This window comes from Falco punctatus (genome assembly GCF_963210335.1).
Source record: "Falco punctatus genome assembly, chromosome: 4".
In the NCBI taxonomy this organism is placed as follows: Eukaryota; Metazoa; Chordata; class Aves; order Falconiformes; family Falconidae; genus Falco; species Falco punctatus.
Window position 1 is genome coordinate 73,459,741 of NC_137583.1, and position 202,789 is coordinate 73,662,529.

General features: G+C 41.3%; 2 protein-coding genes and 1 long non-coding RNA gene across 17 annotated transcripts; 2 read left to right on the forward strand and 1 right to left on the reverse strand.

Annotated features, from left to right (window-relative positions):
- The first annotated feature begins 14,509 nt into the window (after positions 1-14,509).
- On the forward strand, positions 14,510-23,993 carry C1QL3 (complement C1q like 3). Its single transcript, XM_080386418.1, has 2 exons — positions 14,510-16,522; positions 21,213-23,993. Exons 1-2 carry the CDS (start codon positions 15,935-15,937, stop codon positions 21,390-21,392), a joined length of 768 nt encoding a protein of 255 aa, XP_080242544.1. The 5' UTR covers positions 14,510-15,934; the 3' UTR covers positions 21,393-23,993.
- Positions 23,994-24,129: 136 nt separating this feature from the next.
- On the reverse strand, positions 24,130-198,152 carry PTER (phosphotriesterase related). Of its 15 annotated transcripts, none has more exons than XM_080386388.1 (10): positions 192,370-198,152; positions 173,346-173,429; positions 167,420-167,500; positions 148,642-153,737; positions 39,161-39,238; positions 38,368-38,429; positions 34,392-34,868; positions 31,915-32,180; positions 28,335-28,475; positions 24,130-24,980 (listed from the first exon to the last, which is right to left on the reverse strand). In XM_080386388.1, the coding sequence occupies exons 7-10, from the start codon at positions 34,821-34,823 to the stop codon at positions 24,770-24,772; spliced, it is 1,050 nt and encodes a 349-aa protein (XP_080242514.1). In that variant the 5' UTR covers positions 34,824-34,868; positions 38,368-38,429; positions 39,161-39,238; positions 148,642-153,737; positions 167,420-167,500; positions 173,346-173,429; positions 192,370-198,152; the 3' UTR covers positions 24,130-24,769. The 15 variants fall into 15 exon arrangements, with proteins under 15 accessions (XP_080242514.1, XP_080242526.1, XP_080242521.1 ...); XM_080386400.1 differs by having other exon boundaries at positions 173,346-173,532; XM_080386395.1 differs by lacking the exon at positions 167,420-167,500.
- Positions 126,580-142,421, forward strand: LOC308063435. Its single transcript, XR_013927957.1, has 2 exons — positions 126,580-133,525; positions 133,557-142,421. It is a non-coding gene; the product is annotated as an uncharacterized lncRNA (long non-coding RNA).
- Positions 198,153-202,789: the final 4,637 nt, after the last annotated feature.

The window sequence follows — 202,789 nt, forward strand, 5'->3', positions numbered from 1 at the left end:
CACGGTGCATTACTCCCAGTTTCTGAGACGCCTTGCCTAGCCGAGGTAACGCAGCACCGGGGTGTCACCGGCACATGCTGGAGGTGCGCCAGATGGGGAGGGGGTGCAGGTGCCCTGGCACCGGGCAGGGGGCTGAGGCTGCAAGCAGGTGAGCCTGTGCTGTGGCAGGAGGGCTGCAAAGGTCGGCCGGTGGCCAGGGCCACCGCCAGCACCAGCACGTGGGCACCGGGGCTGGGCTCAGGGCGCCGGAGCCATTCGTGGTGTGACACAAGGGGTGAAGGGCTTTGCGCCCTGTGAGCTCGAGCCTTCAGAGAGGCGAGCTGGAACGATCACAGAGGAAAGCTGGCCTCAGGCCTCCGGCTGCGCCTTCTCCCTTTCCCATGGCTTTTGGATGCTGGAAGAGATATAACAGGGTGAATAATTGGATGAGTCTCAAGGCACTTTTTTGACAGTCTTCAAATCAGCCAGGTTAATAGGAGCTCCTCAACGCAGCAACGGGGGAAGGGGAGGAAAAAGCCATGACAAGAGCGGGTGATTAGCAGCCTGCGCTGGGGGAGCCCAGCCCGACGCGGGGGAGCTGCTACTGAGCTGGCACCTTCTCACAAACACAAGGCTTGCAGGGGCAGGCAGCTCGCTTCTGGCCAGGATTAAGCGTAAGCACACGTAACGGAGATTTCGGTGCCGCCTGCCGCTCTCCGGGGGATGAGGGGTGGTGCAGGGACGGCTTCCCTGCACTCCACTGAGCCCCCTGGCATGGGTCAACACCCAAAAGGACAGAGCTGGAATTAGGCGGAGGGCAAATGAAGGAGAGGCTGGATGCAGCCGGTGGTAGCGGTGACAGGAGATGGGGTCGACCTCTCCTTGCGTATCCCCACCTGTGCAAAGCCTGTCTGGTGGGCCAGCCAAGCCCTGCTCCAAAAAATAGCAATGCCAGGGCAGCAGCAGCAAGCTGGGGTGGCCAGCGGCACGTGGGAAGCGCTACCCAGCTCTGCGGCTGCCCAGGGCTCTGGTGCTGACCCGCAGAGGGAGGCTGCTGGTGCAAACACAGCGGCAAGAAATCCCTTACAAGACTGAGTGACAGTAATTGGGAGTAATTGCAGCAATGCAGACATGAGGAAAGCTTTATAGTAATTCACTGCTCCCTGTAATATAATATGAATAATCTCCCTTTAAAGTGATGGTTATGACTGCAGCCTTATCATTTTTTTTGAGTTTTGCCTTAAACTAGTTGTAAACTGACATAATCAGTTTCTGTGGGATTATTAAGAAGATCACACATCTATTATGCCTCTCAAATCAACCATTTTTCTACCTTGTCTTTACTTAATGTCTTTTTCCTTTTATTCACCCTTTAAAAGAAGAAAATTAATCTCCTTTGTCACTCAGGCCTGTTCTCCTGGTTACAGATGCCGTGGCAGACATTTCCTACCAGGAAAACAAATAAAATTTGGCTCAGATTCTGAAACACTGATCACAACTCCTATCTCCAAGGTCTTTCAGTAGCTCGATTTGCTTAAGCATGATGTTACACTAAAAGAGACGGAGGCAGCCGGTGCAGGAGCTCGCCCAGGTAATAAGGGTTACCCAGAATTTAAGCTGAAAAGTGACTGATGGCACCACACAAGATCATCATCCAGATATTAGCCTTCAGACCTGGTTTGGGTGCAAAACTGTTGACAAAGAGCAAGGCGCATTTGCAGTGCTTCATGCCTTAGTGTTTTTCATCTGACGAGGCTCCCTACATTCCTCTTCCTGCCTCCCAGGTTGTCTGGTGGCTGTCCTGGGAGGATGGAAGCTGTATTTTAATCTGTAGCATCAATGCTCAAAAACCGTAAGTGCAATTGAGGAGGAAACACTTAGGTTGTGTTTGGAGCCACCCTCATTCAGTCAGTATTTTCTGCTTCAGCACTACCAGCCAAGAGAGGAGGCTCAGCTGCTGGTCTTCAGCCTGGCTTCTGGGAGTCAAGTGGCAGCTCTCCAAAAAGAAAGAGTATAGGAAACTGAGGGCGAAGCGTCAAACTTCTCAAGGAAGTGGGTGAAGGCAGGTGCACCTGAGTGCATCATCAAGACGTCATGAAGAGGAGCAAACCTCCAGGGTCAGGACAGGGCACTGGGGCAGCCGAGCAGCCTGCGCTGGTGGGTGCCCTCCCTGCCACTGCCACTGCCTCTCACCACTTGCCCTGCTGCAAGGGCTGGGGGCTGAGGGCTCCTCAAAACAAATCTCCTCCTGTCTGTGGAAAAACCCAGTACTTCCACGTTTCTGAAAGCCAGGCCTCTTACATGGGTGTCTGAAAAGGGCTAATGACACCATAGCAGGCATGCCTGCCCTTATTTCACAGAGCTTGTCCCTCACGATTTCAAATAAGACTGAAAAGCTGGTGGAGTTCTTGTGAACTTTCCTTCAGAACAAATTATGCTAAACTGCTTCTGAGTAGTGCAAAATGCTTTCATCTAACATTTGGTATTCTGGTATGCGTCCTGTATTCTTGTTTCCATCGGTCACAATTCCCCTTTCAGGCAGCCTGTGAAGTGACATCCCCTTCTGCATGTGCAGGTGGGCTACAGAAAATGCAAACGTAAGTAAAGTCAGATATGAGCTGCCATTACATTTCAGGGTTGCCGTTTGGGTGCACACACTAAACCAGGTGGGCTCTGGTGGCTGAGTGCAGTTCAGAAAGAATATGAGTAATTCTGCAGAGCAGATCTGGTGCAGAGATTAGCAAATAAACCAAGGAGGAGAAGTCAAAGCAGCACAATTAGAGTGTCTGAGTCAAGGTAGGTCTGGATCTGGATTTCTTTCATTCTCTGAAGCTTGACCATTCTATAAAATTTTGGAAAAAAATGGGGAAACGCATTATGTGTTATGGTTTACCACGTACGGAGAATCTTTGTGATCTCATGCAGTTGGGCACTGAAGTGTCAGCACTCACGTCCAGATGAAATTCCTTACAACTTTTTCGTATTGGTAATGAGCACGCTTTCCTTCTGCAGCCAAGTCCTAGCAGTGAGCAGAGAGGCTTCTACAGGGTAGGTCTCAGTGTCCCTTCTTCCCCTTTGGATGGTGACTCTTTGATGAGGTTCAGCACGGAGCAGTGCTCTGTTTCAGAATCTCCCCTCCTAAAAAGAATGCCTACATCCACCCTCAGCTTGCAGGGCAAATCTGTCCCTCTGTAGAGCTGAGAAACTTGGCTCTAAGCAGACATTTAGGCTCCATCTCTAGGAACTACCTGTCCTATCCATAGCGTCAGGACAAAAACTGTCAATGATGAATTTAAAAAAGGAATTTCCTGCCTAGCATGCTCAAATAACTTTGCATCCATCACACTGGAAATAGCTCCCAGATAGAAAAGCTCACTCATCATACAGGCTCTTTCTATACCAATAGCTAATCCTTTTAATTACCCACTGCAGAATGACTTGTCTGCCATCCCTCAGATGTGCTCAACTCAAGTCAACCAGTACAGACGTGATAGCATTCTCTTGGGCACGTTCAGAAATCCCACCAGTGCCTAGCTGGGTTTCTGCATTCATGGGACCTACGAGCACAGACTGGTAGCTCTGATCAAAATTGGGAACCCTCAGTCAGTCCTAAAATGCAGTTTGTGCAGTTATTCAACCGCCTGCATGGTTTTGGCATCTTCATGGTAATTTGAATAAAGCTGCTAATTTCTGGGAGAAAAATGGTAAAGCCTGTTTCACTAGCAAGCTATCAAAAGCAACTTTGATTACTAAGTAAGGCAAGAAACTGAATCAGCTCCGTCTCCTTGCAGCATTTTTGTTATTCTGTTGATGTTTCTAAGATTTCTCATCTCCTGACATACTGAGACATTCATCTTCAGTTGCAGTGAAAACCCACAGGTTTGCAGAAAAGTCCAAAATTTGTCCTCATCTTCTGCCTGTGATGCAGTCAAATGTTTCAACCCAGCAGCTCCAGAATCTCTCATCCCTTTTGCAGTGGTTGCTCAAGTATGTCCACTTCTCCCAAGTCCTTTGCTCCTCTCACGGTGTCTCTGGGCTAATGGCTGTGTTTGAAGAGGACTACACTGTGCACTTGCAGCAACACAAACATCACGAGCCTCCGAGGTGCTCTGTGAAAAGGCTGTTAAATAGTGCAGCTGTAGGGAAAAAAGTGGGAGCACAAGTAACAGTGGCATGGCAGACCGACCCGGTACACCTCACGGGAACACCAACAAAAACACACGGGGTACAGGAATATCAAGTTCAACACAGAGCTACAGCGTAGTGCCCGTGCGGAAAGCACAAAGACAAATACATTTTTCAGAGGGGAAAAAGAAGAGGCATTGTAATTCTGTGCAAAAATCTGAAGTGGAATATACCTTCTAGCTGTTGATTGTTTTTTCCTGAGCTGCTGAACAGAATAATTCTTATGGAAAAACACAGCAAAGATGTGAAGAAAACATATTAGGAAATCAGAATACATTTGTCAATCTAAATCACTGAGCTTTAAAAAATTACTGAATACAAATAACATCAGTAGCATAATCCGCACACGCACACGCATGCTCGAGGACCAGATCCTTGGGATGCCAGGGGAGGGCGTGTGGGGGCAGGGAGGCATTTAGGGACACAGAGGCTCTTGCCCCCGGTGCCAGCCCCACTCTGAGTGCTGCAGCCTGGACCTGCCAGCTGGCAGCTGCCTCCTCCCTGGGCAAGAGCATGCCCCCTGCCCTGCTGAGCTCCTGCCTATGTGCTTCCGTGCCGGCTTGGGAAGGGAAAAGCCAAACCACGCCATGCTTGAGGGAGCAGGCTCCTCACACAGAGAAGAGTTTGCTCACTTCTGTGGCTGGAGAAGCCCCAGATTAGCAGGATTTTTTTCAGTCTGTCTGCCCAAGCACTTTGAACAATCAGTATCTAGTGCATCCAAATCACGCTCGCAAACCAACCATCAGTGGTTTGGTAGCCCAGGTGTCCTTTTGGAGCATTAGTTGTGTGCAGACATATTATATTTCTATATTTATGCATTCTATCACACACTCAGAGCTACCCAGGCTGCTCTTATGTGGCACAAATCCCATCTGTTTGCCCGAGGTTGGCCCTGGCAAGAAGAACATCAACACCGTTCAGCTGCAGTCACACAGCGCTCTTCTGGGGACAAAACTGCAGATCCAGTGAGTTTCCTTAATCTAGCAGGGACAAATACCACTCTGGGACAATGGCCTCTTGCCTACCTGACTCTGACAGGTTTGTGACTGTATCCTGGACTGACTGATCTGGACTGACAGGCACACTTTTTAGCTGTAAAAGAGAATATATTTCATTCCTATCAAAGTTGTGTAGCACCGTGAGTAGGAAGCACATTGTGTATTCCCGAGAATTCAAAGAAATGCAGGCGCTGCTGGCTCTCTGAAATCCCCTGGGTAATTAAATATCATTTTAGACCTGGTTGAACAACACATGGCCTGAATTAACTACATCAATTAGAAACCAATTTCATGTCACTGGCACAGCCCCTTGCCTGGACGCTGCCAGCAACCAGAATAATATGTTTTGTTTTAGCTGTAGTTGGGCAGAAGACTAAACCAACGTGGTTAGGCAGTGAGATGGCTGGTGTAAGTGAGGCACTGGTGCTGTTTGACATTGTGCCTGGCACCATTGCTGGGGGAGTTTGCTTTGATATGAGGATTTCTTTCCAAGTCAAGCATCCCTAATTCCTGACCGGAGGTTGTTGTAAGAAGCAGTAGCAAACACACAGAGTGTTTTACCAGCTATGGTGCCCTTTAGCCCAGCTTGGTCATGCTCTTCCCATTATCCCTTTTTACATGGCAAAGCAATAGTTGTACCTGGCACCATGGTGGGCAAAAATCCCCTTTGCAGCGGGCAAACGAGTCGCCTGTTCCCTTTTTCCTACAGCAGCTAGGAAACTGTGTATCTATTTGCTGGGGGGGGGGGGGGGGGAAAGCACCCACTCTTTTTATTCAAATATGTTTTTCCATTTGGAAAAAAAGCTCTTACTGAATTTTTTTTTCAAAGACTTTGGATCTGCTCACCTTCAGAGTGTGACTTTGCAAGATCCTTTGGCCAGACAGACGCTGGATGCTGCCAGGCTGCAGAGAAGCATGCCCCTTGTAGACCAAACTCAGCATTGCTTTAGTGGCCTTAAGCTACTTGATACATCAGCGGCTAAGCTGTTCTCTGTGGGTCCCATGTACAGCCGAGCACTCTGCTTTCCTGGCACAAGTGGGCAGCCTCATCCTTCTCAATTTTGTGAGCTGTAAGAGCCTCAAAACAACGTTCTCTTTAAAGGGGAGCAGTCAAGGAGAGCTATGCTAATTATCTTGGGTAGAGGATCCTTTAGGTCTTTGCCAGTTTTTATCAAAGCATAAAAAGCAATTATTAAAATTAATGCAATTTACCATGTGTTCTACTTCTAGCAAAGCTATTTTTGGCGAGGGTTTCCATCTGTCCCATTCAGCAAGATCAGCCACAGACTTTTGCTCTCTCTTCCACTTCCCACAGTTCTCATGCGGAGCTAGGCAAACACACGCCTTTTGCAGAATCAAGTACCTCAACTGCAGCATCTAGCTTACCTGAACTTGCCATCACCTGGTAGAGCGTCCTCTGCATGGCAAATACTTTTTCTTCTTTCCCTGTTGCTCTCTGCTGGCACTGCGGATGCCCCTGCGTAGCACCTGGGCGAGCAAGTGCTGCACCCTCTGCCCTGAGCAGGTGTCTGGTGGGAGAGGTCGTGGGGGCAACCAGCACACCCATCTGCAGGGTGACAAAAATCAGCTTTTGCCTATATTTTTCAATGTTCTATAGCTTGTCTGACCTGAAGCAAGTAGAAATTAGTTCATTTACATTTTTATACAGTGGAAGATAGACCAGCGCAAGGAGAATAAATGCGTAGTGAATAAAGGGTAGCGTCTGTGGGCCCGCAGGCATTCAAAGTATTCTTGTGAGGTGACTGGAAACCGGTACAAACACCTGTGTAAACGGGAACACGGAAGGTATGGCCATCCAGAGCAGAGGCAAAAGAGAGTGCTGGGGACGGTTTCGGATTTGCCATCCCCTGGCAGTTCTCTGGCAGCAGCATCCTCTGCACTGAGATCTCAGGGCAGATGAAAGAGAACCCTGCAAAGGAAATAGCAAGGACAGCTCACTCTGTCCTTCGTGCCACTTCCCTGAAGTTGTGCGGATGACAAAAGTTGGGCAGGTGAAGGACACTATTCTAACATAACATACTGAAGTCATAGTGGTGAACCAGTTTATTTTCATCAGAAAATTTTAAAAACCTTGTATGTTTACCTGTCTGCTAAGTGTTGTAAGAGGAAGGGAAGCCCAGATGTGATGTTATCACTGAGAAACCTACTACACTGGCTTCAGACTAGCTACTTATTACCACTTTAAAATTAAGAAAACTGTATTAGATTGAATGAGGAGGTGTGTTAATGACATAATTAAGAACACAAACCTGTTAAAAGATGTATGCTAAATGCTGAATAGATACCTGCCCGGTGTAAAAAAAAAAAATCTAATCTGATCTGCAATCCCTAAGGACATGATGCAATGCATAGAGGGAACTCTGACTCAAATTCTTTAGCCTCGGGCTCTCTGATGACTGGATCCCATGGCATCCAAGCCTGGCAGAACAACAGCATATTGCTTTCTGCTTGCCATACTTCCTGAATAAAGGAACCTGAGTGACAAATCTGGCAGCAATTCCGTTTGTGCTTAAAGCTGTTAATATCCCTACCTGGTGGGAGACAAATGTTGGAGGAGCAGTTACCAGACAAGTTGTCTGGAGGAAGAATTTGGTCAAAGCTGCCTTGAAGTTGCCATCATTCACCTTCTCTGCAGCACTGCTCCGTTCATCGAAGTACAGATTCCTCCTGCAGACACACTCCCTGTGCTGTGTTGTGCCTGGTTCAAAATGAATTCTCAAAATGACGCCTGAATATGTTTATCTCAACAGACTATCGCTGCAACATTATGGCTAGAAATGCTGCCCTCCAGAAATGACATTCCCTTTGTAACCCAGGCCCACAACAATCTGCTGGTCAGGCTGTATTACGCTGCTCAGAGGCACTGCCCTCTCCTCCCATACCCTTTCCTGATTCCTCCCAGCACTGCAGGGAGAAGTGGCATTTATCAGGATACTTGGTGCAAATTCTTCCCATTTCATTCTCTCTCCCAGGCATTACACTTGATAAAAGATTCTTGCCTCTTTTAGATATTTCAAGACTGACATTAGTGATTTAAAGTTAATTAAACAGAAGATTCCAGGCTAAATTCTATTCTCAGAAATAGTAGTGAAACTCCAAAGTCAGCTCAATGAGCTTTGCCGCATAGTAACACAGGAGCAAGGGCTCCTTCCAGACTAACAGAGTCACACGTGTTAAGTGCAAACAGCATTTGGCACTCTACCAATGAGCTCAGTATAAATCCATGTACGCGCCAGTGATTGAGAATATTTTCATGGGATATTGTGTATGTTATCCTGCTCTTTGGGATTACAATTAAACAATAAAATAGAAAGCAGCAGTTTGCCGAATTGTGATAACCACAGCTTTTAATGTTCTGTTCTGATTCCAGAAAAAACGTACACATTTCTATTTTACATTAGTGTACATACATGTGCATGGCCATGTGTGTGTCTCTGCATATTATAAACATACGTACAACGTCTCAATACATGAGAGGAAAATTCCAGCAGAGATTTTATCTTCCTGGAGAGCAGAAAACCTCAGTTCCCAGATGGTAGAAACGCTCTCTAGCCAGTCATGTTCCTTTTCTCACCTGATGCTTTTTGGATTTGTGCAGTAATTGTGCGTACTAGAGTTTTATTGCTGTATAGAAAGAACAGTCCAGCTGAAATCGTATGTATTGCATAACACAGGCATATCTCAGAAGGTGGTAAATACTTCGATTTTTCTCTCCAATCTGGATCCTTTTTTGGTTGTTATTGCTAAATGCACAAATGTAAGATAAATTTGAAATACCAAACCCAAAGTTACACGCAGTCCAGTAAAGCCTGTTAATAATGGCATTGGCAATACATTATGCTGGGAAACATACGCAATGGTTCCTCTGCATGGGTTATACCTCTATAATGCCACGTGGAAGCGTTCTGGTCCCTTCCTCATTATGCAGGCATCATCAGCCCCTTTTGGGGACTCACTGTATCTCCCTGTGCTCTGCAACTGCCTGAATATAAGGCAAAAGTGGAGCCATGATCTCACATGTGTTAGCTAACTTCTTGGTTTTCAACTTCTTTCAGTGGAGCTATTCCTAATTTGTGATGGATCAAACCTACAGATCAACATCGCAACATGTTTTTTTTAACACAAGGCCAAATTCCACTAATTTTGAGCACAGTTGCCTACCATACTAATTGAAGGATTGGCATCTTGCAGGATCACACCAAAGTCTACTGCGTGCCATTTTGTTGTAAAGAAGATTGTTTGGGATCAAAGAGTCTCCTGCTTTAACTAATGAAACAGGAAGAAAAATGAATGATCAGAAGTAATTGCAATTTGCAAAGTAAATTACACCATTAACTACTTCAGAAATCAATAATCGGGCACAAAAAGAAATTCAGTTGAGGGGATGACAGAAGAAAAAATAAATCTCTTGGGCATCTTGCCACTCTGGGGATTTTAATTTTGAGTTTTCCACTCCCAGCTATCCATTCTTGTTGCCTATCCATCAACCTTCTGATGAATATAAAGGACTTTGGTATGCCACGCCAGAAGATTGCTGGGTTGGTAGAACAATGGAAAGGGAGTCTTTCAGGATTGGAGGAGGAAGGGTAAATTGCAGATGACAGTTCAGAAAAGCTTGTCTGCTCTTGCTTTTTTCCCCTAACATCTCTTTTTAATAGCATTGGCAGTCTAATAACCATTTCAAAGGTAACAAAAATCGTACTCTTGGGCAAATCACCTGGAAGTCTCCTCCTGATTGACTCTAACAACTGACATAATTTTTAATACAAGTGCAACATGATTTATGCGTTTGCTTATTGGTATAGTTTTAAGCAGGGACAAAGTGGTTGTTTAATCTTACTCCCATGTTAGAGGCATTTATCTTCCACTCCTTTGTATTTACTATTTACATCTTCATAAGAATGCTGACACTGTAGCCTTCACTATCAGCAATACTCCTTGATTTAATAGCACTTATGAATATCTCTATATTTTGGGGTTTATTAATGAACATCATGAGTTCTTCTGTGTGCCTGCTTATGACAAGTTACCTGCTATGGATTTGGGGAAGATGGGAGTTAAGCAGGGGGTCAGGCAGAAAACCTGTATGAAAAACATTGCAACCACTGATGTGCTTGCATAGGCAGTTGCAGGAACCAAGACTTCTACATCAAAAGAGGCAGACGAGTTTACACGCTCATCCTACAGGAAGGGAGAGGTGGGGTATGTTGAAAAAAAGGGTGTTTTCAGCAAATACAGCTGACCTAGACTGTGAGCTGAACCCTGCTGCAGATAGTCTCGTTGTCTCAAGGGGCACTGGATGTCCAGGCTCCTATGAACAAAGCTGGTAGAGGCTGTGTAACAAACCTCATTCTCTGAAACCCAGTTCCTGAAAAGCAGTGCCCTTGTTGCCAAGTTGAGGCTGTCTGTGGAGGAGACATTTACTGGTTGGTGCAACCATTGCTCAATTGCACCTCCACAGTACCATTGCCCTTAGTGACCTTGCTAGAAACTTTTTGACTCACAGCTCCTCCTGCAATGGAAAGCGTGGGCTTGCCACTTGGAAGGGGTGACAGATCAGAAAAAGGATCTCAGTGGGTGCAGCGTCACCCAGAGACCGTGAAGCTGATACTAGGTACAGCTCTTGAAATTCTATACCATCACCAGTGCAAGAGCAATCAACTGGTCAGGCATCATTGGGTCTGGAGAAGAAGTGCTAGCATCACTATCGAAAAATACTCCAAAGGTTGACTGTACACTGTACCATCCATCACTACAGCTTTGTATTCGGCACCCTGGGTCACAGGGAGGCAAGGAGGAGAGAGAAGTCAAAGAGAGAAGCGGGCTTGCAGGCACGTGGGAAAGGAGAGGAGATACCTGCAGGAACAATCTTTTATGCTTGCAACTAGTGGTTTAATCTTTGGAATAAACAAGGGCACTTGCAGTTATGAGTATCTTTTATGGTTCATTACTGCTATTTAAGCTGGCAATCATCAAGTGTCATATATGATTATTTTACATCATTAAACTTGGTCAGTTGAATGTGTAATCATTAGCTCCATATGTGTTTTAGACTTATTTTTACATAAACAGTTATGGTTTTATATTTGCGGTAATTCACCAGTCAAAACATGATATACATGACTTGGATACTGATCTTTCCATTTTAATTTCTCCCCCCCGCCAAGTAACCAGTCATGTTTGACTGATCTTTTCAGATTAAAAACTAAAAAGGAAAAGATATGTGGAATTTATTTGCAAATTCTCCTTGTTGAGCCCTGTCACTTTGGTGACAGCCCTCCCTGAATTCCCCCCTCATTTGGGTTTGAAAAGTGGTTGTAACCCTTTCAAGGCTTGGCACAGTTTCTTTGGCTCATTTTTCCTGTTTGCCTTCATGTTCAGAGGCTGACCTTCAAAAGGCATTATTAATTGAGATAAAACATAATCTATAATATTTCCAATCACACACACACACAAAGATGGCTTAAATCCCTGAATAACAGAGAATAGCCTGCAGAAGGACTTCCTACATTCCAAAAGATAGGTAAAAGCTTCCAAAAAAATCAGCAAAACAACTACTTTTCTCTTGTACACCAAGGCTGATTTTCCTTACATGAGCATGAAAATCTTAGTTTTAGGAAAGAATCCAGTGAGCAACTTGCACCACTATAAACACAGATGGTCGTCAGTCATAGTGACCAAAACGAGTTTCTGGGAGAACTGTTAATGCTGGCTGTACCTGCTTCTACCAAAACTGGTGCAGGACGTGGTCCCTTCTGGGACCTGCTACATGACACATGTGCCAGCCCTGAGATTTTAGCAAACTGGGTGAACAGAACTGAAGTAGGATACCAGCAATGGTTTAGGATAGCAGCAAAGATGTCACCACCGTGTCACCATGGTATCTTTGAGCCATATATACTGATATGAATATTTTTTCCCCCTTTTATGATATATTTTATTTTGTAGCACTGAATCCAGTTACCTGTTGGAGCGAGTGCATGTTGTTCCTTGGCCATGCTGCTGGCCTCCAGGTCGAAACACTAACCTTACATACACAGTTAAACCAGTGCTTATAAAGGTACAGTGTAGCAAAGCCTTAATTTTCAAGTTGACTGAAATTCAAAATGCTTCTCTTAAATAGTATTAAAAAAGTTAAAATATAAGCAAGAGCAAAACAGATGCAGATAGGAGTGAGAAGAAGCAGTATGGAGCTTGGCACAGCATTTGAACACTCCTTTGTTCGGCATATGCCTTTTTCCACATTACTCCTGCTCACTGTAGCTGGTAAAGGGTTGCCCTTTCTCCAAGTATTTTTTCCTGGGCTAACCCTTTGAATTTAGCACTGCAGGCATAAGGAGCCATTTTGTGCCTGGCAACTGCAGAATGTGTTCCCCTGTGTGCCAGTGGACACGTTCTTACATGGTTTTCTCCGTTTTTCCCTATCTTAGTGCTGAGGCAACGGCACGCACGTAAAATGGACGTGCATGTTATGCTGTATGTCTTTAAGGCTCTGTATGAACATTAACTAATTAGTCAGCAAGGAAAAGAGCTGTGAGAAGGCTGTTTCAAATGGCTGAAGCTGCAGGGGATACAGCTCGAACACCAGCTGCGGATCTGAATGCGTAAAGGCCCAGAGAACAGGAAGGGAAGCAAACAGGCTGAAAGACTGGAGCAAGCCTGCAAGAGGGCTTCGAAAATACAAAGAAAATTTAACACATTAAGGCTGGCAGCAGCTCACATAGGTACAATGGTTATATTAACAATGGACTGTCAGTCTCGACTGTTAGAGGAGAGGAGGTTATGTTATAACATAAATGCTACCCAAGCCTTAATTACAGCGAATCGATGCATACCACTTCAGGAAAACAAAGGTCCCATGGTAAAAAGAGGTTTCTACATTTCCTCTGACTTTGTTCCCAGGTTATGTTCCCAGCTAACACATAAGCTCCACTGACAACCCAGCACCAGTACTTGCCCCATTCTCTCTATTCTGCTTACTTAGGCTGTGATTTTTGTGGCTGTCATCTTTGGGAGAAAGTGTGCAAGAGATTAGAGTGAATGAACATTCTTGTCAGTATGTGTGAGGATGAAACTGTCTATGAAGAACGTGAACGTAGTTGGTATGGTAGGACCTCGCTTCAAAAATCAGGCTTACCATAGCTGCAGTACAGAACTGAAAGCGTGCTTGATGCCAGTAAGTCACCCAGTATCACTACGGCTTGACAGCCCATGATAGGCTTGTGTTTATTTGAAGGTAAGAGATTTGCTATTTTCCCAATCTGCAACACGTCCGTGGCAATGGAGGTTTACGCACACCCTGATGTCATGAAAACCTCCTGGGTTAGGGATGACTAAATACAATGCCTCAAGGGTCTAGCTACAGGCTGAGATGGACTCATCACTCTCGGCAGAACTTTTTCATTTTTCCTGCCCAGATGAAAGAGCAGCGCTAAAAGCCCTGTCCTATGGGGTGAAGAGAGCGATGAGATACGAACATAATTCTCAAAGTGTGTTCAGCTGCCTTCCTGGGTCTTGAGGGGAAGCCCTCAGCTGAGGGAACTGGCTAGCTTGTGTCGGTGCCAGATAAAGAATTTTTTTGAAGACAGAACATTAGACGAAATAAAAAAAGAAAGAAAGAAAAAAAAAGGGGGGCAGGGAGGGATATTTACAAGTGCAGGAAATGGAAGCTTTATCAGGAGTTTTCTGGGGAGATAAGGAGCTGGGCTGGCCCATCTCTATGTGGCGTGGACACACTCACTGCCTTTGAGTCTCTCAGGAAAGAGCAAAAGGAGCTGCTGACATTTCTGCTTAAAAGGAAGAATCGATGAATCTTTGTTTCCCACTGCCTGCTTGTTTGACCTTATTGTGTTGTGGAATAGAAAAGAAAGAAAAGAGAACGGGCGAGGGGAGAGGGGATTCGTGCTAATAAAATCCAAGACAAGATCACAGCCCTCTGATCATCGCTGGAGATGCTATTATTTGGTTGTTGTCCTATTTGCTGCTGTTGCTCATTTCCGATTCTTGCCTTGCTGTAATAAGTCACACTCTTTCCAGCCATCATCCCCGTATTGACAGGCAAATGTCACCCACGTTTGATTGACGTCCATTGCTCCTGAATACAGAAGTATGATTTAGGAATCAATTCTGTTTGTTTATTTAAACAGTTCTTTGTGTACCTTGTGTATCTGTAAACAGGACAAGTCCCTTAATATTTTCTCGGGAGAAATGCCACTAATATTGCACATTCACCTTCCCACTCAGTCACAGAGGTGCCCACCAGCCCTTGGGGGAGGAGAAACCTTTCACACAGAAGGGGGGTGGGGGGGTGGGGGGGTGGGAAGGGAAAAAAAAAAAGGAAGGAAAAAAAAGGAAGAAAACCCCAAGACTTAACAAAACAATTTTCTGCCCCCAAGATAAGCCAGAGACTTTTTTCTCAGGTCCAGGCGTCTGCTGATCTGCATATACCCCGCACTTTCCTTAGGCTTCTAAACAAAAGGGAACTCTTTCCCTCAGTGTCAGTTTGCTAGCAAAGCGGTGTCTGGCTCTAACACCGGGAAACACTGCAGCCGGTGATGAGTATGTCAGTTTTAATTCAGAGAAAGAACTGTTTCCTTCTCTGCCTTATGGGTGTAATCGGGGAGAGGGGAAGAGTAAGATCTGAAATTGTGAGAGATGCTAATCTCTATTACTGTGTACGGTGGGAGGTATATTTTCAAATAACTTCCACTTGGACAATGGGTAACTGTAAAACATCCCTACATTTAAAGCGGTATTTCCCAGAAAACACTAATATGGCAGGGTGGCCTCGGGGAAGCATTAAGCAGGAGGTGGATTGACCTTTTAATTCTCGATCGGTGACCTGAAGGGTACCCAGAGGCTGCTAAGCACATCTCTTCCTTTTGGTCTGCTCCAGAAAGAGCTGTCATCGCAAGATGCAGCTAGTGAGTGAGGCTCACGATTTCGCTGTTCATCCGTTTGCGGGAGGGGTGGGGGAGGGAGAGAGGAAAAAAAAAATATATTTCCCACACTGCCAGAGTAATGCCAAACTCTCTGTGAGTGGGAAGAGCAGAGCAGATGCTGGAATGAGATGCCAAAGCAGCTCCCCTTTCCCCTGCGCTTTTGGGTGCCTATAAATTGCTCCAGCACGCTCGTCAGCCTCCTCCTCTCCTGGCAGGTGGCACCCGGGCAGGATCCCGCTCTCCCTCCGGCTCCGGCTCCGGCTCAGGCTCCGGCGCGGCGGCGCGGGTTCTCGGCGGCGGGCACCGGGGCAGCCGCGGGGCGGCCGGGAGGCGCGTCCCCGCTGAGGACAGTCGTCTCTGCGAAAAAAAAAAACCCAACAAAAGGGAGCGAGCGAGCGAGCGAGGCGGCGAGCGGGGCGATCGCGAGAGGAAAGGCAAGTTCCTGGAAAAGTTGACTCGGACTGGCACAGCCTGCAAAAAAAAAAAAGTCGATCGCCAGCGGGAGCATAAAAGTGCGGGCGGCCGGGGCGCGGCGGCAGCTCTCCCTCTCCCTCCCGCCCGCCCGGCGGCTGCAGCGGCCGCAGCGGAGCGCCGCGACCCGCCGGAGCCCCCGCCGCCACCGGCAGCGGGAGGGCGGCCAAGCCCCGGGGGAGCCGAGCTCGCGCGGGCTCGGCGGTTTTTCGGCTCTGAGGAGGTTCCCGACCAACCATCAAGATTTTGTCCAAAAGCAGGCAAGAGGATCGCCCTGCGCTGAGCCGGCTGGTGGGCAGCAGGCGGCGGCTGATCGCGGCCGGCGCGCTGGGGGTGGTGATGGTGCTGCTGCTGGTCATCCTCATCCCGGTGCTGGTCAGCTCGGCCGGCACGTCGGCGCACTACGAGATGCTGGGCACCTGCCGCATGGTCTGCGACCCCTACGGCGGCACCAAAGCGCCCAGCACGGCGGCCACGCCCGACCGCGGCCTCATGCAGTCCCTGCCCACCTTCATCCAGGGGCCCAAGGGGGAGGCCGGCCGGCCGGGCAAAGCGGGGCCCCGCGGCCCCCCGGGGGAGCCGGGGCCGCCCGGCCCAGTGGGGCCGCCGGGTGAGAAGGGCGAGCCGGGGCGGCAGGGCCTGCCGGGCCCCCCCGGGGCGCCGGGGCTGAACGCGGCGGGGGCCATCAGCGCCGCCACCTACAGCACCGTCCCCAAGATCGCCTTCTACGCCGGCCTCAAGCGGCAGCACGAGGGCTACGAGGTGCTCAAATTCGACGACGTGGTCACCAACCTGGGCAACCACTACGACCCCACCACCGGCAAGTTCACCTGCTCCATCCCCGGCATCTACTTCTTCACCTACCATGTGCTCATGCGGGGCGGCGACGGCACCAGCATGTGGGCCGACCTCTGCAAGAACAATCAGGTGGGCGCCGCGCCGGGCGCTGAGGGGAGCCGGGGACGTGAGCGCAGCGGGCGCCCGGGGGGAGCCGGTACCGCGGGGGAAGCGGGCGCCCCGGGGGAGCCGGGCTCCCTGAGGGCAGCGGGCGCCCGGGGGCACCCAGCCGGCGTGAGGGGAGCGGGCGCCTGGCGGGAGCCGAGCTTCCCGAGGAGAGCGGGCGCCGGGGGCGGCCGGGCTCCCTGAGGGAGCGGGTGCCGTGAGAACAGCGGGCACCCGCGCGGAGCCGGGCTCCCTCGGGGGAGCAGGCGCCGTGAGGGGAGCGGGCGGAGCGGGGCGGCGCGGGAAGGGCGTGAGGCGGGCGGCGGGCGGGGGGAGCCGGGCGGCCGCTGGAGGCGGCGCGGGCGCGGGGCGGGGGAGTGGGGCCCGAGCCTGGCGGTGCGCAGGCGGGGCGGCCCGCGGGGGCGCTGAGGGAGCCGGTGCCCGCCTCCGTAGCCGGCGGAGACCCCGGCGCCGCCCCGCTCCGGCTCAGGTTCCTGATGAGCCCCGAGGGGCCGGGCGTTCCGCGCGGAGCCGAGGCCGCCCCGGGTGAACGCGGGCTCCACGCGCTCTTTTCCCGGGACTCGCGCCGCTGGCGCCCGCTCGCAGCCCGCGCCGGCCGCCCCGCAGCCGCGGAGCGCCGTCCGCTGCCCGGCCGGGACGGGAGCGGGGGCCGGTCGGGGAGGTCGCGCAGGCAGCGCTGCCCTCGCGGGGGCCAGCAAAGCCCGGGCCGGGGCCGGGCGCTCCCCCGGGGCAGGGGAACTCCCAGGGAAGGAAGGGGGGGCCGTGGGCTGCGGGTGAGCTCGGGAGCGGCAGGTCCTGCGCGGGGCAAGGGCGAGGTGTGAGGGAGGAAAGCAGCCACGTCACGGGAGCGGGCTCCCACGCAGCCGGGCGCGGATTCTGACCCGCTCAGCCCCGGCGGGGAGCGAGGCTTCCCTCGGCCGCGGAGGGCCGGTAGCGGCCGGAGCTGGGCGGCCCAGGGCGGGCTGGCGGGCCCTGCAGCGAGGCACGGCCCGAGGTCTGCCGGCACCCTCCGCGGCGGGGTGGAAAGATTCGAAATATTAAAGATCTTGCGATGGTACCGTCTGAAAGACAGAGGAATCATCCATTTTAATTAGGATAAACGTTCCCACCGCGCTCGCAGGGGCTGTGCCTGTAACATTGCCCCCGGGGAGCCGCTCATCGCAAATCTGCGCTTCCTCCGTACCGGATAGGTTGGATCTAATTATTACAGCGCTTAGCGGTACCGGCATCCCTCCTGCTGCGGGTGCCCGGGGGGGAGTGCGGGGTGCCCGGGCTTTCCCGTGCCTTCGGGAGCTCCGCCGTGCTCCTACCGCTTTCGGGGCACCCCGTGCGGCGGGGAGCGAGGGAACCGGCCGCGAAGCAGCCGCTCAACAGGTCACCGGCGGCCCGAGCTGTCCCGGTGCGCAGCGGGCTACGCGGGGAGCGCGGAGCCCGGCGCTGCCGCTCTCCCCGGGCCGTTCACCCTCCGGCGGGGCGGGCTGGCGGGGTTGATGGGCTCAACGCGGGGTCCGTAGGACCGAGGAGCGGTGTCCCCGCCGCCCGCGCAGGTCGCGGAGGGGCGCCTTCGTTTGCGGTCCCCTCCCCCGCAGGGCGCCGCGGCTCGGCTCGGCTCGGCTCAGCGCGGGCGGCAGCACCGGCGCGCGGCAAATTAACCTGATCTGCCACTTAACCTTTTGTTTATGGCTCCTCAGAAGTACTGTGAAAAGAGAATAATGAGGACATCAGCAGCAATTAATTACATTAGAAAATGTCCACCATAAGTATTGTCTCAGCAGGTAAACCAGGGCTAGTAAAAATCGTAATATATTCACTTTGATTTCTTCATACAAAGGAAACACTGCCCACCGCGAGAATGCCGTTTTGTTTGCGATTAAAGCATTAATCTATTTTTGACCCTTATTTATAATGTTTTAAAGTGTTTATTTTCCCAAACCCCGAAAAATAAATACATACCGGTACTTTTTAAAAAGTACCCAATTATAAATATTAAATTGAGCCCGAAGTCTAGCTGTTCCCAACTATAACTATTTGCCATACCAGACATCAGACAAATTAAACTCGCAGTAATTCAAAGAAAAAAAAAAGGCAAGGGTTCCATGTGTATATTTGTATATATCTGTGCAAAGGTAAGTGTTTAGGTAAATACCTGCATACAATTTAAAATTGATGCACAATTTCAATGCAGCAGTGCCTCCTCTTGATTATGATTTATACTTGAAACACTATACACTGGTGTGACAGTGATTAACTTTGTCTATTATAAGAAAGCTCAGAAATTTTTGATGTCATTAAATGGAGTTGGACATAGGTTACGCTACAAATCCAGTGTTTTCTAGCAATGAAAAAACCCAAACCACTGGAAAGTGAATGACTGACTTACATTCCTAAGCAATACGTAAGTGGAACCTCAAAGTCTCCAGTGTTAATACATTGTCTTCTTTAACAGTTACAAAGCTTGAACAGGGAACTGCTGAGATCACAGAGCTTAGCAACCTGAGAACATAGCTTGAAGAAAGAACTTGCATGCAACTTATGAAATGTATAATCTGTTAATGGTTTCATTTTGAGATACATTCACCCTCTTGCAGCAATTGACTGAGAATTCATTTGAGACTGTTCTAAGCTTTACAAAGAAATTGCTCTGGCTAACCAAACAAGGAGGTAAAACCTCTAAGAACAGCACACTGGAGTTTATAGGACATTTGTTGCTATACACAGGGCAGCAAGACCTACACTTTGGTTTCTAGACTTTTAATACCCAGAATCTTTTTTTCTTCAGCCAGTATGTACTATATAGAATCTTAAAAATGAAATATCCATTGCAGCTGTAGTCAGTGTCCATATGCTGACTCCCTTAGGATAGTCACTAACACAATTCAAATTCTCCTTTACTATCCATAGAAACACATTTTAGACAAATACACTGAGTAGCATTTCATTATGATGTAAATGGGAATTTGGAAAGTGATTTAAACCATTTTGTTTGCCAGTATGCAAGATACTAGTTCTCTGCAGAAGCTTTTCTGCCTCATCTATAGCCTTTCACTCTTTCCCATTTGCCCTTTCCATTTACACTACCAGCAACAGTCCCAGCTGGTTATTTTCTTTGAAGGGTATTTTCAGGTTTAATAGCCCAGAGCCTTCAACTCCACCTTGCCAGTCATTAATCCATAGGAAATAGCCAGTGTTTAAAATAATTATTGCTTAAACACTAGCAAAATAGATACCTCTGTAAACAATAGCAGGTAATTCGGAATCACAAAGTCCTGAAATAGTTGGGGTTTATCGTCATGCCATGTATCAGTTTAAATTTGCAGACTGTCACAGCACTGCAAGCCTTTTAAGTCTTTCTCACTCTTCTTACAGGATGTATAAAGAATTGCCATGTACTGTGGTTTTTAAGCTGCATAATGCCATAAGATCCTGCACGGTAGAAGAAGCCCTTCCTTTTTAACATTTCAATATTTATGTGAAATCGTATCACATGAAAATTTAATTCGGAAATTTATCAGTTAAACTTTGAAAGGAATCCACGGAAAATTGTGAATTATAGCCTATTTTTTCAATTCAGAACAGATAAAATCCCACATATAGTACACCAGGTCATGCATTATTACTTAGTTCAAGCTTGCAATACCACTAAATCACTTAGTGCTCTGTAACTATGCTAGAACAAAGACAAGCAACAAACAGATGATGTGTGATGCTGAAATAAATCACATACAACTAAGTTTAAATATTTTACCAAACAGGGTCAAATTATATATAAATGATTTGGAGACTTACAGTGGCACAGGCTATTCACTGCTGGAAACCAACATACATCTTGAAATTACAGATTACTTCCCAGTTTGCTAGTAATATCAAATTTAATCAGTAGTGGAATAAGCAAGAGATAAATGGGGAAACAAAAAGTATGCTTAAGTGAAAGTTGCAAATGAAAAGTCCACAATAACTTGTAAATTCCAAAACCTCTTAAAGCAAATCACTCACCTGTAATTTTTCCAATGTGCATCTCTTAAAACACATAGAAATTAAATGTTTGCTTACTGAAATGTGGTGATAACAGTTTTTCCAAACCCCAACTAGGATCCTTACCTGCTTGTGTGTATGGGAGTGTGCATGTGTGTGTGTGTGTATGTGGGGGGATGTACTTCTTGTATTCTTTTTGCAGCACGATCCTATTAGTAGCATGACAATAAATTGCCTCTAGAAAAAGTCCAGCCTGGTATGAGTAGGGCCTCACTGTGGATTTTCACTTATGTCATTCATTTGTCCTGCTGAAATAAAAGTTACACTAAGGTAAAACTCGCACACCACCGGGTTCAGTTCTCTGAACTCCAGCTATTATTACACATACATTTTAAAAGGCTCCAAACATCTACAGGAGTGCAAGTGGTTGTATTAATCAGGTGACTGAGAAAGGAGCACATTATTACTTTATTTCAGTGTTGTATCATAGGAGAAAATAAGCAACAACCATAGCAAAACCCAAGAAATAACCATAGGAAAAAACTGCAATAGATGTTGCCAGACATTATTTGAAGTGGCCACTCATGCATGCTGAATAAAATGTTGAGGATATGCTTTTATTTCACCATGCAGGAAAAGTTATCTGAGTTTTTTTTAACCACTCATTATGTATTTTATGTAGGTTCGAGCTAGTGCGATTGCTCAGGATGCCGATCAGAACTACGACTATGCCAGTAACAGCGTGGTTCTTCATTTGGAGCCAGGAGACGAAGTTTACATTAAATTAGATGGAGGAAAAGCACATGGAGGAAACAACAACAAATACAGCACATTTTCTGGATTTATTATTTATGCCGACTGATAATGAGTAAAAAGACCCACCAAACCAGTCCAAAAATGAAGCTTGCTCTTCTAAGCAATGGATTTGCGTGGCAAAAGTCAATGAAACAAGCACCCCAGCAGAGAGCAACCACTGAACACCTCAGTAGCGGGGGGAAAAAAAAAAAGTCAAATGCTACCTGATTCACATCTGTACAACACAGAGAAACCTTATGTTAAAAAATTATAAAACAAGTTAAACAGATGTGTGATCCACTACCGCCAAAGCAAATACTTCCTCATTGTTAGTGTCCATGTGAATGAAGTCCTACATAGGTCAAATTTTTATAGGAAAAAGCCCCACCTAAGGACGCTGAGTTACTTCTTCAGTGTATATGATACTTCGATGTGTTATGATCTTGCTGCTTTATCCATACTTCAGCTTTGGTTCTTGTGACTTGCTAACAATGATGCTTGGAGTCCACTCATAGTGTGGTGAGGAATGATTTTACAATAAAACAAAGAGGTAATCAAAATATACTTGGTCTCTCCAAAGGAATTGTTTGCCTTGTACTTCTCTTATCCTTCCACTTAAAACTAGAAACTAATCAGCTTCAAGCCTTAACTCAATGTTCCTGCTTTGTAGGTTTACATTAGACTTGTATCTTAAAATCAGTCCAGTGGAGTTGTTCAAATTTTGTCTTCCCCTTAGCTGTGTTCTAAAAGAAAAACGATAGAAGAAACACTTTTTTTTTTTTTCTCTCCTTTTTTCTGAAAAATGTAACAGTTGACAAATTATTCTATTGGACCAAATCCCTGATTCCACCAAAGCCAATGGCAAAACTCCCATTGATATTAGTGGAAAAAGGATTTGGCTTTTAATTTGTAAATGTGTAAATACATATTTAGACAATTATTACAGACCCATTCTTGATGGTTAATTATGTAAATATTTAGTAAGCCTGGCATCCACATCCTCAGACTAAGTTAAGAGTGTTTTCTTTGCAGCGATTAGTCTTCATTAGTCTTTTAGCACTTAGTCTGTACTTGGGTACTATTTTTAATAAAATAGTTACAACTTAACATACTGCAGATGTTCAACTAGAATTTTGTAAGAATATAATGGGTCAAAACCTTATTTCTCTTGGGTGTCTTGTCTCACTGAAGTTAGTGGGATTATTCCCACAAAAGAATGGGAGATCTGACACATGAGAAAATGTTGTCACACAGACCTTTTCCGTGGTAGCTAGTTACCAGTTTGTAGTAAGGCGTGCCTATGAAATGGACACAGATAAGCGTATTACCAAAAATGATAACACATATGCAAAGAAAGAAGCAGATATTTACATGCAAAAAAGAGTGTGTATTAAAACCTATTTTTCTCATTCATATATATATATATATATATAAAGTCTCAAAGAAGTTTAATCCATATAAAGGATTAATAGCTTGGAGAATTAAACTAAACACAGGTACTATGAGTTACATAGTTATAAAATTGCTTTAAAATCACTTATACCAGTAATGTCTACAGAGTAATTTTATTCAGAAAAAGGATTTATTATTTGTTTTGTTTCTGGGAGGGGAGGCTGTCTATTTCTCTCAGGTTAAAACTTGCAGATTTCATTCTAAACCTAAATTTTAGCAAGATAATTAGCTCCTTAGCACAGTTGGTTATGCTATTTATTTTTAACATTTTGGCAAAATCAGGGTAACATTTCTGTAAATTGTTAAAAGAGTAATAGAGGCTACCCCCAGTATTTCTGTTTCATGTACTTTGCCACACACAACCTTGTCTAATGTGCTAAGGGTACAAACTCAGATTTATCTCCACTAAAACGTCAAAAGTGTCTGCCACTGTGACAAAAAAGCTCCTCAGTGCTGGCTGCTCAGTAAAAGTCTGATGTATCTCTCTAAAAATCTTGTTTGAATGAGTGAAGTTTTTCTTAAACAGAACATGTTACTCTATCTGTTTCCGTTTTGAGTCAAAACGTTCAAAATAAATGCTGTTAGTCTAGGCTGACTGAGAGGATCACCAGTCTAACTCATCTAAGATTTATAAAGGGACATTGTTGTGCCAGTTGCTTGTGTATTATCTCACCAGAATGGTTAATAACACTTTTACTTTATGACGAAGTGCCAGCCTATATCCATACATTGTAGTGATTGCTCCTGGTTTTTTTCCTATGAGGTAATGTATTTTAATAACAGAAGTGTGACTTCATGTCTGTTTGTTCCATTGTTGCTTTTATTGGTTAGTGCACTCACAACAGCAGTGTAGCTAGACATTCTCTACGTAGTATCAAACAGTAATGTACCAGGCTAGAGATCATTTACAACTAGCGATGCATATTTACTAAGGTATTTATTGGAAAAGATCAATACTACAAGATGTATATGGTTAAATTTGAAGAAGCTTTTGAAATTGGGCTACCACTGCTACTGGATAAGACCATTTTTTGGATAAATCACCTGCCCTGGTAAAAATTAGACAAGAGCAAAGAACACACTTGATGTGAAAGACACATATAAGGCAAACATTTCTTCCTTTTTCATCATATCTTGAGATACTGATTTGTAAAGACTTATATCACAATCTTTGTTATAATTATTACAACTCATTAAAACTGTATTATGTAATATATTTTGACTTTTGGCGTTGCATCCTTATAAAAAGAAGATGGTCTACATGAAGTTTCACATGATTGCTGTGAAATTCCCAAAGTTCAGGCCAAAAAATTAATGTGATTAAAAAAAGACATCTGTAATAATACTGCGCATAAGTTTAAGAGGTCATCAAATTGCTTTATTCAAAAATCTGTTTTTCCACGTGGTTTTTACACTTACAGTTAAAAATAAGTAAAATATTGAACTAGAAAGAAACAATGTATTTTTAGAATTACTTGAGATTTCTTTTGCCTTCTGTTGTCTATGGAAGCTATTTAAAATTCCCAGACATTTTATCAAGCATTATTTGAAGATTGTAAGGATAATTAGAAGATTGACAATATTATAAGGAATAAAAGTACCCCCTGGAGAAGGGAAATTAATTGAAAACAGTAATTTCCTTCAAAGTCCAGATGATGCACCTTCAAACATATTTTTGCATAACATTTAATAATAGGACTAGATTATTCTCTAGAAACAATTGTTTTAAAATTTCAATTGAAAAGATTTTGCAGGTAAGCTCATATCCAGTAAATCATTCATGAACAGACTTCTAGAAGGGAGAAAATACAGAGAGAATACATAATTTTATTGTTCTAATTAAAGAGAAAAATTCATAATCAGTTTGTTCATATCTAATTAATAACTTCCAGATTCTCTGAAAAGAGCCAAGTTTTAAAATAACTGCTCTCCTGAAACAAATTTGAATTTTATCAAGCTTCCCTATAAAATAGGAATATTTATTCATTATTCCTACTTGAAAGTCAACCACTGCTTTGGATTTGCTAGGAGTATTTTATCAATTTTATCTTGGGATATGCCTCTAATTAGCATTTTAGGAACTATATATTTAAGGATATGTGAATATCCATGACCTCCGTATTTCATCAGCCTATTCTTAGTGTGCACATCATGAGCCATCAGAATTCTGTCTTCATAGCCTTCATCGATCAGCATACGAATCCTGCAAAAGTAAAAAGCATACCCATCAGTGAAAGGTTCTCACTCTGTAACAGCACAGAACTGAGCACAATTTACAATTTTTACATTAATGTACTGCTAGTCTGTACTATAACTGAAAACACTTATTTTTAAGTACTCAGAAGACAGGTTTCATATATTTAATTGAAATTAAACCCCATTATTTTATTGAATAAAAAAAACAAAAAAACACCTCTGAAAATATACCACCACACATCTCAAAGCAGAGAAGGAAAACTACCCAGCTGGCAGGTGACTTTGCATTCCCAGTCCTATTAAGTTCATGGAGGAATTCAAGAGCTTCAGCGTCACCAAGCGTGGGACAGGTTTTATATACATAAGTAAGTAATACTTCTACAAAAACTCTTTCTCAGCAGGTTAGTTCTTGCTGCTGTCACAAAGCTAGTCTCATTACGTTTGTTAAAGACCACTCTCTGAGGGACAGGTCCTTTAAGAAGCCTGGTTCAATTACACAAACACTTCCACACCTTTAGTTAATTCCCATTTAGCAAACCAGGCTAATAAAAATTTGCAGCTGTCAGCATCATATTCCATATAGACAGTTATCATCCAAACATGTTTCAAGGATGTTCATTAAAGAAGAAGATAAATAAGAGGCATTGCACAGTGCTAGCACATGCCAAGAAGTACGAGGTGTTAATATAGTAGCTCAGCTAAACAGACTTGGCAAAACAGCAACAAGTCCGCTTGGAAAAAGAAGTAATCCTCCTGGTCACTTCCTTGTAGCAAGTCTGCTACAACAAGTCCTTCTGTTCAACACTTCACTCTGGTAGCCTTAACCCCTTGCTCAGCTCATTTTTTAGAATTTATTTGGTGGGTGTCTAAACTGCTGTATTGCATGACTCTTAAGTTTCCTGCTAAGCTTCAGTTTAGTTTGGTGATAAATTGTAGCACCAAAGTGGCAGAGACGGACAGACCTGACCTGGAAGTGCTTGTTTCTCATGAAGGCACCCAATTCCATCATTTGCCAGCACTGTGAAATTCTAATTCTTACCTTCCTGACTGTGCTTTGGTCAACAAGAAAGCAAATAATAGTCTTATAAGTAACCATACTATATCTGAAAGCCCTTACTATCAGTTTTCATTACAATTAGTTATGAGGGAGATACATGTAGCAGGACGGGCAGCAGGAAGAAGGCAAGTAAGATAGAACTTGGTAAAATATAAGCATCTTCCAAAAAAAAAGTGCCATACAGTGCACACCACTATGTACACCATAGTATTACATCAGAAGTAACTTCTCCAGCCTGCAATACAGAGGTGCCACAAGCCAACCAAAGAAAAAGAGCAATGACACTGGAGGGACTAAGTTCCTGCCTGATTAAACATCTTAGAATCCTTTCATATTTGGACTAATTTCATGGATTGGGGAGGCATGTAGTCCTTTACATTCCATATTCATTGCTGCTTTTTGATCATTCCTGTAAGTTTAGTCAGTGCTTGCTTCTGACTTATAGAAAAAATGTCCTTAACAAAATCAGCTTTTTACTTGCATTGGCAGTAGACTGCAACAAAAATGCATAGGTACACACACGGTTGAACAGTGTTTGAGTAGGTACTGCATGACTACAAAGTTTACGTTTTGAATAGACAAGACCTGAACGTATATTTTCCATCCAGTATTTTCATCAACACATTTAAAGGTCAATTTGATTTCTACCTCTCTGGTGCTGTTTGACAAAAATACCCCCAAACCCTAAGGCAATCGCCACTGCCATCCTATGCCCAGTGTGGATTCATCAAAAGCCCAACAAAATCCATTTAAGGGGACTGCTAACTCAGTGCATGTATTCATACCATACAATGAGAAGACAAACTTTGTATTTTCTTCCTGTGAACAGCCTGCTACAAGAAATACTCAGGTACCAGAGAGTTCAAGAAGAGACATTGGTGGCTGAGCAAGTATCGTGGATGGGATGAAAACTGCCACGGCTGAACAAGCACTTGCTAACCAAGGCACAGTCCATTCATCCACACATACTCCTCACAGTGTTTCTGTACCCGCTGACCTCCTCTGGCACAGGGCAGGGGAGGAAGCACAGGGGAGGGGAGCAACTCTACTCATTCTGAGTGTGAAAACTGGGTTCATTGCAACAGCTTAAAATACGGACTGCAAGACTGAGAGCCATGTTACGACAGAGAACCAATTTCTATCATGAAAAGCAGCAGCAAACGCTTGGCAGTAAGTGGAATAGTAACCACGGCACCTTCTTAAAAAGAGAACAGTCTGAAAACAGAGAAGGTTATTTTTGAGGTTAATCTGACAATGAGGGGGAGGGAAGCTATGTCTGAAATGTAAACAAAAGCTAGAAAGTTACTTCATTAGTGATCAGGGATCCTAAAATCTTTCTCATCAAGCAGAATGAAAGAACTGTTTGCGACTGGAAGGAAAAAAAGACACAGGCAGGATGGCACCCCACCCCTCAGAAACCTGCCACTTCACTGCACGCAAACACTGTGCACAAAAAACACAGGAGGATCACACCTCCAGACAGAGTCGGAGCGAGATGCCCATTCCCAGCTGATCCTACCTTCTCTCAGTTTCTGCAAGGAACACATCTCCTTGGCAATACCTCGTGTTAGCACAGCACAACAGATCTGCTGTGCAGCTAAGCTGATACTGCATGTGCTGATGAGAAGCAGGGAAGAGGTATCCTGCCAGTGGGGCAAGTAATTTCACGTTGTGAGCGTGAGGAGCTTGGGAGTTCTGAAGAGACAGGAATCTCATCCTTCAGAAGAGGGAGAGGGCAAAAGGAGAAGGGGGGGGGGAGGGGTGGTAAAGTGCTTGGAAGAAAAAAAGTCTGGTTTTCATGATGGAAGCACAGGATCAGATCCACTCATGACAACCAACAAGTTTTGCTAAGTTAGCACATTCTTGAAGCGATGTAACAAACTCAGATGATGCTTAGTAGCATCACTAGGATTCCAATACTATGTTTCAAACCAAAGACAAACCCTAACATAAATCCAGTATCTCCAGCCTTTTCTTTTTTACAGTCTGTATAAATGCAGTAAATGATAAAATTCAACCAGATCAGCATGGAATTAGGATGGAGAATGAAGTTAAAAAAAAATCTCTTCATCTTCTTCTCAAGTAACACTAGGATTCTACATCTTCCTTTGCAGATCAAAGAAATTACACTTGCTGCTCTGAAGATATGGTGACAGCAGAAAAAAAAAAGTTGTTATTTTAGGATGAAAAAAAGACAATTTTGAACAGCAAGCAGAATCACTCTGTGATAGCCTTAAAACGAGTACCAATAATACCAATTTGTCAATGGCAACGCTACAGCTTAAACGGCATGAAAGCAGATACCTTGCAATTCTTTCATTGTCACTCGGCATGTCAATATCAGGATGGAACTGGTAATGAAGAAATTCTGTACCGAATAGGTCATACTCTAAATAGCATCCAAGTTTAGCAAATTCCAGAAGTTTCTTTGTATCAAATATGGTCCTGCAGAACATATATAAGACAAAGTCAGCATTGAAACAGGAAGAAAAAAAATCTCATGGTATGAGGATAGGTATTTTGCAACTTCCTACTTGCAAGGAGCAAACCCAGTAATCTAAGATTTAACTCACCGTTTTGAAAAACAGGACTCCAGTCTGACACATGCAACTTAAGCTGATACACAGCATTGTCTTTCTCACATTCATTTGGGACTTCATGCATTAAAAAACACCCATAACAAACCTAACTCTTCCCCCATGAAATAATGAAAATATTTATGATAATCTTTAAATGGAAACAGGAAAGTTACTTACTTTTGATATCACTAACCCTCTCAACAGACAACCTAACAAGGAAGGACATTTAAGGAGGAGGTTAATTCATAGTGACATTTTAAAAAAAGACAATGGATTACTTACACAAGACAGATTTACTTTCCCAAAAGAGTTACAGGAGACAGCTACATCCAGGGCTTGTTTCATCTATCACACACCCGGTAATACACAACTTTGTCTTTAGTTCCTGTTCTGTACAGTGATGTTTCCAGACTGTCATTAGAACAGCAATACATCATTGTTTGCACTGGGATCTGGCCAGAACACCTTAAAAAAACGCTCTCACTAAAATATATAATGGCACTGTGAGTACCTAGGATATGAGCTTTGCAGCAGATTTGGAAAGTGAAGGAACAAAGCTACTAAAACCTACCACTCATTTGGAAAAGAATGGCAACTGCAATAAGAGGTCTCTGGAATATTTTTTGTCTTTGAAACAATTTTACCAAGAGTATAACATATCCAAAGGAAAACAAAAACACTCAAATGATATATTATAATTTATCTTTATAACCATAACACATTTTTTTTCTTCTAAGGAAAAAACCCAGTTTCCACAAGAACAGCACAGTTAACTATAAGGGCAATAGTTTATTTTTTTTTTATTATGGCAGATATTGATGTCACAAAGTAATTTTACCCTATACAATTACATCACAGTCTATTGCTACGGAAATGACTGATGTCACAATTTCAATACTGTGGCTTAACAACGGGCCCAAGTAGGAGGAACAGATGGGTTGATAGAAAGAAAACCCTTGTTCAAGCAAGCCTGCCATCAGCAGGAGTCTAAGACTTGCCAACTGTAATTAATAAAAAATGGTATTTTAAAATAAATGCTACAGTTTATAGAGATTGAACATTTATCACCAAGCGAGTTTTAAAAGTGCAGAGCAAGTCAACGGTTTATTTTAGATCCAGCCCTGCTCAGTTCACAGGGAGATGGTAGCCAAGAGTATTCATTCCTGCGCAGGTGGCAAAACCCACCCAACAATGTATTTCAAAATCCCAGCCAGAATAATTTCTTTTAAAACTATAGTTAGTGGTGTGCTTCTGGTTGTTCCGTCCCAACGAAGAGCAGGAGAGCTTCATTTCATCAGCCATCAGATCCCTTTGTAAAGCACACAGCAGCAGGAGTTCCCAGCTTTAACTGCTGATCTCCATGCTGGAATCAGGTACAACACTGTCCCTGCACAGCCACGTACACATGGAAAAGAAGATGGTACAGAGGGAAGCATCCTGTAGTTTGGACTTCATCCATAAATCACCTCAGGGATACCCACGAAACCATTAGCACACAGGCATTTGTAACAGTTGCTGTCAAGTCTTCTAACAAAAGCTACTCAAGTGAGTAAATGCTGATCTCTACCAAGACACCTTTATAACTTTAATACCGAACAAATGGCCAAAGCCAAGACTCAATAGCTTTTGCTTCCAAGCCTTTATCTACACCATAGCTTCACTACAGACATTTGATACCTTTTGTTCTAAAGTGCTAAATTGTAAAACATGGTAGCCAGCATTTTAGTTTTATCATTTGATTGTAAATCCACCTGAAAACTACCATTCTGTCTATTTTAAAAGCAGACGTGAAATATGGAGCTATGTACAAATTTATCTCACATTTAAGGGACTGGGGTGCTCCCACATGGATTCTTCTCACTGGAGGAGACTTAAAATGTTAAATGCACATTGCTAAGCCAAACTTCACAGTAGTTTAGAGACTATGTTATAGCAAGTGCCAACCTGAATGTGTGAAAGTAATGATAGGAGGAGTACAAGGAAATGTCATATTGTTCATCAGCAGCTGTTAGTGAAACTGCACCTCTGTCTTAACTGTTTTCCTACTTACATTGCTTATTTTCCACCAATAAATCACTGAATTCAATGATTTACAACTGCATATAAAGGCAAAAAAACCCACAACTGGATGTTTACGTTATATCAAAATGGCATTGTTGTATCAAAAACACCTGCAGTTTGCTCAGTTCTCTGATAAAAAGATTTAAATAATTAGTCTTTCTTTAAAAAGGAGAGAAAAATATAGCTATAGATACAATGAAATGCAGGTAAATACATACAGAAAGCTCATACCATTTATATATCTTCATATATAAATACAATTTCACAGCACTGAATTTTATGTTCCTAAAATCCCTAAGTAAAACATTGAGCTCTGTGTGAATACAAAACACCTGTAGCTCGATTTGCAAGCTTTTACAGCCTGTAACTGCTAGAAACTTGGAGCACAGTGCTCTTGCCTGTATTGCACACACATTGAGGGCAAACAATCCAATTGCTGAGAATCATATGACCACAAATCGTCTCCATTTTTCAGCAACTGGCCAAACTAATCAATGCTTGGTCATTTTCCAGCTCACCATGAGCAACACAAGGTCACACAAAACTGATTTGGTAATGGAGGCTGTGTTTCTAAACTATAGAGAGAAAAGCACCCCAATTCCCCTCCATACCTGATATGGGGCTCCTGCTTTTTGCTCTCAAGGAAAACTAAGTTAGCTCTCTGGTCTATGCTAAGAACTATCAAAACCCCAGCTATTTTCATTTTAAGCAATATTTCTTCTGTCTGGTAGCAAAGATCTGCCTTCTGCTTTGATCCAGAATCCAGCCAAATTAAGGAGGTCTCCATTGGCTTCTGTGAGATTTTGGTAAGGCCTGTAAGAGTGGCCCAGTTTTCAAAAAGGCTGGAAGTCCAGCAGCTTCCCACCCAATTTGGTGAGAGCTGCTCAATGTCCAATGCTTTGCAAATACACAGGTATTTGTGCAGGGATACAAATTAATGGAATTCCCGTTTAAAAAAAAAAAAAAAAAGTGGCTGCAGTTATTCCTAATGTTGCCCCCAGGGCTTCAAATAGAGCATTTAAAATACCAAAATCTCTTTATCAATGTGAATCTAAAAGCTGATCCTGACTGAAGGGCTGGAAGCTCTATAAAAGCAGTTATTCTGAAGTCAGTAAACTTGAAGATAATTCTTCATGTCGTGATCCCAGGGCACAACAGAAACCAAGACATCTGCAGCATAGTTCCCCAAAACCCCAGCATGTTGTGGCAACACTGCCAGAAAGACAGCAGAATAGTTTGCTTACCTGTCGAGGTGAGACATGACTGTCTTCGAAACATCAGCCCCAGCTTCCTGCAGAATGCGGATAATCTGGAAAGGTGCATCGCTGTTCCTGCCAGGATGGATGATAACGGGGCACCCAAGCTGTGACTGAGCCTGTGCTGTTGCCTGAAGCACTCTGTGTTCACTCTGAGTTAAAGGCCAAGAGCAACCTATTTCTCCCACCACACCACACTTGGTGTTAGTTCCATCCGCTCCGTTGAGTATCTCATCAACAATAATGCCTGTAAGCTAGAGAACAGGAAAATGAGATTTTTTATTATTAATACTATTTGTGTTAAATAGCATCAAAATTGGCCTATGGACAACATGCTAGTTATACTCCTGATGTCTTTCTGAACTTATTTAATTAACAGTTGTGTGTGTGAAAACACTGCAGGTAAAATCTGGTTTCTGTCAACTACTGTTATGCTAGCCATTCGCTAGGGCCAAAATAAACACAGAGGCAAATCAATTTAACAGTATCCACTCACACAGTCATCCAGGTTTGCCAAGAAAACTGGTTTACATATAATTTGAACACTGATTTAGGCTGAGACTAATTTTTATTTTTTAAAAAAAAGTTACGTTTATCATGAAACCTGTGCCTTGCACTCCTGAATTGGCTCCAGAAAGAGTTCAATGTGATTTCTTGTGAAACAAGGCATCAGATAATAAGGAAACCTTGTCATTCAGACAGGGAAGGGAGAAACGCTGGCAAAGATCCTGAAGAGACAAGTTTAAGGCAAATCCTGCTTGTGGGAATGCCAACATAAAACAACCGGTGCTCTGCTGACTTCAGAACTACAAGAACAAAGCTCAGCTGACAAATTTACAGGGTGAAAATTAGCTTGCTTTTAAAATATTCATAGACAAAAAAATACATCAGAATCTCCTAGTAAAAGCAGTTTGTTATAAAAGCTTTAGGTTTTGCTTTCAGAATAGGCCATATATCTTAAAGTATACATTCAGAAATCAGCACAAAATGGCGTTGATGATGACCTTCTAATTCTGGCCCTGAATGTTGAGGAAATAATGATTTTAAGGAAAAATAAAGTGAGCAAAGGAAGAAGAAAGGTTTGCAAGCAAATCCAGGAAACCAAAAAACCCCAAAGCAAATACTAATTTGGTTATTTTCAAATACATTTTAAAATAAATCTGTAACTTATCTCTACTCCACACCTTGTCTCCTCAACAGCTTCACACAATATCTTAGTAAATAGTGTACACACAAGTCAGTCCAAGCTATTACAATTTGCAGCAGGCTTCTGTCCAACACTTTATCCTATGCTCATATGCCTTCTGCTTCATGTATAACCAGTCTAGCAACCATTTCTGTAGACAACCAGACACAGAATTTACTCCTCTCCTGAAGAACGTTTCTCAAAATACTCAGATTATCTTTGTCTAATCAGAAAACATACCATCATGTCAAATTCACTGGTAAATGAGGAACCACCAGTTATCATGGATCAGTCACTGCACAACCCTTTCTAAGTAACTGTCTTCTGGACTGGATTAAGTATTGATTACCTGCCGAGTACAGGACATCTGTGGGTCTCCAACAGTCCACCAAATACAGAAAGGAAACCTTTGTCCCTAGAAATCTATTTGTATCAAACTTCAAGCAATGGATGAATATTTAGGAAAAGTAGTACTGTTCCATACAGCTTGGGCCAGATTGTGTCCAGTGTGGTTGGCAGCACTGCTCAAGTTTTGATCATTGATTTTTAAAATTAATTTGACTCATTTGTAAACTGCGACAGATTTTTTAAAAAAATTCTCAGTTCTGTTCATCCATATCCACAGCTTCCTGCCTTAGAGAGTTCCCTTCCCTCTTCTCCCTATCATCACATTTGCTTAATAAAAGATGAATGTTTATTTTTGTAGGAATATCAGGGGACCTCAGTCATTAACACATTGTCTTAGGCACCGTACAAACAACCTTATGTAGACTCTGCCCTGAGAAGTCTGGACAAGTGGTAAAGAACACACATATAACACACAGCCTGAGCAAAGCAATGATTTACAACTGTCCTATAAATATTGCAATTATTTATGCTTTCTACAAGAATTCTGGGTGATCTCATTGGGAAGCAATTAGCCAGAAAAAGAGACAAAAGAGGCAGAAGGAATATACTCCTTCCTTAAAAACTGTAAAAAGAACAGGATAACTGGTGCTGTACCAGATGCCCACACATGAAGTATTTTATTTTCCTTTTACTGTTGCATTATAACAAATCCCCGAGAGAAAATGGAGCTTAAGAACTGGAAATGCTGACAGATAATCCCAGCACACCCAAATAGTGCAGGTCCAGCTATAAGACACAAACAGTAATGCTGTTCCAAAGTTAACACTGAAAATTTCTAGATTTCATCTATTTGCTGGAACTCCACTCCAACTTTGACCCACCCAGGGATAATTCATATGACTGAGACACTGAAGCAACGGCTAAGACTTACTTGCTCCACTGTCATGGCCTGTGTTTGAGAAGAATGAGTGGAATCCACATAAAACCCAGCCCCAGCAATAATATGGACTCCAGTTTCTTCAGCAAGTTTCTTCAAAGTATTCATATCCCGACCAATTCCTGTAGTTGTGTTTTCCACAATCGTCCCACCACCTGCTTCTTTAAAATGCAACAGCTCCTCCTTCACAGCATCTGTTTCCTGATACAAAAGAAGGTTTTCTTTATGGCTGTAGGGATTTTGCTTAATCCAAAACAAGTTCTTCATCTCAATAGGCCCATCACACAGAGGTTCTTGGCCTGGAGAAGGTGGGCAAAAACAGCTGCTGTAGTTCATAGTCAAGTGTTCGTGAGTCAACGTATAGCCAAGGTGGTCTGGCTCCACAAGGCCCAAGACAGTCTGCACTTTCCCACTCAAGGAAGGCATTTTTCTTCAACAGAAGTGAAAAAAATAATCAGATCTTAAAAGTGTCTAGGGAGGAAGAAGAAAGGAAACCAAAACATTTCAGAATGAGCAAACCTTTCTTACACAATTTCTGAATTTCCTCCTCCCTCTCACAAACATACCTACATACTGTGTGTGTTTGCTGGAATGTTCTGAAACAGTTTCCAGTAGAGTGGTCAATATGAAAAACAAAGTTGGTTTTTTTTTTTTAATGCAACTGTGCTTGTATCAGTACTTTAGCAATGTAAACACATCTAAATCACATTGCAGTACAAGGAAATCATCATCATTTATTGTGCTACAGTCAATATCACATTAAGATAAATATTTCCTATTTAATAACAACCACTGTATGTTCATTTAGGATTCTCTGCTCTTCAGCAGCTGTCAAATTTTGTCAGCTTGAGCCACCAGACGAACACACTTGGCACCAAGGCTTGAATATTCCTTACTGGTACATTCAGTTTATTTATCTGTGTCCTCCAAGATTCACTGTCCTGCTCACATGCTGAGGAAGCTAGTCTGTGTTCAGGCACCTTGTCTGCCCCTCTGCATGAGGAGCTCGGGGATGGGGGTGATCACCTGCTCCTTCAGCTTCAGCAGGCATTCTAGCAGCTGTGCTGTGGAGGTCCGGAACAGCCCTGGACAACTTTTCCAAGGCTGACAACAGTTACTGAAGATACAGCGTGGCCCTCAACCAGTAGGGTAGAAGCCAAGGTGCTCTTCCCATCAACTTCATTGGCCAAATATTTTAACAGTTAAGAACAGGCCTTAACCTAACAATTTATATGGCTCAGCTTCTAAGAGACTTTTTCTTCATCTTTAGCATGAATGATACGACGTTATTTCCCAAAACTTCAAATGAATGTGACAAAGACATACACTGTGGCTACTGTCTGCAGCTGGTTCACGTCAAAGGCATCTGCCCTGTGCCAGTTTGGTCTGACTCACTGCAGGGCAGAATTAGCTGCAGTTCTCGCCATTGGGATTTTGGGGTATTTTTTTCTTTTGGGAGTGGGGGTAGTCTTTTTTGTTTATGTGCTCTATTAAAATTAAACATAGCTGGCTACCCAGTTCATGTTAGATCTTCCTGATGCTAGTTGCAAAGGCTTGAGGATATACAGTTATAATCCCTAGTCAACCAAAATCATCAGTTATGAAACAAAATACATGTTTAATCATGTCCAGAGGACAGGACTAACTAGAGCATGCATTATTGATTAAAGAGAGAGGTCCTTCCCATTTCTGTCTCCCCTTTTAGTGAATAATGTCATAAACATGGGTTTGTTACTGGTGAAGCCCTCTGAGGACATTTTCCTTTTAACTGCTAAAGTTAATCTACCAGGATGACAGAAAAACTGAAATCTGAAGGGCAGTGAACTCTACATATCAAAGGGCACAAGAAATTTGGGGATACTTTCATCTCACAAGAATCAGCCGTTGTCAGAGTACCAATGTATGAAAGTGACCCAGCCCCCTGCAAAAGGCAGGTATCACCTGCCTTAGTGAAGTCTGTAGTGCTGGCAGTTACTTTAATAAGAAAACTTGGCCATCCATACGAAAGAGTAAGGACTGACTGACTGCCTTCTTGCCTTGTGTGAAAGCAGACTTAGGAAGAACTGTTCTCTTATCAATTTCATTTCTTGACTAGTGTTGACTTGTTTGAGAAGGCAGAAGAATAATTACTCTCATAGAACAGACTGCTGGCTGATTAATATAATGATTTATTTTTTGCCAATTAAATTGAGAAGTGCATTATTTCAGAAAATATTATTCTTGAGCAAATAATTAAAAGCAAAATACCTGCCTTAGTCAGAAACTGCTGCTAGCTGCAATTCAATTAAGTTGTCCAACCCAGTCATTAATTCCATCCTGGAACGAAGCTGGTGCTCTATAGAGCAACCCACTATTTTGGAGAAAGTTCAACGATCTGAGTCATTTTTATATGCGCAGCAAAGAGACTAACATAATTCTAAGATAATTGCATTACCTTTGCTTTTTTTTTTTTTCCTTTTTCCCAATATTAAAGGTCTACACTCTGGTATTCAGTAAAACCCTGACAGCATGAAGAGTGATAACTACTCTCTGCATTGGAGACACACTTCCCTTTCCCCATGTTAACTGACAATTTTCAAATCCATTTATTAAGTTAGGAGAACAAACCTATATAAATATTTTGTTATATAATTAAATGTGTAAGTATTGAAGTTCTTTTGCTAAAACTTGACAAAAATCGATTACAAGTCTGTTTCCTTAACAAGTTTCCACTTCAGTTTTTTAGTTATTTAATAGTGCAGTTAGTCAAAAAGGCCACTGTCATTGAATGTGAATTTTTGTTCACTTTCAGATTACTACTCTGATGAAAAGTTGACTTTCAACATTGCTTCCCACTAATTCCTTTCTGACACAGTTAATTTAGATTACCCTCATCTGGCCTGCCCACTGCAAAGACCTATGGTTGCCTTCATGAGATCTTACAGCCTGGGGCTGCTGTCTCCTGATTTGTAACTACAGGAAACCTCTAAAATGACCAGTTCTAGGGCCTGATCCTCTTGTAGCAGATACCAATCTGTTGATTTTTAAACGCTAGTTTTCAGATTATAGCACACAGAGAGAGTTTACAGAACCAGTGCCTATTATTGAACCTTTTGACTGAGGCCAGGGATTTTCAGCATCACAAAAACGGAAACTGACACAAACAGCATTTAAAGTAGGCCTAATTTTATCTGCATGAAAAATATGATTAATATTAATGTTTGTGCCTGCTTACTAACACAGTTTTAGAAACCCACTGCTTTTAATAAAAAAATTATGAAAAATAAAGACAGCCAACAACCTGTGACTGGAATTTTTAAAAGCACTGTCCTGATATCTTCCCTACTGTCATTTACATAGACAGCATTCCCTGATTATGTTATAATGATACATTATTCCTAACAAGATTCACCTGATGGAACCAGAATTTAATTAGTGTCTTTAAAACAGATTTTAGGTGAAAACAGATTTTAAATGGAATGAGCACTGCTGCTTAATTTAACCATGTATGTTACTACAGAAATCAACGTTCATGTGCTTTACTAATAACATGCATGCCATGCTTTACACAGAAATTTATTCTGAGAAAGTTTCTTTTTTCATACACCAAAGACTGAATTCATATCACCTCATTTAGCTATCTAAAATGATGTATGTCTTCCACAGAATAATTGTCTAGACCATTTTCATAGCGGAGATTGAAAGACATATCCATAGGCAACTCATCCAGCCCATTTTGCATGTTCGTAATAGGACAGGGCAAGTTACTTTCTGTAATATCAGCCTCATTCCACGGACTACAGAGGGAGCCAAGAAAGAGTCCTGGACCACACAAATGTATTTTAGATGGTCCTACATAAGACACGTGAATTGTATTTCCTGAATCTTAACCCAGTCTGAGGGGAGGGGGAAAGGTGCCAATTCCTATGACAAAAGATAAACAGGTACGATCTCATCTGGCAATGACAGGTATTTTGGTTTTGGAAATCACCAGTTTAAGCTTGGTATCACCACGGTGCTCCTGCACAGATCAAGGCTCCTCTGCTCCAGATGCTGTATAAACAGAGAAATAAATGTTTTTTCCTAAAAATTAGATATTCAGATTTTAAAAAAAAAGCTATTTTTTAAAATATAACCAGAACTTGCATTATTTCACTACAGCCTTGAAACAATACCTTAACATTTCTGTAATAAACTCTGGACAAATCTTTACAACCACCAATTGTATGGTGCATAAAATATGACTCTCGCTATTAGCCAACTATTAAATACAGGTGAAGTAAGTATTTTGCTAGAGGTACTGTTAAGAGTAAAGAGACTTGCTGCTAAAAAGGTTATAGTACTGCATTTCTGACTCCGGTAAAAACTCCACTGAGTTCAGAAGATGTTTTGCCTGAATACTGATGACAAGATTTGTGTTTCTGCTTTTCCCATCTGAAACTTGCGCTTCAGTCATTGTGTCATTTTAATGGTCTTGTAATGGGAATTCTCCCTAGGTTTGGATTAGTTGTTTCCCACAGTAATCTCATATTGCTGAAACACTATAATCACATAAACACAGTTTCCACATGCTAACACCGCATTTGTTTTGATTGGATAAGCACATTTTAACGGTATTAGTACAGATTCTCTCTAGACTTGTATGGGAATCATTTTATTGCCATTACATTACAATGTAAGATTACAGGGATGCTAAATCCAGGTTGCTGTGACATAAAATTTACAAAAAAGGCAAAATAATGGCTCAATAGGTGCTTATTATATTCAGAAAAAGTTAAACACACCTGTCATTCAGAAACAAAGGCTGCTCTGGCTGCATCAAAAGCACTGTAAGAGGGTCTTTCCTTTATAACTATGCAGTCCTAGGAAATAAAACACAGTTGTGTAGATATATATATAGGTTCGCTATATATTTAAAGATGGAGAAAAAGCCTTCATACTTTGAGCAACCTCTACAAAGCATGGAAAAGCCCCACATTAGAAATATATGCACATCTGTAGTAAATTACCATTAGCTACTCTATGCAGTGTTATCCCACCATTCTCCACATGTAAACATTTTGGGATGAAGGAAGAAGTTAGCAAGACAAAGGAAGAGGAGAGGCAGAGAGTAAGAGAACATGTGTAGACTATGTCAGGAAGAATTTTAAAAATGAACTTCTTTCCCTCTTACCTTATGCTTCTGCCAACTCTGTAGAGGTTTACAGGGTGGAAGGAAATCAATACTGCTAGCACGGTTCTATCTCTTCCCCATCAGACAAGCAAGTTTTCTAACTTCTCTGACAGATGGGTGCCAGATCTACTTTTATCTTCTCCAAAAATTTATTCAGGAGCACTAATTACAGGACAAACATGCCTGAAACCCAGCTGTCTCACACACTGGTTTCAATAAGCGTGGCTTTTTTGCTCCTGCACAGCATCAGGGAAGTGCAGCTACAAGGGCTGTGGAGCAGAGCTCACCACAGCTGCCTGGGTAAGAGCAGCAATAGGACTGAACGTGCATCTGCTCCAGGACAGATGCAGGCTTACCTGCCATTTAGCCCAGCAATTCCCTCTGTGTCAACGGCTGCAAAGGTGTCCAACAGCCCGTGATGCCGTATTACTACAGGGGCACTCTCACAGCTCTGCTAGCTGTCTCTGTGTCACGCGAGCATCCGTGCTGTGTTACACAGCACATCTCATACTGCTTTTGGGTTATTTTGCCCAAGAAACAATTCGGAAATGGGGTAAAAATACTATGAAAAAATGCAGACACAGGCAAATTCCTGTCTCTTCTGCAGAAATGGCAGATAGCTTATCTGAAGGTGACACAGGTTATTCTCATTGAAGTCATAATTGTTCTTCCCTGTCTTCAGAACTGACATGGGTCAGAAGTGATATTTGGTCTTTTTCCTCTTCCAGGCTGGAGCTATGAGATTATCATGATTTGCTGAACTTCAAGCTAACTCAGAAAAATGAGTCAAGGAAAATAATCTTATCTATTCAGAGGCAGTGGATTTTTTTTTCATTACCTTCATACTCTTTATCAGGTAAAAAGTACGACAGCTTTTCAAAGTATGGCCCCTTGCCTACTGCAGAAGTGTACTAAGGGAACAAGCACACATTAGTACTTCCATGAGCATCAACACTGAGACACAGCTTTGTGTGATCAATGTCACACAGAAAATTTTTCATGCCTTGACTAAAGCTCTTCTCAGAGAGGAGGGGAACACTTACAGCGCCTTTCTCCTACAAGAACTCCTGTCTAACTCCACATGAGCTGATGTTGCAGCTCTTTCCTTAACGGGGCACCTGCAGTTCCCTATCTTTGGGTGGCTGTATTTTCATACAGCAAGTAAGAACCTCACCATTTCGGATATATGTAATCTCTCAACTGGGTAGAAATTGACCAACAGATTCAAAACCTAGAGAACTCTATTTAAAAAGCATCACCTATCCCTACCTTACCACACTTTTCCCCAAAACACACTGTTTTGGAGATAGAATACTGAGTTAGTGCTGTGGCCTACTTCTGGTCCCCAGACCGTTCAGAAACATGTATTTCCTTAAGAAGCCAAGCTAAAATAAATGCTAAATATTGGTTTTCACTACATCTTCTATATATGCTTTGAGCAACCAAAAAAACCTTTAAACCATAGAAGTGAGAAGGGATACTGAAAGTAAGACATTATATAAAGTTACAATACGTACTCTGAAAAAAATTAGGAGATCTTTAGCCAAGCCTTATATGATCCCACAATGATAAGGAGAAGTCCCAGCAAAATATACATGTACACACATCACAGCAGTTATGGCACTGGCAATGTTCTACAACCCAAAAGCGAAGTCACTTAAATTTTAAGATCATTTTAAACAATATTACATATACGTGAAAAGCCAATACATTGATTCCCTGCACTCAGAACCTCTGAAAAGCACACTAAGGGGGGAGGAACTGGGGAGCGAGAAGCACAGCTTTTAAATGTTCACCTGAAAGGGTGAGTGAAAATTCTGCCTATTCATTCCATTGCTCAGCTAGTGGCAGACAGATAGACCTTCCAGCTTCACATGTTTTGAGGGTCACATTCTCACTCTAGCTAGGCTTTGAGCCAGACATATATAGAACAGATTTCTTCCTTACAGTTGAACAGCCACACCAGAACAAAGTGCAGCCTCTCGTATCGATTTCACTGTATGGCCATACCTTTGGGATCAAAGCAAGCATATGTGATCTGCATGTGACTGTGTATGCACGTGTACAGTGATATGCCCCAGAGGCAAAGTCTAAGCCACTTAGTATGTAATACTTCACACATATGGGTTTTTTTCCAATTTGGTTAAAGTTCAGCTGTTGTGAACAGAACAGTCAGACTTTTATTTTACCTTATTTCTGTGCAGAGAAGTCTCAAATCTAAGCTTCTCTGAGCAAAGCCATATTGAAGTTTCTCCTCCTGAGAGAGATCTGAGCTCAACATCCCTGTAAGTGTTTTTTCATCAACATCTCCTTGAGAAAAACTTCAGGGAATTTCACATTTTGGGCAGCTTCCAATATTACTCTTGATAAAAGGTCAGACAAAATCTCTCCCCTAGGGTCCAACATTAAATTAATTATATCTTACATGCACACATAGTGGTTTTAGGCCAAAAATCAGATCTGAAGTCACATTAATGCTATATGCAAATATGGGCTGAGTCCTACATGTAGATACATACATTTGTATTCTTAAGCCTAAACAGAATCATACGTGGTTCTCATGGATGCTGGGCTACAAGCACATACTCTCTTTCTTGCTAGGACAAGAAATAGGAAAAAAGTCTGTGCTTTACAGGAATGCATGTCCAGTCTTCATTCCCTCAAGATTTCAAATTTGAAACAAGCATATATCTAACTCTACTCTTACTGTTATTCTCATTGACTTTATTTGGTTTTCTCTCTACTTAAGGTCACATACACTTAAATATTTTCACAGGAGCTTAAACATTTCAGCAAGCATGTTAGAGCATTCTCGCTCATTTGTGGAGTGATCACCAAGAGCCACATCAAAGCACTCTATGGATCTTTACCTGCAGAAATAAAGAAAAAAGGAATGGAGGTCTAAGATATTGAAGAACAGACATCATCCATCTTACCGCACATATCTAAGCAATGCAAAAGTCACGTTCATTGCCACCTCCTGATCAAGACTGGACATTACCTTCTAGAAAAATTCATATGAATGAACCCCAAGATCAGCTTTGTGGCAGAATGTACCAGTAACTGATCCACTGAGACCTGTGAAGTCATGCACAGTGGAAAACAGCATGAAGATGGGGTTTAGTACCTCATTCAAGATTGCAGACTGCAGCAACTGGCGCAAGCAGGCACTTTCAGAAAACCACTTTCTTTACTAGTGAGTGATGGGGTTAGACGCAGAGAACTAAATTCAGTTTCCTATCACTGCAAACAACCGTAGCCCAAAACTTGCAACCAATCTGAAGACCCACTGGAAAAAAAAAAATACCCTGAAAAAAGCCTTCACGGTTTCCACTGTGACTGTTCTCTATGGCTGTGTCAGGAAATGGAAGCCCTACGTCCTTCTCAAGGCCCACTTCGCTCTAATAAGAAACTAGCCCACACAAGAGAAGTTAATGTCATCTACCGAAAAGCTTAAAGTTCCTAGGTGTAACTTAGGGAGTATTTTTTGATACCACTTGTCAGTGGCCAAAGGCAGTACCTCTTGTTTCTACCATGCCTGTTAAGTTCTTACCCTTGGTTGACTGCAAGAGCAGAACAGCAAGAACAAGCAACACACACAAGCTGACAAGACTGTCAGGTCACCTGCATATCCTCCTACTTTCTTTCCAGGTATTGCCAAATCTTAACAAGAACCAGACACAGAACCCTGCCACTGTTTTGTCTTTTAGTATCACAAAACGTGCCATCACATTATTTCTGAGAGAGGACACAAACTCAGTATCTTTGTCTTGAAAACTATTAATCAGCTGGTTTTTTTTTCAAAAAAATAAATACTTACTACCCAGTCTAAAGCAAGTAACTGGTCACCTATATGAAGCATAATTAAGCATCTGTACGCCATAGTTGCCACCTTTGATTATAACCACAAAAATGAATATGATAATGGCAAATATTATGTCTGTTAAATTCCAAAACATGTGAGGTATTAATAGTTAGAAATTACATTTATGTAGTCTTTCATGTAAGAATCCCAAAGCACCTGACAAAATGATACAAAAGTACCTATTAGAAGCATCGCTTCACCCATCACTGAAACAGAGCCCCCAGCACAAAGGCAACAACCTTTAAACACCACAGAACACATGCCGACAGGGGATGTCAAATAATGTATCCAGCATAAAGCACAGGGGAATTCCAGACAAGCAAAACAAAATTTTCCAAAAGCAAGTGACCTCTAGCTAAAAATTCATTTCAGTCAAGAGTTATTACAAGCATCTAGTATACAGAAGACACCATTCTTAACATCTGACACACCTAAAAGAAAGGATTATACCTACAAGTGTCTTAGAGATCATATATGCATTCATGCACTTGTCAGGCCAAAAGATGCTCATCCATGTTGCTCACCAACAGGACTTCTATGCCTTGGGACCATGTTCACCACAAGACCTGCTGCAGAGGGGTCGCCAAACACCCAAGGCCACTGTTGGGCTACACCGCTGGAGCACACTTGGCCGAGGGGACCTAAACCTCCCTCCCTCAGACCCGCTCCTGTTGGCAGCTCACCGCTCTGGTGCTAGGGCAGGAGAAAGCAGAGCGTCTGCCACAACTGTGTCTTGTAAAGGGCAGCACACCCAAGGCCATGGAGAAAACACATGGTGCACAGATCCCAACCGGCTCGCAGGCATGCCTGCAGCTTCACTGCTGAGCCCTGTCAAGCTTAAGCACCTCTGGAAGCATCTTGCCGAGGGATGCGGGTGCTTCCAGATGGAGAGGCAGCAGAAGGCAGCCTTTGAAGGTCCCGGTTTTGGATTCAGGCATTCGTTCTTTCACGGAGCGGCCCTCAGGGCCTGACAAGACAGCAGTACTAGTTCCAGCAGTTAACTCGTTATGGCTGTACAAATGTTAAATACCAGCACCGGTAGCGGCAGCGCCGCTGCGCTCACACGGTGAGGCCCGCCTGACCTCGGGGGTTAACCACCAGCCACCCCCGGGCAGCGCTCTTCCACACGGGGGAGGTGTTCCTCACCCGCCGCGGGCGGCCCGGCAGGAGCCCTGCCTGCCCCAGCCGCCATCTCCTCCCCCCTCCGCCGGGGCGGGCCCAGCGTCTCCGCCCGCACGGCGCGGCGGCCGCCTCAGCGCCGGCACCAGAGCCGCGCTCCCCGCCACCAGGCGCTGGCCCGCCCGCCCCAGCCGCCCGCCGCGGCCGGCGCTTCCCGCCCTCCCGGGCCGGCAGCGGAGGGGGCGCAAGCAGCTCTCGCCGCCAGACTCCGACGAAGTTTGCCGGCCTGGGCGCTTGTCGGGCGCCGGCGTTAACGGCGAGCCCGGCCGGGGCCGCGGGAGGACGCGGAGCGGCTCAGCGGCCTGAGGAGACGCACCGGCCCCGCCGCACCCGCCCGCTCGCTCACCCCGCGGGCAGGACCCCTCCGGCAGTACGCCACCCCGCCGCGCCGGCAGGGCCCCGGCTGCCAGCCCGCTGCTCCCGCCCCGAGCGGGGCGGGACTTCCCCGCCGCGGCCCGGCCCCTGGGGCTGGAGGCGCCGAGCGGCCCGCTGCCGCTCGGAGCGAGGGGAGGGTGCGGTGCAGCGGCGGTTTGTGCCAGCGCAGGCTCCGAGGGCAAGCGGGAGTCGGTGCGCTGAGCATCCCGCGTGGCCCTGCCTGTGCCCCGGTGTACCCAGCAGGGAGGGGGCCGGGAGCCACTGAGTCACTTTGGGGGTTCGGGAAACTGCGCTGAATTGCTCGGGCTTGCAGGAGGTGATCTTTTCTAATTTGCCCTTGCAGTGCAAATAACTGGGAAAGGCGAAGAGGTGCTTCCCAGTATCCACAAACAGGATAACGATGACAGTGATACTGGGTAAAAACCCAAGTGCAAAGTATGAAGTCAAACCAGAGCTGACACCAAGTTCTTACACTTCCCACCCAGGATCTCAAAACTGTCTCATTCCCCTAAGGCTGACAGCACCCTGCGTGGTACCATTCCATTTTATAGAAGGATAAACAGGAGATGCTGGCAGCATGACTAGCAAAGGCCCAAAGTATGGTGAGATCCTCCAGCCCTCACACAGCCAAAGCTGCAGCAAAGCCACCCTATGCACTGTGCAGACATGTTACCTGAATCTGGGAAGTGGACTAAAAGCTTTTCTGGGAGAAGTACTTGCTGTTCTCACTGCTAACTGATTCTGCTTTGACTCCTTCCCCGTCCCCATTCATACCAGGCTGGGGCCAGCAATGGCCCTACATCCCGCTGTGCAGAGCCTCAGCTGCGCTCACCGCTGCAGCACGGTGCCCGAGAATGGATTCTGGTATGCCTGTCTTTAATACAGCTGTTCATTGCCTGGGGGAGCTGATCCTAGCTTTTATTCAGATCCCAGATAATCCTGTGCTGCAGGAAGTGAGTGGGCAAAACTGTGAATGAAAGCCAACACATGCTGGTGCTCAGGCCTTCTATCATCTATCTTACAGTGAAAGACAAAAGTGGAGGTAGTGGATGAAAAATGAGGAGGGTGCAGAAGTAAACAACTTCAGAGAGGTAGGAGGTAAGGCAAAGTTGTGCTTTTGTGAAAGTGATGGAGAAATGGAATTTTTGTTTTTTAAAAAAAGGAAAGCATCGTGAGAATACTAGACCTGAGGGGCAGAGTCCACAATGACTGGTGATATTGGTGTGGAAAGGCTGGAACTTTAGGATCTCAACTGGAAGGGAAGTTACTGCCCAGTAAGGATGAAGGAAGATGAAGCAAGCAAACCACTTGGGATCTTTCAAATTAGCAGCCAGTCACCACAGATATATGCAACAGTGATTAGTACGGATAGATGGCGAGAGCTAAGCTACTGGGATGGTTCCAGTTGTTGGCGTCACCTGTTTTTATTTGCTTCTGATGTGAAGTCAAGTGAGTATGGGTCCTGCAAAGATTAAGTGGAGATATGAAAGCCTGTCATTTATAATGCCTTGTATTTCAACATGTTCATATTGCTGTGCAATCAATGCAGGAGAAATTATGTATGAGAGCTATGTGAAAAATAGTCATGCAGTGCTTTATGGGACATCATTTGTCACTGGCCATATCAAATCTGTTTTGAAGATTTGCGATGAATTTTACATAAGGCCTGCACTTCTACATCTCTTTTGTGTTTTAAAATATAAAAGCAGCATTAAAACTTGGGTAGGTACAAAGTAAAACCATATTCAATCTGCATTTTTACACACATAGAATGAGCTTCTCTTTAAAGCAATCTTCAGTATGTCCAAATCAAAGTAAGGAACTATATATTTATTTTTTATGTCCTTGACTTCAACCTGCTACAAAGCAGAGGCTTGTAAACATAAAGTAATAAGACTGTCTCGTTCAGACCAAATGTGTAGTGAACAGTGAAAACAAGTCAGCAGCTGGCAGAGTCTATACATATGACACTGTATTCACAATTTAGGTGATATACAACCTTGTGTAATGTGTCTGGCATTTGTATCCTCTTTCTCAAGTCTGAAAACCGGGCTGTGGGCTTCCTAGAAATATTGAATTGGTTACCACATTAAATGGCTCGTGAAATTGGGGGGGAAACAAAAGCCCCCCAAAACCCCTTAGCTATGTTGCTATACAAATAGCAGTGGCAACTGTCAGTAACATCACAATCTAAAATATCTGTATTGCATGGTTCAGAAACAAGGAGAAGCATTTCACTATTAAAAAGGAGAGATGTTATTTGTTTTGCCAGGTCTGCACTAAAGAAAAGCCTGGTGTCAATAGCTTTTGGAGAAGTTACAGTCCGCTCAGGGCTAAATGCCTGTGCATTTGTCCACCCCCACCATGCAGTGACCAAAAGGGACACTGAAGTCAATGACCAATCTTTTTCCCATTTGGGACACTGTTGTAAACTCTGTCCAGTATTTAACAGTAGACACAAAATAAAGACCAAACACTTGCAGTGTATGACCTTCAGTAGCATCTCTTCTTTTTCCAAGGGCAGAGGAAGGAGAACAGGACAGTAGGTGCAACACCAGACCTGGTGCAAGAGAATGCTCTTCAGGGTGACTTTGAGGGAAGTGCCATAAAGGGGCTGTACCCAGAGGGTGCACAGAGGTCCCAAACCTGGGTGGGATTTCCCAGGACATGAGGCTGCAACAGCCACTGCCACCCAGCTACTATGGAAATAGCTGAGCCGCTTCACTGGGACCCTGGGGACCAAGTGATCTCCAGCCCAAAATCTTCTGCTCAGGGCTTAATTACTCAGGTGTTACAGCAGATATAAAAAACATTCCATGTTTTGGTTTACTCAGCAATTGATAATGTTTACACTAGCTTAAACACAATATCTTTCTTCTTTGAAATGAGCTCCTTTTGGGGGGCTGTGGTAACAGTGAAATATTATAGCATTCACTAGGCCAACTAACGTAACTGGAAAAACAGACAAACTTCCAGGCAAAAACAAGCATTTCTTCAATATGATGCTGTGTATGATTTTTTCCTCTAGTATGACTCGAAGACAAGAGAATTCCAGATTGCTTTAATAAAAATTAGTGACTGAAGACCACAGATTACTATTATTCTTTCTTCAGAAAGATAATAAGCAAGGAAAGGAAAAAGAGGCAAGATGTGATTTCAGGCAGTATTTGCGCAAGGGCCATTGCAAACATAAGCATTTGCACATACCGTTGAGAAATGGGAAGCATCACTTGTGCGTATATGCAATATAATGCACAATTTACAAGTTGGTAGCATGAATAAATAGAAACCCCAGAACATACAAAACACTGCAGAGAAAATTCAGCTGGCAAGGGTAAAATATGCAAAATCCTTCAGGGAAACCCTTTATTGATCATGATAAAAAGGCTCCCCCCTTCGCCTTTCAAACAGATTCCATAAATTGAGAGGGTTAGAAAGAATAATTTGCTTGTCAGTCTGGCATATGCCTGTTGCTCTTAGATGACAGAACAACAGACAGGAGTCACTCAGTTTATGTGGGAGATGAATTGTATGGTAAGTAGGGTTTTAAAATCAACCGTGACTGTTTGGAAGGGGCTTCAGGTGTGTCTTTGTTGTTTAGGAGGGTTGGTGGGGGTTTTTTGCTTAGCAGTGTTATTCAAAGATGACAATGGCTGTTCTTGAAAAATTCTGATATGCTGCAGATGTAGGTACCAGTCTGAGTGTGGAATTGCAGGTGCTCCAAGGAGCAAATAAAAATTGGAAGAAGTAGGCAATACATAATACTTAACTGGAAATGACACAAAGTTATTCATTAACCGCAAAAGTAAATATGTCTCTGAAAAATATTATGTTACGGTTTTCTGGAGGCAAAAGGCTGAACAATAATGTCTGTGACTAAAGACTTACTTAATCTTACATTCTCAGTTATTATTTGAGTTAGCGGAGGGTATTTAGAAATAGCCAAGCTAGGCTGATCATTAAGAAAGTTTGCAGAATTCAGCTTTTGATAGCATTTCAGAATGCCATTTCTCTCTTTATATTTGAAATTAATGTCTGCTTAAAATACAAGGAAATAATGCAGAATAAATTACTTCTTATAACTGAGAGAGATTGGAGGACCAAGTTGGAGAATAAGCAATAGCTTTACAGCCGTTGAATACAATTGCCTCAGCATCTTCATCTGTTTTTTCTTTGTCTGACTAGTCTAGAATATGTAAGCAGGTTATGTGACAGTAACTCTCATGTTATCTTGTTGATTAATGTTTAAGGTGGGATAAGTATTTTCAAGCTTTTGTTTGATCTGTTTTGTTTTGTGTTTTTTGTTGGTTGTTGGGTTTTTTTGTTTTTTTTTTTTTTTCCCAGAGAAGAATATGCAGACAAGTATTCCTGGGAGTCTGTAAGCTTCTGAGGTATTTTCAGCAAAAAGCACATGTTCGCCTTCTGAGTTAAGAGGAATTTTTTCAAAGACATGTACATAAATCTACTCAATCTAGATGACAAATGACTACACAGACTTTTTTAAGAAAATGAGAGGTTTACCAGTAACATATAATCTCAAACTGCAGGTGTCTTACTGTTGGTGATTACACAGTAGAGGAACAGAAGAAAGAGAGGAACAAGATCTCTGGTTGCACTGCCAGAGTAAAAGATGGGACGATGGGGCAATCTGCATAATTTATAACAGGCTGCTGGTGGAAAGTGAAAGATTCCCAAATAAACATTTCCATCTCTTTTCAAGAAATAAGTATTTTTTTACAGACATGACAAAAAAAATGTTAGAATGACTTTTACTGTTTCACTCACTACTGTGGACTTCAACATCATTTTCTAGTACTATGGGGAGGAATTTTGGAAACAACTACTGCTTTGTTTCTAGCTCAGTGCTAGGATGACTTCATTCAGTAGCACAAAATTCAACCCTGTTTCTGCTGGTGATCAGTGATAACACACATGAGTAAACCAAGAGTGGTCACTTCAACCTGCCACTTTACCTTCATTCTTCTGATAAATCCCAAGAGCTGCAGATAAATTACTTTCGTACCATCTGTACTTGCAATTAATACCAAAGTTACCAATATTTTCATGTGGATGTAATTGAGGGCAAAACTTCAGACCACTAGATTTCAATTCACTGTACAAACACAATTTGTTCCAGTTAGTTGCCACCTTTTAAACTTTGTCTGTAATGAGAGAAACTGAGAATGAGAAGACTCCTTAATGAGAGGAATTGAAATGGAGATGTCTCTACAGTTTCAAACTAAACCATAAAGAGATGCTAGACTTTTATTTTCTCACTAACTCACTGGATCAAATCCTATCTCCTTAAATCAGTTCCTTACCTCCCTTTTCTTTATTGCAAACAAGATTTGTCCTTTATAGCCTCAAATTTCCATTGCTTAGGAAAAGGCCTTTGAAGGTCATGAGATTGCTTATGTTTAAGAAAAGATAAAATTTGGCTTACAAGCCTTTGGCTTGTTTGCTTAAACCACATTTCAATTTTGTTTAAATGTGTTTCTCTGCTAATTTGGGCACAGAAAGATGCTGTAAGTAGTGTTCTTTAAACTTAGGAGTGAATTTAGGAGCATGAGATCAGGTCTTCTATGCCTCATTGTCTGAGCAGTCTTTTTGAAATTAGTGAGGAGAATACCGCCCTTATTCAGTCCAGACATTTGTTGAATTGTGAACATTATTTAATAGAATATACAACCGATGGCAATTTAGAAGCATATGAAGTTAACACGAAACATCCAGGCTGCTATCCAAAATGGAACAGATGGATCTGAAACTGGTTAGCGCTAGATCAAGGGAAGTTCAGTTCCAGTATTTGTACTTATTAATGCTATCTAGGTTACCCCTAGTGATCATGATGCACCCATGCATGCCTTAGCTTGCCTGTACTTTGCACTAAGCTAGTCTGGTCCAAAAAACTACGTGGACAGCGAAAAAGTTACACACATGATGTCTTTAACCATTTCCCTGTTGAGTAAAACTTTGATAGTTCTGTCTCCAGCCATCTATGTCCTAAAAGTTTCATTTGTGATGGGTTCTTTTTTAAAACTTATATTATTGCTCTATATTTTTTCACACGTAGAGTTTCTTTATTTTCCCTTCTTGCAGTATGGCCATCTACTACCACTTCAGCTTTGACTGCATCTTCTTGATCTTTTATTCTCACTTGTTCACTTACCCGTTGTTTTCACCTGTCTCTCTAAGTAATACTAAGCATACATCTCTCCATGCTTCAGTGTCCAGCTCCTTGCTCTGCTCTGTCTTCTCAGTTTTTGCTCTCTGTCATGGCTCATGAGACACACAGTTCAAAACTTTCATTCAGAGAAATGAAAGATACTGCATTTTCTCCAGTCTTCCTCTAACTCTTCACTTTAACCTTGATCTTTTATCTAATTTTTTAATTTTGATATAAACTAATGCATAACACTAGACCAAATAGATGCTTCCCCATACAATGTAATAGATTATTAATTCCTCTTTTATTAAAAAAATAATATGAGTTTGTACTCACAGCCAAAATGTAATTCAGCTTTAGGCCTTACAGAATTGTGTTTGGGAGATTATGCAACAATTGTTCTGATCCGTGAAATTAACTACCAAACACTAATCTTGATCAGATTTAGCACACTAAAAGGGGATTCAATTAAAAATTTAAATGCCTGAGAGTTTTACTTCTGATTTTTAAAGCTGAAGGCCTCTTACCAGCTCTGACTATATTGCCTTCCCCTAACACCTGCATGGAGAACAGTGATCTCCACGTGGAATCCTCTCTTTAATGCCTCTCTTCCTGGACACCATCAGTGTGTTTGAAGGGACAGTCTCTCCCACTCCTACTCTGTTGTCATATTTTCAGTCAGTAACGCTGCTGTGATGGTAGGTCTGCAAGTGACCTGGAAGCTCCCCTGGGATCAGATTGCTATTTAAGAACTGAGCCCTGTCAATTTGCCTGCCCTGCCAGGAACTTGCTTTTATCTATGGTAATTGCTTTTAGAGCTGGATAGCAAAGAGGCTCTTCTCTGAGATTGCCATGCTTCATCCTTGCTTGTGGCAGACTAGTTTCACAGCTGCTCCAGCCCATTTAGGAGTCATTTTTCTTTCACCTAGTGGATATAAATCTGCTGCATTCTGCCTACAATTGACTGTCCCTCTGCTTCACTTTAGGACTTGTCCATTCAGCACTGCTTAATGATCCTGATCCTGCAGTCCCTTGGCGTTGACCATAAGTTGGGTGGGAGGAGGGTCAAGTTTGAGGCTGATTGATAGAAGCAGAAATGACTGCCCCTTTCAAGTCAAACCAGGGTGAGCAATTTCTGCTGGCTTGCTCAATCTAGGATGCAGCGGCAGTCCATGCTATTTGAAAGCAAATGTTTACAGGAAAGAACCAGTTTTCACAAGGCAAACAATTTTCTCTGGTTCTAACAGATTTTCTAGTTATTGATCAGCACAGCTACTTTTCTGAAAGGGAAGGAGCGAGCTACTGGGGTGAGCAACAAAGTAGGAGAATTTACACTGTATTAATTTGTACGATACCAACTGTATACTAGATGGTATTGCTTCCAGCCATATTACATAGCTCTAGAAATTTCAAGGCTAACTACTGTCACTTCCAGGGGCTATTGCAGCAGCTGGGGATTGCTGGAGTGAGGGTGACCTGGATTTACCTTTTCTCTGCATAATTCCTCAGTTGCAAAATTTCTAACAGTGACAAGAATCCAGCTCTGAAAGTAAAAATGTTTCCCTTCTGCCTTGTGCACACCGTGCAGGAATTGATGCAGCCATGGGGAAAGGGGAAAACTGACAGCTCTTCAAGAATAACCAACTGTAGATCAGGCAAGCCAATAAAAAGGATTTTCTCATATTGAATGTTTGTGGGAGAAGGACAGGACAAAGAAAAAAATATGTTTTCTATTCTGTCATTGTAAGGAGCTCCTTGAATTTTTAGATCTATGTTATTTTGCTCTTTAGTCAAGTGCTTGCATTAGACAATATTTTGCATCATTAATTCCCCTGATCCTGCAGGCTGTTGCACGTGGGAAGCCCTGTGCTCCCATGTGGAGCCTCACCGTTTTTAATGGTGTGCTGTGTGGGCAAAGGCATTTCTCCCTGGAGAGAAACTTTCAGCATGAGGTGCGTTAGTCAGTTTTCCCTTCTTTGTGTTGATCTTCCAGGCAAAAAAAAAAGGAAGATAAAAGGTAGCAAAGAACTGAAAGCCACACATGCATCCTCATACACATGCACGCAGAAGTACACATGCACGCAGAAGTACACATGCACAAAAACAGGAGCAGGCATCAAAAGGAGCTATTCTGGTTAATTTTTGTGCAGTCTAAATTATGAGATGACAGTATCCCCCTGTATCCTGAAACAGCATTCATCAATTGCAAAATCTCACAGGGAGAAATTTCTCATTTTTCCCATGTTTTGATTTCTGAGGATAGAGCTACAGTTATTTTGTATGTACGTTTTTATTTCTATTCGTATTTGCTGTTGAATCTTAGTTTTACATTCAGATGAAGAAAGTCAAGGACAGTTCTCTTTCAGCTGAAAGCATTCTTTCTTTAAAAATCTGGCTGCTGTGTTCTTTGATTTATTGCCTTGCTTATGTTGGACAACATACCAAGTCTCATGTCACAATATTCCTATTATGAACAGGAGTGTTTTTTTCTCCTCTCTCAGTGATAGATAAATCAGAAGAGCTTGCATTTTAGGAGAAAAAGCTACAGTTTCCAAATATTATATTAATTATCTCAGACACTGCACTTGGGACACTGTACTTGCCTATTTAATTGCCTTGCAGAAGCTGTAAGCCTGAGTTCCTATACTGTCATACAGATTGTATAATCAGTTACTTCTGTGCAAAGGGGTGTGAAAATTATACTTACTGAAATCCTCCTCTTGTTTGTACCAGTGACAACAATCATACATGGAAGCCCATGTTTACAGAGAGATCATTTTCTGAGCAAAACAGATGGGACAAATTAATCAGAATTAATAAGCACGTTTCACAAATTTGGGTATATTTCTGTTTCCCATTTGAAAAGCTATCAATTCAGAAATGTTAACTTGGTATGAATATTTCATGTAATTATCTGTCATATGGGTGCCAGTTTGCCAGGAATATGCAGAGCCAGATCCAGCTACTTGTGTTCTATCAAATTGTGGCTTCCTCTGTTAAATTAGAGAGAATACTTACAATTCAGAAACAACGTTACATGCCAATATTTTGGACTCAGCGAGACCCAATGCTCAGCCCTTGATGCCTAGCAACTTTCCAGCCAGTGGTGGGGATCCTGGTCACAGCTTTCTCTAAGTCATACCACCTACCTCAGGGAACCTGAGAAGTGGTTGCCTCTTTTAACAAAGACACCTTTACACTGATATTAAAGCATCTCTTAACTTTCTGGAAAATACGATGTTCTGTAAAACAACAGGACATTTGCTGCTAATTTGTCTAAGTTGCCTTAAATAGCTGCTTCATCTAGAAAAGAAGGTACTTGGAGACTGTCTCCTGCATGGCCAGTAGAGCTCTGTCAGTCTTTCTGTTGGGAGCATGGCAGAAGCAGTACACAGTAGGTCAGCTCCAAAGTATGCCTGCAGATTAAATAGTGTAGAAAGAAAGGAGCCATGAAAAACCTGGAAAAAACTGTATCTGACGAACATTAAAAAAAAAAAAAATAACCTGCTAATATTTATAGAATGAAGACTGGGATATTACATTCAAAAAAGACTACACAAGTCTTCTGAGCAAGCTAAATATCTCTGTGACCAATATCATGAAGCAGCCAATACTACGAAGCACCAAAGAAAGGTGTGAACATATCTGTAGGACTGTTGATACTCCTAGCCATCCTCCCACAGAAAGACCCTATTAAGTCAAGGTAAATTGTATCAACTGCCTTAAAGTGCTGCCTGTCTGTTCTAATTTTTTTGACACAGCAAGCTGAAGCCTAGCGTGATAGTGATTGTACTGACCTATTAGGGCTGAAACTGATAGGAAAATGCAGTTGTCACCTACAGCTTTGTTATTGTGCTGCAACAGAAATATTTTCTTGCAGCATTCTTGCTTGAAAGGGAGACAGCGATCTGCTCCTTTCACTGTCCAATTAGATAACACTGGTACGTTTTGCTATAAGGATGCATTTTAAATGGGGTTCTTTTTAAAATGTATTTGGCAGCCTGAAGACACTACCAGAATAAATTAGTTATGCTTAGTGCTGCATTTGAACAGTACCTTTTCGACTGCTTTGAGAACAGAGTCACTTCACACTTTTAGCGTTTTATTGCAACTCGGTACCTCTAGTGTCATTCTGCTAAACTAGGTTGGGGACTTTTCCCCTCTTCATTTTTTTGTGTGAATTTAATGCTCAAGAAAGGTGCCAAATTAACAGCCCTAGAGACTTTCTTTTATTTCTCTGGAGGATGTTCAGAGTATCAGCAGTGAGAGTCCAGCGTTTGCTACGCTGCCCAGCCACGTGAGGTTTAGCTGACCACCGCAGTCAAAGGAGAAGGTAGTTCAGACTCCTGCACGCTGGGTCTTTGTCTGTCCTGCTCACGCTGCCTCAACAGAAGGCACTGCAGTGCTGTGTGGCATTCAGAGCTGGAATCATAGACTTTCTCCTGTCTGCTGTGTCTTCCTTCATCACAAGTCACTGTTTCCTTACACAATTTTTCCAGGTCTGTTGCTTGCTATGGGAAAGTGTTTGCATGGTTTGCTTAGAAGTGCTGTATATCAATGGCTATGGAGGCCTGAGTTCAAAAAGGCAGTTAAACAGGGTCCTGAAGAAGACAATAGGCTACCTATCTTAATTTAACTACTTGCTCTAAGGCACTCTATTGATCTCACATGATCAATGTCCATTATACTTATTTTACTAAAAGGTCTCTGCTGATAATCTCTTTTGCTTAATATTAAAAGTTGGGTGGTGATCAAGTCGTCCCATAACACTTTATAAAGTAATATAAGTCCAGGACACAGCTCCTGTTTTGGGTATGAAAACATGCAGACATCTGAGGGTACAGGATATTTTCATGTGTTGTTTGAGTGACTTAGGAGCTAACGTCCTGACTGATGAGCAAATGTCGTTCCCAGTGCAAACAGGACTTCAAGTACAAAGAGATATATTTTTAAAACCATGATATAGCAGGTGTCAAGCTTTGCTTGCTTCTTCCACTTCAAATTCAATTGTGTAAACTTTATACCTGAGTACTTGGACCATGAACAATTTATTTGAAGATGCCAGTCAAACAGTCAGCAGTACAAATACTCCCAAATGCATCTGTGTTCGATTTTGCAGACACAGAAGGAAAACTGGTTTTCAGTGCAGTAACTGAAATCAAAGCCCCCAGATTTAGTTTCTTAATTAAAGCTTTGGGTTTTGTTTTTGTTTTTGTTTTTTTTTTTTGCATATACAGTAGGGGCTGGAAGAGGGGCAGCAGGAGGATTTTTCTTGCTTTTCTTTAAAGATCAGCAGAAGCATTTTTAAAACTACAATTTCAGTGAAATACCCAAGAAGGAGCTATGACATTATAATATTATCAGTAGAGTCACAATAGGTTTTTCTCAGGATTTAAGAGTTAGATTCCCAGTCTAGTGATACAACTCGTTCCTATACTTAGTTGACCTCATCGGAGCTAGATGAGGCTTACAGAGATTTTTTTTTGGTACAGAAGTGTTAGTGAAAGCACTGCTAAATCCTCTACCAGCTGAATTGTGAGTCAGTGAACACATGGGTCAAGAAGAGGGGGAGAGCCAGGCTCAGCAGTCTGCTATTTAATCTTTCAGTATATAAGTGTTGCTCTAGGAGAGACATCATTTTTTCTTAGGCCATCAATCCATTAGCATTGAGTCTTGGTGTACTGAAGCACCAGGGAATGTGTCTTCCCTTATTAGGAAACTGGACCAATGCAAACCAACAGAATATATCAGATCTACATTAAAGCAGCATAAAGTAATTGGTGCAGTTTAATATGTTCATGGGAGCTTGCTCTGGTGTAGATAACTTCAAGATAAGGTCTTAGGTCTAGGCTGCTTGTAGTCCTACAGTTCTAAGGATGTAAGCACGTGCTATAAAATGTGGTAGGTATATCTTATGCTGCCCAAAAATGCCTGGTAATGGATTTGGATTTCTCGTCTTCAAGGCTTGAAGCATGGTTTAATATTGATGTGCACTGTTATATAGTTCTTGGGTTTCAGATTAGAGCTTGTGTGTATTTTGCCATTAGGCATGTGATGCAAGAGCGTGTAAATTAACTTGGCATCTCACTATAGGAAAGGTGCTTAATTTTGGTTAAACCTATGCCCCTAGCATCTTTCCAAGGCAAATTATCTAAACAGGGATGTTTTCTGTAACTGGGAGAGCAAATACATGCAAACAGTTTAATTTGTGATATAAAAATGTAGACACAATTGAGTAACAGCTAAAATATGAAATATCTCAAGAAAATTCCTCTTCTGAAAACAAACTGCATTTTGGGTGTGATTCAGGTCATTCTGATGTGGTTTTTCATGACAAGTCTGTTTCCTTATCCCCTCAGAATACTCTCATTTTATACCTCTTTGTATAAAATATCTGCATTTCAGATGTCTGAGAATCAGTGGATGCTGACAAAGAGGATTTCCTAGATATCTTAGACCAAAGTTTTAGTCCCCACCCTTATAATAGACTGACCACAAAGATTTTTTACCTTTTCTAAATCTCTTGTCCTTGAATATGTTTATCATTTTTTCCTTCACCTTAAAGGTACTTAAGCAGAAAAAAAAAAAAAAAAAAAAAGAAAATACTTTCTATCACAAAAGATTTTATGAAGCAAAAAAGCTCCAGAAAATAATCTTTTATGCAATAAACAATATAAAAACCCAGTTTATATTTCTGAAGCGTATAGTCATCATGCTTCCAAGTGCAGCTTGTAATGAGGACATATTAAATAATTAGTGGTAATTGCATGCTGAAATAATGCAATATACACATTAACATGAGTCTGTTTAGGCCACAGAGACACAGACTATATAATTGCTGTCTGAACAAAGTTACAGTCAAAGTTATGGATGATACTGGTTTGCAGATATTAAGATATTGTTCAGTCCTTGAATAGCCTGAACATTTCCAAAACAAGATGAATATTCTAAAGTTACATTTTTTAAAAGGGGAGTGCCCCTGAATTTGCTAGATTCATCACAGAAAATGGTTTTCGGAGATTCATGAGTTTTTTAGAGCAACATTTTTTCTTCATAAAATGTTGATTTTTTTAAAAAAAAAGAAAACTTTTTTACATAGAATCATAAAATAGTTTGGGTTGGAATAGACCTTAAAGGTCATCTAGTTCCAACCCCCCTGCAATGAGCAGGGACACCTTCTACTAGACCAAAGCCCCGTCCAGCCTGGCCTTGAACACTTCCAGGGATGGAGCATCTGCATCTTCTCTGGGCAACCTGTGCCAGTGCCTCACCACCCTCACATTAAAGAACTCCTTCCTAATATCTATTCTAAATCTACCCTCTTTTAGTTCAAAAACATTACCCCTTGTCCTATCGTTCCAGGCTGTACCACAAAGTTTGTCTCCATCTTTCTTACAAGCCCCCTTTAGGTACTGGAAGGCAGCTGTAAGGTCTCCCCAAAGCCGCCTCTGCTCCAGGCTGAGCAACCCCAGCTCTCCCAGCCTGTCTTCGTAAGAGAGGGGCTCCATCCCTCTGATCATCTTTGTGGCCCTCCTCTGCACCTGCTCCAGCAGGTCCATGTCTTTCCTGTGCTGAGGGCTCCACAGCTGGATGCAGCACTGCAGGTGGGGTCTCACCCGCGCAGAGCAGAGGGGCAGAATCCCCTCCCTCAACCTGCTGTCACGCTTCTCTTGATGCAGCCCTGGCTATGGTTGGCTTCCTGGGCTGCGAGCACATTGCTGGCTCATGTCCAGCTTTTCATCCACTAGTACCCCCAAGTCCTTCTCCTCAGGGCTGCTCTCAATCCATTCTCCGCCCAGCTATATTGATACTGGGGGCTGCCCAGGTGCAGGACCTTGCACTTGGCCTTGTTGAAATTCATGAGGTTTTCACACAAGACATGAAAATGTCAACATTTACAAATGTCTACTTCTCATAACAATTTCTTGAGATGCAATTTTAAACTTGAAAAATAAACTGCAGAAGATGAGATTGATGTTACCTGTGTTACTTACAACTTGGCCTCTTAGTAAGTCTTACAGAATAATTATAAATGGGAAAATAATTATCTGGCAAATAGCTAGACAAACTCAGATTAGAAACAATGCTCTGTTTTTTAACCAATAACTAACAATTTACTGAGGGAAAAAGCAAAGTATCCACATCTTGGTTTTAAATCAAAGGAGGCATTTACATGTGATCTAGTCATTTGACCCAAACTTATGATTGTGGCGTTGAAATGCTGAGACAAAATTCTCTGCTGCATAAGGCTCATGCTCTTGGAGTCCATTAGTTGCTTTTGGTTACTCTGCTTCAGTGACAACACTCTGCACTTCTCTAGTACTTTCTACTAATGGCTTCTAAATATATCAGTGAAAGTGGATCTCTACAAGATGGCAATGCATCTAGTGCTAGATACTGCCCCAGGACTCTGGAAACCAGGGTCCATGTGTACAGTGGGATAGTTATTTCATCTTTTCATACCTTCCCTTCTCCTCTCACCTCCTTTCCATCCTTCTTGGTTACATCCTTTAGCTTTGATGACAAGAATACAGTAAAGCACAAACAAAATCATTACAGATATTTCTTCCAACCTTAATTTTTTTGTTTCCCTAGCATTAGAAGTTCATGTTTAGACACTAAAAAATGACCTGCAGATGTTCATGTTTCTGATAATCAAACCCAAAATATTTACATTTCCACACACCTTTTATATCAGCTGAAGTCTGTAAAGATTTTGCAGTCCTAAATATTGAGTTTAACCCTGTTTGTTATTTATTTATATATATCTACATTTATGTAAACACAGTCTCCTACTTTTTTCTCTTTATTCTGTCCTCTTAAATATCTCCCCAGTTTCTTTCACTCTTGTTTTTCTGTGAGAACCCAGAGCCTCTGACATGCTTTGGTTTTGATGAATTGATGAACAATTACAAATCCTATTGCTGGGCAGGGGATATTTTCTTTAAAAAGTATGTAGCCTTAAAAGGGCTAATTTTAAAATGATGAAACTTGGTAAGAATTTAGGGAATTTTTTCTGCCTCTTCTATGTTTAATATGATGGTACACATCACAGCTCATTTTTCTGTGTAATGAACACCAACTTCCACACAGAGCCACAATTTAATATCCTTTAGTGCCTAAATCACCCAACTTCTACCTCCACCTCTAACAACTAGAAATCTGTTTCTCAGTGTCACGTGTAACTGCATTAGAAGGCTTCAGACATATTTGTTGGTTTACAGTTGCATTTTCAACAGTTCTTTCAGTAATAATTATTCACATTCTTAATGGCTGTGAAGACCATATTACTGGGGGTATTAACATTGTGGGAAGTTCCAGTTGTAAAAAAGAATTAAATTTCATTGCTGACTTGAAAAAATTGCACGAAATACCTTTAAATGCCTTATTTTCACTATGAGCCTGCATCTATGTGCCAGAGGGTATGCAGTTAGGTAGCAAGCCATTGGCTATTAATGATGGATTCATACAGGTTGCAGTTTATCATTTGATTGAACTGAATTTGAAACACTTAGCTACAGTTTTGCTGGTGTTTTTAATTGTGAAGACAGCTATCTTGCTGTCAAGCTTTTTTTTTTTTTCACTTAGCTGTGAAAGAACATTTTTTTGAACACCTTTTTAAGACTCTCAAAGTGCTCTTCAGCCACTGGTAATATTAAATATGTCCAAATAGGAAATATTTTTCAGCCTCCTTGGAAAAGTTTTCTTGATTACCTGTTCCACTTGGGGCCCAAGTATGTTTACCTGTTTTCAAACTGGAGAAATGAGAAAATCAGACAGGTTCTTGTTCAGGACAGATGTAAATGTTGTGTTCAGGACAGATGTACATGGGGGAATGAAAGGGGATGCTTATTCCCTGTCTCACATTTAAAAGCAAAAGTCATGCCATACAAAATAAGGTGGGCACATCCTAACCTCCCCTTGCAAATCTGTTTCTGGTCTTGCTTACCTCAGAATGACTGAAAACATAGTATTTTGGACACTCATCTGAGGGAAAAAGGCTAGAATGCAAATATTAGTTCTGAATGTCCACCCCCACCCCCACCACACCCCCCCAGCATAGTCATCTTTATTGAAGCACATCTATTTTTTGCACAGACTTTTGGTTTTGAGCAGTTGACATATTTGTGACAGAAAGCTATTTTACCAGAAAAATTCCTACCAACTCCAATATTGATCTTTTGGACAGTAGTAGCATGACTCCAATTCTATCAAGAATTCTATCAGCAAATGTAAAAGTAGAGAGTTTAAGGCATATATTTTCAAATGTTTTCTCTAATTTGAAAAAGAGAATTCACATCTCCCATCACCTTTTGCCTTGCTTCTACAAATAAGCCAGATTTCTTCTTACTTGAAAATGTCATTATGCTTGCTCCTTCAGCTGCTCTAAGTCAGCAGAGCAAAACATCTCTATATTTTGTAAAAGAATATATAAACTTTGCTATTTAAATCTTTCTACTTGGTTCAAAATAACTTTTGTATATGGTTAAGTATCATACTATTCTTCTGTTGCATTAAGATAAAATAACAACTTTTATATGTAAAAGGCCAGATGACTCCATCTATGCTATCCCAAACGCAAATGTAGAACATGGAAGCTAAGGTACAATTATTAATATGACAGAGGAATGCATTACTGTGGTATTGTATTCAGTGTGCAGGAAGGGTGACAGGATGGGTAGCAAAGGTACAACATAGGGATAGATACCCAAAAGTTCACCACTACGTGTCTTCAGCTGTGCACTCACCTTCTGAAATGGGGGAATAGGAACTGTCATGTAAAGTGATTTATTGTCTCCCAGAAACATTTATTTTTAACTCATGATTTCTTAGTGTCCATTGTTCTAGGTTCCTGCAGCCATAGTTATGCAGTTTATAAAAGCCTGCTCTGCTTAGAAACGTAACTTTAAAAAGAAAATTATTTGCTCTTCCCAATCATCAAGATAGATTTTTCCAATAGAACAACTGTTTTCCTTCCCTTTGCCTGGGCTCTTTTTCTTTTTTCTGTTTGGTGCCCATTACCAGACCATGCCATTCTCAGCAATGAAAACTGAGTAAAATTGCAATGCCATCGACTGGCTTGGTAGCAAACTTTGGTATTGAAAAGTTTGATCCCGTTCAGCTAAGGGATTCATGGTTGAAAAGTAGAAAATGGTATATGTAATAAGCAGGGAAGTGGAAGGAAGTCTTAGTTACAAGAAGAAGAAATAGTAAAATTTTAAACTTGTTTTATTCTGAAACTAAATTTATGGCATATGTGTGCATGTACTTGTAAACAAAAGGCTGTGTGTTGCCCTGTGTGGCTATACCTGCCCGATTCGCTAGATCTGCCAGCTTATGTCACTGTATTTCTGATGTTGTAAAGAACTTGGAAATCTTAACGGGGTTTTTCAGAGAAGAGAGAAGGGGAGAAATTTGCACCAGACCTCTGCGTTAAGAGGTTAGAGAGAGTCCTGACTGGTTGCATTGAGAAATTTTAACAGAGAAAGGGTCACAACTGAAAACTGTCTTACCATACTCTGGGGTCTCTGTGCCCCTCAGCTGGCAGGATTGCTACCAGTTTTCACTGCACTCGCAAAAGAGATCCCTGTAGTGGCCTTTTTGGCAAGGCTGTGGGATGCCATATTCCCTGACAGGTCATGTGTAATTTGCCTGATAACTTGGTGCCTGTCGACCTGGGCTAGAGCTAGTGCTTTCTTTTTTGGGTTGACTTTTAAAACAAAATTCAAAACTTAGCTTTATCACAAAACTTGTTGTGAACAATTTTTAAAGAAAAAATATTGTTGTGAACAATATTTTAAAACATGGATTTTTTAAATGAATTATTTTAATAATAATGCTTTGATGATATTTTACGCTTCAGCTTTTCAACAAATCTGTCTATAGTGTAAAATAGGTGGTGTTGTTTCTTAAAGGTATCTTCTGGCAAATTTGGAATTTTTAACCATGTCCAATGCACACCTCTGTGGATTAAATAACATTCCTAGAAGGCTTCACTATGCTTTTTTTACTCTGATCTGGTGTATGTACTTGTTCAGAGTATTCTCAGAAATGATGCTGTACATTCAAATGAACCCATCATGATTTCAGTGAATACCAAAGCAATTAATAATGATTAAACACTTACATTAAATGTCATTCTCTGTATTTCAGTTAGAGAAGAATTTCTGGCATCTATTTTTATTTGAAGAGAGTCACATTGCCCACAGAAAATTTCAAGTGCATATTCAAAGTTTAGCAATTAGCATAGATCAGAAGGCCAGGAACAGAACAGACAGCGAGGAGCGGTTTGGAGTTTTGGTTATTTCACGGGAGGCATGTGCTTTCTCAAGCTGTTTCTTTCCTGGAATCAAGATGAGAATCAACGTGCAAAAAAAAAATCCTTTCCAGCTTTTTGAAGAAAAGAAGAGATGGGAGAGGTTTCTTTGTTGCTGTTGTCACATTTAGTTATGAAACCCCAGAGTGGAAGTTTGAGCGCATCCACTTTCCCTGGGTCTTTTGCCAGTCCTGAGGTGTTAGAAGACGTTTTCTCTGTTTAGTGTGTCACAGCAGGCCTTTCAGCTGTCACTTCTGAACCAGGTTGCAGGACTAGTGGAGGTCCCCTTACCATCCCATACCTGGTTTTCTTTGTGACCACACGTATTTTTATCTACACAGACACAAATAGTGGGGAGGGAAATGGCAGACAATCAGAGCAGTTTCATGTATCTCTGATCCTGTAAAATACAATAAGCCTTGTAATGAGGTTGAAAAGCAGGTGATGATATAAATAACCTCCAGGGGCGGTTTGTCATTGATGAAAAAATCTTCTCCAAAAATCAAACTGAAATAGTTTCCACTTCGCATTTTGCAGCCCCACCATAATAGCAGCCTTGTCACCTTTCAAAGGACAAAAGGTCAGCGAGTGCTAAGTTCAATGCTTGTACAGCAGTTCAACATATCTAACCGTAAGACGGTTGAAATTATTTCCCTCTTCTGGCATGACTGTGGACTAGAAGGACATGCAAATGCTGAACTTTTAATAAGATTCAGTAGTAGTTCTGACAAAAGTAAATTTGCTTAGGGGCATGGTTTAGTGATGGCCTTGGCAGTGCTGGGTTAATGGTTGGACTTGGTGATCTCAAAGGTCCTTTCCAACCTAAATGATTCTATGAAATTATTTATCACTCAGTGCCCCGTGTATAGGCTTGACAGTGTTTATAGCTGTATTACCCAGCATCTTTCACTATGCAGGATAGAATCTCTCTTGCTAAAGAGGAATTAAACACAACACCTGACTGACAGGGTACAGAGCAGATGGGCAAACAGACAGTGCAACTTCATCTTGGTTACTTTTTCCATGGTGGCTTTTATGAAAGAAGAAACACAATTTCTCCGCCCCCCCCCCCCCCCTTTTTTTTTCTCAGGGTATAGCGAAGTGACGTTAATCTGCCATGATTGAGATATCAGTTTGGTTAGCAGGCATGAAGCAACCTTAAGCAAAAGGGCAGAGCAGCTTGAGAAATGTTGGTTGTTAGTCTTCGGTAACAACCCGATCGAGAAGCCCTGAAGTGGTTCAAATCACAGACTGCCTGCTAAGTGGTCTTTGGGGAGGCTCTTCTGCATCTAATCCTGCTGAGAGAAATATGAACAGGAGTAGACTGGAGATCAATGTAGGTGCCTTGCTCAGGATATTAACTACCGCACCTTCACTTCTGACTCCTGCAGCATGACAACTCTATCCCCAGAGGGGCAGAGGATTCTGTTGGGGTCTGTAGCAAAGTCTGTTGAAAGCAGGAGAATTGACATTTTGCTGATTGTCTCGACTGCTTTGACATCTCACAGGCAGTACAAATGATCACTTATGTAAAGGTTATTTGAATAAAGGTAACATCCCTTGGTGTGACTTAGCTGTGAAAGCATTTCAGTTCCCTTTAGGTGTTCCTCTGAGATTTCTAGCCTCCTAAAATGTGCATGTATTTCTAATTTGCCTGTAGACTAAGAAAATGCTGGAATCCGAAGTCTGGAGAGCTTGTCTGAACTGGTAGAATACACTGAAACTAGGCTTTATTCAATAAGGCTCTTCCAGGTCTACAAACAAGACATAAAAAAACCACACACTGAGACATTTATGTCTCAGGGACCTGGAGTGGGACCAGCCAGGTTGCTGGGATGGATGCTGGGATGCTGGGATGGATGCTCCTGCCCACAGAGTTACTGGGTAAGCGAAGGATTTGCTCTGTAGCAGGGGAGCTTTTCTGCACAGCCTGAGGGCTGCCTGCTCCCCAGTGGCACGGGGAAGGCTCCCCCAGTGGTGTGGAGAAGGGGTCCTTCCTTCCCAGGAGCACGGGTTTTGAGAGAAGAAGTCATACAGCTTCAGCTGTCATTTAGCTTCTCAGTTTTTGCGAGCACTTGGTCATGTTCATGGGGTCTTCTCAGCAGTTCCCCTTAAGGCCAGAGATGTTGGGAAAAGAGAGATGTACTGGTCTGTTTTGTTTTTTAAACCAACATCAAACATGTTTGGTTGAAACTATTTACCTTGAGGAGATGAATCTTTAAGAAGCACCACCAAATATTGCAAAGAGCTCCTGATATTTCAACAGCAAATCTGTGTATTAGCTGTGGCCTGGACACTCATTCTTCACAGCTCCTGTTGCGGGGGAGCCTGGAGTGGTGGCATGGCAGAGACACTTGTGCAGAATCCCTCTAGAAAGGGGAAAGCCCATGTCCTGATGGCCTAAACTTAACCTGCCACGTGCTATCAGAGCTCTTCCAGAGACTCGTGCCATTAGACACTGCATCTACATGCCCATATAGGCATTTTCTTCATTAACTATAGTTAATTATATCTAATTAGTGTACACAGACCTATCTGAAATGTGCAAAAATCTGTCACAGAAAATTGGAAGCATAATTTTAGATCTTGCTTTCCTTCATGCCTGAAAAATTCTCAGATACTTTGCTGCAGTGATATGTACTGTTAGTTCATAAGCCAAAATGAAGTTACAATAGGTTAGTGAAAACAGTATGCATCTCTAGGGGAATAAGAAGTTCAGTTTCTCTGAGTACTTGTCCTGATCTCCGAATTAACCTGATGCAAAATAATTTGGAAAAGTTCACACCTGGGGTTAAACCCAGTACTACTGCATTGTGCTGTAATGTGTGAACCGTGGTCAGTAGTATTTGAAACTCCCTTGTGTCTCAGAAACTCCCTCAGTTATGCTCCTGTGAGAGCAAAGGGAAGGAGGCCCTGGCCACTTTACTTGCTGATATGTGTTGATTACCTTTGCAAATGCACTCTGGTCCTAATTCTAGGCTCATGGAGGGGCCATTGAAAGAGGGGCCATGAACCTGGTGCAAATGTGGGTTCATGTGTTGATTACAAAATAGCCTAAGAAGTGGTATCATACTAACATAGCATGAGGGCCCCATGGTAGTTATGTGAACAGATTTCTCATTGCTCCTTTCAAAAGAGCTTCTGCTGTGACTCCAAGACCTCACCAAATACAATGAAAATAGCCCACATGTGTACATTCTGTGCAACGTAGCTCAAAAGCTTTGTACCTGAGTAGTAATAATCCTTAGGGGGCTTTTCTTGTAATGGAAAAAATGGACCATGGACCAGAAATTCCGATTTGTCTTTAAGACAGTAAAACTTGAGCCTACTGCCGTTGCACAGAGAAATTTTTGTGGCTCTAGAAGTGGTGGCAAGGTTTCCATCAGAAAGGCACAAAACTTCAATCACATTCCTCAAGAGAAGTTCTACACTCTCTACTGACACAGAAAAGCTATCATACATTTGGTTTTGGGGAAAAGAACTGGTGATTTTTTCTTTTCTTTTGGTTGTGAAGTTTTGCTAAAGCTCTTTTTTAAAATGAAAATGCTGTACCATAAGTACATTAAGAACATGAGCTGATGCCAAGCTATAGCAGACATCTGGAATTGCCTGTTGGATTTATAATTGCAGTAAATTAGTGTATGGTGATTCTTATAACAAATTATGAAATGCCAAGTTAATTATTAATTATTGGACACTTGTTATACAGTATTGCTTGTCAATGAATGACTCCATCTGGTCTGAAACTATTGCAAATACTCTAAAGCAAGACTATTTAAAAGAGTAGGAAGGACTTCATAAAGGCAAAATAAAAAGATGACAAAATAGGAAAGAAAACTATTTCCAACTTTTGATTTCATTTGCTTGGTGCTTAGGTTCAGTGAAATTCTTCTTAGACTTTTCAGAGTCCTGTAAGGGACTATCCCTCCATGCAGAGCTGATTGCATGAAGTTCCCATGTGACGTGGTCAGCGCCCTAGCCCGTGTTCTTCTCACCAACATGTAGGTCCATCTGCTGTCCAAGAGGAGTGAACTAGCAACGAGAGAAGAAATTGTTTGTCTCTTGTCATTGTCATTAGCAGAATTCTGTTAGACTTTCTGTACTGAGGAAAAGTAATCATTGCTAACACTGTGAGAAATACTGACTGAGCAATACAAGGTGAAGTGAATTTGTTGCTGCTGTGCTCTGGAAGCCCAAACTGGAGTAGCCATCTTCACTAGGGCCATTCTAGGCAGCAAGGAATGGTGCTGAAGTCACATTTAGTGACTCTGCTTTGTCAGACTCTTTATAGGAGCTTGCCATGGTGGCCAGATTTGTTTCTGAGTGTCCCCAAAATCAGTGTGCTTGATCAAGCCTCACCTTGCTTGCTGCAGCTTTTTTTGGTTTTTGTGATATTTCACCATTTGCTCTCCAACAACAGCAGGAGGTTTCCTTTGCTGGATATGTTGGTTGACCTCCCACATGCCATCTTCATTTCCTTCTAACAAGGCATTTCAAATGTAAAGTTACATTTTAATTGCTGAAAGGCATTTGAGCATGCGTAGTGATAGCAGTGTGATACCAGAAACAAGGGACTTCGCTGATGTGACTGTTACTATAGTCCCACTGTTCTAGTGGGATGTGATCAGCTAGTCCAGCTTCATGCAAGTGTTGCTCACACCCAAAACTATGAGGCTTCCCAGGATCTGGGTCTAAATCTTTTTCCTTCCAGTTTGAAAAACCAAGTCTCCAGGTCTGAGTTGGATCTCCCAAACATCACTGAGTCAATGCAAGTGATTCCTCCACCTTTTGGGTTTTATTGTGATTTGGTTTTGATGACACACTCGCAGCTTCCCTTTAGAAAGGATTTTACTTCAGTTACACATCTGCTATTGACAGCCAGCTAATCACAACCATTTGAAATCTTTGAGCCAGAAACTCCACTGGTGTCATTTCAGTTGACATGTACTGATTTCCTGAAGGCAGCTGAGGATGTGGCAAGATACGTCTTGCAATCACTTTTACCTATGGATGGTTTGAGTGATCAGTTTCTATCAAAGGGCCAGTTATTTTCTTCTTTTGGACCACAATAAAATTTAAGTCCTTTCCCCCACTTTGTTTGTTTCCCCCCTCTTCCTCCTGAAGCATCAATGGCTTCTGGTTTTTTTTTTCCTTTTGTTTGTGTGTGATCTGTTTTCTGAATCTTCCTCTTATTTCCCTGTTTGACTCATTTCTCTGTGCTTCCTGAAAAAAAGCATTTTGTTTTTATTTCTAGGCAACATCTGATCATCTCTTTTGTCCTTCCTGCTTGTCACCATACTCCCTGCCAGAGTCAGCACAGTAAGTCAGAGAGAAACAAATGCCTAGCTTGCCAATGCGTTTTCCACTTTCTGCTGTCCAGGCTGCACGGGTGAATTCTCTTTCAAACCTCAGTCACAGGCAACACTAAAGAGGGATTTTTTTGCACTCACCATAGCACCTGTCCTCCATTTAAACTCTTTTCCAAATACAACGGTGGAGTTTAGGCCCTGACCTTGCCCAGGTAAGTACTCAAAAGAATTTTCTGGATAACACCCCAGAAGTGCTTTTATTTTCCACCAAACCCAATTGCTTTCTTGCCGACCTCCAGCTGTCTCAGAACCAAATCACAGTAATTAACAAGGAAGACTGATACTGTGCAACTTGGCTGCCACTTGACTGCAGGATGTTGTCAGCTCTCAGCTGCTTTTTTCCCTTCCTTGGGGTAGTGCTTCTGGTGGTAATCACCTCATCCAGCAACTACAGTGGGTGTCTTCTCAACATGGGTTAGGACTGTGCAGACTCCTGTCACCATGCATAGTCACGCTCACACCAAGGGAATGCATTTCTGGCGTTTTATGAGAGTAACAGGTGCAGAAATTTGGTATGGAGCATTTCCACCAGCAAAGGAACAACAGAGAGAGGAAGAACTGAAGGGGGAAACACATGTAGGGTTCAGGGAAATGGCAAGTTTCCTCAATGCCTTTTGAGGTCACTTCCAACAACCCAGGCCCTTGACCAGGACAAGCCACCCACTTGCAGTTTTCCGTCTGTAATATCTCATGCTGCAAACTTATCAGGAAGCCAGATGCAGCCAAGTGCAGCGCATTTAGATGTGTACAGCCAATTTAAATAAACTCAGTGAAGCAGGTCGTCCATGTGCCAGAAGCACAAATTATTCTATTTCTGGCAGTTTTCTGGCAATAGGGCTAATATTTTTTCAGTGTTTTAGATGCACATGGCTGTCTCAGCTGTCCTGAGCACCTGTGGTCACCTTTACCCTCACAGCAGATAGGAGCTCATGGTCCCTAAGGAACCCCTCGGTTCAGCTTGTGGCTTGAAAGTAAGATGATGGATTCCAGGGAAAGATCCAGACTTTCAGCAGATGCAGCTACTGAGTAATATCTATTCTAGAGTCTATCATGCACAAATCCTGGCTTTCTGCTAGAAGTAACTGTCTGTTTTTATGTATATATTTTTTATTTGAATCCTTGGCACCCAGGGACTGACTGGATTCTGTCATATTCCAGAAAGCGAGAAGCAAAGGCAGAATTTAGCAGTTTTCTTTCAACTAACAAACAACGCTTTTGTTAATGTATTGTTTATTTTACTTCTGTGTTAAAATGTGGTGTTGAAAAACTGTATTTTAATTGCAAATGAAAGAAACGTAGTCTTCTTGCTTCCGTGGGACAAATGCCTGCCTTCCAAGAGTGACTGAGGAGAAGGGTCTTTTGCCTTTCTCCTCAGAAACCCTGGGGAAGATCCAGAGCCTGGAGGAGCTGGGTGGTGGCTGGGGCAAACGGGCTTCTCCATTAGGCGCTGAGCGTGCTGACTCAGCCGGCGCAGGAGGCTCCCTGGCACAGGCACCGTGGCTGCGTGGGTGGCTGGAGAGGAGGCTGGGAGAGCACTGCGCCGCGTGGGATCCTGCAACAGCTCCTCTGAGCTGGGGGGTGTCAAGGAGTCATTAAATGCAGGCTCAGGATCACTGCCCTGAGTACATGATTCCTCCATAACCTGTTTTCCCTTCCAGGTGCTCCAGCTCCCTAAACTCTGCATTTGTTGCCATAGTGAGAGGACCCAGCTCAGACAGCAAATGCTTGCTTTTATTTGACAGAGGTCCAAATAAAAATAAGGGCAGAACAGCCCTGCATAGTCCTACAGAGAATCCTCCTCTGCCTTCAGTGTTTTTCTCTCACCCAGTGAAAATTCACTTGGAAATTCTTGGAAAGAAACGTAGTTGAGATGGCACACTGCAGCCTGCCCTGGGGAACTGCACTCAGGACCAGAGCTACTGCTACTGGGGTCTGCCAAAGAGGGAGGGAGTACAAAAAGAAGATGCAGAAATGCAGAAAGGGTATTTCCTTTGTTTTCTGGCTAAGAAGGGCAAATGGTTTGGGAAGGAAGAGAAGAGAAACATAGCTGGACTGCCCACAGCAGCATGTTACACCCTCTCCAAGCCAGAGGAAAGCAATCCCATAAATAGGAAGGAAGGACAGACTTGTCCCAGGACTTGAGCTAGCAGTGCTGTGTATGTGGACCTCTGGAGTGCTCTAACATACAGCTCCTCTGTGGTGCATGTGTATCCTAGGGGTCTAACAAAAGGCTTTTCTTTGATGCGTGTGCCCTGCTAGTCAGCAGCTAGGCTTTCCTCCCTACCAAGATCTTTCTACATAGTTTTTTGTCTGAATACCAGTTGATATGCACACTATCACCTGTCTAGCTACCTCTTTCTTTAGACTTACCACCTGGAAAGATTCAGAGGCTAGCTTTTGCTCACCTCTGTTAAATGACCATCCTAATTTGTGACAGTACCATGAAGGGAAGACTTTCAAGTAGGCAGAAGAAGTGTGCTAATAAGAAGAAACTCTGTCAAATATCTCCTAAAAAGGAAGAAAAACATCCAGGTTCGGGAGGCATTGATCGTGCTGCCTCTGTGATCAATGGGAGTTTTGCCAATGACACCAATGGGAATGAATTGGCAGGAAAGAGAATGGGAAATATTTGTAAAGAAGTGCATCAGCTTTGCATTCATAGAAGAAAAAGCAGCTACATTAGCAACCGTCCCATTAGAAGGTGCTCAGGGAATTCAAGATTCATTGCTTCTATCTTCCAGGCATTAACTGTACATTTGGACTCTAACTTCTGATTAGAACGTTTAATTGGACTAAGCTCCATTTTCCCCCCCTGTATGCAATGTAACAGGCTCAAGCAAGAAGTTAAGTTCAAATCAAATGAGAGAAATCTGATACAGCAGGGTGTATGAGGATATTCTTTCTTCAGAGACTGAGATGCCAGCAGTCCCTCCCTCATAAATGCTGACCTGTGCCATGGGCAGACCAAGAACTGTCACTATTGTCAGTGTCTCCAGCTAAACATGCAAGGAGGTCACATTTACACATGACCTTCATTACTGCATGTACAATAGGTGACGAGTACCAACTCAGCCATTTCACTCAACCACATCTTTGCCATTACGAGTTTGTGAAAGCAGAAGACTTACCAAGCACAACGGGTGGGACATTAAACTTAATTCGCAAATTTGGAGGCCCCTTATGAAAGCATGATCCCTGGCGGTAAAAATTTGTGTTGAAAGAGACAGTAGTGTAAGTGGAAATAGTCCATGATTTCTTGGGTTGGCAAAAGAGCACCAAGTGCTCTGGGGTTTACTCTGGAGCACCGATGCCCTGCATGACTTAAAACTGGTCACTTGAAAGAGTGGCTTGTCAATTGCGGCTGAAAGCAAAACTTATCAGAACACCAGATACTGTTAGATTTGAGCTTTCTGGATCAACATAACCCCATAACTGACAGACAGTTTTCCTCATGCAATAGAAGCATATTCCATGACTCTACTAATCAGCTAAGTCTCCATATGTGATGTGATTCTCTTCATTAGCCAGATTTGTTCCTTCGTCTCAGTGCTCTAAAATACCAGCTTTTAAGGCTTTGCCAAACTAATTCTTACTTTCCAACAGTCAGTTATGAAAAACTGTGGTTTTGAAAATATTGCCTTTCTGTGAGCAGTCTCAGCCTTTTGCAGTAGTGATATCTCAAAATGCTTCTGGAGACAAATGTTTACCCTTCATTGCAGAAGCAAATACTCCTTTCAGTAGTAAATGGACATTTACTTACATGGCACCCTTCTTTATCAGCAACATGGAAAAATAAATCAATACTAAAATATGGTTGCAGCAAAGATGTCTTCTGGTATATGTAATTTTCCTCTCTTTCATGTAAAAGGCATATTTGTGGTTTTTCTGAATACAGAAAAAGGAATCCCTTGGTAGAACTTGCTTTCTCTACTAACAAATGGCTTAATGTTAGTAAGTAGGCAATATTCCTAACTTGTAACTTTTCTCATTATGTATGACATTGCCCTAAAAAGTGAGACCATTGTTCTACCAGAAAATGGTGTAAAGCAAGAGATCAGAATATCATGAGGAACTGTGCAACCAGAGGACTAAAATAGATTAGCTGTTAGGAAATTGAGTAAAATGTAATTGAACTTTAGGGACAGTAACACAAACTTTTCAGGTAAACGGGGAATTCATTGGCTTGAAATAAAAACAGAGAAGAAAACTGGGGTGTGTTACTCAATGACAGGGTGGTTGTAAGCAATAATTATCATACAGTTACGAAAACCTCAGATTTTTTCCTAATGTAGCATATGAAGCATTTTCAGTAACAAGGAGGAAAGTATCAAAGTCATAGAATCATTTAGGTTACAAAAGACCTTTGAGATCATCAAGTCCAACTGTTAAACCAGGACTGACGTGTCCATGTTGCTAATCACCACATCTACGTGCTTTTTAAACATGTCCAGGGATGGTGATTCTACCACCTTCCTGGGCAGCCTGTTCCAATCCTTGACCGCCTTTTCAGTGAAGAAAAATTTTCCTAATAGCCAATCTAAACCTCCCCTGGCGCAACTTGGGGCCATCTTCTCTTGTCCTGTCACTTGTTATCTGGGAGAAGAGACCGACCCCCACCTGCCTACAGCCTCCTTTCAGACAGCTGTAGAGAGCAATAAGCCCCCCCCCCCCCGAGTCTCCTCCTCTCCAGGCAAAACACCCCCAGTTCCCTCAGCCGCTCCTCATAAGCCTTGTGCTCCAGACCCTTCACCAGCTTCGTTGCCCTTCTCTGGACACGCTCCAGCACCTCAAGGTCCCCTCTGAAGTGAGGGGCCCAAATGGAACACAATATTCAAAGTGGGGCCTCACCAGTGCTGAGTACAGGGGGACAGTCATTTCCCCAGCCCTGCTGGCCATACTCTTTCTGATACAAGCCAAGATCCTATAGGCCTTCCTGGCCACCTGGGCACACTGCTGGCTCATGTTCAGCCAGCTGTCAACCAGCCCCCCCAGTTCCTTTCCCACCAGGCACTTCCCAGCCACCCTTCCCCAGCCCGTAGCGCTGCGTGGGGCTGTTGTGTCCCCAGTGCAGGACCCGGCACTTCTCCCTGTTGAACCTCCTACAACTGGCCTCGGCCATGGGCCCGGCCTGCCCAGACCCCCCTGCAGAGCCTCCTGCCCCCCAGCAGATCAACGCTCCCCCGGCTTGGTGTCCTCTGCAAACTGGCTGAGGCGGCACTCGATCCCCTCAACCAGATTGTCAATAAATTTATTAAACAGAACTGGCCCCAATACTGAACCCTGGGGGACACCACTTGTGACCAGCCACCAGCTGCCCATGCTGTGTGATGGTGCTAAGGACGACCTGCTCCACAGCTTTCCACGGCACCGAGGCCAGGCTGCCAGGCCTGTAGTTCCCTGGATCCTCCCTGCCCTTTTGTAGCTGGGCGTCACATTGGCTGACCTCCAGTCTTCTGGGACCTCCTCAGTTAGCCAGCAAGCTCCTCTGCCAGCTCCCTCAGTACCCTTGGGTGAATCCCATCCGGCCCCATAGTCATCATACAGTATTGAATATTGGAAATAAATGGCTATCTTTGTGTTAAAAAGATGAATTAAAATTAGAATTGGTGCAGGGAGTCAGGATGACCAGAGGAATGGAGATTAAAACGTTTGATTGGTACAGCTTAGCAGACTGGCTGGGCGGAAACTGGGAGTGCATGGGATTGTTCTCTATAAATGCATATGTAGCCAGAATGTAGAAGAGCTATTTAAGCAAAATAATCAAAAAAGCACAGAAGAAATAAATATGTATTTTAAGATGGGAATTAGCAGAAAAACATTTACAACTGTGTGTGAAATTCTGGAAAAGCCTCACATAGTTTCAGCAGTCTAAGCATGATGAGTTTAGGAGGAGAAGTGTATAGTGTGACTATCTGGAGTTGCAAAATAAAGGACCCAAGGCTTCCCTTACTGTTCCAGTTCATACATCATGTTCCCTCACTTTCCCACACAAGCCAGTGAAGAAGAGAAAACAAAGGCTTACAAATGGACAGGAACCTTGAACCAAAAGTCCAGTTCTACTCAACACAATCCATATTTTGGCAAGATGAACAGCTGTGGCCAAATGATCATGTTCATGGCCATTGCACTGCCTTTTCTTCAGGAAACATGTAAAGAGTCACCGTCTGACACCAGGGAGTAAACTGTGTGAATCACTGTCTTCCAGTTAAATGTCATCATCGCTGCAGTATCTCAGACAGCCACTTATAGTAGGTATCCTTGGTTGGGGCCCAGCAGCAGAAGCCTGTGCAGCAAAAATAGACACAGGGTCCTCCCTCTGCTATACACACCAAACTGCTACAAATGCAACATTCAGTTGCTAATGTGACAAATGACAAACTCAAACTGTGCTCAACTGATTTGAGCCTATTCCAGAAAGTTTCTCATCAAGGCAGCAAGTCCTCTCTGCAACAATTCCTGTCACAGGAGAGTCTAAGCAACAAAGGGTCTGGGACAGAGGTAATAGTAATAGAAAACTATTGTTCTCTAGTAAAATACTCAAAATATTTGTGGTGTTGACCCTTCTGCTAGCTCTCTGAATAATCATTAAAAACAGGTGATTGTTTTCTTCCTGTGCCACAAGAAAAGCACTCTTTCTTGTCCTACATCACAGACTTTCAATTCTGATTGAATTTCAACCACAATTTTGTGTCATGAATTGCACTTTCTCAGAACAAAGCATTTTTCTGCCGTACGTTGTAACAGTATTCTCCATGACTGAGCAGCAAATATGGCAAATACCCTCAGCATTCAGTTATGCATAATGTGTGGGGGAAACCACTGAATTACAATGACAGAGTAGTCCTCAGACTCTGAATATTATACTAAGCATGGCTTGGCATCTCATATTTAGAGTGAGCTATTTTATGCTCATTTCCTCTTGATGCAATTTAGTTAATAGCTGGATTCAGTCACAAACCCACTTGTAAATAAACACCTTTTTACAGATTACAGCATTCTCAGTCTGCATGGCTCTTTGGCTCAGTCTGTCAACCAATAAAATCTGCCAATATTGTATATTAACTTCTGTCATGTTCGAGTGTTTTTATACATTAATGGAGCAGCTTGTGATTTCACCATATAGGCTACCCACTCCTGGATATACAGCACATATCAGATAAATAAGCTGTCCAAAGGAGACATTTGTATTGGATGTTCACCATTGGTTTCTTCCCATACTGCCCTCAGATGCAGAAGCTGCCCTGGGAGATGAATGTGCCAGGATAAGTTATTTGGGGCTCATAAAATCTTTTTTAGAAGATTGAAATAAAGTCAGTGCTTGCAGAAGACAAATCAATTGTGACATTTCTGAATAGAGTGCGATGCATTTAATTAGCACAAGACATACTGGCAAATGCTGAATTACCCAATAAATCACTGAATGCTGGAACCCATACAGAGCCGGGAATCAGCTGTCTTTTGAGATGTACAGCAAGTGATAATAGGAAGATCTGGCCATTTCTCCTCCATTTTCTGCTAAATTTCTTCCATTTTGACATTTGCATGCCAGACCATTTTAATTATTTTAAAGTATCAAAGAATTTCTCCAATCTCATCTGAGAAATCTGTGCCATTTCTGCATCTGCTGAAGAATGAAACACTTATCTTATGATATGCTACAGTTTTACTATTCAGTCCAGGGCAAATGATGGAAGCTTAGCCTCTAGGAATAAAAGTATTTATAAAAAAATGTACAAGGCTGGTCCCAAGCAAAAGTGTTGTACGACCAGGCCCTGTAGCAACCACTGGCAGTGGCCTTGATGTCTCAGGGCATCCCTGTGTGATGAGCAGAAGGGGCTCCAGGCTTGTTGCAGCTGGGCGAAAGGGAAGCGCTAATGAGAGCTGAGCTTTGAGACATAGGTTCTCTCCCGTGCTTGAGGTTCCTGGCCACCAGCTCTCATACAATGAAGAGGTTGGGACTGAAAGCAGCAGCAGGGTTATGGTTACATACAGTGCATGTAGGCAGAAATACCATCCTTAATGTGCAATCCTCATACACTCGCTACACCCTCACAGTGCTGCCCATACTCCTGGGGTGACAGGAGTAATTTGGTAGCTTAGCAGCAAAACGTAAAAGAAATCTTCCCAAGTGTTTACAAGGCTCTCACCACCAGGCTATCTGAACTCCTCCCTTTCTTCTCATTTCCCTGTGCTTCACTTCTAAACATTTAAACATTACAAAAAAACCCAACAAACCAAAACAAAAAACAATAGCTAGATGTAATTTTCCAGAGACTTGGGCACCTAAAGTACTTAACAAACAAATAAAAAAAAAAAACCAATAAATTCTTAAGATCCTAAGTTATACATATGGGTTTTTTTAATATTTTGCACTAAGTATATTTGTATTTACATCAGATTCCTGTTTGCTTGTTGCTATACTGCTTAATCACAGCTGAAAAGTACATTAGTTTAATGGGAAGTGATTTTACTGTTTCAAAAACCTTAGCCTCAGGCTAGACTGAGTTATCTTTAGGAATAAGATACAAAAGATATACTCAACTGTACTACTAATTTTGTGCCTACAGTAATAGAAAACTGCATATGCAAATACAGCCATGGAATAAAGATTTTGCACTTGGTGGAAGGTCTGGGATTTTTAGAATTTGGCATTTAATGATGTTCCACCATGCAGGAGTGGCCTACAGTCTCTGCCCAGCATCTTCCATTAGGCAAAAGGCCTCTTCTCAAGAAGAAATCCAGTTGCTTTGGGTGTTGCCAGTATTTGATATTTGTTTAAATCTGTGTTTATCACCAGTATAAAAATAAACATAAATCTAGCTTTGCTGCCTAATTTCTCTATTTTTTCTGGCTGAATATGTTCAGTGCAGCCTTGACATAAAGTATTTTGCAACCCATCCTTCCTCTGTAGAAAGTTTATTCCCTTGTCAGTTTTGCATTGTCCCATATTTGTTTTCAGCCTAGTAGTTATCACTGCCCTGTGACAGATTGTCTAAGCCACTCTAAGCAATCTTACAAATGAGAGGTACAACTCAGATGACACTTTTGTCTTCTCCTTGTTACTGACAACTCCTTGTCCTCAAGGAATCAGCAGGTACTGCAAGGCTTCCTCTTGCCCTAAATTTCACTAGTTCTCCTAAGTGTTACAGTCTTTTAAGGCAATGAAGCACATTGATTACTCAATTAGCCATTAAGCAATACGTTGCTTTCTTTTTTCCCTTTTCTGTAATGAGTGGGTGACAACTCTGCTTTGCCTGATTATGAAGTGTAGTAAGACCAGAGAGCTGGAAACGGATGTAATTTGCATTCCTTTGGTTATCTGTCTTTCTCTAAGTTCAGAGCAGGAGAACAATGAAACAAAGAAATTAGCCCTTTTTATTACCCATAAAGATGATTATATCATCTCTTCCTGAGGTATTGAGCAGGATTATTTTATCACAACACAGTCCACCAAAGGCCAAGGACCTAGAAACCCATTACTATACTCTTGCTCTTAGTGTGCTTACAAAACATTGTTTTCTACAAACAAACGGTTAGAAATTCTTAAGCTTCTTAACGTGGAAGGATATGTGAATTAATGTGACTGAGATAAGTTCATATAAATAAAATATTAACAGAGGGGTTTGCAGCTTGGAGTTTTGCTCAGGTTGGGGTTGTCCAAATAAGGGATGCTGCTTTTCATGCAGATCCTCACCTACCTGTCTTCCAAACAGCAACTGTTATATCACTTCCATGGGCCTTTATGCCTGAGTGGCAGAATGTAGCCATGCAGTCTCTTATTCCTTGGTCATCAGCGTGGACAAGATCAGAGCTTCTGTGCCAAGCCTCCAGCCTTCTGCTTCCAGTGTAAAGCTGCTTGGTTTCATTGGTAGACACTACTGCGATTATTTTTTAAAACTAATTGCAAACCAGCACCTGAATCAAATCCTCTGTGATCCTCTGTGCCCAAAACCACTCACGCAGAATTAAACAGGCTGCTGTCAAAATGAACATGATCTCCAGCAAGACCATGTCCCTCTTCGTCCCCTTCCTCCCCCATGGCTGTGCATGTTGGTAAGGTGACCCAGGAAATCCCGTTCGGGACCAGTGCTGAAGGTGCTCTGAGAGGGGAGGGGATTTTGATGCTAGCACTGCCCAAATCCCTCCAGTGCTCCCAGCTCTCGGGCCCTGGGCCTTTCAGATCAAAGCCGTGGCATTACTGCAGAGAGCGCAACGGTTTGCCAAAAAGAAAAAGGAAAGTCTGCCAAAAAGAAAGCTCACTGAACAATTGGGGCACATATTAGAAGCATGACCTTTGGTTCTCACTGGAAGCAGCTCGGTAGGCCACGCAGACCTGCTTGCCACGGGAGCACCAGCGCCTGTCCTGCTCTCAGGTCTCCCTGGAGCTCCTGCAGCCTAGCCTTAAAACAGGGATACTGTCCCCAGCCCAGAAAGGGAGTCAGCTTTTCTGATCCTGATGAAATGCAGACACAGAACAACAAAGATCTCTGCTGAGCACTTTATCTCACTTTGATTTAAAAATTAATAGTGCTGAGATAAACTGTGGGTGGTGGTTACTGAAACTTTACTACAGAATTAAGGCTGTTAGCTTGGAGTAGTCAAAAAAGAAATATTTTTGCCTCCTCCTCCTAAATCCTAATAAAACTTTTATGCCACTTGTGTTACTATTCTGTTCCTCTCCTCCAGGTCTTTAAGTAATTTGGTTTTTCCTTTGTGCTGTTTTGAATCCCTATCACAATGCTGGCACTTCCCAGTGGGGGATCAGAAGCACCCAGTTCATTTTGTGCATCCTTATGTTTGTGCCAGTGCCATTAGCAAAAATTTTAAGCATGCTCCATCCTAAGACTTGCTCTTTGGTACTTCCATCAGTAACTGCTGGGTTTTTTCTCGTTACCCTTGCAGTCAGTTTTTCAGCAAATTTATGATTCTTACACCAATGCCAATCTTTTCCAACTTGTTTCTTATAGGACACCATAAGTAGATTATCTTAAATTTAGGTAAATGAAATTTAGGGCATTTTGTCAGCCATTACCATAAAAAACACCCAGATATCAGGATAGTTTGGCATTATCTATTCTGGCAAAAAAATGTACTTCTACCTTATTTTCTATGTTTCTATACCTTTCACGTTTCCTTCCTTAAGGATTCTTCGTCAAGTCTTGTGTACTCTTGATTCGTTTGGGTGGCTTTATCATTTACTCACAATTACAGATGTTCAATTAATTGATCTTTGATGCGTGGCACGTGTCCCACTTGACTGGTTCACTGAAAACCTTTCATGGGGAAATTCCAGTCCCTTCTTTTGCATCTGTGGAGCTGCAGGAATTTGGCTTCCACTTTAATGTGCTTATTTCTATCTCCCTTCCTTCACTGGTGTCAGCGAGACCTGAATCTGGCCTTTTGTTGGAAGCAGCAAGCAACAGCATGTACACAAAGCTGCGAATGCAGAGAGGGGCAGATGGGATTTCAGAGGCTGTTTTTGATAATTTGTCCTTACACATTTGTCCCACACACGAAGCATAACAGAAAGTGAAAGAAAAGAAAATTAATCATATTGTTAATGGACAATTTGTCTCCTGGATGCTGCCCAGTGAGGGGGGTCCCACAGGCTGTTGTCTTTAAAAAGTCAAGTCCCAATGTGCCACTGTATATATTTTGCTCTGTAATGTGGAATTTTCTTGCTGTATTTCACTTTTAGAGAAGCTAATCATGAGCTTCACTGAGTATTTTCTGGATCATATACATCTGACCCACCTGGGTCAGGGCAACCCCCAGTATTGGTACAGGCTGAGAGATGAATGGATTGAGAGCAGCCCTGAGGAGAAGGACTTGGGGGTACTAGTGGATGAAAAGCTGGACATGAGCCAGCAATGTGCTCGCAGCCCAGGAAGCCAACCATAGCCAGGGCTGCATCAAGAGAAGCGTGACAGCAGGTTGAGGGAGGGGATTCTGCCCCTCTGCTCTGCGCGGGTGAGACCCCACCTGCAGTGCTGCATCCAGCTGTGGAGCCCTCAGCACAGGAAAGACATGGACCTGCTGGAGCAGGTGCAGAGGAGGGCCACAAAGATGATCAGAGGGATGGAGCCCCTCTCTTACGAAGACAGGCTGGGAGAGCTGGGGTTGCTCAGCCTGGAGCAGAGGCGGCTTTGGGGAGACCTTACAGCTGCCTTCCAGTACCTAAAGGGGGCTTGTAAGAAAGATGGGGACAAACATTTTAGAGCAAAGCTTGTTATGATAGGACAAGGGGTAATGTTTTTGAAATAAAAGATGGTAGATTTAGGATAGATATTAGGAAGGAAGAATTTTTTTTACAATGAGGGTGGTGAAATACTGGAAGAGGTTGCCTAGGGAGGTGGTAGATGCTTCATCCCTGGAAATGTTCAAGGTCAGGTTGGATGGGGCTCTGAGCAACCTGATCTGGTTAAAGATGTCCCTGCTTATTGCAGGGTGGTTGGACTAGATGACATTTAAAGGTCTATTCCAACCCAAATTATTCTACGATCTTCATAGTCAAGAGTACTCCTTAGTTCTCTTTCTGCAATACCTTACATTGACAAAGTGCAGCTTTAATTGGTTCTATTAAGACTTATGTATTTTATGTCATATTTATTGCAGCTATCATATCTTCAAAATACCTTTTTCCTTACCACTCCAAATATGAGTTGGCATTTGACAGTATATATATTTTGGCACAGATGAGAGTAAGTTAACAGGCTGATGGCATTTTAATTATTTTATTGAGATGGCATTGGCCCAGAATGCTTGTTGGAATTTACAAATGTGCGTTGATTTATATTTTATTTTGTAAACCAGGCCCAAGAGGCTGACTAATTAGAAACATGACTCAAAGCTATAAGGGGTACTTATCGATTCAGATCATGAAAAGACCAGAATGATCAAAAGCAAACATCTATCTCCCTCTTCATCTGGGGTTCAGGAGGTTAAGTGCTATTTGTCTCAAATCCCTGGCATTAGCTCTATCTTTGTAATGGAGAACAGAACTAACATCTATATCTATTTAGTTTTAGTATATACTGTATTATTTAGAAGAATGTGCTTCTTGTAATTAATCCATGCACAATAAAGTATTATTAACTTGTTTCATTAGTTGGTATTTTGCTTTTTTCTCCTCTTACCTTATGTTTTTCATTTTATTTAAAATTTGAAATGTATGGCTTCATTTTAGAAAAAAGAATATGATTGGCTAAATATACAGGTTTTGTGCTGCGAATCTAATTTGCATACCATGGCAACATATAATAACTTCATTAGTTACTTGGGACTAATTTTAAATGGCATCAACAGTTCCATGTTGCCATAATGCAGCAAAAATACTGCAATATTAATGCATTCATGGGATAGTCACAGAAAAGGCAAAACAGAAGTGGTTTATACTGTCTGTGCTGCTCCAGATCTCCACTGAAGCCTGGCTTCAGGACTGAAAAGGAAAGCAATATGTATGTTGAAAACAGACGGAGAATTGAAACTCCTCCTGAATGCGGCTGAGAGAAATTTTGTTTTCTGGGGAAAAGAGCAGGCAGCTTCCATACTGGCCTCCTTCTGTCCCATGTCCTGCCATGGGGGACCAGTTTTGAACTGATCAGGGTACCTTCTTCTGTGCCACTAAAGCAGAGTAATGTGTTTTTATGGGTGTCTCAGATTTTTAGACAATGCCTTTCTCAGACTGAAAAGCCTAATGTAAGGACTGTGATTAATTTTTAGTATGTAAAAAAGCATAGATAAATGTCAGGGTCGTTTGAGTTCTTATGTCGCTCTGCCTGTGCCACCTCACCGTGGCGCGTACACAGAGCAAAGCTAATTGCATTCGCACTGGGGTGCAGCAAGAAGAATATTGGCGCTGGGCTTGGAAAGCGGTGCTTGCAGTCCTATGCCTGCTGCAACTGCCTGTGCCAAAGCATTCATTACTATGAGCTGGAAATATTCACACCCTCCCACACACAAGGACTGGATTGAAAAAGTTTCATATTGCAGAGTTACTGAAATTATTAAATAGAAAAACAAAGGACGTCTTATATAGGAGACTAACTGATTCAGGTTTAGCAGTGTTAATGGGAGGCAGGACTTTCCATTCCAGATCAATGGGCTTGAGAAACAACTGCCGCGAAACCATTGCAATGTCATAGGCTCTCAGTGCCAGTGGCTTATGCTGCCAGCACAGCACCTGCAGAAGAAAAGGTACCTTCTCTAGTGGCAGCATTCATAGCCTCAAGGGCGAGAGCAAGTACTGAGCATCCGCAGCTTTCCTTGCTGGAGCAGGGACCTGGAGGTGCTCAGCATGTGGTACGGTTGTGCTCTCTGTGCTGCATTGCACTTTCTTCCTCAAAGGTGAGGGTTTCAGGTTGGGGCTGACCACAGTCCCAGGGCGTCAAGCAAAAAACCCTGTTGGGTGTCTGCCCATGTTGTTCCCACCCAGTGGGTGGCCGTGTTAAACAGGAGGGGGAGCACCGAAGGCTGAGGACACGGTGCTGTGGAGTGGTCCACAGGTTACAGACACAGTTAAAAGGTTTCTGCCTCCCTCTAGTTACCCCATTCCAGCTTGTGACTGGTCACGTAAAAACCTAAGTCGGGTCAACTCCTGTTTGCTCTGACTCAGCCTTTTGCATGGCAGGGCTTTAAACCACACGTATGCGTGTATGCAGGAATCCATTCACAACAACAACAAATATCTGGAGACAGCTTTTAAAAAACAGGCTCCTACAAACCACATCTGATTTAGAGTGCAGCCTATGATACAGCTGATTTAGTTGAGCTAATCTAGCAATTATCTCCAGAGGAAAAAAAGTGTTTTTGAATAGGGGATTTTAAAGAAGCTTTCCCCCAGTAGAAATGAATGGGCAACCGCTGCTTGAAGCTTTGTCAAGGAGAAATTTCGTTTAGGACTTAAAAGAGACATTGTCGTGCATCTAGGCTGGAATCATCTAACTAAATGTAGACATCCACATGTGAATTGGTCAGCTTGGCTATGTTACAGTCAACAGAGAGATGGGGTCCAAGTTAGATGAATCTCAGCACTAAAACCACTTGTTTCTCACCGGAAGGGAAGCTCCAGTGACAAGCTCAGACATGGGTCCCTGCATTATGGATGTGTAAAGTTAAGTGAACAAACCCTACCCAATGGGAAAAATATTTTTCCTTTTTCAAATGTTCTTACCATTGCTTTTGTTCCATGAAATATTTGAACTGCAGTGACCTTGCCTCCTTCCTTTTACGGTTTTGTTCTGTACCTTATTAATTTCTTTGGGCTGCAAGGGCTGTCGAGAGGACATTGTTCTTTGCCTGACATACCTACTTACTGCAAAGCACTGTGTACACTGCTGTATAAATAACATCTCAGGGAAAAAAAATGAATAATTGAAAAGGATGGAAAACTTCGTTCAGTTGACTGAAATAATCTGGTAGAAGCTATATGAGAACTGAATCTACCGGGACAAAATTTCCTAAGCATATCTCCTAAGAATTAATTTTGGCAGTTCTGAACAGAGTTCCGTAAAGATACAAACAAGTCAATATACAACTTCAGAGAAGACAAGTGGTTAACAAGAAACTGGGGAGCCCTGCTCCAGCTGCAGGTAAGCTTGCTGATCTCTATTTCTAAAAGTCTTCCATAGCTGGAATTTCCAGTAAGAGAACTGTTTTGTAGCCTGACAGGAGGAAGAAGCCCCTGTTTCCTTATGGACTAAAGGGTTTTATTTCCCATCTACGTTGTGAAGTGTTGGGCAGCCAACTTTCTATACTGGGTTTTTTACACTCTTCCTGAGTGGTGCTGCTGAACCTGCAACCATTTCTGTGGGGTAGCAGTTGCCACACTACCTGCTTCGACATGAAGACTGGACCACGAGGATTTTCCAGAAAGATGCTTCGAGGCTGGGTGAAGGGCTAGTCAAGTTAGATTTACACTGCACTAGATGAGGGATATGTGGTAAAGCAAATGGGCTTAATGGTGAGTGGATGACTAACATTACAGTAGATTTCTTCTCCTATCATCAGCAAAATAATAATAAAAAAATTTTCCTTTGTGTCTTGCCAAAGATTTTGAGCAATGAGACTTCCTTTGGTCTTCTTTACCAGTCTTATGAAAAACTTGGTGTGCTTTTTATTCTTGTGATTACTTGACCCTGGCTGGGTGCCAGGTTCCCACCAAAGCTGCTCTATCACTTCCCTCCTCAGCTGGATGGGGATAACAAAGTATAACTAAATATAATGCAAGGCTTGTGGGTCAAGATAAGGACTGGGAGAGACCATTCACTAACTACTGTCATGGGCAAAACAGACTTAACTTGGGGAAATTAATTTAATTTATTACTAATCAAATCAGGGTCAGATAAAGAGAAATAAACCCAAAATTTAAAAACACCTTTCCGCCACCTCTCCCTTCTTCCCAGGCTTCATTTCACTCACAAATTGTCTACCTCCTCCCCCCAGGCACAGAAGAGGGATGGGGAATGGGAGCTTTGGTCAGTGCATCGCCTGTTGTCTCTGCCGCTCCTTCCTTCTCAGGGGAAGTTCCTCTCTTCTCTTACCCTGCTCCAGCATAGGGTTCCTTCCACGGGAGACAGTCCTCCACAAAATTCTTCAGTGTGAGACCTTCCCATGGGCTGCAGTTCATCAATGCTCCAGCACGGGCTCCTTCCACATGCTGCAGTCCTTCACAAACAGGTTGCTCCAGCATGCTCTCTATGAGACCACAGGTCCTGCCAGGAGCTTGCTCCAGTGCAGGCTGCCCACAGGGTCACAGCCTCTTTTGGGCATCCACCTGCTCTGGCCTGGGGTCTTCCCCAGGCTGCAGGTGGATGTCTGCTCTACCGTTAACCCTCCACAGGCTGCAGGTGGGTGTCTGCTCCACCTTTAACCTCTGTGGGCTGAGGGGCACAGCCTGCCTCACCGTGGGCTTCGCTAGGGGCTGCTGGGGAGTCTCTGCTCCGGCATCCGGCTCCTGGAGCTCCTCCTCTCCCTCCTTCTTCACTGACCTGGGTGCCTGCAGTGTTGTTGCTCTCACATATTCTCACTCCTCTTTTCTGCTGCAATTTTTTGTGCAGGTTCCACCCCACCCCCACCCCTAAGTATGTTATCCCAGAGGTGCTACCACCATTGCTGATGGGCTCAGCTCTGGCCAGTGGCAGGTCCATTTTGGAGCCAGCTGGTGTTGGTTCCATCAGACATGGGCAAAGCTTCTAGCAGCTTCTCATAGAAGCCATCCCTGTAGCCCCCCACTACCAAAACCTTGCCACACAAACCCAATACAATTGTGTACATTTACATTAACATATACACTGTGGCTCTCCTGGAGACTTTAAATCTTGCTATAAACAAAGCGGGTAATGTAATAGTGAAAAGTAGTCTATCCCTCATGCATCAACAGCTCTAACGCTATCAGAGATTATAACTCTGACATTAACAATTCCATTAAAAAATTAATTATTTCTTCAAGAACTTTAGAAAAAAATATCATCATTGAGTAATTTACAGGGGAATATCTGTTGTGGAGCATGCATGTTGCAACTTTTCTTTAGTGTAAAATAGTCACATGTGGGGAAAGCTGTAAGATGAATTCTTCGATTTCTGAGGTCTATTGTTAGGCACAAAAAGACGTAAGGGAGAGCTTCAGTGTAACAGAAAGACATCTTTAACTACTGTGCTGGGACTGCGCTGAGCTGGATACAGCCTATAAAAAAATCATACCTGCTACCAAACCTGCTTTTGTAACACTGATGACACTGACCAGGGCAGAAAGCTACCGCAGAACTGCAGGACCTGCAGCTGAGTGGAGCTTTTTCATCAATGGGGACTGGAAGATGGGACATGGAAACACAATTCTTAGTTAAGCAAGCATCTGTACTTGGTACCAACTGTGTATACCATAACCTTTTTGTCTCTGCAAATTGCCACCTTTGGTAAAGCAGCAGTGGGAACCACGCAGCCTGCATGCACTTACTTGGGGGAAAAGACTGTCTGAGTGATGTTCAAGCTGACTTTAAATCAGCCTTCCAAGCAACCACAATACTAGAGTTGCTGCAGTACAAAATTCACAAGTAGTTGGGCACCTGTAGATCTATATAGAGACCATATACGTTTATACTACTTCTGCAGATGTCCAGGCTGCTATGGCCTTTGTGTTACATAGATCAAAGCTGACACAAATACATCTACACCTGCAGTAATTGTGCCAGTAGCTCAGAGCACCCCAGGGTATGCCTAGATTCCAGGCTGGATTCTCCCACCCATGCTAGTGGACTGTATTTTAAGGGTTACAGCATGTATCATTGGCTTATTATTCCCATAATTAAGATTTTGGCCAATGCATGTGAAGCTGGGTGCAGATTTAGATGTGCTTTGTTGTCACCTAAGATGTTTTTTTGGCTTGAGGCTTTGTCATTCTTGAGATATTGTCTGGTTTTGGCTGGCATGTAGCTAATTTTCTTCACAGTAGCTACTATGGGGCTATGTTTTGGATTTGTGCTGGAAACAGGGTTGATAATTCAGGGATGTTTCAGTCCCTGCTGAGCAGTGCTCACACAGAGCCGGGGGCTTCTCTGCTCCTCACCCCACCCACCAGCGGGTGGGCTGGGGGGGGCACAGGGGCTGGGAGGGGACACAGCCAGGACAGGTGACCCCAGCTGAGCAAAGGGATATCCCATACCGTATGGCGTCTGCTCGGCACGTAAAGCTGGGGAAGAAGAAGGAAGGAAGTGGGGAATGTTTGGAGTGGTGGTGTTTGTCTTCCCAAGTAATGGTTACGCGTGATGGAGCCCGGCTTTCCTGGGGATGGCTGAACCCCTGCCTGCCCGTGGGAAGTGGGGAATGAATTCCTTGCTTGTGTGTGTGGCTTTTGCTTTACCTATTTAACTGTCTTTATTTCAACCCACGAGCTTTCTCGCTTTTACTCTACCGATTCTCTGCCCCATCCCACCAAGGCGGGGGAGTGAGTGAGCAGCCATGTGGGGTGTAGTTGTTGGCTGGGGTTAAACCACGACAGATATAGACCATGGTTTGTACTCAGAGACTGGGAAAATAAATGTCTTTGCTCATGAGACAGATACAGAAAGGGCAAAAGCATTTCTGGAGGAGTTGCTTGAAAATCTAAGTGAGAGCTCATCTGCAGAAGGTGCTGGCAAGGAGTTTGCTGTGGAGCAGTGAGTTGCATGGGAAGGAAGGACGAGAGGTCAGAGTGAGAAGAACTTTATATGTCAAGAGGTGCAATGACCCTCCAAACTGGCAAAGAACGTAACACTGGAAAAAAGGGAAATTTGCCTATGTGGATTCTTTATCTTCCCTGTCAGGAGGAGTGCATGAAAACATGCTTTATTCAAGATGAGACTTTAAAGAAACAGCAGCTCCAAGACCTTTGCAAGGAGATGGATATTAATTATCAATTAATGATCACTGAATCCTCAAGGACTGACTGAGGGCAGTGTCATTTTGATGGACACAGGTGGGACTGCTTAGGAGAGATGGTGTCTGCAAGCAGCAGGATACACCCCAGGCCCATACACACTTGGGTTAGATGCAACCAGGCAGGGGCTCAGCCCTGCAGGAGAAGGGCTTAAGAAGAGGAGCAGAGACTGTCCATTTTGAGAGACCAAGTAGTAGCGTGCTGGGTAACTGGCAAATGCAGACTTTCAGCCTCCCCCTCTTGTGAATGTGCTTACCCCTGTGGGTAACCCCTTTTTAACATCTTCATATGTTTGTGTAATTTTTGTCTCACAGATAGACAGGGTGTTAGCAAGGCAAATGCTTCCTGAAAAGTAGCATCTTCTGTATGCCCATATCAGTACTGTCTTTTTTTAGGTCTAGAGCTGAGCATTCAGTTTTGTTTGAAATAATAACTTCTTTTTTCCATCTTTTTGTTTTGCATTGAATATAGTGTTTGTGGGGGTGGGACTAAAAGAGAATTTTCTTTTGTTCTAGTGACCAGTATTTTCTGTAACTATTTTCTGCCCATGTCTGTCTCGTTGCTAAGTCAGACCCAGCCCTTCTGTATTTTCTGTAAACTGGACTGTGAGATCACACCACTGATAACGCCCTTCAACTTTTGCAGTCTGTGCTGGTTGCCACTCTATACTAGATCTTAGATTGTATATTCTCACTGATTGTGTATCCTTTATATATATATATATTTAACTTGCATATTTTATATATTTTTGAGCCAATCATAAGGAACTAAGAGAGACAGCATAAATTTGTAGATTGTCTATTACTATAAGAATTGTATAGGATGCTCCCTTGTAATGACACATGAATTCCCTCTCTAATAAAACCGCCACATATTTACATACAAAAGGCAGCCAACAGGAAAAAATGTTCAGAAAGAAAAATCTCCCCAGGATCAGACTACCACAGCCCTCTACCCTCCCTTTTCTCTGTCTCAGGTTCCCCCGTGCGCCTGGTTAGAAGTGCAGAGCCCAGGAGGCTGGCTGGTCTCTGTAGCTGGGTGGCTGTCTCTTGCTGTGCAGCTCCCAGAGCAATGCACGGAGCCCTGGGGGCTGCTGCCCCCACCCCTGAGGTGTCTCTGGAGCATGACAGGTAGTACCTGGCCTTGCTGGCCATCTGCACCTCTGCACTTCCCAGCCATGGGGAAAAGCACCATGTGGAGAGACACTCTGGGATCATGTCTCAGTGCAAGGCAACATCTCCTGAACCCCAGTTACTCCAAAAGGCACATGCCCCACCATCAAGCGTGTTGTCCTCAACTCCCCCTATATACTGAAAATGCATTTATTTAGATAGGTATCAAATTAAACATGCAATAATGACAGGTCAGTCATACTCCTGATTTTGTGTAGTTTTCCTGTAATAAAGGTATGGTAAAATATCAGCAAAATATGAAATCTAGTGCTTTTTAAAAGCTTGTGGCTGTTCAGTGATGTTCATTTTAGTTCTTAATTCTGGGTCTGTAGAGAGCTGGTCACTCCTGACCTAGAGTTACACTAGAATTCTTACAAGAAAGTAAACTCAAAATCTCACAGCTATGAAAAGCTAGGTACTTATAGGGAATATTACTACTGCTACATTTCCTATAGCTGCTTCATCATGTTCCTTATATTGGCCAGTGATCCCTCAAAGACTTGTCTCATGTCAAGGCACCTCAACTGTGTTGGAGGTCAGCCTCACCTCGCTGAACTGCTTGCTAGCAATTTTTCTTGCCAAGATCAAGGTAAACAGCATCTGGAGATACCTCTCCCATGGTTGCAAGGAGATGCTATATAGCCTATTTTTAAAGGTGAGAAATGGATAAATCACCCCAATGGATCACCAAAATAATGTGTCAGTATTTCAGCTGATTTGGGTGCTTTTACGTGGCATTGTGGTGTACTGTATAGCCATATGTCCACCGAGCCGTGATGATGTACCACAGGGTGACCACAGTTATGATCCCTCCCGTAAACAAGGTCTGTTGGCTTCAACAGCAGTTTCAATGCATGCGAAGGGAGGGGATGGCTCCTATTTTTAAATGACAAAAAGCACCTAGATCCTAGACTGCACAGAGGTGCTACTACAGCTCATGAATCAGATTCACACAGAGAGCTGTCTAGTGAAATTCAGACCTCCATAGGCTGTAAATGATTCTGCTTATTGCCCTCTCCAACGCATGGCTTTATTCATATATGGAAGAAGTTAAAAAAATGCACACACAGATGAACTAGGAATGCTAAATGATGACAAATTGAAAGTTAAGTGCTAGTGGGAATATTGGAGGACATTACTAACTAGCTTAAATGGCAAAAGTTTTTATGTGTGATATGATGCCAAAGTGAGTGGGTGACAACGGAGGTCCAAATGCCAGCAGGAATTATTAATGTTAATATTGCCTTGGAAAGTACTTACCAAACATTTTAAATCATGTTTTCACATTCCCCATTTAACTGCAATCCCTCCCAGCCGATTTCCATTCCAGATAAGTTGGCAGATAAAATGGATGGGTTTCTGCAGTATCGGATGTTAGTATGTGTTGTTCATCGATGTTTTCCTTTCCTATCTGATGGCTTCCATAGCTATGGAGCAGGTATCCTTCAAATACAGTTAATCTATCTCACTACAGGTATTCCTGTTTTTCAGTTGGGAAAGATGATAGAGTGATCCTAGGCTAGGCTGAATGTCTTGCTGTTGGCAGTGGGCAATTGCTCATGCAACACAAGCATTTCTTGTCTCCAGGTTCGCTGAGAGTTGATGATGCCTAAGCTGAATCAGAGTGGTTGGTCCACACGTGATGCTGGAGGAAGGTTCAGAAGTAACATCTAGACCTTAGGAGTCCATTGGCCTCCCAGAGACCTGCATCACCTGACATCCCTTCAAAACATCTCTTTCTTCCACTACTGTGCAAAAGAACATCACAGAATGGTTCAGGTTGGAGTTGACGCTGGAGGTCACATGGTTTGGTGCCTGGCTCAAAGCAGGACAAACCTCAAAGCTAGACCAGGTTGCTTGACTGCCCAGTTACTTTCTGAGTATCTCCAAGGATGGAAATGCCAGAAACTCTCTGGGTAACTTGTTCCGGAATTTGTTTACTCTCATTGTGAAGATATTTTTCCTTATGTCTTGTCAAATTTCTTTAGCTGCAAGTTGTGTCCATTGTCTCTTGTCATTTCACAGTTCATCTCTGGGAAGAGTCTGGCTCCATCTTCTTTATATCCTTATATATTTATGGAGCTCTTGAAGAAGATAGTAAGATCTTCCCTTAGCCTTCTCATCTTCCAACTGAGCAAATCCAATTCTTCCAGTCTCTTTAGACTCCTGATTTTTGCTTCCAGTCCATAATCTTGATGTCCCTCCTGTGGAATCTCCAGTTTGTTAATATTTTCACTGTACCAGTGAACCCAAATCTAGACATAGCACACCAGATGTGGTCTCACAAGTGCCAGACAGAGGGGAATAAGTATGACCCCTGACCCGCTGGCTGTGCTGTGCATGCACAACTCCACACTGCAAGTGGCTGCCCTTCCCTGCTGCAAGAGCCCAGTGCAGACCTGGGTTCAGCTGCCTCTCCACCACCACCCATGGCTGGCCCCAGCCTGGGCTGGGGGTTATTTCATCCCAGATGTACAGTAATATAGTGATTTGTGAGCTAGCTCAGGTACCAGAAATGAGATGGTCTGCCTTCTGAGTAAAGTTTGGTGTGGTTAAGTTTGTTTGTGTTAACAGCGTGCTAAGGCTGTTGTAGTACCTCTCCTGCCATACACTGTAAGATGTGCAGTGTAGGATGAAATGAAACCTTCCCTTTCTGAGACAGGCAAGGACTAATGACAACATAGAGAGGGTTTAGACTTATCTGTTAAACCAAAGTCACAGTCTTTTTCTGGTGAAATGAATACACAGGGGGAAAAAGCAAACAAAATGGAGGGATCACACAGACTGCAAAACCCCCTTCCCTTCCAATTTTCATGGGAACATCCAGACAGAAGGTAACATTACCTCTGTTTAGTCTCCATCATGTAGCAAGATAGGGCACGATGCAGCAATGAGGCAGTGTCACCATCACAGCAGTGGGCAGCATCTCCATAGCATGATGGCCCCGCCGTGCCATGCTGGCGAGGCTCCATGCTGGTGGCACTAAGGTCAGTGGGCAGCAGGAGGCAAGTCTGTGATTCTCTACCTCCTCTGTCTCCCAGAGCAAACAGATCAAACACAGTGATATGCTGTCAGGCGGGAGACATCTGTTCTTGAGAAATGAAAATAAGAAGAAACCTTACAGTCTGAAGAGTGTTGAGAGCAGCCCGGGTCCAGAGCTGAATGGGACAGGGCTTATGCGTGTGGATTGATGTTGCATGACAAGGATCATGAATTGCCTGTTAAGAAGTCATTCAAATCTTGCCAGCTCGGTAGGCAATGTTTTTACAATGAGTTGAAAGCAGATCAAATGTTAGAGACCAGCCTATAATTTCCCTGCCAGTTGCTGTGGTTTTATAGTCTTTTATTTTTGTGTTGGGCTTTTTTGGTTTTAATTTGGGAGCCTGTATGTGCATTTCCGTAACTGAAGTGAATGGCAGATGACTGGCTAAATTCCTTTGAGAGAGTGCACCCAGAGACACAGTGTCAATAAACTGAAACATGCAGGATTATAATTATCTGCAATCTGTCTAATATAATAATAATATAATAAGGGTAGGCACAGAGGGTCAGCTCTTTAGTTCAAATTATCATGTCTCCATTGAATTAAATGGATCTCTGCCAGTCTTCAGCAGCTAAAGAACTAGCTCAGTATTTTCAAGCAGATTGTGATTTCAAATAGACAGTTCACCTTAAAAAAATGTGTTCACCAGTGGCACACTCAGACTGCATCACGGAAGAAGAAATGTCACACTCGGGAGAATGATTTGCTCCTTTCTGCACAGCAGTCTGGAAGCACATGTGAACTCACTGTGGTGCTGAAAGAGTATTCAACAATGCCAGACAGCGAGTGTTGATCTTTACCATCAGCAAGACGGTAAGTGGGGTACAGTTTAGTAGAACGAAATAAATAAAACAAGACAAAACATCTTCTCTCCCATGAATGCAGTAGCGTTTTCTGATTCCCAGAACACTACCTGTGTTGATTGGATGATGTGACATTAAAACTGCTGACACTCGGAGATGGCCTGCTTGTTTACAGTGAATTGAAATTCAGATCCATATTGTCTGAGCAGGGCTGGCTGCAGACAATTTTATATTGTTTTCCTTTCCCCGCACCATTTCTCCAGCAGTGTTTTCCCCCAAGAAGTACTGGCTTCTGCTGACCACACAAAATATGTCTGTGCAGCAAATTCAGAAGCATGTGCTGGCTCAGGGGCCTTATGGTCTCTATGATCCGTTAAAGACTTCATGTTTTTACGTTTTTTATTTTCGGAAGATAGATCTCTACTAGACATCATCTGAACTGGCCTGTGGTCTGGGTTGGGTTGGGCCACGCTGAAGCCTCATGCCTCCACCTCCTGGCTACTGGAAGCTGAACAGAAGATCCATCTCTGATGATGATGATCCCTGTGATTAGGGAGGAGCAAAGATCTGTGGCTGAAGGCATTGCAGCCAGTTTGGAGAGAAACTCCAGAGCTAAGACACTCATGTTACCGATTTGTTCTCCAGGTATACTTGATCATTGTACATCATAACCCTGTGTTACTCAAAAGAAGACTGGCTAGAAAAGACAGCAATCAGTTTTGAAATGGGCCCAAGATCACTGAGCATGCTTAGAAACTTCATAATTGTCTGTTTCCTGTAAATGATGGAAATGGAAGATAATGCTGAGTCAGTATGAATTGAAGATTTGTAAGATTTAAGGTTTTAATTCGTATTGGAACTTCCCGTAGTACTTGCTGATGTTTGAAATGTGGTAGTTATTCCACCATCCCAAGAAACACCACTTATTTATGTAAGCACAGCCTCAGAAAAAAACCCCAAACCTTTAAAGAACTGCCTTGATGTGAAAAGCATGCTGTGCAATCCCTTATTATGATAACATATATGGGTCAGTGGAGACCATTTACTCTTTGGAATTTGTGTACAGGATGCTGAAGACGGGAGGAAGAACTCTGATGACTAACCTGTTTGCATACAGCTGCAGAACACAGTCTGGAAGAAGAAAAATGTTGCATCACTCAGAATATGGTAGTTTGGATGAAAAGTTTTGTCTTGGAGAAAGACAAGAAAAGCTGCTGAAATGTTTTATGGCCAATGCACGTTTTGTTATGATGTCTGAAGATCGTGATGATTTCTTTCTATCCTGCTAGAAAGCTAAAGCTTACATCGCTTTCTGCTTGCAAGCTATTTCAAAGAAGATCTATATATTTTAGGAAAAAATAGTTTCAGGACATATGAGATCTGTAAAATAAGGAATAGCCCACAAAGGGTTAATGGGAAATGATTATGGCTCTGACACATCCAGTTACAAGATCTAAGATGCATATTATTTCACCAGCAAGCAGAAAGTTCAAAACAAAAAAAAGGAGGTGTTTTTTACATACTATGCAGATAATCTGTGTAACCCCTTGAGTCTGGATGCTGTGAATACTAAGAAATTACACAGTGTCAAAAACGCAACTAGATAAAACTCATTAAAAATCCATCAGCATCCATTAAATGGAAAGGCAACACCTCTTGTTCCGAAAGTCTCTGAGTTACAATTTTTGGATTCAGGGAGAGAACTCAGGGGGAATATAACTGCCTGCTTCCCTTGCTTTAGTATTCATCCGTTGTTGACCACAGCCAGGAGCAGGATGCAGTGCTCAACAAACCCGTGGCCTGCCTCAGTAATACCAGTCTTGCATTCTTATGTTGTGCTGCATCATTGGACTGGATCTCAAAATTACTGTAAAGACCCATTATAATTCAGAAAGTCAAAGAGCTGGAGGACCTCTTCTGACACCCATCTATTGATGTTACTTTGGTTGTTTGCTGGCGTGGTATTTTATGCCATAAAGTTACAGGTCTGGACCACAATGTATTTGTTCAATCTTTGTTGAAATCTTAAGGTATTTTCAAAGGCTTGGTAACAGTTAAATAGGAACCTCACTGTTTCCTCAGGATTCTTCCAAAAAAGATCCATGACGTACAGAAGTTTTGAAATGGAGCATCCATTTGTTTGATTCCTCTTCCCTGCACTCCAAACCAACAAGACAGAGTTGTGCTATAAATGTCAGGTCAAGCTAAAACAATTTATATTATCTGAGATTTGCACGTATGTAATCTTGTCAAATGAAAGCCACAACAAGCTTATTACAACACAGGACAGAGTGAGCTCCTTATGCTGTTTGTAGTGGGAGCATCTAAAGCCTCATCCCTCCTCTAAAGGCAGTATGTTTAAAGAGACTGGGAAAGATGCCCATATTCTAGCAAGTTTTTAGTTGCCCGTGTTGAACAGAAAGCAAGCTATTGCCACAGTAAGAAACCAGACTTTAAAGATGGTAGAAACATGCGTCTTGGACCTGTCATATATACATATATTTATCAGCCCCTACAGGAGAAGAAAGCATATTACAATACAATCACCCTCAGTGAGGAGCTGCTGGAGTGCTAATAGCACTCTGTCCTCTTGAGCTTGCAGAGCTCTCCACTGCAGTCTGGAGTCTCTTCTCACTCTAAATTCAAACCTATTGTCTCCAGCAGAAGTTAGGTTGCAAAGCACAAAAAGGTATTTTAATAAAAATGGTTCAGACTAAATTGCTGACTGCAGGACAATTCTGCAGCTTCACAGTAGGAATTGTAGGGTTCCTGCTGCCTCCTTAACTGCATAATAAATTGCAAACCTCTTGCTTCTGTGCCACAGGCTCAAAGAGCATTGTGTGATCACTATTGCTTTTCTGATTTATTTTTCATGCCTACTGGTGCCCATATAAAATCTCTCTGTTTATGCTCAGGCTCCCTTAATTTATTTCATGGATTATATAGTGCAACAATCAGATTGGCAATTAATGTAAACACATATCATGGATGTGATGTTAATTACATTTTAGTTCTCTGTGTCCGTTGCATCTGTCATCCCAGTTTGTGCACTTGCTGTAGCTATGAGGCTATTAACCTCATCAGCAGGGCTCTGGAGAGCAGTTTGCTTAGGTTTGCACAAGGCCTTGGTCTGCACAATTTTATATATATCTATGTAGCAATGCCAAAATCTTCTGTTTTCACCCAGAGTTTGCAGAGTATTTTGCTGTACAGGGCAAGGTGTACATATTTGTTCTACTGTCGTTCTACCTGTTTATTGTGGCTGCAAGTTACCCTCAGCGCTAGTAATACGTGGGGGCTTGTTTTCACCCAGATCTCTGTGCCTAGTGCTTTTCTTTGAAGAGGTTCTCAGGGGCATCAGGCAGTCTGGCTTTCACCGCTATTTAGGTACAAGGAATCGGTGGAATTTTGACTGTCTGGATATCACACTGGGGACCTTAGCTAAAGTCCACTGAATTTAACAGAAAGCCTGATACTGGCTAAAAGACGGTTTGGTTTCAACTCAGGAGTGAAGACTTTGCCCTGAGCACTGTGAAATCTGAATCAGTCAGATTAAAAAATGTCAGCGTAAGATAAACAAGAGAGTAGATATGAGTACGTGGCTGCACATATAGGGGCCTTCATGAGTTCCTTTCTGTAACAGTGAGAAACTCAGCTAGCTAGTCTTCTCCTAAGCCTTGGAGGGCTGTAGGAGTAATCTGATGGCTTCTACCCCTCAGTAAAAAGGCTGAGTACATTTGAGCCTGGAAAAGACCCCATCAATGACTGCTTTCTGAGATTCATCCATTAACCAATTTTTAATCGTTTTTAGTATGTGCTTCAGTAGTTCAGTTAAATGTTTTTGATCAGGATGTCACACTGCATCAAGTAAAAGAACCTGCAGAAATCTAAGTGTATTATATCAGCTTTCACTTTTTATTAACTAAACTTGTAAAAAATGTTAGCAATATTTCACTGTTAAATGCTAACATTTAAAAATTAGATTTAACAAGGATTCTATTGTTTTCATTAAAGTGTTTTGTTAGTGTTCCTTATACTTGTGTCTTAGATTGTACTTAAACAAAGTCCTTAACAATTACATATATGTCATCCTCAATCTTTCCCATGATATTTCTTGGGATCAGCTAACAAGCCTGCAGTCAGCCATGTAATGCCTTTTAGTTTTTGGATCCTTTGCCCACCATTAACACTTTACCTATTCATATGTATGCATCTGTCATTGTGCAGTATCTAGTACGACAGAGTGCTGTCATAAAAAACCATACATTTTGGTGAAGGTTATTTCTGCATGCGAGACTTTCAGCTCTACCAAAAGCACCTACAAGTGCTTTCACAGACATAGCAAAGATAAACACAGCGTAACCTCTAAATTTTGATGCAGCCTCACTCAGACTCTTAACTCCCGCAGTTAACACAAGCGTCATTCAGTGAAGTTAAGGTATGTATACAATGGTTAATATTTACACAGTGCTTTGAAGATACAAACTATTGAGGTTCTAAATGATATTCAAACCTACATAAAGTTGCTGTTTTATAGTACAAGCACCAGAAATGTAGGCCACCTGAGGCAATATAAAACCTTGGTGAGCAAAAGTGCAACTTTAGTTCAAAGCTGGTGTTCTAGTGTGACAGACAGGGTCCTGGTTTATTGAAAACCCCAGAAGTACTTTACAATTAGCTAGCCATTTACAAAACACTGTGGTGTCTAAGTTGTGGCATGATTTCAAGGAAAGGACATACAATGACACTCAGCAATTGAATCAAATATGCTATAAAATAACAGTCCTAAAATAGTAAACGTTGCAATGAATTATTAAAGTTGCTTATTTTAAGATTTTATTTACTGAATTTTGCATTATTAAAATTACAAATCATCAACTCACATTGCCTTGTCATTGAGTCTGGACTTCCTGAGATTTTGTTTCCATTCAGTCTACCCATTTGGTTAACACAATCTCGGCTTCTGACCTTTTTCTCATTACACCCTTATGATTCATGCACTGAGTCCCTTTTGTCCATTCCTTCTCATCTGAGTTTTCTTGGCTGTGCCTGCAAAGCTTTGCAAAGCTCCAGCACACCATGAATCTCTCATCATGTGTTTTCCCATATGCAACACCTCTTGTCCTCCATGTCCCAGAGTGCTAAGTTGCTGCCTTCTTCTATTTAATTTTATCCCTGGCACTCATCTTTCTTGCAATATCCAAATGAAAAAAAAAAGTTAGAATTGCTTGGTAAAATGAAATCCCTCATGAGACACCCAGCATATGCCAGCTTTCTTGTGATTGTTTTCATACTGTATAAATTTTCATATACTTTTGTTAAAATATCTAGCACTATTTCATGCACAGGTCAATCAATGGATTCTTTAGTGTGGTGCCAAGGAGAGAGTACTCTTGTGACATGCCACAAATGGACCAAGGCTTTGAGATTAAAGTCCTTAAAGTAAGCACCCCAAAAGGGAGGAATACCCTAATGCTAAAAATGGAACACTTCAAACAGAAAACTTTCTAGACAGAGTGAAAGTACAGAGGTAGAGGAACAGCTGTACCGATACCCTTCTGAGTACCCGGGAAAAGCCTGCATCTTTCCATCCCATCCAAGAAAACAATGCTGGGCCAGCTGCAAGACTGCATCCCTGTCTGTTCCTGCTTGTGTGTCTCTCCCCCTCTGCATCTTATCCGATGCCCACCTACAGCCTTTCATGTAAAATATGATGTAATAAACACATAAAAAGAAGAATGATCCATCATGATTTTAAAGGGAACCTGAGAGGGAAGGTTCCATGGACAATCCCTATATCATCTTCAACATTGTTTCTGGGCTTCTTGGAGGTTAAAGAACCTTGATAAAGCTAATTCTTTCTGGGGCAAAGTCACAGCACAGATAATCCAGGCAACAGCATAAGAAGGGGCTGTCTTCTCTTGTGGTTTACATTCTTTATATTGAAAACTACCTATTTATAACATTTCTCATATGAATGCTAAAATAGTATCTGCCATTTTTAAAAAAGCACTTATCTGTTCTGGTGAAATCTTTTTATTTCTAAAACTACCTACCTTGTGAACGTAGTCATACTGCTGGCAATGACAGCTACAGTTTGACTCAAGTCACACTAGCAACTGTGTTTTGCCATTACACCTCTCTTGCCTTTTTCTCTCGGAAACATCTCCTGATAGATGAACTTTTGGATATTTTCAAAATGTCAGTTCAGTGGCTGGTTAATTTTAAGACTATCAGCGATACCTGCCCAATGTCTGAATAGGGATGCTCAGTTGGCTGTAGCTAAGTGCAACGCTCGCTGCTGTTATGTGTCCTTAGAGCAGCCCATGTGGGAGGAGGGGCTGCCCCGCTCATCAGGCAGGGTTAGGCACATGTTTCTCTTTAGCTGCAGATGTATAGTTGATAAGTGACAGCGTTAAAGCTGCTGCCTGTCACTAGCTGTGTCTGAGCTGCTCACCTTGCTCCAGGGAGAGGCAGGCAGTGCCAGCTGGGGAGCGGAGTGCGAGCTGCACCCATCCTGACACGGATGTCCAAGAGCTGGGTTTGTTCAGCTGTAGGAGAGACATGAAGTGGGATGCGACTACTGTCTTCAGCTATGTGACAGGGTTAGAGGGAGGGCAGTCGGACTCCTCTCAGAGGTGAACAGTGAAAGGAAGCCTCACTTTGCAGCAAGACAAATTCTGATTAGAATGATAGAAACATAGAATTGTTTAGGATGGAAAAGATCTTTAAGATCATTGAGTCAAATCGCTAACCTGGCACTGCCAAGTCCACCACTACACCATGTCTGTAAGTGCCGCATCTAGATGTCTTTTAGATACCTCCAGGGATGGTGACTCAACCGCTTCCCTGGTCAGCCTGTTCCAATGCTGGAGTTTTGATGCTCCAGTTTTGACTGTGGAAGGGGTTGAGTGAGTCATGCCATAAGCGTGCTTTGGAGGTCAAGCCTTGTTCTCCACTGACCCTGTGGGGGAGCTGGGGTGATCAGTTCAGCTGGAGGTGGCTGCACTGCAAACACCAGCTGTACTGCAGAAGCTTCTTGGCTAACCTGCTTGAAATCACCCAGCTGCTTGCCCTTGTGCCTTTAAAGTATTTTAAGAATAAATAATAGCTTCCTTAATAGTCACTGAACTCTTGTTAAGGACATATAAAGTGGAATCCATACATTCTGACTTATCATTATAAACGGGCATTTGTTTGATATACAGCAAATGTTAGTGTATATTTTTTTTCCTATTCCAAAAAATGGTATTGCTTTCCTGTTGGGCTCAAGCTCTCTTTGTCATCGAAAGTACATCCAGGGGACTGGGTAATCATTCCCACGATGTTTCCATTTCAGGCTAATGATCAGGAAAAGCAACTACTAAGGCAGAGTGCAATTTAAGACTGCTGCCAAATTCTTCAGGTTTCCCCTACAGAATTGTTTATACTCTTTTGTGAATGATTCCCTAGAAGGTTAAACAAAATAATGTCAGTGTGCATTTTTATCTTTGGTCCAGCTATCTGTGCCAAAGCAGTATGTTTTATGTGGAAAGGCCAAAGTACTCTTCCAAATGTAATACCTAGCACCAAGGCTTTCTGTATCTGATGGCAGTAGGAAGAGGACTTGCAGATGCTGGCCTCTGTGATGTACTAAGTTAACTTGGCACAGTTGTATTCTGGTAGGATTCCACTCTTTGTGGGATGCTTGCAAAATCTGTCAACCTAGATGGATGCTCAGTGCTGAATAAGCTTTGTTTACTATTTGTCCATGTACTAGAAATGAATTGAAAGGCTTTTCTGCCCAAAAGTCTGTGCTAGAATTTTCCATGCAAATATCATTTGGAATCTTATTTAACATTTTCTGAATCACGTAGAAACAAAAACAAATATGCAATCCCATAGATACTTAAAAGCATCTGCAATATGATTTATGTGAGTGTCCCAAAGACTTCTGTCTGAGATGGAATGAGGGGATGTTTTCTGCCCCTTTTGTTTCCAAGGCAATTTTTTGCACAGCGTCAACCACTCCTCCTGACAGAATGTAAATCCAAGAAAGCTGTCTTTATAGTATTTGGAATTAAGTACTGCACAGATATTTTATTAACATCTGTCTGCCTCGGTTTAGGGACCAGAAACTGATTCGTCTGAAGAAGTTGCTGGCAACTGACATACAGAAAAGCTGAATTACAGCCAGCATCAGAATCATAAAAATGCACTGTTTTGTTCAGAGGGAAGATTTTTGTCATTAGCCATGCCAAATCCTGCCTTTGTTGACAGAAATGGATGAGAGCGCATTTTCTTATCTCAACATCCAGTTTACCAGGTCATACACTGGCAGAGTCCTAATCGCATCCCTGATCCCGCAGGGATGACAGAGCCAAGCTTGTTCCTGGCTCAGGAGAAGCTTCTCTATGTGTACGTCTTTGAAAATGGGGTATGTGGCCACCCTCTCCCATGGCAACAGGCAGCCCTTGCAGGGAACCCCCCCATGATACCGCTTTGTTCTCTTCTTCATCCCACTTTGGAAGGGCTCTGGTGTCAAAGAGATGGTATCTGGAGACCGTACCAACCACTGCTGCTGTGGCTGCTCACTAGCCCTACACTGGAGCCCTCAGTGAAGTCCTCCCTGATAAAGTGATTGCCGCCCCAAAAAGTCCATTAGGGGAGAGATGCACCATCAGGAGCAGGAGAGGCTGGACCTGCCCAGACTCCCTGTTGCTGAGGATCAGAATTTTTTAGAGCAATATTTTCATGAACAAGACCAAGGGAGAACATAGCTCTCCTCCCCACTAGAACAGTCATTACAGAAGTCTCTGGAGATGGCACAGCTTGGGATTTTGCAAAACATTAATTTCTTCTGAACACTTCTGGATAATTTTAAGGGGTTTGTTTTCTGACTCATTGTTTCTGAGGCCCTACTAAGTAACACTGCACATACTGAAATGAGGAAAAAAGTAGGAAAAGTCATGTCTCTCCTAACTTTTTGTGCTTTGTCATCTTACAAGGTACCTTGAGTGCTTTTTTTTTTTTTTTTTTTTTTTTTGTACCTCCTGGGAGAGACTTAACAAAGGAAAAACAATTAGATGGCTCTGGGAATGTTGTCATTGTCAGGAAAATACTGCCTTCTATTGACTGTGTGAGAGCAAATGTGCAGTTGAGCCTGCTACTGTGGACAGATGCTTGAACAGCATCTTTAGCACGTGATAAAAAATGAAAGACTGCAGCAATTCAGTAGCTCAAACTTCTATTCAAAGGCATTTGTTAATTACTATAACACAGTTAAAAGACATTTGAAAGTGATAGGCAAGTAACTTCAGTTAAGAAATAATAAAGCAATAATAATAATACAAGTATTATCAGGCTATGTTGATCTTAGAACTTACTCTTGGTCACCACTGCCTTTGTTACTGTATTATATGACTTGCACATAATTTACCCTTGTAGCCAAAACTTACAGAAATATCAAAGATTTTCCAAGTCTTTTCAGGAGGATTTGAAGGCAACAGGGACTTTAGGAAGCCTATCAGCCTGTGTGGTAAGGATGTGCTTGCAATGATCCATTGAGCATTTACTTTAGCAACAAAGGCTCAGTCAACAGGATTATGCACTTTTGCTCATACATTTAACAGTTCATTAGATTGTACGATAAAGGGATCTCAAGCTATTTGCATACACATTTTCAGGTATTCTCTAAGAAATCATCTAAAGATTTGAGGAAGGACTGTGGTAATTCATCTAAATTTTTTAAAAAATATATTTGACATTGTATGAGGCAGCTGGGTTTTACTGCTGTTACACGTATCAGTTAAGTACAGTATTGTAATGAATGACCATGTACTTCTGGAAATATTTTTAGGAGGCATCTTAGGTCCCTAGACCTATTGGAGGACCTCCTGCATCAACTGAGTTTCTTAATGTGTGTTATGTTTCCGTTATTACATTGCCGGTTTAAATTGATGTGACGCTGGAGATGCGGCGACTCAAATCAAACATCTTCTGCACTGACCTCATTGTAACTGTCCTGAAGACATTATAGTGCAATAAAATAAACATTCTTTGCTAAATTATACAGCTACTCCCATACACTATGTACATGCAGGTGTGAAGAGCTCAGAACAGAAATGTTTGTAATAATACCTTATTCATCCACATCCTTTAAAAGCTCCCTAAAAAAAAAAATCAAAGAAAATCTGTATTCCTCTTTTTCCAAGCATTTCAAGGAAGTTATAGAAATCACACTGGGGTGTCCCATAATGCTTAGGCAGCAACACTGTCCAAATACGTGCCGGCATATACTAGGAACAGGTTACAATATGTTCTGAAATCATTGTAGCTGAATCACTGAGCCAGCGCTGGGGTAAGGACTGCGATCTTGGTGGGCACGGGGCACCCTCCTTGGAAAGTGTTGTGCAGGGGGAAGGCCACGAGCACAGCGCAGGTCATGCTCAACAACCTGCAAGATAAATCCTCTTTGAAATGAACTGCCCATCTCTAGATGTTTTCATTTATTTTATCAAAAACTTCCCAAATAAACTGATTCCCAAAGGAACCTTGTGTTATTACAGAGCTCAGAAATTGTAAGTTTCTGCTCCAATTAGGAAAATGTGAATAAACGGAAAGGACACAGTGTAAAGCAAATGGCCAAACGCATGCTGTTCCAAAGTCTTATATCAGAAAGCAGGGCCAGACTCACAGTTGCTGTAAATCACTGACTTCCCTGTTACTGATCTGAAACTCATTTGTTGCAGTGCCCTGTGACATCTTTCCAAGGGATGCTGCGTGGCAGTATTGTGCTGTAACTAAAGGTTTTGTTGCAATAAGCAATAAATCCAAAGGGTTGGGTTCCTGCTAAAGAGTAACCTTTGAATGATAGTTTCATAAATGAGCAATTATGACCATAAGTGACAAGATTTGGAAAATCAGATAGAGAGGAACTGGGATTAGGCAATGGGTGTCCTGAGCACAACACCGTCACTAGTGACCTTACAAAAATCAAAGTAAGTGCACAGAATACAGTGCAGCTTTGATCCAGAACTATATTTTGACCTCTGTCTTCCATGGTTTTACATTAGGATCATTTCAGAAAACAGTAACCTATAGGTGGCATTCAAGGATAGCAAATTAGTCCGATTTTGCACACATGCATAGTGCTGCCACGATTGGTCACACAGGAATGTTATGAATGTGGTAATTTTTTTGTAAACTGAGAGTGTTACAGTGTCATTCTCAGTGGGACAAGGTGGCCAGAATGGGAAACGCGCTTGCCCTGCCACAGTTCCTGAGAGCTCTCAGCTGCCTTTCTGCACAAAATTCCGTGCCGCACTACAGACCCTCCTCTTCTAACTCCAGGTGTTGAACTGGCAAACGGGCTGGGTCCCAGTACGAGGTGTGAGCTGCACTCCAGCCATGCCTGCCTCCTCCTGCTCAGGGTGCAGTACGAGCCACGCTGGCAGTGCTGATATAACCCCTGCCTGCAGCCCGTTTCTCAGCAGGGGGTCTCTGCAGGCTGCAAGCTCCAGCTGCCAAACCTGGATGTCACCACCAGTGCTGTGCTGAGCTGTCACTGGGGGGACAACTCCTGGGTACCTCTACAGAAGTGGAGAAAGGATAAAGTACTTGAAGAACATAAAGAGAGTCATGGTGGTATCACCACCTTCCTGCAAACGTTAGTGCAGCAGAACTTGAGACTTAGATGTGAATGAGGAAGAAACAAAAGCCCTGGAAAGGCCAAGGGGCAGTCTGGGACCTTGAGCAGGTGCTGGAACGGGGGGCTGGCTTGCAGGAGAGGACCACATGAGTTGTTTTCCCCAGCCATCCAAAACACTGTCCCAGCGGGCCCCAGTGTACCAGCATGAGCCCCCACCGCTATAGGATCTCCCTCCTGCCTGGTCATCGTCAGGTGCTGTTTACCACAAATTGCAGTGCAGCTGTGTCCTTGTGCCCAGACCACACTCAGAAACGAGAGGTTTGCTCTCCTCCATCCCATAGCAGCTCTGTGAACCAGCGTGACAAGCCATTGCCTTCTTGGTCATCCCAGAATACCCAGGAAGCAGGGCATGCAGTCAAGATAAACCAGCATAGCACCGTCTCTTTGCTAAGGTACAAACTACACACACAGCATCATGACCTGTGCAGGAGCGAACTGTTCTCCAAAACTGAGCCTATATTCTACCCATCAGCACAGGCCAGTCCTTCACGGCAGCTTCATGTGCTTGAATCACCCCGTACCCTGGGATTCCATCCCCACAGAGTACTTTGAGTCCCCCAGATACTGTCCTTCTACCACACCTCACCCCAGCTGGCACTGGGGGATGCTGGTGTGCACATATTTCCAGTCATCTCATTGCAGCTGGAGATCCCCATTTAGAGTAAAAATCAAGCACAAGCCTTTTTATTTCCTAAGCAGAACTCTTAAACTCCACAAGCTATGGAGGGTCCCCCCACCCTTATCACATGTGGTGGGTGCTTTCAGCTGCACAGGGCAGCCAGCTGGTGCATGCAGCTGGGCACTGCCTTTCTCACGGAGCACAGAGATGAGTCGCTGCCTGGAATGCCGGGCTTTGCTAAATTCAGGGGTCTGCAAGGCATGCAATACCCTAACCATGCACCTAACAGGTTTTCTTACTGAATCTACAGATTGGCTATTGCTCAGGTATAATACCCAAGGTCAAACCTCATTTTGCCGTTGTCATGACATTGTCCCTTGCATAAGCAACCTGTCCGCACAGGACTTTTCCTCTGCAAATATTACAAAGCATTATACAGGGGGTAATTAAAGCAGTCTGTTTCTACAGCACGTTCTGTCTGTTTCTTCTTTTCATTATTAGATGTGATGACACATTTGCCTGTGTGGCTTCCCACAGATGGCACTGAAATTTTGTGATCAAATGGTAAGAGTAAACCAACTGTCAGCTCCGATCACAGCTTCCCATATTGCTCCACTGGTGTAAGAATACTGTTTTAATAAAGGGCTCCTTGTTTTTAAAGTGGTACAGTTTGAAGCAAGGATGAAGTTTGAGTAAGATGTCTAATTCAATATTAAGAGATTCAAGGCTCCATTAAGAAGTTTTATGTTTGTCATGGTTTAACCCCAGCCAATAACTAAGCTTCACAGGGCTGTTTGCTCAGTCACTGCACCCCCTGCCCCCCGGTGGGATGGGGGAGAGAATCAGAAGAGTAAAAGTGGAAAAACTTGTATACTGAGATGAAGACAGTTAAATAGGTAAAGCAAAAGCCACACACACAAGCAAGGAATTCATTCCCCACTTCCCACGGGCAGGCAGGGGTTCAGCCATCCCCAGGAAAGCCGGGCTCCATCACGCGTAACCATTACTTGGGAAGACAAACACCACCACTCCAAACATTCCCCACTTCCTTCCTTCTTCTTCCCCAGCTTTACGTGCCGAGCAGACGCCATACGGTATGGGATATCCCTTTGCTCAGCTGGGGTCACCTGTCCCTGCTGTGTCCCCTCCCAGCCCCTGTGCCCCCCCAGCCCACCCGCTGGTGGGTGGGGTGAGGAGCAGAGAAGCCCCCGGCTCTGTGTGAGCGCTGCTCAGCAGGGACTGAAACATCCCTGAATTATCAACCCTGTTTCCAGCACAAATCCAAAACATAGCCCCATAGTAGCTACTGTGAAGAAAATTAGCTACATGCCAGCCAAAACCAGACAATGTTCTAACTATAGATGCTGTTTGTAAACACTTTTAAAAAGTCGATAACAATAAGAGAACATTATTAGAGAGTGTGTTTAAACCTACAGGCAATTTTCATGGCTAACTGAGTAATGCAGAAAATAATGTAGGTGGTGAATAATTCAAATGCTTTGCAAATTCTGACTTCACAATAATCAAGTGTAATATAATGCATACACACGAAAAAGAAGAAAAATCAGACGTGTTGCATGGTTTTCTTTGGTTTAAAACATAAACCTGGTTTGTAATGAAGACAGATCAACCTTAGAGGTGCTCATTGTAGTGCTAATACATTAGCAAGGCATATACATGCCTGACAATGACCAGCTCACCTCAGCCTCCTCTGAACAGATCAGACCTGTCTTGGGGCAAGTAAATTTGGATCTCACATTTAGGAATCTAGGTAGGATTTCTGCTTGATAATTCAGATGCTGACAGAGCAGCATAAACAATGCAGGTCAAACATTTACTTGTGGTTTTAGCTTTTGCTGCTATTCACAAATTATCTATGAACAGAATTTGATTTTGACAATTTGTTTGATATTCAGAATATTCAGAACATATTCCAGGCTACATCTTGATTGTAATTTTTTTTTTCAGTATGGGTGTGTATTCAACTCTTTGCTGAGTATCATCCTCTGCTGCTGGTTGGAGGAGCAAAAGATTTTACAACAGGGAGAAGAGAAATCTAATTTCCTCACACTAATAGCACCTGCATGAGCAGTAAGCGGGCTCTGTCTACAAAGTCAAGCTCTTGCAGAGAGATGATGGAGGTAGCCGGTACCAGTGGGTCTTTTCCCTGGTCATCTGGACCCCAAGCCACCCAGACTCCTCTCTTTTCCCACCTTGTTCCTTCCCGTAAATGTCCCATAGAAAGTTTTGCATTCAGTCCCCTTAAAATGTCCCATGAGTGTTACGCAGTTCTCCCCCCATACACCCCAAAATAAGTCCCATGCCCATGCGAGCAATCGGCCCTTGGTTCGCCTGAGCTGGCTGGGGAGGGGGGGACCTCTCCTTGACCCACCGCAGTGGGTTTCATCCCAGGGACAGTGGCCTGCTCAGCCTCCTTGGATGGCCTTGTAGTAGCTGATTCGAGGGCTCTGGTTTTGCTTTCTTCACCAAGACCTGGTGTTTGTGTGCTGAGCCTTTGGTCAGGGTACCTAACCGAAAGGTTTGGGGAGCCTCTGGTCGTCCCATGGGCATTACACGGGGAGGGTAAACCTGCTTCAGTGGGGCGGGTGGTGAAACCAGCCAGTGGTCCAGGCTTGGGAGTGGAGAGGGGAAATCCCGCTATATGAAACTCTGGTGCCTAAAGCTCATCCGAGGCTGACACTTCCACACTGATCAGATATTCTTCCATCTTCCCGGCGCTCTCGGGAGACTGATTAAACGGAGGGATCAATGGATGGCTTTGCAGTAATTTCACACTCAGAGAGGATTCCTTTCACCTCTCATTATAATTAAAATAACTGACATTTTTCTATGTTAATAAGCTACTTTATTCCCTGGTGGGGTTTGGTGGGGCATAACGAACTCCAGCACAGACTGGTTTTTTAGTGTATATTGTCCTTTTTAGTTCTATAGGTACAGATGGTTTTTCAATACCACATGAAAGATCAATTTGACTAAGATATGGTATTTAGTATTAGAATTTCTCATGCGCATATTAAATAGTATTTTTAAAGGTCATAGCAATTTAAATTGTGATCTGATGAACCTTGCAGTTTAGTCCATTATGCATTAGATGTAAGTATTTTCAGATCTTTAAGTCAAAGACATTAAACCACATTTTTTTATAATTTTATTCTGAAATTGTTGTTTTCTATACTAGTGACATTTAGTGCTTTTACCTTGGGCAGAAGCCATGTGATTTACTTTTACATCAGCTCCTATAATCCCCCCAGCTGTGGGGGATGCTGTTCCCCCACAGACGGGCACAGGAAGAAGTGGGATCACAAAAAATGTTGTGAAAGAATCTGTACCTAAAAGTATGATGCACCAGTGTTGTTTCGGCAACACAGAAATAAAGTGCCTGGTTTTTAGAAAAATCAGATCAACTTCCTAAGGGTCTTGTTAAATTGCTGAGGATAAATTGTGATTGGAATTGACTGTTAAAGATCTTGGTTGAACAGGTTAAACATCTGCTGGATTTATTATGGTTTTATTTGTACTTCATCTGTAACTGGTACAATTAAGCCAATCAGGGTAAGTGAATCAAATCTAATTTAGTCTCTAATGGACCAAAAAGGAATGAATAAACAGCACTACTAGATCCAAATGATTAAATATGTCTCTGAGGCATTTTTTTTCTATTTTGGCACAGAAGAATCACGGTGTTTATGCTGTAATTAATCACTAAGGAGTGATGTAAACTAGTTTGAGCATTCATTCATTTTTCATATGGTTTCATAAAAATGCTAAACAAAACATGTGAATGTTATTAAATAAATTCCATTGGAATTTGGTACATTTATTTATATAACCATTTACCTTATACTTGAGATCATTGTAGGATTGATACAGAGAGGCGTATTTATCAAATTGAATGAATATTTTTTGTATCAATCTTTTTCACTTTACCAGGCCTTTTAAAGACAAAATTCAGCACATGTGTAAATAGCTGTCTAAGATGTACATATCATGTTCAGATTCATTAGGTGACCATATAAGTTCAAGCTACATAACCAGGACTAATTTGATAATTTAAAAGTATGCAAAATGAAACTAGGGGGCCCATCTACACTGCACTAGCTAGAAGCTGCACACTTTTAAGTCTGGAGTCCTTCCTTCTTCCCACCAGAGGGAAGAAAACCTGTTTCCAGCTGTTTACTCACACTGCTAGTTGGAAAGAGGATTTAATCCAACATAAGTAAGCTAAATAAGAAAATCGTTCAAAGCATTAATAAACAAAATACACAGCATGATTTAATTGTATCATATGGAAATCCGTTCTTTAGGAATGACCAGATTTGTTGTGTCAGCATGATGCTGCTAGGTTTTCGTGTTCCAGGAAGGCCCATCTATGAAACAGTTTCCTCCGGTGCCTCTGGAGACATTCTATCACAGCAGAAGGCAGCTGTGGTCCCCATGGGGTTGCTCTGCACCCTCTTGTTTCTCATTGCACCTTTTCTGTCATCCTTAACCTACACACTCTTATGTGAAGTTATGTTTTGGCTCTTCCACTGTAGAAGAGAAAGCATATGGTCATATATGAACAGGTTGGAAATAACAAATACACTTGAAATGTGAATTTATTTTATTTCACAGTGAAACATCATTGCAAACATCAATATTCTGCAAAGACCGAGATTTTCTAAGCCTCCTAAAGTTGCTCTTTGTTGGGACTTCGTTAGGGCACCTCTAGGGCAGAGATAGAAGGGAGGTCAGAAATTAGTCAAAATCTTTTGTGAGAAAGCACGTTGCTCTGGAACTTCTAGGTTTACTTGGATATTTAGCAAACAACTGAAGATAAAAATAGGATTTATACTCTAAAAGCAGTATTTTTCACAACTGAGGCTATCATCATTCATCAAATCACTTACTTTAATTGCAAATTCGCAGTGACAGTTTTCAGTCTGGGCTTGTACAATATCTAGTGTGAAGGAGTCCTGGCCCACAGCTGAGGCTTCAGAATAACATAACCATCAGACATACTATGTTGCTATAGCAAATTTGCCACTGTCTTGGCATAGACCATAGTGCATATTTTTATCAGTCAGTACCGTTCCCAAAAATATTTTTGCAAGTGGGGCCACCAAGACGAGGGAATCATTTCCACAACCCATGTCAACGTGTGATTCCTGATACAACTGGGAGGTGAGCTGCAGCAGCAGTTGGAGAGCTTGTTGCCACCTTGGTGAGCTGTGAAGCCCTACAGAGGCATTGCATTCGTGTCCCAGCTAGGCAGACCGCTGCAGAAAGCTCACCAGCACTAAGCCTCGACAGTTACCTGGCCTTTGGGGTGCTAAGGGAGACAACAGTCCAGCGTTGCAGCTGTGAGACCATTTCAGCAGATCCTCTGTGCATCTTTGGAAGAGCCAGACAGATAACCAATGTCACCCATGTGCATCCCAGACCTTCTGAGCCGAAACCTAACTGGTTCCAATATCACACAGCCTGGGAGCTCAGCTCAGCTGGGAGGTGGCAGGTTCTTAAATCACCTTGTGATTGTCCCTGATTGTATGAGTTTTCCTTTCTGAGCAGAATCAGCTTTAAATCATGACTGACCTGTTTGATTTTGCCCTGAAATGGCATGGGAGAGCCTAGATAGTCAGTGAGAGCTGAGATGGCTGGAAATATGAAATTGGTGTAAACAGATTAAAAGATTCAGCCTGTGCTAAATGTGAAATATAGATTTTTTATTTGATTTTTAGCAGGTGTAAAATGAATGAACTCAGCATTAATGCTCAGTCACCTACTTGTGTAAACATACTATTCACACACATCTTTCCCTTGCTTGGGTTGTTGCTGTTGTGTGACACAATCCCGATGACAAGAACCAGACTCCCCCGGCATTTGTACCATGCATATTTTATATCAGGAGTCAGATGCACACCACAAGCCTGCTGGATAATCTGCAGATCTTTTGCAATAGTCTTTTCTTCATAATGTTTTATTTAAGGACTTGAATCAATAAACCCATTCCTGTAACACTGTTCAACCACCTGTTGCCTTCAGTGAGTGACTTTTGGGATCAATGATCCACTGAGTCAGTTCAAAGGACGCATGAACTCTGCCTCGCTGCCCTGGGATAATTGTTGATGCTGAGTCATTGGTTATGAACTGAATCATCTCAAGGAAAGTAAATTCAGCACACAAGATTTTCAGAGCCAAGTGTGGGAATAGATGTTGAAATGCAACATCTGCCTACAGATTTCTGTTTCTTTGATTTTTACTCAGGCTTACAGCTGGGTGTTAAGTAATGCAGTTCTAAAACATGCTTAAAGAACAAAACAAGCTGTTTATTTTCAAAGTGGCAGACCAATTCAAAATTATGATGAATAATTTAACTAGCATGATTAATAATTAGTTTCTCTTAAAAATATAATGAGTGCGGTTTTGATGGGTGGATTTAATGCACTGTACCTAGCAAACATTGCTTTTGAAAACCATTTAAAAAAAACCCTAGCTAATCACCTGGAAAATAACTGTGTACCAAAAGAAAGGGACAGGAGCCGCCTGGGACTGTGGATCAGAGCCTTCAGTGAGCCAGCTTTAATTAGCAGTGAGACAGTGAGAAAACATCTTTCCAGACTCATGACCCCGAAGTTAAAATTCAAAGTATTTATCACTGAAGAAGCAAAGGTACAGATATGCAAAGGAGTTCAAGCACCTACAAATGGACAAAGGGTTGGGTTGAAAGACAGAGAAAGCCTAGAGTTCTAGCTGGAACGGGGCTGGAAATGGGCTGCCAAAGGCAAACTGCAAAGATAGCTTTGATGTGAGACAAGGTCAGAGGCATGAGATGGAAATAGCAGCTAGAATAGGAGAAAAGGCTTCAGTGAGAGGTCTTCTGCTCAGAAGCAGGGATGCAGAGGTGCTAGATGTTTATAGAAACTGCTTTTCATAAAGTTTCCTGGAGTTTTGTTCTCGATTGCCGTGTTGTTTCTTTTATGCAGTGCGACTGCATGACAGCTGTTTAATACCACTTAATGCATGTGTTTTCACTCATGTTATGGCAAGGCTTGAAGGCCTTCCGAATCAAACACTGTCTTTACAGGTTTACAACATCATGCTTTCTCCTATGGTCTCTCCTTCTGGCCCTAAAAACCTTCCTACTGTTTTTGCACAGTAGGGAACGTGTAGCAGGCAGGAGGCTCATCACCGTATGCCGTACAGATCAGTATTTAGCCCTGTCTGCTGGGAAATGAGCTTGATCTGCCTCATGCTGGAAAGGACTCAGATCTGAACACCAGACTAGCTGATAAAATGATGTTGCTACTGACTATGTTTTTTAAAGAAACAAAGGGAGCTGGTCGCCTGTACCCAAAGGGATGATTTAAGTGACAGAGTGTTGGTCTGTGAATCTCACATATGTTTTTCGAGTCTGGGGCCAGAGAAGGAACAGATGTCTAAGTCAGGAAGAAACTCTCTTCTCTTTTTAGCATTTCCTATTGACTATTATAAGGTCTCCCCTCATTCAGTAGTGATTTCCGTTCATCCATATCTAGTTGTCCTCGTGTGATGCAGACACCTAATCTGGCACATGGAGCTTTATGGGGGAGCTGTGCTCCTGATGTACTCTCTGGTGAACACCTCCATGTGCAGGGGCTGCAAACCCACAGTTGTAGAGAGCTCAGGGTGCACTTGCTGTCAGGTTCAGCCTCAGCCTTTTCATCTCAGCTCTTTAAGTGTGCTTAAGAAAGCAAGGTTGGTATGGAAACTGCCACTCATAAAGAAAAAGTACTTTGTACCGCAACATCCTGCAGGAAGATGTGTCAGGAGAGTGAAAAAGAGGGAATGCTGTGAATGATTTTTTGGTTGTGGGTGTAACCTCTTAGCGTTACACATAGTGTCTTGGTAGATACTGCTATAAAAATTAGCCTTGATGTGGAATAAAGGGCTGTTTTAACCACTCTCAGCTAAGTCCGGAGTGGATAGATATTGAAGTACTATCTTGGTATGGTACATATGTTTCACCTTCATGAAAATTTTGCATTTTTGAACTTGTTCTTCTTTACAAGCAGCTGTATGTATTGCTAGCTCCTTTGGCAGAAACAGTGCAATCAGGAGGAGGAGGAGGTGTCAGGCACATGAAAAAGGAGCCAAGGGGGCCAAGCCTATAGAAAGATAATGACAATGATAATATTGGCAACATTAATGCTCACTCTCTTCGCTCATTAGAGGCATTACAGTATCTGCTATTATTGAAGCAACAAGACTCAAAACTGGGAAGGCAATATTTTTCTTCAGGTTACATAGGGTTTACTGCTATTTTGAAGTTGCCATGACTTCTGTTTTGATTTTACTTTTAAAACAGGAAATATTAGTCATCCATTCTCAATCTACAGCACCTAAAATACTCATCCCAAATCCACTTCAGGTTTAAGTGCATTGTACCATCTTTGCCATGCAACCTGTGGGCTGGCATCCCAGCTGGCTGCAGAGCAATGCTCGCAGGTTTTCTTTCAGTTCCCCTGCAAAACCAAAGCATGCAGGTGGGACTGTGCTCTTCATCCCAACTCTGCTTTTGCAGCCTGCATGAAGAGTTGAGGTCACACATAGCAACAGTCCAGTCACCTGAACACAGAGCTGCCAAGGAAGCCACTTTTCCTCAGGGGTGCTGCTGCCGACACCTGTTGCCAGCACAGAGCCCCTTGAGCTGCAGGCTGTGCCAGCCCCTCCTGCCCTCTCGCTCAGACCCCCTGGCACCCTTCAGCCATCCCAGCTAATCTGGGGCTCATACATGCGCCATACCTTACCCAGCCCACACAGCCAGCAGTCTCAATGACTGTCCCCAGAGCAGACCCCATTGTGGGACCCTCTCCTCCCATACCATCCCTGTTGCCAGGCAGTGCCCCCCATATCGTTTCCTTCAGCGCTCCCTCCCCCTCAAGGATGCTGCTAAGATGGGCATTCATAATTAGGTTTTGATTTTAATAAAATCCATTCATCCATTCTGTGACACGGTTCATTTGTGACTTTATTATAAACCCACAAAATTTTATTTTAAACAGAAATAATTTTATGAGTAAATTGCAGAGTGCTGCCAGTTTTCTCCCCTGTGGCTCATCTACAAAAGGATTTGGGTGGAGATAAGAAAGGGGAGATCAGATACTTCTTCACACTGTGCCAAAGAATATAAAACTGGGAGGCAGCTGACAAAAGGTGGCAACGAGACAGTAAGAGAACCATGTTGTTGCAGAGATATAAAATCCTAATGCCATAAAAATAGCATTACTGAAAAATAAATTTAAGTTATGAGCACATATTCAAAGAGAGCTTGAGGAAGGCAGGAAAAGGATATTTATGTAAAAGGACTAAGTCCTGTGGCTGCAGAGTTTCGAGAAGCTTCCAGACGACAGGACCATTTATTGGCCTCAGCATGTGATCAGGCTGGGTTAGCACATCACTTATCACAGCCAGGTTAGCATCACTTATCATAGCAATCTCCTGGCTGCCCTTCCCATATCTTTTTCTATACATCTAAGATTCAAGCTGCATCTTAATGTAATGTCTGAAAGGACTGATTGTATATACCTTACTGAGTAATTGCTGTCTGAATATTAATATTATAGACGGCATGATTTAAAATACCCATTTTGATGATACGATGTGGATAAATTTGGATTACATATGTCTTCTTATGTAAAAGAGATCTTCTTCTTTTAGTAACACATTGTCTGCTGCATTTGCCTAGCACCCCCTACCATATGCTCTTTAAAACAAGCTGTTGCATTTCAAGAAGTGTCCCTAGTAATTAACAAGAAAAATACTGCATTTTTTTTCTCAATAAACTAGAAGACCTTGCATCAATTAAACTAGAAGACCTTACATCAATTAAGACTTCTTATTCCCTCTGGCTAGTTGTTCCTGTAAGCCATAAAATCACTTCCTTCTGTTCAGTCCCTCATCTCCTCTCCTGCCTGTCAGTTCAGCTTTTAGCACCAGTGTTCCCAGTAAACACAAAGCGAGCTTTTCCCAACTGTCTTTTCATCTCGCTTTTCCACTTTGTCTCTAAGCTTCTTGAAATCTTTAAAATTAACTTGCTCAGAGATCTCCTTTTCATCTCTGTTTTGCTCTCTTCTTTCTCGTGCATAGGTCTTTCCTCTCTTGCTTCCAGCAACCTGAACCAGTCTCAGAGCTACTATTTGCATCCCCTTGGACATTTTAATTTTTTTCTGGACCAAAAATTAGCTTTCTTCTCCAATTCCAGGAAGATTTTGCTTCTGTCGCTTTCTGTTCTTCCAATTAATCTCCATAGTACCTGACCAATCAATAGTCTGGGCCGTATGGGCTCCCTGTTCCCTCTTTCCCTTTCAGTTGCTGTAAGACTCTAAATTTTCAAATCCTTTTCCTTTTCTTCCAGCACCCCAGTTCTGGCCTATGCCATTTGCTTATTGAAATCTATAGGTGTATTATATAGATACATATCTGTATCTATAACTGTGAGTCTCAAAATCCCTCAACTCTGTCTTCCTTCCTTCTTTCAGTTCCTCTCCTTTATGGTCTGTCCAATATCCCCTGGATACACCAAAGCTTTCTTAAATCCAGAGTGCTGCAGTGGAAAGAGTTGTCTGTCACTGCCCACTTCTCTCCTTTTTGTGACAGTTGCAGGTTTGTTTGACATCTGGCCATCCAAAATGCAGAAAGCAAGGTAACTGTCCTAAGAGATGAATGCTTTTTATCTCTTGATGCCTCACTTCCCTTCTTCAAAGTTCCCTTCCAGCTTTGCATTCTATTTGTTTTAAATTACTTTCCATCACCATCATATAGGAACACCTTTCATATTTATCTATAGCAAAGCTCCCAATAAAATGAGGAATGTGTTCAACCAGAATTTAGCCTAGGGTTTTTTTTATTATTATTTTGTGGGGTTTTTTTGAATGGGGCCTGAAAGGGAAAACATTGCTCGAATGGCAGGCTTCCTCATTGATAAAGAAGAATTTTTCAGGAATATTAAAGAATCTGTCGCTACATAATTAGATCCTCGTGACCGAGCATGCAAAAGAAACCTTGAGTTTATTGCTGTGTTGTTGTGATGTCTTATAGGCTCATCTTAACTTCAGCTTTAGGTATTGTAATTCCATATACAGGTGGATCAATTACTTTGGCCTCGTCTTCAAATTGGAAAGAGGACAAGGTTTCCTGTAAAGTTCTGCATTACTTGCTTATCTGGGTTTCACAGGGTCTGACCAAAGTCTGAAGACATACACTGTTCACTGCTGAAGGCTGAATGCCGCGGAAGACAAAACAGTATCTGGGGAACACTTTGAAGAGATGGCTCTTTTTTTTGACCAGAACAGGTTTGATTTTATGGCTTAAGCAAAACTATGCCAGAGGCAATCTTCTATAGGCATTTTTTGGTATTCTAGAAATAGTAGTGGTTTCCTCAGTTGACAGTGATGGGGTTTGTACTCTTATTTCAAGAAAGCTTTCTTTCAAGCTTGAGTAGTTTGCATGTCCCACCTACCCAGAAAATGATGGGGTATCTCCTGTCACAAGATTTCTATCTTTCACAATGTCTCCTTCAAGAAAACTGGAAATCCCTATTTCCTTTAGATTGAATCACCGTTTAATTTTGGCATGCACCACTTTGTTCCATTTACAAAGACAGTCAGGTGTCTGGATCAAATACAGCAGCAGTTAGACTCTGCCTCACGGGGAAAAGTTTATCCAACACTTTGACGTATCAAGTGATGATTTGACTCCTCTTGGGAGTCCTAAGTGATGGATTTGCTTCTTCTAAAACAGCAGCTGTTTCAGATATGTGTTACCAATTAGGAAATCATTTTCCCGTACATCGAGCCTGTAGAACATATGGTATGTTGAGGTCCCCATAATCACATTCATATGCACCCTCACTGCTGATTACTCCCTAGAGAACCTAAAACTCTGCTAGATACAGTGTGTAGTCCCTGAAATAGACCCATGTATGGTCCAGTCACCAGTACTGCAGGAGCAAATCCCCACTGGTATTGCCCCCAGCTACCTCTCAAAAATTGCCTTCCTCTTGTGAGATGGCTAGAAACACACAAAATTTTGAAAATATAAGCTTTATTTGATTTCATCATGAAGATTTATTTCACAGTATGTTCATGGCTTTTTGCTCTCTGTGTTTTCCAATTCTGAACCTCAAATAAGAAGATTTTTCCTCCAACTTTGTTGCTAGGGAGTACCGATGCTGTATGTTACACCCTGCGCTATGGCGTGTGATAAAGGAGGTGTTTGCATCTTCAAGCCAGCCTACAGGCCTGAAGTGGAAATATGTAATGGTTGTCTTTTACAGTGGCATCTTGTGCGTGTACTGTGTGGCTTAGAGGGCCAGGCAAATGGCCAGACAACAGTAACATTACACCACAACATGGTAAAAACAGATTAAGGGGAAGATCCTAGCCACACGCTATGGAGAAGTGTGAAAGTCTAGGAGAGACTTGTTTTACCTAAGCCAGGAAAAGAAGAGGATTCTCCTGTTCTGTGCTCAGAAGTAGTTGCTCTCTTCCTATTCATTCCCGTGTAAAACTGAAAGCTGCTAGAAGCTCATTGAAGAAGAGGAGCTGCTCTGCTCCAGTGGCTCCAGAGAGCCTCCAGACCAGCTGGCGGAGAATCTGCAGCCTGCCACCACCTGAACAAGGTCTGCCCACAGACTCGTCAGAAGCCTGCCTCCTTCACAGACACTTATTTTGCCACCTGACTCAAAACAAATCTCTGATCAGAGCGTGCTTTTTAACAGCCAGCTTTCATCACTGCTTCCAGATACCACCTTTCTTCTTTGCAGCCTGGAGAAGGATGGTGGACTGGGTGATTTCCAGAGGAGTAAATGTTAGCGGTGCTGGGAGCAGCTTCCTTGCATTTGGAAGTGATGGTAATGAAACAAAAATGGTGTTGCCAAGTATCACATCTTTTTCATGTACCCTGTAATACACAGTGTTCCCTAAAGCTTCAGTTCAGAATATCATCATCAGTAAAATCTACCTTGTCTTTAATTCTCTTCCATGTAACTGTATAGAAATACTGGGGAAAAGGAAGCTTCAAATGAAATTTTAAAAAGTCTAAAAAGCTCAGTGGTTTTTGGTGTTTGTTTGATCTAGTAAGGAAATTTATGGGATTTACAGGTAATCATAGCAACTATTAAGGGAGCAAAGTTTATAAGAAAGAAGTAAAGATTAAAAAAACCCAGGTATTGGCTGTCTCATGTACCATCAGTATGGAAGTTAGAAATTCCTTATCACTACCCTCAACTAGTTATGTGGAATTTACTTCTTCCAAGTATAACTACAAAATATGTAATTCTAATTGTGCCTGTGAATATGTGGTTACAAGAAATGTATACCTGTGGCAGATGCATCAGTCATTCAAATTATAAAGACCAGCAGGAAAGATATATTCAGAATAGCTTCTTATTGTTGAGTCAATATACAGGACTTTTATGGTCAGTGGTATAATATATACATAGGTGAAACAAAGAGATGTTGTCTTTTTTCTTTTCTTTCTTTTTTTTTTTTCCCTTCTTTTTTTTTTTTTCCTTCATCCTTGGAGGGAAAAGTTCAAAAAAGCAAACATACACACTATTAGTTTGCTGCAGTGGGAATCACTGGGCTGTACCAGATGGAAAGGAAACTCCTTTGTGTATCTGTTGAAGGATACTTGATGAATTTCTTTTCTGTTCTACATTATCTAAACATTTATAAATTACTTTTAAACCTGGGATGTAATATGAACATCTGGGAGTTCCTGTCTTTGACAAAAGTATGTTTAAAAGGCTATCTGCTATATTCTGGTGCATGAAACCTCACATACAGGAACTTCGATACCACTCCTCTCACAAATCATTTGTACCTTGAGCACACTGTATTTTAAAACATGCAATAAAAAGATGTTTACGGTATCCTGGCCCTGTCTCCCACAACCCCTCCTTTACATTAATCTTAGAATAAAAGCTCTGAAACTTAGCAATATCCTTGGTATATGTATAATTCGCTGGGGCACCAACCAATTGCTGTATTACAAATTACTATTAATAAATCATTGCAAAAACTCAAAGAGTTTAATTGCATTGAAATAATGGATCTGCTATAGAAAGAATGCACAAGGGGTGAAATTGCACTGCAAGATTGGCAACTGTTTGCCTTTAATATTAATAGATTAATTAGACAGTGCATTTGAGACATGATTGCCTGGAAAAATTTTCTTCCCAAACTGATGCAGTGAACTCAACAGGATGAAACTTCGGTTGTCAATGGTTACTTTGTAGATCTTTGAAGAAATTTATTTTTATAATAACTTACAAAATATTGGCATCATCATTATATATTCAAATGTGATTAAGAGTTCAGTGAGTGTGATATTTTAAAACATGTTCAAGATGTATAATGTTAACGTTCTTGAAATAAATCTTATAGCATGCCTTTTTAAGGTTAAAATTTCCTTTGGTCTTTCAAGAACCATATTATCCCACTGGAGATATATGACCCATACAGATTTATTTTTTTTTAAAATAGTTTTTGTTGGTGGTTGGAATTGCTGCAATCTAAGCGAAAGTTTCTACAGCAGCAACTGGTTTATGGAGAACTGCCTGGATGAAAAAGAACACAGAACAAAGGGAACGGCAAAAAACATGATTCTGAAACATGCAGTGGTACAGCACTGAATCAGTGCAGCTGGGAATGTGAGCTGCCATTCAGACTAATTGGTGATGCACTATCACTGTTGGAGTGATGTGTTTGAAAATAACTACGTGACTGCAAAACACAGCACTGGCAGTGTCTACCAAGTACTGACACTGCTACAAGAGCCATTGCAAACCTAGCAAAAGCAGCTAACCTGTGGCAGAATATATAACCACACGTTAGAGCGATAGGGAGGGCTCCATGCATCTGGACTGTTAAGTTATACACCTAAAATCTTTCATTTCTGAGTATTTCCTCCTGCGGCAGGTGAAGTATCACACAGGGGTAGATTATTGCCAAAAGCAATGAGTTTAATTCCTAGCACAAAACCCAGAAGTGAGACAGTAGGTTAAATTTCATAATGGCCGTGACCCAGCGAGGCAGCAGGAAGCAGCGGAAGCAGGCCAGGGCACCGATGGGGCTGGGGAGCTCTGAGCCCAGCTGCTGTGAACAGCAAAGGCAGAGCTGATCCTGCCGTGGGGGAGAAGGAAGGGAGCAGATCATACCTCAAGACTGTTCCTAGTCTTAGTTTTCCGTAAGTTATTTCCTTGTTCTGTGCCTTACATTTTGTTTCCGTTTTGTATGTACATCTCAGCTATATGCTGCATTTAAAGTTAAGCAGTGTCCTATGTCCATACAGTTATTTGGTCCAGTTAACATGAACTGGATTACAGAATTGAGATGCAGAGTCTGTTACTGCAAAATGAAACAAAAAGTACAAAACCGCAGCACTACGTTGTCATGAATTTCTTTGCAGAATGAAATCCCTAGCCTTTAGCCCTAAGGAACTTGCTCTCTTCTATTTCAGAAGCTGTCAGAGCTCTCATGCCTTATAGTTAATTAATAATATGCTGTTACATATAGTGAGAAAAAACTGGCAGGAGTTGATTTAATCCACTATGATGCAAGCTTGTCTTAGAAATATTCCTAAAAGGCATAATATGAAGGCATGATACTTGAATATCAAAACAGCCAGAGAAAGACTCTATAGCAACAAGGCAGCTGATGATCTGCCTTCCCCAGCTGTTAAGCTGCTGTTTTGCTAACAAAGTGTCTACTAACCTCACTCTCCAGACCAGATTTTATTAAAAATGAAACCAGCTTAAGTGAAAGTGGAAAAGCCTATACAGATGTTTCAAACTTCAATGAAAAGATTATTGAATTTTGTCTCTGATCTTCAAATCACTAGTTTTAATTTACTTAAGGGTAACTAGAAAAGATGAGAGGGAATAAAATAATAAGACAACCAAAGCTCCTGTATTTTCAGAATGAGCGACCATATTGCCTTCATAATTTCAGGAACTACTTGCAGAAGTCTTTGCAATTGGAGATTTCAAGCCTCCATTTCAAATGCATGCAAGCTGTTTATGTTCAGCAACAGGTTGTCCAGTTCAAGCACTCAGGCCAGGGCTACTGAGGTATTTAGCTCCTTCAAAATCTGGAGTTGCTATAGATCTTTATACATCCCTATGCAAGTTTTGTGGCTTACAATGGCCTCATGGTTAGGGGAAGCAGGAAATACTACTTTAGTTCCAGACTTCCTTAGTGGCCTTGGACAGACATTACTACCAATGCTGTGTTTCACCATCACCTTAAAAAAACAGAGGTTTTTTCCTAACTCCTACAGATGTGCTGTGAGGACAAAATCTGATGGTAGAGTTTTGATGGCCTCAGTAAGTCGTAGTAGCAGACTGATGTTCTGGCTGAAAAAAAAGAAAAAAAAAAAAAAAAAAAGACACCCTGTCATAGCAGGATGAAACATAAAGCACTGTAAACACTGAAGAACAATAAACTGACCCAGCCTGAAATAAACAATGACTAGTATTTAGGGTGCTAAACAACACAGAAATGCAGGCTGAAATCCTCTGTGTACTTCAGGTAGAGCAGGGAAGAGAACCATGGTTTCTATGCCTTGAATGACCAATTCTGGGGAGAAAAGCTTTCTTTCCAGTTAAAAATTCTATCTCAAACCTGAAAGACCTTCCTCAGTGAAACTATATGCTTTCCCTCTAAGTGCTGTCTTTGATGAGAGTTTTCAGACAAAATTGAGTGGCTGAAACTTTCCAGGCAGTTCTAGCACTAAGCTGGTGTGTGACAGAGCCCACCTGTGCAGATGCATGGAGTCCCACCACTAACAGAGTTCACTCCAGTGTCACGGGAGTTTTGGGACTCCTCTGCTTTCTCGCTTGTGTTATTTTATTTGAAGTAACACCAAAAACAAAGTACAAAGGTCTAATGCAGCAAAACAGTACACTCAGGATCAGAGTCACTGTGTCCAGTGTGTGCCTTGTTCTGATACGAGGGACATACGGCTACTGTCAAAGACACCAAATAACTAGTTTATTTTCCAAGCTTTACGGAACTTTTCTAGTTAACCAATAAAGGAGGATTAACTGGCAATCTTCCACCTGTTTCTGAGGGATGCTGAGCCACAAGTATCTTATACTCCTTCTAATGTCACTCTTGAGTGAGAGTCCATCACCATTGAAGTTATACTAATAGGATGTTGAGAATGAAATCTCTGCTTTTTGATTGTCTAGTGCTCCTCCATGTGTGTATCCAAAGGCTGGCTACTGAGGCTGTGATGAGCCTTCAACTCTCTTGGGCACTACTATGATGAGTACATAGCATAAATGTCTGGACTGATAAAATGAAAAGTTAACAAACTGCTAAGAGAAGATCAACCTTGAAATCACAGCATGGTAGCCATGGCAATGGCCAATTCAGCTTCTAATATACACTATAAGGAAAATGATATTTTTTCTTTACCCTGCCACCTACTGTCTTTTGTCTTAGACTAAGGTTGTCATTTATGTTTTCCGTGGATCCATCTTTTCCTTCTGTTTGTACAATGCCTACGACAGGGACGTCTAAATTGTAATGGGTCCTCTTAGGTATGCAAGATTGCCACTACAAGATTGATAACAATTATATAGCCAGTCTTTCAAAGAAGGAAGATTATACTTGTTATCAGGCTGCATAAATAAAATAATGAAATTGCACCTGCTGTCCCTATATTGTATAAAATGTCTAAAATAGCCATTATTTTCTTATTAATACATGTAATGTTATACATGTAGTAACATTCCAAATCTTTCCAAAAGCAGTGAGATCCTACATTAATTTTCTTTGTGATGTCAACACTAGCAGCAGTGCTTCTTAATTATTTGAACATGCAATTAAGAAAATGGTGTGTAACTTCAAATTGGCAATGTATAGAATAAAACATATCTTCACCCTGAAGGGACTGAGTTAAGCTTCCTTAAAGCAACATCTTTCAAGGCTGCCCAAGATTTTCTTTTTCCATTTCTCTCATTGTTCTGGCTAATATAACTGCACACCTAGCCATACGGGTAGCGTAAACTTTTTCAAATATCTAGTTGTGCACAGCTGAGAAAGAGAATTTGGAAAAAGTCAAATTATGATGCTAGTCCTTTCCTTTCCAGGGAACCAAGCCCAGGCTTTGGCTCTGAAGTTAAAGCTCTTAGAAAGGCAGGGGTAAAGCATAGAGTTAGAGTTCATGTTTAGTTCTCCATTTCCCTACACTCTCAACTCCACTAGTATGCTTTCATTGTCACCAAATTTATATATAAAAAAAATAATCCTGAAATTTCTGCCAACCAATGATAATGAATGTCAGTATTTTGATAGATGAAGCAGCTGGTATGTCCTACTAATATTTCAATTAGCACTATGAATGCTAACTATAAATATTTATGTGCACTTTGGGAATTTACAGTTGGAAGGCTTGGCTGGAGAAGGATTGGAAGTGCTAGTATTTTCTGACATGGGCTGAATACCTCTTGAAGCAGTAGGTGGACAGGATGCTGTATAGATACTACTCAGGCATGTGCTATTACAGACAGGATCCCAGCATTGGCTGTAGCTAGGATTTGGTATCGATTCCCATTTTAGCCCCTCTTCTTGGTTGCTTATAACTTTTCAAAGCTGTAAGCACTCATAAGTGCTCTGTCTATGACTGTTTGGAGAATAAATATGGTTTTGGAGAATTCAGCCAAAAACTGTTTGTAGAAAAGCTGGCCCCCTCACAGAAGTTAATGCATTTCAGGGGCTGAAAATTTCTAATGCCCCAAGCAGGAACATGGGGGAGCCAGAAAGCTCCATTTGTATGTGTCAAACCTTTGCCCAAAATGCAGTTCAAAAATTTACTTGGCATAGGATCAGTAGAGGTTTATTAAAATTCAGTTTCTAAATGCCCTGACAATTTCAATAATAATATGCATACTCTGGCATGTGTGAGTAAACTGGGAGTCTGCAGGTAGCTGAAAACTGAGAGGAAGAGAAGAGGTGAAGGAACAAAAATGGGACTGAGTGGGAAAGGGTGCAATTTACTGACAAGGTATGAACAAGACTGTGAAAAGATCCAGAGTCAGCAGCATGTGGGAGACTGAACTCAAGGCAGAAACCAGCCTGAGAGAGAGCCTGAAACTGGAGACTGGGATCATCTGGGGGAAGAGACCAAAGCAGCCACACTTCCTGGGGAAGCTTCACCTTTGACTTTCCTATCCCCCGTGTTGTGAGTTAAATATATGGCATAGCAATGACACATGGGTCTTTGATCAACCCAGGAAAGTGATGGCCTTGAAGTACTTCCACGGTTTTCTTGTTTGGATTTTTTCCCCCTTTACCAAAAGAGTCATGTAGCTATTTCACTCTACCTTAGAAACAGAACTAGAAGCAGAGATCGCTCCTGCCATTGCCTTGCTCTTCCCATCAATCCCCATATCTAATGGTGAATGCTGCTCCCTGTTCTGTTTCTGCTAGATTGGCAGTCTGGCCATGTAAAGAAGCACATGACTTTTATATCCTGAAAACTGATGCAGAGGTGCTAGAAATACTGTCATAATTGTTTGAAGAAAACTGTTAGCCTTTCCAGAAGGAGAGGAGAACAGCAGGAGGGTTTTTTTTTAATGTAGGTTTAATTATAATAGCCAAGCAGCTCAGCACCATCAGAGCATAAGTTGCAGCTCCCTGTTTATGATACACCTGCCAGGAGGAATTTCGGATTCCTTAAGATATGTGTCTAATAACCAGTGTCAGTCCCTAAAGGCACAGGCCTTCTGCTCCATATCCTTTTCCACTTCAACTTGTTCATTTTTTATTGAACTATGAAAACACATAGCAACAAATCCTTTAAAATTAATAACTTACACAATGAAGTAAGATTAATGAAAAGCTTTCTAAAACAGCTCAATCAGTGACAAGGCTAAATGCTGCAGTTCACAAGTTCTGAACTTGGAAATTCACAAAATAAATCATTTCTGTTTACTCACGCTGGGTTTATGCAACTCAGTAACAGTAACCTTCAATGTATGTGCAAAGATTCAATGGAATCAGAACAAAAGAGCCAACAGATGGCACTGCATGTAATTCTTTAAGTGTTCGCTATTTTTTTTTCCCATTAAATTATCTAATTTTTCAGGGCTATTTGTGAATGCATCAACAATACTCAACTTAGTATGTGATACAATGTTTTTTCATGCCCATGAGTAGCATGTCTAAAATTTTCAAGGCCAGTTTTAGCACAGCTATAATAGCTTGAATGGAGTCTCAAAATATTTTATATCTGGAAGCTGCCTTTTTTTTTTTTCTTTCTGCTTTTTCACTGACTATCAAGATTACTGCAGGAACACCTCCCCGGCATGTTATTGTAGAACGTCTGGTGGGTGTGCAACAGTCTTCAGCTGTGGCTATTATTTTAGGAGTGCTGGACAGCAGTTTTGGACTACATTATTGACTGTGTGCCAGTCTTCAAATCTGGTGCTAAACTTAGATGCCTGTTGTCAGTGGTACTATTTCCTTGAGTATCACTTGCAGGATTAGGTATTATATGCATGACATTACACAAATTACACGGTTTTGGCAAAGCTGAGAGTAAGAACTCTGGAACTACGCTCTGAGATCCTACAGTGGGCTTTGCTTAGTTTTAACCCTACTCTAAATCACAAGGAACACGTTCTACCAAGATACCGGTGGTGTAAGTCACAGCTTAGAAGCAGTATCAGGCAAAACTCTCCAAAACAAATGGCAGTTTTATAGTATTTTAACTATAGCTCTAAGGGAAAAAAAGGAAGGTTGGAAATGGATGATTCCTCCCACAGAACTTTTCTGGCAACACTACATCTCCTGGAGACCATAGTACAGAAAGAAAGCCAGGGTAGAGTTGTAAACTGGTTGCTTTTTCCTGTTTTTCTTTTCATCAGCACTTGCTAGGTTCTCTGGTTCCATGTCCTCAGGTTCTCACTCTCTTCTTTTCAAAAATAAAGTGTTCTCTTCAAATACAGAATTTAAGATCCACCTATGGACAAAAAGTATCCTTACTCAGAGGTCATTGATGGAGCTGTAATGTCTCTTTGACAGTAATAAAATATATGAAAAACTTCAGGTCTTTTGTCTCTAGTTTTCTCATGCCAAAAAGTTCAGCTGTCCACTTCCACATATGCTCTCTTGAAACATGCTTTTCTCTTCCAGGTAGTGTACTCAGTAGTACATCCTTAAACACCTTCTCCACTTGGAGTAAAACACTCTGGGTTTTGATGCTGTTGCTATTATTTAGATATTGCAATGGTAGTATATCTAATATCTAAGAGAGATATTCCTGGGAGGATGTATTTAAACAAAAATTATTATTAAAAAAGTAAATCCATTTTTAGACATCTAAATGAGATACCTAATTTCCAGGAGTACAAAGATAAAATTAAGTGGTTTTGAGCCCTCCTGGAAATCAGGCCAATACTTTCATTTAGGCATCTAAAAACTTAAAAAGGACCTTAACTGCAGATGTTTCCAGTTGATAGCACTGGGCCCACATTTTCTCCCTGAAGCTGGAGATGTGGAGGATAAAAGGCAAACACTCAGAGGATGGGAAAGAGAAATACATATTTTTCTGTCATTCTAGTGATACCGCTGTTGCATTTTCCTACCTGTTGATATCGTTACTGTAACACAAGTATACTTTGTTGTCTGTTCCCCAGGGAAAGAGACCCCTAACATCACCCCTTGTGCCATGAGGCCATACAACTCAGCTGCCAGTGTCCCTGTGGGAGTGGAAGAAGAACCCCAAGGAAAACTACAGCTTATTTTGCACAAGCCAGCAGACCTGCAGTTGCAAATCTGAAGAGCACTTTGTTACCCTCCTAAATCAAATAGTATTTAGGGATACTAAATCTGAATCTATTGATACTAAATCTGAACATATTGATGCAAACAGCTGTTTGGGAAAAGAAATAGATGATTGTGTGATAAATATCACAAAAATCCCAAAGCTATTCTCTGATCAAATTTAGCAATCAAAATCTAAACTTCCCCTACTTAAATACAGACTGCTGTTTAACAAAGCCAGCACTAAGCTTCTGCTGAGCAGGAAGATGCTGCTGCAGTACACCAGTACCAGCAGCAGTGCATGGCAGGGGCCAGGGGCCACCCGGGCCCTTCCAGGGGCAATGCAGCCTGTGCCAGTACAAGGGTGAAGGGACCACTGGGAAGAAGCAGCCTTCAACAGACCTGGGCCCATGCTGCCTCTTTGGGACCCACTGGCCCACCTGGTGCAGAGCCACTGGGGATGCTTGAACCTGGTCCGAGTGGGCATTGGGTGCTGTGCAAACATATTCCTCTGATTAGTACTGCTGAACCCATTTTGTGTCAGAGATGAACAGTGAGAAACCAAGCACTGGGGATGAGCATGATGAGGGTGGGACAGGGGCTGCAGACCCACTAGGAGACTTGGTGCCCCATGGGGCTTGGCAGGGGCTGCTAAGGTCCCCAAAACATCCCCTGGCTTTTTTGACAATATTTGCAGGATGGAGAAGTGAGAATCTGGGGAAGGGCTGGAGTGAGAAGTGGAAGAAGTGAGAGGTGGAGAGAAAGCAAATGATTGCAGGTGTGTGGGAGCTTCAATGGGAGCAGAGATCAGAGCAAAGCCTGTACAGGTGTGGAATCAGAGGGGGTGAAGCATTACAGTGCAGAGATGGAGGAGAAATGAGGAGTGGCCTGAATGCCTGTGCATCTCTTGTGGTGAACAACAACAAATTTTAACAAGGCATTTTAGCTACTGCAGGAGCATGAGCTCAAGGATCAAAAGCAAAAAACTGCCATTTTGCACGGTTAATAAGTTAACCCCGGCAGCTGACACCACAGCACAGTGTTCGGAGATGGAGCACGCAGGAAAATGTCAAAGACGGCAATGCCAGGGGTCCACCGGAGATGCTGGAACTGCTCAGTTGTGCCTGCACTCGTGTTACCTTATTCATTTGGAAAGTGGTAATGAGAAGACATTTACTTAAAGGCCGATATTTAAAATAACAACCACCAGTTTTACAAGCATTGACTTGTACTAGTTAATAACTGTGCCAGGAAAATGGAAGGTATTTTTAACAGCCAGCTCCTCAATCTGAAAGCCTTGACATGCGAATGAGCTACTCCTAGAATAACAAGATACCAGAAGGTGATGGCTAAATTCAAAATTGCACCAGTGTGGCTTTAGATTGGCTTAAAACATATTTAATTAAATCAAGAAAAACCTCTATTTCTTCCAATTTATCCAAAGGTCCTATAGACTTAATCTGAACTGCTTCAAATCCATGTGAACCTGCTTTAAATACGATTAAGAAACACTTGCAGGTCAGCTAGGTCTTTCATCTGTCAGTGGCAGAAGCACACAAATGAACCCATGAGGTGCTCGTGGCCAGAGTTAAGTCAGGTAAATGGGAATGGTTTTCCTTGTTAAGTAAGGTGGCTGTCTGCATGCTTATTCTGGCTGGGAAGATCACGCTCAGGACTCTGAAAATGAGGCAAAGGTGCAGAGATCTGCATGTGTGTGATGCCTGCTTTTGTATGCTGATGGCTTTTAGTGGTAGCCATATTCAAAATAGACAGACTTTTTGCACAGCAAAAAAGCAGTAAAGGAGAGTTGAAGAAAATTGTCTTTTTTTTCATTTTGTTGACTTTTTCTCACATAGCATTTTCCATGACTGTTTAAGTCTGTGCAAAAAAACAGACTCTCCTTATTAAAAATATGTGTGTTTCTGAAGGGATACACATATCCAATATAACCTTCATTACGATGCTTCTAATTAACCAGTCTGCTTCACAATAAAGTATCTAGCTGTCACCAAAATCAACACTTTTCAGTTATTAATAGATTAAGGAAAGAATGTTAATTTCTTCAAGCTCCATTTCATTTGGTCTTATTACATCGCAAGCCAGATGGTAGCAGGGCCAGACCTGTCAGCAGGCACTGGGAGGAAGAATACACTCACCGAGTGCCAAGCTGCAACACACGCAGCATCTGAAAACCTGTACTCTGGGGTGGCTGCTTACAATTCCAGGGAATTATTCTGCAGAGAGCAGAAGAAATCACAGATCAATCTATTTTTGTTTGATTTTTGTCACCTCTCCCCCTATGGTACCCAACATAATCTCCAAAATAATGGTGGTGTGTGCCTCCAGCTGTGAAGGAGGTAGCTTTCTATTCGTTTTAGGTGGCCAACTAATTGCCTTTTTCCTTATGCTGATGGATTTTACCGTTTCTTCTGAATTGGCTGAGGTGGTGCCAAGTTGGAAGAGATGCTGCTGTCTCCATCCAATTTGCTAGAGACTTTCTTCCTGCAGTATAAGTCTTAGGACTAAGAGAAAAGCACTTTGTCACGCTGATCGGTCAAAATGTATGGTGCATTCCCAGGCTCACATGGCAGTAAAACCCAGAAAGAGAAGTTCACCTCCATTTACAGCCTGGGTAAAAAGGCTCTCATGCTGAAATTTTAAGAGTGTTTTTTTTTTTTTTTAATTCTCTTGGAAATAAATCAAAGGACTAGAGATTTTGAAAGAGAATCACCATTAAAACTTCTGAAAAAAATAAGACAATCTGTTTTTCACAAAAATTCTCCAAGATTTTTACTTTTAATGAGAAAAAAAAAATAATTCAATTTGACCTGAAACTAAAATTTGAGAAAGATTTTCTCAGGTTCTTTTTGCTCTCCTTGAAATTATACAGAGAAGATAGTTCAAACTGACACGACATTAGGTCAGATTATCTTTCCACAAAGAAGCAGAACTAAACATACTGAGGAGGACATTCTGGAAATGTGTTCTTAAAATTTTCATTGGGAATTCTGCTGTCTCTCTGAGTAGCCCTTAACAGTAATTTTCTATTATTGTAACTAGCAAGTTTTTCCTAAAGTCAAACGTAAATCCTTGCTGCAAATTAAGCCAATGTCATCTTATCCTTCCCCATGCTAAACAAATGATTTATTTATCCCTTTTAGCATCCATTTTGTGTATTGCAAGACTCTTAATGTTTCCCTACCCTAAAAGTTGTGTTCTGTGTATCAAAAGGATGCCTCATTTACAACAAATTTAAATTTTCTAAGTTTCTTTTCATTCTTGTTCCTCTATCCTGGATTATCCTCAATCAATTTTTGGGCACTTCCCAGTTTACCAGTGCATCCATGACTGATTTTTTCAACTTGTTCACTGTTGGAAAACAAACATTTAAAGTAGACTGGAATGTTTACTTTTGAAAGAGAGAGAAAGAATGGTGAACATTTCCCACAAAAAGCAATTTTTCATTCTTTTATAGAAAATGCCCTTGGATTAAAACATTTTACCATTGCAAAACTATTATTTAATTAAATCCCTAAGTGTAAACATAGAAACGGCAATTATATTTTTTTTTAATTACAGTTAAAAGGCTCTGAATGGGAGTAGGACACAAATATACCACAGCATGGGGAGACCTATGAAAAAAAATCACCTGTTCTGGTCCTCCTTGGTTTTGCCCCTTGTTTTGCTCTGGGGAGGCCAAGCTGCAATTTCCTTGTCTGTCCTAAGGACAAGAAGAGCAGCCTGTGGGAGTGGGGTGATGCAGGCAGGACCTCACTGGCCCCATCCTGCCACAGCCTGCAGCCCAGAGATGGAGCAGCTGACTGCTGCAAGTTGGTGAACTGGTAACGGTAAAACTAATGGCAGACAGATAAAAACGATCTGCTGGCTCTAATTATAGAGTCGGGTTATAGAGTTTAAATATAAAAGGCTTTCACACAAACTCATGTGTATGATAGCTGTATGTAATTAGATATTGTAGAAGACATAGATTAATAGTAATGAAGGCCATTTTAGAAAGGCCAGCTAAAATTACCCAGAAAATGAATTGAGAGAGGAAGAATAGAGGCAGTGATAGGAAATTTATCAGAAAAAATCCTGTCCTTCATCTGAATTACACAGGGGGGAAGGGGTGGGGGGGTGGGGAAGTGGGGAGCAAGTAGCACTATAAAAATGGTAATCTACCAAGATTAAGATAATAAATCCTATAGTTTTTAGGAAATAAAATGAGCTCCAGCTGGTATCATACATAGCAAAAAAGAACTATTTATGCCACTATGTACAAAAAGAAGTTGCTCCTACAACTTTGTTTTGGCCTTCACCAAACTATGTTTTCTCATCAAAGCAGGATATGCCAAGTTCAAGACCCAGACTGCTGGTTTTGTTAAAGTTGAATTTATTTCAGTGACTTACATACTTCCTTGGTGAACAGTCTGTAGGTAGAGAAAGGATGGAAGAGCAAATGGAAAAAAGGCCAGACCTTTCCTAGTCCTCTCAGTCTTTGCTGCAGGGTCATGGGGCTGGAAAGCTCCCTAAGGCTCATGTGGTCTGTTCATCATCCCTAAGGAAAAATCAGTGATAACCATGCCCTTCGTGAGAAAAGATAGTTTAATCTGTTTAATGTGTTCTGAGGGAACTCCAATAATGGAGGTGTTGCAGATTTCCCTGCCAATCCATTCTTATCTATTTTTAGGTACACACATATGAGATATATATTTTAGCATGGGATAAAACTTTCTTGCAGCAATTAAATCCCATTATTTCTTTTCCAATTTACTCCTGTATAGATTTCTCCCTTACTCACTGCAGTTGTGTTGAGACTGTTATCATTTATTCCCTCATTGTCTGGGTTAGACAACTCTTGTTCATTTGCTCTTGCCTCATACATCACATTTTCTAGAGCTTGATCATCCTTGACACTCAGCTTGTGATTCATGTCTAACATTGGCTTGAACTTGTTCTTCTCAGGGATGTATTTATTTGAAGTGCAAGCCAGGGTGGTGAGGCTAGTTCAATCAGGACTTTTGCCTCGGGAGATCTGAGTTATGTCTAAAATCAGGGTAGACTGAATTCCTTCCCTGTATCAAGTTGCTCATCCTCTAAATGCTTCATTTCCTTAAAAATTGGTACCCTGATTTACCTTTGCTCCTACAGGGCAAGCTAAGAAGAAAAGCATGAATAAACGCGTAATATCTGCTACAAAAACATCCCCCATTGCTCAACCAGTTTGCTGCCTCTTATTATGTCAGAGGGACAGTGGAATCCAGGGATGGACAGGTACAGAGGTGAGTCACGGTGCTGCATTAGCCTTACTTTTTCTCTCCCATGGCAAGTTTACAGCCAATTAATATTACCTCCCAAACAAACATCATTTAGTGGGATATCTTATGTCTAGCATCTCAGTTTAATAGTATCAACAATGAAAAAGGTCTGTATTTAAGGTTCTCCATTTCAAAAGGGATAATTTTAACTGTGGGAACTAAAGATGTCAAAATAACTGAAAAACAACAGAACTCGTATGTAAGAGGAGGGTCAGATTTCTCTGCATCTCAGAGAAAGAAATGTCCAAAACGTGTATACCAGCCTAGAGGTAAAAAACTTGGAAAGAATGGCTGCAGACCTAACGGCAGACCTGGAGGGAAATACTAGGGCTAAACAAGAAGACTATAAGCAAAGGAAGAAAAAAGTGATCAGTAAGTAAAACTGAGGTGTTAGAAAGTATTGAAATAGAACAAGACTCTCTGGAACATGAAACTGAGTTAGAACTGCCAAAGAAACTGGGGGGAAAAAAAAAACCACCAAAAGACTAAAGGATTTATATAATAAAAAAAAATAAAAGGAGTTGGCTGCAATGCATTACGAGTGGGAGAGAACAATTAAAGACAGATTTGGTATGGCCTAAAGACTGATGAATGCAAGTCATCAGTTTTCATTAAGATATACCAAAAGCCTTTCCAACATTTTGAGAAAATAAATTGTAGAAAAAGACTTTTGACCAGCTCATAAAACCAGGGATTATATCAGAGGACTGGAGACCAGCAAATATGGTATCTGTTTTTAGGAAAGGGAGGACAGAAGAAAAGTAATCCCAGCAATGATGCTACAGTTCATAATCATCCCAGAGTACTGGATGTCTGGAGTTTTCAAGAACAAAGTGTGAGAATGGTGTTATCAAGGACTCAGAGGTAAACAGATGAGGATTTATCAGGCCAGGAGAGAGAAATTAAGGGATCCTGTGTCCTTCCTCCCAGAAGCACTGGCTGGTGTTACACAGGTGGTGCAGTTGCTGGAAAGTGGGAAGTGGTGGAAGAGCTCTTGGCTATACAAAGGCATCATCCAGAACACGGCTGCTTTCACTCTTGTAGAAAGAAGATAGGATAAAAGTCACCATAAGATTGCCAATTTTTTTCTGATACCCTAAAACCAGATCCCATGAGAATAACCCATCGTCTTCCCTCAACAACTTATTTTTCCATACAAATGACTTGCAGGCAGTCTAATCCATCTGATCTTCAGTAAAGCACCACAGAAGCAACTGTATAGAATGGTGCTGGTAACAGCAGGACTTTAAGGAACATAGGAAATGAAGCAAATAGGAGACGGCAAAAGTTAATCTTGAAGGAAGAAGTATGATACTTGAGGGACCTTTAGGATCACCTGCAGCATGGATCTTGCTTAATATTTTCTTAATGACCCTGATATGAAAAAGAGGAGTATGTTGATGACATTTTCTGATGACGTGAAAGTAAAAAGAATTGTCAATGCAGGGAGGGTCATGATGACCTTGAAGACTAGAGTTTAAGAACTGCCATGAAATTAATCATATACATGGCAAAATCATGCACTTATAAGCTAAAACAATTTTTTTTTCCCCTAGAGGTTAAGTTTTGAAAAATGTGGAAAGTAACAGATTTGGAAATCATTGAGGAAGAGGAAGGTGTGGGTATTGCAGATGATCACAAATACTATAGAACTGTCTGTGGCGATGGACCTGTGGGGAAAAGGGCTAACTGGCTTAAAACATATTCAGGAGAATCAGGGAGACATCAACATCCATCCAGGCACTGGTAAGACATGATCTGGAACACTACAGTGGCTGTTGGTGACTTCTGTGCAGGAGCAATGACGGAACATGAGACAGATACGGAGAAAGACTACTAAGGAGACAGCTAGGGATTAAAAGCCCGAGACCTGAAGCATTTGATTTGCTGCATCCTGCAACATCTAGGTTGAGATGGAATGTGATCACTCTCTATGGGTACAACATGGAAAGAAGAAATCAGGAAAAAAAAGAGCTGTTTAAGTTAACAGGCATTATCAGTCTATGAACAATATTGAGCTGGGGATAAGCTCAGGCTGGACACTAGTGGGGTCAGCTGCCATCAGAAAATTATGCTCTTGAATTGCCTTCCTGCAGAAACAGCAGGAAAGAAATGCAACCAACCTCTAAGACATTTTAAGATGAAATGAGATAGTTTTATGAAAACAATTACATGATATAGCTGACTGAGCAGCAAGGACTTTTGTAATTAAGGAGGACACTTCCAATCCTTCTCATCTATCTGTATGTGGATCAGCATTCACTTTGTGGATTAATCAAGCATTTTCATTTCTAATACCAAACAAGATGAAAACAATACAATGCCAAAATAATTCTGAGGGTTCTCATAAACAGCCCAAGGCTTTTCCCCATAAAATTATGAAGAAAAATTTAGATGGTCATCATTTCTTTCCTTTAGGCTACTGCATAGTCATGGAGTTTGCACTTTTGATGCTTAATATACTCACTTCAAATGCAGCACATAATAGTGACTTGCAAATTAGCAAATTTGTAACAGCCTGACATCTTTAAGAGGCAGTGCTAAGTCTCCACAGCTGTGCAAGTGTGCTCCATATTGTGGCCTGCAGATCCCACCCTCTGATATCCAGAGTGGAGAGGCTCCTAGAGCTCTATGTGACTCCTTCCTTTCCTGCTTGTATGAGTTCCCTACTAAAGGTACTGCCTGGGTACGGGTAGAGGGTGCATGTGGATACGTGGGTTAGGGAGCAGCTGTGTCTCCCAGTTTAGATTTATATGATGATGGAAAGGAAGGACAACCTGAGTGGTAACCTGGGTCTGGAAGGATTTCATGCAATTCCTCTATTGCATACCTTCTCTTTGACCTTGGCCAACTTTCCTCAGCTGAATTTCTGTAAAATGAACGTGGAAATTGCCCTAGCTTATAGGACAAGGGCTAGAGAAAAAGCACATCTATGGTCACAGGAAGGGGGACTTCTTTTAATACAAGGGGGTAAGTAATGCATACAGTTGAGTTTCATGTACACAAGTGTCTCAGTGCTAGGCAGAAAGATTTGATTTGTCAATAAATGCCTGATAATTTAATTCTTTATTGAAATATAATAAGAACGCAATGAAGGATAAAATTTTAGTTCCAGAAAAGGTAGCAGGAGTTTGTCTATTCACGGGAATGAGTTAGAGGATTTAACTCTAAATTTAAAGAAAACTTTTTACAAAACCCAGACTAATTATAAAGTCTAGATTACCTGTGTAAGTTCACTAAAGTTTAAACTACTCTGGCTTTGCCCAGGCTAATCACAAGTCTATAATACCCCTCAGTTCTGCAAGGAGCACTTGACTAAAACGTTCTCAGAAAAGGGTTATCCCTTTGACTTTTCATGGGGAAGGTCAAAGCAGGATGCAAACCTTTAGAAATTCAGTGTGAAGTCCTTGGAAGTTACTTGTCCTTTCCTATTGGTTTCACATGCTTATGAGCAGCTGCTGCCATCTGAGCCCTAGTGCACTGGGAGCACTGGAAAGCTGCGGGGCATCACAGAAAATACGCTTAGGCAGCTCTGTAGAGAACCCTGGTGCTGAAGAGTGAGGTCTGATTGCTTTATTCTGGCATGGCCTTCCTATATAAATAGGTTTTTTTTCTTTCCATCCCTTGGTCCTGAATTTGCTCCTCAGGAGTCCCTCAGGATGCTGACTGGTGACAGACAAGCACGTCTGCCCCGAACGTGCTGCCCCCAGGGCACCACCACAGCCCAGAGTCCTTCGGCAAAGTCAGCTCTGCTGTTCACAGTTGTTTTCCTTTCCTGCAAAGATTGACTGTGAATCTTAATAACTTGCCTGAGACAGAAGAGGATTCTCAGTCTTTCTTCCTCAAGTCAATGCCAGCATGCCTGTTAATATGGGATAAGCTCAACTACAAATCAGCTGTTTTTCCAAGCTAAAGTAAAACAAAGGATTTCAAAGGCATTGCACGCAGGTTGATAGAGAAAATCCTTTTTGTATTTGCCTCTCAACATTTAAATCTTTCATCCATTCCCTAACCCATCCTCTCATTTTGTGATCTGTGAGAAACAAAAGGCACTGGAGACATTGTTTCCTTGTCTCTCATCTCACCTCCCTTTTCTTTAACTCCTAGCAAAACAGCAAGAAAGATAGCACAAGAAGTATTTTTCATTTATTTTGCAATTTTGCTTCAAACACATGATGCGCTTTGCTGAGAGCATTAGACATCATCTCTGACATGAATGGGTTAAGATGAGGGGAAGAAAGATATAAAATGCAACTGAAAGGAACCAGCTGATAAGGGCATGCAACTCAGTAACTAACAAGTTTGGTAAAGATTTGCCTTTATGGTAGCTGCAAAAATGAGGTCAAGTGCTGTGTTCTTTAATCTGCCTCAGCAACACAGTCACCACTAGCTCCAAACAATACTAGTGGGATCCTCATCAAAATATACAGACTTATTCTGAGATTTTGAGTTTTCTTGTGCTGTTTCAGCAGGCAGGTATTTCAGATGGGCTCACATAGCCAAAAACACTGGGGGGGTGGGGAGTACCGTTCACATGTAAAAGGTTAAAATACCACTCTAGTAGTAAAGCACATATTAAATAGTTTCAAGGATTGATCTCCTAAAATGCTTGTGCATGGATTATTAACAGTGGTGACTGGGCTTTGTTTCTCCAAGAACTTCCTCACGGATCATTGCTTACTTACTGCTTAATGATTTCATCCATGATTACACAAAAAATCACTGCTAAAAACACCGGTGTTGATACAAATGCCAGTGGAATGGTAAACAGCAATGAGACAGGATAGCCAGGCATTTTAATTAATAAAAAAGTATACACAGCCATGTGTGTGGAACAGACAACTGTTGAAGGAGAGATGGGAACATAAGACTTCCTGGTAAGGCTGTAACTTGCCATGCTGAGACAGGCTGTGCTGTCCAAGCACTCTTCTGCACCTCCCAGTCTTCTTTGTTGTTGTTGTTGCAATGCAACAGCACAGCTTCAGGGGACCAAAATTTCAAATTAGACTACAATCAGAAGAGCAGTTTCTAAAAAAACCCTGAAAATATGAATTTGAACCTACCACGTTGACCAAAAGTTAATCTTCTGCTTCCAGTGGGAGTGTCTGAGCACCAGGCTGTTGTGGAAGAGGAAGGTACCTTCTCCTTCAGCCTTAACTTGGGGGCCTTTTTGGGGGTCCAAAGTCAGAGAGGCTGAGTCAGAAAGGGCAAATATCTTCTCTTACAGAGGGGACATTGGCTAAGAGAAGAGTGTTGATTTTGATGTTGGACCTAATATGAGTAATATGAGCAGAATAATCAGGAAAATCTGCATTCAGTCCTGATATCCACATACTTATAAATTGATTTGAAAGAGAACACAGAGAGGAATGACACAGCAATTTGAAAGCTGGAGAAAACACTTGCAGAATGTCTTTGCATCCAGCTACAAGTAAGAACCCTAAAGTACACTGACTACAATATATAAATATATCTTTACAAACAGACGGTGCTGCATATTAAAAGATTAGTTAAGAGCTAGTAGCTCCTTTTAGCTATATGCTCTGTCAGTTTATAAAAGTAGGTGTAATGTTCTAAACTACAAGATACAGTATAATTTCTCCAGGACTAGCACTAGTACTGCTGTGAAATTACCATTCCTGTTCTGGCTCCACAACCCTTTTCTGACCAAGACTATTTGATTCTTGTTGGTCATTTGGGTGGGTTTGAATTGAGTAGTTGAAGTTTTTCCATTCATGCATTTTTCCGGAAGGACGTTTACTTGCTTGAGGTGGCTGATGGTGCCCTGTAACTTACGCTCAAGGAAATTTCATGTCGGTATGAAGTGATATATATATAATACTTTCAGAGGTTTTCCTGATGTGTGCCAAAGAGGACATCTTTAGATGGCAATGTGTGGCCACCTGGCCTTAGATGACCACTCTGCTAGCCTTAAATAACTCTCCTGAAGCCTTTTTTCTTTTCTCTTGACACCAGCATCCTCTTGTTCTTATCGACATTTTCTGCCAAAATGCTTTCAGGAAATATGAGTGTTTGTATCTTGTGACCCCCTTCAGTTTAGCACAAACTGAATCATGCCGTATAGTTCAGCTGAGTAATAAAATATAATCTGATTGGCAGGAGGTATTAGAGTGGGCCACTCATTACAGATCCTCTTTTAACCCAGTTTAACAAGTTGCTCCTGAGAAGTTATTTATTCTAGCTGTCAACATCTTGTTGTTGAGATGACAGCGATCAAATCTCTGTTAGATCCTAATCTTATTCTTCATACCCCACCTTCAAGTATCTGGGAGCCTCATATAAGCAATATCACATTTTTTCAGCAAAATTATTTGACATTGATCATTCACTGAAAGATACAACAATGTATTTTTTAATATCTACAACAATTATGAGCATGAGATAGGGATGGAATAAATAGCAGGCAACAGTGAATCATGAGCATTGAAAGTCTGAATTGTTGCTGTGTTGAGCACACTGATCCATATACAAAACAAGAATGTATTTCACAATTATGAAAACTTAGCCATGCGTTCCCAGGTGCATAGATGTCACAGCAGTAAATTATTAGTCGGAGACTTATGCTCTTGTAGTGTCCTGGGGACACCTCACTAGCTAGCAGAGTGCCAGACCCATCTCTGTTACAAAGTTATAAGAGTTCTTTTATTATGTCTCTTGATGCTGGGAATTGGGGAGGGAAAAGCTATCTGTCAGATAACTCCACCTCAACACGAACAGTCTTCCAACTTGGGAGATTCTTGTCCCTAAGTGATGCATTCTATGCTGATTTTATCTTCTGAGTCCCCCAGTCCTAGACACTTGTGCAACTCTGTCATGCCATGCAATTTGCATTTTACTGGATGGTGAAATTACTTGGAAATTACTTCTATGTATTTGGAGACTACTTTATAATAATATATTAAAGCATAATTAAAGCTTGAAAAATATTTGGAATTTTCTTGAAAGTAAAGTTTAGGATGTTACTTGGAATATGTGAATCATTTTTTTAATTGTGGGAAGCTTAATATTTTAGGCTTAAGACACATTTGAAATAAAACATACCACCTACTGAGTTCAAAATTATTCATTTAATATGTTATCTGTCTCTTGGGCCATTCGTGAATGCTAGAACATCTCATTCCTGCAAGCGAGTCTGAAAGCAAGTTGAATTTCAGATGCGGGTACTTAAAGGTAGTAGTCTTGATTCTCATCCGAGATCACTGAGGCATGTTCTTGTAGTGACAAAAATGTTAAACTCAATAAACAGGGTATTTGTGTCAGAATGGAGACAGCTCCTGTAGTCAGAGGTATTTGCAAAAGTGTGAAAATAGAGCCTCTGGTGGGGAAAGAGATGACCTAACCAGCGCTGTTTGTGGCCAGCAGGGCCGGGGGAGTGACTGTCCCCCTGTACTGGGCACTGGTGAGGCCGCACCTCGAACACTGTGTTCAGCTTTGGGCCCCTCACACCAAGAGGGACGTTGAGGTGCTGGAGCGTGTCCAGAGAAGGGCAACGAAGCTGGTGAAGGGTCTGGAGCACAAGGCTTATGAGGAGCGGCTGAGGGAACTGGGGGTGTTTAGCCTGGAGAGGAGAAGACTCAGGGGGGACCTTACTGCTCTCTACAGCTGCCTGGAAGGAGGTTGTGGTGAGGACATGTCGGTCTCTTCTCCCAGATAACAAGCAACAGGACAAGAGGAAATGGCCTCCAGTTGTGCCAGGAGAGGTTTAGATTGGGTGTTAGGAAACATTTCTTCACTGAAAGGGTGGTCAGGGATTGGAACAGGCTGCTCAGGGAAGTGGCTGAGTCACCATCCTGGACATGTTTAAAAGATGCGTAGATGTGGCACTTAGGGATACAGTTTAGTGGTGGACTTGGCAGTGCTGGGTGAACGGTTGGGCTCAATGATCTCAAAGGACTTTTCCAACCTAAATGATTCTATGATTCCATCCCTCCCCAAGTTTATGATCAGACACGATGCTGAAAAGACAGTGGATGGCTTGTGACCCTACCGGGCCATGTGAAAGCCCAGCCTGATTGAGGCTGGGTGTGGATTTCATATTTACACAAAAGAGGACTTTAATTTTGTGTGAACTGTTAGGTAAGTTGCTTGTTATTGCTATTGATACTGCACATCAGTTGAGGACTGATGAGAAAATGGTGAAACTATTTCTATTTTGTTGCAAGATAGGTAACAACAACCAAGTAGTTAGCTAACATGAGTGCAGAGGTACAGCATATGTTGATTTTATTGCTCATATATTAATTTTGTTATTTAACTAAGCTATTATACAATTCTATTCTTACTATGAAGATTCATTGCTTTTATTCTGTTATATTTTAGAAATTAGCATTATTTAGTGTGAAAGGAAAATGTGTTTTCTGATTCACTTTGCATGGGTTGCTTTTTACAGGGATCTTAAAAAAGCCTGTATTTCAGTTGTATATGAAAAAAAATCTATATTACTTCTCATCACTCCTCTTATCTCCTCGTCATAACAGCATAGTGTCTCATGTTTTTGCAATATTTTTCCTCTCTCATTAATGAATCAATTTGTCTTCATATTTTGAAATAGTTATTTATGAAAGTGAACAGCCTTGAAATTAACATCAACAAAATGTTATTTCTATGTTTGTTTTACTGGCTTCCTTTGCAATTTCATTGCAGTTTTTGCATAATTAAAAAATAATATTTCTACATTGGTCTGGCCACAGAACGAGAAGAAAGCCTGCCTTTATTTGCCATAGGAATATTTTTGAGAAATATATTGATTTCTCTCATTGTTGGAACTGTAGTTGTAAGCTGTGGAGCTTTTAATGATGTTTATCTGTTTTTGGCATTCCTGCAGAAATTTCTGCATTTCAGAGCAACACGTTTCTGCCTAAATGGATGAAGGAGACATTCAGATGGAAAGCTGTTTGTGGAAAGTTGTAGAATTAAAGAAAAAATTTTCCCTTAAAGCCATCTGACTAGTAAAGTTATTTGTCTTACATCTTAATTCTGTGGTATCCAGTAATGCTCAAACTAGATATACTACATTGCAAAAGACTGCCCTGAAAGCAAGCTGTGAAGCAAGCACAATGGGAACTGCCCTGTCGCTCCTACTAGGATGAATCACTGTGCTTCAGAAAACGCATGCCCCAGGGAGGAAACCAGAATGATATGCTCTTGAGAAAAGAAATTCTGGGCCATGGCCCTTGCTCTAAGGATGGCTCATGCATTTAGCATGGACAAGTCATGGGACAGTCCTTTCATTGGTAATCAATGTGTTAAGAACCGTGGAACATTAGTTATAAGTGAGTTAGAAGTATGAAAAGTAGTTATAACGGTGGCCTAGCTGGGTAATCAGGGCTGTGCCTCTGTGCATGCTTCAGCCATTCGTTCCCTGGGTAGTCAGGAACCCCACAGCCAGTCATTTGTCTCAGTAAGGTAACAGGCTGGTTTGAGACAGTGGACTGGTTTGAAATGGGTGCTCAATGTAGCTCCTCCACAGCAAAATGTTTGATTGCACCAGGAACTCTCCAGATGGGAATTTCAGGCAGTGCTGGAGATTCTCCCCAGGCAACAATTTGTATGCTCAAATGTGTTGATTAGCATCCTGGCTGGAGTGTCCTAGAAATGGCCAGGCTGTTTCTGCAGTAGAACAGATACATGTACATAGATAAGACACTTGGAAATAGTAGAAATTGTTCTTGCAGCTACAGAAATGGTCACATACTACTTTTTTTTTTTTCTTTTAAAAAAAAAAGTTTATTTAAGAGTTGTTTTGTATCTACTTAAGATAATCATGTGCTGGAGTGGTCACGTAGGACTATGAGCCAACCAGATTAGAACTGAGCAGAGCAGCAGCTCTGGGAATCTCAACCCACACAAAGACACTGCTGCAAGGACTCCTGCAGCAAAGACTCCTGTCACCACCAGTTGGCAAATGGCAGTCATGTTTGAGAGATCTGATTCCCTATGCAAGTGTTGTTATATACCAAGATGCCACTATATTTTTATTTTTTTTACAAACTTTATTCATGCCTATGCAAAAGCTAGAAAATCAGGATCTTTAGCTGACTGAATTTTTCCATCTCTTTGCTCTACTGTCATTTGGCTTTACCGCATTGGAAAATATTCTGCTCCAACCAGGTTATATGGTAGTCATTCAAATATTTTTCTGGCTAGTAGGGCTAGAGGTTTGAACTTCTCCAGGGAGTAGGACCTTTCTTCCACCATCTGGGTGAATGCTCTGGTGAACAGGTTCTTCTATAAAAGATGAGTACTTTCTTCTTCTTTGATCATGTTTCCAAACAAAAGTAATCCTTAGTAAATTTTGACATCAGGATTTTTTTTTTAACTCCCAAATACAGATAGATGGAAATAGGTGCCACATGTTTAGGCAGGACAGACCCCCTTCTTGGATTTTACTTCATAAATTCCAAGTTGTACTTTAGGGGTCGAGTGTCTCTTATTTAGTGGTAGGCTTCCAATACGAGTTAGTAATTTACATTCCCTCTACTATCAATAGAAAGAAATACAGAATTCTAGGATTTAATTCATTCTACTTCCAATAGATGTTCCTATTTCTCTCATTGATTACAAAGATGTCTTTGGGTAGCTAGATTAGATGCTAACATTTCCTTTGCATATATTGAACATTAGGCAAAACTTGCCCACAGGCTCCAAGGCTGTGTCAGGAAAAGCATTGTGAGCAGGTCAAGGGAGGTGATCCTCCCTCTCTACTCAGCCCTGGTGAGATGCCTCTGCAGTGTGGTGTCCAGCCCTGAGCTCCCCAGTACAAGACAAACATGGACACACCACAGAGTCCAGAAAAGGGCCACAGGAGTGTTGAAGAGCTTGGAGCATCTGATACATGAGGAGAGGCTGAGACAGCTGGGACCATTCAGCCTTGCAAAGAGAAGGATCTGGGGAGATGCTATCAAAGTGTACAAATACCTGAAGGGAAGGAGTAAAGAGGTTAAGACGACTGAGCCACAGTCCTCTCAGCAGCACTCGGTGACAGGACAAGGGGCAATGGGCACAAATGGAAGTACAAGAAATTCTGCTTAAACATAAGAAAAAAGGCTTTTTTATTCTGTAGGCAGTCAAACACTGGCACAGGCTGCCCAGAGAGATTGTGGCATCTCCATCCCTGGAGTTATTCAAAATCTGACTGGGCATGGCCCTGAGCAACTTGTAGTTGACCCTGCTATGAGCGGGAGGTTGGGCTAGAAGATCTCAGAGGTACCTTCCCACCATTCTGGGATTCTGTGGAAATTATTCCAATTCATGGCATTTATATTTAGTCTAATAAACTTTCTTATATCTTCTTTTGTTTCTTTAAATAACTTTTCCTTACCCTTAAAGAAAGTGCCACATGTTTAGCATAACATTTCAAGAAATTGTTCTAGTTTCAAGGATTTTTATTATTATCTTAAACTGACCTTCCTATACAATATTACATACAATATGATATATATTATATTGCATGAATAATGCTGAAATTTTTGTCTAATGTTAAAGAAATTTGCCTCATGTCAGAAAAATGTAAGAGGAGCTTGGACTTTTGTTTGTAAATCTGAATGTATGTAACTATGAGAGTCTTATATCTGAGTAATTGCACTATAAGAGTTAATCTTACATGTTTTTTGTACAGGGCTTTACCTTGAAACCCTTGCTCAGGTGATAGAAGTTTTTTCTAAGTAAAGACTGAGAAGAAAGAACTTTAAACTAAATTCTATAGTGTATAAATTTGAAATATTTACCATTCATTTAGAGCATGTATTTCATACTCTGACCTAATTCTTGCCTACAAGTACACCATGAACATACTGAAAAATAGAAAGTTTATCTTTTGATCTCCAACTTGCCTAATTAGGAGACAAGGCTTGATTTCAGTAACAAAAAGAAAACACTCCATAGGAGAAAATTATTTTTTTGTTTTGTTTTCATGTGTGAAGTTAAACCTGTAGAATAGCCCTGCAACAAGGTTAATAGCTGAATTAAAATTAGATTTGCCATGTCAAAAAGCTCTCAGAACAGCATCTTTGTAATATTGTACTAAATGGAAGACAAATGAGCAGTATTACTGGTACTAGGAAAATATGGCTTAGAGTTTCTGTCTTTGAACCACAGCAAGTATTTGGCTAACATTCCAGCGAAGTAAATAATGCATCAATAATGTTTGCAATGCTTCCTTAGGTTACTTATGCAAAACAAACAAGAGGTTTACTTAATGTTGGCATAACTATTCACCCTATTAGTTTTGATCAATTGCTTTGTGGTCATGTTCATTAGACAGCCTAATCTGAACTGCAATTAGATTTTATCCTTTTCAAAGGCAAAGCAGAATCCCAAGCCATTAATTAAAGGGTCTGACTACAGTTGGTTACAAGATGGATGTTGCATACCCTTTACTGATGACTCAACTCAGCACAACAGAGCACTTTAGTTTTAAGTGGCAAATACTCTAGCAGTAATTGAATGCAAACTTTTCCTCTGGTGCAGCTGGAGAAAAAGGAAATCATTTCACATGTGGATTCTTGAAGACATGAAATGCTAATGAGAACCATGTGAATAAGCTAGATTTACCTAGGGCAAACTGCAAGTATGATGAAAATGTTTGAAATAGGGGTGGCTGATTAATATACATTCCTGCACCACTTATCTGCTGTATTATTGCTCTTAGACACTGAACAAATTTAATACTTAGTCTTCAGACCCACTGTATATAATGCTGCAGTATCCCAATGGCAAAAACCAATTTATGGTACCTGAGAAATCAAAAAGCTCATTACTTTCTTACTACAACTGAAAACTACAGGTCAGCTAGAACATTAATGTGTGTTTCCAGACGGAAGCTCTACCTCTGCAAATATAAGAAAACAATCTCCAGGTAAATAAATCTAATCTCTTACTTCATGATTCATTACCTCTGCAAATGCTCCCTGATTGTACTCCACAGATGTCCCCCAGCCCTTGCTTCATGGTAGGCTGCTGCATCATGCTATCCAAAGCGTAGGTTCATATTCCCCTTCCAGATATGAGTAAGTCCATATTCTTGGTCCCTCTCCTCCCAAAACCACAAAAAGTCTTAGAAGAGTTGCTAATCTTTAAGAAGATCTGATATCATCTGTCCAGACAACAAGCTGCACTCAACCATGCACAAGACCATGTAACACCAAGTACTCCAAAGATTTCCTGTACGACCATGGAAAATTTCCAAGGGAACTTCAGCTGATTTTGAAGGCAGGTAAAACACGGTACTTTAACATATGAGACTCAGGCTTCTGTGGACAAAAGGGCTGTATTTCTCAAACTCCCAGAGGTATGGCAAAGCTTTCACTCCTATGGTAACTGGGGAGAAGCACAAAACGTGAGGTGGAAGGTAAAGGTGAAATTTGGATGCAACAACTAAAGTTTTAAAAAGAATAACCACTTGGGTAAAGGGAATATTTTAATTAAAAAGAAAAAAAAAAATCAGGATTTTTTTTAAATGCAGGACTCACTGATGCTTTCATCTGGTGTCTATTTGGGTGTCTTTCCCTTTCCATGAGTTTGGATTAATAAGACTTTTACTGAGAAACTTTAAAAGAAGAAAAGCTGCTCATTGCCAGTGAAGGAAAAATATATTGCAGACCTTGGCAATAAGGGCCTGCAGCTCTACCAGTCATCTCTGCATGTAGCCAGAGTTGCTAACTCAGCTATAAGTGAGCCAAAGCACACAGAGATTTTTTTAATTAGCTTATTGTCCATTATTAATAGGAAACCCACAGAAAATAAAAAAATACAAATTGTAGATAAACACAAAAACCTATTTTTAGTCTGTAAGATATATGAGAAGAAGGTACTTTGCAGCCACAGGGGGTTATCTTCCATTTCTCTGAAGTTTTCATCATAAGTTTACCTACACAGCTGTCTGCTAGGGTATTATCTGCCAGAAATGCTCTCTGCCACTACCTAATCATGCTCTTGCACTAGGCTAAGGGGATGGCAAAGAAAAGCCTTGCAGTTGGCTTGAGGAAGGTTTGTCTGGTGTACACCACCTAAGATAAGACTGAAAAAAAGAGCTGGGTTCTCCTATGATAACCAAACAGAGCAAAAAAAAAAAAAAAAAGTCAGAAAAAAATGGGATCCCCATCAAGAAAAGCAACAAAACTCAATACAAAATTGAAAGATCATGCCAAGGACAGGCTTTGTTTCAGAGCAACATTACTAGCACAGGGAGTCAGAATTTAATAATTTTTTCTTCTTGTAATGATTTTCATACAGGTATTCAAAGGCCATTAAAATTCCTAGGCATCAAACCTCTGGATTGGATCTTTTGGATGGTGAGCAAAACACGGAGCTGAAAGCACTGGGGCAAACCATCATCTTCATTCAGTTGTTTTTGCTGGGTGTTTTCAGCAGGCAGCTGGCAGAGAAATTTATGCCCAGATTTGTATGCAATACATCACTAACGATTAGAGACACTTCAAGGAAATTCACCCATGAATAGGAGGAAAAAAGGAAAAATGCTCCTAGTTTTGCTAGTTGTGGGGACTCTGCAGAATGTGCAACAGAATTAGTAGTGATTTTTTTTTATAAACAGTTTTCTTGCTGAAAAATGTTCAAACAAAAATATGGGAAAAGGTCTGTATTTTAGCTTACAAAAAGAAAATAATATTTACACAGACAGCACAAAACTTCTAAAGTTACTATTTAAGAAACAGACATGCCAGATTTTCAGTTCAAAATTACTTCTATACTGACATTTAAGTTACTTAAAACACAATTCAGAAGCAAAATGAAGTATTTGAAACTACAGAAATGAAAATTTGACCCACATTATTACTTCATGAAAATTCTCACTATTTTGACTTCTGATATGCATATGGTTTAATTTTTCAACATTTCTGAATTTTTGTAGGACAAAAAAATTAGTGTCTCCTTTTTATTCATTGTCTTTTTGAACAAATGATGAAGACACTTACTGGGGTGCTTTGCCTGTGATTAAACATATTCCCTAGAGAAACTGCATCCTACCTGAAAGTTAAGAAAATTAAGCATTTGATCGAATATTCATTGAAATAAATAAGCATTTCCCTATTGATTTTAGTGGGTTATACATCATGCACAACATGAAGGGCTTCACTTTCAGAAATGCAGATGTATAGTTGCATACTTAAACATGCATAGGCAAGTAACTGCAAACTGTTCCACTGATCAAGTGTACAGATTGTCCTTCTAGTCTTACAGACTTCTAGACATATTTAAAGATTATATGCATATATGTATGTCTATAATGCACATATATGGAAAGGAACATATATTTGTATATTTTGGACTGCATCTTCAGGACAAGTATGCTTTTCTACCTTCAAAAGAACACCGAATAAACCCCTACAGATTGGTAAAAGCCTAGATTTGTTTGGGGTATTTGATATATTGCTGTCTACTTGCTCATTAGACAACTTTCCTCTTCCTAATTTATCACTTTAGCATCAGATTTAACACAAAGAACCAGCCTGCAAAAGGAAAATATATATATATATATACACTGACCAGTTCACATTAGTGTGAGTGTTAGCAACACCAAGGTGTTTCTATTCATCACCATTTGCTTTGTTGGGGCACCATTAATTTAATTTATAATTTGATTCTTTTCAATTATTTCTTCTTGGGAAGAAGTACAATCAGCATTATTTAGTTAGGATTGTGTTTGCCCAACAGGTTTTATAAAGTCCATTAACAAGAAAACAGTAGGTAGATGTTTGTGCATTGGGTTTAGGTTTTTCCTCCAATATCTGCCTACTATTTGTTTTTTTATTGTTACAGGAAGCCAACAAATTTACTCATTTAAGGGCAAAAAGAGTTTAGCAAAATCATATGATTTTTCCGTATGAAATTTCCGATTTCAGAGTGACACACTTCTGTTTGGAATAACAGCCAATTTGAAAATCTTCTACCCAGGAATATTGCTGTGTACCTTATTGTTTAGGCTGGAGCTTTGCAGCACTGGGGATTGTGTTGCTGTGGGTCTTGTCTCAATCTTGGAAGCATTGGGAATCCTCAAAGATGTGGGACACATTTTCTAAACATAAAATAGAAATGGCAAAATTAGCTCAAGTGTTGCACAACATGCTCAGACGCACAGAGTCATTACAGCTAGTAAGTCTGCAAACCTCTCACACCTCTCCTCCTCTTGCCCTCACCTTTCCAAAGAAAAGGCTGAGATAGATGCATATATCCAAGGGACAACTTAATTGTGTGTACCTAAGTACAGAGAGGGCTCTTGACTGTAAACCCTAAAGCAGTTCTCTCAGAGTTTCTGCATTATTCCCTATTGACCAGCTGGGTACGTTAGGCATCATGAATGTAATCCTAGAGTGCTTAACCTCCAGTTGTCTCTGGGAAATGCATTGCTGGACCCTGACTTCTCAGGCAATAGCAAGCATCTATTCTACCAGCACCTGTACCTCAGCCCCTTTGACAATGTGAGCCTTACTCTTTAAGTATCAGAGGATGTAATACAGCAAATACAGAAATGATGCCCAGGAGGATGAGGTAACAGTCAAATGTCAGATGTAAATTTACAAGTGTCAGTTGATACATCACTAATGAGTTACTCTTACTTTCAGTGACAAATTCCTCTGCTATTCCTGGTTTCTCATTTGACTGTGGTTTCTTATCCCCAGTCCTGGGCAGCTGGATGTTTAAGAATATTGGAAAGGGGGAGATCTTCCCCTGACAGTTGGTGCAGACACCAAGGAAACAGTGAGTTTGAGGGTCTAGAACAAATTCCAGTGAAGCAACTAATTTCTCAGTATTTGAATCTTTATATTTGGAGGAAGAAGACTGACTTCTATGAGACTTAACTTTCTTCTCTAAAACTTTTCATTTGGCCCTCCTTTATAGGAGATGGACATGGTCTTTCTGGGTACCATTTTCAGATTGCCAGTTAATTACTTGGCAATCCCTGTAATTAAAGCCTTCTCTATGCTTCAGTTAGCCCCAGCTAAAGAGGATGTTAAGAATGCTGATTGGCTTTAGCAGGGGTCTTTGAGAACCATGGATGAAGAGCATCGTGTTTAACACTACTTCATGAGACACAGGCCACCTGCAATAGCAAAGAAAGGGGAAAAAATAACACTCAGTGGTAAGAAATAAAAGCCATTTTCAACAGCTTTTTAAAGATGGAATTGCACAAAGGTGCCCCTAAAGTAAGAAGTCAGTAAATATTCCTGCCCCCCACCATAACAGTCACACAGCCCTGCCACCCATTTCTGTGCTGCAAAACCCTCTGGCAGCTAAGGCTGCTTTTACTTGACTTCAGGACTCCTGTATGTGACAAAACACCAACCAAAATCATGGAAAAGATTGTAACCCACATCCTCTTAGCCTCTCCAGATAAGTAGGAAATTGTCCTGAGCAGAAGTCAGGAATATATCTGCCTCTGTGTTTTTGTTCATTTGCAAAACAAGGACCCACAGGGGCATGGCAGGACAACTAGGCAATCTGTTGTGCAGGGCTGTGCTTTTTTCTGCAAGGTATAGAAGAAATAACCAACACTTCATTGGAAAAAGAATTTGACCTTCACTTTAAAATATGCCTTAGTCTGCCTAAGAAGCTATAGCTTGATCTCCCCAGCCTCACCAGTCAGTAGTACTGAGAAAATAGTCAAAGGAGCATCTAAAGCCTGAAAGCATGTCCCTGCACCACCACAAACATCTTGATGGAACACGTGGAGGCCACAGACTGTGTTTTACTCCCATCTTTCAAATGGTGTTTCCCCAAGAGTGATGTGAGAGCCAAGGCCAATGCAGTATTCTGTGCCTTACAATGCATGGAGGATAGGGATGATTTATACAAAATAAAGAATACAGCAACAAGCTCCCCTTTAATATACTGATTTGAAGGTCTGGAAAGGCAGATTCAGGTGCTTTAAGTGGTATATAAATATTCAATTATTTTTACAAAATTGTTTAATCATTTCATAATCAAACTTAGGTGCCCCCACCTTATATGCTCCTCAGTCCTTACATGCAAAACCTTACAACCATTTGCAAAACACAGGGTAAATAGATTCCTTCCCAGGGAGGTACCAGCTCTGCCACAGTTCCGCCCCTACATTACTCTAAGACAGCCTCCAGGACACCACTCTGCTCATTGCCAGGTCACCCTGCCTGCCTCAAACCTTTGATGTGACATTCCCAACACAAAGCAAAATTACCCAGCTGTTCAGTCAGAACTCCCATGCTCTTGGCAGTGAGGGAGGAATTTAACAAGAGAGAGAAGGAAGAGAAAGATTGCTGCAGCACAAACAAACTAATAGGCCACAACAAGGCTTTTACCATCAGTCAGATTCTACTGTCCATGCTGTTTTTACTTCCTCCTGAGGCCAGACCACCCTACTCCAACCCAACCCCCCTCCTACTAGCCTCAGTGCTATTTAAATACTTTGCGGGAACAAGCTACAGCTGCACATCGTCCATGTCAACCAACCCACTGCCTTCGAGGCAAGGCCACAGCTGCATGTTATCAATGATAATCAACCCACTGCCTTCATTCACCTACAGCAGATGGGTATGGAGAAAAGGCATAGGGATTTTGTTGATTATACCTATTAGACTATCTGAGGTACCTGGCTAGGATGGTGGTACAAACATGATTGTGTTAGACAAGCAGAATCCGTACATTGAGACCCAGGTTTGTGAAAGAACACAATTTGCCAGACATTCCCCATCACAAGTAGTAAACACGCTTCTGACTAAAGTTTTCTTCATAAATACTTTCTTTCTCTAAAGGGCAGCATCTGGGCTTTACAGTGCTATCATAAAGGTTTTCTTTTGGGGTACAAGATGTGCAGCATAGGAGTAGTTTAGACAGTAAACCTGAAAGGCTATTAGACATCAGGAAAAATACCAAAGGAAAGAACAAGTGCAATTAATAAAACATAAAACATTTGCTCCATAAAAATCTAGAATATCATCATTACTGCTTCAAATTAGTTGAAGTGTAATTATCCCCAAGATGTTCTGGCACCTTCTACATCTTGCTTGCAAAAGTTTGACAAAACAGTAAAGAACTCGTAAACATAAGGATATCAAAACTCTGTTGGATTAATAAAGGGAAAAGAATTAAAATAAGTTACGGTAAGTAAAATGACAATACAATCAAAACTGGACAGCACTGTTTATCTGTGTAGGGTATGTGCACACGCGAGTATCTGAAACGCAGTGAAGGTGACCTTGCGTAGTCTCATCTGATAGAAAAGCAGATTAAAATTCCACTCTCTCTCAAATATTGTCATTACCTACTCTTAATAAACAATACAAACCTAGTGGAAGAGTCCAGGTGATTGTTTATGTAAGTGCTTGATTTGCTGAAATTGTGCTGCCTTTTGCACTGAGGTGATTTAGACAGTGAATTCATTAACCAGTTTTAGGAGCATTGAAATACTTTGTGAACAGGGTGGAAAAAGTCCTTCTGAGGCTTTACGTTAAAGAAGGTCTCCTTACAAGACTTGCACGATGGTATTCAATAGCATAAATATTTCCACCATTTATCTGTGGTAGGAAAAAAAGAACAATTCCATATCCCAGTGGTGTAAAGTCAGCAGAAAAGTCAAGGTTAAGATTGTCTTTGAGGCGTATTCCTCCTCTGGCTAGACTGGGTGAAACTTACTGGAGACAAAAGTGCCCTGGGGAGGGGTGAAGGTGGTGATCCCTGCAGCCCTTCAGTGCACTGAGCAGGCTAGGTATGGCAAAGGAACAGATCTCTCTTCCTTGCCTAAGAAGAAAAGGAGCGAGGGAAAAGGGTGTGCTGAAAGGGTGTGGAGAGTGAAAGGAAAGAAAGATGGGCTGCTGGATGCCCTTCCCTCCCACCAGATCCTGAGAAGAAGAATACTGTGCTCTATACTGTGCTAAAACATGACATTTAGACTTAAGCACTTTAAACAGTCCCCTGAGCTATGCTGAGGGTGCAGAACAGCTGTATGTATAATTAAGTAAAGCTAATTACAATAAATCAAGTTAACTAGAAAATCAGTCAGAGCTTTTATTCCTGAAAGTTCTGTTGTTGTTGCCAGAGTTGAAATTGCTTCAGGGCAAGATGCTGGGCCACTGCAGATTGTCAGAGATCTAGTCACTTAGTTTTATTTTTAAATCAAAATTGGTAAGTGGAAAATGTTGGAGTAATGGGGAGGGTGTTCATGTGCCTGAATTTTAGCTCCAAGTTTAGAAACTAGATGAGGAGGCTGATCTCTGTAGGATAATTGTAGAGACGAGGTACATGCCTTCTCTTTCTCTTGGCTACAGTAGACTTCTTGAGTGTTCAAGTTGGCACCAGAATATGGTGTGAATGTTTCGTTTGCCCATCTACCCAGCCATGCCTGCACAGCATTACTCTAAAACTGTAACAGGCACAAAAACTTTTGTTCTAGCTCAGCTTTGAAACATGACACAGTCCAGTGAAAACATAGTCCAGCTCCATGAAAGTTAGCAAAGTTATACAAATATGCTGTTAGTGATTCCTGTCAGAGAGCAGGATCTGCCTGCCCATTTATTGAGATTCCTGTTTCAAGCTGTGCCAGTGAAAAAGAGGCAATGTGCCAGGAGAAAGCCCAGTTCTGTTGTAACTGGTGGAGAATGTAATGCAACCAGATGAACACTAGACACTTTGGATTTACAGCGGCATCGCTACCCTAAGGATAAACTCCAGGGAGAACAACGTACAGTATTGGTTGCAAACATTTTACGGAGAAAAGCGTTGAACAGATTTTGGCTCTAGCTGAGGAAATGTGTGAGGCACAAATCTCTGGAGTCAGGGTGAACACACGGGGAAAGTGTCATTGTAGTCTGCATTTTTCTTATGCTCTTTCCAGAACGTCTGGTGCTGTCCACTCTCAGAAACAGGATACTGGGCTGGAACGATATTTGATCTCACCTTAAACAGTAGGATGATAGCAGTCTGCTCCTTCAGTTCCAGGATGTATTCAGGAAGGAACAAATTGTGGTTCAGCTGGCACACAGCGAAGAGATGCCAAAGGCTGTGAGAATTCCTCCTGTGTCTCAGTGCTGGATTCTGGAGTTAAAGACCAGATTGTGAGAGGGAGAGCGATATTTCTTTGCAGAGTAATGACTTTACTTTGTGCAAGGAGAAAGGAATTAGATTGGCAGAAGCTTTGATTTTGCCTTCTCCCCACAACAAGGCAGTTCCCTGTGCTGGAGAATATAGACTGCTCTATGCATTGCTGCCTCAAAGTGCTTGCTTTTCTCCAAGCCTCTCCTGGAACAGTGCAAAAAGATGCCCCTCCACTGCCCAAAACTGGGGCAAAACATGGAGTGAACCACCTAGCAGCAAAAATACCATTGAAAACTACATCTAATTCATCTGCATTTGCCTTATTGAATAAGAGGGGACGTCACCACAGTAAAGATTTTTTAGAATAAAAATGAGTCAGTATCTGTCTTTAAAGGACTCAGTTTAAGGGTAGGCGTAATGCAATCCACACAGGCTGTGAAATTATTCTTATCAGGAGGCTTTACGGAATGGTTCTGGGAACCAAGGTGAATTAAAGTTTGACCTTATTTTTAATATTGTCTTTCTTGACACTTTCTCTTATATATACACTTGTTTTCAGGTTTCAGGAATGAGCTGCATTGATCCTGGTTTTGGAGATCAGTCATAGTGGTAAACAGCAAGTCTTTGTGATTTATGACTGGGCTTGCTGATAGTACCTTAGAGATGCCTGAGCACCTGCAGCTGGAGATCCAGTTTTAGGAACCAGGAATTTAAGCCTTTCAGGTATAGCTTTCACAGCTGTGCTCATTTGTGAGATGAAACCAAATCAGATTAGACAGTGATTATTACCAGTGACACTGATCACTGTTCAGCCCATGAGAAAGATTCTTCTGGTTTTGTAATATTCTTCAATGCCCCCTTCCCCATGCCATTCTTGACCAGCCCCCTAGTAAAATCTAAATGTGCAGGATTTCTAATAGCACTAATAATAATGAAGGGAGAGTGTCAGAAACTACTATGCCTGTCATAGATTTGACAAAATTAGTTGGTGAAGCATTCAGACTAGTCAAAAGTGGGTTTGTTGTTGTATTTATATTGACTCATAATGTGATTTCATACCGGCTACCCCAAGAACACAACTACAATGTGCGAGTCCTGGTTAGTCATCCCAAATGGCAGCAATATAAAATAAAACTGTATTTCTGAACACTAAGTTTAATTAACGTGTTTGCTTGTCATTATACTTAATGAAAACAAAGGTAGCACAGAACACACTCATGGCATAGCCATGCACACACGATTATCTTTTCTTCATGTATAGCAAAGTTGGCTATAAAGGCATCCTATACTACAGGTAAACCTGTCAGTGACAGGAAAGACTGAGTCAGGAAAGACTGTCCTTAAACTCCAAGCTTTACATTCAGCCATTTTCACTGCAGACTAAGCGATACAAGGATAAATTTGGCTAGGGCTGGATGTTGCCATGATATTGATAGAAAGGGCTGTGCTACACTGCAGCTTCGCTTCTGGCTGCACAGCATGGAGCAGAGCGCTAAGGAGGAAGTCTACCACCCTCTGAACCACTGCTAAATCTGCCCTTTGGTGCTGATGGAAAACTTCAGCATGTCGGAGATTCATAAGCTGATTTGTAACATTACATCCTTTAAAACAAACCCAGCAGCAGCAGCAGCTAACAATTGTGGGAAAACCCCTGCAGGTAAATGGCACATCTGTATTGATCAAGAGACACTTAATAAGGCATTGAAAACATGTCACTATTCATTAGCAGTGATTGAAGGCAGAGATTCTTATGGCCAGGAGGAATCATGATCTGATAGCCTGATGTCCAGTACAACATGGGTCATAGGAGTCCTCTAGCACAAGGCCAGCAGCCATGTTTCAGCTAGGGCATACTTTCTAGGAAATAAAGCATAACCCTAATTTTTAGAAAGTCTTTGAAAGCAAAGCCATCTCAGTCATTCATAATATGTTCCAGTTGCTAATCACGCTGAGCAGTAGTCTGTGCTCCACTACTCTTACTGATCTCTACTAATCAGTTCATAGACATCAGGAGTAAGATTCAACCAGCTCTGGGCACCTTCAGCAGAGGCCTGCAACTGCAGTAGCCCCACTAGATGCCTTTCATAGACAGCGAAGCAAATAGAAACTTTAAGGGAGTGATTCATCTAAACTGGTTTAGACATCTACTCCAGACTGAGATGAATTGTGCTTTACTATCCACCTAGAGTATTGTTTACATCTGTATTGACACACAGAGCTTTTAGATAGACCAGCTCAGGTATAGACATAAAGCCAGATGAATCCTACTACCATGCATGACATGCTGGAGAGTTTGGCCTTTCCCAGTTAGATACTTTTGGACTATAAGAAAACTATCCCTTAGCTCTGCCCTTGTTGGAAGAAATACAGTAAGATACTTTAGTATTTGACTTGTTTCCTAATGCTTTAAAATATTCTCACAGTCTTCAAATTTTCAGTTACCTTCTTGGACTGTGAACATCAGAACTGGACACAATATTAGAGATCTGATCATATGTCAGGATGGTAAATAGAACAGTAGTAGGAACAACAACATATGACTAGCTGTATTAGGTCAGACCCAAGGTCTATCTAGAAAAATGGCTTGTCTTTGACAGTGATGTGTGGTGGATGACTGGGGGAAAGTTTAAAAAAGGAAAGAAGTGAGTGATATTTTCTGGATTCCTCTACCAGCCTTCAGCTTTATGACAAATACAGACACCTCCGTGCTCAGGAGAGCTCCATGGAAGGTACTTACAAGAACTTGTCTCATTAGCATAAGCTTTTGGTATCTGTAATATTGCATGCCAATGAGTGTAGCAGTTTAAATATGGAGCATTTAAAAAAAATAATCCTTAAAAAAAATATATATGCCACACAGTTTTCCTATCCTGTCTTCTAGGTTTCATATCACAAGAGACAGTGACAAAATATTCCCCACTATAACCTCCTTACTTAGCATCATTTTGTTTACCTACATCGGCTCTTCTTGACACAGCACTGAGCAACAGATCATCTGCTCCAAACCCCAAGATGTTTTTCAGAATTTCTGTTTCTAGAAGCATGTTTTTTAATGTAGTAGTCTTTGTCCCTGATATTTGGGGCTGAATTGAACATAGCTGTATGAATGTGAGCAAATTTGTTGTTTTCTCTCATGATTTTGGGAATATTTACAAACTTTAGTAGGATTTTTTTTTCCCAGACAATTGTTAATAAAGAAAGTGCTAAACAGCACAGGATTAAGAATCATATTTTGTAGAACCACTACTAGAACTAGAATAGCTTTACCATTATTTTCTATTTATAATGACAATTCATGACACTTAAATATTTAACTGATACTAAACGCATTTCATGTGGGCTGCATTCACGTATGTGTTTGTGTTGCACTGGTATACTTTAGTGATAAAAACCTTGTGCTGTATCAAATTAGACAGTTAAATCATTATAGCATTATCTACCAAACCTGAAGTCTCAAGAGGAAGCAGCAAGAGACAAGACCTGATCTCTTTGCATCCCCCTTGGTGGAGGAGGGAAATTCCATAGTGATTTTGTAACAATAAGTATAGTGAAGTGCTCTCTTAAAAATTATTATGAATGAGTAAAAGCTTTCTAAGACCTTCTTTCCCTTTATTGTCTACCACATTTTTCCTTCTCAAGTAAGACCCTGGGAGCACAAGGAGCAATTCAGAAACTATATTTAGACTACAAATTAAACACAGCATGCAGTATAGATCAGGTTCAAACAAATCTATTCCTTACTGATTCATGTACCTAGGGTTTTTTTCAGGGACAGAGAAGGTGGTGTGGTGCAAGCCCAGACATCAGTGCAGCGCTGCTACCTGGCAGGTAACTGAAGAGAACATATAGGAGCAACTGCAGCCTGTGAGCTGGGAGCTTGCTTTGAAACCTGAGGTACCAGCCAACAGAGATGCATTTATTTTAAAAACAACAACAACAAACAAACAAAAAAAACCCCAATGAAGTATCCAGATCTGGGAGCATGCAAAGATGAAAATGATGAACAGCCATGGCACAAAATGCTTCGGCTAGTAACTTGGGACCAGCAGTAGAGCCCATCCACAACCCACTAGTGTCTTTTCAGAAAGACACCAGGTTGTAGGAGACTGTAACCAGATAGAAGCCTTTCCTCAGCACATTTGTCCACAGAGCAGAGCAAAAACGTTTCTCTTTTAGGTCAGGATAAAAAGAGTGCTGCTGCCTTGCTCAGAGGATATTGTCACAGCTTGGTTTGGTATGGTGCTGGCCTGGTGGAGGTGTGATGTTCATGCCATGGGGCACATCCGAATTGCAGCACAGGCTCACTCCATCTTACAGAAGCTGCAGCACGCATGGGAGTCCTGCCACTGTGACTGTGGCAGACACTCTGCCCTTTGTGATTTCCCATTTTTAATTATACCTGAGTATCACTTGTGCTACTGTTCTCTGGTCTGTGGCACTTGTAATTTTAGAAATGTCTTTTGTGTTCTCTCCCTGACTTGCCTCAGTCAGATCACACAAAACAAATTTCTGAAGGAGAAAATAGGACTTCCAGCCAATGCAACTAGCCAAAAATAGTTAACTCTTAAATGTTATTTACAATTTTATCTCCTTCCTCCTGGAGGTAGAAATGCTGCTGGCATCCTCTGTGGGGAAGATGCTTGCCAGAGGGTGGAATGCATGAAAAAGGATGATTTCCTGAATCATCCTATGAAGGCGGCCACACTATGGAGGAGGAACGGAGCGACCTCTCTGCTTCTTCCCTTTTTCACTCCATCTGGAGATGGATGCTGAACATAGGGAGTAGGAGGTAGAGGGGAGGCACATGGGGAGCTTTGTACCTCCCACTCACCACATTTGAAGACATCAGCCCACTTGCACAGGCTTGCCCCCTCCACTTTAGGCTGTTCTTTCACATATTAAGGAAGACTAGGGAGCTATACCAAAGCAGGCCTTCTACATCCAAGTTAGAACAGTTATTTTATAGTTTTATAATTTCAAACACACTGAGGCTTGCTCCGTGTGCACAAATCCTGGATCCTGCTTAAGGTCTCTGAAGTGAGGGGTCAGTCTTTATACAGATCCCCTATAAGAGGCGATTTTCATTGCCTATGAAGATGAAAAGAAGAAAAGGTTTCAGGACATTTAAGTTAGCAAGAGGACAGTCCTGGCTCTGTGGAAGCAGTACTAGTGAGAGTGAAAGACCTATCAGATTTGCTACATCCAGCTATTGCATAAAAAAATAATGTGGCACACCCATGCTCAAGCAGCAACCAGTATCTCTTAGACTGTCAGAGATAAGAAGGGCTTACAGCGATGGAGAAATCATCACACAGCTAAAGAACAGAACCTGCCACAGCGTGGCTTTCATTTTTACACTATGAATAACAGGCCTTTCTTAGGGTAACCAGACAACCATAAATCCTTGTTGTAATATGACCTTTCATGCACTAAAAGATGACATTAAAGTACCCTCAGATTACATAATCTTAATAGTTCAATTGACTAAAGAGTACCTGTGCTTGTATGTATGTATAGGAATAAAAAGAAGAAGAAAAGGATAGAATAAAAAAGGTTTAACATTAAAAAATTATTTAGGCAGTCATCAGAACAGCTAAATAAAATTACATATGAGCTCTGTCATTTAAGGCTTAGCAAGGATTTTACAATCTAATTGTGTCAGCAGTCTGAGAGATCAGCTTCTACTGACACCACTGTCCCCTGAAGGTGCTTTGCAATGTGGTCCAGGGTGACATTTTCCCTGGCTTTAGCTGCTCACCAGAACAAATACAACTTAATCCACTGCCTTTGAATTGCCACAGATATATATGGAAGGATCTATATTTTTCTTAAATTTAGCAGCTTTATGTCTGAGGAAAATTTGGTATTGGAACTGCTGCACCGAAAATAAAAAAAACCAAAACCTGTGGAGCTGTAGGTCCATGGTGTAATTACTGCCCCAAAATCAGCTGGCTCCAGAGCAGCACCAAGTGAAATGCCTCATGACAAAGAGCACCTGAGCTGACCAATAACTCAGCATCCAGTTTGTTTGGTCTTTGTATCACTGCTGAGAAAGGATAAAGTGTCTGCCTATGCAGGGTGCATATAAATTATCCTAGTATTTACTATCAATATGGTAGCACTATATACACACCTCAAGACAAAGCTGAATAGATCTGCATCTTTATGGAATATAAGGTTATACACATGGCTGACACAACGGCTTCTGCAGGATTTGCAATAGTATAAATATGAAAACTGACTTTGAATCAAAATGATCTTATTAAATAAGCATTCATGTCAATGGCATGGACAACATATTGTTTATTTTATCAGACATATCCACTTACTCCACTAGTTCAACAAAGCATTGTATATCGATTTGACAGAGATACTGTCAGATCACATTGAGTGACTGCTGGTGGTACCAGTACAGACCTTAATTTATATTCTGGAACTGTGCCCTCTCTGCCATCTTGGATCTTCCTATAAAATCTTATAAGATGCACGAAAAAATCTATTCCACGTTTTTCAGATTTATGACTGTCAAATGAAAGAAGGAACAGAAATAATCTTTCCATTTGTCAGCCTGTCATCTACATAGAACAGACACAGCTGCTGCTGCTGCAAGAAAATGCTATTACAGGTGCAAAATGGACAGTTTCTTCACAAATATTTTTGTCATTAATTTAGCATAAAATCTATGAAATCTTAGGGCAGTAGAATAGTCATTTGATCTTATGAACAAAAAGAAAAATCATGATTCACTTCAGGTTTTGTCTTTGTTATTTTGTGCAGCTGAAAAGCTAGCAAATTCTGTGTAGTACTCAGAGGTGCCTGTGCCTGGTTTTGAGAAAGGTAATATGCAAAGATGCGCTTTCATTTCAGTCTTCCACCAAGCAGCTAATGATGGGAGTCCCTACAAAGTCCCTTGAAAGTATCAGGGAACAAAGGCCACCCACTCCAGCAACATTGCTGGCTTACGTCTTCAGTCAGTCACGGCTGAGCACTGTCTCCAGACTGGATATAACCGAGTTAGTGGTTTGGTTTTTTTTACAGAAGAAAATGTTGCTTAGGAAATGCATGCAACTGTGAAATTTCATCAGTAAGCATTATTTTGATGGTTATATGAAAAACAATCTGAATCATAAAATAAGGAACAAAATTTAAATAAGAATAAAATTAATATAAATTAAAAACCTTTAGAGAAAAAGGGTAAAAGTCCTCACCTGATACACTGTAGTAGCATGTGATGTCCCTGTACTCCATCCCAAACATTTTCAAGTTTCAAGTCAACAGGACACAGATGGTACCCTGGAGACTACAACTTGACTGGGAATGTGCAAGGTATAAAGAGTGCTTTGCTTTGTGCTTCCCTTTCAACCATCCGCTCCCGAGAGGAAGCATCCATCTCACCCTTACGCAGTAGGTATTGCTCCCTGCCCTGATCTAGTTTAGGCAGAGACTACCCTATTTTCTCTTGTTTTCCTGACTCCCCCGAAACTACATCTCTTCCTTAAATTTGCATGGGTTTCTTCTTTCCTCTCCTTTTACTCTTCCCCTTCATGTCCCATCTGTAGCCTGAAGGCTCCTGAGACAGGGGGGGGTTGTTGGCACCTTGGAAAGGGATGCCTTGCTGCTGTCCCCCACCTTTCTGCCTTCTTCCTCTCTTCTCCCTTTCCAAAGGATCCCATCAGGTAACTGAGGGGCTAGAGAAAGTGAATCAAAGTACAAAATGTAACTAAGCTGGCAAAACAAGCTGTTTCCTATCCTAGAAGTTTTCAAGAACAAATACATGACATAAATGCCAAACATTTGTACTGATCTGTCAATGCCAGTGCAGCATTGTATGACTGAAAAAAGTAATAAAACTACTACTGTCAGCCTCTTACATTTAAGAACAGAAGGAATGCTTGAAATTATAAAATGAGCTATATACCTGTGAGTCTGATCTGTCCATCTGCATGACTTCAGTGAGAATTTCAAATGAAAGAAAAATCAGATTTAACTATAAATGGGTAGTGGGTTAAAATGCAAAGGGAGATTATTGAACTAGATTAACCACATATTTCAAGAAGATAACAATTTCTTAAAGTGTAGAAGAACTAGTTTATCTGGATTTCAGTAAGGAATTCAGCATGATGCCGCCTAAATAGTATTTCTGTGTAGTGTAAAACTAAGTTCTGAGAGGTGATCTCAGGAAACTAAAGTTTGCATTTTACAGTAACTTCTCAAAGCAGACTGCATTTCAAAATCAGAGATCTTATAGAGCAAACAGATTCCTGCATGGAAACTTGATTGAAAAGTTGTAGACTTCATGCAATTGTTTGCAACATAGAAATACTTAACACTGCTAGGGTAATACAAACATATGCAGTGTTCAGAATTTAGAGATCTTCTGCAGCTCATGTATTTAATGATGTATTATAGACTGGATGGATCCTTCGTTCATGTTCTAATTTCTTACACATAGAACATATCTAATTATTTCTTAGATTCATTAGGATACAAGGAACAAAAAAAAAGGAAGAAACAGAACAGGCACTCTTACTTCTGCCATGACGACATGAGTAAAGCTCCAATTTTCTGAGAAAAGTTATTTTAAACTTTTGAGAATAGAGCAGTAGATAATTCACCATTTTTATTCTGAGACTATTATGTTTATCCTTTGGTTTTAGTGGAGTTGGCATGCTCATAAATCCCACCTTCCTCTGGCTGTTATTTCTGTCTGGTAAATTATTTTTTTATTCACAAGGCAGTAAAAGGTCACTGGAAAGAGGAATATAATATTCACTCTCATAAAATAAAGTTAAAGAGTATTTAGCATTTATATCTTTCCAGGCTGGTAAACAAAATATGGTTTATTTGACTCAATGAAGACCTATGATACTGAAAGAGATAAATCTAATGACTTGTTTTAACAGAATAAGATAAATCTTTCAATAGAAATCTTCAATAATGCCATGTTGTTCCTGTGGAAGTCCACTACACAATTATACATAGGTGCCCACAGAAAGAGTAGCACTTTGGCTCTTACCTGCCAGAACTATTTGAGATGCACACGTAGATTTCTTAACAACTTCTGGAAGTACAGCACACTTCTAAGTTGCTAGTCTATTAAATTACAAAAAAAAAATATTGCTTAATAAAGTTTAGTACTAAATTTGATTAAATAGTTTCAGGAATAACAGAGATTTTCCATTTTTCATCAAGCTTTATTTTGACTGAGGGCTGGTTCCTGGGGTGTGTTTTGAAAGGAAAATTTAATTCTGCTTAGTAGGAAAATTTAATTCTTCTTGGGACACTTGGTTTAAAAAAAGATATAGCAGCTACTCAACTAAATGTACCTAAGTGTATTCCACATGTGGAATTCTAAAAAAAATCAGAATGTGTTAGAACAAAATTGTATATGAATACACAGTGAAAGAATGCATAATAAAGTATGCTTTGTATTTTGCAATTACAATATTCACTTTAATTTTCTTTTTAATGAAATTTCTTCATATTTACATGCTTTTAAAGTAACCTGGCAAAATGGGATTTAGTCCAGAGAATCATACTGGCCCCAAATAGTTCCTTAGTAAGGAGGAGAGTTTCATATTCACAACCCAGATTTTTCCTGGCTGAGCTTGTGATCTCTTATGTGGACATCTAACGAGGGCCAGGGCGGGGAGGAAGAACAAGTTATTTTGCCTACAAAGTCTTGAAACAAGGTTTTCTCCCAAATGTGGGCTCAGCTTCAATTTAGAAAGGAGAGTAAAGTTAAACATCCTTCTGCATCTGCCCTGTGGCTATCTGCTTTTCCTCACCTTAGCTCTGATCAGTCTCAGCCTATTCAGCCCATGCTCTTTGCAAACCTCAGTTCTCTTCCTTAACCTACATTTTGCATAAGTAACAGCAGTGGAAACACTCATTTCTCAAGAACTTTTTATGCTTACATTTGCTGTAAAGCCCGTGCCCCCCCATGAGAGGGAACTGTTGCAGGGAAAACCCTTCTTGATGGCAACAGCAGCAGACAGTATAAGGCCAGTCATTCAGTCAGAAGAAGGGAGAGTGAGTGAGTGAGCTTGTGGGTTATTTGCCCAGCACACAGGAGTTGTGCAGCCACTCAGCATGCTCTATTAAAGTAGAATTTTCACAGAAAATGCTGTTGATGTTTTAAAAAAATCATCTTGCAAAGTTAAAATTTAATTAACTGTTCTCTGGGAAGCCTAGCTCAAAATAAGTGGCCCATGTTGACACACGGTGGACCTTTATGTTTCAAGTTCTTACTGAAGGATTACAGTGAAAAAAACATAAGAAGCTTTTTAAATTTGTGGCAATTATTTCCTTATTCCTTATTATTGTTTTCAGAAGTAACTGAAATATTTTTTTTATTGAAAAGGAAGGAAAGCAGAAAGATGTAAGTGGGAAAGAGACAAGGAAGGAAAAAAGGAATGAAGCAAGGAAGGAAGGATAAATTAGGAAAGGAAATAAGGAAAGGAAGGGAGGAAGGAAGGAGAAAGAAAAGAAAGGAAGAGAGAGAGAAAAAGAGAGAGAGAAAGAGAGAGAGAGGGAAGGAGGGAATGAGGGAAAAAGTTTTGAGGGAAGTTATGGCATCTGCAATTTATATTTGACAAGGTACAGCAGTTTCACAGCCAATTGAAACCAGTTCATTAGCTTCCATCATTAGCTTTGCCCAAATGATTCACATTTTCAATCTAAGGCTCTTAAACAATTTCTGTTCCAGGAGGTGGGAAAATGGAAGAAGGAAAATAATAAACTCTTTTAGGTAAAACTTGAAATCTAAGCAAAACTGATTGGGTTTTCCCTTACTGTTTGCTTTCCAGCATTCCCACGAGAGTTGGGGAAAGCTTCAGGCACTCAGCATCTCTTATAACCCAGCATTTTTGTTTAGGTGCCTAAATTCAAGCACAAGACTATGCGGTTATTTTCCCAGTAAATAAACCTTAATCATTACCTAGTTTTTATCTCAATTAATGTGATTTACCAGGTCTATCTGCTTTGTAAAGAGACTGATAGATTCAACAGAACCAAGCTGTACTTACAGTGCTCTAGTAACCATTGAAAACAAGATTTTCAGAGGTCCTCTACTCCATTCCCTGCCTCGGGGCAGCAGTACCTACACCTAGATCATCTCCAATAGATGAACTTGCTGCTTTATGCTAATGGCATCTTAAAGTGGGGAAATGTTCCCAATAAACAAACAGGAAATAAGCGCTTACTCTTTTGCACAGTAGTTTTGATAATCAAGTTGCTTATGTTGACTACCATTTGTCTAGTATCCCATTAATTAGGTGCTAGAACTATTTTCAAGAGTAATACAAGCAGGATTTGGCCAAATCTGATCATTCTTTACCAATGACATGCACACACATTTCAAATCTAAAAGCTAATTCTTCCCTTGTTCAACTGCCTGATTGTGGGTTTGGAGAACTCTCCTCCACTTACATCAGGATCTAAACATCCTAATCTCACAGAAGAAAAAACTTCCCCTAATTTACCTGCTTGGAAATCCACTTTTCCACTAAACATTTAGATTTTGGCTATTACTCTTTTTCAGTAAAGGGCCACCCTGATGTGGTACTGGAAACTGTTCAAATGCTGTTATATCTGGTAGAAAGATATTTTCAGAACAGGGTCTCAAAGAGTGATTGAGGCTTGATGGAACTTTTTCTTCCTTTCTATCTCAGTATTGAAAATCAAATATAATCACTATTTATCCTTCCACCTGCACAGCTCCCTGCCTTGGGCTTCTCAAGTGGCACCAGATAACTTCATAACCCCCATAAATCAAGTAATCTTGTGTATTCAGTCCTAGAGGTGCCACAAACTCATTTTTTAACCCAACAAGATTTATTGGGTGGTGATTTTTCATGCCTTCTGGCACCCCAAGACAGTGGATATTTATATTTTTCCTCCCAACTTATTCTCTAACATTTCAAAGCAATGGCTGTATATCACAGTTTGTATTCCAAAAGTATCACCTCATGAACTCCCTACACATTGAACGCACAGGATCTAAGAGTTCTGCCATGTTTTTTTCCATGGCTGATTGTGCTGCGGGTTTTTACAATGAAAGAACAGAGGTATCTGGAACGGGGTGTTTTGCACTGTTGTTCTAAAAGATCTTGTGATGTACCAGTACAATGGATCGCCCCCAATCGGTGTTTGTAGAAACTGGCAAGCTACAGGTGGTTTATTATGCCCTGAATGACAATCTGTTACCAAATCTTGGCATCAAATTTTCCAGACACTGTTAAGGAAATAAAAACATCATCTGTAAATAAACTACTACAGGGAGTTTGTCTCTTAATACTAAAGTGTCCTGATACTTCAGTGATTGAAGATTGTCAACACAGAAAACACAAAACCTACGGTAGGAATCAGTAATACGACAGTTTTACAGGAGTCATACTATTCAGATGAACTGTCCTATTCTCATACTGAAATAGCAAAAGTTGGAGGTTCCCTGAAAAGCTAAATATCCGAGGGAAAAGAAACAGTAGGAAAACTGCACATTTGAGCCAGACTTACACTGCTTACCCTGGAACAAAGCCCATGCTGCAAAGCCTGGCAGAGAAAGCAAACACACTGGAGCAATGAAACACAAAAAAGCCCAAACTTTTCTACATTACTGTCAGTAAAGTCATGTAATTTTTATATGAACTTAACATATCTAATAAATGATTGTCTCTTCTGGCTTCTGCTGTATTTGGTTTCCTGATCTCTGTGTCATTTTGATCAGACCATTAAGGAGCTGGTAAGTTTAGAGCTAACTGCAGCCACGCACATTCTATTGCAGTTGCATATCCACTAATTGTCAGCTCAATGGTCTGCAAAGCTAGCTCTCCTCATTATAAACATTCGACTGAAATACAAATGTTATTAGGTGTCATCATTATGAAGTTGATAATAGTAGAATTATTTTATGCTTCACCCTGTATGTATTTTGTTTCCAGAAGTTTCTAACTGTGAGGCATTTTACATTCTGTGATTACATTAATCTGTAATCCTACCACTGTCTCTAGGACGGCTATTGCAGTACTATATGTAACATTACCTAAGATCAGGTAAGTATGCTCTTGAATGATGTGAAGCAAAGCCCCATCTGAGCCTCTTACTATGCAGTATTTGAGAAGTAGAGCCTAGAAGTGAATAAAACACAGAAAAAAACCCCTGTATTTGAAATGCATTCTGACTAAAGCATGATGGTCTGTGCCTGAGAGTTCATTAAAGGTGCAAATACAACTTTGACCTGCACTGTATTTTAACAGTAAAGTTGGAATTGCTGCAATTACTGTTGGAGTTGGGGCAGTTATTATAAAAGAAGCTGAAGTGCTCCTTCAGGACTCAGAACTAGGGTGAAGGCTGATGCTCGGAGGAAAACAAAGAGTTTATATTTTGTGCTTGTGTCAGCGGAGGTGTCCCAGGCTGTTTTTAAGTTCAGGGTTAGGACTGAATTGGGCTCAGGGTCACAGAAACGTATTAATTTTATGGCTTGATGTTCAAATCAATTCCAGTAGAGCAAGAAGCATATGATTTGTTAATATTTCTGTTCCAATTAACTGTGCCCAGATAATGATTAACTCTAGTAAGGGTTCTCATTAGATTTTAAAATGTAGATAGAAACTTATGACTACATAATCCTGAAAAAAACAGTGACTCAGAAAATAACTTGGGCCAAAGGGTATTTTTTTTACCTTGCTGCTATTAGCTGTAAAGCTGGAGTTCACAGACACTGGGAACTGACTTTATTAGTATTGCTGCATGAAGCTCAACACCTGAAAAAATAGGATGACAATGGATGTAAAATGGGCAGCCTGTTCCAATCCTTGACCACCCTTTCAGTGAAGAAATGCTTCCTACAATCTAAACCTCCCCTGGCACAAATGGAGGCCATTTCCTCTTGTCTTGTCACTTGTTCTCTGGAAGAAGACACCCAACCCCACCTCACCACAATCGCCTTTCAGGCAGTTGTAGAGAGCAATAAGCTCTGCCCTGAGCTTCCCTTGCTCCAGACTAAACACCCCCAGTTCCCTCAGCCATTCCTCATAAGCCTTGTGCTCCAGACCCTTCACCAGCTTCGTTGCCCTTCTCTGGACACGCTCCAGCACCTCAAGGTCCACTCTGAAGTGAGGGGCCCAAAGCTGAACACAGTGTTCAAGGTGCAGCCTCACCAGTGCCCAGTACAGGGGGACAGTCACTCCCCCAGCCCTGCTGGCCACACTCTTTCTGACACCAGCCAGGATGCTGCTGGCCCCCTTGGCCACCTGGGCACACTGCTGGCTCATGTGCTGTCAACTGTCAACCAGCCCCCCCAGGTCCTTTCCCACCAGGCACTTCCCAGCCACCCTTCCCCAGCCCGTAGCACTGCGTGGGGCTGTTGTGTCCCCAGTGCAGGACCCGGCACTTCTCCCTGTTGAACCTCCTACAACTGGCCTCGGCCATGGGCCCGGCCTGCCCAGACCCCCCTGCAGAGCCCGCTTGGTGTCCTCTGCAAACTGGCTGAGGGGGCACTCGATCCCCTCATCCAGGTTGTCAATAAATTTATTAAACAGAACTGGCCCCAATACTGAACCCTGGGGGACACCACCTGTGACCAGCCACCAGCTGGATATAACACCATTCACCACCACCCTTTGGGCTCAGCTGTCCAGCCAGGTTTTAACCCAGCGCAGAGCACACCCATCCAAGCCTTGAGCAGCCAGTTTCTCCAGGAGAATGCTGTGGGAGATGGTGTCAAAGGCTTTACTAAGGTCCAGGCAGACAACATCCACAGCCTCCCCCTCACCCACTAGGTGGGTCCATCTTGTTGTAGGAGATCAGGTTTGTCAAGCAGGACCTGCCTTTCATAACCACACATTGGCTGGGCCTGATCCCCCCAGTTGTCCACATGTGTCACCTGAAGGCACTCAGAATGACCTGCTCCAAAACCTGCTGACCTGCATCGAGGTCAGGCTGCCAGGTCTGTAGTTCCCCAGATGCTCCTTCCTGCCCTTCTTGTAGATGGCTGTCACATTTTGTCAGTCTTTTCCTTGTCTTTTGTCACTATGCTTCCCCCTGCATCTAATAAAGGATGGAGATTCCCCTTAGCCCTCCTTTTGTTGATAATGTATTTATAGAAATATCTTTTATTGTCTTCTATGGCAGTAGCCAGACTAAGTCCTGGTTGGGCTTTGGCCCTTCTAATTTTCTACCTGTGTAACCTTACAACACCCTTGTAGTCCTCCTGAGCTTCCTGCCCCTTCTTCCAAAGGTCATAAACTTGCCTTTTTTTCCTGCATTCCAGCCAAATCTCTGTTCAGCCAGGGTGGCCTTCTTCCCTGTTGGGTTGTCTTTCAGTACAGGGGGAACAGCCTACTCCTGTGCCATTAAGACTTCCTTTTTGAACAACATCCAGCCTTCCTTGGCCCTTTTAGGACTGCCTCCCATGGGACTCCGGTAACCAGTATCCCAAACAGGCCAAAGTCTGTCCCCTGGAAGTCCAAGGCAGTGGTTCTGCTGACCCCCTCCTTACTTCTCTGAAAACTAAAAACTCATTTTGTGATCACTGTGCCCAAGATGGCCTCTGACCATCACGTCACCCACAAGTCCCTCTCTGTTCACAAACAATCCATGGCTGAGGTTCCTTTGCAGACCTTCCTGGAAGGGCCCCTTCACAGCTACCAGTGACATGGCGTCCAAGCTGGCCTGGAGAGCAGGCAGCCTAAACTGCATCTTGCTGACCCTTGGAACAGCGTTAATTAGTGATAATTTTTTAAAAATCTAGAAGAATGAGGAAGCATGCCACACTTGCATACTCCATGTGTCCAAATAAACTAAGGTGCAACTCCTTTCCATTACTGACCTACATCTAACCCTATCTTTAACACGACTTTGTGACAAAAGTCCATACCCAACAAGCACATAAAATGTGAGACCCGGTGGGTCCCAGCCCTCATCCTCAGTGTAGCACATAAGCAGAATTCAAATATTAAGCAAATATAACAAACCTTAACACTGCCCACAACCCTATAGATAACTGCTATAGCCAGCAACGCTTACCTGTCTCTTAAACCAACACAGGGTCTCAGTGGATCAAAGGAGTAAAACTACAAACACAGGCCTTAGTCCCAGTCTCAAACCTAATTCCAAGTACGACTCTGAGGTTAATTCTTCTTGTCCCTTTCTCATTCCAGTTTTGTCCTAAGTTTGTGCGACATTGGAATTTTAACAGTAAGCCTATCACTTCAGCCTTTCCCATCCACAACAATATATCAAGAAGAAATTATTCATTAATCTTATGTCATAAATCAATTTCAATTCAATTGTCACAGAAAGCTCCAATACTTGAGCAAGTTCTTGGCTTGGTTAAACTAATATCAATAAATCAATGTATTTCACATGCTGAATTTTGAAGAGTAAAAGTAAAAGCAAACTTCTGTCCCCTGGGATTTTAATAAAGAGTAAATTAAGTCACTAACATACATAAAAATAGAGTGATCTGTTTCAAAATTTTTAGACATTCTGCAAACAACATTTATTCTTTTGAATGCTCTGTTGTTTCTGGAACCTTCTTGGAGGAGTATCTTTTGTGAAATACTAGATCTAGAGGAAAAAGGTAACTATACTGACTCTCAGAAATGTGAACATACTAAAGTTAGCACCCTGGAAAGCAACAAAACTGAAGCAACCTACAAAATGGAAAGGTACTGGAGATAAGTTGTGGAACACTTAGCAGGATTGTCTGAACCATAGGACTGCAGTGAGAATTTATGCTTTAAAAATTTACAGAAGTTTGAAGGAATTTTAACCATGTAACCATTTTAACCCTCTTGAAGCCACTGCAAATGCTGACTTCCCTCAAGTGAGGGACAGCCCATATTTTATGTCCATCAGTCCAAAATTTCCTTCCTAATAATGTTTATAATGTTTTTTAAGTATACATATATGAAATGGGCAGAAGGAGTCTTGGGAAATACTTGTTAAAAAAAATCAGGTAAGATTTCTATGGTGCATATTAATTTCATTATGGATGTATAATTAATAGAGGATACTGGAGAACATAATATATATTATGTAAATAAATTATGGATTATGCTAACAGGGTGAGTGCTTGAGAAACATATAGAATAGGATAGAAAATACCTCCTTTTTTAAAACTTTTTGTCTATAGCAAAGACAGAATTGTTTACTTAATTAGTGGATTGAAAAAGAATTTAAAAGAGTTTGCCTTATAGTTTTCAGTATGACTAATAATGACAGAATCTCAAAAGTGTGTTTGGGCTCAGCCCTGCCACCTATCTTGATGAAGAACCACACGTGGTAGCACCTTATGACATTACAAGCTTAATCTAAATAGTGTTTTTTTTTTAAAAAAGGGGACTATGTGATCATGCAAAACCAAATGCAAAGCTGCCTGCAGGCATCAGCCTTGCAACCTCAGCCAAAAGCCCAGGTGACATTTCAGCACAGTGATATGCTCCAGCTCAGGTGGTGGCTTACTGCTGCTGTGCTGCAGCTTGGAGGAAAGGGCTCTGCTTTGTTCAGCAAGAGGTGCTGAAGCTGAAGCTGTAGCCCACCCTGCTAACCAGGTTGCCAGGGTTACCACAGGGATCCCAAGTGTGGAAATTCAGGACTGTAATAGAGAAGCTTTGCTTCACTAAACAGGAAAATAACAAAATAGAGAGACATTATTAAATACCAGAGGATTGATGCAGAAATAAAAATAACTGAATAAAAACATTAGCAACTACATACAGGCAAAATGCCAAGTATTAATTTGATGTTTGAGTATAAGATACCATTTGAATCAGGACAGCTGCTGTGCGTTGTCCCTTTTTTGGCACAGGAGGTCTGTGTGAGACAGGGCAGCCAGGGCTGAACATCAGAGCACAGGCATGAAGCCATGCTGCTGAGTTTGCCATGGGCACATGAGCAGCCCTATATAAGCACAACAAGAGTGTGACTAATTTTATTACATTCACAAGGGTAAAATAGCTTGTATCTGAGTTCAGAATTGAGCCCTTGGTATAAATACAGCTTTAAAATACGAATTCAGAAGCTACCAGTGGTTGCTGTGAAATGCACTAACACTGAAAGCCTCCTAAAATTTTGAGAAAATTCCATCCATCAGAGCCTTAAAACTGCTCATGCTTTTCATCATTTTGGAGAGGTTTTTTTCAATAATTTTCTGCTTCTATTTTATAGTCTATAGTTGAGGAAATCCTCTTGCTCTTGCCTTTTAAAATTTATTTTTGACATGGAAGAACATACATTTTTATGATACCCTTGCAAAATCTTGTGTGATAAGGTTAGGAAGAGGTGACTTATGTACTAAAAGAATTTGAGAGAAACATCCTATCACTTATATAATTATTTGTGACATAATTATACTGAGAAATTACTTTGAATAGCAACATTTACACTTTTTTTTTGAGGAATTGTTTTTGATATCTCCAGTCCAAACATCTCAGGCCTAATAATTCCTTCAAAATAATGTTCTCCACTGTAAACTGTTTCTTTGATTGTGAAAATTAGGTTGGATACTTCTGCATCAGTATTCTTAAGCATTGCAGTTATTCAGGATATCATAGAAATCTGTTTCCATTTTAAATCTTTTTTTTTTTAAGCCACTAGTTTTGAAGGTTACTATAGGGTAAGTCCTGAACGGGGAAAGGGTGTCTGGATGTATTAGTTCTATAAACACCTAGTAGAAAATTAAAATTAATAAGGCAAATATAAGCATGAAAAAGAATTAGTAACTCTAAAAGGGCAATTTACCTAATGAAAACATAATTTTATTAACTTGGCTATTTAGCCATGCATCTTTACTTATTGCGAAGGTTTTCTAGCAGTATAATTAAACCAGATAACTTTGGTTCATTATTCTCAAGTTCAACCCATGTTGTGAAGAGTCCCACAAAGAAGCAAGAATGCTTATTGTGGCTAATTCTGCTTTTGCCATTTATATTGGTGAATCCACATGATTTAGAGGATGAGGAAAGGTGACACTGGCAGGAGGCCCAGGACATTTCTATTCCTAGGGGCCAAATCCAGGTAAACAAGTAATCTGTTTATTATCCTCATCAGTGACTGGTTTGAGCACAAGGATCCCTTCATCCAGAGTGATGAGGTTTATTCTCCCTGGACACTTACAGAGGGTTTGGCCTTTAATGGTTATTTAGGCACCTCAGTGTCCAGTTCTGTATTTCTTAATGCTTAGCTTTCTCATAGGAGGAACTGTGAACATCCTGGGCTTCTGGAGGTTGTACTCATATCAGTAAACTTTGAATTTCTGGGTCTGTCTCTCTCTTCCTTTGGACACGCTCTTCACGCCCCTTGTGTGCAATGGGAATATCAGGAGCTGACTCTTTCATCCTAGGGAACATCTGATGCTTCCACAGCCTCTTCTTGGCAGTAACTGGGGGGCCAAAATAAGAGAGAAAATGTAGGGTATCTGTCCTAGGTATTGATAACACCCCTGAGTTTTTTTAAACAATATGTTTAACCCCAACATACAAAGCATGGCACCAGTTTTGGTTCCCCCTCATTCCTACCCTATCTTGTTCCTGGATACCAGCGGTCAGATGTACAGGAGAAGAACAGACAAGCCTGATGTACAGCTTGGACATAGTGAAAGTGTACCTTCTTCTGCTGCCCTTTTCAGGAGATTTTAAGCCTCATTTTCTTCTTTGGTCTTTCCATACTTCAAACTGGAAGAGACTCAAACTGGAAGAGCGCAGACAGGAGAAAAATTACTGCATTTGCTGCATCAAAATCCCATGGCAGTAGACTTTTTATATCACAGACAGGTACAAAGCTGAAGAAGAAGCTGACAAAAAAGATGAGAAAAATCTCACAGTAAATGTAGAAAAAAAATCAAAAATAACAGCCAGATAAATTGCTGTTTGTACAAATGTTGCAAAATCTTCATACCATGTATCTCCAAAATATTAAACACATACGTGGATTTATTCAGAATATTTCTGTCTTTCTATCAGTCATAAGTTTTTTGCAACCTTGAATTGCTGAATCTGGTAACTGAATTTAAAAAATTATGATAAGTGTTTAGCAGTAAGAAATGGTGATTATAATGGCCAGAATTTCAGCAATGAAATTATCACATGATTCTAGGGTTCTCACAAGATTAAAAGGGATTAAATGTCTCTCTTAAGGTTTACAGTTTGATGCAAATCTATAAATCAAAAAAGGCTGCTTGTAATTCAGCTGCCTAAAAAATATTTAAAATCCACACAGAGCTTTTGATCTAAAGAAACATGAAGAAAAAAGTAGTTAGGTTAAAAATTTGAGGGTACATTGGCGCTGACTCTTTGGATTTTGTATTTTTAAGAGGAGTTTAGAGGAAACTAAGAGGATTTTTCCACCTTATCTAAACTAAATGAGAGGACAAAGGGAGGACTGTCCAGAGTACAAACGATGACCTATGAGATTAAAAAGAAGTCTCTTTGTTGCAATTTTATCATCACTTGTAAGTGACAAAGTGCCAAAAGACAGGTTTGTGGCAGCAGCAATATATTTTCTTCAGGGTAGGAAAATCATCAGCAAGGTGTCTGTATATGTGTAGCACTGCTTGAATATGAAAGCAATTTTCTGAAGCCCTGTGGCTTAATTCTATTGTTTTCGTCAAGAACGAATATTCTGGATCACAATCTTCAACAACTGATAGTAACAGGCACACCGTGAAAAATGGATAAGCAAGTTCCTCAGATGACTGCTGGACAAGGCCTCAGTACTATCAACAGCAATATTTGCATTTATCTAAAAAGAGATTAAATGCTAACAAGGTTTCAGTACATTTATCTGCCTGGCTTCTGTGTATGGTTCCCATTAAATTCAAGGGGGAAAGAATATGTAAAGGGAATAGAATAAAAAGGAAGAATAAAAAAAAAAATCACGCTGCATGTAGAGAGCGATTATAATCTTCCATTTTCTAAAATACATCTATACTAGAAAAACATCAACTAGAGATGCAGAAATACAATCAGTAACACTACAAGCAGTAACACAACTGCTCAATCAAAGTATAGTTAATGTAGGATAATAGTAATTATTGCATGATCTGCCTCTAATGTACTAACATACCTTTGAAAAAACTTAATTATGCATCCAATATTCATTCTTAATATCTTCTGAAAAATGTCTCAGATACATAAAAGCCAGTTCCTTTCCTGCAGCGGGACCATATCCTCCAGCACTTGATGGCAACATATTTTACAAGCTTCTTTAATTATTCAGTTCCATCCAGCCTGGCTGGCACCTTCATTATCTTCCCATGCAGAGCACCCTCCGACTTGGAGCAAAGACTGCGTGTACATGAGCAGGTTCTGCAGACGAGCTCAAGGGATTCTCTTTTCATTGGCAAGTAGAAACAGGTGTTGACTTCTCCATCCACTCAAAATCCACCCCAAAAAATCACTGGGTTTGTCCCAGTCATGGACTTGAATTAATGCTTTTTGTATAAATTATTTCAACTCAGTGAAGAGTATCTGTTTGATTGTATTCCTTCAGAAATCACAGGAAAAAACATATCTTAGGTAGGAACAAGATGGGACACTGAAAGCATTTGACTTCAAGTAAAAATTCAAGATTCTGATCCCAATTCAGGCAAGCATTTAATCTAGGTACAGGCTTTACTTATGCATTTAAGCAGCCTCATTTCAGACATGGCAAGATTAAAGCAGATGATGGTAAACATGGGCAAAATTAAGACTGTTCAGTTCCTTGCACATTTAAACTAAGGCATTTATTGCCCAAACTTCAAAGATATTTAGACACCTTAATCTTTCTGAGAAGCTGGGCATTACTCAACAACTTTTGAACTGGGCTTCTCCAATAAAGAGAGGTGAAACAAATTTATATTTTTAATGAATTTATGTGATTAATTAGAAAATTTGGTTAGAAAAAAATGATTCTGTATTCAAATATATTGAGTCTTGATATTGACACTATTTTTTGCATTTAAAAAGCTACCTTTATATGAATTTTAAACCTGATTGTCTAGTGAGTGCAAAAATTAAACCATTAAAATAGCATTGGGAAATAGTTTTTTTAAGAATTAATTATTTGCTTATTTACAAATTGAAATTTTTTGTATCTAATCATACAGTAAGGTTCATTAGCTCTCTGCTGCAGGAGTAACACAGTTCAGCTAAAGGCTCACGTTACTAATTTGTTATACAGTTCATAAAGATGGTGCCTTGGGGACAAAGCACTGTCCATCCACAAAATTCCATGGAAGCTAGCAGTGCTTAGTCAAGGATAGGCTCTGCCCATAGCTTTTAATATTCCTGCTTTTCTGGGGCAAGAAACTTTTACAGTCATCACTGGAGATGATATCCAAGATGAAAAACAGTGTATGGTTATGTGCATGCTCTTATCTTTTCAACTGATGGAGAATTTCCCAAGCTGCAATGAAGTAAAAGGGCTGTCTAGTTACAGGACCCACAGTTTACGAGGTGATGATATCTCCCATAGTGGGACTCTGTGTTGGTTACACAAGGAAATATTTTTGCCTAACCTCCATGAAAAATGGAAAACTACAGCAATCTGTCTTTAACTCCCACTCTAATAAGCTGTGAATAATAAATGTCTGAACACAACTATCCTAAGTGAGGCTGCTACTTAGGTTAAATATAATAGCAGGCACTAACTACACAAAGGGACATAAGCACAAAGGGGAACTGTGGTGGAGTTAAACACTGGTTAAAAGCCTAACTGACTGTCTAACTAGGGAAAAGGGTATTTTTTATGTTCTCAGGTATGAAAAGGGAATCATGGATACATTTCTAATTGCTTTCCATGACTGTAATTTTTGATGCTGTTTGCTATAACAATAAATAAAAACCACATTTAAATACACATTTTGCATGTGTATTATCCTGTAAATATAAAACTGATATGAAACCAGTATTGTGAATGTCTTTAGTGACTGCTATGGTCTATTTAAAGCCTCAGAATATTTCTTGAATTGAATTCACCATTGAATGAGTTCACCTCACAGCCATAAAGATAACCCTTGTTTTTTTAAAGGAAAAATGTAAAAGTATATACTATTATAGTATAATAATGTAAAAAGCATTTTGCAGTGAATTCCAGTGCAATATAACCAGCCTCAGATCCTTAAATTTCCCAAAACTGACTCCCCCCATGAAAAAATACAGCTAGTCACAACGCAAGCCCATTATTGGATCATGGAGGCCAGTTTCATTAGGGCCTGGGATTCTGGGAGGGACCTCCAGAAAAATCAGACTATCAGCAAGAAAAATAAGTCCATTATTTACCAAGATATTGGCGTTCTGTCTCTACATTCAACTACTTGTAACACTGCACATGAGAACTACAGTACTGAAAATATACTGTATCAAGAACGGCACACAAGATCTATGAACAATTTGTCCCTCCTGTCATTGCCAGAACAAGCCTCACTGCAGATCAGAAATGAAGCAAAACAAAAGAAAAAACCTCAGGCAGAAGATACTCTATTCAAACAACCCACATATCATGGGCTAAATTTTAAAAATTTGCAAAGTTCAAATTGCACGACCCTATTATATGAAAATACACAATGCATACATATGTTAGTGAGGCATTTCTGAATGTATTCATCCAGTTTCTCATTTAAGTTATTTGTATTTTACCCTGGACTTGATAGAGCTAGGCACTGAAATCATATGGGTAATTTGTTCAATGTGAAAATAAGAAATTTTTTCAAGAATGAAAACTATTTAAATTCTTACAGGTTAAAAAAGCAGCTAACAAACTGTAACACTGGTATGCTTTATATGAACAAGATTTCTACAACATTTGAGATAGATGAAATAGAGAGTCATGCAACAATCTTTTGACCTTCAGCCTTGTGGTATCCTAAGTATCAAGTCATATGGTTCCTTCCCTATATTCTTCAAGCCCTATCTGAAAAACTAGGTGTTTTGTTTCCACAGCCCACACACAAAATTTTCACAAGCTGTATCTCCTAAAGGTTGCAATGTCTCTTTACATTTTACCCTAAATTTATTTATTCATATGTTTACTCACCTATACTCCTTTGTTTTGAGTTAAAATGCCCTTGAGTTTAGGCAATTCTCAATCCCTCTGTCTACCTTCTGTCCACCACGATGTAATTAAAGCAATCACATCCTTTTCCAGCTAACTTTTTGCAAGGTTAACAAAACCCTGTTGCGATTTCCAGCTCCTTGGTCATCCAAGCAACTTTTCTTTGCAATTGTTTGTACTTGATTTCAGCTCTACTGTAGATTAGCGAGCAGAATTTTATCAGTACTCCAGATGAGATTTCACTAGGGCCTTATAAAACGGCATTCACATTTCCTTCTTTCTTAGAAACATTTCACCTGATATATACTAACACTGCTTACTTTTCACAGTCAACTGCATCCAACTGATCTCAGAGTTACCCTTCGCACTGACTTAAGACTGTGTCCACATTGCTTAAGGTACCTACTACAGGTAACAGCAGAGGACACAGCAACAAATGGTGCAGAATTACTCATGCCTGCCACTGCTTGGGACAGGCAGCCTTTTTTCTAGTGAGCACCAACTATGTCTAAATCGCACAGCACTTAAGCTGGGTCCCATGTGGTACCTGCATGATACTCCTGTGGCCCAAAGAATTAATACAGATTCTCTTGTGGCTTTCCAGTTAAGGTACCCAACATAATAGGGAAACTGAATTGCATTATGCCAGAGTAATGTCAGACCAAGGGCGCTGTTTGGACATGTGTGATATATGAGACATACTGGGGTTTCTGAAACAAGGTTGATGGCTACGGAGGGCAAAGGAAATTAAACGTGCCTGAGCTCTCCCTATCTGTATATAAGAAGCAGTTCCTAGAGTGAACTATACCTTCTAGCTAATAACACACCTGGTTTTCCACTGGGAATGAATTAACGGTGAGGTCCAAGAGAAAGCTTCAGGATCCAACATACATGCAGTGTAGCTTATCAGAAGACTCAGTGAGCTGAGGATTTCCATAATTTCACTAGTACATGCATATTTACTCTTTTTTTCCCCAGTTATTTCCAACAGATGGTGGCCCCTTGCTTGATAGAAAATGTTGCTATTGCTCTCCATTGATCAGACCAATGCAAATTACTTTTACATTTTCTTTATATTTAATTTAAATTGAATCATCTCACAGTGACTGCTTAGGTTATTTTCTGGGGCCATTTCAACCTTAAAATCTCCACTGTTTCCCTACATGGTATATGAAATAACATCAACTTGTATTGATTCAGTGACTTTTTACTGAAGAAATCCATCTGTTACCAGTCTGTTACCTACAGATACACCATTAAACAAAACATCAACAGTGAACAATGGAACTCTTCTATCATGCAATTATTAGAAAAGTCCACGATGTAAGTTTGCGCTTTTTCAACTAGCTGCCTCAGTCAACTCGTAAGCACAGTTTAGGAGTTACCACAAGCTGGCAAGCAGTCTCAATAAGCACACATGGAGGCAACCTGTTTGAAGTATTTAATAATATGGACATGGGTTATGCCCTGCTGTTGGCTTCTACATCAGAAAATAGTCCTAGGGCCTCTTAATTTGCTGGTATAGCCTTGGCCCACACAATTATTAGCATTGCCTAAAGAGAAACCAAATATTTCAAACTCATTTGGAATTATTACCACCACTTAAATATATTTAAATCTGGTTTTAAATGCATTTCTTCAACGTGCAATGGTCTGCCATTTTGTCAGATCTTTAAAAGGCAAGACATTCAGTTAGACTCTTCTAACCTTGTTTGAATATACTGAAATCTAATTGTGAACATCACAGCTCACTTCACCTCTGTGATGAACAGACCCAGTCTCTGCATTCAAACACCTCTAAACTTTGGGCATTTTGCCCAGCTTTGCTGTTGGCACGGAGAGAATTATATTTTAGCATTACAGGGCTTCTTCCTATAACACCAAAACCATCAAATTCCTGGAAGATATCTTCTGTGCATAGAAAAGTGGGACTATAACAAGAACATAAACCGGCAAAAGGTGGTCAGAGACAGTGATCTTATGGAATTTGTGCAGATCATACAGAGTTTCAGAGGGGCAAAACCTCATCAACAGAGACACAGCAGCTCCAGCCACTATTGTTCAGACCCACAAATTTGCATTGCCCCCTTGCTTGCACCACTGACTCCAGTGGGGACCACACGTGTACAGAGCTCAGCAGGATCAGAGACTGCTTGTTTCAGACTCTTCCATGACCACAACTGGCTCCTCTAGGTTCTCAGTAATTAATAAGTGATCACCATAACATGTTATGCATTCAAAAATCTTTTTCTTATACTGATATTTCTTTATTCTCCGAATAACATAAATGATGAATTTTTACTAAAGGTATTGCTTAGGTCACTGTTTTACACTTAACTCAGGCTGCATCTTTGTGCCCTTGCTTTCTCAGCTACTCTCACTAATGCTCGGGAAAGGCCCGGGTTGATTTTCTTAACATTTTTATAGTACTGGGAGCAAAGAGGGAGGGGATAATGAGAAGGAAAGGGATCATTTATCAAGACAGAATTAAAAGCAAGACTTTAACAAAAATATATTTGGGTTAAGATTTTAAATGGCATTTGCCTGAATTGTCTGGGAACCAATTTCCATTCACTCTAGCCTCCTGTGGCCAGAAGGTTTATACAATGCATTTTACACTGTGATTTTCCCCATATTATGAGGGGGTAGTTATTTCAGATTCTACTGTGCTTCCAGAGCTTCAAAGCTGAGTCTTAACCTTTCAATCTGCTTATTAATACTCATGTCATGGCTCCTGTTGAGAAAGAGGTTTAGTGTCACTGTCCTCAATCAGTGTCCTTTCATTCACTTTCATTAAAGAACCATGTTTTCCTGACAAAGGATAACAAATGGACGCTGTGGGTCCCTAATGTGCTTTTTGACTACAGAGCCTGTACCATTTGTCTGAAGCAATGGCAATTATTTGTCACTTTAATAGGAGTTGGCAAGGAGATCCAAAAACATATGACCATTATTCATCAATATGTATATCTTGTGCTTGCATTAATATTAGAATATCATTATTATTACCCTGACATTGTATGAGCTAGATGAAATTACATCATGTAAAAAATGTATTAAGCTATGTTCAGCTATATCCATACAGCAAGGCAAAAGCAATTTAAAGACCTGTGGCAGCTCTGTGTTGAATGCAGCAATTCATTCTGATTAGCAGTAAACCCCCTTTACCTGTGTATTAATGAAATATATTTCAGTATCATTCTACTGTTAATTGGAAATAGCACAGTTCTGTGTTACTGTTGTTACCAGACATACACAACGATCTCATCCATTTTCTTTGTTCCTAAAATCTCATGATATTTAATACTCCAGGCATTTCTGGTACACGACATGATAAAAACCAGCCAATTTCTGTAAATTCTGGAGAATGGCATAGCCATACTTCTTCCATTTCTTCTAGGTGTTTTTGTTGCTACTGTTTGTGCTTAAGCTGTTGCACATTTCTTTAAACGAAGCTTGTATGCAGTACTTGAGTCCACTGCTACGTTCATTATCATTTTTTCCTACAGAGGAGTAAGAGTTGTGCTTATGTCAGTGATGGTTGGATTTAGATCAAAAATTACTAGTTAAAGCCAGAGAGATATTCCAATTATTCCTTGAGTTTGTGGAGCATGGGATTAAAAGTGGATGAAGAAAACATGCTAACAATGTTTAGTATTTTTCTTCTCATTCCCCTCCACCTGAAAAATAACACTACTCTATGAAAAAAGTAAGGTAGAAAAGCCTAGAAATAAAAGCTCTGTAATAAAATTCAAGGGCCGCAGGTTCCATTCAAGCAGGCTATTAGCCTTCATTGCAGAGTTAATTCAGGTAATTTCTCTCCTGAGAGTATGACTTGAGGCAGAAAGACCCCACCATGAAATTATATTTGAGTAGTGTCTTCATTTTGGCTGGGATAGAGTTAATTATCTTCTTAGCAGCTGGTGCAGTGCTCTGTTCTGGATTTGGTATGAGAATAATGTTGATAACACACTGATTTTAGTGGTTGCTGAGTAGTGTTTATACTAAATCAAGGACTTTTCAATTTCTCAGGCCCTGCCAGCAAGACGGCTGGAAAGGCAGAAGAAATTGGGAGAGGACATAGCCAGGACAGCTGCACTGTCCAAAGGGATATCCCATACCATGGGACATCATGCTCAGTATATAAACTGGAGGCAGTTGGCCAGGGCCTGCCAATCACTGCTGGGCATCGGTCAGTGGGTGGTGAGCAATTGTGTTGTACATCCCTTGTTTTCTTTTTTCCCTTCCCTTTGGATTTCATTCCTCTCCCCTTCTTCCTCCTTTCATTATAACTGTTATTATTATTATTATTGTTGCTTTATTTTATTTCAATTATTAAATTGTTCTTATCTCAACCTTCGAGTTTTACATTCCTTTTTTATTCTCTTCCCCATCTCTCTGGGTGGGAGAGGAAGTGAGCAAGCAGCTGCATGGTACTTAGTTACCAGCTGGGGTTAAAACACAAGTAGTTATGTTTTCCCAGGTGACATACTTACCTTTGCTAACATTAAAAAGGCTTCAAAGCATACATTCCCTTGCACTTAGCAATGCAGCAAGTGCAACCATTTAAGCACACTTTCCTGGTGAATTGTTGGAAAATATAGTTCATAACTAAACAGCAACACCAAAACTTATCAGAGGTGATGGCAAAGGCACATGGCTTCAGAATACTCAAAATGAACAAAAATAAGTTTTGTATCACAAAGCCCTGGAATCCACATGATAGAGTAATTAGTTTAGTAGCTAATAAATTCTAGAAACTTGATTTTTCATCTGTTCCTGTTCTCAGTTGGAATAAGATACAAAGAGCGTGATACTTACAAACTTGTATGTGTGAGATTTTTCCAGGTCACTTAATTCCAAGTGTCTTGGTCACTTCGTTCAGTAGATCTGGACTAATATCCACTAGGAACTTTTAAGGACATGGGACTCTTCCCTTTGTTTATTCTCCTTATCTTCCAATTAAAAACAAAAGCTACATTATTTTACCTCTCCAACATGATTTGTTCATTAATTCCTATTTGTTCCAACTCTAGCACCGTATCAATTTTTTATCAGATATTTCTGTTAAAATTAGGTTACTCTAAAACATTTAAATCCATCCCACCAACCATGCACCTTAGTGTGCACTATGGACTTAGATTACTGTTCTAGGAAGGGTTTGACTTTGATCACTCAAGTGCTTTCTTAGTAGGCAGAAAAAGAGAGCTGTAAAATGCCTTTGAATTCCTTCATGGAACAACATAATGTGAAGCAATAGTTGTGTCAACTTAGGAGCAAGCACATATGACAGACAAAAGGGCATCAATTATGCAGGTGGAGGGATTTTTGCAGAATATCACTTGGTGCAATTGAGGCAAAAAGACCAAAGACATGAAGAGAAAGAATCAATAAATCAACAATATGTCCTGAACAACACTGGGATTATAGCACTAAAAAAAGCCCAGCAAGAGTTATGCCAAGTACTACCTGAAAGAGGCTTCTAATTCCTGTCATTTTGAGCATTCCTTGTAAATAAAAAGGATGATACCAAGACACCTGACTCCCTCAACAACTTCTAAAAGAAATATTTCATTGACCAATTGCTCAAGTCAAACAAGAGACATAGGAGGATTCTTTCCACTACTGTGTCTTCTTCACCTACATGTCAAGTAAGCAGTCCAGTCAGAGGGAGGGAGGAAGGTTTGGCCAGTGCAAAAACAAATGCAGCATCAGGACAGGGAGCAGCAGGAGCACTGAAGAGGTCAGCACTGTAATAATTACATAAAGCAGTGAGGAACAAGTGAAAAATAATCCGGACTGCACTTAAACATTGGTTTTTGTAAAGATGGTAGCGGAGGAATTCCACAAGCTTGTGAAACTTCATGTAGCATGAAGCCAGCACTGTCATTTTCCATTCTTCACAAGCATAGGAATGTTTCAGGTATTTCAGGTCGAAAGTATGTTTCTTGAGAAGTCAAATCAACAAAGTGGCTAAGCTGCTCTAAAGCTGCAATGGATTTGACATAAAAAGAGAGTGGAAGCATAAAGATGGCCATGAGCTACCCTGTTCCCATCCCAGAACATGGGGTACCAAGTCCTGCTCTGTAAAACATGAGAATTAAGTGAAAAAGTACTGTTTAGTATCTTCATCAATGATAGAGAGAGCAGGATCAAGTGCACCCTCAGCAAGCTTGCAGATGACAGAGTGCTGCAGCTGACATACCTGAGGGATGGGTTGCCACCCAGAGGGGCCTTAGACAAGCTTAAGAATTGGGCCCATGTCAACCTCATGAGGTTCAACAAGGCCAAGTGCCAGGTCCTGCACCTGGGTTGGGGGAACCACCGGCATCAATATAGACTGGAGGATGAAGGTACTGAGAGCAGCCCGGCAGAGGAGGACTTGGAGGTGCTAGTGGATGAAAAGGTGGACATGAGCCAGCAATGTGCATTTGCAGCCCAGAAGGCCAAGTGGGCATCAGGTCAAGGAAAGGGATTACGTCCTTCTACTCTGCTCTGGTGAGACCCCACCTGGAGTGCTGCATCCAGCTCCGGAGCCCTCAGCACAGGAAAGACATGGACCTGCTGGAGCAGGCCCAGGGGAGGGCCACAAATATGATCAGAGGGATGGAACACCTCTCCTGTCAAGACAGGATGGGAGAATTGGGGTTATTCAGCCTGGAGAAGAAAACACTCCAGGGAGACCTTATTGCTGCCTTTCAGTACTTAAAGGGGGTTTATAAGAAAGATAACAGACTTTTGTAGGGTCTGTTGCAATAGGACATGAGGTAATGTATTTAAACTAAAAGAGGGCAGATTCAGACTAGGTATGAGGAAGAAACTTTTTAAACAATGAGGGTGGTGAAACACTGGTGCTTGACCAGAGAGGTGGTAGATGCCCCATCCTTAGAAATATTCAAGGCCAGGCTGGACAGAGCTCTGAACAATCTGATTTAGTTGAAGATGTCCCTGCTCACTGCATGACCTGTGTAGAGGAAAGAAGGCAATGGGTTGATTAGCATTGATAGTATGCAGCTGTGGCTTTCTTGTTATACTTTATGCTTCTTTTTTCAAATATATCTATAAGCATTAAAATAGAATTTTCTTCTTCTGCACCCATATCAATTAGTCCCCATCTATGCTGGGCACCAAAAGTTGCCATTTGAGTTAAGATGAACAACTCTATTGATTAATTGTCAACAGCTCACCTCTCACAGTATCTGTTATGGGTCACAGGTTCTACCACTTGTCTCAGCTACACTGGGTACCAATTGTTGTAGTCAGAGTCCAACTCAGTTTGCCTCACACAGGGCACCAGTTATTGCAGCACAAACAAACTAATAAGCTACAATGAGACAAGGCCACACTACTACTCCCCACTCAATCCACACTCCTCAGTGCTATTTAAATACTTAGCTGGAACAAGCTACAGCTGCACATCATCCATGTCAACCAACCCACTGCCTTCGAGGCAAGGCCACAGCTGCATGTTATCAATGCTAATCAACCCACTGCCTTCATTCACCTACAGACCTGTAAAGGCCCCTTCCAACCCAAACTTCTATGATTCTATAACCAACAAAATAATAAAGCACTTGGAGAGTTTGATCAAAGAGAAAGAATCCAAAGCTTAGCTACATGAGATGGTTTTCTGAGGAACAATGAGGTCTGGATATAGTAAGCTATGGTTAGAAGTTTTATATCTGCCCAGAGTGGGCTTGCTAAGGTGTACTTTTAATAGCACTTCGGATTGACTTTCTTTTTCCTGTTTTTTTGATGCAAAATCAGTAAGTATGGGATGGCCAAAGTAGCTGCATCAATGCTTAGATATTGTTTGGAGTGTTTAACAAACATGCCTTTTCAGTGTTTTCTCAAGGGTATATATTATGGTAAGAGCAGAATATTCCTTCGGTCTTCTAAGAGCATGAATGGGAACAAAGAAAAATGGGAAATACAGCACAATTAAGATCATCACCCTTAAATAAGAACAGCTACACAACAAAGCACTGAAGGAAATCATACTGTCTGAATAACTTTAATATGTACATATATCTGGCACTTGTGAATCTTTAAGATTCAGGTTATTTATCATTCCAGTTTTTAGTAAACAAAATAGAGCTGGAATAAGCTGCAAGAAAGCACTTAGTTGGTGCAAAATGGTTTGTGGAAAACCAGAATAGCATCCGAAATAGCAAATCACCTGCTGGTGCTATACAGACAGATGATATCCTAAAAATAACCTTAAAAAAAAAGTAAAACCTGCAGCCTTCATTAGTTTCCTCACCCAGCTTACCAGTGGGAACCCCACTACCAGACCTATTCGCGCAGGAGTGGGGGAGGCACATGTCAGAGTAAATGTCTTGAAGTGAGTGCTTGTGACAGAAGCTAGGACTGCAACTGAAAGAAATGTACATTAAATATGGCATAGTAAAATGAATCTCATATAAGCTTTATGTCTTTTTAGGATTTCACTTTTGTGTAACAGCTCAGAAAACAGCAACATTTTTCCCTTGTGATTCATAGGGGAGAACCCACAGGAATACTGTGCACATAGTCTGAAAAATCAGATTTTGCGGCCACAAAACTTTGAAAGATATGCAGAAGAGTTCCTCAGGATAGTCTAGAATCATAGAATCATTTAGGTTAGAAAAGACTTTGGGGATTATCGTGTCCAACTGTTAACCCAGCACTGCCAAGTCCACCACTAAACTATCCCTAAGTGCCACATCTACGCATCTTTTAAACACGTCCAGGATGGTGACTCAGCCACTTCCCTGGGCAGCCTGTTCCAATGCTTGACCACCCTTTCAGTGAAGAAATGCTTCCTACAATCTAAACCTCCCCTGGCACAAATGGAGGCCATTTCCTCTTGTCTTGTCACTTGTTCTCTGGAAGAAGACACCCAACCCCACCTCACCACAATCGCCTTTCAGGCAGTTGTAGAGAGCAATAAGCTCTGCCCTGAGCTTCCCTTGCTCCAGACTAAACACCCCCAGTTCCCTCAGCCATTCCTCATAAGCCTTGTGCTCCAGACCCTTCACCAGCTTCGTTGCCCTTCTCTGGACACGCTCCAGCACCTCAAGGTCCACTCTGAAGTGAGGGGCCCAAAACTGAACACAGTGTTCAAGGTGCAGCCTCACCAGTGCCCAGTACAGGGGGACAGTCACTCCCCCAGCCCTGCTGGCCTCACTGTTTCTGACACCAGCCAGGATGCTGCTGGCCCCCTTGGCCACCTGGGCACACTGCTGGCCCATGTGCTGTCAACCGTCAACCAGCCCCCCCAGGTCCTTTCCCACCAGGCACTTCCCAGCCACCCTTCCCCAGCCCGTAGCACTGCGTGGGGCTGTTGTGTCCCCAGTGCAGGACCCGGCACTTCTCCCTGTTGAACCTCCTACAACTGGCCTCGGCCATGGGCCCGGCCTGCCCAGACCCCCCTGCAGAGCCCGCTTGGTGTCCTCTGCAAACTGGCTGAGGGGGCACTCGATCCCCTCATCCAGGTTGTCAATAAATTTATTAAACAGAACTGGCCCCAATACTGAACCCTGGGGGACACCACCTGTGACCAGCCACCAGCTGGATATAACACCATTCACCACCACCCTTTGGGCTCAGCTGTCCAGCCAGGTTTTAACCCAGCGCAGAGCACACCCATCCAAGCCTTGAGCAGCCAGTTTTTCCAGGACAATGCTGTGGGAGATGGTGTCAAAGGCTTTACTAAGGTCCAGGCAGACAACATTCACAGCCTCCCCCTCACCCACTAGGTGGGTCCATCTTGTTGTAGGAGATCAGGTTTGTCAAGCAGGACCTGCCTTTCATAACCACACACTGGCTGGGCCTGATCCCCCTGTTGTGACACCTGATGGTGCTCAGACTGATCTGCTCCATAACCTTCCCCTGCATTGAGGTCAGGCTGCCAGGTCTGTAGTTCCCCAGATCCTCCTTCCTGCCCTTCTTGTAGCTGGGCATCACACTGGCTGACCTGCAGTCTTCTGGGACCTCTCTAATTTGCCATGACTCCTGATAAATGATGGAAAGTGGCTTGGTGAGCTCCTCTTCCAGCTCCTTCAGTGCCCTTGGGTGGATCCCATCCGGCCCCATAGACTTGTGCATGTCTAAGTGGAGCAGCAGGTCGCTAATCATTTCCTCCTTGACTGTGGGGACTTCATTCTGCTCCTCCTTGTCCCTGTTTTCCAGCTCAGGAGGCTGAGTACCTGGACGGTAACTGGTCTTACTGTTAAAGACTGAGGCAAAGAAAGTATTAAGCACCTCTGCCTTTTCATCATCCTTTGTGGCAATATTCCTCACCATAACCAATAAATGCCGAAGATTATCCTTGGCTCTCCTTTGGTTTTTAACATATTTGTAAAAACATTTTTTGTTATACTTTATGGCAGTGGCCAGCCTGAGTTCTAGCTGGGTTTTTGTCTCCCTAATCTTTGCCCTGCATAACCTTGTGACATCCTTATAGTCCTCCTGAGTTGACTGCTCCCTCTTCCAACTCTCCTTTTCTCCCTGAGTTCCAGCCAAAGCTCTGTTCAGCCAGGCTTTTGGCACATGGGGATGGCCTGCTCCTGCACCTTTAAGACTGCATTCTTGAAGGATGTCCAGCTCCCTGGACCCCTTGACCCTTCAGAACTGTCTCCCAAGAGACTGTGTCAACCAGGCTCTGAAACAGGCCAAAGCTGGCCCTCTGGAATGCCAAGGTAGTGGTTCCACTGACTCCTTCTTACTTCTTTGGCAATCGAACATGTAGCCATTTTCTGGTAAACTCTCTGGGACAATGATTGTCTTCCATATTGTGCCCAGAATACTGAAACTTTCATCCCTTTTTCAGGTCCCCAAGCAGTGTAACTGGGGGAAAAAAAAGAAAAGAAAAAAAAAAAAAAAAAAAGGGAAAGGGTATTATCTTGCACTTTTTAAAGCTGCAAATGATGAATATTATATTTTTGTTGCTGCTTTTTTCTTCCTGTGAAAGCAAATATTTATCTTGAGCAGTCAACTAACACATAATAGAAACAGGGCATCCCACACAGTGCAGTGCTGCACCAAGAACTTCTTCAAACTCCCTTCTCAAAGGATATTTATTGTCCTTGACCTTGACTGTCCTTTGGGAAACAGAGAAAATTCAATCTTAGCTTTCCAAAGCAGTAGCAAAAGCTAATCAAACTCACTTTCACTTACATTTCCAGCATGTGTATTGCCTTCTGATGAAGACTTCTGCCCACTGAGAGCTTAATCCAAATCTAAGGCATTCCCACAGGGGCTCTAGGTATGCTGACACAGTAAGTAACTCCATGTCAACTTCAACAAATTTTTAGCTAATCTGGGGTCCTCCAGATTTTATCTTCAGCATCCCAGTTATATTTTAATGTGGAGAGCCTGGCATTTTATATTAAATTTTGGACAGTAAAGAAATATTAAATTCATTTGGCTTAAAAAAAAAATTTCAATAGGAAAGGTGCTTTTCATCCCATTCTAGCTTCTTTTTAAATAGAAACACTGTGGATAGCATTGCTTATATAGCTTGACAGTGACTTATGTATGAATGGACACATGGACAATATTTGCACCAGATTAAACCTCAATAAAAACAGTCTCAGAAACCTCTGGAGGATATCCTCAAACGTGGAAGAAAAGAGCATTCTAAGGAGCAACTGATGGTGCTTGTGATGAGGTGTAGCTTGTTTTCTACTCAGCAGACAGTCACTAACATCCAGTGCTACTAAACTCTGCGAATAAAATACACTTTGGGTGAGCTTTCTCATCTATTCAACATTTCACCTCTTCCCTGCAACTCATCTCAAAAATTTCTTTGGCAAAGGGGACAAAAATGTAGCTCGTAAAAAGCTGAAGGTAAAACCATACAATATTCCAATCATTCATTAAGTCATACATGCACAGAGAACTGCAGTTTTACAAGAAGATGCTTATAATGTTTCCTGTATGATTTAGAATTTTATAGTTCTAAAAATGATCTACTGACACACAAAATCTAGACTAGAATGTCAGTTTTGGTTTATCACAGTAGAAATCTATTATCCAAAAAAACTCTCCACAATCTCTGGGGAAGAGAGACAATGGCAGAACTTCCAGAAGTGGTTACAAGAAAACAAAGCACAGTTTTAGTGATTAGGCAAGCAAGAAATAAGTAAAAGGTTTGTTTGCTTTAAAACTGGAGAGCTCAGTCCCGCTGCAGAGATTGGGGTAAAGCTAAGCTCTGTAAAGGTTTGTGCTCATGGTCTCTGAGTATTTCAGTACTCTTGTATTCAAATAAGGAAAGTTTGACAGCTCAAGGGAAAACAACATAAGCTCATTTTCTTAAATGGGTACACCTCACCAGCAGATGCAAACAGTTCTCAAAAATGGATGAGTTCTTATTGAAAATGGACAATAATTATTCCAAATTAGGACATGATCTAATTAAAGGAAGTTATATTTGAGAACATGATGTAAATAAAAAAGTAATTTAATCAAAATAAAAAAATAAAGTTTGGTTTCAAGGTCAGAACACAAAAGTCATACTACAAATTTTACTTTGCCTCATTGCTTAAATAATTCCTATTCTAAACATATAATATTTGTTTTTCAGCATACTTTGCCGTTCTGTTTGTTAACCATTATCTTTCATGGGCTTGAGTGAATGAACTGCATTGAACTGACCCCTCACATAGGATCCTGCAGAAAAAATGGAAAGAACAGTCTGTCTGGATCCCTGTTGATCCTTCTAGGTGAAATACTGAGTCTGCTGGAATTGCCAGGAATATGGTTATGTATTTAGTAAAATTTTCTCATAAACATTATGATTTTTTCTTTAATGAATTAGTTGTATAAAGGAAAAGATAGCACAGCAACAACACAAGCTGAACTCTATCATTGGCTTGCATGATACAAACATAAGTGGGTTGTGAATACATCTCACATTTATAAGATCAAGATATTTGATGTATAAAAATCAAGATAGTGCTCTTAAAAATGAAACATTACAGTCGCATAATGTTTTGAAGGAAAAAGCTTTCAATAAAACATATTTACATCTAACTGACCCATACCCAAAAGTATTCTCATAAATATTTTGCAGTCAAGCAAGCTAAAGCTACTTTAAAGAGGAACTGTCAATAATTTCTAAAATAGAACATAAAAATAACTAAGGTGTCCTTTTGATCCTTGTGAGTATACTTTATTTGTCCTTGAAAAAAATATATCCAATGTACCTTTCAAAATGATTTATTATGTGTTATTGTTACAGTGTTCAATATTGTTCAATACTGAACTACTGTACTGATTACCACTCTCCCAGTCTGCTTTAGTTCTATCATGTGCTTTTATTTACCACCTGAGGCAAAAACATTTTAATTGGTTTAGGGAAGCTTGAACTCTCTTTTATCAATGACATATTTCATCAAAACAGAATGAAGCCAGGAGCTGTACGTACTCTCCCAGTGTTGAAAAACAATGGTTTTGTTTGAGAACTTAAGTTTGGCAATGGATCTCTGCAGTGTAAATTACTTAATCATTTAATAGCGATAGCAGAAAATCTTGGTTTTTTCTTCTTTCTTTTAATAGTAAGAAAACTTATAAATAGATTGCATTAACTTCTCCATAGTTTAACTTTATCCTATGCAAATACATTCTGCAAACTGTCCCTAAAGCCTGTATTGTATATCTACCAAAGTTCTAGAGTATAACATTACACAGTTTATAGTTCTGCATGTGACAAAACTAAATCATCTACCTTCCCTGATTAAAGAAGTTTCTGTTCAAATTATCTTTATACAAAACAGAGAACTGTAGTCATACTTGAAATAAGTCACAGTGTTTGCAGTGATTTAAAAAAAATAATCAAGCTGTCCAGATCAAAAATGCACTTTTAAAAAAGCATATGACTTTCTTAGGGAAGATATCATATGAATTGTGAACAACAAAAACCAGTTGCCTTTCTATTTTATTAAAAGTGCTTATCTGACTAGGCCAGGACCCCGCTGTAAGAATCATATTTTTAAAAAGTTATTTAAAATAAAAATATATGTATAACTACAATATAGTAGTTAAACTTAATTGCAAAACAAGGAATACATCTATTAGTCTGTTATATCAATATTTTCAACTATAATCATAAAATTTAACATTGAAATATAATAAGAATTATATAACAATTTTTTTTTTTCATGAACAACAGAATTGATGAACCCTTTTCTCCTAGCAGGTTACCTATTACACCCCTAAGATAAGCTGCCTGCTACAGCTTATGCTTATTTGGGCAAAAGGTGCAGCGGCTGGCTGGCATCACACACGGTGACCAACTAGCCAGTTTCTGTTTCTGCACATGTAGCAGTTCCACGTGTACTTATGCATGTAAATTCTCTTTGTCTTTTTGTCAGTGAAGGAAATCTCTATTCAAATAGCAGTTTTCACAAAACTTCTCAAAATTCATGACCTTTAAAACCTCAGATCCACCCTGAATGTATTGTTTGAAATTTATTTCCAGGATTCAAATTTTTTTAGGGATAGTTGGAAGGAAAGACGTGCAGACAGATCAAAAGAATAATTGCATATATTTTGTTTGTTTAGGAATTCAAGTGAAACAAAAGCGATAAAAAGAGACACCTATGATCTTTACCTTTTTGGCTTGCACAACAGTACCTTATGGCATGTTGGAGACCCTTCAGTGTCACCAGCAGTCACTGGAAAAGACTTCTGCTTCCCCTGACACTTGTGGTTCTTGCTCTCTGCCTGTTCGCTGCAGGGGGAACAAAAGGAACATGTCTGCAAACTTTAGGCACTGTGGAGGATGTGCTGGGTACATAGGGCACTTGTTAATATGTCAAATGGCTGTGCTTCACAGATTCTTTAGAGGCTTGGGTAAGGAATGCTCTGTTAACCTTAAATCATGCTTAAGACGGGTTGAAAAATGTGCAAAACATGTCTTGTGACGTCCAGAACAAATAATACAGTTAAAAACATTTACAGAATACAACATAACTATTTGTATTGGGTTTGCATGGCAAGACTGGGGGGGTGGGGAGTGGGTGTAGAGGGTGTGTGCTACAGGGGTGGTTTCTGTGAGAAGCTGCTGGAAGATTCCACTACGTCCAATAGAGCCAATCCCAACCAGCTCCAAGACGGACCCACTGCTGGCCAAGGCCAAGCCCATCAGTGATGGTGGTAGAGTCTCTTTGATCACATATTTAAGGAGGGGGAAAAGTTACTGTGCAACAGCAATTGCAGCAAAAGAGAGGAGTAAGAATATGTGAGAGCAACAACCCTGCAAACACCAGGTCAGTGCAGAAGGAGGCAGGAGGAGCTCCAGGAGCTGGAGCAGAGATTCCCTGGCAGCCCCTGGTGAAGCCCCTGGTGAGGCAGGCTGTGCCCCTCAGCCCAGGGAGGTCCATGGTGGAGCAGGTATCACCTGCAGCCCGTGGAGGAGCCCACGCTGGAGCAGGTGGATGCCTAAAGGAGGCTGTGACCTCTGGGAAGCCCGTGCTGGAGCAGGTTTGCTGGCAGGACCTGTGACCCTGCAGGGGATCCATGCTGGAGCAGCCAGTTCCTGAAAGACTGCAGCCTGTGGAAGGGACCCACGCTGGAAGAGTTCATGAACTTCAGCCCATGGGAAGGATTCACATTGGAGAAATTAATGAAGAACTGTCTCCCATGGGAGGGACCCCACACTGAAGCAGGGGGAAGAGTGTGAGGAGGAAGGAGCAGCAGAGACACTGTGTGATGAACTGACTGTAACCCCCATTCCTCCTTCCCCTGCACCACCTGGGGGGAGGAGGCAGGAAAATTGAGAGTGAAGTTGAGCCTGGGAAGAAGGGAGGGGTGAGGGGAAGGTGTTCCTAAGTTTTGATTTTTAGTTCCCATTATACTACTTTGATTTGAATAGTAATAAATTAAACTCATTTCCCTAAGCTGAGTCTGTTTCGCCCATGACAGTAACTGCTGAGTGATCTCCCTGTCCTTATCTCAATCCACAAGCCTTCCATTGTATTTTCTCTCCCTGACCAGTTGAGGAGGGAAGTGACAGAGTGGCTTTGGTGGGCACCTGGTGTTCAGCCAGGGTCAGCCCACAGCACTACCTTTACTTTACATACAATTAATTTACCTTTACACTAGTAACCTATTTTTCTCCTAACAAGATGCTAATGAGGCTTTCAGGTTTCGTGCATTTCTTTCCCCGATTTTGGAGGTATCTTAAGTCTTACAGCTATTTTCTTATTTGATGGAATCTGTCTCTTTTGACCAACGTAATTCTATTCTCTCCTTCAATGTGAAAAAATGTTGCTACATTTACATTAGAATAAAGGGGTGGGATTTTTTTTCCTTTTCACAATTACATAACTGTTTCTCTTACACCTAGTAAAGAATTTAGAAAAATGAGGTGTAATGAGGAATGTATTTTTCATGAATGAACCGTATACTTTTCATTAGTTTTTGCATTAGAAACATACATGATACAAATATATAAAGAAGCTAGTGTTGTGTAGGTTATTGCTTTCTCCAGCTTAAAACCAGATATTGGCAGTTATTAACAATTTCAGGGTGATTATGTGTCTTGGGTGATTGATCTTCAGGCTTTTCCTTTTACCATAACAGTACGGCTATGAGAAGCTTTTGGATGCTGTAGTTGGAGCTGAAGTTACCATGCAAGCAATTATTTCGGTAAAGCTTCTCAGTTAGCTTAAGATGCAAAATAAAGCAGATCTCTCATTGTTTGGCTGTTGATGTTTCTGAAGAAGCATTTGTATCCAAAACTTCCATAGATGAAGACAGCATTCAACACTGGGAATCCTTGCTGACTTACTGGGAAAGGGATTTATATTTCAAAAAGCCAAGCAGAGTTTCTATCACCTTCAGTCTTCCAGGTGAGCTGCTGGAGGAGCATCTGGCAAGTTTCTGCTAGATTCTTAAGATGTCACAAGGTTGAAGGTCTGGCAGTGGCATTCCTGCCGAGTTTCATACTAACAGAAATTTGGACAAGCATTGAAAAGAACTTTTATGATGTACTTGACATTCAACATCAAAACATTTCCAACATCACCTTAAACAAGCTTTTTATACCATTTATTCTGAAACAGGAAAAAGACTGTCTTCTGTCTAGGGAAATACTACTGGTATTTGTGTGACTGTTATAAAAAGTGAATATATAGGACCTAATTTAAAAATTCCCCCCAAGTGATAACTGTTTTGCTTTGATTCTCGAAAAATACTCTACAACACAGTTTTGTTGACAAGTCATAGGTAAGTACAGAAAAATGGCAGCCCTTCAAAACCATTTGTTGAAAATCTATCCAGCTTTGGGCCTCTCTCAGTTTAAGATTCTGATTACACAGACTGGCACTACTGTATTTCTTTAGAATATAGTTAGATATAAGATGATAATGTATTTTTCACACTTGTGAAAACCTTACTGGCAATAGAGTTAGTAAGGTGTTTACTAAAAATGCTTTTTAAATGTTTTTTAAATTTTACTTGAAAAATACTCCAAAAACATACTGCAGGAGATGATACTTCCAGACCTGACCTAATTTGCAACAAATCAATAACAAATTTTTGCACTGAATCCTAATTCCGTTCAGTATTCTAAAAGATTAATTTTGACACATCAAAATGTAAGAGTCAAGCTGGAAAATCAAATACTGCAGACCATGCCTATTAAGAAGCTCAAAGAGAGTTAAAGACCAGTTATAGCAAGACCTATAGGCAAAGAGCAAGGTAGCTATAACATCTGGCAATATGAGAAACATTTGGCACATTATTATGTCATAGTCTTTACCTACACAAACCCAGTTCAAAGGAGTACATTGCAAAAGAATGCTTTGTAGTTTCCTGTAAGGCCTGGTTGATCTTGCATAAAACAACAATGCATGGAAACTAAACTAGGTCCCATGATTTACAATGTTTTTTCTATGTTATTTATTACAATGAATAGCTTTAGATATATAGCGTATATATTTTATATTCATCTCTGGATTTTTTTGAGTTAGCACATTATTTCTTAAATTCCATTCCCTTTCTTTCCTTTTGTTTATTGGGTGCAATAAATTCTTACTGTTTCCTTTTCTTCATTTTACAAGGTAAAAACTGTACTTTATGCCTCATCTTATGGGTATAAAAATGGAAGTTGATGGAGTACACTGTTATGATTTATACATCTTCACCCAGAACTGTCTGTATTTAATCCCATAGTGAGGCTATAATGTCTCTATAACATTTATTTCTGGATAAAATTATTTGATACAAGAAATATATAAACATGGGGAGGGGGGAATAATACAAGAGAGAAAACAAAGGCTAGAAACAGATCAGTTATCAATGTGCAACAGCCAACCTATCTGAAATCAGACTTTAGACTTGAATATACATTGCACACTGGTTTTGTCTTGGTGCTGTTCCTCTCTGGAGCCTTAGTCTGAGGGAACAAAGATGACCTGTAACAGATTACCACCTACATACAAACCTTTCTTTCTTAAGCTTTCAAATACTGGACTGTCAGAGGGGGAAATCTCAAAGCCTATTAATTTTCTAGCTAGTAATGGGGTAGGAAGGCACCAAGAGACTTCAATTCAAGTATGAAACTGCTAAGCTGTTAATCAGAGCACTCAATATATATATTACACTATCTCTGTACACAGTTGCTGATCCAAGACAGTTTAGCTTCAGTAAAATGACTTTACATCTCCATTGAAGATGAGCCCTCAAAAAATACTAATAAACTTGTCTCAGCAGCAGGAATACACAGAACCATAATAATAATTAATACAATTACCCTGGGAATCAGAAGTTACATAAAATCCCTCCAGTTAGATCAGGAGGAGCAAAAAATTTAGGTTTCATATGGATCGCCATCAGTATGTGCAAACAATTAAATGATGTGATTATCTGCAACAAGAAAGTGAATGCAATTCCCAGGAAGTTCTCATGAGAGAAAAGAAGATATAAAATGAAATATCAAGAAGACACAGAGAAGGTGGAATAAATATAATACTGTTCACGCACTTCTAAGACTCAAGTAACATACTATACAAATGAAAATCCATAAGTCATTTCTTCTTTAATTTTAATTGTTTCAGCTTTATATTGTCCTCTGTAAAACGTAAGTTCATTCACCTGTACCTTCTACTTCAAAAATATGAATAAAGAGAGATCAGTCTCTCTTACTGGCATTAGCCTATATGCATTCAATGAGTACCGTGTAATGAATCCCTTAGAATCGTGTCAGCTGGAAGGAACCACTGGCCCCCTACTCAGTGTAGGTCCATTTAGATTGAGCTGTTGAAGGCAGCATGAAACCAGTCAGGTTTCATGTATCTCCATGGATGGAGATTCCACAACCTATCCAGGCGACCTGTTCCAGTGTTTGACCACGCTCAGGGCAAAAGGTTTTCCCCTTGCACTGGGATGGAGTTTCCCATGTTCTAATTTCTGATCACAGCCTCTTGACCTTCCACTGTGCTCCTCTGAGAAGAGTCTAGCTCTGTCTTCTCTACATCCCCCTGTTAGGCAGTCACATGCAGCAGTACGATTGTTCCCATTGCATTAGCCGTAGTACGAAACAAACAGCACTCTCAGACTCTTCTTGTACATCATGTGCTCCAGCCCCCTAAGCATCTCCACTTGCTCCACTACAACAATGTCTTTTCTGTACTGAGGAGCCCAAACTGGGCACAGCACTAGAGACATGGTCTCACAAGTGCCAGATAAGAGGGAAAGAACCCTCTACCTGCTTGCTATCCTCCTCCTAATGTAGCCCACAATGCAGCTGGCCTTCTTTGCCAGAAGGGCACACTGATGACTTGTGCAAATCATTGTCCATGAGGACCTTGGGTCCTTTTCTACAAAGCTGCTTCCAAGCCACCCAGTGCGGCCCTGTGCTGTTGTGTAGGTTTATTCCACCCCAGATGTAGGACTTTGCATTTGCCTTTGGTGAATTTCATGAAGTTCCTGACAGCCCATTTCTGGAGCCTGACAAAGTCCCTCAAACAGCAGCCCTGCCCTCCAGTGACCACATTTCCCAATTCACATAATCTGCAAACTTGCAAAGGATGCTGTCTATCCAGTCATCCAAGTTGTTACTGAAAACAAGCATGGCTGGCATCCATCCCTGAGGCACCCATAACCAGCTGCCGGGTGAGTTTTGTACATTGACCACCACACTTAGAGCTCAGTGGTTGAGATAATTTTCCTTACTATTTTTGCAGTCCATAGCTCACCGGTTTAACTGTTAGAACACTAAGTAGACTGTTAAAGCCCTTGTTAAATTCAAGGTATACAATATCCACAGCTCTTCCCTATCTGCTCAGCTGGTTATTTCATCACAGAATGGAAGGCAGTTCCTCCCAGACCACATGGCACAGAGAATATATAGGTAATCTAAAGAAAGCTTATTACAGACAAGTGGCTAGAGTACACAGGAACCAGTTGCTCACCAACTGGTGCAAACTAAAAAAAAAAAAAAAAAAAAAATAAAAGCATCCAGAAATCTGGGAACCATAACCAGTTCCCTGTTGGCCTTGCATTTTGTTCTGAAAGGGTTCTGCTCCCTGCGAGCATGATGCCCTCTGAAATGCAGAAAAAGGAGTCAAGATTTTCATTTGCTTTGTCAGTGTAGCAACTTCTCATGCAAATTCAACAACACTGAAAGCTCAGAGCTTCTAGATTTAGGGTATACATCCTCAACACTAATTGCCCGAAATGAACAGATTTCTTCACTGAAATACATATAGCTTGTTGAAATTTTCGCCACATTGAGCTGCATATCGATTTTTCTTTTCAGTGTCCTGTGAAAAAGGTGCCAAGCCCAAAATGTTCCTCTGTCGTCATGTGATTCATGGTAGCACAGACTTACATTCACAGCTCCTGACAGTCTCCTGAGTTTTGCTTTCAGTTGCACTGCTCCAGAGTGAGGCTATCAAAAAAAGAGAGGATCGCTGCCCTAGGATTTCTCTGTACTTGCCACTGAAAGTATACTAATGCTAACTACTCATGATGATTTTTAAAACAGAAAAATTGGTGAGGTGATAGTAGAGACAAATGGATTTTGAAACTCATCCATACGCACTTCATGTAATGCTAAGTTTTGTATAACGCTATGCAAGGATGTACCATATGTCAAATTGCAGAACAGGCTCTGACACTACCAGTTTCATACAATTGAATAACAAGCATTTAAACTTCAATCATTTCAAGTGATCCAACAAGATGCTGGAATATCAGACTGTTTCCTCTGTTTTCCACAGCCAGCCATCTTAAGATGAGAGTTGCCTTAATACTCTAGATTTATCTGCTGATAATTTTTCCTTAACAGCAGTGTTAGCAGTAGTCCCACTGTTGTGCTGAATGAGCAGTTTTCTTCTTTGCCTTACTTTTCAGGAGTTCATATATTTTTCTAAGAGCATGTCATTCCTAAAGCTGTTTAGTGTATTTCAAAAGGGTAAAAGGGAAGTAAGAAGAGGAAAAACCCACCCCACCTCTTAATAGTTCAGACCTTTCTGGAATTGATAATTTCACAAAACCCAAAGAAAACTGAATTTATACATAACAGGGAAACTTACTTATTTCCATCTAATGGCAAAATGTTAAAGAAAACCCTTTCTAATACTTGCAGTTATGGTCCATAAGGACCATGAATCATTCAAACCATTTCATCTCGGGAATGTAGTATTGAGGAAATGCTCCTATTAATCTACACAGTTTTTAACTAAGAGATGAATGTGGTATTTAGGATATGTTCCTAATTCATCTAGACAGTTCTAGATCACAATCATCTCGTGAAGCTCTGATGCCTATCAATTACTACTTAGAATGACAGGAGAAAGGGCATTAGATTTTATTAGTATTTATTCTTTTTTTATAAAGAAAGTAAGAAAGGGGGAGAAATTTCAGCATAGTTTTGTACACGGGGAATTTAAAAGAAAAAAAAAAAGAATAAAGAGGTTTACATGTTTGAGAATAAAAGTTGCCAGTAAAAATGCCAGCAGTATGTAAAACAGGGACAAGTCATGGTTGTTGTGGGAAACCATAAATTTGAAATCCTTCATTCTGTGTGTTCCAAAGCAGATGTTCAGCTGCTATAAATCAGCAAAGCTCCCTGACCCTTAATTTCTTAACCACAGGATTGTGCCAAGGATTTTGTTACACTGAGTTTAGTTAAAAGAAGTAGCGCTGTTCTAGCCATTCTAAGAGCAGCTGCACCCTCTAGCGGGCAAAGAATTTTTATTCAAATACGGTAAACCAGTTAATGTCCGTGATCTGAAGCAACCACTGGTTGCATTCTTCAAAACATTTAGCTTTAGTGCGTGACTTGCACATTTACGGTCTATACAATAAGCTATACATAAGCCATAATGATGTATAAAATCCTGTGGTTTATTTTGGTGTGATGATAACATTCTGTACAGGTGAAGTAGGAATTCATCTTCTGATGAAAGAAAAGACCCATCTCAAACCAGTTCTGAAGTTACAGCAACTTGCTCACAACCTCCCTTTCCCTAAGGTTTCTCATCTGATGGGTGCTTTTCTCAGTACTGCCCAGCATCTCCTCTGAACAAATAATCATTCCCAACATGGTGGCTCCCTGTGAACCTCTTGCCCTTGCGTTTTTCCTTGTATATTCTTAAAATGTCACGATTATGTGATAATTTTGCAGATGCATTGCAGGCACAGATATGTTACAGGCCCAAGGAACTCCCAGACTCTTGCGGAAATGACATCAATATGAAAGTAGATGGGACTTTAGCCACCTCTGTGAAAAGAGATGAAATACGGATTTTCATAACAGATCTGAAGGACAAAATGTCATACAGGAAGAAACAGAAGGTTCCAAGAATAAAAAAGCAATAACATTTATATTAATACTTAAGGAGACAAAATAATGGTTAAGGATAGAAAATTAAACAAAAGACAAGTGTCATTAAACATAAGTATGGTAGATGAAAAGGAGATGAGAACATAAAGAGAGGCAAACCACTGTGTCAGGCTTTTAGAAAAGAAGAATTTGAAACAGAAAACCTAAGAAAGTAAGAAAAGGAATTTAGAGAGCAAGACACTTAAATGGGCAAATGGTTTTAAGAGAATGAGGCTCCTGTCCCTTTAGTACAGACCACTTGCTGAGTATCCTCATTTTTTCCTATCAGCAATCTAAGCACTTCTTCATTCTGCATTCTTCCAACACATCACCTGCTTCAAAACAAAACGTCCCAGTAAAACTAACTTTTTGCCCAATCTCTCCAAGACAAAAAGTAAAACTAATCTAAATACCAAAATATTAATTAATATTTTATTATATTGATATATTAATATATTACAATTCAGCTTATTGAAAACAACTAATTCAGTCTTTTGTTTCAAATAACTTTTCAGTTTGAAATGTAGTTCACATTACTGAAATTGATGACTGCATATGCCTTTAAAAAATGTAACTGCATTACTAGCTCTTTTTATCTTTTCTTCTGTGCATTGTCACTGCAAGGTAAACTGCAATTAAGCAGAGGGCAGTGACCGCACAGCCCATTCATGTCGCACTAAGCTTGTCTGAGCCACTCATAACTAATAATGCCAGAGATACGATATTAGCATCACTGTGTTGTTACTTGACATTCTTAATTTAATTATATCCCTAAATAGTCTTAATAATTACAGACTTTTTTGTGCCAATTACAATGGCAATTTTTTCCTTTTTCTCCCCCCAAAATTGCAGTCCATAATCCAAAGCCATTTACAGTGAGCCATACACTGAGTGACCATACAAGGATAATGGATGTGTAAATTTTACCTGTAAGATCATTTTATCTGAAAATAACAGAAAATCTCAGCATGCTTAGGGAGAGACAAAAAGACTCTTTAAGCAATGGGAAAATGCCATGATAATTTGCAAAAAGTGAATAGATGACCATTTCTAAAATAGCCCATTTTCTATAATACTTTTTTCCATGCTTACAAGTCTTAAATGAAATGCAACAGTGAGTAGAATCATTATGTTCTGATGTAGTTTGTACCATGATTATAGGGGTATTCACTCATCTGTGTTTCTGCAAATGATGGAGTTATAGCTCCAGCAGTTTTTAACAGCTTACCTAAAACTAAACAATTGTCTATAGCATTAAGATAATACATACAGCATAGACACAAGAAAGAAGTCACTTTTAACTTGCTGTATTACCTATCACAGAAAGGTATAATTCTCCGGGAATTCCTTCCCATTCCACAAGGATATCAATCCCAAATATTAACACAATCAGGACAAACAGTAGCTTGTTTTGTCTCATTGGCAGATTCTGAGAGCAATTATCTACCAAGAAATTGTCCATTTTCCCTTTACTAGTCCAGACATATTTGTACCTGTAGGAAGTTAGGTATCCAAACAACAGCTAGGCAACTAAACACTTTTGTGATTTGGTTCAATGGCCTTGTCTAGCCCAGCACAATGTTTCACGTTCTTGGTAACATGTTTTTATATACAGACCTGATGCTGTGATTTTTGTTTTGTTGGCTGGAGGGTGGTGGGGTGGTGTAGGTAATTAAAAGGGAGTCAACAGAACAGGGGACTGTAGAAAACTTTAATTGTAATACTCAGTTCTACCTCCTCACTAACGTCAGAACAATTTAGTTAGACACCATCATGATTCCCTTTGCTGCTGAATGCACTAGAGTAGCTTGGCATTTATTAATATACTTGCTTTTCCTACCACTCAAGCCAGACAATGCATATTTAAAGACAAGTAAAATAAAGCCCTTTCAGTGTAGATGAACTTTACTCATATTTGTCTGGCAAAAATGTACAGTGTCTGTAACTTGTATTGCTGTCTGTCAATAGTTCATAGCAGTAAACCCATAAACTCTCAATTAATCCAAAGACTTTCATAAGTAGGCTTAATGCTTAAAAATACAGTAAGTAAACCAAAAGGGGCTGCACACTTACATAGTATATGATTATGGTCTTTACTTTCTTCTGTGTAAGTGGAGAACTATTCTAAGATGTTACATGCTGAAACCAACAAAATCAAGGTAAACCAAGTGAGTTTGGATTAGAGATAGAAGGGAGA

Bases quoted from the DNA above. Each gene is read 5' to 3' on its own strand.
- PTER (XM_080386396.1), bottom strand. From the start codon at position 34,823: ATGCCTTCCTTGAGTGGGAAAGTGCAGACTGTCTTGGGCCTTGTGGAG. The intron at 32,181-34,391 runs GTAAGTCTTAGC...CCTGTTCTCTAG, and splicing joins AGGCCATGACAGTGGAGCAA to CTTACAGGCATTATTGTTGA. The intron at 24,981-28,334 runs GTATCTGCTTTC...TTACTTTTGCAG, and splicing joins GACAATGAAAGAATTGCAAG to GATTCGTATGCTGATCGATG.
- C1QL3 (XM_080386418.1), top strand. From the start codon at position 15,935: ATGGTGCTGCTGCTGGTCATCCTCATCCCGGTGCTGGTCAGCTCGGCC. The intron at 16,523-21,212 runs GTGGGCGCCGCG...TATTTTATGTAG, and splicing joins ACCTCTGCAAGAACAATCAG to GTTCGAGCTAGTGCGATTGC.